General features: G+C 40.3%; 3 protein-coding genes across 12 annotated transcripts; 2 read left to right on the forward strand and 1 right to left on the reverse strand.

Annotated features, from left to right (window-relative positions):
* Positions 1-27,543: 27,543 nt before the first annotated feature.
* Positions 27,544-126,415, reverse strand: PIGN (phosphatidylinositol glycan anchor biosynthesis class N). 5 transcript variants are annotated; one of them, XM_084209531.1, is made up of 30 exons: positions 126,377-126,415; positions 112,968-113,228; positions 108,888-109,009; positions 107,676-107,774; positions 102,927-103,033; positions 97,882-97,968; positions 96,787-96,911; positions 95,453-95,583; positions 91,401-91,517; positions 87,301-87,341; positions 85,722-85,781; positions 84,564-84,656; positions 82,633-82,688; positions 68,150-68,228; positions 65,904-66,086; positions 62,566-62,702; positions 61,489-61,588; positions 61,284-61,376; positions 59,885-59,976; positions 58,110-58,221; positions 53,938-54,046; positions 50,321-50,423; positions 47,884-47,986; positions 45,684-45,770; positions 42,960-43,015; positions 42,388-42,463; positions 41,048-41,121; positions 38,208-38,250; positions 36,395-36,447; positions 27,544-28,168 (listed from the first exon to the last, which is right to left on the reverse strand). In XM_084209531.1, the coding sequence occupies exons 2-30, from the start codon at positions 113,192-113,194 to the stop codon at positions 28,045-28,047; spliced, it is 2,889 nt and encodes a 962-aa protein (XP_084065657.1). In that variant the 5' UTR covers positions 113,195-113,228; positions 126,377-126,415; the 3' UTR covers positions 27,544-28,044. The 5 variants fall into 5 exon arrangements, with proteins under 5 accessions (XP_084065657.1, XP_084065656.1, XP_084065658.1 ...); XM_084209530.1 differs by lacking the exon at positions 126,377-126,415 and adding an exon at positions 116,516-116,606; XM_084209532.1 differs by lacking the exons at positions 97,882-97,968; positions 126,377-126,415 and adding an exon at positions 116,516-116,606.
* Positions 126,416-126,698: 283 nt separating this feature from the next.
* RELCH (RAB11 binding and LisH domain, coiled-coil and HEAT repeat containing) lies at positions 126,699-202,702 on the forward strand. 4 transcript variants are annotated; one of them, XM_084214003.1, is made up of 29 exons: positions 126,699-127,381; positions 142,784-142,873; positions 150,844-150,915; positions 151,025-151,080; positions 151,192-151,305; positions 153,266-153,469; positions 153,558-153,649; positions 154,609-154,917; positions 159,271-159,346; positions 159,725-159,820; positions 168,453-168,565; positions 172,508-172,598; positions 176,338-176,409; positions 177,205-177,345; positions 177,850-178,014; positions 178,704-178,851; positions 180,730-180,886; positions 181,851-181,974; positions 182,678-182,726; positions 183,112-183,191; positions 183,969-184,075; positions 184,655-184,754; positions 188,693-188,775; positions 189,707-189,770; positions 191,305-191,443; positions 191,797-191,913; positions 192,911-192,999; positions 196,795-196,865; positions 200,950-202,702. In XM_084214003.1, the coding sequence occupies exons 1-29, from the start codon at positions 126,901-126,903 to the stop codon at positions 201,068-201,070; spliced, it is 3,621 nt and encodes a 1,206-aa protein (XP_084070129.1). In that variant the 5' UTR covers positions 126,699-126,900; the 3' UTR covers positions 201,071-202,702. The 4 variants fall into 4 exon arrangements, with proteins under 4 accessions (XP_084070129.1, XP_084070132.1, XP_084070130.1 ...); XM_084214006.1 differs by lacking the exon at positions 188,693-188,775 and adding an exon at positions 189,433-189,515; XM_084214004.1 differs by lacking the exons at positions 126,699-127,381; positions 142,784-142,873; positions 150,844-150,915; ... (3 more) ...; positions 153,558-153,649; positions 154,609-154,917 and adding an exon at positions 158,133-158,148.
* Positions 202,703-210,454: 7,752 nt separating this feature from the next.
* Positions 210,455-238,211, forward strand: TNFRSF11A (TNF receptor superfamily member 11a). Of its 3 annotated transcripts, none has more exons than XM_084202850.1 (10): positions 210,455-210,662; positions 222,944-223,025; positions 223,455-223,580; positions 224,132-224,275; positions 225,365-225,458; positions 225,805-225,899; positions 226,784-226,891; positions 228,692-228,744; positions 230,379-231,231; positions 235,113-238,211. In XM_084202850.1, exons 1-10 carry the CDS (start codon positions 210,576-210,578, stop codon positions 235,493-235,495), a joined length of 2,025 nt encoding a protein of 674 aa, XP_084058976.1. In that variant the 5' UTR covers positions 210,455-210,575; the 3' UTR covers positions 235,496-238,211. The 3 variants fall into 3 exon arrangements, with proteins under 3 accessions (XP_084058976.1, XP_084058977.1, XP_084058978.1); XM_084202851.1 differs by having other exon boundaries at positions 228,695-228,744; XM_084202852.1 differs by having other exon boundaries at positions 210,455-210,635.
* The last annotated feature ends 32,410 nt before the right edge of the window (positions 238,212-270,621 follow it).

Genomic DNA, 270,621 nt, shown 5'->3' on the forward strand with positions numbered 1-270,621 from the left:
CATGCAGAGATTTGAGAACAGCTGTAAATTCCATACCCTAAATAACTGAGGCATCCTGTCCACCCTGCAAAACATGACTTGGGCCCACTCTGAAGGCAAGTCCATGCTGCCAGCAAGGACAGCCTACATGGGCTATGGTGGAAGCTGCTTCTTCAATGTGCTCCCTTTTCAAAATGCTGCTTTGGTGCCAACCCAGAAATCCTCACTCTCACCTGCAGGGCTCACTAGGAACTACTATGAAATACAACTTTATCAGTTCTAGAAATATGGATGTCAAGTATGAGCATCTGGAACAAAGCAATTTGAGAGTAGATTCCTATGAACTGTACTGAGTTATAAATCTCTTTGATGGACAACCATTTTTGATAAGGGATTTCCTGAACAGGATGAGGAATTGTGGTTAAATTCCTAGAGACTAATGAGCAGTTCTGGGGAATGGGAAAGAAACATGCCAGGCCTGGGCAAGGAGGGCAGCACTGGTTTTTTCTCAACTTTTCTACAAACATTTCTGGGGATTAACAACATGATAGATATAACTGAAAACACTGGATGAGTAGATCAAACATATGGAAGAGCTACTTACATTAGGCTAATACAAGTTTATGTTTTCAATCTATATAACTTTTCTGTGGATTTAAATCTCAGCAAATGGGCCTCTTCTCCTAGACAGCTTCACAAAGTCATCTTATCCACCCTTCACTGCAGCATCTCTGTCTGTGAAAATGAGATTAATAATACTTGTAAAATATCCTGTGATCTCTAGATACAGGCTATCTCCACACCATAGAATTTCTGGCAAATAAACATGGCTTTTCTCTCCCACTCACTCAATGCCTTAGGTCTGGATATCAAGTTTGCATGTGCAATACAAAAGGTAGAAAAGTCAGGCATACCAAGCTCAGTCGCTTTTTCACCCTTCAGCCCAAGGAGCCACAGGATGTGAATGACCTGGGTTTTACAGCTCAGGAGGTCATGACTGGGAAGAAGAGTAGAGAGCCTGTTCTCATGCTACACTTAGGTCTGCTGGAAATCACCCCTGCCCAAACGAGGCACAGCTTTAGCCTCATCTGTGGCTCACATTGCCCTCCCCAGGAGCCACACGCTGAGATGTCCAGACAACTGCCAGGAGGAACAACCAGGGCTACAGTGCAGCAGCCTCTGCTGGGGCTCCTGTCATCCATCCTCAGCCAGGAAAACATGCAGGAGAAGCAAAGGAGAGGAGGCATGACATTCCACAACACCCTGCAGAGGCAACTGCAAACCAGCTCTTTGGAGAGCAACAGTTTTAGTCACCATGTGTAGAAGATGTGAGACAGGACTTCTACCTACTGCCACCGTAATGTAACTTCCAATAATGAGCAGTAAATGTAAACTGTGGAGTTTCCTACCACCTACAGGAAATTTCTAGTATTAGGGAAGTGTGTGTTTGTGTTTCCCTGTGACTTTGCACATACATTCAAGCTTATGTACTTTAATGATGTTGGTTATTCCTAGGAACATGGATGAGGACAGGCTCCATTTGTCCTCCAAGATTTATAACAAAGGAACAAATTAATCCCTACTTAGGCATCATGCAAGAGAATGGAACTGAGCAAAAAGGCAGCTCTGCCCAGGCAAACTTGTGAAACAAGTTCAGGAAACCCCAGCAAATCAAATCAGAATACGGAGATTCTTCCGAAAAGTCCGAGCTCACTGCCCGCAGTGCCAAGGTGCTTGTAGAGATGAGGTATTGCTTTCCACAGAGGAATTCTGCAGAACCCATTTCTTTATAACAAGTGACACCAGCAAAGCACAAAAGGAACAACACTTTTGCTAATTTGTTAGGATCTTTGGAGAAGTTTTTGTAAGAGCATGTGAATTGTCTCATATGAACACAGTTCCATCCAAGGAGACCATGAGATTCACAGCCTGCAGGTATGAGGATGAGGTCTAAATCTGACCTTGATGTTCATTAATTCATGTCACATTCCCACCAGTGGTGCTCACGTTGAAATCCACCTCTTCCAAGTTAGCACAACACTATTATGGTGTCATGTTTCTAAATATCTGCTAAGAAGCAGATGCAGTGAGGTCATGGTAAGCTTTGGTCATGTAGGAGCAAAGTAAATTCTCAGAGCCTTTAAAAGGCAAGAAGAGATAAAAGAGAAGCAAGACTTCCTTGAGGAAGGGATGATGTATGGATATTGCAGTGTCAGGCTATGTAAACACAGCTGCAAATCTCCACATAGAGTCAAGCTGCTTTATGGGGTGTTTATTACACATCTAGATGGATATCTCTTTATATACTTATAGAAAACAAATATCCACATAAAACACCCTTCTGCAAGCGCTACTCAGGCCTCTTCATTGCAAAGAAGTTGTTACAAGAGGGATAAGGGAATATTGTGAAGCATTCAGACCAGAGTAGTGACTACAGGTGAGCCATCCCAATGAGCTCTATGGCATTACAGTCCAGCACTCTGCAGTAGCAACATCAAAGTCCTGCAAGAACTGCCACCACTGGGTCTTTTAACAGCAGTTTGAGGCCGTCAATCAGCTGCCAATATGCCATCAATGCAGGGAAGGGTCACCAAAACAGGCTGTAGCACTGCAGTATCATTGGACATACAATAGAAATTGGCTCTAAAAGAAATGAAGACATAAAACTGAATAACATCAGTTGGCTTGGCAAGGGATCAGTCTGGTTTATCAAAACATTTATGGATGCAATATTGTAGCTTGCTTTCCTGAAGACAGTCACCAGGAAAAGAAATGTGGCTGGAAGAATACCTGACACCAGATTTTGCACCTTTATAGTAAGCTCTGCAGAGATTGTTCTCAACTTGCAACCAGCACTGTAGCAGTTTTCTGGTTCTCATATTTATTTTCAGCCAGATCAGCACCCTAATCTCCAGCTACATCATCTTTTGTGTCAAAGCAAAGAAGAGGGCAGGAACAAATAGCCAGTAAGAAAGGCAAATCTCCTTTACAGTGTTTCTTCACTGGCACAAGTTTTACAACCAAACTTCCTGTTAAATTTCCTCCATACCTTGCATCACACTTATGAATTCCAATACTACCTGTATGTACCTTATTTTCTCTCCAAATTCTTCCAGATTTCTTTCAGAGGGGCTATATACCAGTCAGCAAAGACTAAGCTAGAACAAGAAAAAAGAGCCACGTATGTGGACTAGCTTCAACTGAGAGAATGATGACAACTTCCAAAAGAACTTTACTCCAGGACTGACAGGTGCTGAGTAAAAGGGACGCTTTCAACAGCTCTCTTGCTACCCTTTGGCCCCATGGCACTGGAACAGAACATGGAGGACTGAAGACACAGTGGTGTCTCTCTTTCTGGTGGAAACCCTTGATGTGACTGGGCAAGTATTAATGCTACCCTAGCAAAACACAGATGCTACACTCCTGACCACCTTCTTACTGCATCACACACCAATCCATCAGAGTGTGTTTCTTCAGTACAGGCATAGCTGAAAAATTTGGAAAATAAAACACCAAAATAGAAAGCTGGGAAGAATATCTGTAACCATCTATTGGAGGAAACCTAAACATGAGTTTGCATAAGTCCATGGGACCTGGTGAGATTCCTCTGCAAGTCCTGAGGGACCTGAGAGATGAAGTTACTAAGCCACCACCTGTCATTTTTGAAAAATTGTGGCAGTCGAGTCCCTAATGACTGAAGAAAGGGAAATATAACCTCTATTCTTAAAAATGGGCAGGGCCAGCAGGTCAAAGGAGGTGATTCTCCCCCTCTACTCTGCTCAGACTCCACCTGGAGTGCTGCATCCAGCTCTGGGGTCCCCAGCATAAAAAGGACACATAACTGCTGGAGCAAGTCCAGAGAAGCAACACAAAGCTGATGAGAGGACTGGAGCACCTTCCCTCTAAAGACAGGCTGAGAAAGCTAGGGCTGTTCAACCTGGAGAAGTTTGCATGGAGACCTCACAGCAACTTTCAAGTACCTGAAGGGAGCCTACAGGGAAGCCAGACAGAGACTCTTCATCATGAACTGTAGTGATAAGACAAGGAGTAATGGGCACAAATTAAAGAAGGGGAAATTTAGGTTAAATATTAGGAAGAAATTCTTGGCTGTGAGGGTGGTGAGACACTGGACCAGGTTGCCTAGGGAGGCTATGGATACATCAGTGTTCAAAGCCAGGCTGGATAAGGCCTTGAGCAACCTGGTTTAGTGGGAGACATCCCTGCCTATGGCAGGGGGCTTGGGAATAGATGACCTTTAAGGTCCCTTCCAACCCCTTAATATTCTATAACTGAAGTATTTATGCAGCATCTATTGCATAACTATCAGATATTATGGCATCTGTGGGTAGCCTTTATTATTTCCAAATTTTCTTTCTGCATTAAAAAAAAACCAAAAAACAAACCAAATTTCCTAATCACACATCTTTTCCTCACCATTGACTTCTCACTGACTAATCAGATATACCAACCACTTCAACAGAGATTCTCTTAAACTGAAATTCACTTAACATTTTCAGCATAGTTGCAGCAAGAAGCTCCATTTTATGATTTAGAAACTGAAGGTTTTGGTTGCAATAACAATTTTGCAGTCATTATGTATTTTGTTAAGGGGATCCTTATGAACTGCCCCTGCATCAGGAGCGCTTTACCAGCAGAGAGCTTCTGGTCAAGATGCCTGGCTCTAATAAAAATATTCCACTCCTCCAAAGATTATCAGATTAGATGGGAGGCTTTTTCCTTATTTATTTTTCTTCTGGGCAGGCTTAGTACCCAACAAACCTTCAAGGACAATACAAGGCACTCTGAATCATGGATGTCTCAGACACTCTCATGCCTGCATCCCCTCCCACTGAGGGAAAAGTAGAGAAGGGCAACCAAATCCTCCCCCAGCAAAAATGAGTGGTGACAGGAGATGTAAGCTGCTTCCCCCTGCTTTTCTCTCCCTCCATGTCCTCCCTCTGTGTGTGGCTCTGAAGAGTGTGGTAAAAGGTGCAAGTTGCCGTGGGAGAAGGAGAAGCAGCATTTCTCACAGCTGAATTTTTGCCAGCATGAGCTGTGGTTCATGAACTCAGCCTCTGGCCCAAGGCTAAGTTCAATTGTGTCTGAAGTCTGATGAAATGCTTTGCATTGCTCTAATACAAATTTCTATTTCAGCTGAGGTTTTTTCCAAGGCAGGAGACAATTCCTCTGCCTGACTAAAAAACAGGCTTTGAGCGCTGTTTGTAATGTATTAAAAGGGATTTGCTTTGTTAATTTTCACAAATAACAAGTCCATTCTGCAGGCATATAAAATGTACAGTAAAAAAAACATGTGATTTATCTAAGGATCACAGAGGTTCTCATCTTCACATTATGTCCAGTGGAGATGATCAAGATCCTGAACTTAAGGATTTTGTAATTCACAGTAAAAACCTTGACTGTAAAAAGATATTTCTAATACTAAATGGCACTTTATGAGACAAAAATGGAACAAGATCTAATGGCTGGAAACTTGGCTAAGAAGATACAATTAATTTTAATAATCACTAACTATTGAGAGTAATTATCTGCTAGATCAAACTACTGAATAATAATAATTTTTTAAAATCTTAATTTCTGGCTTCATTTAATTGAAAGTACATGTTCCCTTATAAGGTGCACAGTAGCTCAAACAGAAGTTAGAGGGCTGAAGCAGAAATTACTCAGAAAAATGCTATGATCTGCATTAAACAGGTCAGGCTGGATGATCTAATAGTCCCTTCTGGCCCTAAATCCTATGAATTATGAATCTAGGGTGCTCTCCTTGGAGAGTTTGACAATGCTTTGCTGACACAAGGTTATAATCCACTGTCATACTGCAGGCCAACCATGGCATCACCTCAACGTCCAAAGTCTATGTTTTATGGCCGTCTCTAAAGGGATAAACTTTACTTATTAGGGTATTATATATTTCAGAGGAATAGCTAGCAGATCTGATATGTGGAAATATTCCCTTTTACAAAGGGAGAGCAGGACAGACATGCACTATGAGTGTCCCTATGCCAAGGGACAGTCTGCCCAGCAGACTTCTGCCCACCATCTACTTCTAGGCTGACGTCTTGATGTCACCCTAGCAGAGCCACAGAGACCTCAGCTAAGGATACAGGCTTTTCCTCACTGAAAGGACAAATAACCTGACCATCCATCTACCCCTCTCTGTATTATAGGCAAAATACAGGGATGAAGACTCTCCTACTTTAGGTACAGCTAAACAAGCAGTACAGCAAGGCAGTGCATGCTCATGTGGACACACTGACACCAATATTAAAACACAGGCATGTGGATGCCCTATCCCTGGAGGTGGTCAAGGCCAGGTTGGACAGGGCTTTGTCCCTGCCCATGGCAGGGCTTGGAAGTAGGTTATATTTTAAGGTCCCCTCCAACCCAAACCATTGTATCATTCTATGATAACAAAGAATACATTTTCAATAGACAACTTTAAGCTATACAAGGGTTGCTTATTTTAGTTGCAGACTAACAAGACTGCAGGCTGCAATTGCCTCTATGAACTCAGCTCAAACTTTGGGAGACTTCTCTGTTTCGACACAGTAACACAATAAAGACTGGTTCCAAAGCAGCTCAGCTCCAGGAGAAGATATCCCACTTTTGTGTAGCAGGGAGCCCAAACCAGCAGCAAACCTGGCAGACACAAATGAGTTCTTCCCTTGGCACCCTCCCACCAACAGCATAGCAAGGTCCCCCTGTACCCAGGCTCAGCCTATGCTCAGCAGCCTCATAGGTTTGGCTGGATCCAGACCATGCTCTCTGGTACAGCTGGTCTCTGGAAATTCAGCACAGGGTGCTGAGCCACAATCCAGAGCTTTCCTGGACTTCCTAGTGCTACTGAGGGAAAGGATTCTCTTCTGAGGATCAATAAAGTCTGGAAAGCCCAAAGATGTCCACTGAAATAGCATTAATATGCCTGAACCCAAATGCCTCCTCTTTACAGAGGCAAGAAGAGCTTCAGAGGCCTTTTCTGTGTGGCTTATAGAGAGGAGGGCGGACTGATCATGTAAAAACTTTAACAGTGAAACAAGTGTGTGAACATCAAGGCTTGGAACAATTGTGACCGTACAAACCTCTAAGGGTATCAAATCACTGTGGTATCAGAATTGCTGAAGCAATGTTTGAGAGCAAAGCAGGGAATGACCCCAGAGAGGATCACCCCAGGCTCCTGCTCAAACAGAGTGTGACCAGGCAGCTTCTCATGCCCATGTGACTTGTGTTAAGCCGCTTGAAGCATCCCTCCGTTGCAATGGTCCAACCACAGATCTCCTACACATAAAGCTGCTATAGAATGAGCCTGAATGCTTTTCATAAAAGCCTGATCCAAACCTGCTGAAGAAGACATTGCATTTAATTCTGCAATCAAACCTAACAGGTGTTTTTTAATATGCTACTGCATTGCTCAGTATGCCCTTTCTCTCCCTTCACAGTCACATGGCTTTCCTACTGAGTTTTATTTTGACCTAAGGTAGCATTTTCAGCAGGCACACATCATGTGAACAAAACAGAAAATTAACAGGCTGGTGATTTGCTGCTGCTCTTGTTAAGTCAAACAGAGAGAGCACCCTTGTCTTCATAAAGCTCCGCTACAAAAATCTCAGCCAGTGAGAAGTTAGGCAGTTGCTGCTCCAGTCAAATTACCCTGAGGTCTGTTTTTAACCATTCTGTAATCAAGAAAAAATGAGGGACCAATGGTTTTGCTTCCTAGCTGAGCCTTTTTATCTGCTTTGGGCAAGGACTCTCTGCTTCTGGAAAGCTTGGTCCCATTCCTTAGACTGTGCTAAGGCTTTTCTACAGGATATATGTGGGTATGAGGCAGGTGGGAGCTGTAAGCCGCAGAGCATTGACTGTCTCATCTGGGACAGGGCTTAATGGTTCTGAATCATTGTGCTGAGGATCTTCAAGACTTGGGAAAATAGATTAAACATCATAATAAAACATATACTGAAACAAACATCCTTCTTTAAATGAGGAATAACCCCACTCCGAGTTCAACAAATGCCTGTGCTTTGTCTTTGTTCCCTTTGTGTAGAGAGTGGGTTCACCAATATTAGTTCAGAGCAATGTGTTGAACTATGGATTGTGAAAGGAACATCTACCACAATAATGGAGCTCTATAAATAACCTAAACTAAAAACACTTGGACAGACACATGTAGCTAAAGGACTTCATACTTCAGTGGGCAAAACCACAAAATACCAAAATAATTAAATTTGTCCCTCAGAAGCCTTGAAAATAATTGGGTCAAGTTTCCCTATTTCATCCCCTCCTATTTTGTAAGATAATTATGAACAACTCAGTACACCCAGTTTCTGGAAGCAAAATTCTGCACATCCTTCTTTTTCCTTTCTGCTTCCAAAGAAGCAAACAAAAGAAAGAAAAACTGAGTCTGAGCACAGTTAGGTCTGCAATATGCCACTGGCTTTCCTCCACACAGCCTCCTTTAAGTCAAACCAGCTGATTAGCTCTGAGATGTCTGTCTGTGTAGAATCTCTCTTCCCAGAGCCAACAAGAAACGGAATTGTGGTTGCCTGAACCAGAACAGTGCTTCTGGGATTTTTTCATGCACTCTTCCTGTGCAGAAGAGTCAACATAATAGTGCAACATGACAAGATGTTGAGCCACAGTGCCAAGACAACTTGCACACTTTGCATTTTTCCTATTAGAGATGCATCAGTGGTTCTGGAAGGGAAAAGAGGGAGAGGAAAAGAGAGAAAATAGTGCAGAAGAGTCAATTCCAGCTCCAAAAGCCGTTGTGTTCTCATTTTTCTATCAAGATGAGGAGTACCTCATCATCACAAGACAGTGATGATTTGTAGACTTCAAATACTATAATAAATTTGCCCTTTTATTAAAACTTTTCCCAGGAAAAAAACAAAACAAACCAAAAAAAAAAAAAAACAACCAAAACACAAAACCCAAAACAACCAACCAAACACCAACAAAAAACAAAGACCAAAAGAAAAAAGGACCAGAACATTACAAACTACATAGTTTGCACTCAACTGCACACTTCATGCTAAGATGAGCAAACAGAGAAAAAACTGAAAACAAAACCTTCTTTCCAGTCCCTCCTCACAGTTTTTCTGGGAAATATTTCCCCAATCACACTACCAAAAAAACCTGTGAGTTCCATTTCTTTTCTTAATACCAGGAATGAAGAAATATGGGAAGTTTTGAATGCATTTTCCAATTTTCATTTTTATTCTGAAAGAGACCTGATTTTAGGCCAGTCTGTCTGGACATTTTTGATTTAAGGGAAAGAGGATTTGTACATTATCTCTGCACCCTTCCAAACCAGGGTTCTCAAGTGCCAATGCTGGGTGTGGCAGCAGGCAGAAGTTGGCCCTCTGCTGCAGTCCCCCCTGTCTCAGCATCCCTCCAGCTTGGTGCCCACTGGGATGTCCCTGGTCAGGACTCTCAGCCCATCTCTGGCTGCCCCTCTCCAGCCCAGGGTGCTGTGTAGCAGGGAGCCTTTCAGCCACCCCAAGCATCGAGGGTGCCTGATCTGGACCCCAGTGAGTGAGTAGCAAAACCTTGCTTGGGTTGTCACCCACCTGCCCAGGCTTAGTCCCCACAACAGAGCACCAGGGCCCCACCACTGCCCCTCGGGCCTATTTTTGCAGCCCATCCTACACTGTGACCTCATCTCACAAAGAGTCTGTGACTTCTCATAGCTCTTGAATCCTTTTAATTTGTAGTGACAGAGAAAGGGGCTGCCCATTGCTGATGAGCCTGTCTCTGTGCTGGAGGTATGCACATATCTGTTCAGTCGAAAGGAGACAGCAGTTCATTTTCAGCCTTTTTCACTGTAAATGCAGTGGTAGATTATGGGGCAGGAAGGTGGTATAATTTCTAATGGAAATTACCTTAATTATAAATTAGAAACATTAAGAGGATTACCTCACAAAGGAAAGTATTATCTCATAATTTTTATAAAAAACCTACTGCTCTGTTGTTTTAACACAGTCAGATTAAAACCTCAAGGCTGATAAAAGGGTTCACTCTCAGTGTTCTTTTTTTTCCAAGTAAGGAGAAGATATTTGGATTGACTTCCCTCCCCGCCCCACTTCTAAAGTGTCTCTAAATTGCACCATAGTGTTGCTGATCCATGAACTGTACTGTAGATGTTTGCTCTTAAAGGTCCACAAATCCCAATTCTTTGCTAGGTGACAACCTAAGCCTAGGGCCCTGGCAGAGATTATTAACTTTACCATTTAGTTGGCTTCCTGACAGAGATTTTTAATCCTGTGAATTACTTTTAGGAGGGCAACATCAAGAATTTCAGAGCTGCTTTATTATCTATGAATCAAGCCTTGGCTGCACATTCAGAACATCATCCCTACTTGAGAAGAGCAAACATATGTATGTATGGGGTTATAACAAATGAGTCTTTCAGAACCATCTTGACAATGGAGTTCATGAATTTACATCCATTCTAAAGATGCAGTAGAAAAAGGACAGAAGGTCACAAGTTTCTTTCCAATATAAAGTCTGATTTTAGCCCCAGCACAGCTTTGTTCTATGGAACCATGAGCCTGAAATTTGCCAGACACCCTCAAGTGACAGAGGGTATTTTTTCAGGAAAAAGAAAATTAATTGGAGATTTGTTTTTTCAAATATGGCTTAGCAAACAGTTACCTTCTGTTGAGACTCTGACTCCTGCACTGAACCAGTAACATTTCTGCACAGAAACTTTCCCACAAAAGTAGTTTTTGCTCTGATAAAAATTTACATATAGAAACAAGGCAAAGAAGAGTTACTTTTTTAGATAGAAATCACTATTCCAAAAAACATTTCCTCTTTGGCCTTGTCTTTCAGTTAAAAGTGCTTTACCAAGCTACCTTTTTAAAGATCATAGCATGAACTCTGAAAAGGCTGGCCTTATTGGGAAGGGCAAGGCTCTACATCAGATTTTCTTTATCCATCCATAGGGTCACATCCATAGGACTATTAGGCAAGTGCTGCAGACACCTTTGGGGGCGAGGAGGAGAGGGAGGAACATGCCAGATATGCATCCTCACACCCATCTGTGCATAAAGCTCTTGGAGAAATCGGCTTGGCAAGCACAGCAAGGTCTCGGAAGAGCCCATGCCCTCTCCTTGATGGTGGCAAAATGCCATTGTCTTGGTAGGGAAGCACTGAGCCCTGAGCACACCAGGGCTGCAGAAACCTCTCCTCAAGGCCACCCGCCAGGCACTGGAGGTCCCTCAATTCCTTGGGCTTACATCTGCCACAGACACTGATGTAGAAAAGGGCTGCAAAAGCAGCAACGTGCTGCCAAAAGGGGGAAAGCAACAGGTACGGGATTTCATGGACTATGGGAATGCCAGCATCTCTTCTGCAGCTCGTTGGGCTGGGAGTCCCAAAAACCTAATAAACTGGGAGCCAGGCATTCACCATGTTGGGAAGCACGTCCTCAGATCACCGTTTGGCCATGTTTATACATTTAGGCTGTATGCAAATCTTGTGGCGAGCTATCAATTATAAATCCTCAAAGGCTTTTGCACTGTTGTAAATGAAATAGCATGAGAAATGTTAGAGTCACGGCACAAGTGTTTTCCGAAGCAAAGGCATACAGCCCGGAGCCAGGAATGAGGTAATTACTTGTACAATAGAAATGTAAATTCAGTAACCTGAAGCGGGGGTGGGGGAACGCAGAAGCGATACAAGTCCTTACAGAGCCAGGTCCCAGGGGTAAGTCTCAGGCACCAAGAGGCAAGCAGACAGCAGGAAGAGAAAGTTTTTCTATGAAAGAATACTGCAACCAGAATGGTCACCTTTAAAATCAGAGGAAGAGGTAACAGAATATCCCAGCCCGAGTAGCAGCAGATAATGAACTACTCCAATAAGCTAGCTAGTTGAGGGAATAGCCAGAAAAAATAAATACTTAAAGCTAAGTAAAATATTAATAATTCTTTTATTTTATTAACTTTATTCTAGTATCATATACCCTCAGGCCTAAGTAAACACCCTTTATCGTTCAGTCTCATCTACTGAAAATGCTGACTGTCGAGAAACATAAAACACAGGGTTTCCAATCCTTCTGGGGTGGAATCAGAGGATTAGTATATTTTAACAACAAACAACAGCTGAGTTTAAGAAAAAAACATTCCCGGGATATCACAAACCTCCCCAGAGAGGAGGTAAGCTCCTTCAAGAGCAGCTGGGCATGGGAGCCCCTCTGATGTTCAGAAGGGGGTGGGAAGGACCCTGGGCACAAAGGGTGTGCAGCGCAGATCCATGAGCAACGCTGGAAGCCTCTCTGCCTCGAGATATAAAGCCACATACAAAACCCCCATACAGAAGGAACTCAGGACACCTACCTGAAGGAGCCTGAGGCAGGAGGAGAACCACTGGAACCATCAGGAAAACCCCAGCAATCTCACCTCTTGGGCTCAGCTCGAAAAACGCTTATTTCCTAGCGGCTTCCCATCATTGTCCAGCCCCTCTGTCTAAACAAGTCAGCTGAAACCCATAGCCCAGGGGCACGGCTGTTCAGATGGAGGGGGATAAACCAGCTGTGTTTTGGCCAGACCTGATTGAAAACCCCAGTCCTGCACTGGCAGTTAAAGCACATCAGCTGGTGAAAATCAGCTCCACATGCCCACAGTCGGTGCGACTGTAGGAATTTGCATCCTGCAAGGCTCTGTTGAATGCATCCTGGCTTCCTTTTCAATGTCAAAAATAAAGCTTGTTATTTGCTGAGGTTTGGGATAGGGGTGGGGACGTGACAGTAAGATCCTGAAATGTTTAAATAAATGGAGGCAGCAGTGTTTTGAAGTACTGCTTGTTCCTCTCGAGGCTTCGCCCCAAAAAAAAAAGAAAAAAAAGGATTAAAAAAAAAGAAAAAAAGGATTAAAAAAAAGTGTGGCCTTGTGACTTTTTTATAAAACCCTGCTGCATCAGAAAGTCTGAAATATAAACAGCTGCTTTTACTGACTACATCAGTGCAGCTGGGCTGCCTAATCCTTGGGTAGCAGTGCTTATAAATACTGCTCAGACAGGCAGGTTAGATCAGATTTTCCCATGAGCTCACCCAGGATGGTTGGCTTTCATGGACAGGCACGCTGTTATCTCTTTTAGCAGCCAGCGTTTTAACAGCCGGCTTTTGAAAGCCAGCCACCGTTTTCAAAGAGTCAGTCCTAGGGAGGAGGAGAAGGAGGTGGCAGAGGAGAATATCTTTCATCACAAACCTGACACGGGAGAAGCTGTGCCTGGATTGATGCCACCGGAGAATGCATCACTCACTGTCAGGCAGAGCCGGGCCATTTCCAACAGGCAGCGACCGGCAGCGACAGGGCTGCTGCAGAGCCCTGGGCTCTCCCCGGTGGGCACAGGCCTGTTGAGACCCAAGTGCCCCTGGAACACTGGAATCTGGTTTTGCCCGGGGGTGGGTAAAGTGTAGCAACAAAGGATGTGGTGCTAACCTCCTCCCTCTGCATCCCTGAGAGCATCCCAGCACCCCAGTACTCAAGGGATGGGGTCTTCCCACTGCAACCCCCCAGCCTAGAAACACCAGTGGGGAGGACAGAGAGATGGGATGTGGGTGTTTACATGAGGATTGTTCACCTTATCATACAAGCTGGGCTTTTTTAACATCAAAGGGCAGCAATGTTTCCAGCTGGACCTCCTGGCCCTCAGGGGTATTTATCCCAGTGACATGGTCACCTCCATGAAGGGCTACACGCCCTTAGCTAGAGGAAAGCATCTTGCAAAGAAAGGATTTACTGTAAAAACAATAAAATGAAGATGCATTATCAGTAGAGCTTAAATTGTAGGAGGATGACTAATCAGAGCCCAGCTCTGGATGGCCTGTGTGCCCTGTGCCCGGCAAGAAACCATTAACCCAAACCTCCTCAGCCAAGACACGCAGAAAATCACCTTCAGTTCCACTGCCTTCTTCGAGCTGATCACTACAGAGGTGCTTCAGAACAGCAAGTACAGGGCTGCAGCCTCGGGGAGAAAGAAACCCATGGGCAGTGAAAGGAGGAGGTCCCACAGAAGAGCAGGTTGAGGAGCGTTCTGAGGAGCGCAGGCCAGGCCTGCGATGCCGGAGCCGCCTCAGCGCTCGCCCCGCCAGGCCCCGGCCGGGCTCCGGCGCTGCACGGCCGCCGCAGCTGCGGGGCACCGGCCACCCTTCCTGTCAAAAGCCATTCCTGCAAATCTTGCTCTGGGCATTTGGCTGATGTGTCAGGAGAGCCCCGAGGAGACCATGGAGGTGACATTATTGCTGCCGCGGAAGAAAAGTGCAGAGAATGAAAACTGTGGCTTTCATTAGTGTCAACAGCACTGCTGAGGAAAGGCTTTTTCCTCTCTATGTTTCTGTTTCTTCAAATAGAGAAGCAAACCTCCAAGCGCTGGCAAAAGAAAAAGTGCTTTTCTGGGAGTCCACTGAAAAATGCAGCCAACATGAAGCCATTTGAGCTTGCTGGCTCCACTAGAGTTAAACCCAATGTATCCCTCAGTGAAGGATCCTGGGCAAAAGGGCCTTCACCCCCATTTCCTTGTCTGTCCTCATAGCGATCCCAGTGGTGCCATCCCAGATGGAAAAAAGATGTTGAAAAAAAGCCACTACATCTGCATGTACACTCAGGAGGGGCCAGTGCACAACAGCTCTCTGATGAGGGTCTGAGCTCCAGCCACAGACCCAGCCCAGCACAGGAGACTTGCACCCAGCAACCCCAAAGGGCACAGAAGCTGCCTTTCTTTCCTGAACACTGTCAAGACTGAGGAAAAAAAGCCAAAGCTCAGGTCTTCATAGCCCCCTTCCAAGTTCAAGGAAGTCAGTTGTGAACAGTGGGACAGGGTTGGTTTTGTCCCATTTGGATAACAAAGTGAAGAGGCAAAAACTTAATTTGCCAAAAAAAGGGTGATCCACCAAAATGATTTCTGCCAGATGGCACAAGCTGTCTTTAATTTCCAGTTGCCATGGGCTGCAATAAGGGAGGGGAGAGAAGGATGGTCATTAGAAGGCCGGAGTTATTAGCCTGTGTCCTCAGGAGAAAAGACTTCATCCCTCTCTGCTTCTCTCTCTCAGCCAATTTCAGCTGAATTCAAAGGAGTCTCAGAGGTATAAGTCTCAAAAACAACTGAACTTCCACATGACTGATGAGACATAGGAGTCTGGGAGAATAAGAGATCCCAGGGAAAAGCACATGATGGCCAGTGGGTCAGCAATGCCATTTGTCTGGATGGCCCCCACCTGGACACTTGAGGAACATGGCCAGGCAGCCAGGGGAAGGGAGCACAGGCACAGCCTTCCCAGGGTCCTACAGGTCTTCTGATCATGGGACATAACTTCAAACAATACAGGACATTGCTGGGGAGAGGAAACAATTTCAAAGTCATTTTCTGTGACTGCTTTCTTTGACAGGGCGTTTCCATGCTTTAGATAGAGACTCAGCATCAAATTCCTTGGCTGCAGTTTGAAGGAACATTATCCAGGTTGGAAACAACCTCGCTGTTTTCAGAGGTGATGGGGATTTGTCCTGTATGCTGCAAGAACACACCATTTCCAGCACAGGGTTGCACACCTTCCTGCAGCAAGATCCAGTCAGGGCTGTAGGCTTCATGCAGCAACATATGGCAGCTGATCACACTGATCCTTTGAGCCTTTAAATTAATTAATGAAAAACTGAGAGTAAGCTAATCACTTTCAGTTATAACGGTTTCATATGATATCAGAATGAATACCTATCATTTTGATAAGATTACAAGCAAAAAGTGGGGAAGAGATGAAAAATTCCTTCATTTCTGCTTGTGTATCACAAAGAAAAAAACAAACGAACAAAACAAACAGATGCAATCTCTTCTTTCACAGCCCATTATACAGGCTCCTGGAAAGAAAATATCCAGCCCTACAAGGATCTCCATTAAAAGACAGATTCAGTTCCTGTCACTTCTGACATAGAAGCGCATGCAGAAGTAATGAAGGTTTGCTTTGCTTACGGTTCTCTGTGCATAGCTGCTGGTAATTGTTCTTACTGAGCAGTGGGGCATTCTTCTTTATGGAAAAAATCAATAAATATTTAATTCATAAATGCAAGAGAGGTGATGAGCAAAATATACAACTAATAAAGATAAATGGCTTTTGTACTCATGAAGAAGTCTCATAAAGAGTCAGTGGAAAAAAGTGTCCCTGCTGAGCAAAGAGAACAAAATAAATGGGAGATTATATACTGCAAACATAGCATTGAATTAAAACAAAAAAAGAAAAAAACCAAAAAAATCCCCACCCCCCCCCCAAAAAAAACCCAGAATCAAACAAACAAAAAAAACCGCCACCAAAATCACAAGAGAAAACAACATTAATGCATCATTAATGCTGAGTGTTTAAATCTACAGAAACCAGCACAACATAAAGGAAGATTCCTGAGGCAACATTAATTGGGACTTATTGTGGGCTCTGTTATTGACAATTACATACATTCAACTGCATAAACAAATTGCCAAGGCTGTATGCAACTGGAATGCAAATAAGGGATGTGAAGTCATGTGGTTTCTCCTACACTGTGAGACCCAGTAGGCAACACGTGCAGCAGGAACAGCTTAAGGGTCACCTACATATGCACACACATGTATATATGTTCCATGGACCAGCAGAAGGCAAAAATTCCACCCACAGTACCTTCAACATAAGTTACTTGTGTTTGTTTATTTATTTGCAGGCAAGTTAAAGATGGGGCTAACAATGCATTCTTTTAGTGCTTGCATAATTTAATTTGTTTCATCTGTTGTATCTGAAAATGCTGAGACATGACAAGAATGTAACACTCCCTAAGTGGTAAAGTACTTCTATTTAGTCATTTCTATGGCCAAATGAAAACTTTGTGTTATTTCATGTCCCATACTGCCAGTATAACCACAGCTGAGCTAACATGCTCCAAACCCTATGCCTGTTTTCCAAAGCACAACATCCTGGGGACATATTCTCTAACTTCCTTGCAAAGGCTTTGGAACCACACAAATGCAGCCTAGAGAAAGAGCCTCATCCATCAGAAAGGCCAGGGTCTGTCTTGGCTCCAGCAATAACATTGTACCTTATCGGCACCAGGCAGTCACAACTTGGCAAATGGCACTCAAATTGATGCTGGAGGGGGTATTATTTGCATCACTGATATCCCCAGAAACCCCAACAGAGATCAGATTCCTGCTGCAAGTACAAAGCAGGTAGGCTATTAACCTTTCAGAGGAGGGGTTAAGTGTGAGTGGGTCACCCTTTCAAACAATTTCCATTACACAGGGGAAGAACTGACCCTTCTACTGAATGCTGTGGATTGAAGTGGGAATTTTGGTGTCCTGACAGTTTGCTAAAAATTAAATCAAGCTCAAAAAAGTGATCCCAGACACTTTATCAAGTTACCCAAAGTTGCATACTGTGACAGAACGCAGAGGTGCCACTCTTTTCCCCTGGCATTTCCCATGACTAGCCAGTCCCTCCCCACCTTTTATGCCTCCTCTTTAATCAGAAAAAAATAATGGAAGTGCTCATGCAGTGTTGCATCGTCTTTCTACTTTTGCTTTCAGGCTCCCCAGCATCCAAGCATGGGGTGAAACAGACAGGAGGGACATTCTGCTTAGATGATTTAACTAATCTCATGCAAATGTACTCAGCAGTCTTGGTACCCATTGTGTTTTCACCTACATAATGGCCAAGACAGCTGAATATAGCTTTTTGCTAGGATAATGGCATTTTTATGCATTATTCCTTAAAGCTTTTTGTGCTCACACACTGAAAAACAGCTCCAGCTGAGGAATAGCTGAAGTCAATATACTCAGTCTCTGTCCAGGTAATTATGCATCCTCCTCCCATGCTAGGTTAAGAAAATATGATAATGATAGGACATCATTAACATGTCTATTTCCCCTACCCCTTTTCTTACTTTCAGCATGTGCAACAGAAAACTGCAGTTAAACATTTATTATCACATATTTTCTGACATATATTGCCTACTTATCCCGCATTTGAGAAACAGGAAGGATTTTGGAGGCAAGGCAAAACACAAAAGAACTGGTTTAAACCAGAAAACAATACACTTACCTCTCCTGAATTTACGGGATTTACTGATTTCTTAATTGTCTGAGTCCAGAAGAAAAGGACCAAAAAATCCCCCCAAAAATACACATTTTATGTGTGTGTATATATATATATATACACACACACATACACACACACATATATATATGTATAAATGTGTGTGTATATATATATACACACACATATATACATATATATGTAGTTTCCTTTAGTAATAGAAGCAAAGCCCTCTAATGGTAATGAAGAGTTATCAGCTCCTCTTCCACATCCCTCACCAATTCTCAGGTTAATTTGCCAGTGATAAAATCCACCTCCATATAGCTTCTTCCCAAGGAACCAGGATTGGTTGTGAAAACCAATGTTAGTGGGTTTTCCCTCTTCGGTTCTGCTCCTGCCCACGCTCGTGGGTTGACCAAAGCACAAAGACTTTTGAGTAAAGATTGGGATTTCAAATCTGACACCAAGGGAGCTGGAGGACTTGCTGGAGGGAGTGGGGTGGGTTGCATATGAGAAGACAATCAGCTCGTGGCCACCTGAAGCATTACCTGGAAAAGCTGCAGCAATGCGGCACCTGCAATAACATTCTGGAAAGCCACAACTTCCATATAGGTCTAACACATTAAACTCAGCTGTAAAAAAGGAATGATAGCAGATTTACAAAAAATGTAAGCACTTGAATTTTGAAATAACCAGCCTTTAACTTATGCTCCTGAGAGAGCATTTTGACTGTTGATTTATCTACAACTGCCCTTTCAATCCATTGCCTTCCATGGGCTTAAGGAAATTGCTGTGGATTTTGACAGCTGTTGGCTTATATCCAAGGTCCATGCCTTAGAGAAGCATGAAACCCATTCTGATGCCTTAAACAGATAGGGAGAAAGCTCCAGCCCCCCCATCCTCTGATACAAAAATGTGACTGCTTTCATTGTAGGTGTGTCTCATGCTGTTTGACCATTGTTCAGCATCTTTCAAGTTAGCTCCATTAGGAGGAGAAATTGCTGAGGGATTCAGGTAATTTGATGCAAACCTGTTGATTTTGAAAAGAAAAAAGAAATACAAAAGCCTTGAAGGCAGTCTGAATCAAATCAGAGATAATTTATCATTTTCTAGTCTGCACTTGTATTTATGAGAATTTTCAGCCATTCTCTCCAAACTGTATTTCCAACTCTTTTTTTCTGTCTTCAGGACTTTCTAGATCCTATTTTTCCTGCTTATTTCCTGGCTATTCAGGCTGGCAACACACTCCAGTAACAGTATCTTATTGCTTAGATCTTAATTTGAGCCCTGGATAAATATTTTCATCTTTTTCTGCTTCTTGTTAACTATCCAGAACCTATGTTTTGGGCACTGAATCCATTCATATTTATTCCAAAAAAAAGGAGATTATGATCTTCCTTCTTGTTTCCTCAATGAAAGACACCATCACACTGACACACTTTAATTAAGTTTCACCCAACCACCAAGAACTTCAGACATGGTTTAAAAGAGATTATATCAGCAGAGATAAAATAAATTTTAAAAAAATTAATTATGGTGCCAAAAATCTTCCCAAAATGGAAAGAACATGCAACAGCAGCATGTATCACTTTGTGGTGACATAAAAGCTGACAAGGATTGAGTGAACGCCTGGTGAATGTACAGTAGCCACTGCTCCCAGGTATCTGCTGGAGGTGGGAGGGGTAACTCAAGGAGCAAGTCACTCTGACAGCAGATATAAAACCAAATATTTTCCTTTAGAAGAGATAAAAGGAGAAAGCAGTGGACTTCATCTGTAGCACTCTTTCAGTAAATCTCACCCAGGCGCATGGAAACATTCCTGAATTGTTACATGGAGACCAAAACCAGCTCCATCAGAATGACCCTCATCTGGGCCTTCTACTTTTGCTTAACACTTGCGCTTCAGAGCAGCTTCTTCAACCTCCAGCTACAGGAACTTCCAAATACACTAAGAAAATGGTTTGTGATGAAGCAAAGTTACTAACAGGATTCTTAGCGGGTGCAAAATTAATGCTGGAGAAGAGTTTCAAATTAATGGAAAATTAAAATACTGTTGGGAGGTTGGGGGTTTTGTTTTCTGGGAGTTTCTTGGGGGTTTTTTTTGGCCAAATCTCATTTTCAATTAAACCATTTAGTGAAAGCAACATTTGGCCAAAGCAGAGCGTGATTTTCACAGAAGAGCAATAAAATATTTAGCATGTTTATGTTCTCAAAAATTAAAAACAAACCAGAACAAAATGCACAAAAGAAAACATTGTGCTGAAATGGGCAGACTAGATTAGTCTTTTGCTGCAATACCTCTGGTTTTGCCCTTTGTCTGAGAAATGCTAGGCAACAGACAATTCCCACTTCATCAATAGGAGCTGGGGATGCTCCATCTGTGATGAGCTCTGATCTGTTTACAGACCTGCTTACAGCTGCCATCCCGATTTAAAAGCATTCTACGAGAAAGCTTTTCCTGTTTACAAGCTCGCTTAGCCAGACGCTGGTCCTCCTGGTCACTTAAGCACACATTTAACTAAAGTGCAGGAGCAGATTCCCGAACTTAAGAGAGGCCCTGACACTGCGAGCAGGGCCAGGTTGTTTGAAGTTAAGCACATGCTTAAGTGCTCTGCTGGATTTTTGCCCAAGCTGCCAATCTTTTATAGTTAATCATTTATCACCCCGCTTATGTTCTGGTAGTTATGCTTCAGTGTGCAAATATGTAAATTGCTTTCATAAAGCTCCACGCACTGAGCACAAATAATGCTTCCTCAGCCCTTTGCAGTTCTCCAGCCCTGTGACACCTCAGATAGATCAAGCGACACTTAGAACTGGCAAGAAAGTTACTTCTCCCTTAATTAAACAGAATCATTACCGTGTTCGTCTTCTTAATGGTAAGGCACATTCACAGACTTGCAAAGTAAGCAAATAAATAATGCCAGTTAGCTCTAACCTGACAAGTATCACACATTTTGCCTCTAGAAGCGTGTACACTGATCCATCTTCCTCCTCCACTCCCAGACTGAGAAAGGGATCAAGCCTTCAAACCCATCGTAAGCATATTTGCATAACTTTGGCAAAGATTAAGGTAAATCACTGCCTACAAGGGTATTTGCAATGCATCACAAGGTAATTCTCCCAAACACCAGTGACCATTTTAATTTTTCTTTCCCTCCTGTGGTTAATTGCTGTGAACTACAGGGGAATGTCACCTCCACTTACCTGTGCTCTGTTGCTTTGTATTCAGAAAGCTCACAGCTGCCGTGATTTTTCACAAAGAATTAAAATTGCCACAAGGAGAGAAAACATAGTTACTGCCATTCAGTTCCAATATATTTATTGGAATGATAGGCAGCAATGGTGCCTCACTGAAACAGAGCCTTAAAACACAATTAGTTGCAGTTCTATAAATTGCAGAGCCAGTTATTCTGCGCTCCTGCCCGTGGGCCTTCCATGCACCCACTAATGAAAAGGCTGCTTTTCCCCAGATGTCAGGTACTTTTGCAAGAAATGAGCAGCAGGAAGGAAAAATGACAGAGTCTGTTCCCTTGCTCTGTAGAGCAACTTCTTGTAAAAATTTATTCTCTGTCAAGCAAACTGCCTGGAAAAGAAAAAAAAAAACTCAGTCAGCTACATTTTCTAAGAGGAAGCTTGAACACTGCTCAGATTGAGTCATATTAAAACAAATTAATGCCGACAGCTGGTCTCACAATCATTACTTGAAAAAAATTAAACCTCAAGCTTTAAGCGTAAATTAACAAAAAAATCCAACTCCTGAACAAACAAACAAACAAACAAAGAAGCAGCAATCTAAGCAAATGGGCTCTCCTGTGATAGACCTACTGAACAGGACAAAACTCATTCCTTGAACTGTCCTGGGTTTGGGTCCTGCAAAATGCTCCTAAGATTTTCTTGCAGAGTTGGGCTGGCAGATCAGGTCCTGGACCACCCAGGACACAGACTGCTGGAGAAGCAAAGGCAGGAGGGACCCTCCAGGGAAACCCTCATGCTTGGGAAAAAGAAATCTCAGGCAGGGTTCACTGCATGGCTGTTTTGGGATTAGTGGGCAAGTAAAGCCCCAGGAAATGAGGAGCCTCAGTCAAATTTCAGAAGGCTTATGTTCAGTTCAGGTCGTGGATGGAGATTTGGCCATCATCCCAAATACTAGGAGGTTTTCCTGAACTATGTAATTCTTTAAAAATGACATGCATGTTAACTTCTTCTTTTGGTTGTAACCGCCAGTTAATTACCAAGTTACATTAAAGCAAGTAAGTTTGTAGCATTTTAAAGGAAATATAATGTTTTAAAGTAGGTTAGAAAAGACACAGAAAGATACCACTTATATGAAAAAAATGCATGGTGGTGAAACAGATATTTTCCTTTCACAGTAGGTCAGATATAACAAGCCCTTGATGGAAAATATCCACTCACTTCTGGGGATCTAGTGAGATGGAGGCACAAATATCTGAGCAGCTAAATATAGTTCTGGATAGCAGTGCTTTGTACAGTAAGTTCTAGTGTCTCTTAACTTAATATGGAAATTGATACAAAAATAAAATCACAGCATTTTCAGAGTCTCTCTCTGCTTGTGTGCTCACCGCAACTCACACCACCAAATTTCAGCCTCTGTTGAAATTACTCTGCAGTTTTTGTCTTGCACTGCCTCACAGGCCAAGACGGCAGAATAACGATGTCCATCACTAAAAGGCCACATCTATTGAGATATATAAAGGTTACTCCACAGAAAGTCAATATGAGAACTGCACTGAGAATGCCTTGTCCTTCAGCATTTCCACAAGAGCGATAAGCTAAGTTTAATTAGAGGAGTCTAGGTCTTGGTCAGAGGTTTCCCCAGCTCTAAATGCCAGCGGTTCAATTGTGCAATGTTTGTTAGTGGACATGCGCCCTTTGGATCAGCTTGTAGTTGCTGAAGCTTGGAGCCAGGCTTGGGCAGGTACTGCTGGAGCTGCAAACCCCTCCAGAAGGAAGAGGAGGCAGTGGGAACAGTGACGAGCCATGGTAGTGACACATGACTTTTCATATTTCTCCTACCTTCTCACTTTGAGGCAAAAACTTTGGATCCAGGTGTGATTGCTTTTGCAGTGATTTACACTTAAATTCCCCAGGCCTGACTGTACACTAACCTGTCCCTTGCTCAACCGCTGGCCTAGCACTGGGTGTGCAGGACTTGGCGGCTGTACACTGGGTCACAGGACGATTCAGGTCAGGAAGGGCCTCCTTGCAGCAGAGGTGATACCCTAAGAAGGAGGGTGCAGATGGCAGAAAATTCAGAGCAGAAGTGGGCTCCATCCCTGGCCGTGTACCATTGCAGTCACAGAGAGCTGGGGGAAACTTGGTGTGGTGCTTTTTCTCCCTCTTGCAGAGAAAGCACTGGATGATATCCAGTCATTATTAACAGGTTTGTCAGCAGTATTGACCTGAGCAAAAGGTAAACCTTTAAGTCAACTTCACCTTATATAACATTAGAGGCATTTGCTCTTACAAAATGCAAACAAAACAAGGTATGTTGTCATTGAAGGTGGATAATGTAAAGGCAAAGTTAGAAATTTATGCCAAGCATAAGTCAATAAATAAATAATGAAAATATCAACAAGCTTGATTTCAAAGGTCATGGGAAGAGGGAGACTGCCATGCTTTCAGCCTTCTTCTTCCTCTTTTCAGTCCTCAAATGCTAAAACACTGTGCCCTGCCCTGGGGTGAGGAGGGAGGAGCTCTTGCAGGAAGCAGCTGGATTCAGAGCTTGTATAAGCAGATGAACTGGATTCAACACTACACATCCCGATGAACTAGTCCAAGAGAGACCAGAGAGAACTGCAAACAATTTGGTGACTGCCAACTGCTCTGATGGTCAGTCCCAGCTCACCACAAGCCCTGTCTCATGGATGGATAACCAGAACTGACCCGGGGCTGTACCACACACCTGGCAGCTCTGAAACACAGGTTCCCAGACCTTCCCCAGCCACAGAAACTCACCAGCAGCTTTCCAAAGACAACACACAGGAGAAGACAGTTTTCCACCTGCAGGCTGGATAAGCCATGTGATGATGAAGAAGGGGGCATCTGGAGATGTCCCACCACTGTGACACACAGCATACCCCAGAGCAGGTGCAAGACAGTTCTTCCTTCCCTACTACAACTGCAGCTTCCAAAAATATTCTCTTCAGCTGGCTCCTGCTCACAGAGCCCATCTACCAGATGCAGAAGCATGGCACCCTCCACATTTTCATCCTTTTTGCCAAAGACATCTAGGTGAAGTACCCCCACCGCTCCAAAGCAACGGGAAAAGGGACTGCAGGGTTCGCACAAACAAGCTGGAGAAGTAACGAGCATCGCATCCTTACAAATTAGCTGGGGTGGTAAGAGCTAAAAAAACATTTGCATTGTGGCTTCTCCAAACTAGACACCGTAGTTTAAGGTTCAGTTGAGACCATGAATGTTCATTCATATCATTGTTCTCATTCAAAAATGTGACTGTATCAGACTTGCAACTATCAGGCACAGTATGCATTGAAATCACCAGAGCTTGTAAAATCTGATTTACTCTGTGAGGGAGAAGGGGAAGTTATTTAGTTTGAGTCATAAGAGGTCTTGATACAATCTAGGCTTCATCATTTCTGAAAAAACAGCTCACTCCCTGGGCAGATATCAAAAGGCTGCTGTGTACAGCTTTGATAACAAAAAAGCAGAGAACAATTCCTAGTACTGAAGATTACAAGACCTTGGTATCAGCTGCTCTTCAGTATGGTTTCTCTTGCATTACACCACCTGATGGGCACTCTAGGTTTATGGTTAGCTCTTCAGGGATCCATGGATCTCAAATCAGGAAGACAGAAGCTTTGCAGAGGTTTTTAGTTAAAAAAAAAAATTAGAGTTGTGCCACCCTTGGCATGAATAACAATGGCCATCTACTTGCCTTTTTCAGCCTGAGGCTCTCACCCTCTGGACCTCACCTGCTCCAGAGTCAGAGAGTGTATAGCTCTGCTGCAGGTGAAAGAAGGCAGGCAGAAGGGCTTGGGGTAAATTCTGCCTTCATGTCCTTCACTTGTGCTGGAAGCCTCTGCTGGCTCAGAACCCCAGTCTGTGGCCTGAATCCTGTCGGGACACTATGAAGAGGGATGATAATGCTTGAAGACTCACAAGTAGAACAAAAGAAAGCTTAAACCCACCCAAACACAGAATTTTACTCCCTACCTTAGCTGCTGAGGTTGGGGAGGATGTTTTATTGCCAATGCCATTTGTTTCTGGAGAACATGCATCTGTGGGAGGGAAGAGTCAACTTTCTCACACACCCCATGGGGCTGTGTAAAGTAGCTGAGTGGGAGAATTTTTGACACCTCTCCATGCTGGAGTCAACCCAGAAGTGTGGGCCAAGACTCCAGCAAGAGCCTTCCCTGGGGAAGACACAAGAATAGCAGAGCCAATCCTGCCTCTCCATGAGAGCTGCTCTCCAGCACTCCTGTGGCCTCCGATAGAAACTGAATTAAAAAACGGCACAGAGATGCAAGGAACCAGAGGGGGAAAGGGAAAGGGCAGCTGAGGTTGCTACCACCATGGTCCAACCAGAGCAAATGACAAAGAACAAACCCCTGCAGAGCAGCACTGGGGAAAAACAACACACAAATTGCAAATATCTCCCTGTGCTCATTGTCCCCTTTCTTCTCTTACAAGGAACGATGTAAGAAACAAAACTCACTTTGTAAAAAAAGGTGCAATGGAAACCATAAGCAGAAAGAGTAACTGATGCAGGTTGTTCTTTGCACGTTCATTTCCACTTACCTACATAGCAGAGTATATAGATTATTCCTACCACTACAGATGAGCAGCACCAGATGCAGTGGGCTGAGATGCCGTTTTATTACCAGCCCCCTGTGGTAAAAAAAGGAGTAAGGCTTGAGCTCCTCTGCATTCTCCCAGGGACCCTGCAGTGCCAGCAGCGTGTACCTCCCAATAGGTAGGACATCCATTTGGTCTTGTCATAAAAAACAAGCAGTTCTGATGAACTTGCAGAAGGTGTGACTTAAGGGTGGCAGCCGAGTGAATCCCACATTCTCAATTTTTCAGTCAATTTCTTCACATCACATCAACGCCAGCTGTTCAGCTGCTCCCATGAGTGAATTGTTCTACATACAGTAGTTCTGCAAAACAGTAACTCCAGCAATGGAGACTGAGATGGTCAGTGGCTTAGAATTTTGTGTACTGAAGGGAAGCACTATGGACAGAGGTCTCAAGACATCAGCTAGGGCACAGAAAGCTGAGGATGCAATGAGTACCCACAATGATACAGTATACTGTAGATATTTGTGGAGTGAGGCTGAGGTAAGGATAGCTCTCCACAGCAGACACTCACTGGATCCTGGAACAAGTGTGGCACATTCCCATGCCTATACACAGACTGTGCTGTAGTGGCAACTTTCTAGCTGCTCATGGCTGCTCCTTGCCTTGGCTGTAGGATACAACCACCAGCACCAGGCACAAGTCCACCTTTAGGTGTCCAGTCTGCAGGTAGAGCCTGTAACAAATGCAAAATATCTGCTGCAACTGAGGCCAGCTGTGAGGCAACATGCCCGATAAGACCAGTGGACCATCACCTAGTGGAAAAAATAACTCCCTTAACAGTACTCACATACTCTCACAAGGTACTCTGAGCTGCATCAATGACTGCAGGCCGTGATGCCGTTTTTTTCTAGTACCCAAGAAGCAGATGGAGGTTTGTAACTGGTTTTTCCCAGCCAAACTTCCTGCAGAGGGATGACTAGTTTTCAGAGTGTTTAAGAGACATGTGACCATGGCCAAATGCCAGATGGCTGGAAAGAGCATTGGAGAAGCCCCCACGATGCATGTCTAGCCTTGGCTGCCAGCATCATGCACCATATGTATCAGCTCCCGGATAGAAAGGCCTGGCTGCTACTTGGGGGTGTGACATAGGGAGACTACACAGCACAATTTTTAGTGATGCCATCATAGAATGGGCTGGAATGAACAACAGTTTTTCTTTTCCTTGCTTCTCACTTGCAATCAGTATACAAGGAATCTGCATTAGATTCATTGTGCAGCCATTACTGATGCTTACAGTAATGGAGCAGAACACAAGTGGAAAGAACAACAAAGAAACAGAAAAAAAAAGCCTCCACATAGCATCACTTTCTGAAAATCAGCAACTCCAGCTGCAGTTTCATGACCTCTTTATGCTGATCTAACTCTGGGCTGCTATGGAAACAATCAGCCCTAACCTTCCTGCCCACCCTATCATGAGCTGGCCCAGGGAATTTGCTATTTAACCGGGTTCCTTTTCATTTGGATCACCTACCTGAGTGTCATACTGCTCAGCCTGCCCAAGCTCAGGAGGCAGCAGGAGAGCACAGTCAGCAGCAGCAATTCACAGCAGGATGAGCTAAGAGATGTTGCCTTACAGCAACACCCTCACAGTACACCAGCCTTAACCTGCCTCAAGATATTCTCAGAGGCACGCTGACACAGCTGGCAAAAAGCACAGCCCGGTTCAGAGGTATTCCAACACGTGTGCCACATCAGGTAGACACAAACCAGCCATCTGCCCAGACTGATTCCATCCATGCCTTAGTCTGGGAGGTGCTTATGCAAGACATGAAACTAAGCTAGAACTTTGCAGACTCCTAATGAGAGTATGTGTAAACAAAAAGCTGGCAGCCAAGTTATGAAAACAAAAAAAACCCCAAAAAACAAAAAGCCACCTCCCCAAAAAACACAATGCAAAAAACAGCTGCCCATGTATTTTAAAAATAATTTTGTTGCTGTTTTCATGTTCAAGAAATGTGTACACTTGAAGAATAAACAGAGGCCTTTTTATTCCCATAGGTACCTAAATGGCAACCCTGAAATGCAAATTTCAGTCATGTGACAGCATTTAATTTGTATTAGCACAGCACTCGATTGCTGGATGGGATTTTGGCACTCTAGTCCATTAACCATTATTTACATTCCAGAGCTGGAGGTTGGTTCAGAGGAAGTCTGAGGATGTTTCATCACATGGAATGGTGCTTATTCCCTCTGGGAAGTCCAAGTCTCCGTGTAGTTAACAGCTGGGCCAGTCCATTCATCACCATCATAAATATGGTCAGTGACATCACCAGCACATAGTGGCTGATGCTGCAAGGAAGAAACAGATAAAAAAAGTGAGAGAAAAATACAAATTTTCAGAGTAAAGAAAAAAAAACCCCGACATAAACAACCCTCTGAATATTTCTTTTTTTTCCCATTTTAAATAGGCCTAATTATTCACCTAGGACGTAATTTTATATACACTGCTCTTAGAAGACAAGTATTATAGCAGTCCTGTCATGTAAAAACCCAAGTCTCTGGCAAAATAAAATGGTGGGGACAACAGAAAACACAACTGAGCATACAACAAGTGAGTAAGAGTACCAGGTGTACTTGTCATTCAAATGGATAATTCAGTATATGTGAGCAAAACAATTGCAAAACTTTCATTTGCTGTCAATTAGAATCTAGAGAGACCTTGCCATCAGGCAGACATTCCTTGGTAGTAAGATAACTCAGATATTTATGTCAGACGAAGTGCAATTTTCTAGAGAAAACACTATCCTAGTGACAAATAGTTTTAAAGAAAAACAAAACAAAACAAAAAAACCCCAAAAAACAAAAAAAAGCGCAAAACCCTACTACTTTTTCACTGAACATTGGTAAAATCTGTAGAATTCTGTGTTGTGGTAGCACATGCAAAGAGATTAAAGAGATGAGTTCAAGAGTGGCTAATAAACACAATATGAAAATGCAGCTTCTGGGTTAGGATGTCCTGAAGCCACTAATGATTAAAAGTCTAACAAGCAGCAAGCTTGCTCCTCACTTGCTCAAATTCTGTTACCTGAGGTTCACTGGTGTTACAGATGAGCTATTTAGGGTCAGAACAAGATTCAATCCAGGACATTTAGCATTCTGTGCTCAAGGGGTTCAAGGCCCATTTGGAATTAAATCTGGCTTAGGATACCAAGAAAAACAAGAAGGGCTTCTTCAAAGACATCAATAACACAAGGAAAACCGTGGCAAATGTAGATCTCCTACTGAATGGAGCAGGGACCTTTGCAACAGAGGCTGCAGAAAAGACTGAGATACTGAATGCATTCTTTGTTTCAGCCTTCACTACCATGGCTATCTCTCAAGAACCCCTGACCCAGGAGATCGGGGAGAAAGTCTGGAGGAAGGCAGACTTTCCCTTCATGTGGGAGAATTGGATTACAGACCATTCAGTCAAACCTGACTGTGCAGGTGCCTCCTCAGCAAGTTCACTGATGGCACAAAGCTGGGAGGAGTGGCCGAGACCCCAGAGGGCTGTGCAGCCCCTCAGAGGGACCCCAGCAGGTTGGAGAGATGGGCAGCAAAGAACTGCCTGAGATTCAACAAAGGCTGTCAACAGGCAACATTTGCTGTCAACTATAACACAGACTCTAGAGAGAACTTGCCATCAGGCAGACATTCCTCGGTAATAAGACAACTCAGGTATTTATGTCAGATGCATGCATGCAGGGTTCTGCATCTGGGGAAGAATAACCCCAAGAACTAAGACAGGCTGGGGACTGACCTGCTGGAAAGCAGCTCTGTGGAGAAGGACCTGGGGTTCCTGGTGGACAATGAGCTATCCATGAGTCAGCAGTGTGTCCTTGTGGCCAAGAAGGCCAAAAGTATCCTGGGGCACATTAGAAGAGCATTGTTGCCAGCAGGTGGAGGGAGGTGATCCAGCCCCTCTGCTCAGCCCTCATGAGGCACATCTGGAGAGCTGTGTCCAGTTCTGGGCTCCTCAGTACAAGAGACACAGGGAGCTCCTGGAGCAGGTCCAGTGGAGGGCTAAGAAGATGATCAAGGGACTAAAATACTGGAGCATCTCTTTTACAAGGAAAGGCTGAGAGAGCTGAGCCTGTTCAGTCTTGAGCAGAAACAAGCGAGAAGGGATCTCTTCAATGTCTGTAAGTATCTGAAGGGAGGGTGCCAGGAGGATGGATGCAGGCTCTTCTTGGTGGTGCCAAGGAACAGAACAAGAGGCAATGAGCACAAACTGGAATACAGGCAGTTCTACCTCAACATGAGGAAAAACTTCACTGAGCAGGTGACTGAGCACCAGAACAGGCTGCCCAGAGAGGCTGTGGAGTCTTCTTTCCTGGAGAACAGCCATCTGGGCACAATCCTGAATAATGTATTCTGGGGGACCCTGCTTGACCAGGGAGGTTGGACTAGGTGACCTCCAGTGGTCCCTTCCCACCTCAAGCATTGTGTGATTCTGTAAGATCTGAATCGGGTACTATTAATGTAAACCGCTAGTAATTCAGAAACCAGAAATCTTCCAAAACCAGTGACATTTCAGGTTAGAGCTGCAGATGAAACACTGCTACACCTATGTCCATTACACAGCCGGTGTGGCTTTGGTTTTTCTTGAGATTACTGAAGAAACAAGCACTCATCAGGAGGTACGGGTACATGAGAGGTACCCATACCTCCTGATGCACCCATACCTATTATTCCAAAGCAGAAGACTCTTTAGGACAAACAGAGTAACTTCAGGCTCGAAGGCTGAGTTTAGTCACAAAAAAGGATTGCAAGGAATGCTTGCTGGCTTAATGACCTGGAATTTCTGCCAGAGGACTCATTCAGTTTGAGAGTTTAGCCACAGAAGAGCAGTAAAGCTCATAATGCCGACACTATCAATCCTCACAACCCTGAGACTGTGACAATTCTGGCTCTAGTCTAGCACAATTTAGACCTGTGAAGTGGAGAGGCACCATCTCTCCACAAAGCTGGGCTGCTAACCAGTGTGAGAGAATAAAAGTAATCCAAAAAGTTCTTCCACAGCCAGGGTGCCAGCAACTAAAGGACCAAATATGGAGAACATGAAAACAGACTTGATGCATGCTGTAAGATTTTTCTGTTTCAGTCGAGTCTGACTAAAACACCTCACAAATGCCTTCCTCAAATGAATAGTTTTAAGAAATCAGTTAGAAAAATCCACCATCATAAAAGGGCTCAGACCTCAATGAGGATGAGTGGCAGAGCAGCACGTCTACAAGATCCAAGCTCCTGTCCTGTTTCTGTGGGGAAGGTGTAAGAAGGGACACAGGGGGAGCATGAAGTCAGGCACAAAGCCTCCTGTCACCTGGGCAGTGCACTTTGGACTTCATAGATCACAGCACATTTACAGCAACAAAGATAAACTCCCTCGAAAGCTGCCCTTGAAAGATCACCTGGGTGTGTTACAAGTTTGGTTTCAGTTCTCCACGGGAAAGGACACATTGACAGATGAAAACTCCAACTCTTGCTGCAGTTATCTTCATGGTGTAATGTGGCCTTGGGACTGTACATTCACCACAGGTAGATAAGGTTGGTGGCTCCTAAGGTAACAGCCACTCTGGTAAATAGCTGGACACTTAGTGTCTCCCGCCTTACTGGTAACACCTCAGCTTTGCTTCTCACCTGGCACCAGAATTCTAGTTTTTCATGTAAACAAGCAAACACCACTTTCCTTGTAACTTTCAAAGAAAGTGTGAATGAGAAATCTGAAAATCACAAGCCAAGTGAAGACCCTGCCTTTATTCCCATAGACAGCCCAAGACCATCACAAACAAAATATGGTCCTCTGACAGGCATCTGAGTTACTGTGAGCCCCCCAAAAGGAGCTCTTTCAGATGTGATCAGGATTTGGTGGGACACAGGGAGGGGCTTTCTCAAAGCAAAAAGGTCTCTTCAAACTCTCCTCAGCCACCTGTCATTTGAGGAACTGGATCCTCTGTACTTCTGTAAAAACGAGAGCGTTGCACACACTTCTCCCTTGCTATACTGCACAGGTCTGCATAGTTATGCTCCTTTAATAAAATATGAGACATTCAAATATACATATATAATGCCATAGAGCACAATAAAAACAACTTCAATCTGCTTGTCATGTAATTACAAACACCTAACATCTCTGGGGCTCTCAGAAACTGGTACTGCACTGCCTGCAGGCAGCTCTGCCAGGTAAATTACTTCTTAGGCTGGGGTAATGCTATATTTAAACAAAAAAAACCAGACTCTTACAGGCATATGCCACAACAGCAGTGTCAAATCTTGATCCCTATACAATTCAGAACCTGCACCTTTGACTGGACCTGTAGTTACAGTGAAGGAGGTAATTCTCAAAACAAGCTTTCTGCATCAGAAGTCAAACCTGAGATAATGAGGAGTGAGATTCTAGACTCCAGGCAAATTAGATCCATGTAGAGGAAGAAGAGCCATTAAACAGGTACAAGAGAAGAGCATAATGGGGCACAGTGGGGCAATGCTCATAAAGGATGAGATGGCAGAGGTAGCAGGTGTGGGGGATCATGGATGATCTATGCTAAGGCAGCACTGTTCAATGGAAAGGTGAGGGGCCATGTATGGATCAATGTCAACAGGCAAAGCTGGTGGTAGTAAAATTTTTTATCAGGGAGCAAGACACCTGTTTCAGTAGCAGGGAAGCACAAGGAGAACATATGAGGTACTACCACCTCCTGGCTTTGTGACAGTGTATATTGGTGAGAAAAAAAGAAGACAAGAATCTAAGATATTGAATAAGCAGTGGGAATCAATCTTGCTCCAAAACTTGGCTTTCTCCCAAGACAGGCTAATTCCTAAGATGACAGACCTGATTAGAAGCTGGAAAGACAAGAAGATGGAGTAAGTCACCATAGCAATTAAAACAACTAGGAACAAAATAAGTAAAACAAAAACAACTCGTGCAAAGACTTGGACGAGCACTCTCCAGAAGAGTCCAGAGACATTATTTCTTTGTGACATGCTCTTTGACCTGTTCCCAAGCACACACTGAGACCCCCAGATTTAGATTCTGAATTTTTATGTTTCCTGCTTTTCCAGCCAGGATGCCGCACCCTCTCTCCTCAGTTTCACCAAAAACAAAACACAAAACTTTTGTTTTAACAGTTCATCCAAGAAGCCCCAGCACCCCAACCCCAAAATTGACACCATTACTCCTAAACCTAAAAAACTCCAGTTTTGTGCTTTATTTATGTCCCCTGACCTTTGAAACTGCAGAAGAGCAGTTAAGATCATATCTTTATCTTCCAGCAGCTATAAAGAGAAGGAATAGTACAGTATGCGTCTGTATAAAGCTATATAATAGCCATATAAAGAATCTTTAAGGTTTATCTTTACTATCAGGTTATACAACTATTTACAAAGTGCATGTACTGTAAAGATATACTAGGCTTTAAAGGCTATTTCTCTCTCTTTCTGGAAATCTACAGACAGAGATAGATAAACACCTTTTAAGCTGCAGAGAAATTATTTTAGTGACAAAAGCTGAAAAGCTAGCTATTCCATTTGGCTCTTATTCAAAAATAAAAGGACCTGTCAGAACAAACCTCTCACGATCATGTACTACACACTAATACATCAAAAACACTAGGAAAACGACATTATTATATTTAGGAATTGAGGAAATTTAGTGGCGTATTCTTCTGGGGCATATGATGCAATTCAGGTTACCTCAAGGCAGTGGGCAAGGTTAAGCACACCTTAGAAGTTTGTGTAAGCAGCTGCTTTGAGTTCTGCATTCCCTGCAAGTCTATTATCTCATTATTATATCAAAACAATGAAAAGCACTTTCTGAAAGACAAGCTTACATTGATTTTGGCATCGCCATTAAGAAAAGGGGCTTTAAAACTTTCTAAGAAGCCATAAATATTTATGGTAATTGATAATTCACTGAGAGGAGGGAATCAGTGGTGCGTTGATAATTTGCTGAATGTGGTAATACAGGACTGTATGTTGGATCTGCTGTTGCTCAGCGTTTCATTAACAAACTGGAAGAATGGAAGACATAGAAATCTGCTTCCATTCAAAGACAACACCTATGTGACCTGGTGAATTCCACTGGGAGACTAAAGACATCATATTGTTAAGGCAAATGTGAGGCATGGTAAAATGTCATGTGATTAAGGCATAGCAGAATAGGATGCAAAAAGCCAGGAGTTGGGGTGAAATTTTTAAAAATAGAAAATGTCAGTTCAGTAAACAAACCTTACTTGCAAACAATATGATCCACTAGGAAAGAAAACATCAAGGTGAAAAAAAGCAGTGAAGGTCTTTTTATTGCAAGGGATTTAAAGCCAGCTCATCTACATGAAACTTGGCCGTTGGAAAAACCAAATATTGCCTAATGAGTCTCCTACTCAATTTGCATATTCTTAGTAAGAGAGAGAACATACTGAACTTTTGAACATGGTAGTTAGAAAATCCGTGGAAAGCCCATCACTACAAAACAGGATGAGTAAGGATCCACAAATCAAAGCTCTACAAATGTGGCACATACACCACTGAGCTCTGAGAGACTTTAGAGGAATGAATCTCCACCAGGCAATTAAGCTGCTGGTTTCCTACCTCTGATTTCACTGATGTGCTAACCAGTAACATAACACAAATCCAGATATTTTTGCTGACACACACATACACACTTCCTATCAGTGTGACAAGAAAAAAAGAAAAATATGAGAGCAGCTGTCCCTAAAGACTTCTCCTATTCTCAGGAAAGCTTTGGCAACATGGAAAATGTTGCCTGTCATAAGAAAGGATATTTTCAGACCTTGCTGTCAAAGCAGCAACAGACAACACTGCAATGAGAATGCCACAGTGCTGTCACTGCACTTGCAACAGGAGGACAGGAAAGAGCTATGTTAGTATCTCACTCCCACTGATTTTGGGAATTACCCAAAACCCCTTGAAGCTCATCTTCCCTTTCAGGAATAAACAAACAAAAAAAAAATCATCTGCTGTTGCCTGCTAATTTTGCCAAGCCTGAGGATCACACATTAGAAATCTGCTCAGAGGAGAAAGTTCTGGTGCCAAAATAATGCTCCTGCTAGATAAAGGAAGGACCACTTAGCTCCACACCTATGGCTTCACTTCCTTTCTTAAGCAACCTAGTTATTTTTCTTATGTGCATATACACACATACATATAAGACATATATAAAAAGACTACAATAAAATAACATAGGTGGTAGAGTCAAGCACTCAAAAGTGAAGTAATGGCAGAGGTTGCCTGAACATTATCAATTTCCATGTTAAAAATTAATCACAAAATACTCTTTCGAAAGGCCTTTTTCAGTGCTGTCTTCAGTGATCAAAACACACACATGGAGAGGCAGAATTAGTGGTGCATAATGAGCTCTCCTAAACTCTTCAGAATAAGGCAACCTTCCAGCTGAAACAGATCCAGCAATGCATTACTGTTGTAAAGCTCTAGCTATGAAGACCATGTATCAGAGAGGAAGCTTTTGGGTACTTGTAACAATTTATACTTTTGCTGGTAACTCCCAATTAAAAACGTCTTGCCCAACAGAACAGAAATTTTCTGAGGGCTTTAATATCCTTATTCCTGCAGAGGAATTCAAATCAAATGATGAAGGCCTCTGACTTGCCATAAACTGACCATAGCAAGGAAGTGGGATGCTAAAGTGACATTTTCACTGTATGATCTAGACGTACCTCTGCCCACTAGGAACCTTCAGAAGGTAAGGATGAGCAGGAACTGGGACCTCCAAAGAACACGTGTGCACACATATGTCCACACGCTGCTGCGAACAAAGGGGCTCACAAAAGCAAAGCACAGAGCACACGTAGACTAAACAGAACATTAACAATGGGTCACTATTCAGCTTCTGTTTAAATAACAGTGTCAAGTGACCAGATTGGCTGGATCAGAAACAAGGCATTCCCTACTAAGCTTACCACGGCATTTTATCTATTTTCACAACTCAGGGAACGTAAATCTGAAATGTGTATTCTTTGTATTTGAGGTTAATATGACTCCTAATGCAAAACAAATTCTCTCATTTTAGCTGTGATTGCTATGTTTAAAGGCTAAACTCTTCCCCAACTAGAGGGAGGGTAAGTGCATGGGCCTTGGTAGCCACCAACATATTTATACAAGGTTCACTAATTCACAGTGAGCTGTATATGGAGGGTAACTAGAAACAAGATAATTAACAGCTTCAACAAATTGTTATTTTAACAGTGATTACAACTAATTAAAATGCAAAACAATTAAAATAGTTTTTGTGTAATTACTCTTCAAAGCGATCCCACTAACTGCATTTCTTGCCATGCTGGATTTATTACTTATTCTGTGTTGCTCTAGCACAAGTTTTATCTTGGGATATGTATATGTATGTGTGCACATGTGTTTAAAGTATGTGGAATGTCCCCAAAGTATTTGATTAAGCAGAGTAACTGGAAAAAATGACAAGTTCATACTATCTATGAGTAGATAAACAATAGTATGAACCCATGAAGCTTTAAAAATGCAATGGAAGCAAAAAAGCTACTGTACCTTGTGCCAATATCCAGCCAGCTTCCATAATCTTTAACCAAAAAGAAAAAATGCTAGGAAATAAAACAATTCTGATTAGTACATCAACACTGCACAATGTGAAAGAAAATTCAACCCAAAGTTTTTCAGGCTGCTTACTCCAAATTTCTAATTCTTCACAAAGAATAAGTACGACACCTTTCCAGGAATGATCATTTGGACCACAGTAAAGAATAGTCTAGGAACCAGAAAGAGATTTAACATGAAATGAAACAAAAACATCAAGAGATGGACTAAGTTCTGTCCAGCTTGGCTTGCAAAAACCAGAGAAATACCAGAACTTTTTCAATAAGAAAAGCCAAGCCACCTTATGGTTTGAAATAACAACATGCCAAATAATGCATAGTGCCTGAAAGTTTTCATGGAATTTCAACAAATGTCTTTGGGCAACTCGGGCAGTTCTCCACCTGTAAAGAGGGAATAATGTTGGGAGAAGATAGTACTTCCCTATTAGTGAATTCCCCTAATTCTAGTTGGTGGTCCCATTGATTCAAGACTACAAACATGTTCTCTTTTTGGCCTGCTACTTTCTCATTTCTTAATTTAGTTCCTACTTTCTCTTTTCTTAACAGAGTTCCTACATATCTCCTACAAACCTCTTTGGTAATTTTGGGAGGTTTTTTTGTTTGGTTTTTTTTGGGTTTTTTGTTGTTGGTTTGTTTTTTTTTTTTTTTTACACCAAGCCCATTGTTTCAAAATACTTAAACCAAAACAGGAGAATACATGAGATATAAGACCTTGAAATACTAGGGCTTGCTACACACCAGCAAGTACCTGTAGTCTTCTTTTGGTTTAATTATACTGGTTTTATTAGTGAAATGCTATGAATGTGGTTTTATTGGTATACTATTGCTTTTCCTGTGGAAGTCACCCAAAAGCAGATTTGACACACAGACTTATTTAAATCTTGACACAGCCACACCTTCTCCTTTTCTCACTCTACAGACAAATTAGCAATTAGTTAGTTTTTACTTGCTGCTTTTCCTATCAGGTGATATTTACAGAGCACACTGTACTAAGAAATAAGATCAGGAATGCTCACGCCAAGGGATAAAACAAAACCAGCATGTATAAAGTGACAACACCAGCTCTACCTGCTGATTTGAAAAGGTTTCTATTTACCAGTGGCACTGCTTGCTGATTTGAAGACAGCTGGAGTGGGCAATGAAAACATACTTTTAATCTGCAAAAACTGTGTTGGGGGATTGCTCAGCTTTGGGTTGTTCTGGCTAGCTTGGTTTGTGAATGCAGGCTTTTTGAAGATAGCATTTCCTTACAGGTTATTACAATAGGCACAAAGAGTCTTGTTGGATGTTGCTGATCTCCTGGATTCTGACAAGTCTAATGGAGCTGGTAGGTAAAGTATTTCTCCTTTTCCTCTCTTTTTCAAGAGAAGCTGGGGTGGGTAAAAGGTTTGGAATTCTTGAGCAATTAATTAAAGCCTGCACACAGCTAAAACTGATATTCCTCTTTAATTTTTTCCAAGGAATTTGATCGTAAAGCACATGAGGAACTCCAAATGTTAGCTTATTATTTCATTTTGTCTCTCATTATTATGAGAACATTGCTTCTTCAGAAGCATTAATTACATGAAATTTGAAAAGCAGTGATTGGAAGAGTTTTATCTCTAAGTTATGCTAGGATTTCAATCCAATTCTCTGCCCTAGTTAGAAAAACTTTGAAGTCTGAAACAAATTCAGATCTCTCTTGATGGAATTAGGAGAACTCTCTGCTTCTTGATCTTATTTGAAGAGAATGTGCAACAACAACTTACCAAAGCCATAATGTCTGAAATCACAAGAACAATGAGGAAAAGGCTGCAAAGAAAAAAAACACAGCAAAGTCAGACCATCAACCTTTCTTTATGGACACAGCTATTAAAAGATTTTAGTAAAACCCACAGAAAGAAATGAAAGAAAGATATGATTTCTTGCATTTGCCTTTCAAACAATCAGGTACATTTCAATCTACTAGAAAACAATTAAAATACATGACTAGGACATCTGGCATTTATAATTTCACATTAATAGGGTTTCAATTTTGCAATGGAGAAGCTTAACATGAGTCATTTTTTGGAGAACAAAAGAATCTTACAAAAAGCATCTGGCCCATTCTTGATGCAAAGAGCTGTGTGCTGGTTGGACCAAAGAAAGCTGATTTAGGAGCTTCATGATGGACTCAAGAGTGAGCAAAGCTGCTTGGCAGGTACCTGAAGTGTTCAGTCCCACCCTGCTGACAACCACTCTGCTGGGTCAGAGGCTGCTAAAGGAGGTGCTTGCCCCCTTCCAAATCTCTGGATGCCCATAACCTGCTCTGGGAACACCCAGCATTTTGGTGGTCTGCTCCCAAACCATGGGCCTATTTACAGGTAGCAGTTAACTTCTGGAAGTTAGGCTTAGGCTAGTAAAAGGGAGGAGTCAGAGCTATTTTTTCCCCCCCATTAACCTAATCTTCTTTTCCTCAAACTATGTAAATCCTAAATTACATGAAAGCAATTGCTGTAACTGGTTAAAACTGGTTTCTATGTTAATGACACTGAAGTAATGTTGCAAACAGCTGACCCATTAACAAAAGTTTTTCACTAGAATACAGCTAATTTATCAGTACTACCATCATAAAACCAAATTTTTTTTGGAAAATGCCCTGCTGCAGGATTGCATGAGCAGGTGCTGGGGATATACCATACCGATGCCTCCAAATGAGGAACTTGCTGATATTGCCTACATCAGTTGTGCTTCATTAGTAAATCAGGATGCAGACACTGGGAAAGGCTTCTCTCTGCTAACCCATGGCTCAGATAGGCAGGATGTTGCAATAATAGTGCTTAGGAGGCACTCAGCTAGAGAGATATTTTTTTATAGGCAAGCTCCGAAAACATATTGGGATAGAATATTCCCCATTAAAAAAAAAAAAAAAAGGTCTTTAATCTGTAATCAGGGACTTTAGGAGCAATTTGTCCAAATCACAAAAACCTACTTTTTGCCCTTCTGAACTGCAGGAAGACTTTCTCAACAGAAAAAGACTAATTTTAGTGCATGTTTATACACTGCAAAGACAAGATTGTTCCCAGTGATGGTTTCATTTATCTAGCAGGGGCAGCAACAGCAGTAAAGAGTGCAGCACAGACTTCAGGATGTGCTGACAATCAGAGCACAACTTCTCCGGGGATCCCGGGTGCGCCTTGCGGTTTCTGCCTTGTTCCCAGGCGGATGCTGTGGCACTAGCACTGCATTTGTTACCTGAGCCCAGCTAAATGAAGCTGGCACAAACACCAGACAGAGTTACAGCCACAGCCTCATGAAGTGGCACAGAAATACTTGTGTACCCTGGTTTATGAGGGCAGTATCATTTCCCCTCTCACACACTCAGATGCACATTCCATAAAAGTTTGCAATATCACCAGTGCTGCCAAAGCAAGCATTCACAAATTGGGAAATGCTGACCTTTATGATGCTTGAGCCCTAGAAATGGAAACCACTAGCTGGTCATCTGAGCAACCCCAGGTCCTTAATGCAGCCCTGCCCTCATACAAGCCTCAGGGATGAGGACGAACACCCTTCCTTGGGGATCCAAGGATGACGCAGGCGCAGTGTGCACACAGCTAAGGCAGAGCAGGTGAAAGGGGTCGGGAGCATCGTGCTGCCACTCCAACAGGGAGTCAGACTTTGGGCTGCCCTACCTCTCTTTGGTAGTGGGTGGTGTTGTACAAGGAGACAACAGGCAGGGTCAGGCAGGATGAAAGCAAAGAGAAAAGCAGAGGGCATCACAACAAGTGAGGGCAGCTTCCTCATGCTCTGCTGAGTGATGCGCAGGAAAAAGTCCCTGATGTCCTCCTGCCACACACAAGCAGGACTTCTGGTCAACCCCACACAATATCCCACAGAGACAAAGTCACATGGCTGACAGGGACCTCCTCCACTGCACCATCCATAAAACCACACGATGACTGGAGGATTCAGTCATGTGCACTGGGTCTGCTGAATGGGGTAAGCAGGGCTGACAAAACAAAAGTCTTGAGAGAGGGAAAACGTGTTTCAAGTCAGGATAAAGCACTCCAGGAGGCTGGGCAGCCATACTCTGCAAAGTCCTTAGAGATAGGGAAAGGACTGGCAGCCATCTGCTGCTACTGCAAAAAATGTGTAATACTGAACACATCTGGGAAGCACTGAACTGCAATGCAAGGACATCCAGTGCCTTTTTTTTTTAATGCTATTTGTGGTGAGGTCAGTGCTACAAAGCTATAAATTGGTTACATCACAAATGGACTATTTAAAAATACTATGCCAGAGATGCAGTATAAAGTAAACATCAGGCTTTAGATTCTGATAATTTTTAACATTATGGAGGAAAAAGGGTCTGTGTATTGTCAAAGAATATTAAATACCTGATTGTTTCAGACAAGGCCAATGCTTCAATTTATACTCATTTATCACTAAGGAAAAAAACCCCTGAACTTGCAGAAATCACTGAACAAACCCCAAGCCCTAATAACAAATAAAAGCAACAATGAGATCTAATCGTTATTTTAAATTTACATTGAGATTTGAAAATTCTGAATTCCTCCAAAAGAGATTTGAAACCCTTACTAATGCAGAAATACAGCATGCAATGTACCTCTTAGAAGACAGCTGTGTTGTGACTTGAACAGCTTCGAAAGCACACGATACCAGAACAAACGGGATTGCAACCTGTTCAAAACACAAGCTACATTTTGGCTTATAGTCATATTTACAAAAAGAACCTGGGCAGGTTGTGAAAACATTTTCCTGTTTTTAAAATTATCACAGAATGAGTATGTTACAAAATAAAATATTGGCTAGACAGAGTAGAAAATAATTTTGCAGGAAACATTTTCAGTTAATTAATAAAATGCCCCTTCCACGGTCATAGCTGAACTGCAGTGAAATAAGCCATGAGGTAATATTGAAAACTATAACTAAAACATATCCTCACTTCCTTTATCCATTTAGCACTAGTGGTAAATACTTGAACAAGGCTAGAAGACAGAACTGTGCAGCCTGTCATGCGAGATGCTGGATCTGGAGAGTTTCAAGTGTAAAGGACAATCTAATCACAAAAAAAAGTCTGAATACAGAAGGCATTCAATAAGGCAAGGGTCACATTGCCCCTCCAGAGCCAAGTCAAGCAAATGTAAATGGTTCAGTAACTTAAGAACAAAAACTAGAAAACATGAATGTTGCCTTTTGCTCTTTCCAAAGTTGATTTGCAATCCTTTTGTTAGCAGAGTATAAAACCTGACTGCTGGCATCCAGAAGGTTTGCACTATGGATCTGTGTCCTGCGGGACAACATGCAGTGTACCTGTCACTTCAGTCTGCTTCCTCTAGGACAGAAGCAGCAGAAAAGGAGTGGTGGAAGACACTGCTTATTTTAGTAGTAACAAATAGATTTGTGTCTCACTTCACCCCCTCTGGCAGATCCTTTACTCAAATACTAGAAAAGAGCTACCACATCTTGCCTGCAAACCAGAAGTGCAATCCAATCTCTGACAGACTGTTAAAAATACAGAAAATAATGGCCATAGTAAAATGATAACCTAATCAGTAAAACATTCAATACCTCTATTTAATGCAATATAGACAGGGCTAATTATATCTATCCTCAACATTTCTGTTGATATTATACTACAGGAAAAGCTTATAACTTTAAAAATTATTTAAAGTACTTTCAACATTTGAAATTGCCCTCTTAATAAACTGACCTAATGCTGTTAAGTTACACTTCCCTGCACTTCACCTTCTCTTTTGGGAAACAAAATGATCTCTCTAGAAACACTACAAAGACTGAAAGCTTCACACACAGTTAAGAAGCCTAATGAAGCTCAAATATATATACATATGTTCTTTTGTGAATTGCAAAGTAACAACCATGTATGCGATACGTTATTTATTCCACAATTCTCTGAGAAAATCTCCCCAAGCTAAGATTACTGACCTTCAGTAAAAGCAAGCCTCCCATCATGAAGGGACTGAACACAGTCAAGAAACAATAGACAGAAGCAGGATCAAAACTAGAGAAACATGAAAAAGACATTACATATCTTTGAAATGGTGTTTTCCATTAAAAAAAAAAACCCAGCCTTTAATTACCTTGTAACACACTGGGTTGTATATACATTTTTAAACAAGGCTTCCAATTTTATCTTATCTTCTCTTGATGAAATATTAAATCAGCAGGGACTGCCAACCTCACCTGTATTTCTCTACAATTTTTCTCTGATTGTTTTTTTCAAGGTGCCATGGTGTTGGTGGGCAACCAAACCCTCTCTGCTCATCCTGATATCATCCTGATAACATCTAATGGAGTTGAGACAACCTCACAACCAACAAGCTCAGGCTCTTAGGGTAGATATTACAGAGAGCAGAAACAAAATAAATTGTTATCTCTCCACTGATTACTGCTTTGATTCTGCTGCCCTGATGTTGTTAACTAAATTTACATTTAGTACGTCAACTGCAGGAAGAATTTTTTGTACTCTGTGTCACAAATAAATGAATAAAATTTACCTGTTAATAGAAGCTATGTTTCCAGTGCCAAAAAAGGCTGTCACTATGAAGAAAACCTAGATGTATTTAAGGAAAATACACTAAATAAAAAAATAAAAACCACATTTCTCCTCCTTCATTCCCATTTACTTTCAAAAGCTATCATGAAACTACAAGAAGCTGATCCACTGCTACAGGTTTTACAGCACATTAAAAAATCCAAAGTATTTTCTAGCTCTACCCTAGATTTCACACACAACTATACCAATTTTAAAACACACATACTGCCTAGGTAAGGTTTTAGAGCCTGTCTTGAGGCCCTTGTAAGAAAGCTGCAGCTGGCTTTTTGGGTCTCTGCCTAGCAAGACAGGAACATCCCTGGACCACAAACCCAGCAATGCATTCAAACAAGTGCTTTTGCAGAAAGTAATGACACAGGCATGTGTTCTGCACACCAAAAGAGAAGGCTTTATTGAGGAACTAACCATGGCTCTTAAAAAAGTCTAGAGGTTCCTATACTAGCCTTACTACAGACTATGTTGAGTCTACCCATGGCAATATGGGACTTCCATTTTCTTCCTCACTTGAGGGAGAATAACTCCAGCAGTATCTGTACAGCTAGAAGCTTTTTGATAAACCCTACCTTTTTCATCTAGATACAACACTTGCTACTACATGAGTCCATGAAAGGTATTTTTCTTGCTCCTGAGCTCCTTGGAGCCCATAAAAGCTCACATGGCTTTAGCTGAAGAATGGTTTTTAACTTATTTTGCATGAGGCAGAGGGTCATAAGTCAGTGAAGATGGGCTGCCATTGCCAGAGCTCCCTCAGGTCCTTTTGCTCCTGTTGTAGCTCCTGTAATGGGTCATTTAAGTCTCTCCATAAACAATTTGTTACCAACTGTTCAGTAGAATAGTTGGGATTCTGCATGCAATAATTTGGAAGGATTAGGTCAGCATAACTGAAGAAATCAGGCTTCCCAAGAGTATCACATAATTTCAAGTTCTGTAACACGGCAGTCTAACAGCCTAGCACAGTTGGGCCAGTTGATATTTATAAGAGGAGCAGGGCTGCAATCAAACAAACAAGAAAACACCAGTAACACATCGGTCTAAGCAAAATGCTGAGCATGAGCAATCTGAATCTTTTCCTCAAAGACCAGACTCTGATTTCTCAGCATATGCCAGCTACTGGGCCCGATACAGGAGCCTTGGGACAACCTTAAGGCACACAGTTCACAGGGCCATTGCTGCAGTATGACTGTTCTAGCAGAAAAGGTTTCTCCTCTAACACCACTGTTTCTAAACATTAAACAACATCAAAATTCAAAAAAATACATAACATGTTTTGAGGAGACAAAGGAGATCTGCAAATTGGTTATTTTTTCAAGAGCTGAGCAAAACACATTTAAGTGTTTTAAAGTAGTGCTCACTTGTGGGGCAGTGTGAGGAGCAGAAAAGGCCTTGACTCTGTGCAAGCACTGAATTATCAACACTCCTGTCATCACAATTGCAAAACATAGCCTCACACTAGCTACCATGAAGAAAATTAACTCTAGCCAAAACCAGCATAGCTACATTCCAGTGTTAAAGAAGTACTAAGCTGAAGCTTTAAAAAATACAGTTGGATTAGTTGATTTATTTTTATAGTATTTAGCAACTCACAGCAGTAAGCTTTACTAAAGTTCACATATTTTTTGTTAAATGAAATTGATGCATTTATTGCAAGGTCTCAGCTCTTTTTAGGTATACTAAAGCAAAGACAAACATCAAACACCTGGCAAATAATTCTGCCTTCTTTCTTAGCTTTAATCTGCCTTCTTAAATTGGTATCTGTTATACTTTCTCTGCTGCAGGTTCCTGATGTCCAACAACACAGTTCCAAATTCCAAAAGTGTGGACTCTGTGACTGCAACCCACCTCTCAGATCTGGTTATCTGACAAACTATAAAGGCTGTTTTTGTAGGAACCAGTATTGAGACAACTTCCTCCCCAGATACAGTAACTCACCTGCACAAAACCCCCCTGTGTTCTGGACTAGCTCAATTTCTCTCCCATTTGCCCATCCATCTTCCTTGCTACCAAATAGCTCTCACTTAATTGCAATCCCACCATGAAAGAGAAAAATGACAATGTTATCAATGTACAGTATTAAAAAAAAAAAATCAGCTGCAGTATCAGTTACAGGAACACAAACTAACTGCTATGTTAGTGAACAAACAGCTCTTCCCTCCTAAGACCATATCATTTCTAACAGTAGAAATCACTTAAGATATAAATAATTCTAGGTCAGATTCTGGGAACATATTTCACTATGAGCCTGCAGGAACTTTCCTCCTTGCTTCATCTGCCTGCTACCTAACATCTGCTTCCTAACACACTGCCAGGTTCTAAAAATGAGAATAACTTTAATATCACCTATTTCAACTGATTTGTGAAGGTGAGCAAATTCCCTCCAGCCAAAATGAAGTCAAACAAAACCAAATTGAAAACAGAACTCCTCAGAAGAAAATTTACCTAAGCTGCAATGGCTATAAGTGGGCAAAGAGCCAGATTCTAAAACTGCATTTTTAACTACTTGATAAAATGCCTAATGTACAAGACCATCGCCATCTGAGCGATATTAGTCAAATCACCTTTACCGGCTGCTTAGTGAGATCAGGCTACAAATTTTGACTGCAGGTCCTTTTGTTTTTGAAACAAACCCTTTTTTTGTCCTGGGGTGCAGCAACCAACCAAAGGATACAAAGAAGAAGGACCTCCGGACATCATCCAGGTGGAGCTGTCGGAACTGAGTTATATCCATCGTACAGGTGAAGTTGAAAGCAGCAAGCTGGAAAGACAGCAGAAGGAATCAACACCAAATATGAATTAATGGACTTTGACAGAGCACTGTATTTTTACTGAAATGAATGAGAAAGAAACCTACTTCCCTATTGCCTGTTACTGGAGTATTATAGTAAGGACTGCAAACGTTTCTCATGTTTTCATTATACTTTAATGAATTAATGAATCTACCAGAAAGACTGTACAAGTGAGATGATCAAATGAACAGTGAAACTTCTGCTGTTATCTACACTAAAAATGAACTTCTATGCCTTAGACTTATAAGCATATTTTATCATCAGAAATATTCCTCCTACACACATACACTTCCACTGCTCACATGAGCATATGGATAAAGATCAGAAATAAAAGACTGCAATTATCCTTGACTTATTTTGTGAGTGAAAATAGTAAAATACTCTCTGTTTCCTTTACTCAGTCCTCAGCACAATATCACTTAACTTGAAGAGAAATTATCTTCATGGAATTTAAGAGGTCAGTGAACTCCTTTACATTGGGAAAAAAAAATCAAGTAATAGACATTCAAGACTGATAACATTTTAATTTAAAATAATCTCTCATCGCAGAATTGAGCTGCATTCTCTAATACAAGATTTACTTTGCAGCATATATTAACAAGCATTCTAGGGATGATATCTTATGGGGTAATCATTATTGTTCCTTTCACTTGAAACCATAAGGTTCAAGTAAATGTTGACAAACAGTGAGTGACAACTTAAAACATAATTACAGCCTACCTATGTTCTTTTCACTTACATTTGATTAGTAAAGTGTTCATCACTATTTAATACTACTTTAATAGAATTTTATTTTACAATGAAGAGAACACCAGACTAACAGCAGACAGGCAAGCATCATAGATGCCTTCTAACAAGGTACAAAAGAGAGTGGGTTCTATAGTGGAAGAAAAAATACATCCCACAGATGCTAAACACCTTCAGTCACTATTGTGGCATCACACTAATTGTAATTGCGATATTCAGATTCCATCCCGGTTGCTTAAGATGCTACAAAACACAATCACACAAATTATCATAACTAAAGGTTGCATAAATAGAAAACTATTCCTGGTTTTATTTTTGATTTTTAGCCTTGAATTGGTAAATCCTACTCTCTCAAATTTCAAAACTCTCTTCCTTGTAAGAGCACCACAAAACCACAGTATGTGTCAGGTTTGCTCTGGTGACTGTCTTGGCTCAGGTTTCAACCTCCAGGACTTTTTCCTAATTATTATGAGTTGCAAAAGGAAGGAAAGATGTGTACCAACACTTCTCTTCAAGTGACTCTGGCCCCTCCCATGCATGTGCAGCCAGGAGGGCTCATGTGGGAGAAGCCAGGGAGAGCTGTGGCGCACACCCACCCACCTGGCACCAAGGACCCAAACCACTGTAACTGGCACTTTGGATCTGACCAAAACAGCGGCACAGCTCCAGTTTGCTCAACCCCACACCTAACCTAAGAGCTAAGTTGCAGTGTGAGCAGCATGGCTCTTGCAAATTGTTGACAATATACTAAATTTTAAAATGGAAGAAATTGCATTGATTACAAAACTCCCTTTTCTCCTCCAGGCAAATCTGATAAAGTGTTAGTTCCAAGTTGGTCTCCAGTTACTTGTCAGTCTAAACAGAAATAAGTCTCCATTTTTGGACAAAGAGGACAAAGTGAAATTTAGATTTCTAATATTTCCTATGGTCTTTTCAGAAATCAAATAATTTCTTTTCAGCCTCTCACTCGAGAGCCTGCAATGAGACCAAAAAACGTACAGTGAGATTGTACTTACTCCGCAGAGTTACTGCACCTTATGCTACACTTGACAGAGACAGCTCTGTATCCTACAGACCACACCACTGTGTCTAAGCCAGCCTGTCTTCCTGCATTTCTGGAAACGGCTCTGATGTGCAGTATCTTCCATAAATGAACTACAAATCTTACTTACAAAGTCATATTCCTAGTTCACAATACAGCTAATACTGACTTCCCAAACTGAAAAGAAACACCAAGTGTTGCTCTCTGAAAACCACTCAGAATATTTATTACATCCTCAAAAAAAACCAGATAAAGCTTTTAATTACACTGATATATCTGTCAAGAGCTGTTACCTTTGGTTTGAGTGAAAGACCATAGTGCTGCAGTGCTTCTTGTTCCATATTTATCCACACAAACATCAAACCAAACAGTGCCAGTGGAAAGAGCGCCTCATATCTGAAAAATAATGCAATAATCATAATGAGTGCAGTTGCTGACAACTAATTAACATCAAATGTTAACACGTTTCTTTTCTTTTTTCTTCACACAAAGAATACACCAAGACTTAGTGGCATTCTCACGCTTCTTTTCCCATTTCTGAATACCCACAGCTGGTGGAATTTTTAAGCCATAAAGTAGTTAAATGGCAAAAGCAGGAGAAACAGAGTTTGCTTCAGCTTTGTCATGTTTTGCATTTTTTTGTTCAATGGCTGCCACAATGTTGGATGAATGCCTTTTTTAATTTCAACAAAACTGGAATAAAGATAAAAGACAGAGGAAAAAACCAAACCTATTTGACATTAATTTTCTGCAAAATGGAATATTTCTCAATGATAGCCACTTGGAACTGAAGGGTTGCAGTTCAACTTAAACAGCAGCTAGAGATTGTGTCTCTTTAGGACCTAATCACACAAACTCATTTTGGTGATCTCAGTTTTGTTCTAAGAAAAGACACATCTGTACAATAAAAGGAGCACAACATTTCACTTCAGTGAAATGCTCTTTTCTTCATTGTATTCCAATCCTTCACAATAGCAGCATCAAGTCACACTCCAACCATGGCCACTAAGCTGTTCTAGCTACACCCCCAATCTCTGAGTACTTCTGACTCCTACAGCACTCAAATTCCAAAGTGTGAGTGTATTTGTGAGAGAGATGACTACCCCCAGAAAACATAAGGGTGTAAACTGAAATTGGATAACATTTAGTTTCTCCAGTTGCACTTCACGGTATCTCCCAGGCTTTTTTCTTTCAGGATAAAATTATAATACCGATACTGACAAGACTGTAAATGTTTCCCTTTTTATTTTTCCTTCTTAGACAAATATCTGTCTGAAAAATAAGGAAATCACTGCAGTCACTGCAATCTTGGTATTGTTTCTGTTGGGCTACAAAGCAATTTCAAACTGGAACAAAAAATTTTGAATAGACATTTCCATTTTAATTATCAGAACCACAGGCAGCTAAACATGAAGATGAAACAGTTATGCTGTCAGTAATAGAAACACTACAGTCCTTATAATGGTCTACACTTGCCTTCAGATTAAATGCCTTCAACAGAGTTGGTGACAAGTGGTTGTATGCAACCATGCTCTTAGGCTGGCTCCAGTGTTTCCACTTAACCACCCCTAGAGAGGGGCTGCAATTACCCAGGCAATGTGCTGGGTTATCAGTACATGATAGAAGAGTGCACTGAGGAGAGAAACACTGGACACTTATGGCACCAGTGCCTTGGGTTTTGTTTTCTCTTTTAAGAATCACTCCAAAATTTTTTCATCTATTTGAACATTGCAGGAAGGCAGCAGAGAGCTGTCAGTGTTTACGCGGTCTGGTGCAGGGCCAAAATACAAAGAGGGAGATGGCCAGCCTCAGAGAGAGCAACATTCCTGCTTTATACAGTGGCCAGCACAGGCTAAGAAGGTTGAGTGTAAGAATATGTGTGCAGTCAGGAGTAACATTAGGATCAAAATCTTAATGGGGAAGTGGGAGGAAGGGGAGGCAAAAGACTGGGGAGAAAAAAAAAGGAGATGCTTCAACTAAAATGAGAGTATCCACAGGAGGCAGCTATTGCAAAATGTCTGCTGCAAGATGTTTTATTCCACTTAATTTTCCAGTGTAATTAAATCCAGAGGATAAGTGGGAGGGGAGGCGGAAAGAACAGTTCCTATACTCCCCATTAATTATGCTCTTAAGAGCTACCAAGTCTGAGAAAAAAGAAAGGGCTGGCTGACATAGTGTTTTCTTCATTTAAAACATCAGAGGAATTGACTTTTATCCAAAAAGAAGCAAGGTCTAGTCTTTATGGGGAAACAATATCCCTTTGAAAAAAAAATAATGACTTCCACAAAAATCTCTCAGAATGCAATTTTCCCTCATTTTAAGCCTACCTGTTTCCTGGCACACATCATTTAAGCCATAACTAGACACCAGTGCTGAGCAGCTGGGAGAGATGCTATTTCCTTTTGTTTGTGAGCAGAAAAACACATAGCAAAACAACAAAAGGCATAAACAAAACCAGACTTTCTTTTTTTTGGTGCAAGATTGTTTGAACACACACCCTTCCAGCCACTGCCTTGTCTAGTCAAAAGGAATGTCAACAAACTCTGTTTATAATACAAGGAAGAACATGAAAGTTCCCTTGAAATTTTATTTAGTAAACTAAACAAGGAAATAAATGCTGGAAGCACACGTTACACTTTTAACAGAAATGTGCATGAGATGAAGCAGTTTCACATATAGTCCTGGATCTTCATATGTAAAAACAACTCAAATAGAATGAGATTGAAGTACCCTGTGCTGAGGAGCAGGTAGGTGGACATCAGGGAGAGCAATATGCTGAAGAGTCTCTCAAAGAGAAACGTGGGGCTCAGTAGTAGCAACACTGGGGAAAAAACTGCAATAAGAAGAAGAGATACAGCAGTCACAACATGCAAAACATTCATCCTCAGCAACAAGATAACTTTCCTCAAATCTTGACATTTTATGGACAATTCAATACAGATCATATATGACCCTCTATTTTCAAAAGTTACTTTTGCTAAAGAAAATACAATCTTTGGAATGTATCACATTCATCAAAAGTAATTTCAGTTCTGTATCATTTTAATTCCCTGCCTTTCCACGTCACAGCCTTTATAATTTCTCATGAACTGATGCTAGTAAGATTTTAAGATGATGCAGAAGCACTACCCTCAAATCCAATCAAACTTGACTACTTAATACTACTCTGATAACCAATTACCAAGGCCCTGAGAACTCTGGCAGCTCAAAAACTGCAGTGACAAAGCCACTGCTCCACTGGATTAGAACCATAGGAAAGCTTGGATTGGAAGGGACCTTGAACCCAGTTCCAAACCCCCTGCCATGGGCAGGGACACCTTCCACTAGGACCAGGTTGCTCAGAGCCCCATCCAACCTGGCCTTCTATCTTTTGTATTTAGATTAGGAACTGGGCTACTGTAAAAGGAAAGATGTCCAGTGTTTGAAGAAGGGAAAGGAAGAAGGACACTGCTGTGACAATCTTTAAACCCATTTTTTTGAATACAAAACTGCACATTTATAGGAAGTATGCTGACAAATAACATTCATGTGATTCTTCATTGCAGTATAGGAACCTCACATTACTGAATCATCCAAAGGTTGCATCAAGAGTAAGTCAAAATTAATAATCACTTTAAGGAACACAAAACTATAAGATATGGAAAGTACTCCCTTGTGATTATCATCATTGTATCCATTAGTACTTATAGTGAATATATCAATGAAAGAGAGGTGAGGAGGTTTCTAAGTCCTCAGGGTCAGTATGTTTTCTGGCTTTCAGCCTTGGCCACTGCTACAACTACAGAATAAGTTACTTCAAGGGGCTCCAAGAAGGCCCAATGCAAGGAAGAACTCCAGGGACCTCATTGAAAGCCAAAACAGTTGGAAATACAATTCAGCATGGCAACTGGACTCTGTGAATGACACTGAACATCTCAGATGTGTATCACTCTGAGTACAATCATAGATGAGAACAGATAAGTGGCTAGTAGGTGATTATTGGTCTTTCTCTTCCATCTCTGATGCAATATATCAGATATCAATCATAAAAAGACCTGTAAGTTTCTGGCTGACCAACACAAACCTCTGTATACGACCCCTGCACACAGTCGTGACACCAAATTCCTCAAGATTTAGCAAGTTGCTATGCTAAATTCCCACAGATGAAAATTTTAAGACATAATATATATTCATTTAGAAATATCTGCTAATATCAAGAGGGTTCTGAAGAACATGAAAAGCACTTGAATTAATGCTACACCTCCTGGCTTTGCCTCTGTGGTTGCAGTTAAGTACACTGTATGAACCATACAGTGTTACAGCTAAAGCCACTTGGACACAGGCCGGCAGGAACCCAGCCATCACTAATTCATTTGCCTGGTTCCTCAAACACCAGTCTCTCTCTCAAAAAAAAAAAAAAAAAAATTAAAGAAGAAAGTAGGTCAAAGTTAAAATTTGAACAGTTAGGCTTCATATTAATCAGGATAAACAGCTGAGAAGGGTGGAAAAATTCCCTAGAAAACTTCTGAAGTGTTAATATTATCCTGACACAATAATAAAACAGTCTTATTATGAACAAATACTGTTAACTGTGTGTTTCTAGTTCTATAAATACACAGAGACGCAAAAAGAGAGTTCAGTAACAGTGCCATTCTTCCACAACTATGCAAAAAAAAAAAAAAAAAGAGGAGTTGGACTACCTGTAATCCCACCAACCTTGGAAAAGCTACAGTAGAGTTTGGTACTTGAATTTTTATGGTATCCCATTTGTGGTACACACTGGCAACAAGGCAGGTGCTAGTTGTGGTGATGGTAATGACAAGGCACTTCTCTCCAACAGGAGTATTGAGGACATGCTGGATGCCTTAGTGTTTTACCTGCTTATTTCTGTGCTTAATTATGGAAAGCAATTTCAGCAAGTACACAAAGCTCCTATCTTGTATATCATATTCACTTAGAATGATTACTTCCAGTCTGAAAGACTTAGCTAAAATATTCAATACTACTGTGGCAGCAAGTAGATATTTTGAGTACCTACAGTTTACTTCACTGTTAAGCTTTATTTTTATCATCACCCACAACAAAGAGAATTTCTAATATACTTTTTCCTCATAACTCTAAACCTCTTTGACTGCCTGAATCATCTCTTAGATGAAAAATGCTTCTCTTTCATCCTTACACAAGAGAGAAATATAACCTTTACACTCAACTCCTGCTCCAGTAAGCCAAGCAGGACTTCATCGATTTCATTGACTTTACAACTGCGAGAAATTCATCCACACAGAGATCCCCATTTAGCTTTAGCAGGCTACAAAGAGTTAGGGGAGCATGATGGAATGGAAAATGCTCCAAAGAAAAATGCATTACTAAGGAAGCATTGCTCACACACACTGATCACAATCACTGAACTTAATCTTGAATCCATTTGCTCAAACAGAAGCAGGATTGCTAAAACCGACAAGATCGGCTTAAGTTAAAACAATGCCACCAGTACAGGAATGTGCAAGACAACCAGCAAGTAGGTAGCATGGGCCACAGTTCTTTCATTGAGCCATGTTTAAATTCCTGATCTTGACTTGCAGCAAAAAGCTGCTATCAAACTTTATATGGGGTATGTTTAGCTCTAAAACAAATCCCACATTTCAGAATCACTCAGGTGTAAACAATGATTAACATTTTCTAATGGAGCTCTATAGAAATTATTTTATAACTGAATTATGAAAGGTATTGCTTCACTGTATTCCAGAAGTCCAGTTAACAATTCCACTTGCTCTGTTTAATCACACTAAGAATTTTGAGTGGTGAAAAGTTCATAGACTTACAAATTGCTTTTTTCTTTAATAATTAGATACTAACAGATATCAAACATACACTATCATCATTATTTCACAGGTATTTTGCACAGCAGCTCTCAAAATCACTTCCACAAGGGTCACTGCCATCTGCTGCAGCTCCCAGTTTACATTGAATTACAGCAACAACCTCTGGTCATTTCCCTACGTTCAACTGGATTGATGGCAGAACATCTCAGATCACCCATATCCAACTCCAAGTGAAACAAAAAGGGAATTTATGCCATTATAGCCCTAAAAGTGGTCTTCATAATATTCAGAAAGCTCAAAATAAAAGACAAAGCTATTTGTAAATCAAAGATATATGCATTTTATCACAAACTTACAAAGGATAATACTTTCGAAGACTAACACACATCTCAAAAAAACTCACTTAGGAAAGCAAATATCCAGAAGGACTATCAGCAGTCAGATAAAGGAAAAGGAGATGTTAGCAAAAAAGTGTCATCATCCCCCACCCTATCCCAGACTCCACAAACTGCCAGCATAGAAGTTTGAGAGGGAAGATTTTCTTACCTAGTGTCATCCAGCTAATAATTTGATTCATTACAGGTAATCCCTGTTTGATCTTAAGACTGTTATGGGTACTGCCCACAACATATGTCGAAAGTGCAACACTGAACATCTAGAAAGAAGAAATTGGGCAAAGAAACACAAAATTAATATATGGATCTCTGCCATTCCATCCTAAATATCTAGATATGCATAAACACCTCATCGAAATCACCGTAAGAACAGGAAGTCAAAGACAGTGTCAAAATTTATACCTTTTTATAACGTACAATTACTGGCTTTTTAAAACTTCCATCTAGATTACTTTTTATGAGCATTCTTGTAATTTATTTGTGCTGTTTTAGAATAGTATACATGAGTGACCTGGACCACTGATTTGACATGCTATGCTCTTAGTCAAGAGTAACTATTTAATCACTCCTGCAAACCCCAGAAAACACATGGCCCCAGTCCTTCAAGGGGCAGCCACAAGGAACAAGCAGAGCCTTTGGCTTTACTGCAGAATCAGGTACAGGGAGAAGGGAAAGGCTCCTGGAAGAAGGGAACAAGCAGCAGAACAAATTGGAAGTGGCTTTTAAGAGATGGAAAGAAGCTGCTGGGTTTTTGCCCCCCAGATGAATTGACTGAAGCACCTCAAGCAGAGCCCTCAGCCTTGCAGAAGCAGAAAAGTTGAAGAGGTTTTTTCTTTGACTAATTCAAGAGACACCATTCAGTCATCAAGTACGTGCAAAAAACCTTTTGAAAATTACCCCATGAGTCAGTTATTTTTGAAAGGTGACAATTATCCAAGAAAATGCTTGAGCCAAGTTTTCAATTACTGCTATTTATTCACAACTCTGCAGTTCCACTAAAAGGCAAATCAGGCATGCACAGTACTTTGCAAACATGTGCTTTAAAACTGCATTAGAGGATGTAATTGCAGCGGTGGCTTTTTAGTGCACGGCAACTACACCATTCACATCCATCACTTTGTACCATATGAATAGCTGCTATTTCCCTGCTAGACTGCAGTGATACCTACTGGGATCAGCCAAGACGATACATTTAGCACCAGCATTATTTTTTGACAAGTTTCACGGATGCTCAGTATCTGCTGCTTCTATTTCATTTCAAGCCACAAGAACATGTACCTTGTATTTCTCTGTGACATCAATAAACAATGTCAAAACAGTAGGCATCCAAAAGCTCAGGGAATTTTAGACCTCTGATGTTTATTTTGGACACTTTTGCTGTATTCAGGCCCTTTGATATATATTAGCAAGTTCTGTTTGGTGTCATGAGCTCTGGTAATTCCTCTGATATCCCCTAGACACTGTTGAAGTCACTTTGCACTGACTTTTTGTCACCCTCCATAATACATCCTGCGCCTTGGAAGACTTGTGATGGCCTGGGAACATTAGTAAGCACAAGGAACTGCTGCTAAATCTATGCCAGTGTCCAGGGAAGGGCTCAGCAGGTGCTTTCGAGAATCTGTGCTCGCATTTTAAGTAACATTCAAACTGGTCTTGGCTTTCACCAGCACGTCCAGGAATGCAGAACCGAGCAGAAGAAACTTGGAGAGGCAAACTGAGCTAAGCTAAGAATCTGTCTCCCTTCATCCTTCACAAACCTCTCAGATGTTCAGAGATAATTCTTGAATAACCTAAGAGCAGGTCTCACATACCCATACCTGTAGGTCATACAGCTACAAAGAAGAAACCAAGGGTGACCCCTGCAGTCCCAACATGCCAGCTGCTCTGGCTGGGAGCTCTCCTAAGCATCAAACATCATAAGGACCCATTGGGAGAATGGCAGGAGAACCAGCATCATCAGCTGGGCACAAGGCTGGTTGAGAACACCCTTCCTGGCCCCTGCTTCCATCAGAATGGTAGGGACTCCTACTGCTCACTTCTCCTATTTTAAACAAAATGTAGATGTTGCACTTAGGAACATGGTTTAGTGGTGATCTTGGCAGTGTTAGGTTAATGGCTGGACTTGACCTTAGAGGTCTTTTCCAACCAAAATTATTCTATAATTCTAATTGAGAGGAGGAAACTAAAACTGACCACCTTGGACACGCATGAAGTCCAAGCATCCTGGGAATAATAACTTGGTCCAACATTATCAGCCAATGAAAAGAGCAAGTTTACAGTAGTGTGGCAGAAACCGGACAACACCTATGAAATAGATGGCAGAGGAAAACTGATGCTCTGTCCAGCACAAATTAAATTACACAGTAAGCACTGCAGCAGTTTAGCTGATGGATTATGAATTACTCCTGTTTTCATCATTACTGAAGCCTTAATGACCTCTCAGAGATCACAGAAACAAAGAATTGTTTAGGTTGGCTTAGTGACTCCAAACATGAAGTAATAGCGTTATCAGAGGAAGGCATAACCTTGGATGGCTGCCTTCAAACATCACTTATGGGGGACCTGCAAAACCTACTTTTAAGAAATCCCTTGTCAGATGCAGAGCAGGAATCTGAGTGTGCTTATCTATTTGAATGCCAGTGACTCGATCACCATTTCTCACAGCAAAATATGTATTTTCTCCCGACTAGGGGATTCATATCACCTTTAAAACTGTCTGGGAGTTGTAACCAAAATTCAGGACCTCAAAATGAGCATTTTTGAAGATTACCCCTTCCTGTTCCCACTGAAAAGTCCAACTCAAAGGAAAATATAAAAGTGGAATTAGGCAATTTCATTGACTAGAAATACCAGTCTTCTGACAAGCACTTTCCTTTTGTATTCCTGTACATTTCAAAGCAACGAAATGTAACCTACCCACAAAACAAGATCTTTATTTAGAAACACATAGAATGCCTCTGTAATGTCCTTTTTTTCCCTCTACATCTGAATAATCTCACCTCCCAATCCTCTCCTTACCCAAAACGTGAATGGTGGATCCCATATTTTCCATTCCCAATTAAGGTACTGAAACAAAAGTCTAATAGAGACTAGTAATTAAATGTCACTATTGTTAAATATCTTCTGATTAAGAGGCCATTTGAGGAACTTTATGATCTTCTTAAAAGTTGGGAGGAAAATGAAGACATTACTTCTGGAATAAGGAGGCAGAACACTTTCCTCAAATTAAGTATCACTCTTCTGTGAGTGCATTTCCTGATTCTCTACGTTTGCTAAAGAATAGTCTGGCATTACTTTTTACTATAGACCAGTTTCTTCATAATCATGAGATGCTGCAGCAGTTGTGTGGTGAGTTGAGGTTGGCCAGCTGCCTACTGGGCTGCTCCCTCACTTCCCCACCCAATGTAAGCTTTTTTCAGGCATTCCAGCAAGGAATCCATTGCTGAGTATATACTGGAAATTTATCTTTTAAATGCTTAGGAAAGGAACTGACATCTCTTTTCCACATGTAGGCTGAAAAAATTAAGAGACATCACCACCATATCTGACATGCATTCATGCTCAGCTACTAAAGCCATTTTAAACATTCATTACTCTTTCCTTTTGTCCTTTCAACCAATTTGAGCTCCATACCTTAATCACTGATATAATGAGTGCATTGCTTTGCTCAGCAAGAAACTCCAGCACACACTAAATCATAAGAGATAAAGCTGGTCCTGAAATAAAACTATTAGCTTATAATAGGCTGAGGGGAAAAAAAAAAAAGAAAAAAGAGAGGACAGCAGACATGAGAGGTATTATTAGAATCTTAAAGCTCTCTAGAACTTAATTAGCTCTAAGCATGAAAAAAACCCTAACTATTTCACAAAGATATAATTCACCTGAAAGAAGACTTAACCAACAGAAAACCAGCTCAGTATCAGTCTCACATTGTTCTTCTGCAGCCAGAAACCAGAATTAGGTCAGCCCCCCAAACCAGCAAGCCCTAGTGTGCACATGCAACTACTGCAAAGGTCACTGGAAGCGAAAAACACAGACCAAAGGCAGGACAAACTCTCAAACTTTCCAAGCAGACCATCAAAATCTATATGCACATTGATATATCAAGCATATATATAATTATGCACAGGATGGGAACACAGCATGATGATGTTTAAATATGTGCACGTGGTCCTCTTGAAATAGCCAAGAAGAAAACTCTTAGGAACAATCTTTTTTTTCTTGAAAATTGTGGCCTTGGTAGAAATATGTTCTCATAAGGTAAGTTAAAATTTGCATATCAAAACCCTCTAATATTTAGAATTACTGAAAGTAACAACTGACCTGATAAAAATATACTTTCAGATCTTCATTATCTCTGTACTTATTTTCACTTTTACAAAGAGATGTCCATGAGAAGAAAGATATCAAGATGGTCAGCAAACCAGCTGCTATTCTGCAAAAACAAACAAAAGAACAATAAAATCTCAGAAAACATCATCAAAAATTTCTTTTGCACTGTCTTGTTGCACTTCACACCCCACACCAGATTCAACCCCAGGAGTGTTTTGGGTTTCCTAATCTATCTTGAATATTCAGTGTCTCCAGGTACCTCTTGGATTATCTAGCACTGCTTTCATCCCCATGTTTCCTTTTTAGGACTGAGCTGACTCAGGAGCTCCCTGCTCCTACCATTCAAGTTTCATTGATGTACTGAAAAGCCCTGACTTGACAGTACTACTGCCCAAGAACAGAAACACCTATTTCTCACTGGCTTTCTGATTTCTCCCTCTTGTATTTTCTCCCCCAGCATCAACTTATCTGCAACATCCTGAAGCGTCACGTGTATTTTTAATTGCTGCTTCAAACCTTTCCAGCTTCAAAACTCCCTTGAAAAGTTTCAGACAAATACAGTGTTTCAAAGGTAAAATGTTTCATCAGAAGAAAAACCAGAAAGATGTACAGCCTGGGCAAGGTGAATATAAAGAGGTGTCAGAGAGGAAGATCTGTAGGTAACTTAATTCCATTTTGATTTCTAAGCTGTGCACATGTGTTCTAAAGAACAGAAAAAGGTCAGTTTGGGCCACCAGAAATACATATATAATTATCTACAGCTGAGAGGCTATAACACAGTAAAGGGAAATCTGTGCTGAATATTTCTAATGTGCCCAAGGAATGAGACCAAGAAGGGTTTTCAAAGATAGATTTAAAATATTGAGGGAGAATGTCAATATTCTTGGAAATATCTGGGTTCACAATTCTACCTGCAATCACGTATTGCTGCTCAAATCCCACATTTCACTGAGGATCAGGCATCCTGGCTCAGCTGAGGCATGACATCTACCAGCCAGCAGGAACCATTGCACCCTAGGGTAAATTCACTCTTTCTGCAGTAGCTACAAAGAGACCACAAGCCTAACCCCTTCAGGCCAACCACCTGGATTGCATCCAGATATGACAGAATGCTCCTATGACCAAAGAGTGGCTCACAAGAGGAGAGGGACATATAAAGATGTACTAGAAAAACAATAAAAAACAACAACTGTAGAAAATCAGACAAGCAATACCAGAAAAGAAGACTCAGGATAGAGAAGAAGTGAAAAAGAAGAGACACAGGAAACAGAGGACAAGAGAGCTCTGCCTATCCTGTTTATTTCCCTGAATATCTCATTAGGTACAAAGTGCTATTCAAAGACAAGTTATTCAAAATTGGATGCACAAATTCTGAAAGATGCTATCAAAACTATATTGCTTTTGACTAAATTCTTATTCACATATGATAGTTCTGTTTTCACACCCCACTGAAGCTTCTCCTTTAATGATCCCCTTTCTTTTTCTGTAAAATGTGCAAATTTTTGTATTGTGAGAAATGTTTCCCTAGACAAGAAATTATAGAATAACACAAAGAGCAAATGGATGTGGCAAAATAATTAAAAGTCTATTCTCATCCTCATTAGTGAATAACTGAGGTCTCTATAATCATGTTATTTAAGCTCTGAATTTCAACTCCTGTCTCAGCCAGCTTTCAATAATGCAATTCCTCCCAAATACCAAAAGGCAGCCTAAATTTTGAATCAAAGAAGGAATAGAAAATTTAAAGAACAAGATAAGATTCTTACACCAGAGGAATGTTTGGTTCTCTTCCTACAACAGGCATTAATGGAAATATTGCCAGGAGCACACACAGGAGAGTCCAGATCAATGATTTTGTCTAGAAGAAGAAAGAGGTCATGTGGACAGACAATTGTCTGCTCATAAAGAAATACTTCAGTAAACTACTAACAGCTACTAGCATCTCCCCTAAGCAAAGACCCTGCATCACCAAGGAGTAAAATTAACTAAAAAGGTACTACAGAACTTCAATTTAATGCAGAAAAGAATTTCATTTCTATAGCTGTCAAAATCCCATCAAAGACAATGATAACAAAAGCCAAGTTTACACTTATAAACACTTTCTCAGTGTGACCTTCACACATCGCAGGCCCCAGAAATCTGACAATTGGCCTTCTAGAAGGATGGCATAAAATTAATATCCTCAGAAGGTTACAGCAGTTAATTAATCAACACTGAGAGGGAATACTCTGAGAACATGGTAACATTATCCAGTCTTTGCATCTATGTGCCATTTGATTTAGCCACTCTAATCATCTAAGTAGTTCCTGAAGCTCTTTGCTAGGATGAAAAAACCCAACCTATCCTAGGTGTTTTATTTAACTAAAAACATTAAGAGCTGTGTCCTTTTAATTTTTCAAGCTCAAGTCAAATTTATATTCCTGAAAGGAAATTTTATGCTACAAAACATGATCTGTGCATATCCACCTTTAAGACAAGTTACTTAATTACTCAACTAGAACAAAAAATTGTAAATTAAATACAAGCCTCCATCTTGGCAGTTCTTGGAGACCAAGACGTAGCAATTTGACTCCTTTTCTCTATCCCAGAACCCTAGGTTTTAGGCATCCCCTGAAATAAGAGATGTTGGAATCAATTAATGGAAGAAACATCTCTTAAACTTATTATCATGCCACTTGATGAAAGTGGAGTTTTTTCCTAGGAAAAACAATACAGAAAGCTGTCTCCGAGGAACAGTGTGTCCCAGCTAATTGCAGACAACAATAAGTTGACAATTGCCTTTTCATTATCTTCAATATTTTTTTTCTAAGAAATGATCATGTTAAAGGGTAACACTTTCACCAATCATACACATAAGCACCACAGTCACTGCAACAGTTTGATAAATGATGCGCATTTCATGTGATTGAGTCAAGCATTTTTTAGTCATCAACAACAGAAAACTGATAGCTAACCCACAGATACCTCAAAACTCTTAAGCAACTCTTATTACTTCTGCTGTATAACAGATCTATCCAGATCACATTAAATTCCCTTGCCTTGCTTCATGCAGCTTATGACAGAGATCAGAAAAAGAGAATAATGAATAAGCCTCCAAAGCAGCATTCCAAAGCACCCCCAATATCCCAAGATGCAATCCAGCTGTTCACCAAAGCAATACAATACCTTAGCTTGAATCCACAGCTGTGTCATCACTGGCCAGCCAGCAAAGACAAGAAGGCCAACTGTAAGTGCAGAGCGGTAGAAAAAGCTGAAGACCTAATTAAAAAAAAATCCAAAAGAGGACTGAAAATCAAACACATTAATTCCTCCAAGAGGTAGAATACAAGAAATGAGATACACTGTTGATACAGAAGGATAAAATACTTACTAGTATTTCAATTCCCAGTATACAAACCAAGAGGAATCCTGCAGATTGACCAATATGAAGCGACAAAACATTTGTGGCAAGGTCCTGAATGACAGGAATTCTGTTCAAAATGATAGAACAAGATAACATTCATTTAAAAAAGAACAGAAATAGCATAGCACCTTACCTTTTCAGGGCAAGGATGGGATCAGAGCACAAAAAACATCAGAAGTATTGCTGGCCCTGCCTAGACCCCATGGTTGATGGCCAGATGCTCCTTCTGCCCAGTTTTACTTGACAGAAAATCTACAATAAAATCCTCCAGCTTTTTTCCTCCCATATTTGGCACATCTTTGCCAGTGTTTGGACAAGCTTCAGATTATTCACTACCCAAATTGACTCTGAGTATATGAATATTTTTGGTTATGTTGTGCTTAATGTCTGTCATAACTGATGAAACATTCAGAAGCTTTAGAGAGAGAAAAACCTTCCTTGTTAGCTTTTCCTGTGCTTTATGAGACAGCTCATTATCTAACTGCAGTTGGTCTCATTTTCTCTGAATAATACTGAGTTGGTATCTACAAATTGCCAGTAGATCAAGAAAGTAAAAGGAATCTGAAGCTAACAAGCATTTTTGGGCCTCGAGTAAAAGGAGACCCAAACAAGACAAATATATTTCAATATGGGAGCACATTCCTCAACATGACTAGCGCATGCTAGTTCTCCAAAAGTGGTTGATGTTCCACTTGACACTTTGCAGGATCATTTTGCAAAATAAGTCAGCTGCTACAGGTATTTGCAAAGATTTTAGCACTCTTTTTTGCAACACTTGCAAGGGTACTAAAATTATGTTTTCATGGAAATAGCTTAATTTATTTTTTGCTAATAGATATCTTCTAGAATTGGCAACTGTGTCAGTCAGTTTGGACACTATTCATTATGTCAACTGAAATATAAACCAGAGTCCTTCGGAATGTCTCAGGAAACACGTAAGGACATTTTTCTCCCAAATTTATGGGAAAAATTTAATTCTCTACAAAAAGGAAGTCCAGACTTAGTCTTATAAAACAGTAGTAGTAAATTGCATTCTTTACTTACTCTTTCACAACTGCATACCATACTGGCACTGGCAAGAGACAGTATATATAATATGTCCAAGGACATGTTTGAATCAACAGGAAAAAAGTTATTATCATTCCAGCAGAGGCAAAACCATAGAAGAGAACAGTAGATTTCTGAAATACAAATGTTTGACAAACATTCTTTTAACAGGAATAAAACGTTTTGAACTACACTCTATTTTCCATTTGTTGGTTACACAGTAAAACAAATGCTATTTTAACAAGCCACACAAGCTGCCACGTGTCTCTGCACAACTCTAGACAAAGTTGTCAGCCAGATTAAAAAAAACAACTGTAGGATTTGAAGATCTAATTCTAAATGTGTCCCTTCATAAGGTCCTGCAGAAGAATCCGCATGGGAAACACATACTTGCGCAATCTGGAAGCCCGATACATGAAATGTCATTTTTGTTCAATAGGTACTTGGAATCCATGTGAAGCCAGAGATGCTAAGGGGTTCGGGAAAAAGTAATCTCAAATTTAGATTCTAGAAACAGACTTGGAATATAACCCATCAAATTCATAGCCTTACAGTCAAAGCATTTAATGAAAATTCTTTCAGTACATTTCCTCCTCCTGCTTGAGACATTGGTAAGAGAACTAATTAAATTAAAATATTAAGCATTGATTCCTACCAGAAAAAAAACACTACTATTCAGGATCTAGGAACAGCTACAAAAGGAGGCATGTGACCAACCTTCCACAGGATAAACTTCCTTCCTCAAAGAACCCTCAATTTCAAACTACAACAGAGGACTAGTGCTGCAAGGCCCTAAAAGGTAGCATAGCTACAACTCTTACGATATTTCATTGTAACCTACAGGTACTGCTTGGGGCTTTTCTTAGAAAAAAAATAGATATAAGATTGGAGCATTATGTACTCCAAGAAACACATTCTCAGACTGAGAACACTCTTAAGGAGAAACATCAAAGAGAGAAGAAACATTTTTAAATGGGTTATCTCAGATAGGCAGGTCAGTCCTTAATCATCAGCAGAAATCCCTTGTTTGTGCAAAGAGAAACATGAAACAGTCATTCTGCATCTGCCTTTTACCTGGTCATTGAGCTATTCTTCCTTATTCAGGAAGAATTACTGGTAAGGGAAGATTATGTACAAGTTTTAAATAAACAATTTTATTTGTATTACAACTGGACATAGCAAAGGCAGCTTTAGTGCAGGTAATGACAGACGCTGTTTTCTTATGCACAGATGCTATGTTTTTTGAAAGAGTTAGGTAGACAGATACAAAACTGTGTTAAATATTCTGAGAAGAGACAGTCAGCTCACAGTTCACCTAGATGGATTAACATCTTTTCTGGCTTCCCCTCCCTGTCACTGATGCACAACTGCCTTGATCTAAAATGACAGCAAATGCAAGTTCTAAATTATTTTTAAAAAAGAACTTTTGCTAAGATATACCATTAGCCTAAGAAAAGATATGTCATTTAGAAAGCTGACCTAGGGCAATTTTGCTTTAGTAGTTTTAAATTTTACATTTGCTGACATATAGGCAGAATGAATATGCATATATATGATATGCACACAGTATAATTTATCACTGAATGAGTAAACACACACAATCAACATTTTATTCCAGATAGTGACACAAATACTATAGAGTCCAATATAGTCAGTCATGCAGTGAAAGTGGAAATGAGATTTGCAATTCTGTGAATATTTAAAATAAAGGTTATGCTTCTTGCTAGGCAAAACAACATCCTACACCAAAAGAAAAAAAAAAGTTTTTTCATACACAGCATAAGAAGCCAAAAACTTTTAAAGATGATATATACAGGGTATGCAATTTCATTACTCAGAGGTTTCTTGATTTTATAAGGGTGTGCTTTGCAGGAAACTATTTGTCAATGGTAGATTAGTCTCTCAGCAAATTTCTTTAAGTTGCTTCAATATAAGCTATAAACCAAATAACTTCCCTATATGAAGCATTAGCCTCATATTGGGATTCTCTAAGTATTTAGGAACACTAAAAAAGGTTCCTACAGAAAAGGGCCTCTTATGAAAACTGAAGAAAAATAAATTCTGTAGACAAAGAACTAAGATATCTTTTTTTCTGCCAGAGTCACTAGCATAAAATTTGTCTTCAACAAGTAAAATCAATACACAAAATTAGAATCTATGTCAATTAAGAATGCAAATTTTTCCTTAATGTAGTTATTAATATGCCTGTTATTCAGCCTATTTATTGTAATTATTTTGCTTGTATCTAACATAACACGCATTCTGGATTATTTCCTCTCAGTTATTTGATGAGAGAACAACTAAATCATGCAGTACAGCACTTATGAATATTTTCCATTTTAATTTTGTTTGAGCATTTTCACTAAAAGGTCAAGACTATCTCATTTCAGCCAGTAGTAAAACCCTCAAGATAACATGACAGGAATTTTCTCAGAGTAATATATTGAAGACAGTAGTAAAGATGTTAAGTGAGTGCTCATTCTCACCAACATAAAATAAAACAACTCGCTTGATTCTGCAACAAATTCTTGAAGTTTGGGAGAATTTTCCCTCCCCACAAATGCTTTAACCCTTCTCTAGTGAAATGCTAGCTTTTTGCCTATTCACCTTTTTGAAGTCTTTTTTTCCCTGATGAATGACTGAAAATAAATTGTTACGATTTTATACTTTATGAAAAATCAAACCATAATAAGCTAGTAAAAAGAGTTTCCTTCATCTTGAATGTCTTCTGCATACTTGCAAATTACAAAGAGCAAGAGAGCACACTGTTCTGTGAAACCACAGCTCAACTTCTATCAAAACAGGCCATTTAAAAATGCCATGATTGGACTACACAATTTCTAAGAACAGATGTAAAATTACCAAAGAGGGCAGGAATAAAAGTATTTACATGCTGGGGCTTTTTTTGGCCTTACAGTGAAGAAACATCAATAAAACTGGAAGCCTGAAATCTGTATTTTTCCAAACAATTATTATTACAGAGTGCTGTCAATACTGAAATACTGGGAAAACTAAACCTGGTTAAATACAGACCCTTAAATAGTTTTAAATCACTACGCTTTCTCACACTTGCATTAGCATCTCAAATGGACAGGTGTAGGAAGAAAAACTGAAGAAGCACACTCAAACTTATACATCTGAGGAATACTGATCCTAATCAATGGATTTAATAGCAACACTACACAGGATTACTGCAGCTGGAAAACTCAACAGCTTGCCAGTTTACACACTAAGTAAAAAGAAGTATAAGGGTTCAATTTATCCTGCAGAGTCACTTAGCATACATGTAATACTGAAAACTGATAGAAAAAAATAATTGAATGCTTACAACCTACCTTTTTATTAGCTGGGACAGTCTTGGTCAAATTGGTATGGGCCTTGATAATGACCAAAATCACATAGGTTGTCCAGCCCACAAAACTCACTGCAATGCTTACACCCAGGAATAATCTATCATACGTGTGGTAGTAAGACAAGCCTTCCAAAGCAAGGTTAATCAAGGTTTTGCACAGGGATACCTGGAGGCAGACAAAACATTTAAGTAATGTATTAGAAGAGTGTGAGCTCCCCATTCCACTTATCAACCTAACTGACAGCACCTGGAGCTCTAGCAGCTCTACTGCTCCTGGCATATGTGTCCTCTCCATGCTCAGGTAGTGTTTTGGCCAGCACCAACTGCTGGAGTGCACACTGCCTTGGGACTCCTGCTGGATATCAAATCAACCATCACCTGGCACCTTCACCATCCTCCCTGGCCATGACAGTTAGAAGGTGAATGCCACACAGACAGCACACCTTGAACATCACCTGCTACCAAGCATGCCATTTGGTTTTCCCACAAGCATTTGACTGTACATATTCCAGTGTAAGTTACCCCCTTAAAAAAGTCATGCGCTCCTGAAGGCACATTTACACAGGGGGAGGATTATGGATACAGCTGAAACATGGTCACTCTCCATAGCCTCAAGTACTCCCTGCCTGGGTTTTGATGTCCTGCACTTAGTACCTGATACCACAAGCATCAGCAGTGAATTCAGAGACTAAACTGGAGTCCCAAATGCATTTACAGAGCAGCTGCAGGTAGCTCTCAGGACATAAATAATTTGGAAACAAGAAGGGTTGTACCCAGTCTAATCACGGTCCCCTCACTCAATACCTCAACTGGAGAGACACCATCATAAAGACCATGGGTTTTCCTACTGTGCCATTTGGGTGTGATTTACCCAAAGATGGGGAGCTCGTCTGTGTGACTTGGAAGAGTACAGTAACAAGGTGAACATACACAATGAAGCTTTTCTATATGTGCAGGTATCCAGCTGGGATTCAACAACAACAAACCCAGGAAAAGGTACAGCAACTACCAAAGAGATCACAAGTCTGCCAGTAGGCAAACTCACCCCAAAAGACATCTATTCTATACAATTCTGAGTGCATATTTGCAATGCAAAGAGTTGCAAGATTCAATCAAGGCAAACAATCATCCAAACCCCAGGTTCTGGGAATGGAAGAACCCTTCTGCATAGCAATACAGGATGCTGAGGATAACAAAGGCACAGGCACAAGTCTGATATGTGAGTGATAAAGAGTGAACTTGAACACCTGGAGCACTCGAACAAACAAGGAGTAAAATTTACATATAAGCAACAATATAAAATCACAAGTTCTACTCCTGAAATGCATAAAATGTCTCCTATCAGTAAATGTGACAGCCAAGTAGCAGTATTAGCAAACCAAAAAGAAAACCTTCTTCCACAGCAAAACAGATCCATTTATTTAAGCTGAACAGTTTCCAATTTACAAACAAGTAAAAAGGCATAAAATAGATTTAGCTGTCCTGTGCATAAAATAGTAATTTATTACCCTAAGAATCATATTAGGAAAAAAGAACTGAACCCTAACACATAATGGAAGTCTTCCTTGTGCCTGGCAGGTTAAATATAATTTAACCTTACATAATTAATATTTTCATACTTTGTAACATAGAAGTCAAAGACCAAACCACATCTGTTAAAATGAAAGACTTCTTAGTATCATTTAGCTCTACAAATTCTTTCTGTGGACATCAGAATACAAGCATTGGTGAAGTGCACCCATCAAGTACCCCACCACACAATGAGTGTTGGCAAAAGCTTAGGAAAGTAATACTGGAACTGAGAAGCAAAATTCCATGTATGGCTGCCAGCCTGACACACTGAAATGTGAAAGTAAAACCAAGCACAGCTGGTTCAGGTAAAAAAAAAAAGGCTATCAGGTAAAGCAGGATCTATGATAGAGCAAGATACCAGACTTTTTCTCATGAAACTAGCAGTCCAAACAATTTACCCTCTTCTAGTGTGGAAAATAAAAACACACACAGTGTCATTATACTATGAAATAGTAACAAACAGTTTAAGAAGTATGAGAAAAAATACAGCAAGTCAGTATTATTTATTAGAATTGGTATCAAATTGTAAAATTTTGAAAACTTACAGCGGGGTTTTGAGTTAATGAAATGTGTATCATAAGGATGAAAAAAGTTTTATTTCTCAGTTAATTTCAATTTAAAGAAAAAAATATTTACATATAGCAAAACCAGACTTACCGCTTCATCGTACTTCTGCTGCTCAATACATAGTCTTATTTTTTTTAAAAAGTTGTTCTGTTCAGAAGCAGAAAGTGGTCTGTACAACAAAATAAAGAGATATTAACATTTCTCCTTTTCACGAACAGAAAAAATTAACTTTGCAATTAAAATAATTATTCTGTAATGAAACCAATATATTCTGAACTTCATTAGAAGCAATTAGGTAATTGAGACTAATCTATTCCTCTGCATTCATCTTCACATGTGTCAACACAGCTGCTTTTTAACTTATCTCAAAATTACTGCATTAATAGACATTTCTTTTATGTAGCTGATCCCATCTAATACTGCTGAGAACTCTCTCTCTTGTGCATTATTATTGACCATTGCTGGACAGGAAGCATGGCACATAGAAAAATTAAGCAATTTAATTGATATGGGTGTAAGCAGTTGATAAGACAACACTGAGTGATTTGCTCACATTCCCCATTAACAGCAGATGATGCCTAACAAACTTCTCTTTGAAAAGTATGACCGTGTTGCCTGCTACTCAAGGAGATATTAGCTAAGTCCCCAGAGCAGGGGATAACACAGTTACCTGGCTACACTGAGGTCAGTGATAAAAATCTCTTTGATTTTAATGAATCTGATCATCAACCTAAACAACTGCTACCATTCTTCTCTCACAGAAACCAGCAACCAGGACAAACAAGCCAGTCGACCAAACTCCACCAAATGAAGGGAGCAGGAGCTGTTTCTCCTGTACCATTTTTTCCCACATTAAGGGACAGCAGCAGGCCTGCGAATCCCAGGCTTACCCCGGATCAGTTATAAGCCACAACACAGTCCCTGTCGCTCTTGGCACCACAGACAAACCACCACGGGCCACGGCTCTCTGACAGCCAGGGAATTCATACAGCAGGTTTCCTTCACATCACCCAGAACATGGCAGTGGCACAGCACCAGCTCTCAGCATCCATGGCACAAGGTGGCCCAGTTGCATGCATGCCTGCCTCCCTCCTGCTCCTTCCCATGCCTCACTCACAACCACCAATCTCATGTTTCAGGGAGCGACAAATCAGGTCACTCCCACCACTTAAACCATCAGCAGCTGCCCATGTGGTCACTCAGCTGAACCACGGGGGCAGGTCTTGATTTCATGCAGCTGCTGCGTGGAAATGCTCATTCCTGCAGCTCCCAAACAGCCATGAACCACTTTTGCCTACAACCCAGTCTATAGGCTAATAGATCACTTAATAGATACATGAGCAATACATACACAGCATCCTTTGAGCCATGAAATATATTGCAAGTATTCTGTGCCTGAACAACCTGAATTTTTATTAGTAGTAACATCCTGTTATCTTTTGATGCTATTTCATTAAGTTCAGAGCACAGCAGCATCATGCAGGAATCTTCCAAAACACTGAATAACTGGAACAGCAATTAATCTTACTTTTAAGAAGAGTATTACCTGTATTAAGAAAATGTTATCTCTTTTCAATCTAGAAAAGAACTGAAGGGTGGTATGTATAAACAAGTAGGAAGAAAGAGGTCCCATGGAAAGGAAAAAGGATAAAAAGATAATCACAAGGTCATGGTAACTTAACTTTGAGGGGAAAACGGAGGATTTTAAAAACCAGACTTCAAAAATAGCAAAGTGATTGTTGGTTGTTTCTGCACCTTCATGATATGTCTCTATGGAAGCCCACCTTAAACCTCCACAAGCTGAGGGCTACAATTAGAAACAATTCTTAAAGGAGGCAAAACCAGACCCCAAGCCCTGCCTCAAGGAAATCTGGGCTTTCAGATTTTGCTAAGTTGTTTGGTAGGGGAAAGGGAACAAAACATCCACTCAAGATGGGAGTTTCACCATGTGTAATAATAGGAGGAGGAAAAGTAGGAGAGGAAAATATAAAAGATATCTTAGCTTTTAAGTAAGAATTAAAAAAAAATCTGGAATAAATATTCAGAAACTTTATTTAGGACTTAAACACATTCAAGTTGCTCCTATGTTCCCTGGCTCGTTTTTATTGTTTTACACATACTGTTTTCCGCAAATTCTATCCTTGTCAAATTCAATGCAAATTTCTTCCAAGCCAAAATCATATTTTACTTCATATCTTTATTCATTTAGCTATAACCCACTTATTATCTTTTTATTCTCACTGAATCATTATATTATTAATGAACAATAGTCTTCACCTATTCCTTCTTAGAGGACAGCACCAAGGATCTTTGTACATGGACGGTGTAACAGAATAAATGGGGTTTTCAAACAGTAAAATTTTGACTAAGTCAAACACTGAAAGCAATTATTTTGTCAAATTGGGTTACCATTGGCAGGTGCATTGTTAATTTTCAATAGCTAACATCATAACACACATATTACCTTACTTCCATATATATAATTTTCAAGAGGTTGAATTTACAATTGTCTAACAATTGTTTTTGTAAAATTTATGAATTCACCAGAATCTAGGGACTATTCATATATTACTATGAAAATGAAAGGAAAGATCATTATCTTGAGCTATTTTTTATCTCTGTATTAAACAAAAAAGCAAAGAAGTGATTAAAGAATTTTTGTATTTTATACCAGTCTAAAAAGGTCACCAAATATGCTGAAAATACCTCAATTCAAGAATGGGCATAGTTCACCATAAGCAATTTATCATCCATTGAGGACACTGATTCACTTCCTGAAGCTGACAAAGTAGATGAGAGATTTAAAAGAAATCTAGATGTAGCAGAAAGCATAAAGAGACAAAGATGAGCCATGACCAAAAGTGGAAAGTTGCCTATGAAAAAAACCCATGGACTTTAGAAATGGTGGTTCTATAAAATCTACAAGACTTACCAAAAATCAAAACCACACAGAAAATTTAAATCTGAGAAGTTAAAGTTGAACCATTCATAGAACCACTTGATTTTAACTTAAACTATTTAAAGGTCTCCAGCAGAAGACAGTGTTAGGAAATAATCAACTGATCAGAGTTTTTCCCTGTGTTTTACTATACAGCATCCCAGAGGCACTAGCAAATGTCAATGTATTCTCAAGGTCACTTAATACACATATCCATGCAATTAATATTAATAGCAACGAAGTGAATTTACTGATCATGATTAGAAATATTCTCAACTCTAGAAGGAAAACTGGAGTGTATGTGAATATGCTCTTGCCAGCTCTCCACCATCAAAATCCAATTCTAACAAATTCAAGATGAAGAGTCTTGCCTAATAAAATCTGAGGTCTTTTTCCATAACACAAAAATACCTGTCCTATTAAGAGGCACACACAAAGAGAATTTGGTCAGTAGACTCAACTCTGTCCTCCTTTTCTTAAGAGTATTGCAAAACACATGCACTTGAAAGAAAAAACAAGAATTCCACGATCACATAGATTATAAACACACATTAATTCACAATACTATCAGGATTCTAAAGACTTGAGATTACATTCTTCACAGAAAATTATGGTGGTACTGGAAGAGTCATTTTATTTTTCATTATGGCTATCAGAGATTAACTTCCTGGTTCCAGAGAGAAATCACAGCTTCATCCATGAATAAACATAATTAATTATGAAACAAGATGATTGGGCTAATCATGCAAGTGCTTGTAAACTCTCCCTTCTGAGATGTTAGTTACCCTTGTCATAGGTATACCTGACAAAATTAATCTTTGCAGCACATCATTCATGCTTCACATAAGCTAAGCTATTTGACAGCAATTCACAACAAGACTGTGATGAAGTACATTCACCACAGCAATGTCAAAGGGATCTCTCTTTGGCCAATGAGTCTTGTTTATCATCACACTACAGAAATTACCATCCCCAACGGCATAGGTGGCATGTTGCAGACAAATCAGGAAATAAAAACTCACAACAGAAGGAGATGCCTTGCAAATACATCGGTATCCACCACTGCTAGTTTGTTAATTTTATTATGCTGGTAATTTGGGTAAAGATTTATGGTAATTTTATTGCACAGTACATTTTCCAGAATTCTGCTATAAAAAGTAACCCTTTCGTGTCTGTATTAGTTGAACACTTATAATGCTGCAGATTTAATAATAAAAGTCAAGAAAGCACCACAGGTCTGTAGATGAAATGTACAAGAGAAAGACTGAGATCTTTGCCTAGCTCATTGTCAGATGAAAACAAATTCATTTCAGCTGCTTACCTATACACACAAATCCCATGCACCTGTGTCAGCTCATGCACATCAACACCCTTCTATCACTGCCTTTTCACTCTCTCCATCAGAAAAAAAGAAAATGCTGTATATCCTACAACTCCTGGAGAGTGGCAAGATTTGCAAAAGACAGTGATCACATTTCTATGACCCTTATCCAGCAGCAAATCAGAAGTAGCTGTTCAGTAGCCTTCTATCTTTTTTGTACTGGCTGTTTGGGAGATGGGGAGGAAAGCACCTGCTCCTCCTGTTGATGCAAAACTAAAAAGCTAAAGAATATGGACACACATCTCTAGACCCCTGTGACAATCCCATGATGGAGCAAGGCCATTTGAATATAGCATGATATGATTTTGTATAGGTGACCTTTTCAACACCACATAAAGCAGAGCTTCTCACGTGCTTTGCTATGAAATTTCCAGCTCCAGAATTGTTAGCAGCAAAAGAGCCATCAGACTGACACTGTCCAAACAACTCCAGCAACTCTTCTGCCAAATGGCTGAGTAATTACAGGTTCTTGCCCTCTTCTCCAGAAAGAGGATCCCTGGTACCTGAGTAACTTGCAACCTGAAATGAATCAGCCAGGATAAAGTTGGGCACGCACCCTGCAGAGCATCTGAGGCCTCTGCCATCCACTATGGGGGGCAGGTGCCAGGGTGCCTCTCTGCTCTCTCCCCATGGGAGAAAACTGCCAGCAACACAATCAGTTGAATATGTTCAAACTCTGCTGCCACACACTCCTCTGTGAGAGCGCCACACTGCAGAGCAGAGATGGCTCCTACTCCAGCAGTCCTGCAAGCAGCTGAAATAGTACTTACAGAACCTGCTATTACAGCTTTGATCCACAAAGCCATCATTTGATCCACTGCTGGCAAAATGTCACCTTGAAAATGCAGCTGTAAGACTGGCCTGATGTTTTTGCAGGGCTGCTAGTCAAAAGCAACTGAGCCAGTGCAACAACAGGCTTCAAAAATGCAATCTCCCATGAGAGCTGCCTTCAAACGTTGCCAGTGCACAACAGGATGGTACCTGAGAAAGCATCAGGTGGGTAAAGGCAGAGTAGAGACACAGATCTGTCTGCATTCAGCACTATCAATGTGGCAGAAACATGACTGCACACATCAATTCACACATGATTATTTCTGTTCTACAACAAATTCACTCCACTTAGCAACCCATGAGTGCAGAGACTTAATAATGGTGGCAGTGCAATCTCAAACAAACCCAACTTGGTTATTCTCCTGTTTCTTGCTTCCTGTTTACTTTTCAAAGTACTGTGCACAGTCTTGTAGGAGCAGAATAAAGTGCATAAGAGAAAACTTCCCCACTTCATCAACAGCAGAGAACAATCACAAAGACAATGAATGGAAAATGATGGAAATACTTGAGTTCATTCAACAAAATGTGAAAAAAATTGACCAAATAAATATTTCAAAAATCACAGTCTGGAACCATGATATTTACTTTCTGTTGAACTTGCTGTGTTCAGAGTACATGATGTTACCTGGGGCAATGATCAGGAAAAAGAAAGCTATTACAATTCTATGGACCTCACCAAATTACCTATTTACATGAATTTTAATGGCCAGAAGCCAATTTTTTCCCATTTTCAAAATCCATTCAATTCCAGTTCTTTAGATGTGCCTTTTCAGAAAAAAAGAACTGTTTTATAGTATCTACCAAAGACAGACTGAAAGCACATAGTATGAGATAAAGAGACAATCCTTTGCATACATTTTAGTTCTGATCAAAGAGTGAAGCTTCAAAGATTAAACAATTTGATGAGTAAATCAGTGGTCGTTAATCAGTGGTTTAGATGACCTTAATTTTACTTGTTTACTAAAATATTTTCAGGTAAGCTGCTAAAAGAGGCAAGTCCTAAAAACCATCATTTTGATAATTAGAAGATGCATGTTGATTACAGATTTTAAAAATTACAGCCATAGTTTTAGTATACTAAAGTTATGCTTTTTAAAAGAAAATGTGCTCTACATCAACCTACACTAAAGGGTTTATTACAGCTTCATAAAGCCCAGAACCCACAATATTCCCTTTCCCAGTTTAATCTAATGCCTTTGCTCCTGCTGTTCCACCGCCAGGACTTTCAGTTTTGGAGGGTCTAAATTTCAAGTGGGTTTTTGTATTTCTGGATTTTCTGACTGCTCTGTTAAATTTTTAGTCAGGTAGTGTAGCTGTAGGGTTGTAGTAAGTTATTTTTGCGACTCAGTTATCCTTTTTCTTTTAAGAAGCATTAAAAAGCACTGCTGGCACTCCAAAAGAAAGAAAAGGCTCCAGTTATATTAAGTTAGAATAAGATGCTCCAGATTTTAGGTTCTGAGGTTTTTGTTCTTTAAAGCATAATGCAAATAAAAGAAGGGCACACACACTTCCACAGGCCAAAGGTAGCAAAAAGTATATTTACTGACACTCTGCAGAAGCCTATCAGTACACCTATACTTTTGTATTCATCAGATTCACAAACATGCAGAGGAGGACAGCAGGACATCAGTGGAGCTGCAGGAAATGGTCTGACTGCTAATGCTCTAACCCTGGACTGTCAAGTCTAAGGAATTAAAATAGCCTTTAATATTCACAAATCAGAATCCCTGATGTAGCATATTCAACAGCATAGTGCCTTAGGATATTTATGTAAATCCCTTAGATAACAAAGATGAGAGAAAAAGGAGCTGACAACTAAACTGCCAGCTGCCAATTCACTGAACAGAGAAGCAATTAAGGTAACTGGGCTGCACACAGCATATTTTGCATGTAAACTACTATGGCAAGAGCTTCAGAGAGGCAGAGGCCAGAAGGGAGGAGACTACACTCCGAAACTGTCCCTCTGGTCCCCTTAAAGCAGAACTGAGAAGCTGGATGCAGGGATCTTCCAGGGGCAGGGGGTTTGTCCAGAAAGCCATAGCAAGACATGATGCTGCAGCTTGGAAAGGGAAACTTCCACCTTTCAAGGAAGGTGGAAGGTCCTTGAAGGAAAAGAAAGGCACCATTTTTAAAGTCCCTTCTATTTTAGTACTACAGGGGAGGGATACATGCTGACTGTACATAACAACACCCTGTGCATGCTGCAAGGGAGTCCTCACCTCTGCAAGATACATGATGATTTATGTCAATGACTTATGCATGATTTATGACAATGAGCTGTGCAGTGTTGTGGCTACGTAGTGTTATACCACAGCTCCTCTTCTGCTCCACAATTCTACATGCCCATCCTAAACCCTAGTGACCATTGTTGAAGCAGCTGCATCCAGAGCAGGCAGCTTGTGCTGGGCTGGGCAAGTACCTACTAGCAGGGTCCCATGGCCACCAAAACATGTCTGGGAGACCACCCCTACTGATCCTAACCAGCAGACCAATGCACATCAAGGAGTCACTGACCCACACACCCTATGCAGGCCCAGGCCTGTGGCACCCAAATACCTTGGCCAAGGGACAGACCCAGGTACCTGGGAGGAACAGAGGAGCCAGCAGGCGATTCCCACTCCGTAACAGGGATTACACCGCCAGCCTGTCCTCACGTATGCAAGAGCTTCAAGAAGTTCTCACGTGAATCTCCTTTCTGTCTGACAGTAGAAATTATCACTAGGGTTGCTTTCTTGATTGAAAATCACCTAGCAGCTTGAATGAGCAAAACAAGGGAACGCCTCCACAGCCAGTATCCGCGTGGCCCCATCAGAAAACTGATCCCACGCTGCACAAACACAGGGTGCCCAGCATGCGACGGGATGTACAATTTACTTGCTATCTGTTTTCTTCCATTCATTTCCTATTATTAAAGCAGATACTTTATTAAGCTATTTGTTATTGGGCCTTTCTTACTGGGATCCAGAAAGAGCCCTGTACTCTGCCCCTTACCTCAGACCCCAGAGCAGAGCATTCTCTGTCCATCCCCTCCTACCACCTCCTGGAAACCCTCCCTCACACTCATTGCACTAAGCCTCAGAAGTTCCATGAAAAGGCCAAAAGGATTTATAATACAAGGAAATACAGAAATATACATTAATCTTCTGATATTTTATCTTATATACCAGCCTTTCAGCTCCTTCTTAAGACCTTACCTACTTCCTACTTGCTAGTAAATCCAATTACATCCAGTCCTCCTGCGCAGAAGCCGCTGCCAGTTAGCTTTTCAAGTACAAACTAAAAGCCCCCGAGTGCACTGCTGAAACTCAAGACCAGCAGGATGTCTGCCTTCTAAGAGGATTGCATCCTCCCTGAGCAGCAGTGTGCTTCAGACATGGCCCATTCAGTGACAGAGAAGCTGACATTTTTGCCAAAGAACAGGCATTGATTTCTCCCTGAAGAGACAATACCTTAACTATTTAAACAGGAGGGCTTTTCTTAAAAAAATAATACAAAGCCATTATTTCCATTTGAGCACTTTGTCTCTACAGCACTGCAGTTCTGTTTTTTGATGTATATACACATGTCCTTAAAGCCAAGGGTGGAGAGGAGAGGGCTGCCAGTCTGCCTCCTGACACCAGCAGGTTAAAGGTGCCCACACTGACCAGCTTGTACCAGCAGTGCCAGCAGCAGCCTTACGCCTAGACTCACACCTGATAACACAATGGGGACAAAGCGGAGACAGGAAAAGGCTGTCTGCCTTTCCTGGGTTCACTTGGAATGGATAGAAGCTGCTAGTCCTTCATTCTTGACCACAGGTCCTTCATTCTTTCACAGGCTGAAATCTCTGCAGATAAATCAGTGCTTCTGCTAAATAAAAGGTCCTCTGAAGACACAAAGCATTCCAACAAACATGCAGGGAGAATAATCACTATTAGACTATCCTTCCCTACTGCAATATTTTCACCCTTTCCTCTTGGCATTCAATGCTTAATGTTTGCTCTTGCAAGCATTATCACATGTCTCTCAAATACCTTACATATTACCAGTTATTTCAAGGAAAGTAATTTATTTAAACAAAACAAGAATAGTATGTGTCACAGGATGTACTGACATCTTAAGGCACCCTGCCTTACTCAATGGTGGAAAAGAAATCACTTGCTTCACTTTGATCCAAATGTCAATTTTGTGGGAATATCTATTATTTAAGTTTTGAAAGGCCATCATACAGAGGGAACAATGTAGTACTGTATCTCCAGTCATCAGAGAAAGGAATAAAAGAGAGGTATTTGTGCACATGGCAGTTTTTTGAAGTTTCTGTAATCTTCAAAGACACTCTACACTCTATTTTCTTTTCTATCACTGACAAAATACATAATGGGTAATTATGTGGAAAGGCTCAGCCTCTGCATGATTGATACTTCCTTGCACCAAGTCCATACAAATGTTTAAGGGAGTTATATCTCAGTACTAGAGGACAGAGCAAAGAAGAGTTATATTTTCATATGGTGAGAAGTACATTTTTATTTAATAAATATACACTGCACATTAAAAATGCAGTGACTGTCTACATAAATATGCAAGTTATAACTTGGTTATGCACACAAAAGTAATTATTTGGTATGATTAATATGTAGTATTCAGACAATTAGGTTACTTTAAAAATGCAGCATAAGGTGGTATGGGATTTTTCATATATGAGAGGATAGCTCAAGTATCTCATTTAAAGTCAAGTTTCTATTTCCTGCTAAAAAAAACCCCCACCATTATTGATAAAAACTTCGAGACATTCAATAAAAAAGCACAGCTAGTGGTAAGCAAGCACTGATTATACTTCAGCTGTTCATCCCTTGGATTTTTTTTCTGAAGATGGTTGGTTTTTAAACTACTGCTCCTACCATCTTACTGTTAGGCACCAGAACCTGAGCAGCTGGAAGCACAGCTATCCCTGAAAGCATTGCATACACCAGGACTATGCAAAAGGACTCCTGTGCTTTTGTGTAATTTATTACCTTAAATCTCTTGTACCTGTTGGGACAATAGAATTGCACTAATCGGTTACGCAGATTTTAGGGCAACACTGAGGCACCATTTACTCACCACACCACCCTGTCCTTCTGATACTTCTTGCAGGATTACTTCCACAGGCCAGAGATGCCAACTTTGGGAATGATTTTGCAACAGTAGCATCTGGCCCCTTGGCACACTGGTCTTTGAGCTGTGCCAGCTTGGCAGTTGCCCTAAGGTGCATCAAATGGTCAGAAAATTAAGATAGTTCACTATCCTGGACATCAGTTTTCCTCTGTCAGCAGTCTTGAGATTTGTCCTCTCACTTCCTTCAAAGCATCTGGTATCTTGGCACCTCCTTTTCTTACACATAAAGGTCAAAGCCTTGTACTTTTCTTCTCAGAATTCTGAGAAAAGCCTCTGATTTTGCTAAGCAAATGCTTTTTGAAAATATGTCTTTTGTAGTCAGGGAAAAAAGGTAGGGAGACAAAGGAAGCGGAAAGGAAACTAATTTCAGATAGTAACTTCTTTCATATATCCAACTAGAACTGCAGGTAAGTATTCAGTCTCAGCAAGGGATACTGCACCTCGCCTTGCAGAATCAAACGCTTGGAGTTGAGTTTCTGAAATGTATTCTCAACAGTTTCACAAGTAGCCTCAAGATACACCTTTACCCAGATTTGGTCCTTGATGAAGGCACTTTGATAAAGCAAAAATGGCATTACTGGCAGCCAGCCACATCCTTATTAATAGATAGAGCTATTCAAACTCTAACCCACCTCAAGTCTGGTCAAGTAGACGCTATTGAAGTTTCTATCACATAACACAATGATCAGCTCCATCCTCCTTCTCATCATTATACACCTGACAGATGGATTTCAGAGAGAGATGCAATTTAGATCCAAGTAGAAAAGGGCACATATCTACTGGCCTCCTTCATTTCCTGTCCACTGTGCCAGCCACACTTCTGCTAGGGATGAGATTCCCTGTGGAAATCAGAAGCTTTCTATCAATTCAATATTCTTCCTCTGTTGCCAACACTTTCAAAATAGGCTTATTTTATCTATAAATATATATGCACATACTAGCTTAATGCTTTTGGTGCAATATATCCAACATACAACTCAAACACTGGTTTTTGAGTCATTGCAGCTGAAGGTCATGAACAGTTTTCTACTCACTCAGTAATAAAACACCTGAAAATCAAACTAGAAAACAGGATTTTTCCCTCAGAATGTCAAAACAAACATTTTTATGCTATTTCTGACTGAAAAAATTACATCCAGGTTAAGTTTGTTAAGTTGCAATTTCTACAAAACACATTGTTTGTGAATATATCCTCCCCTCTCCCCTACTCTGAAAGCTACATATTAATTAGTAATTACACCTCTAAAACCAGAATGTCTCAATTTGAAATTCTAAACTCAGATTTCTTCTGGAGCTCATTTCTACATTTCTATTATACAGACTTTATTCAACTACATCTTTAAATAATTTAAGAAATTCCGTTCTTAGAGATATCTTTGTTCATTTTCAGGTCACCAAGTTGCTGAAATAACACAAAAACATAATATTCACAAACAAAATAGTTAGAATTTTCTATGTAACTTCGTGATTCCAAAGCACTTCAGACATGAATTACCCTTCACTAACCTCCAATAAACTATGAAGGAAAAAGAATTATATGTTGGAGCACACACTTTCTGAGCTTCAAGTTACATATTTCAGGCACTAGAAGGATTAAAAAAAAGCACAACTCCTTTGTACAACAACTGAAAATGAACAGAGGTGGAAGAAGTTATTTGTGTCTGAATGAAAGGACAGTAGAGCAGAAACATGGCACAGAACTGTGCTCAACTGCAGCAGCAGGTGAGGCCAACCATAGATCAGGGGTGAAACCTGATATTAAACCTGGGCTGACAACTCCCAATAGCATACAGCTCTGCAGAAACACAACCTCCACACAAATACCAATGACTCTGAAACACAGCACAGCACACCAGGACTTCCCTTGCTCTGGACAGGAGGTAGGTGTCCCCACCTTAGCACTTTTAACTTCTCCTGAAAAAGCAATCATACCCTTCGATGCTCTTCTACCTACCATCAAAAAAGTGTCTCAACAAAGACAGCAGAAGGGGATGCATGCCTTTCCCTCTCATTCGCATTCAAGCATAATTTGTGTGGAGAACAGACGTGGTTTTCCTTATACTAATGCATCAGATCATGCACCTGCAGCTGAAGTTCAGGCTTGTGTTCATTGCACACACATTCAGTCATCTGCATGTGAAAGAGGGGATGGATCTATCAACAGGTCATTCCTAAAAATACCTTCAGTCTTCCTTTGGTTCCTGCAAGCTGGAGCACTAGGAAGTTACTCATCTGTTTAAAAGTAAGTTTGTGTTCAACCGCTTGATCCCAACTATTAGTAAGAGGTTGGACAAGACCCCTTGGTAACTTCCCAGTCATGAGCCAAGTTTCAAAAGTCAAGGAGAGCTGTGAAGACTAATCAGAATGTGGCCAAACTACTCCCAGCACCCTGTGGGTGATTATTTACATCAGTGTGTGACCATCCACGGGGAGTCTTTTTCTGTTTTCCTAGCATGACTAAACAGCACCATCTTGAAACAACAAAGAAAGTCTTCACTCCCCACAACATTCCTGTAAGGCATTTCACTGTGGTAGTGGATCCCAACCTCCCCCAAAACCACCAACCAAGTCTGGAACTAATTCTGGACCCAGCTGCATCTAAACTCCCTCTGAGAAGGAGGTTAGAATCTAAGGGGGTCTTCTCTGAATCTCACAACTCAGCAGGAGGATCTCCATGACAGACCCATCCTCTATGCAGTAAATAATCAAGTGTACCTTGTCACTAAACTCTTGCTAACCGCTGTGGCATTTACCATCAAACATTGTGAAATAGCTATCATTTCTCTCTGATGAGTGAGGTGCATCACTCCATCCATGACATTCACACATCCAAGGAATTATTTTGGTCTCGAATGAAAATGTTTCCTGGAGCAACTATTAATCCAAATTTTGATTCAGAAAGAACTGTAGAGTATCTAAAGAAAATAAACTTATTTTTGCAGTAGACCATACCAAAGTAACAATATGTTTATACCAAGTATTAGTTGCATTTTCAAAGTGATAAATGCCTCTGACATTTCCACTTAAAACAATCCAACATATCATAAAAATGCAATCCATAAAGCAATTGGTAATACTTATATCCTCTAAAGATAAATATAGCATTAAGAAAAGCATATCCTATTGTATGGACTCAGTCTTATTTCTCAAGGAAGGGTAAAATTGAAAGAGCTGCAAAATCAAACTGATAGTCATTTATCAGAGAGAACTGTCCATCCTTTCCATATGGGCATTTTACTTCACACAGATCAGTAAATTCTTTGATAATGCAGCTGTCATTCTTATTCAGAATTTGTTCTAAAGGATTCATTATGTGCCCAAGATTAACTTGACTTTTGCCTCACAGACTGTCTTGAACCTTTCCCTTTGAAGGAGCTAGAGGTATAAAATAACACAGCAATTGTCTGTTCAGACAGACAGCAATCATCTTCAACAATAAACGTACTTCACAGGAAGCGACTCAAGTATGTTTTACTGCTGCTATGATTTAAAGATCTTAATTAACACTGCTCTATTTCCCAAAGGAAAACAGCTGCTCTTGGTGACAAAGCATTTTTGGAGCATTTCACAAACTGCGAGCAGAACTGAACACTATCACATGCACCCATGGCAAAGCTTTCAAAACCCTTACAGAAGAAAGGAAAAGAAAAAAGTTTTAATTAGATAAGACAGAAGGGTGAGGGGAGCAGTAACTGTTCCATACACTAGAGCAGAGTTCCCAGATACACAAATCACTATTAAGACTCCTTCAACAGCCCTGGAAACACCAAGACTAGGCAACACAAATGCTAAACATTGTAAGCTTCTTTTCTGGATGCAATGCATTTTATTTATTCTTCATTAACATTTAAACCACAGAAGAAACAATTCTTAGTTCAATTTATATATATATATATATATAAAAATTAAGAGATTGTAATTCCTGACCCTGTAGGGACTTGTATCTCCCCAAGTATGCTGAAAAAATGCCCGAAGCGTAGCAATGAAAAAAAAAAATCAGTGCAATCTATATAGCTATAGTGTCAAAAAAAAAAAAGCTTAGACAAATAACCCTTAATGGAAAATAAAATGTAAGGAATAGATTTTAAAAAATAAATTTATCTTAAAGTTCTGGTGAGAAGAAGCAGTTAATTGCATAGAGTTCTAGTGCAAAGTTTCATAGTCTGATAAACACTACCATCTAAAAAAGATTTAAGAGACTGAATGTGTTGTTGCAGCTCACTGAAATACCAAAGCAAGTGGTAAGACAAACAATCAGGTAAAATATACATAGTTTTTACAGACACTTACTTGAATGGTGTGAACAGAATTGACAATGTAGTTTCCTTTTTCTGACTCATCTTAACCTGCGTAAGAGAGCATTAAATCATTACATGCAAGTGGCAACAAGACTAAAAATTGTATCAGGAATTAAACTGCAAACGATCACAGAGGATGTCTCAGACTTGGAAAAGGAATGAAATCACACTGTCAATATGCTGTCCACGAAACCGCGTGTTATACTCCAGTATGCACAACTCCTCTGAGCTCCTGAAAACTCAGACCTGCCCTAAAGTAAATAAAGTAAACCATGCTCCAGCCAGTGCTTTTCTCAGAAGGCTTCCTACAGTTTGCAGGATAAAAGGAAGACATGGATAGAAGTGTTACCAGGCTTCAGTGACAACCACCCTCAATGAAACCAGCACCATTTATGCCAGACAGGCACCAGTACACTGCAGCAAACACCGCCAAAGTGATGCTGTAAATCAATGAACCTGCACATGGACAAAAATAGAAGGTTGTGATGCCATCAGAGTCACTTTGTCCAAGGTCCTCCAACACATCTTTAAAGCCTCCTGCAGCTGCCTGATTCAAGTCTGACTGTTAGCATAATGTGGAGTCAGGAACTTCCTAAGCACACTACTTGTAAAACCTGACAGCTGGAAGTAGGAACCCACACATTTCATCCTTCCCATCCAAGGCAACATCATCTTCAAGGAGCACAAATTGTGGTCAGATCAGCACATCACAGGAAAAGTAAAAATCCACTTGGCATGTCTAAGCCAGTCTACTTCTGCTTCAGGAGACAAAAAGGAAATTCAAAGGAAATGCAGACAGGATCATTCCAATACAATGCTAAAACAAAGCCAACAATAACAATAACCCAGCACTAAAGAACAACGGAACAAAAGTAAGCTCGAAGGAAAGGAGAAGCAGAACTACTTAGTTTTTAAAATAATCTCCAAGATGCCAATTTAACTGAAAAATACCTGAGTCATCCTTAATTCTTAAAGCAGAGGTCTTCCAACTGCAGAGGTGATATAAGTACGCTTCAAACTACACACCCAACCCCACCAGTTCCTTGCCCTGTTAACATGCCAGCTCTCCACCATATTTTTGAAAGTGATTCTGCTGCTGACACTGCCACTTCTGGTATCTACACCTTTGTGAAGCTAGCATTTACAAAGGGACAGAAGATGCTGAAGGTGCTAATCTCATGTAGGTCATCTCATGCTTGTTCATTGTTTCACTATCATGACAGGAATTTCCAGACAGGATAACAGCTCTTTGGTGTCTCGGCTTCTGTCTGGGGAGGATGGTTTTCCCTCAGAGTACCTCTATGCCTTGCCAAAACTGGGATTTTGGGCAGTTACTCACTCCACTGCTTAGTGAAACAGAACCTTTTTTATTTGGACCACTCACATGTTCTCATAATGTAATATCCAATATTAAATGAATCAAGACAGAGGAACCAGAGATGAACACTTGCGAAGCAAAACAACAGATATAACAGCATTAGCTAAAAGTTAATTAGGCCACTAATTTAATTTCTTTAATGCACAGGAGCCTTTTACCTTTCTGCTCTGTTTGTGCACTGACCCTGATTTAAGGCCTTGTCTCCCAGCCCCCATTACAAAGGCATTACTTCCCTTCTCTGGTATCAGCATTCCAACTACATACTGCAAGTAGGTTTACACTAACGCTAATAAACATCACCATTTTTGTTAAGAAGCAAGAAAAAAGTTACTTATTCTCCTTAGAAAAAACCAACCAAACTTCTTTATTAAAGTATTTCAAGCTTCTCCAGATAAGTCTCACAGCTATTTCATCAAATGAATGTGCATTCAATTTTAATCCTTTCAACTTGGCACACTGTGGATAGGGTAAGTCATACAATTATTTTACACATAGCAACAACTATTATTCAAATAAGTTGGGCTTTTTGACCATATGTTTAGTACCTTAAATTGCTCAAGGATCTGAACAGCATTGGTAAACATGCTCTCTGCTTTGAAAAGAGCACTAGTGTTCAGATACTCCAGAGGTAGAGTTCCCTGAGGAAGAAAAATACACATAATAAGTAAAAAAAATTAAATTAAATAACAGGAATTTCTCTTAAGTGAATTGCTGGCCAAATAAGCAGTAAGAACACTCCAAATTACTGCTGAAATAACTCATGTAACTCCTTTGAAAATACTAGTCTCACACAGATTTGCAACATCATAGGGATTATTTGTAATATCTCAGCTTCTACAGGAATGCAAAAAACATAAATAACAGAAGTTGTTACTAGACTATGCACTATAAAATAATATAAACTCAACTTCTAATCAGAAGCCATTTTTGATACCCCTAACAGTCTTCCACCCAAAGCCTCACCTGGGCCTGACTCAATCCAGTAACTGTGGGAGGAAAGGGAGCAGTTCCCATGCCACCTTGTGTTGGGCAGCTTTCCTCACAATGAGTGCAGGACAAGGGGACAATCCCTGAGACAGAGTCCCCAGAAGAAATATTCAAAAAAATATGCTGTAAAATAGGTGTTTTATATGTGAAACTAGTAGCATGACAGCACACTAATGAAATGCTAATTGTCAATTCAATATTTATGAGGCAACTTTTGGACTATGTAATAATACATGAGAGAAATTAAAAGAAAAAGCCGTCTCACTGTTCACTAAATTAGAGGCACAAGATAACATCTGAAGAAAGTACACTAGTTTAATCAGGAAATAATTGAACATTAAATTGCAGGAACTGGCTTGTTTACAGGCTTAGCTTTCATGATCAAAATCATGTGTTATTCAAACCATATTGCATTTTTACCATCCCTAAAAACAAAGCAACAAAAAACTTTTATATAGCTCAAGAGTATGAAGTTGTAGATTACAAAAGGACCAGATGCCTCTCCAATTAAAAGCCCTATACAATACATCAAAAAAATTTAAATTTGTACTCTAAAGATACACACATAAAATTAAAACTACAAGCAGTGTTCACACCCTATAGCACTTTAAGAAATCTGTAATCCTTCTCCTCACACACCTCAAATCTTGTCCCCAGCACCTTATCCTTTATGGTGAACAGATTTTATAACATAGAAAAACATTTGTACTTCTTACCACAGAGTTCAGGGGGAAAGGCACACCGATAAGGGAAGCCATCAGTGGTGCTATATCAGCCTGTGCAAACAGAAGCATTCCCATTTTAATATCATTTCAGCCTCTAGAGATAATAAATTCAGCTTAATTTTAACATATCTGCATATGCAAAAGATAATTATGTAATATTGCCAAATTATACATACAATTCTCCCTTACAGTTTTTTGGTTTTTTAGTTTCTAGTAGTCATGACATGATTAGATTCAAAATGTGAAGATCCACTGCTGAACAAGCTTGAAAAAACACATTTCATTTAAAAAGCAAATATAACCAGCCCAGTATTTATTTGCAGGAATTCAGCACCTCCTTTACTGCACTCAGAGAGGCATATCACCTTTTATGACTATTTATATGACCAAAAGAACTAATTCCATATTTACGGTTTTAAGCAGTATACTGGATATACTGCTTTTCACAACATTCTTTATCCCATGATTCCACAGCACAGATTGCTCACCTCTCCCCTGCAGAGGGAGTTTCTGCAGTTTTTTAATGTCCAGTCAGGCCTCAGAAAGGCCCTTCAATCTTCACCAAGGCATCTCATAAAATAAGTTACAATTTCCTTCTGTTTGTGATAATAAACACTGCCTCTTACTAGGTGCATATTTTCCTTTAATATAAAACTACACACCAAAATTCTTTGTTTCTCCAGCATAAATCTGAACAAACTACACCAAAACCACAGGCACTGCTCCAGCCTCAGATCTACTGGGCAGACTCCAAACCATTATTTGTGGAGGACAATACACTTGGAGTGTAATGGTAATTAGAAGTCTCATTTGCTATTTTTACCCCTAGTCCCATCCCACGGGTACTACAGAACAAAAGCTGTGTCTTTGGGAACTCCATTATCCAGGGCAAAGTAATACTCAAGACTCTTCTCTACAGTCTCAAAACAACATTGCCATAACTCCTACCAACCCTGAGAGGAAATGAATCTTTTTTTGTAGTTTTTCACTAAGGCTTTGCTGAAAGCAGTTGATCCAGAACATTCCCAATATGAACCTTTTAGCATGAGAATATTTCCCTTGTTTGAGTAGGTTTGCAGTCTGTTATTCATATATTGATTTTTGTAGGGTGATGAAGCACCACAGTTTAAAAACGCTTGACTGATTAAGGATCAATGGAAAAGTTCACATTCTTTTCTTCCTTGACTAATTGCCTGAATTGCAAAATATTTGGGCCACAATCACAGATGAAAAAAAACCTAGAGTTTACCACTATAGCAAGAAATTGGTTTGATTTTGTGACAGCAGCTTGGGTTACCTGGTATATTGTACTGCACTCTTCCTACAGCCGTATGGGAGCACTTAAATAAATGGTGCAATAATGCATCTTCAGGAAAAGTTGTGTGTGCAGCTGTCACATGCCAACAAGCAATTTAAACTTGTCCTCATTATGTTATTGTAGTTCCTGTTTCTAGGGAAATGGTACATTGGTGGGATCATTCACTCAAATTAAGTAAATTACTTTAAATCACACAAAACTCATAATTTATGGGGAAAACTTATGAACTATTAAATTAGATGTGTTTGATACCTGATTGACATCAAGCCTCTTCAAGTTCTCCAGTTTCCATTCTGCAAGAAATAACAGAGCACCTGAACAGCTGAGCTACACAGATTTGAAAGGACAGTTCAAGTTCAGTTGACATTTACTATCTTGTTGCCATTTTCTGTAAAGTGTTGGGACTAAAGAAAATTATAATTTTACATTAGGATGCTAGCTCAAGAAGGGTTACAGATGGAACGCAACAGGCAGAAACAACAAAATGCATTCATTTCAATTCACATTTTCTTTTATCCAGCAGGATAAATTGCTGCTGCAATTGTGACCTAGATCAGTAGAAGAAAGGCCAAGGCTTTTGTTTTTTTCCACACAGTGATCTATTATCTCCTGTGCCAACTAAAAAAATCAAATTCAGATTTAGGAGATTTATAGCATCTCTTCAATAGTTGGTAAAAAAGGCTAATCCAAGGTCCTAACTACACTGGTACAGAGTGGTACAAACATTAGATCCTAAAGCTTTGGCACATCATACAAAAACCTGGTTGAAAATTATATTTTCCTGCTCTACGCTGGCCTCTAAGGAAATAAAGAGAAAATTGCCAATTTTCTTTGGGGGTGGAGAGTTATTTAAAAACAGAGTTCAGCAAGGTTTGCTTTTGTTTTGTTTTTTTTTTTCTTTCATACATCTGCAATATTGCATACACCAAACTTATTTTCAGCAATTAGTTCATACCACTGCTACCTTGGGGGTCTGAGTACAGGTCCACTGCTATTTGGTCCCACAAGCACCCTGAAGAGCAGACTTGTACTTTAACAGTGGTGAGACAGCTACAGGGAGTTCCCATGGCAACACAGGGAAGTATTAGCAGCATTAATCAAAAATTCTGTTAAACTCCCACCAAAGGTACAAGTTTGCTTCCAAGAAAAGGAAATGGATTTATATATCTAGAAACAGAGTCTTACCCATATTTCTATTATATAAATGAATTGCCCATTTTCCCTTTAAATTCTGTTTTCCAAAGAAAAACATTGGGAAAATATCTATGCACACACAAAATGTGCCTAAGGTAGGAAGAAACTGTACCTCTGCTAGAGAAAAATATCTCTTTTTGTCAGAAGTTTTTCATCTCTGTGTGCCCTACTCAGATATTCCAAAACGCAGAAGTGAAGACATCTGCTGGGGACCAAGAGCCACGGGACATGGAGCCCAGGAGCTCCTAAGGACTGGGACACACCTAAGGACTGGGACACACCTAAGGACTGGGACACACCTAAGGACTGGGACACACCTAAGGACTGGGACACACCTAAGGACTGGGACACACCTAAGGACTGGGACACACCTAAGGACTGGGACACACCTAAGGACTGGGACACACCTAAGGACTGGCCAGTCCAGGCTGTACTCCCAGGAGCGAGGCATCTTGGCTGTGCATGCTGCCCACACTGGTTTATGATTCCAGCTCACTGTCTAGGTTTCCTGTACAATACTCAGCAGTTTTCCACCCACTTTTTGGAGGTTTTTTTTTTTTTGCCTTTATCCTGTCCTGCTTTTACTGCAGCCCGCTGGGCTGTCAGATGCAAACAGTCCAGGGAAACAGCAGGGAAGTGCCAGTTCAAAAAGAGGATGAGGGGACACAAAGAAAAGAAAATCTCACATAAAACCTCACAGTAGCCAAACTAGTGGAGGGTACACTGAGCTCCCTCAGCTGGGCCAAAGCAGGCTGAGCCCCCTATAAGCAGGCTTGTATCAAGCACCCCACATCCTGATGCTGCAGGAGGCTGTGCCTTCACTCACTGGCCTTGTGCCCCAGGGCCAGCCATCAGCCCCTGAGCAGCTGGAGAGCAGCTCTGTACTCTCTTTCCTTCTTCCTTCCCGAAGAAGGGTCAAACCAGTGGCCAAACGGGTAACGCCACATGTCGCCCACAGGATACAAGGCTGCCATAACAAATCTTTCCAAGAGGATTGCATGAGCAGGCCTGAGGGAAGGTAGAGCACAGGTGACAAAACTGATGAGGAGAAGGCTGCCAACCCAGAGCAGATTCTGTGCCCTTCTGGGCATCCAAGGAACACATTCATTTCTCTGCGACAAACTGGACAGGCTAAGTCCTGCCTGTTGGCACTGCCTTTGGGGGGTACGAACCCTCCATGGCAACAATGAGAAGAAGACAATTCACTGAGTTGCCTACAGCCTGCTTGCACTGAACAGACCATAAGAAGTTTGTCATCATTAGAAATGTTCTGTCAATATTTCTATAAACACTTGGAGAAATTAGAAAGGATTGTCAATAGATGGAAGAACTTGAACACTGCAGCACGCAACTAGAAATGTAAGCCTAACACCTGCATACATGAGTGACACAGCAGTCTTGAAAACACCCTCCTCCCCTGCACACAGTCACAGCTGCAGCTGTATGGAGCAGGAAAGACAGATTCAAAGAACATTTCAAGAGAACTCTTTTAAACAGCTTTTCTTGTGTATGTTACCTTTGTGAAAATATCTGGGATTGTAACAATGGAGTAGCTGAGCTGTATTGACCTGTGCAAGCACCAAGTTCCCTTTCAACAACATTCTCTTCACTTCTAAGCTATGTAACCTACTAGAAGCTCAACAGTCCCTTTTTAAGAAGGTACTTATTACTCAAATAGAAATTCAAACTCTCAAGATACTCAGTGTCCCAAATCTCCAATAGAGATCAGGCTTGGCCATTAAGAATCTGTAAAGTCTAAATAAAGCAACAACATGCTTGGCAGATGCAAAGCTAATCAAAAATGAACGGAGGAGTTTCTGATGCTTGCTTTGGTGTGCTTGGTTTTTTGTGTGGTCATTTGGTTTGCTAGCTTTTTTAACCATCAGAAGGAAAATATGAAGCAGGCACAGCAGGCTGCAGACAAATGTCATCCTCTAAGTAAATACACATTGCCTAGCAGATGAGGGCCATATAGCTTTCCCTACTGGGAACCTGGGAGTCAGCTCAGTGCTCATCTTTTTTGAAATCTCTCACATCATTTTCATCATGACTTGAAGTCAAATGCTGAGGTTTGCACTAAAGCTGCTGGGAATCAAGGAAACTGACAGATGTAAAATTCAGCTATTACAGATCAACCCAGATATCAAATGTCCTTAAAAGTCTAGCAGATCAGCCATCAGTGACACCAAAATCAGTTGTTTTATTCTGTTTCCTCTTTTTTTCCTACAACTCATTTTCAATTTTATCACAGATATCATTGTTTTAGAGCAGCAGTTAGGCACAAAGAGTGAAATGTTTGCACTATTTCTGAAATTACCTAAGCTGTCACCAAATACCTTCTCAAGAGCAGGGTGGAGTTAAAACCTTGGGGCTGAAGTAATTTTTGCCTGTTTTCTCTAATGTACCTTGACAAACAATCCAATGAAATTGGAAGTCATTACATCATTGATCATGAGCAACAACCCAAGACTGAAGGCATCTTAAGAAACAGAGCAGGCCACAAGAATGGGGCACATAAAAAAGGAACAGCTTCAAAAATTTAACCATGTGTTAAAGACTCTCTAACCCCACTGATATTTCAGTAAGACAGCATGTATTGTATTATGCATGTGAAATAATAAAAACTAATTTCTTTAAAAATGTTTACTCTTAAATAAATTAGAAAAGGGAAAAATAAGGGAAGGGAAGAATCACAGTTTTTCATTCAGAAAAGCTGTTTACATTTGCAGAACAGCTGCAAGGATGCAAATGAGACAAAACAGCCCCTAGAATGTCCACAGGGTTGTGCTGTGAAGTTAGAAAGGAGTCTTTGAACTTCTCAACTTATGTTTCTGTACTAATACATTCAACATCTGGGAGTTAAAAATTAATTCTCCTTCATTCTTTAAGGAATGAAGTTTTAGGAGCATGAATAGCCTCCTGTCAACAAAGAGAAAGTCTTCAATTTCATTATTAGAAAAGAAAACTGACTGATGTTATCTACCTAATTTTGCAGTAGCTTCCTTAGGCATACCCTGCCACCTTTTCCTTACACATCACGCAAAGCAAATCACACTTACTGAAATAGAACAGAAGTCAGCAAAGCTCAACAGGTGTAATGGTTAAAAACACCTCAGCTTCCACCAGAATCTTTCACTTAAGTCTTCTATTTTACCTACCTTTCAAAAAATTGTCTTCAAAGAACTGGGTTGTAACTTTCTGTGGATAATTTACCCCAGCACCCCAAACAATCAGTGGTGTTAAAGTTTCTGAGGGATGACCAGCTCCATGGGATCCTAAGATACATCAAACAAGAAAAATAGAAACTTTAAGACGTGCTGTAAAAACAAACAAAATCTACATGCAAAAAAAATCTGCACACATATACTAAGCTCTTGCTACAGACATACTAAAAGCCTGTAACAGACAACCTATTCCAGCTTCATAGCTTATTTTTATGTCACTAACAATAAGGGCTCAATTCAAGTTTCAAGCTGGGAAATCAGTATCAGTTAAGTCAAGACTAAATAGATAGAACTTTTCATATTTAACCCCCCAAAATTTTAACATACAGAAAATAAAGCCATAATATTTTTTAAACCTCAATATATGGAGGAGTTACCAGCTCAAAACACGTACATGTGCTTATCCTGAGCATCTCAGTGAAACCAAGAATGCCTGATTTTAGTAATATTAGGCACATGTGAAAAAAAATATATAGAACTGACCTCCGAATAAGAATGAGACTTCCACTTTAAAGCCAGGAAGCAATATGCATTGCAATTGTCATCCTTCCAACAGTGATAGGAGCTCATTTTTAAGGTTTTAAAGTCTAGTAGCACATTCCTTAAAAATTGATACAACATCACTTTCTTCCCTGGGGGAACAGATTCCCTCCAGCTTAACATATCAGCCACCAAAAGAGGAAGGCTGAAAACTATGACATCTCAGCAGAAGGTGTACTAAAGCAGGAGCCACATGAGCTTAAAAGAAATGCTGGTTATTGAACCCAGTGGGTGAGGTACCAGGGCAGTGAGATAACCCAGCCTCAAAGGGAAGGACTTGGTTATACAAACCCTATGTAGGTCTCTGCATGGTCTACAAGATTACACATTTTCCTTATTTTTGCACACACACATGCTCTTCTCTTCTTCTCTTCATGAGGTTGTATTTAATAAATACAACCTCAAAGCTATTCCCAACATCGTACCTAATTCTGTCCTTAAAACAATCACTGTGGCACAGCTGAACAGCCGACTTTACTTACTTTAAACAGCCCAAAGCTTAAGAACACACTGGTCTGGGAATTAGATTTCTGATGTTTCTTGGTGGGCACTCTCTGGGCTCAGAAAACAGCAACAACTGCTTTTCTTTGAAGAACTTGGGAAAAAGAGCTTATGGAAAGAGCACTTGCTGCATCTTCCACAGACCAGGGATTATTTCTTATATCAGTTATAGTCTTATTACTGCAGGAGGAGAATTTAGGCAAGCCACCAGCTCCATCAGCATTTCAGTGAGATTCAGCCTCTATGAATACTTTAAGACAGAGCTGAGAGAGGCAGCTGTACCCACTGCCTCCCTGTTATAAAGAACTGTTTCAGTTCTAGTCTGAATAACTAGAGGGGAAGAAAAATAATTCTTTTCAGCTAGGTCAGTTCCAGGTTCCACCTCCAGCACTCTCCAAATAGACCTTTTCAGGGAAAAGGGGGGATGTTGTCAACTTATTGCAGGGGTTCCATACTGCTGCCTCCTATCACAAAAGTTTCACACCTCCTTGGTGTTTCTTGTGGGCTGCTCCTCCGAGCACTGACTCTTTCTTCCTCGCAAAGGAGCCAACTGACTCCAGTTCCCTCTCAACCAGCCAGCCCACTCTTTTATAGCACTCTGCTTCTCATTGATTACAGCTGTGGCCTGTTAAAGTCAGGCCTGTTCTAATCTTTGATAATTGGCAAAGCTGGAACTACTTAGGGGTAAGATTACTTTCTATACTACCTTTATTTTTCTTATCTTCTATCCCCCTACAGGGGGAAAAGGGTGCTGTTGTTTAGTTGTCTGTTCCATAGACCAGCATACCACACAGGTACTTGTGCCAGGATGGTAGCAGGAACAAGAGGCCAAGGTGAGGGTGGGTATGGAATGCCCTGCGTTGGTGGTCAGCAGTTCCATCTGACATCAATTTAAAGCAAAATCATGGGGTCAGACTGAGAAAGCAAGTGACATCATTGGCTTTTGCCAGCAACCACAATGTCTTTGATCATGTCTAATTCAGTTCATATTCTTTTCCCTAATAGGCACCCCCATCCTTCCAATGTTTCATTTGTTTTAAAACTCCCATTCTGCACATCCCATTCTGCAAATAACCACTGAAAGGCTGCAGCAGGGCCTGATACTACCAACCAGCTCAAATTAAAACTCCTGAACTATCCTTCAGACAGCTCACAATGGGCCTGAGCAGAACCTCTGGAGTTGCTCTCGGAATCACTGAAGTCAACTTCAAAGTTATTAATACTTCTGGCACAAGATCAAGCTTTTCCTTCAAGACAGAAAGAGATGACAGAAAACTATGACAGACCAGTGGTTCTCAAAGCCTGAAGAAGTTACTCCTAACACCTTTTATTCCCCCTCCAAAGGATCCAGTGCATAATGAGAACACCCCTGCAGCTCAGTCTGGCAGCGAGGAAGGCCAACAGCACCGCAGGCAGTGTTAACAGGAGCATGGTACAGGGAAGGGATTGTTCTCCTCTATTCAGGACCTGTGAGACAACCCCTAGACACTGGATCCAGTTTTGGATCCAGGGGGCTTGAGAGAGGATGGAGCCGGAGCATCACTGTGCTGCACGGTGGGAGCACGACAGAACAGGCATCATTTGACACAAAGGAAGTTCGGATTGCAGATAAAGAAAACCTTTCCCCCTCCATGAGGGCAGGCAAGCAGCAGAGCAGGCTGCCCAAAAGAGTTGCATAGGCTCCATCCCTTTTTAAGGGCCCTGCTGAATAAAGCCCTAGCATCTGTGTCTGATTCAAAAGCTACGCCTGCCTTGGGCAGGTGGTTGGAACTCCTGAGATCCCCATGGTCCTATATCTAAATAAATAAATAAATAAATACATATACAATATATACATATATATACATACATACATATATATATATATATACACCCCTTCCCTATTAAAAAATAATTTCTTGAAACATACAAAAAAAATATAGCAGAATTAAAAATTTATTGCAAGTGGCAGTCAGCTCAACAGTAAATATAATTCAAAATGGTCTATTTTGGAAATGAACAGATGGTAATTAGGCTGATTGGATAAATACACAAATATTTTTGTTATCTCTGATGACAGAAAAAATCTGCATCCCTTCAACTGAAAAACTTTAGGATTTCACACCCAGAGTAACATGCTGACTGTTGTTTTGCCACCACCATGCCTGGAGCAGCCTTGGTTCAAACGTATCATAGTTAGTAGCTGCAAACACACAGCATTGGAAGAGAGACTTATCATTTTCACTGGCTGCACACAAGGACAGGAGTGTTCTTAAGATTCTTGAAAGAAGAAAGAATTAGGGAAAAATGTCTAAATAAGCTTAGCACTGGAAGATTTTCTCATCTGCCCTCAAAGTATTTGCCCACTGTGGCCATGCCCTTCACAAGTCTCCAATGTGGGTATCACACAGTTGGCCCCTGCCTCCTCCTCTCTGTACTCTCAGCTCCTTCACCTGTTTCCAGCACCAGCCTCCTCTACAAAGATCACACAGCAGTCCCCTCCTTTCTGCTGTGCTTAAAAGGCCAAAATAAGCAAAAATATTCTGCACCCCTCCCAAAAGCTCTCTCTGTAGTTTTTCCACCAGCTCTTGGACAGATTTCCCACCTTTTCCAGGTGCTTTAGAGCACCGAAGTGAGAACTGTTTCTACCAGAGGGGCTGGAACAAGACCAAATTTGCTGCTGGCAGCCACATAACACCATCTCCTCCTGCCTGAGGTAGTTTTCTGCAGCAATCTTTCTATCCCTGCTAGCAGTCACTGAGGAAATTAGGCTTTAACTTAGTGTCTTTTTTCTGTCCACACATGGAATGCAGCTGTCACAGCAATTTGCATGGATTTTCATACACAAGCAACATTTAGGATACCAAATCAAAGCAGGGGTTCCAAAGCTTCTCATGGGACAGAGCTCTCTAATCACATGCCAGATGCCCATAAACTCAACTGATTCAATATTTAAAAACACTCACCCCAATCTGTCATTCCATGGTCAGAAGTCAAAATGAATGCAGTCTTTCCATCATTTCCATAAAAATTGTCAATCAATGAAGCAATTTCTTTCACACCCTCATCAACTTGTTTAATATTCTCCTGGTATTCCCTTGAAAAATAGGAAAAAAATGTTACATTCCAGATGGCTCTCCCACTTTGTGTGAAGCAACTTATCCATGGCCATATAGCCCAGTCCTTTGAGTACAGACAGCTTTAATCTCAAATGAACATCAAGCTAACAAAAGGCTTCCTAGATGTAAAATCTCTCCTCCACTGAGTCTTACTGAGATATTAAATCGTTAGAGCACAGTTTGAAGATTACTGAAACCACAGTTTCAAATTGATTTATACTTCAAATCTGACCTGTCCTTGATATAAGACTATAATTTTACTACTCACAGCTGCCAGGCAAGTTAAGCAGAATGCCAAAACTAAGGAATTCCGGAAAACTCAAACACCTTAACTGTAAGTTGCAAAAATTACTTTAAACTGGTAACTAAATGGCCAAGAATGATCTCATCAGGCAGTCAGTTTTCTGGAATAGAAGATAAATAAAAAATTGTATATTTTTGGAAAAATTGATTGACCTTGATTAACTTTCAGACAACTAATTTCTTATCTGTTGCTAAAGACAGGTTTAAAACTCTGTCTTTAAAAAATCATAATAAATGAGCATTAAACACACAGCAAGTATGAACTTTATGATGATGCAGGAAATCAGAGAATTTTAAAAATATGCAAGTATCAAGAGAAAGACATAAAATCCTGCAAAGCAGGACGTGAAGAAATTAAAAGAAAGTTCACACAGAATAACACACTTCAAGATGAATTGGTGATGAGAACTGTTAACCTAAACTCTTCTCTTTTTTCAAGTGTAATAAAGAAAGGCAAAACATAATGCTGGAATTTGCAGCCATTATTGCCAAGCTTACTGTTATCTATAAACTCAATGATATCACTTCAGCAGTGGGGTATCTGAAAACTGTATCCATTTTATATTTAAAACTGCACTTCCTACCTATCCTCTAGTTTATGTGTTGGCTGCAACTAAGAAAATTGCTAAAAATCAGACTTGAATACAGGAATATAACCTGACATACTGTATGAAGCAAAAATCTGTCTTTTATGTCTGTCTTTAGATGGGACCTTAAAAAACAAAATAACCACAAACGTTCAGGATGTAAGCAATCATGGTAAATATATGACCCCAAATACTACAACTCTTGTTTCTGGCTTGATAAATTGCACTGTTAAAAAAATCACTATATGCATTTAAAACTAGTAAGAAAGATATCCTTAATATCTCAATTACCTTGAGTTTGGCCGATGAGCATGTCCATTGGTGTCTATGCCTAGCAAATGCAGGAACAGAACCACTTTCTCTTCATTCAGTGCAGAGAACAATGTTTGATTGCTTCTGGAAGAATTAAAGAAGCTCTGTATGGAATAAGCCATTAATATATTAATCTGAGCAAAATGGAAGAAGATAAGCATCTTACTAGAACTAAAACACTGCTGTTTCCATGTCAAAATACCAGTAGTTGTTAAAGTTTAAAAAAAGGAAAAATAATGACTTCCCAATTTACAGCTTGGAGGACAACTACTATCAGTAAGGTCAGTCCAAATTTTCAGCTTATCTAAGCCAACATAAACATTGAAGTGTTCTTTTGTTGTTTGGGGGGCTTTTTTGTTGGGTTTTTATTTGTTGGTTTGGTTTCGTACAGGGGTTTTTTTTTGAGTTGCACAGGCAAAAATACATCATCCCTTCTTTGCCTCCTGTATAAACAAATTGATGAACCACTCTTGAGTGCCACTTATGGCTTTACATTTCTATTGATTTACTGAATTTAAATTGGAAGCAAAGGTCTCAAATATTCTTGCTTTGGAAGCAGGTTCTGCAGGACTGAGATACCAAGCTACAATTTGTTTGCAGAAACAAAATAAAAACAGAACAAAATATGACATGCTTTGCAAATACATGAACTACAGAACATACATCTGCCTTGCACATGTCCTACTTAAGCATCCCTGAGGCAGATGCCAAGGGAGAATTTTCCCCTTGGACTGAATGAGTCTTGACAGGGCTATTCTATGTTAGACCAGCCATGCTGCAGCAATGCAAAATGTAGGCAGACAGCTATTCCAGCATCAGCTCCTTAGTAACAGCACTGCCCAAGGAAACAAAGTTGGGCAGGGTCTTAGTTTAAAAAAGCATCTAGAGAGCCTTTCAGTACACTAACATAAGTGAGAGTGTCTTTGAACTTCATGCAGGAGTCCAGGGAAAATGCTGGAAGAGGCAGGGAAGTATTTCTGCCACCGAAGACTGGCAATCCACCACACAGCTGTGACAGTGACGGAGCTCTTGAAATCTAAAGCTCATGCCTTGTATAAACAAAAGTCACTGTACCCAGAGGAAGACCAAAGTGGCAGCGAGGATATCACAGTGAGCTGTGCCAGGAAACCATCCAGTATGCAATTCCACTTTTCTAACTCCCTGAGTACACACAAGCCACATGGACTAATATTTGCATGCTCTCAGTTTCAGCTCTTGTCCAAACAAAATCATGACCAAAGTCCAGAGATATTTTAAATAAAGATACAAGAACAAAATCTGATTACATTAAATAGCAATAGAATTATTTTTAAGGAGATTTTCATTTCCCACAGAGATCCGTCCACCTGCACATATTTGACCACAAACTGAAGAAGCTTTCCAGAGCACACCAGTAATTTGCAGGATACAATAAAACTGTTTCCTTAATTTTAATTAAATAAAAGGAAATCAAAACAAAGCATATCAAAACAGACAAACAGGAAAACTCCCAAAATTAAATCTTAAAATGTAGATCAATATTAGAAGGCATATGCTTTTCTATCACAGAATGATTAAGCAAAATAAATCATTCAGAGGAAGGCAAGGCCTGAGCTTCTCCTCTCCCACCAGGCAAGTCCCCAGGATAAACCAAAAGCATCCCACTTTCACAGTCCCAGCCACCTCATAAGCCAGAGCAGCAGCAGCCAGAAAAGTCTGCCCAAATTCTGGCCAATTACAAACAAGAAGACAAAAGGAAGACGAATGCAACGTAAGATGTGATTCTTGTGATGAGCAAACAACAAACTTTATACCATGAAACTTGAGCAAAAATGGTTTACTGAAAAATATCGCAAAAAACAACAGGAAGCTCACCTGGATTGATGGCTGATAAAGGTGGTGAGTTGGCAAGCAGGTACCAAACACACCAAGGGCAAAAATCACTTCTCCTTGCTCTGGATGTTACTGAACTATTTGTTCAGAAGTATCCTTGTATCTCCTTATAGCCTGCAAAAGGCCTCTTCTTTTGGTACTCAGTGTTCACAAAACTTGAGTCCTACCTCTATTCAACACTAGTTTCCAACCCATCACTCTATTTTAACTGTCTTCCTGTCTTACTCTTTTTTGTACTTGCTTCCCTTTTATTTCCTCTATTCAGTAATATTGCCTCCACTGTATATGTAAGCTGAATCTCACCAAGAAGTTTCAGGGACAACAGTAATCAACTAAGAGGCTGAGAGCCCTCAGATTTTCCAGTCTCAAGAAAAAGCAGCTAAGGAGAGGTCCCATTCCTGCATACAACCATCTGCCCTGAGGGTGAAGGGAATCTCCATCCTCTGATTGAGCCAGACTGGTCAGAGGGTCTCAGAGATGACACAGGGAGACACTCACAATTTGGAATGTGAAAAATTGCAGTAAGACACAGAGACTTTTAAAAATTATTTGGTAAGCCATAACTATAGCCATACATTGGAACAGTGCTTAAAAGGCTGGCTTGCCTTTGGAGATGCTCAAAACTTGACTGGGCAAGGCCTGAGCACATTGCTCTAACTGAACCTCCTTCATTAAGAGATCTGGACTCAAGATAGCTACAGCTTCCTTTCAACCTCCTTTTTAAATTATTCTGGCACATTTTGTTTGATTTTCTGGCAGCTAGTAACAAAATAATGCACTGGTTACAACTGATGTGCAACTTAATAAGATGAGCACAAAGTTCCTCATTAAAACATTTACAGCAAGCTGTGAACTTAATTATAATGTCATACTAAGTAAACTACCACAACAGAATTTTACTTATACCTATGTGAAATCTTGATCTAATCATCTGCCTCCTCTGATGGGAGAAAGCAAAGAAGAAATAAAGACTACTTAGAAAGTCTAACAAATGATTCATAGATGTCTGAACAAAATATGAACTTTAAAATGTTAAATATCTAAGTAATTGGGGACTTTCTGTTCCCTCAAACAATATCTTCCATGGAATCATGATTCTTTAGTAGAGCAGAAAAACTGTTGCTGACAGCATGTACTAGAGAGACCAAACAAACTTTTCCCTTTCACAAAGCTCCTTAATCTAGGACAAGTTAATTTAATTGGCTGCTTAAAGCCATGCACACTGATTTGTGCTGCTGGGAGAGTTTAAATACTTCTGCCAGTTTTCAGATGTAAAACAAAAGTACAAAGGCAGGACAAACATATATGCCAGGTTGAGATCCCTTGAGCATGATCATACACAAGACTCTAACACATTTTAAATGAATAATAAAACCCCTGCACTGCTAATTGGAGCAGAGCTATCTGTATTGAAATTCACTGGCACAAATCAACATCCAGTCACAGCACTATCTGCAGAGCTTCAGAGTTTAATGTAATTCAGTTCTGGACTCCATCCACCACCCTGCACAGAAGGGACAGTCTGAGGGCTTGGGTGGCCTTTCTCCAGCAGAAAGCACACAAAGAAAGAATGGAATACTGTGTTCAAAATGAGAAAAGACTAAAGGAAAAAAAACCACAATTTTTTGCCATCTGTATCTACTCGTCCTTTTCAGTGAGAAGATATTAACTGAATATCCTACCCTTTGAACATAATAAATTGTGGTTAGGCTATTACTGGAATTTATCTCCAAGAGTTCCTGGAATTTTAAACTTTTTACCCTAAAAAAAAAAAAAAACCAAAAAAAAGAGTTGAATCTTCCTCAACTATTTTCCACTAAATATTTTCAAAAATCAGAAATGCATCAACAAGATCTTTTTTTCCCATTAGTTAATGTAGACTTTCAGTATTTTGCTCCTTAGTTGCTTAGCATAGACTCAAACTCTGATTTCAGTAGAAGTTATTTTACTGAGAATCATTGAGTCACATTACAGTGATTAAACTCCACTCCTTCATTATTTTGCCAGCTTCTTAAAAAAAAAAGCCACAAACACACCAAAAGAAGTCCCAAACAACCCAAAAACCGGAAAGAAACCACAGTCCATCAACCCCGTGCCCATCTGGAACTCCAAACCACTCCCAAGTTATTACTGTACTTTAATATTGCTGAATTTTCACACTGCTGTAGATAAAAATCCCAGAGAGTCTAGTCCATGGTGTATTTTCTGTCCCAAGAAAGGGTTATGATCACCTTGTATGGTGAGAAGAGGAGACAGAACAAGAACTATCGAGTGCCATACATTTTTCTTCTGCTCATGATTTAAGCACAGATACAAATAAAAAGTAGTTAGAGTTTACCATCTCCTGACAGTAAGTTACTGTTAGTTAGCATTTTGAAAGAGAACAAGCAATTTTAGAGTGCCAGCACTAGCAGCCCAAACATGAGCTAGCCATTCTTCCCATTTTATCCCCATCGTTTTTGGGGCAATGGAAGTGGCCCCAAACAAGTGGCCCTCACAATGCTGTGCACTGCAGAGTAAAGAGGAAGTATATTTGGTGTCTTTTTTCTCCTAAACAGGCAGAAACCAGAGACCACGTTAGCCAACATATGAGTTAAACAATATATTATTAAATTCTTGAGATAAAACACAAAAGAGGAAAAAAAAAGACTAGGCAAAGCAGAATTTAGATTCCAGCATAATGTCATTCCTACTTATATAGAATCTCACTAGCACAGCTGAAAGTTGTTTGAGCTGTAATAGCAGAGTGACCTTGGTTTCAGCAAGCCTCAAGTTTCACACTCCTGAAGCAATTGTTGATGTGTAGTTGAAGAGATGATTAATGGAATGTGTGGCTTATGCCAGTCAATCAAGTGCTATCCATCCACAGTAAGGAATTTAGACGGGCAAAATAAGCCTTAAAAATAATGGTGCTGGCTCCAAGGAAGAACTAATCAGTAATGACATATATTTTAAACATATCATTATAGCTTGAAAGCATAAACGCCATTAGGTGTTCTGAAGCAAAAGAAAGGTAGTACCAACCTCATATACTTGTGCAGTTCCAAATGACAGCAGGGTGCAACTTTATGACAACAGCTATTCAAGTGTAACTGACAGCCTAATTTGATTTGTATTATTCATATGCATTACAACACACAACATGGCACAAGTCCACATTCAGGGAAATGATGGCACTTATAAAAAACATCTTTTCACCTGCAAACTTAGAAAAATCACTTCCTTTGAAAAGTAGCAAACTATAATGAACTTTTCCACCCTATGTCACTGTTTAAAGCAGAACTACCTTTCACTTCCTAAATAGATGATGATTTGGTTCATTGATTTATTTTGGTTTTTGTTTGATTTGATTTATGCTGGTTAGCTATACTAATGAATACAGCCCAGAGATCTCGTGAAAAAAAGTTTTAAAGTCTGAAACTCCATTAACATCACTATAAGATCCAGAAAGTAACTCAATTACTTCACTGATACAGATATTTATATACCAATGCCCACTACCAGCATTTCTTAATCCAGAACAAGTGAGGCAGCATGGCATAACATAAATACAGGAATTAACAAATAATTGGAAATCATGTGCCTTGGAGTATTAACATGGTGAGAGTGTCACAGAAAACAGCAGTCATGAACCAGCACTGACCCAAGTCAGCTGAGCAGAGCACCACAGCAACAAATTCTACAGCTCTGGGTCCTGAGCTGCCTGTACCTCACACCCCATCTCCCAAAACAAACTGTGCCTGCTCTGGCAGCCACAGCATAGTGTGAGCCACAGCAGAAAATTAGAAGCCAGCTACATCTGTGAGGAAAAGCTACACAGCTTGACAAAAACTAAGTCCATAATATTGCTTATTTTGCTTTCGTAACAAAGACTTATAATTTCTATCATCCTGCAACAGCTGTTACAATATCCTTAACTAATTGCATTCAAGATCTTAAAGGGTCTATAGTACTCCAAGATGGGTTTCATATTATAGGCAAACAAAACAAAGCAAAAAAATGTTTTCATAGGATACTTTTATTGATGCTAATTTTTAAATTAGCATTGAATGACAAATACTTCCTTTAAGCATCTATTACACTTGTCATGAAAGTTGATTCAAGAAATTTTTACTTATGACCCCAAGTGATAGGTCTTTCAAAACTTTCCTTCTAGATCTATAACGAAGTGTTAACAGGTTCTGTGATAAAGTTAACATACAATTGTGCTTTTTATAAACAGATAGCATAAAAGAGTCTCTGCTTACCTTAACATGATCAAAAACCCATATGTCAAGCTTGGCTGCATCTTCTGCTCCAAAGTCTTCACTTTCTGCTGCATAACAAAATGTATAAACATGATCTCCAGTAGCACCTGCAAAAACAATATAGATGGCATACAAGATACAAGGTTTTTTGCCTTTCTCATAGTTAAAAATACTTTAATGTACAGGGGTAGAAACCTACCAAAAATGATGATCCTGAAAGAAGTCAAAGAAATTTTATCCTTATTTTAAACTTTCCCCTAATTAATCCTTTTTGGAAGCTGGGATAACATTTTACCTCATTAGCTTATCAGCACCTCAGAGGAATGAGGGACAATGTTATCCAGTATGCTCAGGCAAGGAAGTAAAATGTGGAAAAGCAGATAGAAGAAAATCAAATCCCAGTTTAAGCAAATCAAACAGAATTTGGTTTTGAAACAAAGGACTTCACGGAGAAACTTCTAACCAAGGAAGACACATATTCATAGTCTCATTTGAACACGTGTTTTGGAGGCAGGCTGTTTAAGAAAAACATGCTCAGCTTTTGGTACTTCAGCTGAATCATACAAGATAATGCCTTATCCATGAGGTGTCTCCCACAGAAAAACATATCACATTTAACAAAGGCATCAGGAGGGTTACTGTATTTCAATTCCAGCTACCAAAGGCCCAGTGGACAACTTCAAGGAGACAATATTCAAAGTCTGCATCCTTAAAAGAAGCATCCAAAACAGAAAAGGGAGAACTACTCGACTATGTTCAGTCACAAAGTGCAACACAAGGGCCACTGATGTGCAAACACAGCATCTGGACGAGGCAACTCCATTCTCTACTCACTGTCAAGGGAGCAAAGCAGAGAAGGGAGGGGGCAGGAGGAAGATAAAGACTAGCAAGAAATTAAACTTCAGAAGTCCTGAACAGATTTGAAGCTAGATGAAGCTTAATTAAACAATTCCATCAATGACAGAGCTGTTACGGCTCAGGGGTGCCATTCATACTATGACTATATAAACTCTCAGAGGGGAAAATGTTCTTCAATCAGTTGATGACCAGAGAGAATATATGCAATCTGCTGTATGGCACAATTCTCTCATGCAGTTGTGTAAGCTTCCAGGCTTGTGAATGAACTAGCATCCCAGGATAAGGCAGCTGCTTAACCAAGATTATGTGGAAACACGCACAAAGGGATGCAGGTATTTTAGGCTAGGAAGATGAAAGCTGGCACAGATTTTCTGATGCAGCTATCCCCTGTGCCTCTGGAGATGTTACTACTACTTATAACACAGAACATTCACTGCAGTTCTCAGCCTAAAAGAAAAGGAAGAAAATACTGCCAGGCATTAAAAGTGAATGCAAGAATTTCAATTGGTGGATAAATGAGTTTAAAAGAAGAAATAAGTCCTGTCCATCACTGCCAGGATGACTGACAGTCTAAGAGGATAGAATGCTGTAGTGTTTTTCCACAGCGTCACAGCAAACCCGAGAAGTCCTTCCTTGAGAAGTGCCACACCAAAGACAGCACAGAGTTTGCAGAAAAACAAAGGAACACATCTACACTTACCCACTTCTAGTTTCTACCAAAGCCAAACAAAACAATCCACCTAACCCTGCACTGCTATAAAGAGAAATGGTGGTAAAATGAAGTCATACCAGGAAAGTTTTGAAAGTGCCTGCATAACTTATAAAATAACTTTTTGTTGTTGTTTTGTTTTTTTTTTTTTTTTAGTAAGAACTTCTACTATGAAAAATGTTAGAAAATATTATTTTAGTTCTATTGTTTGAGGGGGCAGGCAACAGCATACCAACACTTTTTTGAAGTCTGGGAATGAGGAAGTAAAGATAGGATAGAGAAGTAGAAGAAAGTCAGGGATGAAAACATCTTTTAGAAGGACAGAGCTCTACTGGGTTTGATGATGCCACTATGGGAAATAACTGGAGGTGCCAGAAACTCCCAAACAAGGTATCACTTATTGCTTTTGCTCTCTTCTCTAGCACTACATCTCACACTTAGCACCCATATCCAAATATTAGGATCAGGGGTGAAGTTATCATACTCTTACAACCAGATTTAGGTCATGCAGAAAGTGAATGTCTCACTCAACTAGTGGGGCAGGTTGTGCCTCTGACAAGTCTGTCACGGGTCAGAGTCCAGACCAGCAGGAGAATTTGCCAGCAAATTTTGCAGGCACAAAAGAGGGCAAAAAAGAATGAATACACAAAGACAGTCAGACAGTGAGAGCAGTACAGTGTGGCAATCAGAGAGCTGTCATCAAATACAGCCATGTGAGGGATACGAGAAATACTGTACTGTTTAACAATAAGGAACTAAACCAGAAGATAGAGAGGTCTGTCTGTCCAGAATAATCCTGACAATGGTTTGTCCCAGCTGTTCCCATGATCCTGATGACACCTTTCTTTATACTCAAGTTAAAACAATGACCCTAGCCTTTCTGGAAGCTTTCAAAAAAGAGAAGGGGAACCCATGAAACAAAGAGCAATCTGGATGCAACAAACTAGTATCTACTTCCCCTTCGAGAAGCAACAGTCTCAGCTCTTTTTTCAGAATGACATTGTAATATACTCCAACCCAGACCACTGATGGAAGAGTACAGGGCTGGATTTTTCAGGTCAAATCTCAAATCCTGGCAGATCCTAGAAGAGAAACTCAAAGTTTTAAGGAAACAAAATAGGCATTTTCAAGCCCTGTTATTTTTAGATAATTTCAAGGTTATAATCTAAAAACATCACAGAAAATAAGGTTAAAATTAGCACCATGAATTTGTGTATCTTAAGTGAGTTTAACTATTAGAAACAAACACCTTTTGTTTCTAATAGTTAATAAACTATTAATAGTCAAAAAACCCCTTTTAATCCTGCTCAAGATACAGAGGTACTCCAGACATTTTCTCAGACTGAAATATTAATCACTTTGCCAAATTTAGATTTCATTTGAATCTATTTTGTTATTTTAAAAAAATATGTGAGCATTTTTTTTGCCTCCTTATAGAATTCTCGACCATTTTCTTGAAATATATATTTGATTACAAGAAACATACCTAGAGAAAATAGACAATGACAGGAAACAAAGGATTTTTCTATCCTTCCCAAAAGGCAGCCGGTGTCATACAGTCTTTATGCATAATCCAATGCAAGTGGTGAAACAGTAAAATTTGGAACATATGGGCATGATAAAATATACACAAGAAGAGTCCTGCGGCCTCACTAATTTGCAACATGAAAAGAAAGGGGCACATAGCTCAATTTCTCTCTATCTCCTTCTTGGCTTTTTTGTAAAAGTAAAAATAAAGAACAAACACTTGATTCCTTTGCCTTCCATACTATAAAACTTGGCCTCGTTGAAAGAAAGGGAACTATCTTTTTCTAAAGGAAATTAATCTATCCTTCTATCATTAGAAATCATGATTCATGTTCTGACACAGCGTCTACTTCTCAGATACATTCAACTTTGCCAAATTTGGGGAATTTTCTTCCCCCCTGCAAAAGGAAGCTGCATGGTTGATACCACTCAGAACAAGCCATATAGAGAGCATTACCCTTGCACATCTCTTTAGATAACATCAAAGCTGCTCACAAGTACTCTGCTTATCATCTTACTCAAACAAAACCAGTAGAAAGACAGGGCCCTGGGAAATTCTTGAATTCCCCAAATATTTTCCCAAGAACATATCCCTTAAAACACAAATAATCTGTGCAAGGGCAACTACCTTTCCCCTCTGCCCACAACCATCACACTAATTCCAAATACAAGCTGTAATCTGAGGTCATGGGAAATTATCAGGAGATATTTTTACAGCTCATCAAAAATTTATGAGGCTTAAGCAAAGAGCAGAAAAGAGTGGCATGTGGGGGGAATGTCAGGATGTGAGGGGGAAGAGACATGAGTTCAGAAAAAGTTCAAGAATCATCATGAGAAATATGATGTATATTTTCTCTAAACCAATATTACATTTCACTCCTGCCTATCCCATTTTTCTTATTATTTGTCAATACCAATGCCAGAACAGAACAGCAGCACATGCCCTTAGCTTGTCCCCTTTTCACTTGAGTCTGTTTATTCTGAGATTATGTGAAAGGGTGTATATGTACTCATTCTTCCAAGAAAACAACAATATTAAACTTGGAGAACCTTTAAACATTTGAAGCGTTGCTCAGCAATCTCTGCATGCTCAAACACCAACTGCACTGGCCTGACAAGACTTTAACACACTGCACACCACAGGCAAAAGACCTCAGCTTCAGGAATAGTACCAGGAAGTTCTTGCTTGCACACAGTTCTTCCCTTTACATATTAATGTTGTGAGTAGAAGCAGAATAACCCACAATAAGCAACTTCTTCAGCTCCAACATTGAAAAAGCATGGCTGCAGTTCTATCTCCCTGCTCACTGGAAGCTGCAGGCTTGAAGAAAAATCTCAGCTGCAGGCTTGCAAAACAAGAATTTTAACCTCACCAAAGCAAAAAATACTATGTCCTTATAACTAAAGGCATGTTCTTTCAGTATACTGACAGATTTAGCTAAGGCCTATTTAAATTAATGAGAAATAAATAGTGATATCCTCATCAAAAGCTTGCTTCTTTTCCTCTGCCCCATCTTCATGTCACAAACCAGAAATCGAGTATGCAGAAATACACAAACTGAAAATACTTTTTTCACCTTCTGCTCTAACTCAAAAATGCCTATATTTTACTGCCTGATAACTACGTGTTAAAGATTCATAAAATTAAGTCTTACCTTTTGCAAACATTGGCAAAATATCTGGGCTTCCCCAGCTCCAGGTATATTTACTTTCATTGAAAACTGAGTCAAATTCCACTGGATTCTCCTTCCATCCTGTTAAACAAACACACCTGCATTTAAATGGCTTTACCAGAAGATCTCATTGACTGCTAAAATTGATAGTCCATGCAAAATGTTGTGGTTTTTTTTTTTTCCTAAGTTTCCCCTAAATTATTTCACAATGAACTCCAATTTGTGCATCTTAATTCCATTTAAACATCTATTATAATTACTCCCCCATTCATTATTAAGTGAGCTGAAAACCAGACCAGTCTCATTATGCAGGGTTTCAAACAGACAAAGCACACAGCTGGTTTACCTTCTAAACAGCTAACAACTCCCTCAATTCTGCATCTCCTATTGCCTGAACTCAGTTTTTGGTATTTCAGGCAATAAAAAAACCACTTATATTTCCAGAAGTTATGTTGTACTTCCTTACAACAAAACCTTCAAGATTTTCTGTTTCCACAAAAAGGCACTTGACAGAAATACGGAGTTGCTCTTGACTAAGTATCCTTGCCAATTCTGCATTTGTAGTGATTGTCAGAAGGAAGAACCTTTTCATGAGGAACACAGACAAGACCAAGTAATTCCTCTCACCTCCCCCACCCAAAAACCAGCACACATGATTACTGCTCAGGCCTGAAAGCCTGGGGGAAGGCAGAGGAGCACACAAAAGACCAAGTCAGTAATGCAAAGGGTTGTTCTGCATAAATAAGCCCCAAACGCTCAGTAAAAGCTCTAGACAAAACATGGGCTTGGAGCTTTTAGTTTATTTTTGCTCCTGATTCTCCAATTCAAGCTTGCAATGGTTCAGCTGAGACACTGCAGTTCATTTCTTGGTTGCAACATCCACTTAGCCATATCCTAGTGCATCCCAAATGATAATTGAAAACTCTGTCACATGAGCAGATGAGGCCCTAAGATACTTCTGCTTTTAGATTCAGGCTGATAAATTCAACCATATTAAAAATATTAATTTAGGGAAGCTATTTTCCTAGCTATCAGTATTAGGATTTGAAAATCCATCCAAAATTACTGTTTTCCATATCATCTTGGCATATGAACTACAACACAGGTATTTATCAATAGTCATCCAGAAACCCAGCACATCACTGAAACGCTGTACCTTGGAGGACAACATTCAAAGCTTTAGGACCAGCTTACCTTTAGCAACTGCACTGACATCTTCATAAAATCCAGCAATAAGTGCAACATGCCCCGGCCTGGATTCTGTTGGGACCCGGGTGTGAGAGATTCCCCAGCTGCCATTATTCTCTAGAATACTCCTGAAAAAAGGATTCAAGGCAGTTAATGTTCATGACTTGTCAAAGTACAACAAATTCCAGATAACAAGAGTGACAGGTAGATGTGAGGCAGGAAATGCAAAAAAAGGTTCTCACTACCTCCTGCTGTGCACTAAAACAAGCAGAACATTAACCTGCAAGTAGCTCTATATTGCAACACTGCAGAGAACATCACTATTGTGGCCCATCAACACTGCAAACAGATGAGTTCAGCTGCTGTTCTAATACACCTAAAATTAACATACTATTTTTTTTCTGCTGCTTTCCTCTTCAGCTTTTTTTCCCCCAACAGATTGTTTCTGCCTGGTGTTACTCTTCTTTGTTCTTTCCATTTAGCCTGAAAGTGTCTAGTTCAATCTTATCTTACTCTTTAAATACACTCAATTATAATTAGCTCTTATGACCATATCTGCCTTTATCTGTGCTGAATCCTGGAAGCAACATTAAGAGAATTTGAACTCCACATAAATCTAAGGTGCAAATAATCTTGGCAGCAAGAAGAAAATTGAGTAAACCTTGCATCTTTTGCAATTACACTTCAGTGAAGGAGAATGCATTCTCACCACATGCACAGAAACACATCAAGTGTCTAGGGTTTATGTACATACAGTAAATAGTTACAACAGATAAAAAGCAAAGAAAAGAGAGGACAATGCCCAAGCATAAGAAACAGCCTCATAAACTATTCTCATCTACTGAAGGTCTGAACAGCTGGAGCCTGTCAGGAAGCAAGAGGTGAGTGTTACCATATGCTGTTTTCTTGTCTCCATCTTCTGGAAGAACAGAAAGATTCACTGCTCACTGTCAGAGCATAGGAAAAAAGAAAACATAACACAACGGGACATATCTTTTACTGATTTTTAGGAAAAACCAGCAGAATCTTCTCAAAAACTTCTAAGTAGTTTTTAACAGTCAAGTTACCAGGAAATTAAAATTTTGTTGCTCATGATATAAACTACCAAATTTGCTATGTTTATGTGTTTTAGTCCAAGTAAATTCTAAGTTTGTGCCTTTAAGCACCCTAAAATTTCAGGCTCCACTTTGAGCTTGCAGCATTCACCACTTATTTGTTGGGGTTTTTTAAAACTCACCTTAGACCTCACATCCTCAGAATTACTTGAAAGCTCACAGAACTACTTGGAATAGCCCAAATACTACAGTCAGGAATATAAAGGTATACAGAGACACAGCACTCCAATATGTTATTCCTACTCTCATCTTAGCCGGGAGACAATGCAAGTTGGACTGAAAAAAGTAATTAGAAAAAAGGATTTATGTATTAGTCAAAGTGGTTTCTTATTTTTCGCACTACAGACTGATCAGGATGTATTGCACTAACATTCATGAAAGATTTAAAACAAAAAGAAAACACTTGCAGCTCTCTTTAGACTTACATTGTAACAACAGGTAGAAAATTGATTTAATTAGAAATTTATTTCTATTGAATTGGAAAGTAATTCTTTACCTTTGCTTGTCAAAAACAGGATGACTTCAGGATCGGAAGTCAACAATACCAGGCAGAAAAAATCACATATAAATTTGTCATTTACCTACTCAAAATTCATTCAGATACTTTGAATGACTTCAATGCCTCTTACTCAGAAGAACCACTGAAAAAAAATTAGTTTCCAAGACAGCATAAACATTAGCTACCCATAATAATAATGGTAAGTATTAATATGATATAGTAATATGGCTGAAACATGACAGGCAAGGAAGAAAACATCTTCCCTGAAATCACCATTGCAGCAATTCAGATCACTTACTGGCCCTCACAGCTATGACAGCACTGCTGAAAACCACATTTTTTATGAATAGTGTGGAAGATTAGGTACTTGGCATACATGTATTATCCAACAATCTGCTTCAAGCCTAATGGATATTTATTTTTAATTCCATGTACCTACTAAAACGTTGCTTCTTTTAATAGCACACTGCTACAAGAATGGCTCTTGCTCATTTAAAGACAATCTTTCCTCATTAACAATGCAGTAGTTCCCAAGGTATTCCACTTGGATAAGACTAATCACCTGGCTGTTATGTTGCCCACTACTATAAAGTGGGTAAGGGACTGAACACTTGGAACTTAAGAATGAACATGCAAAAAAGTAAAATTTATATTAAATTGCATATACCTTGAGTTAGTATGACTGAAAAAGGAATGTTCACACAGCAACAACTTGGCAGAATGAAAAAGGAAACATTTCCAGAAACTAACACATGATCTTGTCAGCCTGTTTACAAAGTTAACTTACGGAAGTTGTGCAGCTCAAAGGTTTAGGGACAAAACACTGAACCTGTTGCTTCAAAATTGTAGCAGCTTGTGTAATAGATGTGAAGATATACTCTGGGCTACCTGATTCTCCACATTTCAAAAGGCACAGCATGCTGCATGTTTTTTTCTTTTCATCATCTCTCACATATACACGCTCACACACATATGTACTTCTATGCAGAATGAGAGATGAGAGAAATACAGATGGCACTTCACACCTCTACTGGCATTTTCTTCCACTCAGCAACCTACCAGAATCTTTGCTTGTTACAAGGCAGTTCTTCCCCTCCACTCACACATGTACTTTCAGCACCAGGGACAATGCTTTACTTCTAAAGATTCTGAAATAGAAAGTCCCTAACTCCACAAACATGGTCAAGCAGAGAAAGCAAAAGCGACAGCTTTCCAGCAGTAGACAAGCTAGTACACAGTTTAACTTTGTTCTATGTAAGCATGATAATGCTGAGTGGATAAAACTTAAAACCTCAAATCACTTAGTAAAAGAAAATAGTGACCATAACCTTGTCCTGGCCACTACTCACCCCTGCTCCAAATGATGGGGCCATTACAGCATTCACACCTCAATGGTGTTGGCTGGTGGTCCAAAAGACCAACAGTTTTACTGCTAAGGAAAGAAAGAAACTGCTCTGGGGTAAGTGTGAAGTCCACTGCTAGAAGACAACATGGTAAACTCACACTGATGTGGCAGACACTTGCCAGTGGCAGACAGCCCCCTATAAAAACAGTAACAGCAGCAGAAGTAGGTACAAGTAAGCACATATGGGCTGGCAAGCCATGTAGCAAGAACTCCTCACATTTCTGTACTACTTTTGCAGCAGTGGACTGCAAAAGCCCTAAGAGCTTCAGATGACTGATTATTTGGGTTTGCTCTGATATTCAAGCCCAATCAATTACTATGATCACACAAAAGTAGTCTTATTTAATACTGCCTTTTTTTTCAGTCTAGGAAATTAATTGTCTTATGCTCAAATAATTACCTTGACATAAGAAGACAGGGAAAGTTAACAAAAATTAGTTATAAGCACACAAGGATATGACTTTAAACACTTTTTAAGCAGGATTACTTTTTCACAGCCTTAAACTAAATCATTCCTTTAAGCAATTAGACACACACTGTAGAGAGTACAAGAGAGGCAGCAGGGTCATGCACACAGGAAGGGTGGAATGAAGAGGAAGTGGCAGCCTGCTGTTAGATCTATTCAGGACATCTCTTTTAATTGCTCCTTAAAAAGTTTTGTCAGTAGCTTAGAATTAGAAGACAAGCACATTAATGTACTACTACTCTTAAACTGAGCATCCAGGAAGCAGTTTAAATTAGTGACTACCAGGCTTCAGAATTGATACCATGCTGATGTGAATGGAGAAAGTTCACTCCCCTCTAAGTTACTGGTTGTCTGTAGAGTTCAGGGGACAATAGGGACTCAATTTATACTGTCCTGGTTTAGGTAGCTTTCCTGACAAGGGACACCAACCCAAGCTCACGCATTTCTGCACAGTGTAACTCTGCAAAGTTACTTAGAGGGCAGAAGGAAGGCACTACTCAAGCCACCAGAACTGTTGTTGTTCATCTCGTTCTCTTCTCAGCATTGCCTAGAGCTGCATGCAGAAGCAAAGCCCTGCAGGTCAGTGTAGTTTTGGGCTTACCGCAGGTAAGGTGCCCGGGCTGTGCCATTGCTGTCCAATTCATACAGGGAATCTGCTCGCAGACCATCAGCAACAAAAAGCACAAGACGCTTTGCGGGAGGTGGCAGCGGAGTCTGCTGAGGAGTCATTCCATGGACGAGGGGAGAGCTGAAGTAGATGTCAAAAATGGACACCAAGAACACACAATGCACAAGGAGCCCCGCAAGAATGAAGACTGGTATATCCATGGCAGCAGCCGGCTGGCAAAGGCAAAGTCCAACACTAAGAGAGAGAGAGAAAAATGAAGTTAGGCAGACAAGACTTTATCAGAATCAATATTTATTCCATTTGTTAGGGAATGGGAGCAACAACCACAGACATCCCCAAAATCCATAATCAATTCCTGCTTCCAACAAGCTTTATTCCCCAGAAGTCCTGGTCAGAGTCACTGCATGACTCTAAGTCTAATTCAGACTTTCGACAACCATTATGTCTCAGCAACTCATCTCTGGTGTTCAGGGGTTTGTTGGCTTCAAAAGACCACTGAAACAAGCCAGTTTGCTTTGTGAGCTACATCTGTGACAGAAAACTCAGACAATGCAATGTCTCCATGAACATACTACCCTCTACTGGCTGGTTGCACAACAGAGTTGAAGTTTGTTCAGGCGAATACAAGCCAGACAGCTAAGAGAAAGCCATCCTATAATAAATATCCATCCAACACTGCTTTTTTTTCTCCAAGTTTGCCATCAAATCTGGGCTCATTATATTCTGCCTAGAAACTGAAACCTTATTTTAAAAGAATAAAGATCCTGTGCTGAGCACAGAATGCTATTCCTCTTCTTAAACAAGTGGCAAAACCACAATAGCTGAAGAATTATGTTTCAGGAATTATTATATTCCCTTTTTGAGTGTTTTTTTCCCTCCCTGTCATCCTCTGATGTCATATTAGAGATACAAATATGCTTAATAACAGGTACACTGGAAAATGTCCATGTTACCAAGCATGCTGTGGGGTTCTGCAATGACTCCTAAGTAAATATGTAATTATTTAAACAAAGTAGGAAGTAAATATGAATATTGGCTGAGGTAAGTGTGGGACCTGTGCCCGAATGAGGCTCAGTTCTGACAAAGGACTATTAGTGCTGTTCAAGCTGCTTAGTTATTTAAATATTAGCTAATTATCCACCTTAGCTAAACATCCATTCACCAATTAAGAAACAGATGCTCTTAACAGCCTGGAAGGTTCAGACTACCTATGTAAATACACACCTCTCTCTAAAAGAAACAGTTTAAGAATCTAGTTAGAGCTTCCCAACAACAATATATTTATTAAGTTTATCTTGTTACTTTCAGAATTCCAGTAGCTGAACAGACACATACAGCATCATATGGTAAATCTACCACTCTTACCAAATAAGGATAAAAGGCTTCACTACATGTAACCTTAACTCTAACCAGAACTCTGAAACGTGTTTTTTAAAACAAAAACTTAAAAGGCCAGGGAAACCAGAGGAAAAAAAGAAACATACTTTAAAAAAAATTTGAAAGATAATAAACAATATTACTTACTAACCCAAAGAAAATTCAGATCTGAATGTAACAAACATAACTTCCAATTCCACCCATTTTCCTTACTGAAACACAGATGCAACAACTCCAACTCTAATCTGAAACATTACTATAGCAATTTCTCATTTGAGATATTTGAAGGGAAAACTAAAAAAAAAATTGAGATAACAAAATATTCCAACACTTCAAAGAAACATGTAGTAGTCACATTTAAATAAACAAAAACTTTTTGTTAATCAGGAACTTACAAGCTTTTATATCTACAAAGTGAAAGTCCAAGAGATTTGTAATATCTGTAAATATCAGTTTGTTTCTTTTTTATTTTTAACTATTCAGAGTTCCTGCATCAATTTAAATAAATGAAATCACAATCACAGAAATACCACTAAGTTCAGTGCCAGAGCTCATTTTATTCAATCAATTTTATTTTCCACAGGGTTTTTACTTTTGAAGCAGTTGTGCTTGATAAGAGAATATGAACTACTCATGGCTTAAACTGATGAGACTAAACACCCTACTAAAGAAAGCTGTTATTCCACTTGTTGCATGCTCCCAGTGCTACAATTCTATAGCTTAACATATTCTATGTTCTTCTAATTAAAGTATTAGTAACCTAATCTGTTTTCTGCACTAGCTAATTCTCTTTGCTTTAAACTCTCCCTAGGCCTCAATCTTTGCAAACAGAAAAGTTCAATCAACACAATTCAAATGTAATGCTTAGACTATAGTATCTATAGAATTAGTGAGAAAAGAAAAAAAAGAAAAGGATATTTCTTTGGCAACCACAGTTTGATTACATGACACCAAGCCATTTATCTGGGCCCAGCATATCCTACTGCTCAACACCATCACATGGGTTCCAGACAGGCAGCTCCCAAAGCACCTGCTCCTGCCACGTCCCTCCCTTCTGCCCCTGCTCCTTGCATGCAGGACTTTGTGTGTCATCACTGTGACACAACATTGTGAAACAAATTCTGTCCTCAAGCTTAAAAAAGTTTCCCACAGGTACAGAGGCTTTAGAAAGCTCCTAATTGTACTCAGCTGAATGCAAATTTCTCTACAGAGCCTGGTGCTCAACTGTTCAAGACAGCTCGAAAGGCATGGAAACAATAAGGATAACAATTTCAATAACAATTTCTTCCTCACAAGGAAAAATAACCAGGATTAAAGGAAAAACTGGATTAAGCACTAGCTTATAAGAAAAAGCAAAAGCCACAGCCTGCTGAGAGAAGAAAAGCAAAAATGTTTAAGCATACACACTTTTGAGGATGAGGAGCCATATCTAAGTATTTATGACTAGTGCCAAAACATCTCTGCCCCCAGGTGCTGGCCATCCAAAATGTGTGAGATAAACAAACCGTCACTTGGAAATACATCTTATATCTTTCTGTCAAAAAAACTTGAGCCAAAGATATCTCAATATTTTTGTGTCTTGTGATATTTTCTCAGGCAAACCCTTAGTGCAGTGCCTTCCACAGTCCTTATTTTCACAGGGCAAAACACAAGCTTTGCTCAAATTCTGACTGCATTACTCTACTTTCTTCTCTTAAGTCATTGCCTGTCGCACCAAGAGGAAAGAGACCCTGAGTCCTGTAGGTAAGAGAAACATGGTGCAACCTATTTGCCAGGTGTCATTTCTTACTGCCCACCCAAACATATCACTTGCTACAACAGAATCCTGGAATCCTAATAGAGTTCAGACAGCCAAATCACCTCCTCTATAGACTCAGCCCAACTAGTAAGCTATATATCAGACTCTAATTTATATTCCTTTCTTTCTACATTTTCCCCCTTCTGTCACCATCTCCTAAACTATACAGAGCCAATAATGATACTCTCCGACCCCCACCTAGTATGCCAGACCTTAAAGTATTCCAACAAAATATTTTTGTTCAAACAATTTGGAGTCAAAATCACAAAGCTGGTGTGGATTCTTAAACAAAGATCCTTTTCAGATCATTAACAGGAAAGTACTAAAGATCCACTAGGCTACTCACTGCCTGTTAAATGAAAGTTGTTCACATGGAGGAAGTAGAAAATGAGCAGTGCCAAGGTGATGCAGGGGGCTCCAGCAGACCTCAGAGCTTCTCACTTCTTTGGATGTTGCACAGGAGCAGAGAAGAGAGTGAGAAGATGCACAGGTGAGATCGACCTGAGAGACAGCAAGGCAGAACCAGCAGACACCTTCCCTAAAGTTTAGGAGATTAAAGAAAGCAAAGCAGCAAGGACCTTCTGATTGCAATTAATTACTTTTCCAGAATAAAGTGATACACGCAGATTTAGAGAAGGGTTTTTTGGTGGTTCTCTCCCCTCACTCTGAATTCTCAGGGAGAAAGTTAAGCTCCCAGCTGGTGGCAAACGGGATGAAGAGACCCTTTCTTTCTTTGTATTCACACCTATTCAAAACAATACCAAAAAATCCTGCTATTAGCCACAAGTTCCTCTCCACGTCAGTGGAGCCCCCAGTCAGCAGCCACTGCAAAGACTAAAACACCCTGATGGTGATGGTGGCAGGGGAGCAAGACAGTTGCAATGAGCCACCCAAGACCAACTCTTCTTCACACAAGCTTTTCCCTCTTTTCAAGTTCATCTGTAATTTGTTGACAAGAATGGTTTTTTCCAAACCTTCTTTTTGATGCCATAGAATCTATATCCACAGCACCAGACTGGATCAGGTGCCTCAACAATTAACAGGAAGGCTGGCATAATTAAATGAAGCACCCCAAGTAACCTACCTCTAAGTTGCATTGCCTCTGAAGTTATAATCTCTCAGCATTATTTATAAAGCAAAGGAAACCATTCTTGTACTGCAACACAATATAGTTCTTCATACGAAATGGAACAATTCCTGTTTATATTTTTCTTTCTCTGAATATGCAATGAAACACATACAAAATACTGCATGGAATATGCCCCATTGGCAGGAATATTTTCTTAAGGACAATGAAGTGTCAAAACAAGGAGCTCAAGGTACATTAGTCATTTCTTTTAGAGGGGCCATGCTTCACTAATACCATCAAGTCCGTTGATTAAAATGAAGAAAATACATTGCAAATGCATTTTCAATAAGCATCAATGGCCTTATTTTTTACAGAAAAAAGAAATAGACAAGAATGCTGTGCTTCTGGCTAATATTTTTCAATTAAACAGTGTTGTGTATTTTGTAATTTAACTGTCAAAGTTGTGACTGTACAATTTGTCTACACATTAAAAAATGATCCTTTTCTTAGGGCAGAGGAGCAAATGGAACTTGGGTGGTCTGACAGTACTTTGCATGATATGACAGCTCTAAAGGTGGTGTTAGCAGTCCCAACCCTATTCTTTCACTAATTTAGATTTTTAAAGAGCTACACTGGTCAGGAAACGCACTCAAGTCAATCCTGCTGTCACAGCCCACACCTATTGACTGCACAAAGCTGTAATTTATACAAGAGATGTACCAGCCAATTCTGAGTAACACTCATATCTTCACCCACTACTTAAATATAGGAAACCTCAAATCCTCATCTTGACTTCATCATGTATGAAGTGGGAAAATGGTTAATTCCCTTTCCCTCTTCCCCAAATTTTCATTTTCTTTCTCTATTAAAGTATAACATACTCTGCCAGACAATGAAACTACAACTACAGTACTTCCACTTGCTCTGGCACTGAAGTGGCTTTTGTGATTCAAACCATCTGCTTAAAATTATTTTATGTTCAACATCTTCACTGAGCATTTTAGGGATTATAATAACAAATGACAACTGTTTTAAATTTTAAATGTGGTTCAGTAAAGCACATCCAAACTTGAGGCGAAGAGCTCAAAGAATACTTAATTTTCTTTTTAACATCACTTGATAATCAAAATTACTCTGCCTGCCTAGAAAAGTCTCTTTTGCCAGAATTTTTCAGGGAGAAATTTGACTATGGGCTGCAAAGCATCAATGAAACATCAAGAGTTGCAATTCTTGAGAACACTGCAAAGCAGTCACCGCAGTGTCAGCCAATGCAATTTTCTCTGAATTATCCTTAAACATGGGAAATTGTATCCACAAGTTTCCCAGGAAAAAAGCCCATACCTGAGAACAACACTGACAATGGGACAGCAGTGAACAAGAGCACATCATTAAGAAACAACTAGTTTTTTGAGTCATGAAATAGAAAACAGGAGTACCACCCTTTTGTACCATTTGTTAGCCAAGTGCAGGCAAAGCATGGAGTAGAAATTTAGCATTACATTCACTCAGGATGCATGCAGCTAAAAATTCAGAACTCACAAAAAACAAAACCCAACAACAAGAAACCCTGAATGATCTTGTTGTGAATTATTTCACTGGGTAACAGCATTTGGAGGACCTATGCCTGGTCTCAGGAGGTATCTGCAAATGCTCTTGCATCTTTCTTGATTTCTAAGTCATTCAGCAGTACTCTTCCAGCAAGTCTTCTTCAAACATTGCTGTGATACTGTATATTTTTTTTTCATCTCAATATGGACTGTTTAATTCTTTTTTGTACCACCAAAAGTAGAACATTCCCTCAGATTTCTGCATTCTTGAATAAAAGAAGAATGTTTTCCTGTCACTGTTTTTTTCTTAACCTGCTTGGAGATTTTGTAGACAGATTCTTCATATTAAAAGTTTTATGGGACACTCTGGGGGAAAGAACATCAGCCTGATAGTGTCTAATAAAACACATCCTACCAGTTTTCACAGGTCAGGGTCAAGGGACAAGTGGCACTTAAGAGAAGACAAGCACATGGAAGGCAGCTTGCCACAGCAGTCTTCTTTCTTACTGGAGCCCTCCCCCACAAACCAAGGCTGAAGGCCCCCTGGGGTATTTTAAAAGCCATTTGCAATAAAAATAGACAATAAAGCAGAAGTACCAATAGAAGCATGACAGTTCTGCCCTTTAACAAATAAGGGGCAAGGATCATACTTTAAAGTCATACAACAAATATTAATGTAGAACACACAGCGATGAGGATGAAAAACAACTTTCAGCTACAGTCTTGCAAAACTCGTTTGTAAATGTATTATATATACACACAGAGGAAAAAAATACCCTTTAACAAAAAAAAACCCCAAACAAACAGTGCTTTATCTATGTTCTAGAGAAGCTAGTATGAATAATGAAGGTTTAAAAAAGTTGGCAGAAGTTGTTTTGCTTCTACTAAGTCACATTTGCTTACTGAGAGCAACCATTACAAATAAACAAGAATTATGTCACATAGCAACAAGCACATCTGTTGGATCTTATTCATCAGCCTCTGAATGCAAATTTACCAAAAGCTTCAGTTTGAAGGAAAAAAAAGACCAAAGTCTTCCAAGCATAGAGTAATACTTCCATAAAAGATAGTCAAATAATCTATTTGTAGTTCCTCACCTTTTCAAAAGTTGGTGGGGTTTTTTTTCTTTCTTTTTTTTTTTTTTTTTTTGTAAAAGACTTCAGAACTTTTTGGGTTCAAAAGTACTACTTGGTTATGCTAGCAAGTTGACTATAAAGTGTAGCTGAACACTATTCAACCGGCTAGCATAATCTACATTTTCTATACCTTTACCTGCCGAACTTACATTCCAAACAAGGCTGACACGGACAGGGGCAGGTTAAGCGGGGCACGGAGAACAAAAACTCCTTTGCGGCCGGAGGAGAGGCCGGGGCAGGAGGGCGAGCCCAGCTCGGAGCCGGGACGGGCCGGGGCCGGGGCCCTCGCAGCGCCCGGCGCTCTCCAGGGTCCTGCACCGCGCCCGCCGCCACCGCGCACCCAGAAACACGGCTAATCCCACCCCTCCAGTTTTAAAAGAATTGCAACAGTCAAGTGGTAAAGCGTAGAAAAATGATAAAAAGGATGGATTATGCCTCCTTTAAAAGAGCATCAAGTCATAGTATAAGCATGCACAGTATTTGTGCAAGGATACTTTGAGATCCAGTAAGAAATCTCTATGCAAAGGAATCACCTTCTCTTTAACTCTTCCACCAGCAGCCAAACTTGCAAACTGCTCACAAAGGAAGCATTTCCCTAAACTCCCAGAGGACTCAAAAAGTCACTGAACTTACCAATCACTGCAGCCTGAAATATTGGCCTTTACTTTAGTATAAAGTTCTCTGTGCTCCTACATTGGCCTCCACTAACCAAGTAGTTAGCATTCATTAGCATTTATGATATATCAACTTGCAAACGCCCTCTGCTGAAGGCCTGTGAGCTTGTATTTGTTTTTATGACAAAGCCAAGCCACTTTTCATTTGTATAAGACACCTTTATTTTTCAGCTGCTGACTCAGTCTAATAATGAATGGAGACAGAAAATTATTCCTGAAAACAATCAGTGTTCTGCTTCTCTGCAATACGGGGAACTGCTGAAAAATGAAAACTCCCTGGCACTCCAACTCTTTCGGCAAATGAACAGCAATAGACCCACTGTAGAGAAAAAAAGAGCTCAGAAGGCAGATCAAAAACTGCTAGGGAGAAACCCACAAACCTGGAGAATAAAGATGGGCAACAACTCCCCAGTTCTCATATTTGAGGTGATCTGTGTATCAGTTATTCACCTGTACCCTGCCACCTATCAAAACTTGCTTGTAACTAAAAGCATATTTTCCAAAATACATGGGACCAGTAAGGAAAATATATTTTATCAGGTCTTTTATGTAAAAACAGCTGTCATGGGGGTAGCAGTTAGCAGAATACAATGTTTCACAGTTATTTCACAGTTATATAAATATTCCAAGAAAAACCATGCCAGTACAGCTGCAGAGAGCTGTCCTGTCCTCCTCTGCTCCTGCCCACTTATTCCCAAGCCAAATCTCTTCCTTGGACTGGCAGCCAGGTGTACAACTGGATGGTTAAGCATTCTAGAGAATGAATTGAATTGAAAAATAACCTCAAGGAAAAAAAAAAAAGGCACCAGAAAGAATAAAGATTACTTTGCTGTAGTTTAGTTCCCCAAATTCCCAACACAAACCTCTGTGTTGGCAGCAGGACAGGAAGCCATCTCCTCCTAACAAAAGGCCTAACTCAGCATGCTCAAAGCATGTCCTCAGACTACTTTGTTCCTTGAAGCCTGCATCCCACATTAGCTGTAGTCAGCAGGCCTTATAAGGAAAAAAATAATGCTGATTTTTTTGTTCAAAACTCTGCAAATACTAAATTGAAGAGGAATAACATGAAGCAGACAGCAAAAGCAGAGAGCACCTTCCCTTCCCCACCTCCCCTGTCCTTCACCATGGTGAGGCAGGGTCAGGCACCCATCTCAGAGCCTCTGCAACACCTTTCTGGGCAGCCTACAGTCCAGACAATGTGCTCCCTCTAACAGGCTACAGTGAACAAGGCCCAAGTAATTCAATACTCAAGGGTTTGCAGTGTCATAAAAGGTCACGTCTTTGATTCACAGTTTATATATCCTCACTCAACTATAACAGCAATTTTTCCTTACATATTTATTCTCATAAAGCCATAAATAAACACATAATAAAGCCTGAACAAGTTTTCTAAAATACTCCCTAGGCTCTTAGTGTGTTTGATGTCTTTTCCTGATGGTAGGTTTCCAAATACCCACTGTTTACAGCAATACTTCAAAACAGCAGTTTTGGAGGCAGAAACAGAGAGCCAAATTTGAATTCAAAGGGATTTTGGGGGGTTGTTTTGTTTAATTCAGGTCTTCACCTGATTTCATATGTCATTATCATATTTTTGGTGACACTGAAAATATCTCCAAGCGCCCCTTCACGCTGCTGTACTGCCTTTACTTACAATCCCAATTTTAAAAAACCCTTGTAAGTAGGGCTCTCTGAGTAAAGCTACATCTGAATGTAACACACAAGTAGCCATTAACTACTGATAGTTACAGGCTGTTCTCATTAAAAAACATTCCTTTGAAACTGGAATGGACAGATACAATTTCAGAGATGTGGCAGAGGTCTTTAAGCACAAGCTACCAACATTATGCATCTCAACATCTGCATTATTTGTCTCCCACAAAATATAAAAATATTTTGGAGGTTAGAGTTAACAAAGCACTGATATTCATTTTTAAGGTCTAAAAGCAAACATAAAAATCACAATTGCCTTCAAGTTTCTTTTGAAAGGAGGCAAAAGTCAGCCTTCAATAAACATATAGACAATTACTCTTTCAGGCAGCTCACTTTTAGAAGAAAACTTAAGCAAAAGTTGGTAGAACTCACAGATCAGCATTATTTTAAAGTAGAAATCAGATTTGCTTCAGCTAGTTCTCCATTATTTTGTTCCCTGTGCCCTAACTGGGATCCCAATCAGATCAAAAAAAAGCCACCCTATTTCCTTATAGGACCCACTAGAACATTCATATACTTCAACTATTCAGCACAGAAAAAAGCCCCGGTATGTACCTAATAGAATTAACTTCTTTGAATAAAATTAACTTTGTGTGGGGGAGCTGAAACAGAAACTCCTTTAAAGCTTGACTTAAACTGTGTGTTCACTGGCTGTGAGAATGGCTGATGCTGCACTGGAGTAGTGCAGAAACAAAGAACACTTTACACATTCATGACCCCACCAAACAACAGAGGGAACCTGAAACTGGTCATATGTTTCAGTTCATTAAACTCTCAGGCATGAGCTCAAGATTTGACACTCCTACCAAAATCAACACGGTAAAAGCAAAGGTTTTTTCCTACTCATTTTTCATCTCAAGGACCGTAAATTTAAAAGTTCATAAAACAAAACATGCATAGGCTGAAAAAAAAATATGTTTACACCACCTCCTCCAAAAAAAGACTCTTCAGATTTTTTTTTTGCACAAGCCCATGTATTTTGGACTCTTAGCTTTCCGAGATGTATTTAGATATGTTGTTCTTCATAGAACTCAAATCCTTTAAAAGTTAGAAGGAGACAGCAACTCCAGTAAGAGACAAAGCAGCTTGATGAACAATCTGCCTCTCTCAGAATGACTACTGAATAATTAACTTGCAGCTGTCTGCCTCGAGTAGACCTATATAATGCTCCATTTCCAGAACTCATGCAGCTTTTTCTGCCTCACATATCCTCAGAGGCACTACACTAGTTTTTCTTCTCTGGTTTCTCAGAACAATCCCCTTTGGCACATAAACTCTTTTAAGCATATTGTTACAAGCACATTTTTCTACCTACGCTCATTATTCCTGGAATACACGTTTCAGCAAAGACAGCTTTTTCCCAGCCATCCAGAAATTATTTTGGACCAATCGAGTGACATCTGTAAATATTTAATTTAGTTTCACAAACCCAAACGAACCTCTTCCAAAGCACTGCAACAGTGGGACGCTTTTACATTGATTTGCGGCGTGGAAGAGTGAAAAAAGTTAGTCCTTACTGGCACGGCACAGAGGAGTGGGCAGGAATGAGTTGGCGAAGAAAAGGCAGAGGCGAGCGCTGCAGAGCCCGCGCATCGCCGCCAGAGGCCGCTGCAGGACCCCGGCAGGGCTCGCCCTCCTTCCCCAAGGAGGCGAAGCACCAGAGCCAGCTTCCAACCGACTCACTCTGAACGCGCTCTGACTCCCCGGAAAGGAATGGAAATAGCAAAAGGTTTCTTTAAAGGTTCTCAATTCCACCGGAGAGGCTTTTGTCCCCATTTGTGTTGTGGTCCCACTGAAATTTTTAAGCATTTTCAACACACTGCTATTTTACGTTATGCTACGACCAGTTCATGCTCTGCCGCTTAGGCTCTTTTCAGTGGATCAACAACATAAAACAATACAGCAGTAATAAAAGCCAAAGTTTATTATAGGACAGAAAGCTAAATTGAGGATAAAATTCACAGAAAAGTTATGCAAATCCAAAACTGAAAGCACAGTCTTTTACGGCATACCACCACGTGAATGGAAGAGTTTGGAGTGAGTTCTCCAGAGTGCTTTTAGATCTCCACGTCACTGCCAAACATTCACATTATTCTATTACCAAGAGTTCAGCCCCAATATGCAGGTCCTAGTGGATCAGCTTTACACAGAGCTTCCATTGGTGGGAATGGAACAACATGTCCAAAGAAACCAAACAGAAACCAAAGCTGGCCCTGTTTTGCATAGTTTCCAGTAAGCTGAACTTCCTTCTGTAGCACACATTTCCTGCTGCTACATTCCGGCTTCAAGTGTTTTGCCAGGTAACACACAAAGTAACCACTTTGCATCATCTTTTTTAAAGTGATAACTTCACAACTTCAGATGCACAACTTCATGGATTCATAGAATCATTAAGGTTGGAAAGACCTTGAAGGTCATTGACTCCAGCTGTTAACCCAGCACTGCCAAGTCCACTGCTAAAATACATTCCCAAGTGCCACCTTCACATGTCTTTTGAATATTTCTAGGGAAGGTGATCCCACCACTTCCCTGGGCAGCCGTTCCAATGCCTGACTACCCTTTCAGTGAATAAAGTTTTACTAATATTCGATCTTAAGCATATTAGGAAAAAATTCAGTGGCACAACTCGAAGTGATTTCTTTTCCTCCTATCACTTGTTACCTGGGAAAGGAGGCCAACCTTCACCTTGCTACAGCCTCCTTCCCAGTGGTTGTAGAAAACAGGAAGGTGCCCCCTAAACTTCCTTTTCTCCAGGCTAAATGACCCAGCTCCCACAGTCATTCTTCAAAAAACTTGTGCTCTAGACCCTGGACCAGCTCTATTGCCCTTCTCTGGACATGTTCCAGCCCCTCAATGACCTTTTTGTAGTGAGGAGCCCAAAACTGGACACAGGATTCAAGGTGCAGCCTCACCGGTGCCGAGTACAGAAGGGACAATCCCTTCCCTGGTCCTGCTGGCCGCATTATTGCTGATCCAGGCCAGGATGCCCTTGGCCTTCTTGGCCACCTGAGCACTTTGCTGGCTCATCTTTAGGCAACTGTCAACCAGCACACCCAGGTCCTTTTCTGCTGGGCCAGCTTCCAGACACTTTTCCCGCATCCTGTAGCACTGCCGGACACAACTTGTCCAGATCCCTCGGCAGAGCCTTGTCACCCTCCGACCCAGCAGGAGCATCATTCCACTCCTGTTCCCTTCATCTGGCTCAGGGGCTGTACATCACAAGGGTAACTGGCTTTGTCATTAAAGAGCGAGGAAAAGAAGATGTTTTGTACCACAGCCTTTTCCTCATCCTTTACCAGTGCTTCTCCTTACATCCACAAAAGGATAAACATTCTCCTTAGCTCTTCTTTTGCTGCTGATGTATCTGCAAATACATTTTGTGGTCTTTTACAGCAGTCGTCAGATTGAGTACTAGATGGGTTTCAGCCCTTCTGATTTTCTCTCAGCATAACGTTACAACATGCCTGTAGTTCCCCTGAGTTGCCTGACCCTTCTTCCAGAGGCCATCAAGTTACCATCCACCTTTGCTTGTGCCCTCCCCAATGGCAGCGACACCTGATGCTGGGACATGGCTCACACGCCCAGCAGGAACGTGGAGTTACAGAACCACCTTGGTTGGAAAAGGCCTCTGAGATGATGACATCGAGTCCAACCCATGACCGAACCCATGTCACTCAGACCATGGCACCGAGTGCTGCGTCCAGTCTTTCCTCAAACACCTCCAGGAACAGTAACTCCACCACCTCCTTTGGCAGTCCAAGGTCCATCTGCCCCGGGGCGCTCGCAGGGCGCTGCTTTCCCCGGAAAACCCTACCCCGACCCAGTCACCACTACCCGGCGAGAGTCCGAGCTCCCAGCCGGGCTCGGAGGCCAAGCCGAGTCGCGCATCCCTCCCGTCCCAGCAGCGCCGTGAGCCCATACGGGCTGGGCGGCCGTCGTGGAGGCTGCGGAGCGAACCAAGCTTTGCGGAAGCGGGGAGGCGCAGCCCGTGCCCACCCCCTTCCCCGGGGCCCCGGGATCGGCCGCCCCCTCCCCGCGGGAAGCGTTCGGCGCCCACACGCCAGGACTCACTCCTCCTCCCGCGCTGCGATCCACGGCCGCTTCCGCTTCCGCCCTTTGCCGCTCTCGGCCCCGCCCCATCCCGGTGCGTCACGAAGCCGCGCCCCGGACCGCGCCCCGCCGCGGGCGTGCCCCAAAGCCCCGCCCCCGTTCGGCCACGCCCCTGAGCATCGCTCCCTCCCCTCGGGCCCCGCCCGGCGCGGAGGGGGCGGGCGCGAGGCCCGGAGGGGGCGGGGTCGCGTGCCGGGGCGCCGCTCGCGGTTGGCCGCGGGAACTCTCGCGAGAGCAGGGATCCGGAAGCGGCAGCAGGGCGGGTGGGAGGCCGCCGAGGAGGCGGCGGCGGGGAGTCGCTGTGGCCGCAGGTGGCGGCAGCGCCCGCGGTAACAGCAGCATCGTCAACATCATCAGCACCATCGCAGGGGCCTGGCAGCGGCTCGGGCCCCGGCCCTGCCAGGACCGGTGTCTGCGGCGGCGTCTCCGCTCAGGCTTTGCCGCGGTAGCGCCCCGGCAGCGGTCGCGCCGCGCCGGGCTGTAAGATGGCGGCGGCGACGGCCGGCGGGGGCGGCAGTGTGAACCCCTTCCTCAGCGACTCGGAGGAGGACGAGCCCGAGGAGCCCCGGCCCGGCGGCGGCAGCAGCAGCAGCACCGAGCCGGGCGGGCCGGCGTACCCGCAGCAGCAGCCGGAGCCGGCGGCGGGGAGCCCCGAGGAGCTGCCGGGTCTGCGAGCGGCGGCGCCGGGCGATGCTGCCGCGGGGGCAGGGGAGCTGCCGCGGGTGCCGATGGACGCGATAGCGGCGCAGCTGCTGCGGGACCAGTTCCTGCTGACGGCGCTGGAGCTGCACACGGAGCTGCTGGAGAGCGGCCGGGAGCTCCCCCGGCTCCGCGATTTCTTCTCCAACCCGGGCAACTTCGAGCGGCAGAGCGGCACGCCGCCCGCCGGCGGGGCCCTGGGCAGCCTGGGCGGCAGCAGCGGGCTCGGGGGAGCCGGCGGCAGGGAGCCCGGGGCCGGGCAGCTCAGTAAGTGACCCTGGCTCGGGGCCCGGGGGGCTCCGAGAGGCGGGGACAGCCACCGGTGGGAGCGCGGGGCTGGGCGGGGATGGCTCTCGGTGTCGCCGGGCGGCCGGGAAAGGCGCTTGGCATCGCTCCTTGTTGCAGTCATTCCTTGCTCTCTAACCTGTGCGGGAGAGGCGGGGGCTGTAGGAGCGAGGCAGAGGGGGCTGAGGAGGTGCGCTGCCAGATCCGGTGTCACCCTGGTCCCACAGGCGTAGTTTCATCGAGCTTCGGTATCCCTGTGTACGTCGCGGGTGTTTGCCAAATGTAGGAGAAATTATTTCCAGCAGCGTCTTTAGTGCTCACTGCCAAGAGATGTCATACGGTGCTAGGAGAAAGAATGGGATGTTAAAAGCCGTGAGTGCCCCGTGTAAAGTCTAAAAACTGTCAGAAAGGGGATATAAGGAGCCAGGGTGTTATTTCTGCTGGTGCACCTAAAGATGGGTCTGAGTTTCACAGGTCTTGCACAACTAATACAATGCTTCCTATAATTAACACTACCATGTTTACCAAGTGTCTGTAGTCTTTGGCTAGCCAAGGAGATGGGGAACAGTAAATATACTGAGTTGGTAAAAGTTTAGGGAAGAAGAGGAGTGCAGATGTTCGGACAGTTGTCATGCAGCTAGTCTTAACAGCTTTTGTGTTTTAAAAGTAGCACACTTGGCTTGGAATAAAATCACTTCTGTGTCTTGTTAGTGTTGTTGTCAAGACACATAGGGCTCTACAAAGGAGGTAGCCTGTGGAAGTGGCTTTGGGAAAGAGAAGCTCATCAGCCACCCGACTTTTGAGGACTTCATGTACTCGGGAAGGTATTGAAAGGAATTGTGGGTAGCAGACAGGTGAAAGACATAATTATGTGTTTACCAAGATACCTAAAGGCCTTTTGTGAATTGTCCTGTATTTTCGTTTATTTTAAGAGTTTCTGATATCACAAAGACATGAGGTTACACATTAAATTGGAAATAACTAGTAGCAGCTGGATGGCTGGGATAATAGACATCTAAACTTCAACTTGTTAGTGCATTTGAAGGTCTTTTAAAAAATGTATGGCTTCTTTTAAAATTCCTGTTGTGTTGTTTATGTTCTGCTTGTCTTTTTTGTGAATAATTAGAATTTCATATTTCTCTTTGTCCAATTGAGAGCTTCAATCTGGTCTTCTTCATGATATGACTAGTGAATGTTGGAAAAACTTGTGCTTCAGGCCTTTGAACTGATAAAAATTTCTGTTTCATCCCCACGCTGCTTCCTTGGGGATTCCAGTCAATTAATCTGATTAAATATTCTCTTTTCTTTGTTAACATAGTATGTTGTTTCCAGTTATTGACACTGTACATACTTCAGAATTAGAAAAACAGCAGCCTGTGTAGCTGTGTTGTTATGCACGGGGAAAAAAAGACCTCTTGCAGTCTTAGAGCAACGTGCACTTATGTAAGAAAATCTTAATTATTATTTTGCTGACTGGCTAATTGATAGATGCCTGTGGGATGTCCCTATTAAAAAAGGAGGGAGGAGGCCACAGCAGTGGGGAGAGAGAGAAGGGGGGACTAACACTTAATTTGGACAAGTTCAATAATACTGAAGTGCTGAAATTAAGTATCATGCTAGACCTTATGCTAAAGGTGTGTCTTGAAATCTGATATCTACAATAGATTAGAAAGTGCATTTCAAAGGATTTTTTTTTGTCTCAACTGTGATTCCAAAGGCACTCCACATTAAGTGACATTGAAAGGTGACAGATGCAGAACAATGAAAAAAATATTTTTATATAGCTCAAGTAGCTTTTTTAACTTAGTGCCATCAGACTTCTTTCCTTGCAGTCTGGAGTCTAGCATTGAGCTAGGAATTGTGACAGCACTGTTCAGACTGATTCTGATTGAACAAGAGCTAGTAGTCTCATGCCTCTGTAGTTATGTCATTTTCCAAATACTAAAATGTAGATTGCAGAAGACTCTGATGGGCTGAAAATCATGGTCTTTGGAAGAGTTCCCTCACTTTTTTCCTAAGCATCTGGTATTACTTCATTTAGGTAGATGGCTGAGCTATTGCTTAGATCCAAGAATAAGTCTGAACAGTTTCCTAAGTTAGTCAAAATGTCCAGTTTTGTTGAGAGATCCAGTCTGTTGTACCTGCCTTTATAATAGAGTTGTGCATGTACCTTCTCTTGCTTTAACATGTCTAAAGGTATTTGAGAATAAACTACTAGTTTTCTTAATAGAAGCTATGGAGGTAGAAAGTAGTGCAGGTTGGCATGATTGCCATTTCAAGGTCATGTGGATTTTACGCGTCAGTGAAAAAAATTCATAACATCATTAAAAAAATAATTTCTATTGATTTCTGAAGTCAGAATTTGTTCTCAGTCCTTTGTACCTGCTCCTCCCAGCCCCCAGGTTAGATTAATTTCTCTGGCTTTATTCTGAGATTTTTCATAATTGGAGTGGATGCAGAAAAAGTATGACTGGCAATTCTTATTGAATGTGAAGTATGTTTGGAATGCTGCCTGAGGATTTCCACTGAGCAATAGAAAGCTTTCGTACTTTACTTGCTGTACAGAATGGGAGAATTTCAGTACAAGTGTTCATTGCCTTAAAGGACTCTGAGAAGTGCCAGTCTAAACTCTGAGTGTGTGCTGGAATTTATTTTGGTGTGGTTTTATTTCTTCTCTTCGTCTTCAAAGTCCGTTGCAAAAAGATTTTGCTGAAATGTCATTGGATTTAAACAACCAGCATCATGTGGTCAGCGAGTGACTTAGAAGCTGTTTTGTCTTTGAACCATGCTTCAGAGCTGTTGGTTGCAACAGCAAATGACAGTCAGATGACTGGGATTTCTTAGTTCTTTGCAAAAACACCCTTCCTTTTTCCAGCAGCAGCCGCAGCAACATCGCATCTACAAACTGAGATTAAGATAAATTGTAATGAAAAATGTGGAAATGTTTCTTGTGTCTAGCAATTTTGCTTTTCTAGTTTGAAGCATGTGAAGGAGCTAACACTATTCCTTTAGGTGCCCAGCACTGTGTAGTCATCCTTCATGTCCTGTATCTCAGCCAGATGTTCTCAAACTTCTGAGAGCTTCTTCCATTGGTTTCAATAGCAGTAATTTCATATCTGCTAGAGCATTGGATACCACTTTTCTAATGCTATTCATGTGAGCAGTATGGTTTGGAAGTCCCTTCTTCTTACTTTTTACAAGGCTTTAGTCAGCACCTACATGTTAAATATAAATTTTTATCCCTATATTTTTGCCTAAGACGGTATAGTACCAGTTGAGACACTCAAAATTTAGAAATAAAACTGTGGCTCAAATGCCTCGTCTGTGTTCCTGGACCACAAATGTGTTTATTATACGCGTGACCGTAATTCAAGCTTGTGCATAGTGGGTGAAGAAAACTTCTTTTTAATGTGATTGATATGATGACCTTTGGTTGCCATGTTTGATTAATGCCCTTTCCTGAAGGAAATGCAGTTTATACTGGTAGGACTAGTGTTAATTTGCCATTTATTTTTTTCTTTATTGCTACAAAAGTGCAATATTCCCAAAATTTGAAATACGTTTAATGAAAATCATCAGGGATTTGAGCACTTATGTTACATTTGTGGTTTTCAGGAGATAATTTTTTTCTAGTTACAGCCATAATAAAATTGTTTATAGCTTTCTGGAGATTTGATTCCAGTTATATTAAACTAATCCACGAGCACGAAGATATAAAGTATTGCTGCTTCTTCATAGTAAGCTTCAGGCTTTGTTTATGATGTGGGGTGTTTGATTTTCCTTTGGGTTTTTTTTTTTGTGAGTGGTGTGGAATATTGTAATGCATCACTCCTTTTGTAGCCTTTGAAATTCAGGTGCATCCTACTGGAAAAAGCAAAGTGGGAAGAGTATACAGATTCTACCTTTATGAGAGGGGGATATCTTGGTAACAGCTTTTCTCAATCCTGAATCACAAACATTGTAATTTTGTGTGGAGCTTTGCCATGACCGGTGTTTCAACTGATTTTTGTTCTGAGTGAAAATATAGCAGAACAGGGCTACTTCCAAACAGTTCATAACACCTCAGTTTAAATAGCAGTCTAAATAAAACAGGAAATTGAGAAGATGGTAAATAATTTTTGTTCTAATGACTATTTCTTAGGTGTTTTGGTGTTGTCAGCTCAAGTCTTTGGCTTGTTACTATATGAAAGCAGGCAAAACAGTTTAGTCCTGTTGGCTGTATCTGCAGATAATGGGAGGTAGACTGGCAGCTTGTGATTAAGAGTGGTTTTACTGCCTGATTTGGAATACATGCTCCCCTGAGAAAGGATGGAATGGAAAGGTGCAGATAAATAGGTAATCAAAGCTGCTGGTAATCAACAGATGTGAAAGGCTGATTGTTGTCCGTTTTAATGAAGTACAGAAAACATTTGAAAGAGTTGAGGTTTGTATGTAATGCTGAAAGAAAAGGAAGCAGAGTTCTCTTCAAACCTGGCAGAAAAGAGCAATGCCTGAAGGAAATCTGAGAGGTTTCATAGTGCTCTGATGTTGGCTTTACTGATAGAGAAGCCAGGTGAACTTTTCCTGTTGTTACTTTAAACCCACTCCATTTTGCTGACACTGGTGTTTCTGACAGGTTTTCAGTAACATGCACTTCATAGCTTACAAATTTCTTATGTTAAGGCTTTTGCAACTGTTGGAATTGTCAAATGACTAAAACTGGGTGTGCTGGAAGCTGTCCTTGATGGATGAGTCTAAGCTTTGACTGATGTCTGTGCTGGGCTGATTTGGGATGTAATGGTAGATTGTTCAGAAGGCAGGTTAGTCCCCGTAAGTATGTAACTACACAAAGAAGTAACAAGATAAGGTAGCCTGATAAGCATGATAACTATGGACAAAGGAGGACAGAAGCCTCTATTATTAGGCAGGTAGATATCAAGTTATCCACTGAGTAGCGAGTGACTGTGATGACTACGTTCTAACTTAGTGCATGTTGTCGTTCTTTTAGGATCTTCAGAGCTGAGATGGGGAATTTAATTGCTTTTGTCCTGGCTTCTGTTCTGTTCCTGTGCCCCTGTTATTTTTCGATGTTGGGGAAAGCAGAAGTGAACCTCTCTATATATGCACTGTAGCTAGTTCAGTTATGTGTGTGTTTAACCATCCTGTGGCTGAAAGCTTCAGCAAAACAAGCTGGATTTGTGCTGAAGCAGCACACCATCCTTCTGATGGTTTTGCTGTTAGGGAAAGAAGAGATTGGGTTTTGCTAGGTGGAAAGAAGGAAATTAGAATGTTGAGCTAAAGCTTTGCATTTCAGAACCAACCATTGGCAACTTTTCTAAGTTCTCCCATATGTAATTCCAATTCTGTTTAAGTTATATCACATTTCCTGTAGCTTTTTTTCCCTCTGAGAATTGCCTTTTTCTAAATTGAAGATGTGACTCATAAACTCTGTCCAGCTGAGAGAATGCTTGCTGAAAATTTTACACAAGTTCATTTCTGATGAAAAAAGTTTGTCTAGTATTTGAAAGCAAGTTATTATCAAGTAGATATTGATATCGTCTATTTTGGAAGCTGATCTGTGTGCAGTCTGTCTCTGTGAATTTAAAATTTATAAACACCGGACTTCTGTGTTCTATAAACACAGAATTAATCAAAATATGGGAAAAAGTCTTTTTCAGGATGTTCTTGCACTTCCCAAATAAATTAAGATTTTTTACAAAATCTGAGTTAGCTAATTTATATCCATGGAGCTCTCTAAAATATAGTATGAGGAGTCTTTTTCTTTTAAATGAGTAGATAAGTTCTGAAACCTTATACTACTGAGTTCAAACTGACAACTCCGTATCTTCAAGATGTTACTTGTATTTGGATTTCTAGTGTATTGTAAAGTTGTAGTTTTGAGCAACTGAGTTGAAATCTCCTCTAGCACAGGCTAAAACATTGAGTAATTCAGTCAAGTTTGTAGGCTTTGTATATTTCTTTCCGATGTGAATGCCTGAGACACGCCACTAAGTATAATGAGTGTGTTGGACAAATAGTTAAAAAAACTGTAAGGTTTTTTTTTTTTTTAAGACAGACCAAGTTGAAAAAGCTTTTGAGAAATAGTGAGTTCCTTCTTCCAGTGCACTGTAGGGTAGAGGCAATTTTCTTCCTCCCTTCCTGCAATATAACTCTGCATGATAGTGATGCAGCTGATTACTTTGTTGTTGAATTGAAGGAAATACTGTTACGTAAAAAGTCACAGAACAAGAATTTTGTATTTATATAACAAGTACTTTTTCATCTTGTTTGATATTAGAGGAGAAAAATAGCTATGAGCTATTTTGTCATTTGAAAAAAAACTTTTGGAGTAAGAGAAACCATGGCAAGAATAATCTCAGAATCACAGCATGGCTGAGGTGGGAAGGGACCTCTGGTGATAATCTGGTCCAACCTCTCGCTCAAGCAGAACTACTGTGGCCTACAGCTGGTTTCCCAGGATCAGGACCAGATGGCCTTTTAAGTATCTCTGGGGACAGACACTCCCTCATCCCTCTGGGTAATCTGTGCCAGTGCTCAGTCATCCTTACAGTAGACGTGTTTCCTGATGTTCCAAAGGAACCTCCTGAGTTTCAGTTTGTGCCCACTGTCTGTGGTCTGTCACTGGTCACCACTGAGAAGAGCCTGGCTCTGTTCTCTTTGTGCCCTGCCTTCAATTATTTATGCACATCATGAGACTCCTCCTGAGCCTTCTCTCCACACTGAACAGCTTCCTCTCTCTCTCAGCCTTTTCTTATAGAAGAAATGCTTTGGTCTCCAGTTGCTAGTTTGTTTTTTTTTTTTAATTCTCTAGAAACCACATGGACACAAGTTTTAACTGGAAAATTTACTACTGTCCTAAGATAAATGTAGAAAGTGGGCAAATGAGAACTTACTGAAATTTAAGTATGAAAAAAACTGAGGCAATACAGTGCTTGAGAATAAAGATAAATATTATCCATAGACTTTAAGTAGTCATTCAGCAAGGGCAACCATTTAAGGACTAAATTGAGACAATTTTGCTTGATGTTAATCTTTAACAGAAAGCTTTGAGACAATTTTGCTTGATGTTAGCCTTTAACAGAAAGCTGGGTTACTGCGACAAATGGAAAACTCCTTGTGGTGCAAGTTAATGGATGCAATTTTAACAGTGCAGTCCTGCAGCATCAAGCATATGGAGTTAATTTGATGTTGGTGAAGCTTTCTGATTTCTGCCAAAGCCAGCTGGGGTCATGAGCTGGAAGGAGTACCTCCATGCTATGCTTGGCCCTTGGCTGTTCTGTTTTGGGAAGGTCTGCTTGCTCAAGAGCGCTGCAGCTTGAGTGACTCCTTGCACGTGTGTAGGGGGTCAGGCTGGGTTTGATGCTTTTCCTAAGGGCACACCCCTCTCGACCTCAGTGTTCACTGCAGCAACCAAATGTTTTGTGCAAGGCTGGCTTAATTCTTTCAGACTCAACTGATTTGGATGCTGCCTGAGAGTGTCTATGCAATAAGCCTCTCTCCAAAAGCAGCCTGGTTTTGGTATGGCTTTCCAGGAGATCAGCCCAGGTGCATCTCAATCATAACCCAGTTCTGTGAGCATGGTATTTCTGTACTAGTCTGCACAATCTTACCTATTTTCTACTTGTAATTTCATCTTTCTGATGAGCTTCTGCAGTGTGCCTGTCATGGGAATGAGAGTGATACTTTTTTATTGTAATGTGTCTGCAAAATGTTTTGTTTTACATATCTGGTGGTTGGTTTTTTTTTTTTTTGTTTTGTTTTGTTTTTTTTTTTTTGTTTTTGTTTTTTTTGGGTTTTTTTTGGGTTTTTTTTTGTGGTTGGTTGGTGAGATTTTGTTGGTTTGTTTGGGGTTTTTTCTTTTCTTGGCCAGCAAGCATAGGTTAGTTTTCTCTAACCAGCTTTAGGGAGGGGTTTACCCTCATGTGCTTCCTGTGAATTTTTATAACATACCATAAATATGAAGTAGGAAAGTATATTAATCATCTGTTTTCAATCCGATTTGGATTACCCATCATGGACTAGTATTGAATGTTCTTGATAATTGGTAAGTAGATTGTTCTGACAACTTGGAAGTTAATTTTATTCTGGTAGCTTTAATTAGCTAAGTTTTCATTTGATGAGGGTCTGAAGTCTTCAGAACATACAAATTTGGAAAATTCTGCAGGTCTCATTGATTAAGAACATCTGGGAGAGGGAAAGAGGCACTTGAGTTGCAAAGCAAGGTGGGTAGGTCAGGTGCTTACAGTTTAGTGCCTGATGCAATGAATTAATTTAAGGCTTTTTGTTCCATCCCCAAGTTACCATAGTAATGTGGAATGTGTTGAGCTGGTAAAATTTACTCTACAAGTTCAAGTTGGTTTAAAAAATTGTTGTGTAAGTCTGTTTCTACTGTAAAGGTTGTATGCTAGATCACATGTCTGCTGCAGTGGGTCAGGTTTGCTTTGCTGAAAGATCCAGCATCAGTAAGCTTGGAACAAGTTGAAACATAACAGAAATTTTAAATGCAGCAGACTTTTAAAACTCTTCAAAGTAATATTGGTCCAGAGATGTCTTATGAAATGTGGTATGGTTAAAATAAATTTGCGGTACTAATATGGGGCTTAAGCATGTACAAAGAAGTACAAGAGGAAATTTGTTTTTCCCTATTAACCTCCATTCCCTGTTTCCTTGGCTTCTGCTATTTTGGGCATGTGATATTGTGCAGGGTAGCTGAAAATACAAGTTATTCAAGGACATACTTTTTCAGGCCAGTAGCTCTAGAAAAGAGCAGCCATCTGCTGCGTGACCCTACTGGCTAGTTTACTCTAGGTCTGGAATGTTTAAGGTAAGTAAAATACCTCACCTGCGGATTTCTTTACTGCCAGCAGAAATAGATCTAAAATGTATATTTATACATCTGCATTCCCTTAGGTCTGAATTTCAATAGTTCTTTTATTATATCTGTAGCACAGAAGAAAGGGGAAAAGCGTCAGACCTGAGTAATTTTCATAAAAGCTTCTCATTTGGAATCTGTTATCAGAATACTTGCTAGTTTGCTTGTAGCTTTGCATTAAAAATTAGGTTGGGTGCCCTAAAAGTAAAGGTAAGCTATGTCTCTAAAATATGAGTACTGTTGTCCTTCGCCAATGTCTATGAAATTTTTTTCTGACCTTTGATTTGCAGGCGCCTTTAAGTTTTGGCTTTGATCTCTTCATGGCATAATTTGCTTTTAGATGGAGAGGTTCCTCCATGCAAGAAGGGGCTTATGTGTATATTGGAAGGACAGACGGTTTAACTCATAGGAATAGCACAGCTCATCAGGGAAATCTTGTTTGTTTTCTGAAGTTACATGGAACTATATGGTTATTTCAAAGCTTGTCTTAGTAACAATCCATGTCTTGTTGGTTGAAAAACATTGCAGTAGGGGCTTTTATAGCTTCTCACTTTTCAGAGATCTGAAAGAGTATCTCAGAGTAACTTGGGTTTTTTCCCGCATGCAGCTGTAATTGCCTGCTTTTCTGACATCTATAATCCCCAACAACTTTCTTTGTATGATAGTTCATAATATTTGGAGTCTAATTTTCTGCTGTGTGTTAAGTGTAGCATATTTGTTGGTTGAATTATCCTGTTTTGTTTTGGGTTTTAATTCATAATAAAACCAAACCTTAGCACTTCCCTATTTTAATAATTTTGTTCTGCAAAACAGATTTTCAGTGCCCAGTTAAAGAATTAAGTGCAAGTTATTTCTACTGATGCAGAGAGTTGTAGTCTGGAGTCATATTGGGTTTTTTCTTGCCTAGAAGTAGCTATCAGGATGATGATGCTAAAGAAGAATTTTTGATAGCCTCAGTCATTCACTTATGTAACTTTCAACGTCTGGTTTTATTCAGGATAAGCTAGAAGGCATTAACCTGAGATGGCTTCTAAGTAGGGTTGTACCTGACACTGAACTGGCAGGCCTTGTTTAATGTTTGTCCCTAGTGAAATCCAATGTAGTGAAAATTTAATTTAGTGAAGAGAGTGTATTATTATCAAATAAAATTACTACTGGTGGATTAAGTTGCTTGTAAGATAATTCAAACACTAATGTTAAAACACTTTATATAAAGTAAAATAAAAAAAGAAGACTATATGAAATAAAAATTCTGTGCTTCTGGAAGCAGAGCTGTGCTTGGATGAATATTCAGAGTTCTTGATATAAATCTTCATAGTATCCAATAGCATGAACAATGTTCTTAACAGTTTTTTTGATGCCTTTGGTATGTTATATATTCCTGTTTGATAATGCTACAGTAAATGACAAATACAATTGTATTAACCAATTGGATAGAATGTATTCAGAGTGTTCTTTTGCTTGGTTTGGGGGTTTTTAACAATGCAAAGTCATGTTTGGTTTTGCTTCTCCAAATAGTGATGTGTGAGGGTGGAGGTTGGAGTCCACCTGATGGCCCTGATAGCATTATAGGTATAAGTTATTATCCAGACCTTTACTATCTCAAAAAAGCTCAAAAAGGTTGTATCTCTTTGTGATATGTGTGAGCTATCTGCCTACAGCTGTTTCATCCTCCATAGACCCCTATAATTCATATAAAGCCTGACTTAAACTGGGAAATGTGTTGTCCTAGTGTGTGCAATATCCAGTGGGAAGCTGCTCTGATCCTGCATGGGAAATATTCACTTCTAGTTCCATTTGTATGCTTACCAAAACCCTACTTCCAGTAGCCAGTTATGCATCTAATCACTGTAAAATGTGGCTAGCCAGCTATTTCACTCAGCAGTTTAAAATATGGCAATAGTCTGGTTTCAGGATTACAGATATTTTTCAGTACAAGTGAACATTTAGTTAGCTAAGTGAATCTGTCGTGTACAAGCAGAGTATCATTTCCTTTCTTTGAATTTCAAGGACAAATTGTGGCTTTCTGGGTCTTCATGTGTTCCGATTGATTAACTGTTAGTACATGATGATATTTCTTGTGATCTTAGAGGAAATGTGACAACTGGGCTGCTTTATCAACTAGTAATTTTTAAAATCAAATTGATGTTTGCAAATTAAATTCAAATAGCTTCTGAAACATTAATTTTTAAATTTTTTTTTCTTGTGTCTTCTATCAATAAGTAATGCCACTTAGTTTGTCTGTGCTTTTAGCTGATTTACGGTGTCATGAACATGTAAAGATTATTTAATGAGGTTTTGTAGAAGACTGCAACTTATTTTTACTTAATGCACGTACTGTGGCAATATGGCTAATGTGAAAATATGGCATATATGATCATTCTTGGTGTCCTTTAGGTAAAGTGGTAGAAATAATCTCTTTTTATCATCAGAGTGAATGAAACATAACCTGCTTCATATTATGTATGTCAGTGGAGGGGGATGTATCACTTTGAGATTCCCTTACATTTTCCTACTTTGGTAGTTATGCTCAACTTTCAGGGAGAGCTGAATATATGCCATGGGAACAGAAGCTGTCAGCAGAAATCTGCATGTCATTTGGTGCCAGTTCTGGGAATAAGAAAAGAATTAAAATTCCTTTCCTCTGGAATGAAGTAATATTTTTAAAGACTGTATAAGTTAATAAGCAGAATGTGATATTGAACCCAATTTTTCACTTCACAAATGAAAATGAATGCATTGCATCTTTTAAGGGATTAAAAATCTTCTTATCTTTGAGTGTATGAATGTTGGCATTCTGATTTTCTCATCCTTTTCCAGTGGTAAAGGTAAGAGACTAGAATGTGCACAGGCTCTCCTTTATTATCCTGATATGTCTCCTGGCATTTCTCTGGTATGAATTATGAAAACCCTAAGCCTATTTCACTGCTGCTCTATGCACTTTCTTGTTCCATATTGAGGGGATCTGTGTTCTGCAGTTGTTTATACCTGCTTGTCAAAATTGTTCTTGTTACTTTGCTTTTACCATTTCTGAAACATGAAGCTGACAGCAATTATTTTGCCAGTATTCAGTAGGAAAGCTTTTACACATACCAAGACAACAAAATGGGTTCCCGCTGCTGTGGCAGATTGGGTTTCTTTCTGGGAAAGAAGCAGATTTCAACCAAAGTGTACTTTTCCTTTTCAGTGGTTTCTCCACAAGAAGTTGCTTTGATATTCTTTGCCAAATCACTTGAGACTCAAATTTTCTTTTTATTTTAAAAACTGAGTATATGTTTTCTTCAAAAAAACTGTGTTTTTTTTTCTTTTTCGCTTTCAGTTCAGAAAATAGTTCTGTTTTCTGAATGCTGTAGTTGAAATGCTTCCACCCAGTGTCCTGGAGTACAGCTGTTTGTACTTCAGACAGCTGCTATTTCACATTCCTCAGGTGAGCTGTGCCACTGAGCACAGCCCTTCCCTTTGATTCCTTTCCTTCTAACAGCCCTCCCCATTTTCCTACCAAATGAGGCTGTTGTGCTGCCAGCAGGGAGGTGCCTTTTACACCCTCTTGATCCTTCGCAGAGCAGCTACATCCTTTATGGAAGTGTAAAATACAAGGTTATAAGATGGTTTTCAGTTATTTTCTAGACAATGGCATTAGTTTTAGGAGTTAAACCTCTGCTGATGCCTGCCTACAGACAGTGGTAAGTAGCGAGGCCACATGCAGTTTCCCCATGGTGACATTTGAGGCAGGTGAGGCAATGGCACAGGTGTGTTGCTCATCACTGTGGGTGCTGTTCAGCAGTGCTCTGCCCTGACAGTGCACTGATAATGGCACCTCTTGGGTTAGGGGTGTGCTAATGGGTGTGGACTTCTGTAATGGAAGAAGGATCAGCACTACTGGCAGAGTGAAAGAGTGGTATCAGGAAACCGTGAGGGCTGGGGTTCCTTAGCAGATCTTCCTTGGTTTCATCACTCTGAATCTAGCTGTTTGTGCATCTTCCCAGTGTCAGCCTCTATGAAAAGGAAGTCCAATGTTTGCTTTTATTATGAACACGGTAATGATAAAGCAAAGTCAAAATAGTGAATGTACAAGTTTCAACCCTGTAAATTGCTGCTGTGCATGCAGGGGTGGCGCTTAAGGCGGTTTCGGGGTGTTGAACTCCTAAACCCCCTTGGTGTTGCTTGTTCCTGTAGGACCATTAAGGTTGTAGAACTGATTGATATTGTGAGTTGTTGGATTCACAGCTGCTGGTGTGATCTTCAACAGCTTCTGTTGTCTGAATCCTGACAAAGATTGTGATTACCCTCTGCTTTTTTTATAGGCATCTGCGTTTTGGTGGTTTGTTTTTTTTCCAAGAAGTTTTTGGCTTTGGCAAATAAGTTTGTGTTTTATGCTTGGGTTTATCAGTTCTCAGGGGAGAACCTTGGCATCTGAAGTGCACCACTAATCATATAAAGAAAAAGTTGCATTGCTTATGGCTTTAGATGCTTCAGTAATTGTGATGTGGTCGACTTAAGTTGAAATTTGAGCATTGTTTCTCTGATGTTACTTTGCTTCTGTTCACGGATCAATTAGAAAATTGATCTGTGAATGTGGCAAGACTGCAGGGGGAGACAGTTTTATTTCTGCATTTGACATAGCAATGCTGTATGTGAGACTTGGTTACTTCTTTTCAACATCAGCTTTTCATTGAGATCACCATTTAAATGTTGTCTTGAATTTGATTTCAAAAAATTATCTTGTAGCTCCCAGTGAAATAAGTTGGAGCAATATCTACTCATCAAGGTGTTGGGTGTTTTGAAAAGTCATTTCTAAAAACTCTCATACTGCATGAATTCATGTTTATTTTTGAATTCATGTTTACTTTTGAACTTAATCTCTTCAAATGTGATTCCCACTGGTTTAGTTTCACAGCAGTCCATTTTTCAATGATGCTGTAAAAAGAAGAGTTTGTACTGTGTTGCTAAGCTATATAGAACAGCCTACAGAGAATTACTAAATCAGACTAATGTATGAGAAAATGACTGGGAGCTGCATATGAGCAATAAGGTTTAAAACCAGTGACTGAGTAGAGACTCACTGGAGGAGCAACAGCTTGTTTCATTGTTTGGATAAGAAAGCATCGTAACAGGAAAAACCCCTTTGGTACATATAAACTGTACGCCCATGGAAAAGACAGGTTAATGTTTTCAGGCAAGTCTTGATGTTGTGGAACTCAGCCAAAGTTGGTAGCTTTAGTACTTCTGTATCTTTTAATTATTCAGTCTTAATTCGGGTGTTCTTATTTGAGTGTGATGCTGATCTATATGTAGAGAGGATGTCAGAAGACCTTACAGTAAAATTAAGCACAAATATACAAAGAAAGTCATTAATAGATTTTTGTTTTGTTTAGGTTTTTCTTTTTTTACATAATGCAGAATGGGAGGAGAGGTTGAATACTTAATGATGTTAGTCATGACAGAGTTTGACTGACAAGTGATGAAATTGCTTCTATTTCCACTGACAGATAAGAGGTTTTTTGACAGCTCTGTGGAGTTTGTTCTTTGTTAATGTGACAACAGTTCTAATGTAATTAAAATTATTTTTGAAGTGCTACATAGAAATTAATTTCAAAAGGAGAGGAAAGATACTAAGGTACTTAATATAATTTCTGCATGTTCAATTGTGCTAAGAACCTGTTCAATTTATTTTAAGTTCTGTTGCCAAGTAATCTCTGCTTTTTTATAATAAAAAGGTGAATATGTGCTTCAACAGACGTATCAAAATTGCCTTTTTGTTGATGGTTTTTTCTTTGCCATTCCCGTGAAATGAAAATTGTCAAGATCAGATCCAAACCTTATGCTGGTTACTGAATTTAATTTTTTTTTCTTTTTTAAATTCAGAATTTAATTATAGATTGCAAATATTTCACCTGCAGTAGCGTGAACTGTGCTTCCTTTGTTTTCATTAGATACTGCGTTCCTTAAAAAATGTTAATTTAAGTGGGTATGTACTGAAGTTAAAAGCTAGATCAGGAGATATGTAAAAAATTATTTGGTCACAGTGACAGCCTTAAAATACTAAACATGGGAAAAGGAAACAGAGCGAGGCAGTCACAGGTTTCTGTTAAAAGGGAACTGCTTGAAACTTGTCACACAACAGTTTGGTTTCTTTGACATTCTCACCTGGGTGTCCAAGCCAAAGTCCTTGGCCCTTGTGGAGAAGGGGAAGGGCTACAATGCACTGCTTCTCCTCTCTGTGAACAGGCTAGAAATGCCATCTTTTAGGGAGAGCAAAAATATCTTACAGTCTGTTCAGTGAACTTGCTGTAGTGCTGCATTTTTGGTTCAAGTTTACTGATGTACTCTGTACTTACAGACCTTCAGAAAATGCAATACAACTTGAGTTTTGCAGAACACATAGCTTCCAATTTATAGTTTCTGAAATGAGATGCTGTTTTGACTTTCTCTGTGACTTTCTCTATAAAAGACAGGCAGCTCTTCAGAATTCCTTCTGATATCTTTTTTTTTTTTTTCTCCTACCCCTTAAGATCGTGCTGGAAGCATCAGTACTCTTGATTCTTTAGATTTTGCAAGATACTCTGATGATGGCAATAGAGAAACTGATGAAAGAGTAGCAGGTAAGTGTTCTATATGTTTTAGGAATTATAGAATGTTAGTTTTACTCTTTAACTTGTTGTTTCTAGCATAAGTATATTAAAATTAACATTTCTGGAGATTACAAGATTTTGCTGAGGTGCTTTAACTAGTTGCTTGATGTTGGACACTTCTGCTGTAATTTCTCTAAATATTCAGGCAGGTGTACTTGTGTATGATTCCAGATATCACCAGTGCAGAAAACATGAAGTATACTTGAAAATTGTGCCCAGCTTTTGGCAATAGAACTGTATCCTGGTATTGCTGACTGAGTACTACTGTTAAGCTGAAACATTTGCTAAATTACTCTACATAGTGGTCTGTTCCTGCTATGTGGGTTAGAGCTTTCTGACATAAAGGTCTGTTGCAAGTCATCTCTTAAATATAGCTTTCATCAAGATCAAATAAGCACTTCCAAACCCAGAGCAAATTTAGGATTTCCTCAGTTCCATAAATCTTCTTTGCTACAAATCTTAAATGTAGTGCTTTTCTCTCCTATTTGATTCTTTGTATAAGACTGGGGTTTTTGCCTTTTGGTCTGAGCCTTTGGCACTTTTAATTTCAATATCTATTACATCACCAAGGGCAGGACCTTCTCTTACGTTAGAAATTATTTTACTAACCACTTTTGCATGTGAGCCATGTTTCTCTGTCCAGGTTTTTTTCCAAGTCCTTATATTTATTCACAGCTTCCACAGAGAAACCCATAAAAGCTCTCCAGAAGTGGCTACAGAGCTCTGTTTACTTCTTATCAGTTAGTAGTGTTCAATGTCCTGAGCTCATGGAAGTTGTCCATGCTGTGACTTCTGCTCACGTGGTTAAGTTTTATGAAACCTGAGGTGAAGCAAGCTGCCACGTCTCTCTTCCATCCTATTGTCTCTACTCTGAACCACCAAGCAACGAAAACGCTGACAAAACATAGTTCTGTAAAGGATCTTCATTCTGAAATTTCATCTCTAGGTCAGACTGAAATGGTGGGAAAATCTCATTTTTCTTACCTGCCAGTGTTGCTGAGTTAAAGGACTGGATTAAATTCACAAACACAAAGCAAATCCAGGTATTTTGGTGTTCTGGTCTAGTACTATAGGAACTTAGTGTTCTTCAATTTGTATGGAAACTTCTGGATTCTTATTACAATTTAGCTACTCTCTTTTTCAATATACACAGTTCTTTTTAAGGAGGCAATAGTTCTAAATAGAAAACTAATCTTCTAAAAAAATTGTGTTTAAGGAGCCCAAACCTTTGTGAACTGTGTCCTGGAATGCAAGGAAGAAACATGCAAAATCCCAATATTTTATTCATTTTCATTATCGTAGTAGATTTTTGCTGATTCTAGCTAGTATTTCTTGGCAATAGTGTTACTGAGAGAGCTGGTTTGATTCTTGCTTGGAGCTGTCCTTAGAATTGGATTAGAGATGCTTATAGAAAATACAGACCAGTCAGAATTGACATCCAGTAAAACCAGTAATCTTCTGACAAAACGTTAGTGACAAAATACTGGTTACTTCCAGTATTAAATTAATATAGCCTAAAATTAAGTGTTAAGTTTAAGTAAATAGTAAAATGGATTAATATTTTTGATAATTGCTACATAGTGATTGACTGCTGTCATATGTAATTGATGAGGAAATTGAATGTCAGGATATTTAGAGTTCTGTGTTCCTTTAGAGATGTTTTTCAAAGAATTCTTAAAAAGTAACATAAGAATTTGAAGTAAGATTGAATATTATTTCTGGATGTTTTTAAAGACTGGAAGTTTTCAAAAATATTTTGTTTGTACTTAAAATTATGGTTCAGTCTTAATTGCTTAAAATATTTTGCCTCAGTCATGTTTTAAGCTATCTTCCCGAGCAATTTCAAAAACTGATAAGTATTTATTTTGCACATTAAAAAATTATGTCAACAGAGGTTTCAAAAATTTTGCAAATCCAGTTCCTTCTTTAAACAAACTCTGGCTTATAACTTCTGCTTTTGAAGTTGTTCTTAGCTGCAAATGCACTTTGAAACCTAACTGGAAGTCCATCTCACTTATTTCTTCTAAAATTCTTTCTTTTCTGTTAAGAGCTTTGATGCGTAGGAGCTTAAAATTGTAATCTGTTGTGAAAGCTTGGGGCCATGATCTAATAGTCATATTTTTCTTCTGATAGTTCTGAATGTGAGGTTTGAATTGTTTCTCTTCGCAAATGCCTTTCTCATGCTCCTTTGTTTTTTACGGTTTGGACAGAACACATGATTGCCGTATCAGTTCCCTATCATATCAAATGAAAGATAGGACATAAATGCATATCAGTCACTAAATGAGACTGCTAAACTGATTCCAAGTCAGAAGGACTTTAAAACTGAGGTTATAACATACCCACTTTACAAATACTTTTGTATCTTGGCTATATTATAAAACCCCAAATCAAAAAACGTATGCATATATCATCATCTACAGCCTCCATGTTCCAATTGCCCATTATGAGTAGTGGTAGACTTAGCTGCCATTTTTTTTTTGGTTTGTTTTAACAGCCCAAAAATTCCTGGAAATAACTGTATCAGCTCTTGTTTGAAATTGATTTCAGTACTTAAAAGCTATTATCCCACTCCATTCCATCTGGAATTAGAATCAAAATTTGGCCTAGAAGCAAAGATGTTTTGAAGAGTTGCTGAAAAGAGCTTTTCACTTGGGAAATCTGCTGGAAGGAATCTAAGTGAGTCCCTTCTATAATATTATCACCTGTTTGACTGAAATGCAAGTCCTAGAAGCCAGTCAGGATGTGGCTAAGTATGACAAAACTAACTGCAATTTAGAAAACATAAATTTTCTTCTTTATCTACATGATCTTAATGAAAATGAGAGTTATGTAACAATTTGGATAATACATTTGAAATCCACTAAGAGATGAAACAAACCAAAATGCATCCCTACAGCTTGAAATTTACTAAATGGAAACAATTTGTTCCCTAAGACTAGTAACTTTTGAATACAAAGTCATGTATTAAGTGCTTGAAATAATTGCTCCTAGGATAGACTGAGTACTGAAGGATTTGTTAGGGGTCGTATACCTCCTCCAAATACTCATAACTTCCAGAAAGCAGCTAGAGAATGGAAAAACTGCTCCCTTCCTGTATAGTAAGGGTACATCTAACTTGAATACCCACAAGATTTGTTTAAAATAGGTTGCCTGACATTCAGTCTAAGGAACTGAATCTTCTGCCGTATCTTAAATTTGCCGTGGTCTAAACCCCTTACTTTGCATAATTCAAAATGTTTATTATGTCTAACCCACCTTTGACATCAACTCAAAAGATGAGAATCTAATAATTTTTGAGAATCTAATAATTTTAAAAACGCAAGCTGTGTTTGCAAAGATTATAAAGGTAATTTTTATAATCAAACTCCATTTCAATCATATGTATTCTCAGATTTCCCTGTATTTGCATTGATTTCTAGGTAGTCTGTGTGTCTCTGATTAGAAGAATAAGACTTAAAAAGGAAGGGACTAGTTCAAAAAACATTTATTTTTGAGAATTTAATTTATCTAAACTCAGGTTCTGCTTTTTACAGAGCCCTTTTTTGTGGTTTTTTTAGTAGGCACTATTAAGTTGTACACACCAAGATCAGAAGAAAATCTTTTAAACAATCAAACAAAATTTAAAAACAGCACAAAAGGCATCTGTAGTACAACAATCACTTGCTAACATTGTGTGTGTACTTTGTTCATCCTGAAAGCAGATCTGGTTTTGTCTTCCCATTGCCTGTCTTAAGTGTGTGAAGGAGTTGAAAGCCTCTTAAATTTCCTTCCAGGTTGTAGGTGTCCAGGGGTTGAAGCTGAAGACAAGTCTGCTGTAGTTCAGGTCTTCTCTCTAGGTGGTCCTGTCTCATTAACTTCCAAGCATTAATGAGGCTACTGAGTCAAGTGTTGGCCTCCCAGTTTTAGAGTGACAAGTTCTCTGTTACTTGCTCATGAACCCTCCTGCTGGTCTTTATTTTTGTACTGTGGTGGTCATATCTTGTGCTGAAGTACAGCTTTCTGATTTGGGGCTATTTGTTGTATGCTGAAGTGTTTCACATTTCAAGGCTGCCTTTTTTCTTAGTACTTCCATCAGGAAAGGGAGAGTTGGGAAACCTCAGGTCCTGAAGTATGATTGGGACAGTGTCTTCATTGCCAGATGTTGTCAGAAAATTTAAATTTCTTCTGATTGATTCAAAATATATGTACAGATTCATCAAATTTAATAGGATGTCATACATGATTTAGGACATCTGGAGCTCTGCATTTACTTGGCAAGGAGAAAGGACTCCAAATGGCAGTCAAGGAGCAACAGAGCTTGTAACAGTATGAAAGTGAGGAAAGCTGGGTAAGCACAGGGGCCCTTGATACTTCAGAGGAAAACTCTGTTTAAAAGAAAACGTCCAAATGCCATATAGTGGCTTCACAGCACAGAACTACCCTTCTACCTTTATCTGAAGTACTGGGTACTTCATAGTGAAGTATGCAAAAATCTGACAAGGTATTCTAAATGTAGATTATAAAATTGTAATATAATTGGAAATAGTACTGCTTACACAGCACAAGTGCTGGATAATTTTAGAAGTACTGTTTATTTCCTCAACTTTTTTGCCTTGGCTCAACAAGACTGCTGTTCATGTAGATCTCAACTAGATCAATCCCAATTGCAGGTGGCTCTTTGTAGGTTCTTTGTAGGTATCTACAATCCAATAACTTATGAAGTCATTAACAAATGTGAGTCAATAGAATAAGACCTTTGAGAAAGCTTAATTTTGAAATTTCAAAGCTCATCAGACAAGCTACTCATTTCTGATATGCACTTCTCCTTTAATGTGTATTAGATTAGCTGCATGAAAACTGAAACATTTAAAAATTGCTGATCTGAAAACCTTGGTCTAATGCATCATTGCTTGCTTGAAAAATTCACCCATTTTAAGTTAGGCTTTGTAATTATTTCAGGGTAGTAGCTGTACTGATTAGAAACTTTTAATAACAAAAAAGCCATTTAAAAGCCATCACTAAATAAAAAGAGCCATTGAAATTTGGATAGTTTTCTCCCCTAAGGCAAGCTAAATTGTTCAGAAATGCCCTTTCCTTGTAGGAAGATTACCCAACCTCAAGGATCTATATTTCTATTCTTTGCTTTCCTGGTGCTGAGGAATATCTGAGTCTCCTTTCTTAGGCTGTCTGCAGCAAAACTTTTGTGCATTATTCTTAAGGAGTGTCAGCTCCTTCACCAGTTGCTGGGAGTTGTATGTGTTATCAGCCTAGTCAAGCATGAAGCTAAATTTTGGTTTGGCTTTGTCAGTGCTTCTGAAGGGGTAGCTTCAGCTTTGTAACAGGAGAGGGGGAGAGCCATCAGGTCGTTTATATTAAAAGTCAGTAGTTCATAATGGTTACAAATGAAGGGGTTAAAAGGTTGCCTTTTTATTTAAGAGAATGCTATAGAATCAACAAGTGGGGATTACTAATGTTGATTTCATTGGTAGATATGTTGAATTAAAAATCATTACATATTTTGGCAGAAGATCACATTTCAGTATAAAGAGCTTTTAATCACAGTTTAATATTTGACTGAAGTTAATGTTATAGCTATTACATGTATAGTTGCATAAACACCTATAAACTTCTTCAAATAAAAGCTACATTTGTGAGTGACTTGAAAGCATCAAGGTTTGTATGATGGCAATTATCATGTTGCTGTTAGTAAGATCAGATGAGATACAGCTGTAACAATGCTGTGTTATGGTGGGATTATGTGGCTGTTTTGACATGCTACCAAGTGACAACTTCTCAAATACGCTATGTCTAGAATCTTCTACTATGTAACAGAAACATGCAGCAGAGTAATCTACTTTTAAGGTTGAATGGGTAAAGTCCTAATGACTTGAAAGAATTGTCAGCATCGTCACAGTTCACTAAAAATCAATTCTTGCCGTCTGACATGGGTTTCTCTGACATGAGTTTTTTGGCTTTCTATGCCTTCAGACATGTCTTATTCCTATTTTCCTTAATTGGATTCCTGAGTTTTTATAGTTTGCATTGTTTTTCTAACTTTTTTTATTATTTATATCATTCTAGTTCAGGGCACTCCTGATCTGCAACTGTTCTGGTCTTTGAAAATATTTTACAAGAGTAAAATGTTAACACGTAGTTATTTCCATAAGAAAAATTACTTAATTTGACTTCTTTAAAATTTTCAAAAAGTAACAAATTAGTATCTTACAACTGTGAATAAGTAACTCAAATGCAAGGAAGTGCTTAAATTAGGTACTTACTTTATAATGAGAGCGTTTTCTAACTTTGTTGCACAGAAGTATTTGCAGATCAGCATTGCTGAATACTAGAGAAATTTTACATATTTTATTCATTGTATCCTCAGTTGCGCTTTTGTATTGCTGCAGTAAAATTCTGTGCATCAAACAAGTTACCTTCATGTAGCAAATGTGGTGTACTGTAGTAACTCCTTCAGTTTTTATGCAGAATTGCAAACTGAGTGAATCTTTTTTCCATGAGTGCTAATTAGCACAAGTCTTAGTTACAGATGCTCAGAAGAGGGACTGGTTTTATTTGCAGCCTTCAGTGACATTTTTTTACCAGCAAGGGCCAATGCAGTGTTTCTGCTGTGCATTATGTTCTGTGTAAATATTTCAAAATGCCATGGTGAATTATTTCTAGGGAATGATTAAAAATCTCATTGAAACTTCCTTGTTAAAAGTCACTACAACATTTTTCCTTTTGTTTGGGAATAAAGTAGATATTAAACTATTCTAAATAGGTCATCTAACACTTCAGTGTGGTGGATGTTCTGTGCTCATCTCTCCTAGTTAAGACTCCTTCCTTCTGGTAACTGTATATTTCAGTGTGATTAGATTAATCTCAGAATTAGTGAAATGCATGTATTTATCTGGTCATCTTCTAAATAGGTTTCCTTAGATGTTCCACATGTAAATGACTTTTAAAAGGACATTTGCTATATCTTTTGCAAAGGTCCAGGGAGTTAAAATTTGAGGCCACCACATACATATGACCTCAGCATCAAAACACATGAAATCCCAGTACACACAAATCACCACTGGCCCTTTTTGGAGGAAACACTGTAACATGAGAAACAAATAAGAGTGACTAGGAAAGTGGAAAGATGAATTAAGAGAGAGTGGAGAACTAGAATTGAGTATTTTTGAATTTAAAGCTGACTCTAGGTCTTTGAAAAATCAATGTAAATTTTCAAGAATAATGGTGCAAAGACTTTTTTCCTTTCAAGGTCTTTATTAGTACGCAGCAGAGCTGCATTTTTGGGGTATTTTTGGTCTTGTACATCTCTCTTCATTTGAATTCAGTGACTTGAATTCAAAATCCTAATCAAGTGTAGGACATTCCTTAAACTCCACTATTTTTAAGTAGAATATAAAATTGCTCTTTTTTTTTTTTTTTAGCAAGATAAAGTATATTTCAAGATCTCCAATTTAAACTGCTAAAATTTTGGCATATGATTTTATTTTCCAAAAGAAGTCTGTGGTGTCAATGGGACTATACATTCATTTCATAGTTTAAACTTTCCTATGTGGAGACAGCTTCCTCTGCTGCCACAACATACTTGTTTCATTTAGATCTGTGTTCTTATTGCCCACATACTCCTCTTGCTCCCAAAAAACCAAACCATTCGACAGCATCAGTTCCCAAATATTTTCCCAAAACCTTACAGCGAGTCCTTGTCAGACAGCTTGAAATTTTGACTTAGCTGAGCTAAGGCCAGTGAAACTATGGAAAATGTTCACCAGTTTGCTTTCAGACCGACTCTGCTGCATGTGTTCATAAGTTCCATAAAGATTGCATGCTTTACGTTTAATACAAACGGTATCTTTTTTTTCACACCCATCCTTGCTTTTTATATTTTATTTTTGTTTCCCTTGCCTTGGTTGGATGCCTGTGTGTGTTTAATCCAAATCCCTGTCCAGTCCTGGAGTTTGAACTACGGAAAGCCAAGGAGACCATACAGGCCCTTCGAGCCAACCTGACTCAGGCTGCAGGTGGTGTACATAAACCTTTTCTTAAGTCTTTACTTTAAACAATGTAGAAGTAGCTGAGCTTATCCTCTGTGAGAGAGTAAAATTTAGTTACTTCTTTTTTCCTCCCCAGAAAATGAAGTTCCTTTGCAGGAACGAAAAAATTATAAATCAAGTCCTGAAATTCAGGTAGGTGGCTGGTGATAAATGAACTTTGCATGGATTTTAGTATGAATATGCTTCGATTGTTGGAAGGAAGATAAACCAAAGATCTAGTGTGTTTTCTTTTTTTTTTTACAGGAGCCAATCAGACCTCTTGAGAAAAGAGCTCTAAACTTCCTAGTTAATGAATTTTTATTGAAGAATAGTTACAAGCTTACATCAATAACATTTTCAGATGAAAATCATGATCAGGTAAAGTTTCCTTGTGGGTTTGAGGTTTTTTGCACGCCTGCTTTCCATATTCCGATCTTGTCATAAACTCAAGTGAACTTAAGTGATTTTTCCTGTGCATGCAGTTTACTTCATATACATGAGTACTCTAAAAGTTAAATATATTAGTTAGCATTTTCATATATAAACCATGGTTTGAAAACACAGCAGTTTGAGCAGTAGTTTCCCAAAATTTGTAGGAAGGAGACAGAGTGCTTGCATTCTTTAAAGGAAGCAAAAGAAGAAGTGAAATACTGTGAGTTCGATATTTCCTTGTATTCTGGTGTGACACATATTCAGTTGAACTCAAGGATGTGGATCTCAAGCATAATCTTTTCCTTAGATCCTACTCAGTTGACTTGTGCAGAATATAAAATTTTCTCATTGGTTGTCTTCTAGGGATGTGTATGTGTGTGTGTGAGAGTCCTTGTGGCACTGAGTACAGTATTGAATAAGCTCTTGGTAATAAGGTGTTATCCTGGCTCTTTCCCAACATAGCTATGCTTTGATGGATTTTTGTTAAGATGATCAGTTTTATATCTCTGTTGGCTTACATTTGATAGGAAGAATATTTTGGGGAGAATGTTTGGAAGGTTCTAATTACATTCTGTTTCTGGGTAGACAAAACTTCCAGTAATATCAATGGGTGTATGTATTCATCACAAAATTGGAATATTACCAGAAGAATTACAGAATTTCTTCCAGTTTTATCTGAAACTGGTGCTCCTATACTTTTCCTACATTTCATATCCTAATCTGTCAAGCACATATGTTCTTAAATAGAATTTCTGAATCTTCCACCTCCACTGAATATTTGCACTTAACATCCAAATACTTGTGAGAATACAGTCGCCCCAAAAGAAAATATGAACAGTTTATCCTATTTGTGCTCTCAGCTGAGAATATTTTGTGTTGTGAGACAATTAGCAAAAAAGAGCAAAATTCTTAATTCTGAAAGGTAAATATAAGCATACTGCAATTAATGTATAGTAGGCACATTTTTTTCTACATTATTCACATAATTCTTTGAGAAAATAATCTTTCTTCAAAGAAACTTACGTGACCAGACTATGGAAAAAATACAGTGAAGACTGGGAACAATAGGAAAAAAGTTTAAACCATTACTTAAATTTATTGTCATTAAAGAGAACATCACAACTCCTGTGTAACAGTGCACAAACTTACTTGTGTATACAGACATGGAGTATTCTTGTATTAATAGGATGATAAGATGTAAATGAGAAAAGGAAGAACCTATTTGAGACAGGAGGCCCTTGTGTTGTTTGCACCTCACTATCAGTCTTCTACAGAGCTGTTTAAGCTACATTAGACATCTGGAGGGAATTCTTCACGGAGATGTTAAACATTGGAACAGACTGCCCAGAGAGGTGGTGGAGTTACTGTCCCTGGAGGTGTTCAAGAAATGACTGGATGTGGCACTTAGTGCTCTGGTCTTGTTTACATGGTGATGATCAGTCAAAGGTTGAACTTGATCTCAGAGGTCTTGTCCAGCCTAAATGATTCTATGATACTATGCCTGTCTTCCCTAGGGAAATTGCACCTGCACTTGTGAGTGAAATGTGAACAAAACCAATATTTCTGCCTTGTATCAACTGCATTGGCTTCTGCTAAAATTTGAGCAATACTATTTCTGATTCAAAAAAGTGTTTGTCTTAGCAAAAAAAGAAGTGACCTATGTGGTTGGAAAGGTACTCTCTCTAGTATGATACCTAGAGCTGCCTTTATGGTCAAACTGTTTTGGTTCACAAAGTGGATCCTTCATCTACTATTGTTTCTTGCTGAGTTAAGTTTCTATCTGATTTACTACAATGCAATCTTGATGTGATTATTTTGCTATTTCATCACCTGTGGTCAAAGAGGAAGAGAAAAGAAAAGAAAAGGCAGTATATTGTATGCTTTAGTTTCTTTTATTCTTTTGAAGGATTTTGAACTTTGGGATGATGTAGGATTGAATATTCCAAAACCTCCTGACCTGTTACAACTCTACCGTGACTTTGGAAACCATCATGTTGCTGCAAGAGATGTGGTGGATGCATCAGTTGGTGTAGAAGACGATGAGTTAGAGGCTGACACTCCTATACTTGGGACCGTCCCTGTGTTTGAAACAGCACCACAGTCAATAGAAGTAAGATGGTACAGAAGAAATGTTACAAGTGTTTGATGTACTGCTTAACTTATTGTACTAAACTCTTCTGTTTCTATCTTGTGTTTAGCAATGTTTAATAGTGCAAAAACTAGAAGATCAAATTAGTGTGTTAAACAATGAGAAATGGTCTTTGATGGAACAAATCCAAAGACTTCAAAGGTATGTTCTTATCAACCTACTTGACTCTTGATAAATGTTGGATAACTTTTTCTAACACATATATGGAACCATAACTTAGATATAGGAAATCACTGGGAATTCTTCAGGGCAGGGCAGTCTTTTCTTTTCAGTACATAGTATTTGATTTAGAAAAAGGAAGAGACTTCAAACTATTTCCCTGTATTATCTATACAATTTAATTTTGTAACCAGTTTTGTTCTTTCACTGTAACTTCTTTATTTCTTTGAAAACAATCGCTTCTGATCTGTTTTACATAGGTTTTTTTTCAATTAGCTGTATGTCACTCCTTAGTGTGTACAGCTTGCAAACGCTGTCAGAAAGATGCTTGTTTTAGCATCTGATGTCCACACAGGTTTTCTTTCTGAAGAGCAAGACTATAGGCATGACGGTTTCTTTAATAACAGCAAAAAAAAAAATAATTTAAAAGTTTTGACCAAACATATCATTCTGTAAGCCATATCATTCCTCTTAAGAGGTGTACTAATGCAGTGGGTGGAAAAGCGCATAAACTTTAAGTAGCTTTATTGACTTGCATAGTTACCATTTCAAAGCCAGATAGGATAGTATATATTGATTCACCACTCTAGTATTTTATGTTGCATTCTAGATTATCTTCTGTTTAATGACGATTTGTGTCTCAGTGCTCAGATTTCAGCCAGAAGATAAAGCTGTTGTTACTCACTTGTTTCATTGATTCACTCACTCAGAGTGCAACATTTTTCCTGCTACTAATTATTTACTAAAATGCTCAATGAAACTAGTGTTTATTTGAGGAGTTTGTGTGATGAAAGATATTTATATTAGAGGAATTCTTAAACATTAATTTAAGAGTATGTTGAGCTCTTCAGTATGTTGTCTTTATTTCTGTGCTGCAGTGGTGTGATTTGAATAGTATTTGCATGAAAGCTACAAAAATATTTCATATTTTGCTTTTTCAGTGAAATAGATCTTCTCAAGAATGAAAACTTTTCTGTGTCAACTGTTTATGGTGTAGCTCCCCATCCTTCTTTAAAACAAGTGCCTCTCACAGTCTCAGAGGACAATGGACGGTACTTGGATATCAAGAGTTCTGAGAATGACAGTAAACATGGAAACATTGAGGAAACAAGCCTTGCTTTATCAGCTGAAGTGGATTCAAGGACTTCTAAAGATGATATGCTAAATTCTGTGCCCTCTAAAGAGACAGAGAAACTGTCCTCATGTCCTCCATCATCTAAAGCTGCAGTCCACTTTGATAAACCTAATAGGTTAGTGATAAGTTACAAACTGCATGGTATTATTAAAAATTCTTGTAAAGCGAGTAGATAATTTTCTAGCAGTGAACTTCTGCCAAATGAATAGATTGATTGTGTTTTGAAGGCAAATAAAAGGCTTAACATACCTCTAGGGTACAGTGCTGATATTTTTATATTGCTCCTAATCTCCGTAGGAAGGAGTACATATGACAAACTTACAGTTTTAGTATTAAATTTCAGAAATTCTTTTCACTTTCTACTTGTTTCTAAACCCAGCCCTGTTTGTTGCAACAAAAAAATAGGTGAAATCAGAATAGTGAATGGGAAGATAAGAGAGTTCTGTTCTAAGTTTTTATTGAATAATTCTCTTCTACTTGAAGAGTTGTTGGGAAAATAATTTTTGCTTTTTCTTTTTTTTTTTGCATAGATGTGTATAACTGTCTTACCGAGTAGTACTATTTTTCATTTACTTATTTTGTAGTTATCAGAAAGGTATCTAATGGCATACTGCTTTTTTGAGTTTTGATTTTGGGGCAAGCCTTCACTGGGTAGCTATGATTCTTTAAACTAAATTAGGGTGTTCGTGTTGTGTTATTACTTGGAGACTGACTTTGTGCTTTTAAGTGTTCTTGAGAAAGCCCTTTCAATCTGTACAAGTGTTTCTGTAGTGAAAAAGAGAAGTGATTTGTTCATTAAGTGATAGATAAACCACTGTAGTTAGCAAGAGTAACACGGACTACAAACATAATGAGGGTATGTACAACTTGTAATTGTTACCACTGCGGACAAAGATATGCAAGTAGCTCACCTTATGATCTTACTCTTGCTGTTTGTAGGGAAGCAGTAAGAGTAAGTTTGTCCCTTAGTGATATTTTGCTGGTTTTGATACTGTAATTTGCTTCTAGAATTATCTTTCCATCTGAAAATACCAAGTAGAAATCTGTGTGACGTTCTGTGCGGATAGAAAAATAAATGCAAGCTTGTAGTGGGCTGGAGAAAAGGAACACCTGAAAAAAAGGAGTTGCTAACCCTGCTAGTAATTACCTTTTCTTACAAACCCTAAGAATCCTGCTTTTTCCGGATTTTCTCTACTTCTTGTGCTAACTGCTATTGTCAGGGCTACTTTTTCAGTGGTATCTTAATTTTTAGAATTGGACAAGAGGAAAGATTTCTGTTTTCTGAATATAATACTTTGGAGTCTCATAACAAATTTCTTCCCTCTTAGTTGACTGTACTACTAGTGCTTAACAGGAAAGTAGAACAGCTTAGATTTTTCTGGAAAGTGGTCAGTGGTTCGGTTTAAGCTTCCCAGATTTTTTTCTTTTTAAGTTTCTTTCATATCCTAGCTAAAAATCCAAACTATGTAGTAATCAAAACTTCAAGCTGTTGCTATATACTTGTCTACCTACTTTCATTTGGCTCGTTGCAAGTTTCTTCTTGCTCATATTAATGGTGAATGCTGGGTGGCATTAAGTACATGAATATTTCATTGATGGTTTGGGGATAGTGAGGGTGTATATCAAAATAGGATTAAATCACTGAGTAAGGAATGAACTGTGTATTTCCAGTGGAATTTATGATGGCAGAAACTAGAAGAACAGCATTTCCGTTCTGCTGCTCACGGATGTTTTAACTATAACTGCACATGGATTTATTTGAAAAGTAGTTCAATGAAGCTATGAATCCCCATGGAGTTAAATTCACAAGTCTCCTCAAATGCAGTTTACTGCAGAAATAAATAATGCATGTGTAATATGTAGCTATTTTTGTGCTCTGCTTTGGGCTTAATATGTCAGCAAAGGGTCAAAGGAAAGCATATTTGATGCAGTGTTTTATAGACCAGTATCTAGTACTAAATTTTCTTCCTGGATTATGCTCTAGGTTTGTAATAATGCAGTAATTTTTCTCACTGAATAAATAGATTATTTGTTAAATGTTTTGAGATCTGTGGGAGAAGCAGCACAATGGACATGCTGGATATTTATTGATTTCAATCCACGTTTATTTATAGAAGACAATTGCTATCATTTACTCAGAATGTACCAAGAAGGGTTAACAACTAAGACTCTATCCTAAAAGGCAAGATCATTACTACTATATCTATAGAGTGTTTTCTTGGCATAAATCTTGCCCAGATGGGAAGAGAGAAGGGGAAGTGAGCCTGCCTTGTGTGACTGCACTCAGAGCAGCTGTGCATGCATGCTGGCAAATGAGGACATGACCATCATTGGAAAAATGCCTCAGTTAACAGATGGTAGTGCAAAGCACTAGCAGTGGTTTAAATAGACTGCACCACATGTGTTTATTCAACTAATTCAAGGTGTCTGGTAATTTGCACCAAATACAAGGTGTTTTCTGTACACAGCAGTCCTGGCTTTTTGAATGAATTGACTCTTTTGTCCCAGAGTAGGATAGGATAGCATAGAATAGAAGTGCCTGGGCTTTTTCTTCATTGTACTTTCTTGTATTTGGACATCTTCACTGCTGGCATCTGTTGGCCCTTGAAGAGACTTGCCACTGAAGTGTGTGCAAGAGGCCTTGGTCTTTTATTCTTTTTGTCCAGCATAGCCATCAAGGATTTTGTGAGACTTCATTAAGGAGAAGCTTTCTGGACTCCAAGTATAGCCAGCAATTGTAAGAGGATCCACACTGCCCAGAGCTTGTTGTTACTTAACCCACAGGGAAATTCAGTGACATATTGTCATACTTACTTTTCATTCTCTGCAAAGTGGGAATGGAACTTTGCCCTTATAGGATTTTAATTAGGATTCCAAGTGGGAAAGGGTCTGATTTTTCTGTAGAATGAATGCCAAGTTGAAGGACAGACTGGGCAAAGGGCTTGCCAAGGTCTTGCCTCTGTGTTAACGTTAAGCTGCTGCTTTGCAATGCTTGCTAATGCTCTCCCAGTGTAAAAAAACTCTACAGTCTTGAGTAGAGTCTGTAAATCTGTCACTCAAGAATATTTTGCAACATAAGGACTAACATATTGTGAAAGAGGTCTTTTACAACTTGCTACCTTTAAGTAGTTGAGTAGCTTTTTTAAAGTGAACCTTGCACAAAACCAAACTGAATAGAATTAAAACAAGCTTCCTTCATTAAAATTTAAAATGTACTTTAAAAATCCATACTGTTAAAACAAATACTTTAAGCAATATATTAAAATTCTTATTTATCATAATTTTCTAAATAGTGAGAAGAGGAAAACTGGTATATATATTGATGTCCTCTTGAATTAGTTTAATTGTAAGTAAGAGCTTTGATTCTTAATGGGCTTTTTCAGTTAGAAAAGGGTGAATGATGATGTATTTACTGTAAGAAGTATTATATTTCAATCTATTAGATAAAATGTATATCCATGCACGTAATCATTTGTGTGTCGGATTTTGTGCACTCGTGTGTATTTTCGAGGGTTCAAAGGTGTTACCAATTTCCACATAAAAAATAGGAGTTGCCTCCTCTCAATGTCATTAGAGGACTCAAACAGCAGATGATGGAAATGGGTGAGATGCTTTCCGTGCATATTTTGGAAGACAAATGTTGTCTTTGTTCTTTAAACATAGTGGATGAAGCAGTGTTAGATTAGCATCTAAGTACAAGGCCTCTGTAAAGTAGAGGAAGTTGTCATTACTGGAAATAATAGGGTGCTGCTGCTTGCCTGTTTGATGTAGTGGTCAGTAATTGCTTTCTGAGAACATTTCTGCCAAATTACCTTCTTCAGACACGGCTGTTTTGAAGCTTTTATCAGGGCTAATATGGATGCTTAAGGCTTTGAGTAGCTCGGCTGCATTGGCTGGTGCTGGATGTGGCCATGAGGCAGTACCTGTGCAGATGGCTTAGATGCCAATTTAAGATTGATTTTGAGGTTCTGGCAGCATTTGAACCCAGAGTTAGATCCTAAAGTGGAAGTTGAGCAAACTCTGTTTAACCCTGAAGCTCATAACTTGACTGACTACTTAAAAGCTTTTGTGCAATTTGCAGAATCAGAGCATTAAGCAAAAATATTGCTTCGTGTGATTTCTGCGCCCGCCCCACCCCGTTTGCATAATTGTATGCTTCCTCTTGTATTGCCTAAGCTTCCTTTTCTTCATGCTTTAGTCCTATTTTTGTCTGTGCAGCAGTTTGAAAGATGGGGTTTTTTTGGAACTAAAACTAACTTCTGGATTAGGACACTCAGGCTTTTTTCATGCTACAAACTAAACACCCTAAAAGTCAAAGATAATTTTAAAATTTTTGTAGTATGAGTCATTTAAACATGCTTTTTGGGTGTCATTTTACCTAGCTGATTAAACCAGAGTGAAAGGACTCGCTTTATCACCTTTCTGATTTATGCTTTCTTCTCCCTCTCCCTTTTTGGTGATATTTCAGGAAATTGTCACCAGCTTTCCATCAAGCACTACTGTCTTTTTGTCGGATGTCAGCAGACAGCCGTTTGGGATCAGAGGTATATTTCCAGTTGACGTAAACTAAAAGATCCTTCATTTTGCATGGCAGCCACAGTTAAACAAGTAATAATTGATTTGAAAAAAGACGTGGGAAGATGAATTTATGTGCATGAAAGTTAAGAAATAAAGATATGTTCTCAGATTTTATGCTAAATATGAAAACGAGCAATAGAGGTGTAATTACTGTGAACTTTCAGTCTCTACTCATGCTTTTGAAATTACTGACATATGAAAAACTTACAACTTAACGTATAGGAATAAATGAAATACTTTTCTGCTAAGTGATCAGCTTGCTGCAATTTTTATTATTCCTTTCAAATGGTATTTTTCTGTTCCCATGCTTCTAAAAAAAGCAAACAAGCAACTTGGTTTTCTAGGTATCTCGGATTGCAGACAGTGAGAAAAGTGTCATGTTAATGCTGGGACGCTGCCTGCCTCATATTGTTCCTAATGTGCTGCTTGCAAAACGAGAGGTGAGGAACCCTGAAATTTTACATTTTATTTTCATCACGCTATTTTGTTGTTAATTTTGAAGATGTTGTGTCTGGTTTCATGAAAGTCTATTACTTGCAATCATGTTCTTACTTTTGTGCATGCATCTCTGCTCCTAGAAAATGGTTTTACACCTCTGCCAGGTGAGTTCAGTAAACCTGCATGGTATCCTAATATTCCTTCCTCTGCTTAAGGCACCCATTAGCATTCAGCAAGACTGTTACTGTAGGTCCATCTGTTTGTGGTAGCACAAATGTTTCTGTTAGGGAAGGCCATATCAATGTGCATAGTAAAAACAAGGTCTATAAGTTCAAACATGGTTTCATTTATTTTGTCTATCAGTTTAAATAAGCAATAATGTTCAGGTTCTTTTGCAGCACTGTGTACTTCAACAAAAATAATTTTCAACAAACAAATTATTTTAATGTCTTTTCTTGGAAGCTCCATGTGTCAGCCAAGTAAAGGTTCATCAAAAATACCCCTTCATAAGGAAATGAGCAATCTTGCTTATATGTTTTCCTTAACTTTAAAATGAGAATGAATAAAAATTATGACTGTGTAATGTGTATTTTGAATGTAACTGAAGGTGATGGTTTGCATAATCATTCATACTATATAGCATACAAAAGGAAGGAGAAAAATTGACTGGTTTTGTTTTGCTTTGTGTAAATATTGCACATTACCAAATATGTAAAAAAAAACCCAAAAGCTGAAGAGATATCAAACAGAAATTCAGTGTCTTTGTAGTTGACACTGAAATAAAGGGTTTGAAATAACATTTCTCTTTGAGCAAGTTTTAGTCCTTGTTGACAGGACCTACAGTATGGTAGACTTAGTTGTGTGTTTTGCATAAATTCATTTTAAGGCTTTGAAAATTCCTCAAGAAATTTGTACTGATCCTGTAATCTAAAATTTTTACACCATACAAGTAATTATCAGCAGCTGACATGATGAACTTGAGATATGTGCAATGGTTTGAAAATTCATAAAAGGCTTTATTTTTAAGGGGGTGGGGGTGTTAACTGGGTGCTCTGGAAATGCTTGTCTTTCACAATAATTCTGTGAATGTTCTTGGATCAGTGCTTAATTTCTGATTTCTTATTTATTCCTTTCCTTCCTTCTGCTTGGCAGGATGTGGTATTTTGGCTCCTTTCACAGCTTTTAGCATAATCTGTGTAATGTATTGAATATTTTTGTGACCTTTTAGTCTGTTTCCTACTGGTTCTTTCCTAGGTTGTTTTACAATGGAAATTACATTTCATTATATGTATTTTTGCCTTAAATTTTCTGCTTCAATTTAATTGAAGAAGCCGCAAATCACAATTGAGTAATTGTATTACATGGGATGCTTAATGTTTCAGTAATTGAAATTTGTTTTAAAAATATCTTCTTTTAGTTCCCTGCCACCTTTTGCTATAACCATTTTAATGTTCTTTCTGATGTAGTCATGGAACTTGAAGGAAAGGTTGGGTAGTCTATCTGTCAGTATTTATCCTAATCGAATTATGGAAAGCTAACCTAAGAACTAAGCTGTCTTCAATGAGGTATAACTTGGAGTCTTGTCCATAAACAACCTTATAATGAGACTTTTGCACAGAGAAGTGACTTAAAAATATACCTAAAGATCACTAATTTGAGAAAGACGTAACAGGTTCAGATCGCAATGCAAAGTTCGTGGCAGTCTGTTCTGAAACAAGAAAAATGGTGGTATTTAAGATCTTACACTATCAATATATGAGGATGAGAGTTAAACATAATTTTTTGATGACTCCCTGAAATGTCTTTGTTCTTTAAGCATCCGTCATGGTGAAATTGCTTGCAAAATCTTAAGCTGAAAATTACATGCTGTGCATCTTCATTTTGGAGAAACTGAGTTTGCGGAGGCTGACAGTCTCTGTGGCTGTTGTCCTTTAGCAGAGATTCAGAAGCCATTTTTCCTATGCTTTTAAGCATCTTAAGGTCAGTAGCAGCCTGCCTGATCCAGTAGTAAGTGTTCTGGCAAATATTATAGTTGACATTTCTGAAATTATTTATTTTTGTGTATTGGTGCAGCTTTAATTGTTCTTCAGTGTGTGTAGTTTAGGTTCCAGTGGAAGGTCACAAAGAAAGAAAGACACAGTATTGACTAGGGTGGCTGAGGGAATAATTTTAATTGTTTCTGAAAAAACCAGTTCAACTGTGTAAAATCAATAATGCATCATACAGAAAAATTGCCTCAAAGCAATTCATAGTCATCAAAATTCATGTAACAACAAGTAAATTTAATTTTGTTTTCATCTCTAACATCTAGGTTATCTTAGCTCCCTGAAAACATGTATGTCAATATTTAGATTTGTGTATGAAAGCAGTCACGAATAAAGGTGGTGTTGCAATCCAAGTAACACTTAAGTGCAATGACCAGTAACAAAATGCTAAAGGCCAATACTTTAAAAAAAAAAAAAGCCCATTGTTTGGGGTCCAGTCTGTGATAATACTTGTTAAAGATGAGCACCTTGTGTTGCAATCTGCTTTCTCAATTGTCAATTTACCATTTAAAATACATTAACAACTAAAAAATTGCAAAAGTAAAATCAGACACCTTCTATTTGTTCACAGATATACCACAGAAAAATTCCTTTGGTAAAATGTAATTAGAGAGAAGCAGTCTTTTAAAATTTTTGTAATAATTAATACTCATTTGCACACTTTCTAAGATGGGAAAGTCAATGTTTTTTTGCCAGGAAACAAGAGTAACCTTGTTTGTACGTACAGCTTCCAAACTCTGCAGTATATAATCCTTTAATGGAGTTTGGCCCAGAGTAAACTTTTTGCTTAAGATCTTATTGCTCTTGTTCTTAATCAGCACTTTTATTTCATTATTTACATCTTTCATCTCGCCCATTATTCCAGTGTTAGTCTTTAACTTCTTTTGTGTTATGCAAACTTAGCACAATCATGATAGTGGTCTACTAAATATGCACCACTGAATAGTTATACTGAGAAACTGTTATTTATAGAGAGTTCAACATGTCAAAAATAGCATTTTGCTTTTATTTGTTTGTGAAGTTGAAGCAAAGATAATGTGTAATCTTCAGGTTCTGAATTGATGCTATTCTCAACTGCACTAGATTTCCGCTGTAGATTGAAAGTAATCACATTAATGTGCAGTAACTGCACATAAATATCACCAAGGCACTTTAATTCTCTGGCATGTCTCTTAAAGCACAGTAGAGTTGAGTATCTTACTATAAATTTTCATCTCAGTCTTATGCTTTAAAAGCCATAAAATAACTGGCTTTGCTAAAGAAATGCAAAAAAAGACTGTGTCAGATCTTGGCAGTATACTTAATTGTTTGCTTCCAGGGGTTGTGTCTAGCAGATTTCATATGATTGGATATGGACAAAGGTACATAAACCTGAGTTGCTGGGCATGAAAATTGTCAGTTGTCGATATCTTCTAGATGACCACTTTAATTTCCCATTATAGGGGAGAATAGAGAAACCTAAATGAACAATTAGAGTACTTTTGTTACTCTGTGAAACTTTTAATTGCAGTAGACTTCTAAAGATTATGTTTCTGAAAAACAGGGATGGTATTGACCACAGCCTGTTTGCTGGTCCTTTTCTGGTATACATGCAGTGCTGGTTTTGGCTTGCCGGGCTGTTTTGTTCGGGGGTGAGGATGCACATGGGACATAACCATTTTTTAAGTCCTTTAGTTCCCTTCCCCTCAATATTGAGGGCCTAGTGCAGTTTCCTTAGAGTAAAATACTCAGTCTCATAGAATATCCTTTTCATCTCTAGTCTGAAAGCCAATGTCTTTCAACACTCTGTCTGTAAAGCTTAGATAGTTCATGAGTGCGAGGAGTTGAATTTGATGTTTATTAATTAAATTGCCAGCTTTTGTTGTATCACAAACTTTTGTATGTGTGTTTTCAAGTAAACAGTAGATACAGACGAAGAAGTAGAAAGTTTTTTCACACCCACACCCTACCATTGATTCTTATGTAAAAGCATCCCTTTGAAATCTCTGAGAGGCTTACTTTGGATCCTGGAATAATAGTCTCACCCTGTGAGAGGTAATTAGAGCTGTGACTTTAATATTGGTAAGATTAGTAGCACAAAGTTTTGAGTCATGCGGTAATCCTATTTTTTTTTTTCATTTTAAAACTAAAATAATTAATTTGGAACTTTAATATATTCTTGCCCAAGACAGTTCCTATCAGTATTTTGTTGGTACCTGCAACTATTTCAGTTGCAGACAATAAGATTATTTCATTTTATTTACTTGTTGTCATTGGCTATGTTACAGAATAATTTTAACACAGTATTGGTTCACAATATAAGCATTAACTGTTAAAAAAGATTAAAAGGCACACATTAACAGAATTAATCATGTCATCCTGGTTTATGTATTGTTGCCTGCAATATTAATACATTAATATTTGGATTAATAAAAATATTATTATCTGAACCTACTGAAATAACCAGTCTTGACACTTAACACTAAATTTATTCTTTGAGGTCATTATTTTGCTTATACAAATCCAGCAAGAACACAGTAATTAGTGAGAGCAATAAGATGTAGAAGACTTGTTGGAATATTTAGCAAAACATTATTATAATGATGGAAACAACACTGACAGAAAAGTCCTTGCTACCTTCTGAGATGATGCACTTTTAAAAAACCCAAAGTTTAATATTTTGTTGTAATACTTTTAATGTGTAGGAGGAACTGTAGGCATATAGTTTAGATGATATTAATTACTATTAAAAAGCCAAGTTCTTTTGTCCATATTAAAGAGAGAGCTACTCCATATGTCCATGTAAACGTTACCTTTATTGATAACTCAAATAGTGAATCCCTTTCAAAGGTAATGGAACAAGTTGTTGTTGTAAGTTAGGAAGAAGTTGTCCAGAGATACTATGGTGAGAAAAAGGTGAGTTTTTCTTTGGAGAAACCTACATGGAGAGTTATGGAGAAGTAGAGCAGAGGGAAGATGGACTGTTTCATTTCTCCTTACCACTGTGTTAGGTCAGCCTCAGAGCATTGTCTGTCAGTCACCTGCATGTAGCTTCTCTCTCAGTAAAGCAAAATATCTTCTTTTTCTCCATTCTGCATCTGGGTACCTCACTGGTATAAACTGCCTCAGATTGGAATTTGGCTTTTCAATAGTAGAGGTGGGACCTATGACACATAATGTTATATTGCATCAAGCTGCAAGTGCTGACAATGTTGTGATGTTGGTCTGCTTGGAATCTAATGGGGAAACAGTATCAAAGCTCTGGAAGTCACTCTTCTTGCTATGGTCATGAGTCGCTAGTCACTCCTGTCGACTAACACTGACATGAACTATCAAAACTCATGTTCTGAACTCAAAGGCAAAAGAGAAAAGAAGGACTTTGGGGATGAACAGGATGTTTAGGAAAGTTCCCAAATTAAATAAAGGGAGAGTTCTTGTGTTTTTTTGAAACTTAAGTTCTTCTTTTATGACTGTCAGCGCAAGTGGTATTCCTTCCCAAGGAATGCAGTGTTTCAAATAGCACTGGAAGTCCACTCCTTGATGATTAATAATTATATAGAGTCTCCAATACCATATTGTGAACTCTTCTCTTTAATCTAAACAGCCAAATACTAATCTTACTGTGTTTTATTGGAAAATTGCTGCTTGTTATGGCTTCTCTGCTGGTTTCAAGAATGAAAAATCTGAGATTTGTAAAACAAATCTACATCAAAGGCATGACCCTTAGCACCAGGAAGAAATGATCTCAAACCTCCAGTAGGTTGGTTTTTTTTCTTAATGCTCTGGAATGTCCTGAGGAGAATCCACCCCTTATAAGTCTTTGGGAGACTTCACTTGACCTGTTTGGTCCCTCTGTAGAGCAGTTTTGTTCTTCTGGTGCCACAGTCCCCTTTGCCAGTTTTACCTTCCTGTCCTTGAGGGCTTTAGGGAGCACAGAAAACACTGTTTGAGACTTCTCACTGTTTCTCCACTCCCGTTAATAGAAGGAGCTGTAGAAGCCCTGATGCAGCGATGCAGAGAACACTCTCTTCTCCCATAGTATGCATGAGAGAATGTGACCAATGGACGAGAAAACACAGCTAATTCCGTCAGCTATAATAACCAGCTTGCTGCAAGGTAAAGAACCAGCCTTGGATCTGCCCATGTCAATGCTGTTAGGTTACTCATTAGCCTTTCAGACACAAGGCAGTGGTTTCTAGGTGAATATTCTCAGGTGTTTCCCTTTCACACAGACTCAGCTGAAAAAAGACAACGTTAACTTCCTTAAATTCCATAAGAAGCTTAAAAAGCCCCCATGGTCGTGCTTTAAAATTTAGCAGTAGTTCTGAGTAAGCAGTTGAGGTTTTGGAGTAGGTACTCAAACATACTAAGGAACTGAAATCAGTCTGTTAGTTTCAGCAGATGAAACAAAAATCCCATAAATGTCCCATTTCATGGAGTATATTCTTTGTAAAGTTTTCCATAGGAGTATTTAAGAATACATGCAAGAGCAGTTGAATAATGAGAATTTAGAGTAGATTTCAGAAAGTTAGATTTCACTAAAGTAATAGATGTATATTTAGCTTTAAGTTTTTAAGTGAGCTTTATTCTTTATAGTAGTAATTTTGTTCTGTATCAACAAATTGCAATTAGATTTCCTATTTTAAAGATTCTAGTGTAATGTGTAAGTCGTGGTATTTAGAGTGGTGTTGAGGAAGGTATTATTTTAGTAATATTCTTTCAAGTCTTTTTGAATTAAAGCAGCATTTGCAGGAGAGAAAATTCTATGCAGTCCAAAAAAATAAGTTAAATAAGTTAATCCTCTGATTTCTCATAACTTTAAATGGGCAAAAATCTTAAGTAACCAAAAATAATGAGATCTAACATGCAGATTCTAGAGGGAAAGAAGCTCAGCTGATGAAAGTTATTTAGTTCTTCATGCAATTTAATTTGTAAGGCTCCTTTAATGCAGGTCTTCAGTTCATGTTATTTGTGTTGTGCTACACTTATTTAAAAACAACCCCAGTTACTCTTAAAAGTATTTAAGAAATGGAAATGTTCAAAGTATGCAAATTTATTTTTCATTTCTCCTTCTTGCCTTTTAGATTTTTTTAAGTGATAGGTAGGATATTTCCATGTTGTCTCTTCTGTCATAAATTCTCTAATCTGTATCATAACTGAGTTGAATATTACAAATATATCTTCCAGAATCATAGAATGTTAAAATACAGTTTAGGTTGTGTCTCAGTCATCTTTGGAGATGGAAAATAGCAGATCGAGTAGAATTCTTGTAAAATGAAAAAAAAAACCCAAAAAAAAGCTTGTCAGGAGTTGGCTAGCTTAGGCACTGCTCTAAAAGGGAGTCTTGTTCTATGTTTAATGCAAACAGAGCTCCTGCTGTTGAGGGAAATACAGGTCGAGCAGTGAGGATATTGTCAGTGGTGTTTCCACAGGTCCACAAGAACATCATGATTAGGTCTCTTTGAATATCTGCAAGAAGAAATTTGCACCTCCCTGCACAGTCATTCTAAACAACCATAGGTTTTTCCTGGTTTTGTATAATTTCTCCTACTAATGTTAGATGTATTCCCCACTGTCACCTGCTTATTTGTCACAGCTTAATAATTCACAAAAAGTTTTTCTCCTGAAAATGACTCCGAAGTACACAGCAGGTGTGCAAGGTTATCTCCAGATTACTTGCCCATGTTTTTTTTCCAGACACTGTGGTTTTTCTTGTTCTTTTTTCCTGACCTCCCAGTGTGATGTTTCTCTAAGATATTAAATAACTTAAAAACTGTCTGGTTTCCAAATCACTTAAAAACTGTCTGGTTTCCAAATTCACTTGGAGTAAAAGCACACATCAACAAGGTCAAGGGAAGGGACTTCCAAACAATGTTTTAGAAACATTTGTTTCTTCTGGGAATGAATACCATGAGCTTTGTAGGCATATTTAGAAAGGAGGAGGCCTTCACTATGAAGATCCTTATATTTTCTCTCCATGTTTTACACAGTATTTTCTTTGTAATTTGTTCCTTTAATTGCTCCAAAAAGAAAATTCAGCTTCAGAGATCGCTTTTGTATGGAAAAAAAAAAATCACAGAACCTTTACAAAAAATCAGATAATTGTCAGGCAACACAAAATCTGTCTGCAGTCACCTTTACCAATGTATGTTTCTCAATGTTTATTTTTTCAAACTTGTGCACAAAGCTGTATGGATGTTTAATTGGAAAGTTTCATCTTTAACTCTGTGGCATTTTTTCATAGGAGCCTTATTCCATAGTTGTCTGTGGAGCTTCAGTTCAGTAGGTAGTGAAAACAGTTGAAACCATGATTGTCCTCTAATTCTGGTTACAGGTGACCTGCATATGTTAATTGTAATCTTTGCACAGCTTTTTATTTCATGTGCTGATTATCCCCTGATTTTTCCTAGCAGGAAAATAATTCTAACTTTTGTAGACCTTCACTTTCCTCAAGTCACTTTATAAGACATCACAACTCCAAAGTATCTTTTCTAACTGTTTTGCTGTTATGTGGTTTTAGAATTATCTTCTTAGTTTCTTTTGCAGTAAATGAATGTATGCCCAAAGCAATTTTACTTTGTTTGGTTTTCCCCTACCCACAACCTTTTAGGAATTGATCCCACTCATACTGTGTACAGCCTGCCTCCATCCTGAGCCCAAAGAGAGAGATCAGCTTCTGCACATACTGTTCAATTTGATCAAACGACCAGACGATGAGCAAAGGTGTGTTTGCGCTTGTGTGATGTGGGACAAGCAGGAACTTTTTTCTCTGTGCAAGCAGCAGAACTAGTAAAAATTGGATATTATTGGGTGGTATTGAACGAGTTTGTTTAAGTTTTGCTTGTATAGTGTTGACAAATTTATGCCAAGTTCAGGACTTTCCATTTCCATCACCTGTACTTCCTAGTAACTGAAATGTGAGAATGTGCTTGTAAGCTACAGTGTCATTTCAGTTACTTTTTCTGTTTAAAGATTATTTTAAACTGTTTTGCTAAAATGATCTATAACATCATAATTCTTAGCACTGGTTGATGTAGAAATCAAAACAGCTTTTTTTTTTTTAAATCTGTGTTAGTGATCTACATGTTTCTTCAGATGATCACCACATTTCTTTAGGGAAAACTGCTCTTTCTACGTATGGCTCATTAATATGGTAGCAATAAAAATCGGAATAATGTAGCAGTGATCTAGGTCTGACAAGTGTTAAGGACTTTGTTTCATTTTGGTTAACCTTCTGAAACAAATTACACCTTTTGTTCTATGAATTTAATTCTTCCCTAGTGCTCAGGAAATCTGACTTTGTACTGATCTTGATGAGAATATCCTTAAGGTTGAAAGACAGTGGCCAAGCTGGTATGTTTCCTTCTCTTAACTGTGGAACAACTTTTCATGTTTGATCTGTAGCTCTTCCGTTATTTTCATTAGAGATGTTTTGGAAAGCATCTGTATCTATTGTTGCACTAGGCTGTCTTCAGACGAAATAGGCTTTATCAAATAGGTGGAAAGCATTTCTTTTAGAGACTCTCCAAAACTGAAGTGTTCAGGCATCTGTTTAAACTGTTCCCATGGTAAAATTTAGAGAGTAGGTATAATTGAAAGAGAAAAAAAAAGGCTTCAATAAACAAAAGCAACTTGTAGCATAGTGGCACCATGTAGATTGAAATTACAAAAAGATACAGTCTTGGTTCTACTTCAGAGTCATTAGAAATCTGCTTCTGAAGTGCTTTAAATGTCCCAGTGGATTGAGAAGCTAAAATCATTTGTGGTTGAAGGGGAAGGAAATTGCATGTCACTTGGAGTTTCTTGTGATTAATTTGTTACAGGATTGGTGGCCTATCAAGTAGACTTTTCATATCCCCCTATAGGTGCATTAGGCGTGTCTTTTCCAGCAGTTAAGAAAGAAGAAAAAGCAGGAAAAGCTATTTTTCCTTTATTTTTTCCCAAATTTTTGTTGCAAATTAGAGATTTATATATAAAAATAACTTGTTTCCATGAAAAATCTGGGAAAAATAGGTTACCCTAAACTCTAGGACCAAGCATGCATATACATAATATACATTTTCACACATAGAAATAACAATTTCTTTTGAAGGTGCCATAATCTGATGGAAAACCAGATAAGATAGATAAGATTCCGTGAAATAAAAGAGATTCTGAATAGTAATTAAAAGGAGGTTATATTTATAGATTTGTATGGAAGTGTATTATGCATGCTTTGTTTTTATCTAAATACTTTTAGATAATATTTTAGAAGTCTTATGCAATATGAAGTGAGCAAAGACATTCAGGTTTAGTCACCAGAATGATGATGTTAATTATCTCCTGTTACTTGTTTACCTTCTGCTGTACTGTACAGGCCTACTATATTGTATCTTGATGTAGCAGCTGATTAGTTGACATTTTTAATTTCCTAAATGTGAGAGACTGAAATGTGACATTGCATTTCTAAGAATTAACCCATTAAAATAAGTATTTTGTTTTACAATGTCAAATATCTGAAGTATGTCAATAATTATGCAGAAAGCCTGGATTATACCTCTTGCCCATGGGAGATGCTTTTTGGTGCTTGGCATATTTCTGTAGTCTTGTACACTAACACTGTATTTGACAAGGCCACTTGTATCCTCAAGGCTTTGCTCATTAATGTTCCATTCAACTTTTAAAAATGCCTATCAAATTCTGTTCTGCAGAGGAACAAAAATGTGTTCACATAACCTCCTTTTTCTACAATTATGTTGGTTTTGGAGGCTAGGAGTCATGAAGAAATGAGATTAATGTTTGACTCTAATAGGACAAGATTAAAACGTTACTTCAATCACCTCTTATTCAGATCCTTACAACTTTCCCTGAAATGCTGACTGTTACCATGTGCTTTTAAAATGGTTGCAGTAAAGTATTTAAAACCTTATTTTAAAATATTTTTGAAATATCTTTGAATTCTCATCTTAGTAGGCAGGGCAAAAAGAAATCTGACTTAATTTTGAGATTTTATGGAATGTTTTAAAAAAGATTTGATTTAAGAAAAAATATTTTGTTTTATCCCATTTATAAAATAGAAAACTTCAAGTGATTACTGTGTTCTGCTATCTTCTGCTATTTTAATCTTAAAAATATATATTTTCTTGCCCAGTTCTGTGATTAGGTGCAGTGTATAGAACAACAGTCAGTAATTCAAATGCCTATTTTGTTTGCAGTAGAACTGAGAATTATCGCAGGCTTTTGTCTCCATATTGCTATCAGCAGCTGATTTCTTGAGTCTTATCTAATAATTTTTGTTTTCTCCTTACTTTTTACCTTTATCTAAGGCCTAGTTCTGTGAATGTGGCAGAGAGGTAAAAAACCCAAACACACACAACACAGAAGAGCTTGCTCTGATTGTTGGCATAAAGAATGCTGGGATTAAAAAAACCCAACTTTTTGATAGGATCTTTCTCCTAACAAATTCTTAAAGTGAATGAGTTTTTTTGATGGAATATGTTCTCTAAGGAGTTAGAAGATAACCAGTAGAATCTCTGCCTTTCAACCTTAAGGGGATGCTTTTGGTACAGAAAATATTTAGGAGTCTAGGCCTGACGCTAAAATGGTAACAAATTAATTCCGACTTACATTTCACAGAGTAGTAATAATAAACTCTGAGTGGTGTCCTAATCTTACTGAGGAAGTGATAAAATTGAGTCTCATGTCCACACATTCTCATTTGAAACTGGGTATTTAATAATTCATGTAGGCTCCAAAGGTAAATAGAATTGGTGAATTGCATTCAAAGTTGGTACTATTCCAATCCTATCAACAGGAAAAATAGAAGTAAAAACATCTTAGCAAGATAGACAGTCATTAAATAAAATACCACAAATGACAATTTAGTACAGTCTTACCGAAATTTTATATATGCCTCTATGCCTATAAAATTGATGGAACAATGGCAATTTCTTGCAAACTTCAATAAAAGGTAAAGTATAAGAATATGAATACAAATAACAGGCAATCATAGATCCTGCTGGTTGATTACTTGCTTTCAATTTTTAGTGGGCTTTAAAAGATTTCTCACAAGAGTGAAGGTCAGGATTTTATGAGAGATGAACAATAACTTGCATGTAAGAAGGTTGCAAAACTATGTCGTAAAAGAAATAAGCTGCTTGCTCTGAAGAAAGTTCATTAAATCTCACAAATGCTTCTAAATAAAATCAATTTACTTCAGTGAAATACTGATAGTATGATAGTATTAGGTAATTTAGATCCTTTTACTGCATGATAGTATTCAGTACTAAGAATTAAATGAGAAATTTAGTCAGAGACTCCCAATCTCAGACTTTAGAAAATCTGAAATACCCAAATCAGAGATTCTGAGACTGGTTTGTGGAGTTGAGGATCTGCAAGATTTTGGAAAAGGAATTCTGAATATAAAAAAAGGTAAAATCATAGAATAGGTTGGGTTGGAAGGGATGTTTGAAGGTCATGTAAGCAAATCCCCACCCTGCAATGAGCAGGGATATTAGTGGCTTTCAATTTAATATTTAGTCTTTAAGTCAGTATGGATGGTGTGAAATCTTGACTGCAGAAAGCTATTTATTGTCTGTGAGCATGCGCTTTTCCTGACTTAAGGAATATATGTTATATATTATAAAACTTTATAAACAGGTTAAAGCTTTAAATTTATCTTTTCAGACAGATGATACTGACTGGGTGTGTGGCATTTGCCCGACACGTTGGACCAACACGTGTAGAAGCTGAACTTTTACCCCAGTGTTGGGAGCAGGTAACTGATTAGTGTTTGCTTTATGCTCCAAAATCAGTTAAAAGTTCATAAATTTGAGTTTTACTTGTTCAAGGGGAGGTTTTGGGTTTGGCTTTCAGAAAGATATTTGGATGTTCTTTGTTCTCATCATCTATATTTTTATCTAATATTAAAAACACCTCAGAAGCAGAAAGCTTATTAAAGGCTGTCTGGAGAGATTTTAGTTACCTGCTTGTACCTGAATACGTTTGTTATATTGAAGTGTAGATAAGCACGTGTTCATCATCAGTGTTGTGTAACATAAAGGTAGGTACCTTTATAATTTTTACTCTGCCTTTGAGCCTGTTGGAAATCCATTTTCATTCAAAGATTTTATTTGCTGATTTTTTTTAATGTTGTATTAAGTCCCTGGAGCAGTGTCCACACCAGCTAGTTTAAATTCTTAAACAGAAAATCAAAGACCAAAGTACTCATAAGCAAATCTCTCATAGAAAGGCACCTGTGAGATGAACCTGAAGTTTACATATCACTTGTAGAATCACAGTGATCTTTTTTACAGATATTCCAAATTAACAGAAATAACTGAACAACCAAACCAAAATGTTTTTACTGTTTCATCTGAGGCATGGAAGCAGAACATCATGAGTTCAGGTGAAAATTCAGTTGTATTTTCCTACCAAGGAAGGTAGGGAGTTCAAGGAGAGGGAGTTCATCATTGCCTCTCCCAAGGAGAGGGAGTTCATCATTGTCTGAAAAGACAATGAATAACTAAGCCATGACGGAGTGGGAATGCCTGCTTTGATGGCAGAGTCTTTCTGCTCTGGTAGTTTGCTACTGTTCCTTGCATAACACAGCAATCTGTGTTTCCCAGTAAAGTCTAAGCTTTAATAGCCTTAATGCTTTCTGACAGTAGAAGTACGAACTATATGCAGCGTTTGTGCTTGTTGTGAATGACTGATGTATCTGTTGATTAAGGGAAGGTCTCATGACAGTAGTAGTTTTAAAGGAGCCATACAAAGAATTCTGGATTTTTGCCTAATTTTGTAAGCAATACTTTGTTTTCTTAGCCCTCATGAAATTTAAACTGTGCTTGAAAAAAACTATCTCACCTCAGGAAGAGCACATTTTTCTCATCCACTTCTTGCTAATTGCTGGTGCAGAAGAGTCCAACTGTACAAGTACAGCATCTCAGACTGCCAAGTCATATGGCATAATGCACTTACTTAATGCAGTTTGCCAGACTTTGTTTGGCAGTACTGGAACCAGGTCATTATCTTCTCCAGCGAAATACCAGCTGAATCTCACTGTCACAAGTCTTGAGTTTGTAGAAGGAACTCTAGTATGGACATCATTTTCTACTTTTTGCAGTAAATGTGTAAATCATTAAAAGAATTCATGCTCTTGGTCTCCAACCAAAATCTGTTTACAGATGCAAAGGACTGGGCCCTCAGGAAATTCATCCTTTTCATTGATACATTGTGGAGCTCAGTTATCAGGCTAGTCTTTTTAAATTCTCTACCTGCTCTTTTGCAGGTAAAATTTGGTAACTGACTCAGTATAGTTGAAGGCTCTGTGAATGCTAAAAGGGTCACTCAAAACTAGTGAGCAATTATTGGCTTCCAAAATTGGAATGCTGCTTACTAAAGACAAAAGGAAAACAAATCATAATAAACATTTTAATTACATTTAGTTTCCTAGGGCTACTCATGTTCTCTGAACACAAACCTGACAGAAATTTGAGTCTTTTTTCCTCCATTATGTCTTTACACTATCAGGGGGTGATATTTGTATTGCCATGCCAGACCACCTAAAACCAGCTGAAACTAGTCATTGCTGTTTCCCTCAGGTAGGCAGAGCTCCAGAAGATGATGTGTGTCTCTGCTGCCAGTGGGGAATTTGCATTGGAAAAGATGACACATAAGTGAAAGATTTTACAGAATAATAAAGAAGTTAGGATTGGAAGGGACCTTAAAGACCATTAGCTCCAAGCCCCATCCAACCTGACCTTGAACACTTCCTGGGATGGGGCATCCACAACTTCTCTGGGCAACTTGTTCCAGTGCCTCACCACCTTCACAGCCCTAGTAGGTTTTAAAGCAGCCTCTTACTTGTCCATAATATTTTTCATCTGTGAAATCTACATACTTCCAAAAATTATTGCAGGTGCTCTACTGATGAAAGAATGCAAAATAATGATAGACACACTCAAAGAACATTCTCATGCTTGAGACTTCAATTTAGTCCTGAAGCTTATGATTTGTTAATTTAAGTCTCTTTGAAATCATCTTTTCCACACTTGATTCTTGAGAGAGTTCTCAGTAATTTCATACCAGAGCAGTCAGAGTCAGGCATCATTGTTGAGTGTGCTGAGCCAGTCATCTCAGAAAGTTGTCAGGTTGGTTGTTATGTTTTTTCTATGTAAATACACCGTGGCTATTTCCAGCCACCTTCTTGTCCTTCGGATGTTTGGAAATGCTTTGTAAGGCCGATTGCTCCGACAGCTTCCCGGGAGCTGGTGTGAGACAGACTGGCCTGTGTTTGACTGGGTTCTCTGTCTTGCCCTTCCTGAGGGTAGCAGTGACGTTTACTTTCTTCCAGTCCTCAGGAGCTTGCCCCATTGCCACATTTTGTTAATTGTCAAGAGTGTTCTTTGAATGACATCAGCCAGATCCCTGAGCACTCGTGTGTACATCCCCATCAGGGCCCACAGACTAGTGTATGTCCAATTTCTTCAAATATTTCCTGTCCTGCTAGTTTCTGCCCAAGGTCCTCCGGGTGCCAGAATTTGGCACGGATTTTAGGGACTTCAGACTACTGAAGGCAAGTCTTTCAAGATAGAGACAAAGAAGGCAGTGAATACTTTGGTCTTTTTTCATGGTGAGACGGCTGCCTCACCAAGGCTATACACCGCATAGCAAGAAAGAAACAATTGCACCAAATGCTGCATATGCTATTTTATCTGATAGCATCAAAAAATTCACATTTTACTCTCACCATGGTACCATAGACTTTTTTTATTCATCGAGTATTGAAACACTTCATTGTTTCATTGTACAACCATTACACTGGCTCCACCAGAATGCACACTTGATTGCAAAGTGTCAATAATACTAAATTTTGACAGCAGAATTTTCAAGCAGCTTTTGAGTAGAAAGAGGAAATATCACAGGATCAAGAGGTTCTTGGTAATATGAATTGTTTTTAGAGGTGTGACATATTTATGCTGGACTTCAGAGCAGAATTTTAATAGAATGTAAATGCATTTAGGCTTCTACAGGTGTCTTCTTCTGACTGATTGCTCAGCAAGACCTGGGCAGCTCTGCTACACTGCTTGGCTCAGAGCACTAGAGGGCACTTGTGCAGCTCTTGGAGGAACAGTGCTCCTGAAAGTCTTCATAAGAAAATATTTCATGTCATGCTAGTTCAGGAGTTTTGCAGATTCTTCAGAGTACAGCAGCCCATACGCTGCTTTCCTTTTTATTGCTTATATGTACAAGCTTCTCACATACATATGTGCTTGTCTGACTTTCCCTACTATAAGCTATGTCTTATAGGACAACTGCCTCACATTTATGCCTCAGTGCAAGAATTTGAGGCTGCTTAGTACCCAGGTGCAACTTCTGTGAGCTCAATCAATGTTTATTGAAAAGGTGCAGACACACTCCTCTAACAGGCTGTGGACCCCTTTGCAGTTCATTCTAACCACATTTTGAATGCTGGTTACTGCAAAGCAAATAGTCCATCTGTTTCTCTTTACCAGATCAACCACAAATACCCAGAGAGACGGCTACTGGTAGCAGAATCCTGTGGAGCTCTAGCACCATACCTTCCAGTAAGTATTAATAGACTCCAAATACCTGCTAGGGAAAGCAGGGTAAAAATCTGATGCAGAATGTAAGCATCCTTTATAATTTTAAATATCACCAAGTGTGTATGTTATGCATAGACAGTCACATTTTCTTCTACTTTATACACACATGAGATCCATTAAGTCACTTTAAGGAGGAGATAGTTTGTTATGAAGAAATACAGGTTAATCTAGGTATAAAGTGTTTCTAAAAACAATATGAATATTTATTTCAGTAAAAATGAGGTAAAGAAAAGATTGTTTCCTTAATTGGTCCTAACTATCTATGAAAAAGGAATTGGCACCCAGCTGTAGCATTCTTCAGACACTGTGGAATGTTACATCAAGAGTGCTGCCAGTTAGAAGAAGCAGTGAAATTATGTCAGTGGTAAACTAGAATTTGAAGCTTCAGAGAAAAGTTGGAGGAAGGGAACTTAAATTAAAACAATTTTCTTCAATTTAGCAATGCAGTGATTATTTAAAGTCTAGGCCTATAGTAGTTTTACTGCTGTTATTTATTTTTGTTCCATGCGAATGAAAGGACCTTAGTTCTGTGCTTAGTAGGACAAAAGTCTGTGTAATGAAGCTACTGACATTTTATATTCATTCATCTTCTGTTGTGAAAGCTGAACATGTAATATTCATAAAGGATTTTATGGTTGGAGGAAGGGATTTTGTTTGTGAGCACTAATAAAAGTGAGTACTTTTTATTATAATTGATACAAATCCACATTTCTTGTTTCCTTGGCTTTAACAAATGTGTTTCTCATTTACAAACAGAAAGAAATTCGTAGTTCCTTAGTGCTTTCCATGCTGCAACAAATGCTAACGGAAGATAAGGCAGATCTGGTACGAGAAGCTGTGATCAAAAGCCTTGGCATCATTATGGGCTATATTGATGATCCAGATAAATATCAACAGGTATCATTTGGTTTGGGTTCTGTATGTGGAAAATGCTTCCTATAGATATTTCATAAATAATGAAGGGGGCTGTATAATAATAGACGACTGTTTAAATTCCTGCATTTTTATTAATTCTTTCAAGATACTTTTAAAAATTAATTATTTATATGAATGTTGATTTTACTATATCACCAAGACAAAACAAAAAAAACTACAAATAGCCTTAGAATTTCAGGTGTAAGCCTTATACAGAAGCTGGTCTAATAATTCATAATTTTCCTTTAAGAACATAACACTTCACTGCCATCTGATATTATTAGCCAGTTTGGCATCATCACTTACTAACACAGATGCATTTGCTACAACAAAGCCTACTGGTAGTTCACCTTAATGCTGCCCAATAATGTTTCACAAAAATTTTTGTGTTTGAGTTTTTGAAGGCAGAGTGGTAAAAAAGGCGTATATCAGCTTTTGGGAACTGTCTTTTTTACTGTCTTTTTATTCTTTACTGTCTTTTACCAGGGTTTTGAACTGCTGCTTTCAGCTTTAGGAGACCCTTCAGAACGTGTGGTTAGTGCAACACATCAGGTATTTTTACCTGCTTATGCTGCCTGGACAACAGAACTGGGGAATTTACAGTTTCATCTTATACCTACACTGCTTAACAAAATTGAAAAATTGCTCAGGGTATGTACTTAGCTGTTTCTGTATTGGAGATTTTTCTTTGTATTATTCACTTGTACTTTGGAAGAAGGAAAAAAAAAACTAGAAAAAACACCAAACCTCCCCCAAACTAAACATACTCTTCTTTCATACTGTTCTGTTTTATATCCTAATAGCATTGCCCCATGTCTAAATTGTGTAGATTTTGGTAAACAGTTTTTATTACATAAGCATGAAAAGGAGATTTGAATGGTTAAGTTAGGTCATTTCCAGTTAGGATCCAGTTTGCACATTTCATTTCATAGATATCTGAGAAGTTCTGGAAAAACTGTGTGCCTCATAACTATCTAACACAATGAAAGAAGATGTTTACATTCAAGAGTACAGTTGACTTGTTGATTCAGTTTAGATGCCTTGGTGTCTGAGGCAGAGGATCCACATTTCCAAAATGTGCTGAAAAATGTTCTTTCAAAATATCAGTCTGTTCACCAGCATGGTCTGCTAAAGGCCAAAGGTTCTATTGCCTGAATCTGTTCAGTAGAGGTGACTTAAGAGTGGCAAAATATGCTTATGATTAGGCTAAATTGCTTTATAATTAGTGTGTCTGGGTAGAAGCTCATCACAGATGTGTTGATGCCTTGCCAGGGAATACATGCCTAAGGAACAGATCTTCTAAACTGAAAACTTCCAAATCAATGTCCTGTTTTTTTCAGGAAGGAGAACATGGCTTGGATGAACATAAGCTCCACATGTATCTGTCCGCCCTGCAGTCTTTAATTCCTTCGCTGTTTGCACTGGTGCTACAGAATGCACCTTTTACCAACAAGGCTAAACTTCAGGGAGAAGTACCACAAATAGAAGGTAAATTATTAATTTCTGGTTTTTTATGTTGGTCTGCCTTAGTAAATTCTTAAATAATGCTTCCTTTTTTCACCCCTTGCTATGCTTGAGATATCTGATTATCACAAAAAAAAAACTTCCATCTATTTTTCTCTACTTCTTATAAGAAGCTTTTAGAAAGCAAAGCAATTTTTAATTGTACTTCCTAAAGGTTTCTAAAGAACCTGATTTCCATTAATAGCCAATAATAGCTCAGGGAGGCTGGCCTCAGATTCAGTTAGCTCTTACAAATTTATGGAGTGGGAAAAACACAGCATAATGCAGCAGCATCACCATCTGTTATCTATCTGTGTAATATCCAAGAAGACCATCCCATCCCTGAAAGTGTTCCAGGCCGTGTGGGGTGGAGCTTTGAGCAACCTGGTCTAGTGGAAGGTGTCCCTGCCCATGGTAGTAGGGTTGGAGCTAAGTGATCTTTAAAGTGCCTTCCAACCCAAACCATTCCATGACTGAATAGCCTCATGGTGAAGTTTTCCTTAGATTAGCAAACCTAGCCTGTGGAGTGTTTTCTCCTGTTGCAAATACTTTAAAGATATTATTGGTGACACCTGCCACATGCTGATAATAGTGCTGTGTGTGAAGATGCAATAAGAAAGGGTTACAAAAGAGAATTTGAAAAGTAGCTAGTGGTACATTATTGTCTGATACTGCTTTGAAAATGGATGCTATAGTAAGGCGCATCTGTCTGACTTGAGAAATTTGAAGATGAGCACTTTTTCACTGAGTGGTTACTACTTGAATAACAAATTCAAAAGTTTCAGGTTTCCGCCTAGTCTTCTCCAGGCTGAACAAGCACAGCTCTTTCAGCCTTTCTGCATAGGAAAGGTGCTCTATCTTTGTTCACAGTTTCGTAGCCATCCTTGCGACTTGCTCCAGTAGGTCCATATCTTTCCTGTACTGGGGACCCCAGAGCTGGATGCAGCACTCCAAGTGGAGTCTCATGAGAGAGAAGCAGAAGGTTAGAATCACCTTCCTCATCCTGCTGGCCATGCTGTTTTGGACACAGCCCAGGATACTGTTGGCTTTCTGGTCTGCGAGCAAATATTGTTGGGTCGTGTCCAGATTTAGCATTCACCAGCAGCCCAAGTCTGCTCTCAATCCCTTCATATCCCCCAGCCTGCATTGCCCTGACCCAGGTGCAGCACCTTGTACTTGGCCTTGTTGAGCTTCATGAGATTGCCATGAGCCCATTTCTCAAGCTTGTCCAGGTCCCTCTGGATGGCATTCTGTCCCTTAGGTGTGTCACTGCACCACTTGCTTGGTGTCATCTGCTAACTTGCCAAAGGTGCACTCGATCCCTTTGTGTTGTTGGTGAAGAGAGTGAACATTACTGCTCCCTGAGAGGCGCAAATGATGTCCATCTGGACATTAAGGCATTGACCACTATCCTCAAGATGTGAGCATCCAGTCAATTCCTCATTCACTGAAAAGCTGATCCATCAAATTCATATTTCTCCAGTTTAGAGAGAATGTTTTGGGAGACTGTCAGAGGCCTTACAGCAGTCCAGATAGGTGACATCTGTGGCTCTTCCCTGTTCACAGATGTTGTGACTCCATCATTAAGGGGCACCAGGTTGGTCAGGCAGGGTTTGACCTTGGTCAGTCTTGTTGCTGGCAGTAATAATAACAACATAATCCCCCTGTATTTTCTGTTTTTAACTGAGGGTTTCATAATCTCTTCAAAGATCATTTTAACTCACTGATTTTTAAAAAGCAAACTGATACCCTTATAGAGAAGGCACTTAATGAGTTTGAGTTTCTTAGCTGTTGTTTCTGACATCACCTGTGTGGTATTTTCATCTTCTTTGGCTCATGGTTGCTTGTTCTCTACTGTTGCAGTCACTAGGTTTCCCCGACCTGTGTCGCCCCTTCAGGACGTCGCTGTCATCATTGGAAGCCGCGAACAATTGGCGGTGCTGTTGCAGCTGTACGATCATCAGCTGGAACATGAGGGCACCACAGGCTGGGAGACTCTGCTATGGGTAGTCAATCAGCTGTGAGTTAATTTGTGTCTTAGGATACCTATTTTTAAAATGTGTCAAAACTAATAGTTCTTAAGCATGGTCTGTGGCGTTCACATTCTCTGATAAAATTCCTTCGCCCAGGATTTTTCTCCTGGGGACCTGAGAAGCCTCAGAGGGAAGGAAAACAATTCTTACCTCATTTGCTTCTCCTGTGTTGTGCTCATGTGTGGAATGTGTCTGGAGATTGCTTGCACACAGGTGATTGTTTCATTGGTCTCCGCTGTGAGTTGTTTTGATGCATTGGCCAATTGGTGCCAAGCTGTGTCGAGACTCGGAAAGAGTCATGAGTTTTCATTATAAACTTTTTAGCATTTAGTAAGTATCCTTTCTGTATTCTTTAGTATAGTATATATTCTTTCATATAATATAGGATTATAAAGTAATAAATTAGCCTTTTGAGAATGTGGAGTCAGATTGGTCATTCCTGCCTTCGTCAGGGCGTTTCCCTGCAAATACCATACACAGTTGTGTTTAACAATTACTGAATTTAATAATGCTAAGAATGATTGCATTTGAGAATTACAGAAGAGGAAAACTTTAGTTTTAGGCATTTTAATTTTCATGCTGAATTGCCTTTGATTTCATTCAGAAAATATCAAGTCTAGCAGAACAAGTAGGTAACTATTTGCTCTGAAAACTTGTTTCTTTTGTTATTGCATCAGTATAGTTAATTCTCTTGTGAAGTAAAGATTGTTGTATTCCATTTCGTAATAGCAACAGATGTTTAAAAATATGGGTCAGACTCTTCTGGCACTTAAACCCTTGCTTTCTTCACAGGTCAGGAATTGTACAGAACATGTAGCTAACTATTAGAACCAGTAGTGCTCTGTGTGTGCGTGTATTTATTAATATAAGCAACAAATCTATACAAATGTAAATGGACAAAAGCAAAAAGCCAGAGCAGTGTTTAATATCCTTTTGTTTCCTGATTTTTAGGCTACCACAGCTTATAGAAATAGTTGGCAAGATCAATGTAGCATCAACTGCCTGTGTTCATGAATTCTCTAGATTTTTCTGGAGACTTTGTAGGACATTTGGGAAAATTTTTACAAACACTAAGGTAAGATATTACTTTAAATATTCTACATACTTGGTAACTTACATTCTATATATTTACAGTATGTTGGAATACCCACAGTTTTTGACCATTTATATTTTCATGTCACATTGATGTTTTTCCATAAGTACATTTAAACCTGCTATTTTTAGAGCTCTTTGTGTCCTTTTCTGATTTTGGCAATTTTGGAATTGTCTTCTCATCTTACCCAACCAGGGACACAATATTCTTCATATTTCCTTTGTGAATGACAGAGAGAGTAGGAGAGATTGTCATAATTCTGGTTATTGAACAACTTTCTTTCTTCAGAGCAGCCTACTGTTCCCTCTTTGCACTGTACATAAGTACTTCAGCTTTACTTGATTAAAAATTTGAAGCTGATGCCTTCCCACCTGAAATATTTTCTGTTGGTGGTATCTAAACATTTTTATCAAGGAATTATATAACTTTTCTCAATAAAATAACTTTTGAATAAAATTTTAAAATACCTCAAGGAAAATTGTCACACATGAGAGGATTACCTAAATATAAAACTCTCTTAGCAGTACGTGCTACTTCCAGAGAGGGGATTGCTGTTGTTTGGTTTTGGGGGATTTTTTTTTTTCTTTGTTTTGCAATTCTTTTATTTTTCTAAGTTAATTGACACTGGTAACAGGTCAATTACCATTGACCAATTCTTACATGGGATTCATCATCCTTTGCATAGGTAAAACCACAGTTCCAGGAAATCTTAAGACTGTCTGAGGAAAACATAGGTAAGTAGCTTTTTACTGAAATAAATCCATCTTAACTGCAACAGAAAAAAACTTTCATTCTCTTGTTCAAGTAACATTGTCAGGCTGCAGTTCTCAAATTTCTTATCTTTGTGAAATGTTGAAAAATCTAGTCTTAATCTGAATGGAACACTCTGAAATTATAGACCATGTGACAGGTAAAAAAACCAGTCTCAAATCCAAATACCTCTTGAGTATTATTTAAGCCTGTTTCTGTATATATGCATATAAATTCTTAGTGTATATATCAAAAGGTGATTGAATCCATAATACTTAAATACACACATGTAAGTCTACTATAGATAATATATATGTTCTATACTCATATGTATGTATAAAACCTCAATTCTTCACTGTGTTTCATTAGATTCTACAGCAGGAAATGGGGTGCTAACAAAAGCCACAGTTCCCATCTATGCAACAGGGGTCCTTACATGTTATATTCAGGTAGGTTTGGGTTTCTGTTTCTTTGTTGTGTAATAATGTGTGAAACTTATTTTAAAAAACACCTAAACATTACTGTGTTCATTGAAAACTTACTGTTCTTGTGTGTTGAAGATAGGTAGATGAATGGGCAGCTGTAAATACATTTACAAGCAAAGTTTTCTAGTGATGGTGATGCACATTTAGATCATGTGTTACCATGTCCCTCTGTCATAACTCTATTAATGTTATTCCTGAAACGGGTTCTCAGCCATTTAACTGTGAACTTGGCAAACATCATGGTGCAAAACAGGTACTGAAACAGGTAAATTCCATTTGAAGCCTAGCTGGAGTCTTAAAATTTTCATGTTACCTAGTACTAAAACAAGCACACTATAAATCTTACCTAATCTTCCAGCAACGAGCAGTCAAGTTCTAGTACACACATATCTTACAGGAAAAAAAAGAAATTCTTGATAATCTTACAGATTTTTAGTGGATTATGATTTGTAAACTTTCAGGAATCATAAATGTGCTTAAGTACTGTTCTTAGAAGTTTCTTTAAGAAAATAATTTATGCCTGAGTATGTGCTTAGTAGATGAAATACAATCTCGTGTGTTTGCTTTGAAAGGCTCTTGTTCTTTAAACACATTTTTGAAGTTCCTAAGAAAATTGTTAAATGCTTAGTCTCATTTGTTCTTTTTCATAGTTTGTGTCCTCTGCAGCTGTAGGTTGCCATCATAACCTCAGCAATCCTTCCAGTACATTCATCACTGTACTCCCTTCTTCCCTTCTTTCAGGAAGAAGACCGCAAGCTGTTAGTTGGATTCCTAGAAGATGTAATGACCATGCTTTCATTGTCCCATGCTCCTCTTGATAGCCTGAAAGCTTCCTTTGTGGAACTAGGGTAAAGAATATACCTTGGGGTTACCTACATCTAAATACATTAGAAGCTTTTATTAAAAGCTGCTAATCTATTTGTCCTTTTTAATTACTGTGGTGCTTTGGGTGAATAAAGGGTATACCGGCTTTTTTTCCCCTGGTGTAAATGTAATTTCTAGGTTAATAATGTAGCAGTTAAAAAAAAAAATGAAGTGTAGAACAGGAACGCTGAAATCCAAACAAAAGATTTCCAGAAAAATAACTCATTCATAATACAATGGAAATTAATTTTGTATTTACCATACTATTGTCATTTGTTCTAGATATGCATTTGCATTCAATATAATTCATTGAAAATTATGTTCTTAAAGTTGAGCTTGGGTTCTTTTAATTAACTGTAAAAAGGAACATATTTTCTAGACTGCAACATGTTGCAAGTCTTTTAGAATGAGATAAGTATTTTGTATCCTTCAGAAAGGATAAATGTTGGAGTTTTAGATTTGTTGAACAAGGAATTCTTAAGACTGCATTCTTTTAGGTAAAGAACACATCCAGGGCTTGGGAGTATTTTTGTTTGATCAATTGCCCAACTGTTTTCTTCTAGTGCAAACCCAGCTTATCATGAGCTACTGTTAACTGTTTTGTGGTATGGAGTTGTCCATACTTCTGCTCTTGTTCGGTGTACAGCTGCTAGAATGTTTGAGGTAAGTGTTATCCAAACTGTTTTTCATTTTTATAAAAACTAGTGTTTATTTTTTAAAACAGGGATCATTCAGACTATGTTTCTACATTCTTAATAATTGCGAATAAATAAGCTGTGTACTGTGTGATGGAGCAGGAGGTCGTTGTTCAGCTGTTTCTGTATCTGTTCTCTGTTCAGCAGCACACCTTTCTGTAGGTCTGTAGTTAAATATAATCATCTCTGAGTTTTAACTTCTGCTTTTGCTATTCAACACATCCATCTTCAGTAGTCTAATATACAACTTAACATTTTCGGTAGGTCTTGTGTATGCTAATGCAATGCACTTGCATTGTAATTCAAACTAGTTTTCTTTGCACCAGATATAGCGGTGAAGACGCAATATAATTCTGTATTTTTTGCAGAAATAAAAAGAATTTTAAAAGAATTTACAGTTACTTTACTTTCCTCATAATGACAACTTCATTTTTCCCTTAATATCTACAAATTTTGGTCAGAATAAAGACTGAAATATATACCTAGTCAGTTTGCTTTTATTTTCACATCATGCCTTTGTTTCAACAACTGTTCATTTTAAAAGGCATATGCAAAAACTCTAAGACATACTCCATTGGCTGAACAAAGAGAGAACTTTCTGTCCTTTGCGTGTTAGAAACACATATTTCTAATCACCATTACTTTTTCCTTCTCTTTTTTTTGGGCATTTTTCCATTTGTCTCATTTGGATAGCTTTGGAGGGAACCTCTAGCTGAACCAGACATCTTGTATCCATTTGCAAAACCAGATCTGAAGTCTCCCTCTGAAAAAAGGAGCACTTAACGTATCCATCAGCTTTCTTTAGTGACACTCTGCAAGTCAGGGCAGAAAGAGCAGTAAACAACCACAACAAGCTCCATCCTGAGACTTCAATTAAAAACATCCAACGATGTCCTTTTTTGCTGGGTTTTTTTGTTTGGTTTTTTTTTTGCCCCTCCTTTTAAAAAGGAAGTGGCAATTTTTGGATGCTGTTACGATCTATTTGCATATTTTCCCTCTCACAAAGGCGTTTTTTATATCCTATTTGTAATAATAAGCTCTTTTTTCCTAATAAATATTAGCCAAACATATGAAACACCTCAGTTACAACAGGCTGTTGTCTTGGTTGCAGCTTCTTTTCAAATTCAGCTGCATGTTGATTATTTTTAGACAGTCTATGCATGCTGTTTCATATCTTGTTTCTTAGCATATTTCAATTTTTATCAAAGCCCCATCAGCTTTCTTTTAAATGCCTTTCTTACTTGAAAAGAGTAACATATTGCTATTTCCTGGATAGCCATGGCATACATATTTATACATGGTATTATGTAAATTTGGGAAGTCACCTGTGCAAAGAGGTAGTAATAGTTGGTTTCACTGCTGGAAGATTCCATCACTTGAGGAATTTCTGTAACCTCAGAGGCTGCTGACTGGCACAGCCCAGTATTTAGATAATAGGATGAAGAGAATGTGATCTGCAGGACAGCTGTATGAGAACAGTGAAAATTCTGAGCAGCACAGAGACTGCAGGCCTGACTGCTTTACCAAATCTTTACAGTCTATTAAGGGTTGGAAGGACACAGAAAAGATGTGGGGCCTTTCCACTCCCTTGCTCCTTTGGGGCTGGAAGCTTTGTGCTACCATTTTTAATCTGTAGTATGTGTGAGTAATTATCTAGAGGAATCAAAAAAAATAACAATTTACATTGTCTGTCTCACTCTAACCTTACATGCTGCTACATGGCTTTGCCCACCAGCTGTTCCTGTTGCTTCTGTATTAATGTTTGTATTCAGCAGCTTCCCATTTGAATGCTGATGGAAACAGATTTGATTGCTCTGATTTAAACGTGAATAAGTCTAAGTTGACTTATGCATCAGCTTTCTTTGCTGGTCTGTTTGGGTTCAGGGCTGGGAACACATCTTCAGAATGACACTTGTGTTATAAAGCATATTTTATTTTCTGTATGATGAAATGCATCTGTTCACCATGCTTTACAATACTTAAAAATGTGGCAGATCAGACAGGAATGAAACTGAGATCATTCTAAATTATTTGCTAATTATACAAATCCCAAGATTTTGGCTTTTTTTTTTTTTAAAGCAGTGTATTAAAATCTAGGCTTTTCTCTAAATGAAGGTTCATAAAGAAAACTCAAGTCTCTGTTTGTCTAAGATTGAAAATCATAAGCATTCTCTATTTTAATAAATGTGAAAATTAGTAAAGCTACATATGATAGTTAAACCATCCTAAGCAAACAGTGAGCTGTGTCCTTAACAGCTGTTTGAAGAGTACCCCATGAACTCAACAGATTGGCACTTGGAGTTGTTGCCAATGTAAATAATTGTGAAATGTATTAATGTTAAAATGTTGTAGTTGAACTGACATCCTAATACTTTCTGAATAACAAGTATAGGATGTTGCAACTTCGCCACTCCAGGTGCTTTGCAGCGATACTGTCTTATGTTCTTAGACAGCTTCTCCTTCTTCTTCCTTCTCCAGTAAAATTGTCTGTGAGGCCACACTCTCTTCCATGTATGTGTGTGCACTCATGCATGCACACACATACATGCAGACATAAATGATGCTTAATAGAGCGAGTCCTTTATATAGAAACTTCTGAAAACTCAGGTTCCTTCCAGTATTTTACAGCTTACTCTGGTTTAAATTCAGAGTTGGTAAAGCAGCGATGCTCTAACAAATAGCAGAATGTAAAATCTTCTCTAGTTAGAGGATGTAAATACTGTCTGCTTTTGGTACTCATATACTGACAGCTACTGCATTTCCCAGGGGAATAGCTTAGAATTTAATTTGTGATCATTATGCAGTATGAGTAATCAGAATATAGCTAAATATTAAAAAGACATTTCATATTTTTCATAAACCTACTGATAAGATTTTTATATTCCTCTTCCTAAAACCATCAAATACATGCAGACTTCCTTACATGAGACACAAAATGGAAATATCTAATCTTTCCTCTTTTTATTAATTAAGACAAACCCCACCATTTTGTTGAATATGAAAAAGTTTGCAACTTGGTTTGCAAATTAGTAGGTTTTCATATGAAGAAAGCATGTAAAGGGCATTTGCAATGTATGCAGCAAATGCTTGTGTATAACTACATAGGTAATGTAAAAAGATCACCTGGGAACATCTGGATTTAAACAACTTTGTTGTGTTCATGGATAATGGGTTTTACTGTGATTTCAAGCTTTTAGTGTTTGGGATGCACTGCAATAAATACATCTCTTCCTTAGTTTGCAAAAAGACTTGAGGAAATACATGTCGTGTATAGTTCAAGGACTCTCCATCAGACCAGCATTCATACTGTTTGGATGGTTGTTAAATATCAAGGAGCCCTGAATTATTTCCAGGAAAACATTTTGGCATCTGGGAAGGTGCTATTTGTCTCATTGTAAAAGGTGTGAGAGGTATCACTCAGTGTGGGGAAATCTACACACATTTGGCCTAGTCAAGACTTCTGTGTTGCATGTGACAGCCACCTACTATGATAAATAGTGTTGTGTTGAGTTAGGAACAGCATTTACATGAAATCATCAAATTCAAATTGATATCCCTGTAGTACTTAATTATACATAACTTTATTAATAGTTATAATCATATCTGAAATAAAACATGCAAGTACTTGCTAAAGGTTTGAGTTCAAGTTTTAAAATATCTGAAAATAAAGAAAACATTTTATTGTTGAATATGTCATGTTTGTGCTAATTGCCAGACCACTTTAGCTTTCTTCATGCCTTTGCATTTATGAAGCTCTAGTGTAGCAGTATTTGCTTAGCTTCTAATTTTGGTTTGCTTTTTGTGTTTTTTCTTTCTCTCTCTTGGTTTTGCCGTTCTTCTTCCCATGATACTGTGCTCGCTCTTTCCGTGCATCACCTGTGATACCCCCCTGCTCCGACCATTCAGCTGTTGGTGAAGGGGGTACATGAAACTCTGGTAGCTCAGAGAGTTGTTCCTGCTCTCATTACTCTCTCCAGTGACCCTGAAATGTAAGTTCCCTGACTGTCTTATATACCTAGCATCCCTCTTAATACTTGGAAAGAAATAACCATCACTTATGTCTCTTAATCTAGCTGAACAAAAATGGAATTCCTTTTAAAGGAAAGCAGCCTTTAAATCATTTATTTCTAAATAACAAGGTTTACTGCAACACTTGGAATTAAACTGTATAAAAATGCTGAATAAACTTTAAATAGAAAACTTAAATCCATGTAATTGAATTTTTGTTTATATTTAATAATGTTCTCAGTTTTCAAATTTGCTTACATCATTTCTGGCAGAAAGCTGAATACTACTATTCTGTAATGCTATCAGCTTTGCTAGTGCAAAATTATCACCTGCATTAATGAAATGCAAAGTGGTTTTGGCTGCATCTCATTTCTGATAGGCAACCGTGGCACTTCATTTGGTGGACGTTCTGATGTGGTATTTCTTTCAAGCTAAGGAGGGATGCTTTGCTAATCTCACTAACAACTTGTTACTAACAGAGGCTCCAGCATGAATAGAGTCTTAGTGGCTTTAATGTCTTGTGTGGGTGACTAAAGCAAGAACAACCCCAAGAGTCTGCCTGCCCATCCTCAGTCACAGCTAACCCAGTTGTTCACGTTTACCAAAGCGTTTTTTATTGCATGTTGACTGGTTTACAGCTGGCTCTTCGAGGCATGAGTGAAGCGTTAGTTGACAAGCGGGTTGCTCCGGCCCTTGTTACCTTGTCCAGTGATCCTGAATTGTGAGTTTCAGACTGAGACCTTGAGTTCTTGAGTTAATCCTCTCTTTTTCCTGGTCTGCTTTTTTTTTTTTTTTTCCTTTTGTCATTGCTAGAAACTAATGTAACTTAAAAGTACTAATTTTTAAATTTTTATTTAAGTAATTTTGTTCTTGTGTTGATTACATCTTAAAGACCCTCTTCTTCCATTGTAGTTCAGTAAGGATTGCTACTATCCCTGCTTTTGGGACCATCATGGAAACTGTTACTCAGAGAGAGGTAAGACACCTGTTGTCACCTGTGTTTTTGTAGCATAAGAAGAGGGTGATTTTTTTAATAAATCCAGAATAAAAGAAAGGGCAAGTAAAAAAATCTTTCTTTCTTTCTTTCTTTGTATTATTCTCTTCCAAAGTGCTTTCAGGTTTTGCAATGGCCTTTTTTTTTCCTCTCTAAACAAACCAACCCTTGTAGCTAATAAAAACATTTCCTTCTAAATTGCAACCAAACATAAACAGAGACAGATAAGTAGAGGGGAGGCCTGTGCTAGATGATGGGAAATCCCATGCTCAAAATGTTTTTTTTAAAACCTTCTTCAGTACAGTTGTGAAATCTAACTCCATTATTTCCAAATGAAATAGTTCTAATTTAAAATAGTGACTAAAAACATCCACATATTGTACTATTGTTTATTGTACTTTTTTAGGTGCTTTAGGGTATCCTGCTTGGCTCCCAAATACTTGAGAAGAGCACAAGACTCTTGTTGTTCCAGTCATGTCTGCTGGTTTAGCCCTTAGTTTAGTCCAAGATGGCACTGAAAGACATAATGACATTAGCAAAGTATTCCTGGAAGATAATGCAGAGATGCAATTCCTCCTCATTTTTTCAATGATGGTACTATGGTAATAGATAAGAATTCTGAAGACAGGATTCTGCTGTAAACAGTAGAAAACTGGATTTTGTTTCATGTAACAGCTGTGCAAATTTCCTCTGTAAGTCCTTGCAGCTTTTTGCAGAGCTTGCATTCTTCCCGTAATTTCAACATATTCTAAAAGAATGTGTTTGAGGAAATGTGAGTAATGTGAGTCAAGTCAGTGATGACTCACACAAATTTGGACGATGGAAAAGTTAGAGTTTTGCAGCTTGGAATGCATGCCTATAATCAGTTGGGAAGAATATTGTTTTGTTACCACACAGAAATTATTGTATCCATTGCTCTAATTATGATAAGCCTTAGAGTACAGAGGTGATAGCACCTTCCAAAATGTGTCATAAAATGTTACTTTTTTCAAGTTTGAATCCAAATTAAATACCTGTCTCATTTTTGGTTTTCTAGCCTTTAGTTGAAGGAATCTTTTTAATTCCATTGATTTTATGATAGTTACTTTTGCATCTCAGTCCTATGCAAAAAAATTTCAACCTACTAATTGAGATACATTAAAAAATGCTATTAATTAGTTTCTAATTAAACGGGAAAACTCTGTCATTACTAGTTATAAGTAAGAGGGAAACTGTGATAGGTTAAAAAAAGGGAGTATCAGACTCAAGGAAATCTCAGGAGGAAAAATCAACTATATGGGAGCACCTGTCTATTGTTAAAAAACAGATCAGATTAAAACCCTGGTAACAGTCCTTAAAACATAGAGGTGCATTGAAGAGTTTGAAACATCCTCCTAGAACAAATCTGTAAATTAGAAGAAAGTCCAAGATCTGTCATCTGAAATACAGAAAATTGTAAACATACTCTGAACTGATCATAACAATTTCTAGTATCTTGATTCTTTTGTGTTTTTCTGTTTCTCTGGGAATATTTAAGCTTCTGGAGAGAGTAAAAATGCAGCTGGCATCTTTCCTGGAGGACCCTCAGTATCAAGACCAACATTCTTTACATACAGAAATCATAAAAACGTTTGGAAGAGTTGGACCTAACGCTGAGCCCAGATTTAGAGACGAATGTAAGTTGCATCCATGGGAAGATGCAGTCTTCTTCTCTCTGTTCAAAAGCTAATAGGTATGCTGGTTACATTGATGGGGTTTTTCTTTCTTTTCTGTAAACTGTTATTATTTCAAAGGTACTCCAAGGTACTTTTGTATTTTAGGTTGTGCTACCACAAATTTTTATTTCAAGTTTAAGTCAATCCATTAAATGTGCAATGGCAATCCCATCAAAAGCAATTGTTTGCAGCTCTTATTCCTTGCTGATGTGTGAAGTTTCAAATGCCTGCAGTTGCCACATAGCACCTGTTTAATGCTAAACAAGTCTGTGGAAAGCAGTTTCAAATACTTATTCCTGTATTTACTTTTCCAGTTGTTATTCCACACTTGCACAAGTTAGCCTTGGTCAACAACCAGCAGTCTGTTGATTCGAAGAGATTGGATATCGCTACGCACCTGTTTGAGTCCTACAGTGCTCTTTCCTGTTGCTGTATCCTTTTTTCAGGGGAAGTTTAGCTGTTAGTTCTCTGGTGGTGAGAGAAGTTTAATATTTGTCTTTGAGTCTGTGATATAAAACATGATCTATTCAGCATAAGGGGGGGGGGGCGGTTTCTGAGATGGTGAGTATCACGGATTAGCTGGACACTAGGTGCCCCCCAAGCCATTCTCCTTCCCTTCCTCAGCAGGATGGGTGAGGGTGGGGGAGAAAATCAGATGGAGGAAAAACTTCTGTCAAAATAAAGACAGTTTAATAAAGCATAAGCTATGTATGAAAGCAAAGCAAAACAGAAGATTTATTCTCTACTTTCCATTAGCAAGCAATATCCAGTTATTTTCCAGGAAGCAGGGCTTCAGCACATGTAGCAGTCGCTCCAGAACACAAACATCATAATAACAAATCGTCTCCTGCCCTGCCACCACCACCTTCTCTTAGTTTTTATATCTGAATAGGCATCATATGGTGTGAAACATCCCTCTGGTCAGTTTGGGTCACTTGTCCTGGCTGTGTGCCCTCCCCCAGCCTACTGATGGGGGGAATGTTTATAGAGAGCACCGATGCTGTGCCAGCACTGCTCAGCAGTAGCCTAAGCACTGGTGTGTTACCAACACTGGAATTTCTACGTACCAGTGCAAAGCACAGCACTAAGGGTTGCTGTGCAGAAAATGAACTCCAGCTCAACCAGACCCCATACAGTGGAACTGATAGATACTTCAAAAAACAAAGCTACAAAAACAAAACCCTTGATCTTATCCAATAAATCAAGAAAAAAATCTTAAAAGGATTATATGGATGTATGAAGTACATTATGTTAAATATGTGTAAGATCTTTTTTCCTTTTTATTAGCCATGAAGTGTCAAGTGCTGTTCCATTTTCTTAGTTTTGCTGCTGCCCTTGTGTTCCATAAAGCAGCATTATCAGAAGACAGAAAAAAAAGTATAATTTCAATAGGCAATCCTTATAATACCTTAACAACCTGGGGTTTAGTTATTTCAGAGGATTTAATGGTCAATCACTTTTTACCAGGACTGAAGTGTTTACGAACCGACATGGAACATCTCTCTCCAGAGCATGAGGTGAGCAGTAAACTATGTTTACTGAGTATGAGATGTAGGTGGCAGAAGTTGAAATGTGATGGCATTTAAAACCAGAAGTTAAGGAGAGCTGCTCATAAGTGGTTTCAAAACATGACATTGAGGAGGTTTTTTGATAAAGAATAGGTCATGTGATTTCAAAGCCAGTAAACTCTTGTAAAATCTATTTCTGAGCTGAGAATCTCTGCAGACAAATACTCAACCATCAGAAATGCATGTAGAAACATAGATCTTCCTAGACTGAAGAAAAACAAAATGTTTTTACCATCTTTATGTTAATCAAACCAAGGATGCATTAAAATCAATGGCTACAATATATGCAATTAGGCAAAAGTTTCATTTTCTTTCACCAATGGGATAACTGATCGAATGCTGCTACTTCATTTTTGTTGTTGACTTCTAAGGTTTAAAGACATAGTCAGTTCAAAAGATACCCTGAATTAGAACAAGGGGTTTGATTGAGTTTGAATTTTGTAGTCAGAGAAGGAACTGAAGACTGGGATAGGATTTAAAATAAATCAGTAGGTAAAGACAGCTCTCAACTCTCCATTACCACATTCTGCATTACTGTGCTTAATTGACTTCAGTCATAATGCCAAGTGCTTTGGCTTTTTAGCCAGAGAGCAATATAAAATTAAAAATATTTACTCCTGCTCCAGTGGATTAGAAAACTCACTACAGGCTTTAGAGTTTTTATCCCTTTTTTTGTAGAAATTGATATCTAGGGCTTGATCAGCTTCCAACTTCAATAGGATGTTTGTAGGCATCATGATAGAGGCTTCTGAGACCCAGTGAGTTCTAGTGTCAGAACTGTCTTGGAAGCCTTCTATCTGAAAATCATGTTTTCTGAAATGAATGTCATTTACTGTCTGAAATAATTAGATATTTCCATAAACAGAATTATGCCTTTTTTCACTATTTTGGCCTCTGTGGTGTTATTCATTATTCAAACGGCATATCGCGTGACAAACAGACATTCTCTAAATCACAGAGCCTTAGCTCTAAATGGCTTTAACGTCAGTACAGAGTTTATGCTCATCTTGGAAGGGTAACATTGTAGAATTGGCTTGTGTGGTCCTGTCTGGCAGCATTTACTACTCATACCTCATACTTGTTTTCCTTTCTTTCATATAAATAAAAGTGTAAGTTGGGCATTTAGGTCAGACCTTCTCATCTTTAAAAGAAACATTTCACCTTGTGCAGACATTCAGATACTTTACCAGCATCTCTAGTTCAATGTTAAGTCCCTTCTTCCTCATTTTCCACTTACCTTCTATGGGTTTTCAAAGTAAGTGGATTTGAGTTGCATGATAGTGAGTCAGTACTTGGTAAAAATATTTAGTCCATATACTGCAGCACTGTTTATAAGTCTTCAGCATGGTAAGTCTCTTAAGTGTCTCTAAATATAGAGTTAGTACTCTAAAATATTTCTCTTTAAGGAGATGTGATTTCATAATCAGTCCTATTACCAAACAAGGAGAGCCCAAGGGAGTAGGTCTGAGCAGTATATGCAAAGCCATAATGTAGAAATTTAGAAATTAATCTGCAGAAGAGGCAAGAATGGCTCCACTTCATCCAAGAATTACATAGCCTTCCCAGAAGGAGCTGTGCAATGGATGGGAAAGCCATCCTGCTATTGAAATGATCCTGGGTCCTTGATGAATTATTCTCCTCTTTGATCAAGGCTTCATATTGTTGATATTTGGAACATCTGGATTCAGATGTACAAAAATGTAGGAAAGTGCCAATGCACAGTTGGAAATGATAAGTAACAAAAATTATGGTGGCTGTGCTTGAAAATTTCAGGGCTTTTTTTCATACAGAACAAAAATTCTGAATGTATTTCTCTTCACCTCTGTACTCTTGAGCATTAAGTATTTGTGTAACATTTTATGCAAATGGAGGCCAGCAAATATAGTAGGAAGAGTTGTAGTCCTGTTTGAATGCCGCTCTCTGAAACACTCAAGGGTGTGTAACACCTGCTACCTAAAATGTTTCAAATGCTGAAGTAATACTAGTGGATAAATAGAGTGAGCAGTGGCACAGGTCTGCAGACCAGGCCACATCTTATCAGTGTAATTAATGGTTGTGCTGCAGACTTGACAGAAACCAGCATTTTAATTTATGCAAAAACATTTTAAAATAGTTATCAGTTGGTAGTAACCATTAGTGACTTATCTGTATTTTAGAGATTGAAAATAGTATTTTTCCTTTGTTGTATATATTCAGGTTTGGTGAGGCAATACTAATTTTAATTGCTTGTAGCTTTGAGATTTTAAGTTTAGTGCTTCAAAAAAGTATTTTGCTTTCTTCTGAGCTGTGGCAGAGGAACTTTCCATTTATGCAGTGCGTATATAAGCGTGTATATGTACATATTTATAGTTCCATACTTTGCATTCTAACTTTTTTGCCTAAGTGTTTCCAAACATGTCTTGGTTTGAAAAGACAGGTGTCTGTTAAGGAAGGCAGGAGCCTCTCTTGAAATGGAAAATGTAAACCCCCTCCCTCCGAATTGTTATAATTTTGAAATTAAGGGGCTCAGGCAAAGATATGGGAGTAGAAATAGCCGTTCTTTATTAGGAAAAGTAAAAATAAAAATTCAGTAATACAAAACAATGCTGACAGAGACAGAATACCACCTCATACCCTGTTTGTCAGGGTGTTGGTAGCAGTCCCATTAAATGGTGGCTGCAGTCCTCCTGGAGTGGCAGATGTGGTTCTGTTGAAGCAGTGATCCTGTAGAAGGGTGTAGTCTTCCTCTGGAGGTCCAGTGGTGGTGTAGATGGCCCTGGTCTTCCTCTGGGAATCCAGTGGGAAAAGGCTGCCTGTGGCATTCCAAATCTCAGATTATATCCAGGAAGGAATACTTGGCTCCTCCCCTTGGGCAGAGCATCTCACACTGGGATTATGTAATTTTATCAGTCATGCAGTGAGATTCAGTGGCCCAACAACAGAAGGTATGTCCTGGAGGGAAGATGGGTTGTGGAAGAGATAAAGAAAAATTGCCCAATTAACAGAAGAGAACTGCCCCACCTCTAACAGATGACAATAGAATACACACCCCCAGACACATCTTGCAACCTAAGAGAAAAAACTTTTGTCTTAATGTGTTAAAACAGTACTGTTGTGAAACATCGCAGGGAGTCATTTATCTGTCCCTTGAATTAACTGTATTATTGTGTTTTAAAGCCTGCTATTGGGAATCATTTCCTTATTTTTAGATAAATCTAAAAATGTCAGTGTGGAGGTGTCTTCAGTCTTAAATACTCTGCAGAAACCTTTTGAGCACTGTACTTGCTTAAATAAAAGGAAAAAGCCATGAGTCATAGGAACTCTGGAAGACACCAGTGGAATGGTATCTAGTTGATTTTAGCACTTCCTTCCATTAAGATACTGTCCTAGGATACCATCACACTTTTTTCTTTCCTTGCTTTTTCTTTCTGCATAATGTTCATGAAGATAGAGCATGTCACAGATGTGGGTTTGTTTTAGTGCTGTTTTTAAAAGCCTGGGGCAAAAGGACGAAGTGCTGAACTTCTGTAACTATTTGGAAAACATTTTCTTCCTTAAGTTATTTTGAATGTTTTTGTTGTTTCTAACCACAAAGCATTATCAGATAACTGGAACTCAAAGGCACTTGGAAAAAAAAAAAACAGGGAAATGTTTTAAACAGTTCTGCTAATGTCAGAATTATTTGAAGAGTAGATTTCATAAGAAGTGTTAATGTGAAAGGAAAAATGTCAAATGTCATGTATCTCTCTTCCTTATGTCTCTAAGGTTATTTTGAGCTCCATGATTAAAGAATGTGAACAGAAAGTGGAAAACAAGACCGTCCAAGAACCGCAAGGGTAAGACTTCCACTTCCCTTTTTCTGTGTGCCTCCAGAGCAGTGTTCTGCAGAGTGTATTCCATAATGGTGTCCAAGGTTTGTGACCTGAAATCCTGCACTGACATATGCTGTATTTGAAAACAGGTTTTGGAAACTTTAATACAGTGGTTGTTTCTGTCTCCAGTGTAAAACATGAGACACCAATTATTTTTATAGGAATGATGTTCTTAGTTCTTAATTTTTTGTCCCTTTTAATTTCTGTCCTGAATCTGAGAAGTCAGGGAGTGCCTGGCCTAAGTGCTTAGAGCAATGTTTGTAGCGGACACTTTGCCACCCATGGGCATGGCAACCTGCAGGCTGAGGGAATTGTTCTGATTCTGGGAAGGACTTGCTTCAGGCTGCTGTCCTGGTTTGCACAGGACTGGTGCACACAAGAACAGTTTTCTCCAGTGTATAAACTGACCCCTGTGTAAGTGTACTGGTTAGGCAGTAAGCTGACTTTGGGAAGAGCCACCTGTGTTGCACTTTGGTAAAGCACCCTTTACACAAGCACAGAGTAAACCCAGCTCTCCAGGGAGGCAACAGACACACAGCGCTCATGCATCCATTTGCTTAATATGTAGAGATGGTATCATTTGTGTGCACTTCTTGATAACAAAAGTAGCCAACAGACCCACCTTGGATGTGGAAATTTGGAATGCTCAGTGTCATTATGATGAGTTGTATGTGCTCTTTTGCCTGCTTATTGCCTGGAATGGCATGCCAGCAGGTAAATTCTTGTGGATTATTATATAACTTTACAAATCCTTAGCAGTGTTGCGAAGGAAGGGTGTGAGAAGGTATCTGAAAAAGAGACTCTGTTCTGAATCCCAATGCCTTGTCATGAGCATTGAGACAATTACTGAAGCTTGTTCGTGTCATGTTTCCTTATCTGTAAAAAACTGATAGAATTTACTTCTTGAAAAAGTTCACCCATAGTCCTGGAAGCAACTGGTGGTCTGAGAATGATTAAAATAAGAAAGGTGTATAACAACTCAACAGAAGAAATGTAAAGTAGAAAAAGGGTCAGTCTCTCAGGCACCAAGTAAAATACTTCAGGCTAGTAGTAAATACTTTGAAATGACAGTTAGTCCTGTTAAGCCATTGCAGAAACAGATAAATGCAAACCTCATACAACATCTAATGTATTTTCTTTATGAACGCAACTGCTGAAAACTAAGATATGAAAAGGATAAGTCTTTGCAATCTGTTCCTTTGTTCTTTAATTAGCCTTCCCCTTTCTTATTCAACGTCAGACTATGGTTGTAGTCTTGTACTGTACAAAATTAACAAGAAATATTTTACCACTGAAGAAATGACCTTTTCATATACGTAAATATCTGTGTTTTCTTGTTAAGTGCTTGCTAATTTCAGTTCCTAATTTCAATGACAAATACATATTTGACAAAGGATTTAAATACAGCTGGGATTTAAATTACTGGAGTTTGTTAACAGCACGGCAGTGCAGGCACAGAAGTCAAAATGGGTGCAAAAGCAATCTTCTGATGTTCTTATCTTGTCTTTTCCCCTTGCTGTTAGAAAAACTTGGTCAAATATTACAGGATCAAAGAAATAGTTTTTTCAGAAGATTAAACTCTGCATTTTTAAATATTGGATAGCCACTTTTGTTAAACATTTTGTTTAGCAATTAACAAGGTATTTTAATTGTGGGTAACAACTTATATTGCAAACTGATTGCTATAAAATGCCCATTAGGAATGTTTGTTTTGGCCTAGAGCTTCCCCATAAAACAGGCAGAATTCTGTGTCGCATTTGATTCATCTGGACACCAGGAAAAATTTGATGTTTACACATTATTTGTGGGTTGGGTTTTGTTTTGCTTTTTAAATAATGGATTGCTTTAAACAAGATATACTATTGCTTTGTTGGGTTCTTTGATTACTTTTTAAATATGTGAGATTCAAATTATTTCATATTAATTTTTGCTATATTTAAATATTCACTTTGCATAGTAATGGAAGTACTTTGGAGGCAATTTATTTTGAATATTTAAACTTTTAAGTATGCAGGATGGTGTGGATTATGTTTCTATTTATAGTAACAGTATTAGAAAACAGTAGTTGTTACTGTTTAATTTTTGACATCAGATGGCTGATATCCCCCAAACTGTTTCAAGAACCGATGGAACACGTCCTTGTTTTCCTCAGTCTTATTCAGGATCATGAGACTAATGAAAGCACAATTTGTTTAGAAGTAGGGGTTTGTCACCAGTTGCTAGGCTTTCTTTTCTGAAGTGAGCACTTTTATTTTCTTAATGCTGCTAATGCTTGGAATGTACAGTATTTCCCAAATAAGCTTTTGTAGCTACACACAACTCTAGGATACCTCATAGTCTGAGATAGCTTCTTGTCCTTAACTAGCTGATATTGAGTGTTTAGTGTAAGTAACTAAACTGTTACTTACATAATTTATATGCCCTTGCTTTATCATTAAGTCAAAGGAAATTGCAAGAGGCATCCATCTTACTGTAGCAGTAATTTCCCAACTGAGTTTTATCAGCTGGAAATATGTGATTCATTAGTTGACTGGAGATGTTTAATCAAGCCAAAGATGTCTGGCTATGTGATTGTGCCTGAAATAAATATTTTACTTTAAAAGTTTATAATTAAACTATTTGCAAATTCACAATACAACTTTAGTGAGAAGCTTCCCTTTTATTTTTAAGGTACTTTAAAAAAAAACAGAAATCATTATTACTTTTTTCTGTGGTGTGAAATGGGAGAAAGTACTGGGTGTATCCCTTCTACCTTTGAAGAAATCATTCAAGTTCTCTTGAAACAATTCAGAGTTATCTTCAGTTTTATATCCTTGATGCAAGTGTGGCTAACAGAACTGTTTATAACTTTTCAGACTGAAAATTCAGTTCCTGGAATCTGGCCTTTGCCAGTAAGACAGATTTTGTGGTCTTAGCTATAAGTTTGAAATGCAGAGTCCACACTGAGTTCACAAGGGAGAATTTATTTGGTAAGGTTTTCTAAAATTGTCCTTGTCCAATGTTGATAAACACTTACCTTTTTGACTACAAATATGGGAAGTATGGAATATTTGTTAATATTCCTGCTACATACATTTGCTGTCTTGAGACACAAGTCCTACTGTGCTAAATGGTTTATATATATCTGAAATTGAGCTCACTGTTATGTTGTTAATTTAAAAAAAAAAAAATCTGTTAATTTCACATAATAGGGATAATTTCTTAACATTATTCAAAGCTTAGCATCCTGTAGCTTCAGCATTGATTGGATTGCTCCTTCCAGTCCAGTTAGTGGGAAACCGATGAACTCTCCATTGTCCTATGTAGTATGTCTCAATTAGGAACATCCAAGCACAGGTAACAGGAGCCACTTTCACAACAACCAGAAGTTCCTTACCCAGCAAGGGGCTGACCCAGTCGGGCTCAGGGTGGGGTTTGCAAGAAATTTATAAGGAGATCAAAGGAAAGTTGATCAAGTAATATAAAATAAAGACTTATTGAGAAGTTACTAGGTTGACAATCCTCACCAGTTTTTAACTCTGCTCAGGTGGAAGTAGTTGGAAAATAAATTGTTGAAAATTAAGGAGAGAGGTCACTGTTTTGTACTTACCTTGCTTTTGCTCATCTTTACATGTCTGCTAATGTCACTGTTGGAGGCAGGTTTCTTGCATTAGAAAGGTCTGTGTCTGAGCTGATACTGGTGAACTTACTCTAAATAAACACAAGAATTGACATTTCTGGTGAGAAGGCAAAGGCAGTCTTTCACAGAGGTATTTGTCACTACAGCAATTCCCCAGTAGGTAGCAAATGCTAATGTGGTGACATTCAAATGTACTAAAAATTAGTGCACAGAAATATTTTACCATTTTCACAGACACTGTGAACACTTTAATAAGTTTAACTGTGTATATATTGACTAAGTAGTGATGGGTTTTCAATTTTTCTTCACAGACTGGTGTTTTTTGTTGAAACCTATGAAACACAAAGACAATTTAGTTGCTTAATAAATAACAACATAATGTTCTTTTTAATTTGTAGTCTCATGCCACTAAATGTTTTTCTTTCCTAGCTCAATGTCAATTGCAGCAAGCCTGGTAAGTGAAGATACAAAGACCAAGTTTTTGAACAAAATGGGCCAGCTGACTACATCAGGTGCAATGTTGGCTAATGTGTTCCAGAGGAAGAAGTAAGATGGGAAAAGGAACTCCCAGCTAACAACACTAAGGTGGACCTCACAGAGACTGGTTCCTGTACTTGAAGTACTTGCCTTTTAATTTCTTCTGTCTTATGTTCTTGTAGTATAATTTTATTCTAACCTCCAAAGATATTTGCACTGCTTTTGAATATCGCTGTGTATCTGTTAATTTTGGGTTAACTGTGGTTGATATAAAACTGAAATCATAGTCTGTACCAAGTCCCTGTTCTGTGTTCTTGTCTTTCCAGCATATTTTTTTTATATAGTGGAAGGTTTTGGGTTTTTTTTATTTTCTGACAGGATATCAGCAAATATCTGTATTATACATGGAGCTATTCTGACGGTACTTAAAATAATGTAAATTTGAAGTCATTGTCATGAAGTAATAAAAGTGGAGATTACTTATGTATTTAAATTATGAGAGAGTAATGCAGATTTTTTAATAATGTTTCTAAAAAGAAGAGGAAGAGCCACCAGCATTTGTCTGTGCTTCTAGGGTTGTTTTTGTAAGTATTGTGCATCTTGAATCCAGAGGAATTGCAGTATCTAATGTGTGAGACTGCTTGCACTGCATCAGTCTGCAGGGAACGCTCATGTTTCACATGCTTTATGCCGACATTGTAAATGCTGTACAAAGTCCTTCAGATAAAATTCTCACATCTATGTGGTTTTTTTGAGGGGTTTTTTCTTTTGTAGGGTTTTTGTTTTATTTTAAAGCACTTTACAAGTCTACACATCCACAGGCACATCCATTAAGTAAAGGAAAAACATGATAAATGAATAAATGTTTATAAATATGTAAGCTATTACACAGGGTCCCCAGTACAGTTCTGCAGGCAGAGGAAACCTTACGCAGGAGAGAGACAGCTTTCATCCTGCACTCAGTGCGCAGTTCTGTGGACTGTGAAAACTAAAGATATTTTGTTGTTTAGATTGAATTTCAGTTCAAATTTAATTTTGGAGTGTTTGAAGTTATGCTGAGTTTGATGTGCAGTTTCTTTAAAATGCTAAGTAGACTGCCTACATACTTTTTGAAAATGACATTACAGGGAGTATATTCAACAACCAAATATTTTTGTTAGCAAGGAAGCATTAACAACTAAATCCTTTTCTTCTTATACAGCACTTTTTTCCCCCCTCTTTATGTTAATGTAATCTTCTGAAAGTAAACTCAAGTGCATGCATGAACTGGTATGAGGTAGCAAAATATAAAAGCTTGGGCATTCTCTGACACGGTACCATTCAGCTGGAAGTATGGACGTCTTTGAGAACAGGGAAAGCAAAAAAGAGGAAGGGAATAAAGTATTCCCCCCTGAAACAGAATTTGGATGGAATAACAGGTTGGGTATCACCCTTAGATGGAGATAATGGAAATAACTTGAGGCTTCTGCCTGCTTTCATGTCTGTGCCTGTTGGCTCTGCATACGCTGTTCCTGCCACGGCTGTGTTGTGACAGGGCTTGCTGCTCACGTGCGCGCCGTCAGTCCCCTTGCACTGCACTGATGGAACATTTCTCTGGAGGTTACAGACAGCTCCATGCCTTCGTGTTGCTTGTTACCATGAAAGTACACTTTTAGCAGACTGTCTGTGAAATTGAGACATTCCTGAGGAATGGGAAGTGGTGACGTTCCTCTCTATTGTTCTGTTGTCAATAAAAAGTTTTGTATACCTGCCTTGTCTGGTTACTTCTGCTCTTCTCTGAAAAAGATAATCACATCAACAGAGTGTTACAGGAGAGACGTTTAACGCACAGAAATTGTTTAGCCTTAACTCTTTTTACATAGAAAGTGGTAGACTGAACTTGCTCAATTTCCTTGGCTCCTAGATGTGGCCTTACTGCCATTTTCAGTCAGGGTCTCCTCCTGTGTCTCCTGTGCCACAGTTGTGTTTTGGATTTTTCTTCTCCTTCTCTTTTCTGACTTCTCAAGCAGTTGCAGTGCCAGAGACAACTTTGTAGTCATGAGAGTGAAATAACGGCCATGGTTAAGCTGCCACTCTAAAGCAGGGCAGCTGCCTGTGAGAGTAGCTGCTCACATCCATTGTTTGGAAAACTTGCAAATTCACACAAGCCAAAAAACTGTGACAGCAATTTAACTTTGGAGAAAGTGGGATGAGACTCTTTAGTTTGTTAGTTTAAAGGTAGCATCTTTATCCCTGTAGGGTAATAGGTCTACTCTCTCCAGCCCCTTGAAAAGTGTAGCTTTTGCTACTCATGGTTCTACTTCCCACCAGTTGTAGGAATTTGAGCGAGGATCGCAGGAAGACCAGCACGGTACCTACTGAGGTGAGAGAATTGCTGTGTAGGCAGCAAACTTCCAATGCAGGTTGTCTTCAGGAGTTTTTCCTCCTAAATTTCAGGTCTCTGTTAGTATATGTTGGTTGCAGGAGTTTTTCAGTGGATATTAGTTTTCAAATATGAACAGATTTTCAAGATTGCAAGAAGCTGTTCTCTGTGGGGGGCTTGGTGATATTTTGAATTTTTCTGATTATTCCTAACTGTCACTAGCATTCAGGACTGGAAAATAAGAGACCCATTTAATGAGAAGAATTATCAGAATATTTTAAATTAATCTTCCCCTGCCTTTCCTGTTATTATTCAAAATAAGTGAACCTTTTGGGAGAAAATCTTCTGTTAAAAGAAAGCAGTTCATCCCGTAAGGTTTGTCTTTAATTGCTTATGGCTCTGCCTGAGTAAAGATTCCGTAGAAAATCTAAATGTTTGCTTTATTGGCATCACCTGAAATTCTTCAGCTTGTTAGCTTTAAATGTCAAAGGTCTCATGCTGCCCCTAGTGAAGTTTCAGAAAAAATCTTAGTATCTTTTAAAATATTGACTCTTGTGTTCTTAAACAAAAGTGATCAGTGGGCTGAAGGTACCTGGCTGCCTCAATATATTTTCTCTGTAGATTAAGTATAAAGCTAATTGGTATTATGCCTATATTTGGTTCTGAAAGATTATTTTCTAGAACTTTAAATTAGGCAAATTGTTCTTTTTGCATCTTCTAAGCAAGGTGAATAAAGGGAGCTCCATAAGAAAAGCTGCTCAGTCTTCTGTTAGTCTCCTCCTCCCCTACTGCACCAAGAAGAAAAACAATCCTGCTCTTACTGTACATGAAAGTATATTCTGGTTAGGAGAACTAAAAGCGTTTGAATGGATTTGGGGCTAGAAAAGGTAAGGAAGCTGATGGATTTAAAGATTAAAAATTATCCATTAAAAGCATCTGTTGTGAAGACGAGGAATTTTTGTAATATATTGTGGGAATTCATTTCTACATAGGGACAATAAGATGATTCGAAAAGATTCTGCAGAAAAGTAGCTTTGTGGAATATTTCTATTCTCTCTGTTGTGACACTGTTAATGGCATTTCTATGTTCCAGGAGTCAGTGGTTATATTTTAGTGAATTTATGAGTGTGAGTATAATGCATTGGAACTTACTGATGATGGTATTTAAGTAAACTCATTAAGTCTCAGCTCAGGTTCATGGAGCAGACAGTCACTGACGTGTTGATACGGCAAACTGATTGGCATAGCACTAATCTGAGGTGGAATCACAGAAGCTCCTGCATCAAATGTAAGTGCTGATGAATGAAGGCAAAAAGATTTCAAGGAAATTGGTTCACTGCTTTTCTGAGTGCATTTGGCTAATGTTTCTAGTAAATACATTCAGATCCATAGCTAATTTGGTTTAGACTATCAAATTGGTCAACAAAGGCCCAGAGGAGCGTGGTTGTTGAATAAAGCTATTCAGGTCCTGGATGTCAGCAGTGTACACTGATATATCATGTGTTAACTATTCAAATGAGTGACCATGAATGACTAATCATTTTTCCAGAGAAGCTGTTTCTAAGATTTAGCTTAAAAGCTATTTTAAAGTTTCTTTAGGTTTAATGCTGTCCAGTTTTCATCCATACAGGTAAGCTGTAGAAAAAGATGATTCTGCTTACAGAGTTAGTAACAAGCAAGTCAGTGGCACACAGTCTCTGTCTTTGGAGGCATCTGCACTATGTGCTGACCTTGAATGTCCATCACACTTCCAGTCTGGTGAAAGACTTCCTTAGGCTGAAGATTTCCATTTCCTAGAAACTTCTGAGCATGAGCAGTTCTACTGCAGAAGTGAGTGACTTGAAACAGTGACTTACCACGGTGTCAAGGGCCAACACCATGGCAGTGGTCAGTCTGGTTCCTTTCCCAGCACTGGGATTGCATGTGCTCACCACTGCCTCCCTCAGTCACCCCATGTCAGGCTGGTCTGCACCTTCTTGACTTCACCATCCCACAGAGCAGAGGCTGTTTTTTCTACCATTTAAATACTGTTTGCAAATAGGGCAGTTTGCTGTGTATTTGAATATTTCCATTCCCAAAACTGTTGTGACTGTGGCCTTGTGCTGCTGCTCCATGCCCTGCACTTTTACTGAGTTTTTTCCCCATTTCCCCACCTGAGAGGTCTCTTCAGGAGATGGAGGCAGTACAGTGGAGTCCTGCTGAAGTGACAGCAGCTGTAGCAGAGCGTGTGCCTTGTAGGATCATGTGGGTTGTTCTGAAAGGCATTTGCACCTTCCCTTTAACTATACTGCAAGGCAAGGGGAAGTGGTGATGGGGAAGAAGCAGCTGCAATGTTTAACAGGCAATAAGGGCTCATGTAGGTTTGATCCCTTGCTGACAGATGAATGTACTCTGTTGATCTAAGTATGAGTTATCTCAATCAGGTGAGTTTTCAAAGGAGTTTGGGATCATTAAGTGTGCTGTTAGATAAAATGGCAGGGTCCCTCTGGGCAGCTGATAATGGGGTGTTGCCAAGAGGTTAGGGTCTCAGTCCCCCTGCTGGTAGGTGTTTGCCAGCCTTAAAGACTCATCTCCAGGGCTTAAGGAATATCCTGGGCAGAGCAAGCTCCCAAGGCCATGCTGGTATTGCTCTTGTCCCAAGGATGAATATATGACTCAAGTCTTAGAGGTCAACAGGTATCTTATAAACATCAAACATCAAAGTTAAAAATTCTCCATGACTTTGTGACTTTGTATTTCCTCCCTGGAGTATGCAGACATAGCTGTTGCCACAGTGGCTGGTGATAACCTATCAGCTCAGTGTCTGCTTGCACGTACTTCAAATATCTGACGTACTAGCGGTGGGTGGTTGGGAGCATTTTTCTTTTGAATGCTGTGGACTTGAGGTTTTCAGGCAGGCATTTAGCAGTGGTACATTTTTGTGGGATTGTAAAAGGTGTGTTGTGTAAACCACACCACTGTGACTAAGGAGCTTTATTATAGTTGCTCTGTCATGGGAAATATTTGTGTGTTTGAAAATTTCAAGGAGACTGAGCAAAAGAATGCTATGGAAACTTGCCTGTCACAGGAAGAAGAGTTTCAAGCTGACAACATGATTTTGTGTATGGGTTGGAGTTTTTTTTAAAGAATAGATTTTATTTTTTAAATTTATTTATTTTAATAGCTAGAGTTCTCAAATAAAACTAGAGCCTCCTGTGCTAAAATGTGCAGATATTTTTCTACCTTTTTTTCTCCAAGTGTAGAAAGCTCCATACGCTGGGTCATACAGTAGGGCTCCCTCCCTGCACTGAGTGATAAAGCAGCTGAAATCAGCCTTTCTTCCTGGTCCCACGGCAGACTCTCTGCATGGATTGCTGGTACTCCAGAAGCTGCACTGTGACCCATCTGCCCCACAGGGCATCCCCCTGATTTAGAGGGATCTTTCCTAGACCTCTGACTTTGCACTGCACTGCCTTTCTTGCTCACCTGCTGAGAGGCAGGTGCTCATATTTACATAACCTGTGTTTAGCCCACAGACTGAAATCTCAGATAACCTTGTGACACATACTGAAAGAAAACCATTGATTGTGATCGATCAAAACCCTTAATCTCATCCTCTATTCCTCGGCAGAAGGTGAGAAGCACGGGAATGCCTTCACAGCCTTCCTGCACATGAGAAAAGGTTTCCCAAGGTACAACCATCTGCCTTTCAGTGTTGCTTCTCTACCCAAGTTTCCATCACGTCACTTTGAAGATTTAACACAGAGCGTCCTGGTTCTCCCTCCTGGTGAAAGGGGGCATCACAAGGTGTTGGTGTCCATGTGCAGGTAAGGGGAGTTCAGTGGCATGGATAAAGTGAAGGAACAGCTGGGGATTTAAACATGAGTGTACAGGTGCTGTTCAGATGCCCTGGTGCATCCACCAAACCATTCCTGGCCTTTGCTTTTTTGGGTTGAAAGTTTTGGGAAGATGGGAGACAAATTCAGACATTGACTGGGACTGAGCTGCCATTTATCCAAGCTCATGTAAAAGAGGAGTTTTTACACTGATGCTGAAGGGGTTCAATTTTCCCACAGCTACAAAACTTGCAGTTTTGATGTAGATAGCAACTTTTAGAATAGCATTTAGCAGGTAATACCCACTTTTCTCTCTCTAGGAAGGAAGTAAGAAGAGATCCATATTGACCGCAGCCCTGCTAAGTGGTCAGCCGGGCTCACGGCTTGTTTTCCACGGCAGGCATCACCAAAGAAGGGATCCTGGAATTATCCAAGGTATTATTTTCATTCTGTCACACGACTAAAACTGCACAGTGTTTTCCATCTCTCCTCTTTCATAAGAGTTTCCCAAAGGCTAGTCCAGTTTATGCTTGTGTGCCACAGCGGTGAACAGAAACAAGAGGAACCTGAATGTCACCATTAAGTTTGTAACTTTAATATTTCAAACATTTTGGTTTTATTCAAAACAGGTGCTTTGCAAAGGTAGCTGACAAAATAATGTTCTGTAAGAGAAAAAAAATTTCTAGAACAGGCAGACAAACCAGTTTTGGTATAAATGTTTAGGTTTTATCTGTGCTACATGGAATGATATATAAGTGTGAGAGAATTGACAGTGCTACATATTCACCGGTTCATATTTTATAGCATTCACATTTTAGTTTCTAACAATCTTCTGCAATCCATAATTAAGACTGTAAAGCACCCAGTAGTGGCTTCTGTGGATTTGGCTCAGAAACATAAAATTAAACTCAGAGGAAAATGTCTCAGCTTTCAAAAAGAGGCTGTTTTCACATAGTGGTAGAAAAAGAGAGAAATTTCAGCCCAAACATGAAATATTTCAGGCAGGATCAGGGGTGAGAATGCAAAAGTAATTGAGCTGATGTGCAATACCGACTGCTCTGGAGCTCCTCCGAGCTGCACAGGGCTTGCCTTTACTCGATGCCTTCAAAGCCTTCACTTGACACCTTCAGAGCAAGCTGATAACACATCTAACTGCTAGTGAGAGTGTGAGTTTGCTCTTGTAAATCTCTGGTTAGAACAAGCAGCTGGTAAATAAACACAGCCTATAGCCATGGTGTTGTGCTAAATGTGAAAAGGGGAAGAGACTTAACAGACTGTTCTGTTTAAAAGGAAACATTTCCTTGTACCATAAACACAAACATTTTAAAACATCCCGGCTGGCACAGAACTGCATGTTTTCAGCAATGGGTGGATGAGGCTCCAGCAGAAGGATCTCACCCCGGTGCTGTCCCTCCCTCTCAGTGGGCTCCCTCCAGGACCAGCCAGGACTAGCACCGCTGCCAGGAGCCGGGCACACACCTTTGCACAAGTCACACCTTAACTTGCAAAGCCCCAGTGAAGTCTGCTTTGCATTTGTTGTCTACCAGGCCAGCTGGCTGCTGTGGCTATCCCTCCTACTCCTCACTCCCCAGTCAGTTCTGTTCTGGCCTGTCCAGTCCAAGTGTGAGACCCTGACTCCTCAAGCAGGGTGACAGGGCTCTGACACTGCACTTGCAAGCGCGAAGGCTTGCTGAAACTCATCAGCATGATCCTTGCCCAGTCACCTCCAGAAGAGTGAGGGCATCAGGAGCAGCAGCTGGCCCTAAGCCAGGCACATCATGCAGTGTTGCTTTGAGCCACAGCCCACTGTGGGGCATCAAACTCACCTAGGGGCCACCAGTGCCCAAACAGCCACGCGGTGTCAGAGAACGAGGCCAGGACCTGCAGGAGCACAAGGACCTCAAGCAGGACCTGCTTAAGCAAAGATCAGGCAGGGCCCAATGCTTGCTGAGAACATTGAGGGGGTCAAGCAACTCTAGGGAGATTAAAAAGGCTTTATGGCCCCTGGGAACTATCTAGGGGTGAAGGTCACAGCTTGCTGTGGAGGCAGGCCCTCCACTAGCTACAGGGAAAAAGCTCAATAGCTCTTCCTGTCCTGAGTGCAATCATTCCTCTGAGCAGAAATCAAACAGCACCACCGAGGAAGGATCAGTTTTTAATATTCTCTTCATATTTTGTGTTTGAATTAATTTATTTATTTGAAAACATAGAGAAACTCTAGGTTTTTTTCCTGGTCAAGGGTTAAATCTAAATACATAAGTGAAAGAACAACTTCCTTCTTTGCCCAAGTCAGAAACATGCTGCCAAGCTCATTTCTCAGCATGTGAGCACAGGGCAGGTTTTGTGTCCCCAGGGTCAGCTCCCCTGGATCCTCAGCCTGTGTAAACAGCCGGCCCTGTCCTGCGACACCACAGAGGACTCCTGACCCTCTCTGAGGGCAGGGACACGGCGGCCGTGCGGGCATGCCAGCAGCTGCAGCCCCTGGCCCCCAGGCAGGGCGGCTGCCGCAGTGCTGGCGGTGCAGGCTCTTTCGGGGGTCAGGAGGCCACCGTGCAGCGTTCCGAGTCAGGTCGCAGGGACTGGCCCCGTGCACGGCCTGCAGTGGTTTGGGAGAGCTCCCAAAGTACATCTTCCGCTTTTCTTCCCCTCCTGGCAGCAATCCCGTCCGCCAGCTCCCGACATCAGCTAAAGTTCGTGGAGGGGGAAGGGAGGGGGACCTCGAGCTCTGCCAGGACGCCGAGGCGGGCACCCACATGTTGCACGGGCACCGAGAGGGGAGAGGGCACGGGAAGGCATGGGACAGGAGCTCTCCTCAGGGCTGGGGGCAGACCCAGGGCGCGTGGGGGGCGAGCCGAGAGGCAGGCTGAGGCCCACCGTCTTCTGACAGTGACAGGCGATACCTGCGGGCGTGAGGAGAAGACAGCAATTCCAGGGGAGATGACAGCAAAGAAAGGGGCTGGGGGCTGGAACGGGAGGGCGCAGAGGCGGGGGCAGGTGGACGTATGGCCCTGCCGAGTAGGACTGACCGGGAATGCAATCCCCACCGGCCGGAGGAGGGACGTGGGCATGGTGACTAAACTTCTTGTAAAAAGGGGTGGAGAAAGGAAAGGGAGGGACGAGAAGAGAGGGAAAAAAAAAAAAAAAAAAAAAAAAAAGCCCTACATGTCAAGGCTGAGGAAATGCTGTGGGAACTACAGCCAGGCGCTTTTTTTTTTTTTTTTCTTCTTCTTCTCTCTTCTCCCCTCGTGTAGCTGAGAGGAAGGAAAGGAAGAAAGAGAAGTACTCCGCTCAAATGCGCCTCGCTGCGCTGCCGGAGCGCGGGGGCTTGGCTGGAAGGATCTAGTTTCCCTTCGGTGGCAGGAAAAGGAGCCACGGGAGGAGGCAGAGACGCACACCCAGACATGCCCGTCCCGTCAGGCTGCTGGCTCCTTCTCCTGTGCCTCGCTGCCGCTGGCAAACAGGTAAGGCTGGGAGCCGGCGGAGGGGAGGTGGGTGTCGCGTCCCGCCCGCTGGGTTGGTTTGCTCGTCCCGCTGCTCGGGGCCATCGGCGAGGTGGGAGCCCGCGACGTCCCGCGGGGCTGGCAGAACAGCTTCGCCTGCCTTGTCCCCGCTCTGCTGGTTTGGGTTTTGGTTTTGTTTTTATCCCAGGAACTCAAAAGCTTCTCTCGCTTCTGTAAAATCAAAGTAGTCCAAACCCAAAGTTGCAAAGGAAGCCAGGGGTTCTGAGGGAAAGCAGCCTGCTTCTGCCCAGGGCAGGGTGTGAGAAACCAGAAAATATTTGCAGTGAGGTTGTTGAGGGATATAATTTGCATGTAGAGTAAAAATTAGGCAGACTCCACCCGACTGAACTGATTTATTCGAGAGAGCGTGGGCACACTTGTCCCTCAGGCATGGGTCGCGGGCTTTTCGCAGCCCGGGTTCAGCTTTCCAGCTTCCCCGGCGGGATGAGTCCCCTCACGCTCTGGCCATCCCGCCATCCCAAATGCTGGCAGCCCCCGCGCGGCTCCGGGACTTGGACGGCCTTGTGACCCCCGGTCCGCGAGTGGGCGGCCGCGAAACTCGCCCGGAGGTTGATGTGCTGCTTATGGCAGAGCCAGGAACCCAAGCCCGGAGCCCGGTCAGCCGCCCCGAAGGGCAGCCCTTTCCTCCGACGGGGGAAGATCTGAGCGAGGTTTTGCTCTGCTGTTGTTTGCAAACACAGCGTGCTCTGGTCGCAGCTCTGTGCGATGCCGGGTGGCTGCTGGTCAGCGTGGTACACTTGGGATCGCGGCTGGTCTTCCCCTGCTGTCGGAAAGACCATTTTCTACAGCCAGCTCTTGCTCAGCCTTGTCAATGGCGTACATCGCGTTTCCTCCAGCAGTTTACATCGGCAGAAGCTTGCTTTGCTCTTTCTAATTATACAGCTTAAAAATTATCCTTCTCCCTTGTGGTTGTTTAGACCCTTCTAGACTGGCAAGATTTACAAAAACCATGCTACCCTTTATTTACACTTTATTTCCTCCATTAATCGATGTTTGGCAGCCTCGCTATCGTTTGTATTTATGTCATCTGAACTTCTGGTATTTTTCTGTGTGTCATTATTCTTGATAAGTTATGTAACTTAAAGTGCTTCCCTCAACATGGGGATGTAACCAGGCCATGGCTGGGTTCCCTGAAAGCAAGGTGCAGCTTCAAGAAAAAAAGAGATAAAAACCCAAACCAAAACAGAAAACCCTCTGCTGTCTACAGCTTACAATTTCATGTCTGACCGCACAGTCCTGAGAGCCTTTCCTTTGGATTCCTGGTCCTAAATATGTTGCCTAAAACCACACAGGCCTTTTTTCCCCTCTAAAACATACATTTCATTCTGTCCACCCTCACTCTCAGGCTTCTCTCAAATCGCTGCTTTCCAGGTGTCCTCCATATGTATGTGTATGAGCCTGCAAATTTCAAAAGTGACTTTTACATTACAGCTTTCAGAGGGTTTTCCCTCTCCCTCAGTATCCTCTGGGACTCTCTTTTTTCCTGCCCTGGCGCTCAGGACTGATCAGTGCAGCAGGAAGAGCAGACCACAATGCTCTTCGCATCTTTACTTCAGGTCACTAACCATCACATGCGTGCTTCTGGAGCCATTTGGGTTTAGTGCAATTTTTCCTTTTGGAATATCCTCATTGCCTGGAACTGGCTCAGCGTTTGACCAAATCCTGGAAATTCATATTTCCATGGTATAGCTCCTGGCCTGTTTCAGGTACCGTGATGTAGGAGCCAGAGGTCCTCATCATTTCTCACCTCTTGATTCATAGCCTTTCACAGGACACAGAACAAGGAACTTGTATTTATTTTGGGCTGATGTGTAAAGTCTTTCCACTGCCTCCAACACGTGCTCAGTTCTGAGTCTGTGATTGTACAGGGTGCAACTTTGCATCGCTGTTGCTTTGGACAAGTAGCAGCACAAAACTGTAGGAAGCTCCAGGAAAGCTGCAGCGTAAAGATAAGGATAAAACATAATTTGTCAAAGAGCCCATTCATTTAATATTCTGCCTTCAAGAGTGAGCAGAACCTACAAGAATCTGAAAGGCAAGCTTAGAGAGGTGCTGCCCTGGAACAGCCTTTCAGTTTCTCCTTTGTCTGACTGATTTGAGCAGTGGTTTCTTAGAAGAGAGTTGCTTTCTGATGGAACAAATGTGAGAATACCTGTGGGAGGGTTGAGGTTTTTCTGATGCATTTGTGTTAGTTCAGACTGGTGAAAAGGGTGGTATAGTGCTTGAATGGTGATATTTGCAATGTATTTCCTGCAAAGAATGAGAAGCATTTAGAACTATAAGTTATTGCATACTCACTCATAATTCTGCTGAGAATAGACATGATCATTGTCATCATTTTCACCAAAGAGGAAATGGGAACAGAGAATTCGTGACTTGCTCTAGGTCACACACCAAGCATGGAGCAGAACTTCTGGGAACAGTGCTCAGCCCTACTTATCTTGTGCTTCAGCCACAAGATGATCTTTCCAAGTGATTTGTTTTGGGCACCTGTCAGAGGTATTTTGCTCTCTGGAGCATGATCTGCTCAGCTTCTTTGCACGGAATAGTCACATCCCTTTCCTTGCTTAACACCAGTAAAGAGTATCAGTGCTACTATCAGATGGGACTCAGTCTCTGAGAATGTGCATTTGCAAATGTGCAATAAATCAGTTGCACCACAGATTCGTCTCCCCTTGTGTAGCATGGAATGGGTCCTTTCACTACTCTGTAACATCTACTTCATAGATTATGTTTGCTCATTGCAAGCATTTGGAATTCTTTGCAATGTAAAAAAGGTTTGGCCAAAATATAGATTTTTCTCTAACTTCCTAAAATGCACAGTTTGTACTACGAGAGAGGGGAAAAAAGAGCCTAACAGTGACTATGCTGTGTTACACCATGGGCTCTTCTGGTCCATTATTCCTGCTCTGATCAGGGCCAGAGGAATCATTCAGTAGAGCAAAGCTTCTACAATATCTAATCTGAACTCCTGGATAGATTCTACCATTAACAGCATGGGCTTCAAAGCTACTGTAATTCAATTAGTTCATTTGTCAAAATTCCTTTGCAGCAATGGTTCCCATGAGGAACACTGGCAAGCATTCTATTGTTTTGCCATTTCCCCCAGAACATGTGAAAAATGTTACAGCACCTCATATCAACAGAATATAATGTATGTAAAACTACATCAAACCACAGTTAAAGAGATCTGTCCCACTTCTCTTTTCATGTTAAGCATCATCTGCCTGATGTAATTTCTTCTTTCCCACCAACAGGACCAAAACAAACCTTTGCCACATTTCACAAATTGGTAGAATTCAAAGCTTATCAGACATCTCAAGAGTACTGACCAATGTCATCTAGGTCACAGGGCTTTCTTCATACTGTGCCAGAAGGAAAAAAAAAACCAAAGCAAACAGGTCAAGCAGAGAGATTAACTGCATCCCTAAGGATCTTTTTTTGTTTCTACTGCCCATTACTGTCTATAACCCTCAAGCTCAGAAAAGCAGGATGTAACTTGAGAGCTGAGCAAGAACCAGTACAGATGGTAAAAGGGATGCATGTGTAACTACGACATAGAAAATCATGGAAACCTCAAAGTGATGCCCTCCAGCATCAGTTAAGACTATTTAACACATCCTTGATGCCACTTAGAAGAATCATACTTGAGTCACTTTGCTGTGCTTATCCATCTGTCCCTAGGAGTTCAAGTGGTGAAAGGTATGCGCGCAGATGCAAGGAAAAGGCAATGCTTGCTGCAAGGCTGTCCTCCTGCTTCTCCCTGCCCACTTCCTCTCTGTATGACCAGGTCTCCAGGAAATCTTTGTGGTGACCAGAGCCAGGAGGGTTCCTGCCACCACATGCCGTTACCACAGAATTCAGATCTCCCTCCATCCTGTGCCCCGTGCTGCAAGGGGCTGCTCTGCAGCAAAGGCTGCAGCACACTTGGAGGAGATGGTTGCTTCGGGAGCTGGTTGAGCTTACAGAGGAGGGAAGAGGGAAACAGAGATACTGTTCATTGTGTTGTGAGCTGCAGCTCTGCTCCTGGCATAGACTGTCCCCTTCCTTTCCATAGGAAACTGGAAACTCAGCTTGCAAGGCAGCACTGGCTTCTGCTGCAGTCACACACCCCTGTTTTTAAGGATGCCTTGGTTGGCGTTGCTTGCATAGAGAAGCAGCTGCTCTGAGAATGGCTCGTTATTGCCGATGGAGAACGCAAAGGCAAATATTTGTGTGTTATAAATGCAAGATAAAAATTAAGTGATGTTTAACCAGGTTGCACTCTGGACTTGAGTAGGCCTTGGTCTGTGCGACACAATAGCCTGCCTGCAAGAACTTGCCCCTTTTTATAACTTACTCTTCTTTGAAAATGGTCCAAAGTTCATGTAGTAGAAGAAAAACTCCACAGGCAGCAATGGCTGGAAGTCACAAGGTGGGCTGCAGGTAGGAATCCAGCTGTGCTGGCACTCAGGGCAGCCTGCTGTTGTGTCTGCCCTGTGGGAGCAGGACTTGTGTGATGCTTTGGCGGTCGGGAAAGCAGGTTTCCTGATTTGTCCCCATCTGTGTGTCACTGCCGTGTGCTATCATATTTGTGATGGGGTGGCTTCTGGAGGGCTCAGCACTGCACAGCAGGAGCAATGCTGACATCACCCTGGCACTCCAGGACATCCTGGTTTGTGTCTCATACTTGTGCAGCCGCCTCAGCTGCTTTGTGCAGGGCTTCTGATGGTTACCTCTTTTGTTTGCCTTCTCAGGGTGTGAGCTCTCTGGGCATGGCTTTCTTTGGTGTTTGTGCAGTGCCCAGGATGTCATGGCTGCAAATGAAGCCAAGGAATCATTAATCACCTTGGGATAGCGCCCCATGTGTTTCTCACCAAAGTCACAGGGAGGTCTGCCCACGCAGGCCCAGGATGGGAGTGGATATGTTGCCCTGGCTGGATGCCATGGTGTAGGCTGCAGCATCCAACCCTGGCCCTTGTTCTCTGGTTCTTCTGCCCAGGACCCCAGCAGCATCCCCATGGCAGAGGCACATTCCTCACACCATTTGGCCAGATGTGTTTGTGCTGCCTCCCTGCAGCATTCCCAAAAGAGTGGCTGGAGGAGGGGCTCTGGCAGGGAATGGCAGCATAGTGGGCAGGCAGAGAGAGCTGAGACACAGGGTTCTCAGCCTCTGCAGAACCCTCTGGCTGCCTCCCTTCTTAAAATCTAGATAAAAGAGACCAGAAGAGGCTGTGTTTTGGTAAAAGAGCCAAGCTGGCCGGTTTAATCCACCCTGCAAGAGCCAATTAGCCAAGGAGGGGGAGAAAAAAATGAGGTCATTCACCCTCACCACTTTGTGGCTACTCCAAAAGAAAAAAAAGTATATAGGGTCTGTTCAAGAATGGCAAAGAACAACATTTGTGACTGCAGATGGATGCAGAATATATTTAGTCAGTGGTCAAAGGGGAGGGAAAAGAAAAGAATCTTGTATGGAAATAAAAATACTGTGAAGTTTTGTTAGGCAACCCATTAATCTGGAATGCAGAAATACAGATAGGGAAAAATGTGCAACTAGCTTCATATGAAGTCCTAAAATTGCTTATGTAGCACACAAGAAAATCTATTTCGAGTGGATTATTTTGCCACAGCGAAGAGTTTTGCCTTAGGAGCAACATATGCTCCAGTAACTTTGCATTGTTTGGTAGCAAGGATGAGATGGTTCCTTGAATGTGATCTCACAGGAAGAAAAGCTCTCCCCTGCAATACCACATGCTGTAAAACAGCCTGCTTATGGAAAGCAGCCAAGGCCTCTTCCAATCAGGGAAGAATATTTCCGTAGACATTACTGGCCGCAGCCACCGGCAGAGCTGGTTCCTCATGATTGACACCTAAGAGTGAATTAATCAATTCTCAGCCCAGTCCTGAGCTCTTTTAATAAAGGCAGCAATTCCTTCACTACAGAGAAGGTGCAGATACAGTTATGCAGTCCTCCCTCTATCTCACACCGAAGCAGAATGGTCTGTGGGTGTTACATGCATCCCCCAGACAGCCATCATCCCCAGCAAGGGCTGCAGCCCCACCTCTGCCCTTCATGTTTCTACCTGCAGAGTATTCAACAGTTGTTCCATGGACAGTGCTAAAATCCAGGATAAGGAAACCAGAGCAGAGCATCATGTGGTGAAAGGAAGCTCTCTTTTACAAGCTTTCTCATTCTGCCCAGCAGCTCAGCTAGGATTGTGGGATCTCGCCTCACATCATAAGAGATTAACATGTTAGGTTCCACTCTGAGGGTGTGCTGGAAGGAAAGGGTACATTAATATACAGATTTTTAAGCTTAGAAAGTCCACATTGGACTCCTAATCTGGCATCCAGCCCAAGAAATCTGTCATGGTCATTTCTTCAGTAAGACTCAGCTTTAGCTGATGAAGCACCGAAAAATTATCTCCTGAACTAAAATGCAAGAGGAGCATGCTCCCCCTAAATCATTGTACCTTTACTGGGTTTTTTTATTATTTTTTTAAGCATGAATGGGTGTAGAGTTACTCATGATGAGTCATTGAGACAGTACCTGGAGTGGTAAGGCTACTAAACTTTCCTTTGGAGCGCTGCTCTTGCACCTCTTCAATCTAGAAGAGATTTGCCTCTGCAGGCCTTACCACAAGCACACCTAGGTATTAGCTTTGATAATGTCATTATTCTGCAGCCTTTATTTCTGCTTGTTATGGACTGTTGGTCTTGCTGTCAAGCCTTTTTGTTAAATATTTTGGTTTGGTTAGCTTTGGGTTCTCAGTCTCTGATTCACCTTCAGAGTATTCTACCTAGTAGCTGTTAGTCTTTGAATTGCTGCAGCTGTGGGTGCACATTGATTAAAGCATGAGGTTTTGCAGCAAAGTGCAGGCAATGTGCAGGCACTGCTGACTGCCCAGGCAGTGAAAATGTTAAGTGTGCCCCTCTGGCTGCAGTGTGGAGATGAGTTTGTCTCTGAATGACAAATGTTGTGCACGTGATGGCAAGTCTTCGGGCAGTGGAAGCAGGCTGGCTGATTCACAGCTTCAGTCAGTCCCTGTTTCGGCCCTGCCGTCTCTCACCCCCATTGTCTCCCATCTGATCTATCTGATATACCTGAGGTTCCTGTCTGCCTGCCCCCAACCCACCGTGAGAGCCGTCAGTGTGGCACTTCTCCTTTGCGTAGCTGCTGGCCAGAAATAGCTTTTGGTGGGTTTGAGATTGAGGAATGCTCCTTCCCTCCGGTGGAGCAGCACCAGTTGCTCAGGTGTTTGCTTTTGGCTGCACACTGGAACAGAGGGACAACGGGAATGGGCAGGACAGAACTTCTGCCACCATTTGCCCAAGTCCTGGCTGCACGTTACAGTTTTCTCTTCACCTCTTCATTATTGATTTTATCCCTTATGCTCTTTCTGGCCTCTTCAGGCATTCAGGCTCTAGCAGGGTTTTAAGGACCTATTTTTAAAAGTGAAATAATATTTAGTTTAAGCTGTTGCCATTTCCCGGCTCTATTTTACCACGTGGTGGTAGTTCTGTGATGTGGTTTACTGGTCACTGGAAAGTTGACATCACCAAAAGCATTTCATTCACAATCTAAGATTTTTGTGATGAATTACAGGCCTGCAAGCAAATATTGCAAAGCTGTGACTGGGGTGCTGCTTTGATTTAATTTTTATCAACAGTGAAGACTATCCATGAAGGAACTGTTGCATGCAACGTGATTATGATTAAGTCTTTCACGCAGGACTCCTCTTTCCCCTTGTACACCCACAACTGTAAAATTTTCCAGAGTTGTTACTATTATGTGCCTCAACAGAGTGCCGGGGAGCGCCAGCCAAAGCAGCACCCATCGAGAACCAGATTCTGTTTTTACTCTTAAATAATTTTTTAGGCAAGCCTCTGGAACTGGCAGTGGGCTGAAGAAATCTGGGGTCTGGTTAGCTGTACTGCTGACCCAAAACAGGTAGGAGGCTGGAAGGCTGTGGGCTCCGTTGGTACCTGTGAGGGGAGAGGCAGTGGCTCATATTTGAAGAAGCAGCAGTAGATGACTGCAGAGGCCCTCTTAACTGTGCTTGCAGGGACTACTTCAGTTCAGGAAACATTGCTCAAAGCTCACTCCTGTTTACAAAGGCTAATAAAGCCCCAAATCCACAGATTTTTTTTCAGTTTTGTAGCAGGCAAGTCCAAGGACCTCAAAAGTAAGTGGCGTGAATAACCCTGGGCTCCAAAGTATAAAGAAGAAGTGGTGTGTGCAAGGCAGGACAGACCAAAGTTGTCTTTCCCATAGGTACTTTGATGCTATAATAATAAATGGAGAAAAAATGTGCTTTGCTCAGTGAAATGATGACAGATGACTTGAATACTCTCCAGAAACAACTACACTGGTCAAGAAGGTGTCATCTTAAAAGACAGTTATCCCTTGACGTGTCTCTTTACGTCTCAATTTCTGCAAAACTGAGATTATTGCTAATGAGCAATCCTCATTGAGGCCTCAGGTTCTTGTACAAAAGTGTCACGGGAAAAAGATTGTGGAAACCCCCAACCTTGTTCTTCCAGATTTTTTTCTTTTAAAGGAAAGAGGCCCATGCAACTCTATCTTTTCTGAAATGTGAAGAGTGAGAAGAGTAATTTTAGCATCCATGACACACAGCTTCTGCTGCCCTCTGATTGCTCAAGGGCACAAAGAATAAATATTTCCTTAAGCCTGAGGACAGGAGTCTGAATGCTTCTGGTTCTCCCCTTCAGAAGCACCTGTGTGTGTGTGTTTTTAAGGTGTGAGTAACACCTTAAAAACACAGTGTTGCTTTGTAATGCTGTCGTCGATGTTCTCTAACCCTAAAAGCACAAGCACACTCTTTCTTAAAAGTGTCCTTTTCAACAAATAAGCAAGAAAAAAATCCAAACCTGAAAAGTCTGCCTGCAGCTCAACATCAAAACACAATCTTTTTGCAAATCTTGATGTAAGCATGCCTGTTTTTCCAAAGAAGTCCGTTGTGGTAATTATGTGCTTAAAGGTAAGCAGGTGTTAGTGTGCTTTACCAAACTGGATCTACTAAGCCTGGAGGAGGTTTGTGTTTTTCCCCCTGGCTTCTTCCCCAGTCAGATATACTTGTTCTGAAGTAATACTGATCAAATGGGAAAGCTGCCTGGATTTTTAGGAACTGGTGCAATCTGGGTGCTTTGCACACTTTTGAAATGACAAATTAAACTTACACAGGATACCTAGAGCTCTCTGAAGCACTTATTTACACATGGTGGTGGGATTTAATGAGCAGCTTTGTCAATAGCAAGACCATTAAAGGAATGAGCAGGCTGGATGTAATCTCATTTAAGCACGTCAGAGGAAGGTGGCACTTTCTCTCTCTAGATAAGAGCTTGGTGGTGTCCAAATCACTCTGACCCACAGGCTAGCATCCGAGGAGAGGAAGGATGTTCCAGGGGTTACGGAGCAGACTTGGGCCTTGGGAGACTTGGTTTGGTTTCCTGTCACCTCTGTAAAGCCAGATGGCCTCCTGGTACAAGTTCCTCATCTGCAAATGAATTGCACTTCCCTGTCTCAGAAGGACACACTGGCAGGAATGTGCTGGTGATGGTGAAGCATCAGGTCATCGTGCTCTCAGCAGCACAAGTACTTCTCATCCTCCAAAGGAAGTTAATGTACAGTTTGAGACAGACACATCTGCCTGGCAGTGGGATCAACATGGGATAGCCTGACATCAACAGAGCTGTGTTAGCAAAAAGTCTTGAGTTTGGCTCCCACCATAAGAAAATTCCAGGTTGTTTTGGTTTCCCTTCCTGTCCACTCTTGCCCCAGCTTTCATGCTCAGCAGGTCCAACCAGTCCACAGCAGGCTAGAAACCCTCACCTTCACCTGGGGGTTAGCCCCATGAGAGCCTTGTCTTTGCACCATTGGACATAAATCAAAAGAGGGAGTATTGCATTTATGAATGCCTTGGCTTGTGTGAAAAGGGGAAGGACACAGACACAGACATAGACACAGACACAGAAGAGGCTGCTTATTGACACAGAGCACAGGTTAATGCGGCTGTGACCTATTCCATAACAATAGCCCTCACTGTGGTATAAAATATGTCCAACAGGTGGCTGAGCAATTAGCCTGCTCCCTTCACCTTGGTTCCAGGGCCCTGCTGCTTCTCCTCAGGCTGAGTTGTGATTCTCAGAAATTACTCCAGACCCTTTAGCTGAATGCTCCTTAGCAGATTTGCATATCCTTCCGCAAAAAGGATGACTTTGCCCTTGTTTGACACTTCAGTAATTTTTTTAGTCTTTTTGTCTAAAGAGGAACTATTAAACTGGGGCAAACAAGGAAGAGGAGGATATTCTGTAACAAAAAGCAAGTGGCTGAGACTGCTTTTGGTCTCACCAGGATTGTTACCTTTGTGGATGGCTGGGTAGAGAATCAATTGCTCAAGACACTCTTTGTGCTTGGTTCCACATCATCACCTCAGCCCTTTGCTGGCCATCTCAGTGTTTTAGCCTGAAGTGCGTTACAGAAAACAAGCTCTTTCAGGTATAGGGGTCACTGAGCTGTGTCGCTGTTCAGCTGTCAGGCTGGCCCAACTTTCCTTTCCTTAGATTGCCTCTTCCCTCACCAGTGCTGCCTGTTATCCTGTGCCCCTCCTTGGAGGTGCCATGTAAACGGGGAATGCAGTGTTTGTTCCAAAAAGGCATTATCTAATCACAGGAAAGGTGCTGCTAATGAATGCAAAGAAAGAGACAAGGAAACAGTGAGACAACAGAAGACTAGACTCTTAATTTGTCCCGGTTGTGATGATAAACAAAAAAGGCTGTAAGTTGTTTATACCCTGCAGAAATACAAGAACTCAAGACCTCTGGCTTGTGCTACTTTTCCTGTTCCAGACACAGCTAGCGCAGTTTTGATAAACCCAAGTCATGCACCAATGCATGGCTCAAACTCCAAGCCAGAAGGTGGTGTTTTAAAAAAATATTCAATTTTTTTGGTCATCTTAAATATACAAGACCTTTCCCATCATTAGAAGAGGGCAAAGTGCTTAGGGAAAAGTAATTTTTTTAAGGGGTTGCTATTGCTTAAACGAGAAAAGGAGAGAGGAGAAGATGTAAAGACTTGGTGAAAACAAGGGGAGAATGCTAAGTAGAGGAATGGAACCAGCACCAGCAGGCATAGGGTTGTCATGTGCTATTAGATGGCAAAAGCTCCCTTTAACCAGCAGAAGGAGCTTTATTGCAGCTTTGTCCAAGTTAATGCAGTTTTCAGGGCTGTATCTGGGAGTGAAGAATTCCTTGCTATGGGCTTGATTTTGAATCACCTAATCTAATTTCAAGATCAACAACTGTGAGGTGTTGAGTTTGCCTTGAGGACTCTGAGCTGCCAAAGCGGGGTCAGTGAAGGGCTGGGCACAATGCTCAGCTGGCAAGGATCCCCAGCACAAGCCATGCCCTCAAGCCTGGGCTCTGGTTGGGACCACTGTGTGCCCAGCCAGCTGAGAGTTGAGAGGGAATGCAAAGGCCCATGAGGGCCCATGTCTGCTGCCCACTTTGCAGATGCCCTGTCATGTACCCAGTTCACGTGGGTGGGGGGAGAAACTTTGTGTAGATTTGTGTTGGTTTTGGTTTGGTTTTTTGAGACACAAAAAGCTGTTGGATAATTGCTTCACCTTTCTGGGTGGCTGCCTCAGTTCCATGAGACCACCTCTGCAGGACACAATGAGAGCCATAAAAAGCTGCAACATTCAAGCCCAGTATTTTATGGGACTAGCCAAGAGCATTTTGTATCCCAGCGGAAAGCTGGGAACTTCTTCTGTTTCAGGAATATAAATCATTCACTTTGCTTGTTTGCTTAATGTTCTGCGTTAAAACTGGCAGTTTCCCAGGTCTTGATCTGAGGTAATTTCTGTGGAAGAGACTACAGAGGTATCTCTATGTCTTCTTTTGCCTTTACAACTGTTTTAAAGTTGTAGATTTTAAATAAAAGAGTACTGTAAGAAAAGGTTATGTAGCAGGCCAAAAGTTCATAACAAATTGCAAGATGGGTTATTTATTTGTCACCTGGCTCTATTAAAAGTCCCTATGTGTACATCATCAAGTACATACTCTTAGCATGTCTACAAAGCACCTTTGAAATCACAGGTGTTGGGTAAGTTTTATTGCTTGGCTGTCCACAAAAGATAGAGATAGAAAGAACATCTTCCTTCTCTCTGCCAGTGCTGGGACTGGGTAGGTCTGGAGCTCCCCAAGTGTACTGGTTCTCATCATGTCCTCTCTTTCCTTCCCTGCTCCAGCTGTCACTACAAATCACTCCACCGTGTGAGAGCGAGCAACACTATGAGTACTTGGGACGGTGCTGCAGGAAGTGTGAGCCAGGTATGTGAGCGCTGCCTGGGCTGTGAGGCTGAGAGGCTCCTTAGCAGCTGCTCTGTGGGTGAGGCAGCCAGCTCTCCTGACTGCTGGTGGATTGGCACGTGCCCTGCAGGTGCCTGGTCTCAAGTGCCTTCCTAGGGCAGGAGTGGTCCTGCTGGCCTCAGCAAAGGCCACAGCAGCTGTTTTATTGGGATAGCACTTAACCACTGCGGGAGACAGACAGGAGCTCGATTCTTGTGCTCCTAGGCTGTCCACTTCGCAGATGTTTCGGTGCCACACTGAATGGGGACCAGAATGACAAACTAAAAAGGTGCAGGAAAAAATGATTGTCCACAGCAGTGTTAGCACCCAGTCTCTTATTTTTCTCTAACCTCCTTAGACAGCTGCTCTACAGCTTCCAGATGACCTACTTGTCCCTTTTCTCAATCACAGGGAAGTATTTATCTGCTAGATGCACTGCTACTTCTGATAGCGTGTGCCAGCCGTGTGGCCCGAACGAGTATATGGATGTCTGGAATGAAGAAGATAAATGCTTACTACATAAAATATGTGACCAAGGTGAGCTGTTCATACTGCAGAACCTTTTAATCCAAATTAGTGAAGCATGAAGATTGGAAAGGGGATCTAGGGAAGTTGCTGTGTTCAGGTGCCCAACATTGAAGGCTGAGCTTGCAGAAGAGCCTGGCAGAGAGCGAGGTTCCCAGACAGGAGAGATCCTTTGCTGTGCAGAGCACCATGACTGCAGTCTCAGTGCTGCTGATAGTGATTATCTTCACTGGGGCCATTCACCCCTGTGAGCTGATTTTAGAAGTTGTCCTTTTGCCCAGCACACTCTGCATTCACTTCCCCTAATGTGTTTGTCTCACCCTTGCAAATGCTGTGTTTATTTTCTACAAAAGCCACAAGGAAATGTATTGTTTAGAAGTGCAGTGGGTGAGGAGCTCCGTGCCGATCAAGGGTCTCCCGTGCTTCCGGAAAGACACCATTTCCTCTAACATGAATGGTTTTGCATCTGCCATTCAAGCAAAGCATGTAGGTAGAACAGGAGGTTCAGAAACTTGAGGCTTGTTATCAGAGAGATTTTTACTCTCATCTGCTTTCTCTTTTAGGGAAGGCCTTGAGAGAAGTGAACCCAGGGAACAGCACGTTCCAGCGGCAGTGTGCTTGTACAATGGGCTACCACTGGAACGAGGACTGCGACTGCTGCCAGCGAAATACCATGTGTGCTCCCGGACTCGGAGTCAAGCCTCCTGGTAAGATACAGAAAGGGCATGTTCAAAGTTAAATGTCCAGCTCAGGCCTACTGGATGAGGCCAGCATCGTGTGGGTTGTGACATTAGAGAGGGTTCTTTAGACTCTCAGATGACAACAGAAGATGCATGTCTTGTCATTACTACTGCATGTAATCCTCCTGGACTATTCACATTTTGAAGGCTCCTGCCTCTGTAGTTTAAATGATATCTTGGATCAAGTGACTTCTGCAAGATATCACATGGACGTGGCAGTAGTTGCAAGGTGTCCAGTACATTTCTAATGTTTGCTGAGGTGTCTGACTGTGAGTCACTAGGTCATGCATTGCTCCTGTATTCAGAGAAGCACTCTTTTTGGGGGTTGTTACTGAGGTCAGATTTGCAGTCTGGTTTTGTGCAACGACTTTGCTTTGCCACTTTTTAATGTTAAAAACAAGTTAAAACTGATTAGCACTTTTCAAGTAGCTCATGTATTCTGTTTTGGATGGCTAGTAGTACAAAGGTTTATTACGGACATTTAATTTAATTAAAACCAGATGTAGGCATTTTGTGGGTGGAAAACAGAGAGTTAAGTTCACAGTGAACACTGGGAACAGCTGCACCAGCCATAAGGAACCCCAAAAAAACAGCAAATAATAGAGAAATGGAGGAAGAAATGCTTCATGTGTCTGGAGGACAGTTGCTGTTTTTTCTCCAGCCTAACAAATCCTGATGCAGCATTTTGTTTATTGTGGCTTCATAGAAGTGACAATACCAGTCAGCATCATTGTCTGTGGCACGGCATCATCATGACGGAATAAATAGAAGGGGAAGGATGTAACATCTGTGTGTTATTTTTCAATAAATAACTCAAATGGCTCCTGGTCATTTCTCATTTTGATCATGTAGAGAAGTGCTCAGGTGAGACTTTCCAGGGCTTACATGGGACTTGTTACTGCCCTAATATAACCCAAGACCCCACTCTTTATGAAAGCTTTTAGTGGGATTGCGGGAGGAGGGTGGAGAGGGAGAATGGGGTGCATAGTCACCTTCCTCTCACTTGGAAGGAGCCCACAGAAACTCATCTATGACATTTTTCCTTCCTACACACAGTGCAACAAGACAGGGACACAATGTGCATACCGTGTCCCAGAGGCTACTTCTCGAAGGTCTCTTCATCCACTGATGAGTGTAAATCCTGGACCAAGTAAGTCCTTGGGTGTTGTAAATGGACCACACCAGTCAGAAGGCAGGGAGAAGCTTGGGCAAAAGCATTTCTCAGTGGGGTGTTCCAGACTGCCTGTAGAGCAGTCAGAGCATCAGCACTGGCTGTGCAGTGATGAAGGCATTGTCAGGCTGAAGCTTGAATTCTCCTTAGAGGAGAACAAGAGAGAGCAGTAACAACAGAACTGCTGAGACAAAAATAAAGTATCTGAGGTTCTTAGGGGTGGAGAAATGTCGTATTTTACAACAGAAAATACTGCTCTGCATAAGTGTAGGAGGCACGAAAAGTTTCCTTGAGGGAACCTATCCTCTTTGTCTTTCTTTTTTAGCTGTACAGCTTTAGGAATGGAAGAAATTGTGCCTGGGACTGACAAGTCTGATGCAGTTTGTAAAGAACAGAAGATGCCTGAGACATCAGAAGATGGTTTGTGTCCTTATCAGGGTTGTTGATTGGAAAGTAGCAGGGAGGAGGAGGGATGTGATTATTAGAGGTTTGAGCTGACTTAAATCCATTCTCATTGTGGGTGACTCTGGGGAAAGCAGCTGTAGACCAAGACAGTGCTCTTGGATGGAAAATCCCATCTTTAAAAATTGTTTCAGGCTTGGTGACTCTGCGGCCCATGTCCACTATTAAGCTGAGTTTGACATCTCCCACTAAAGCTGCATGGCAACATTGCTGTTATAGCCATGTTATAACCATGACTCCCTCTCATTTACAGCTTGTTCATTTTTGTGTGCTTTCTACACACACATTACATGTATAAAGACTAGCAGCTCCTCTCCTTGCTTATTTTATAGCAATGGATACAGTCTCAGCCTGATTCCTCTCAGGTATCCCTTCTTGCCCATCGTCCATTTCCTTCTTCAGTGTGGATATGGTACCGAGGAGATTGCTTTCCTGACATGCAGTGATCCATCATAACCTGAGATAAAGGACAAATTTCTCCACGTGTATCTCCATGAAATGTGTGTCCTCTGTCCCCTGAGTGAGATAAAGCTCATCCCAGTGGCCTTCTGGCAGCTTGCAAGGGAACATTGAGAGAAGCCTGGCCAGACAACATTGCTCTGTAACACCAAGAATCTGGTTTTTATGGGAATGTCTTGGTACCAGGTACCATCATTGTGGCTGCTTGTCACAGAACTGCATGAGTGCTAGAGTTACTGTTCTTATTATAGAAACTTATTATAGAAAGATCAAATAGGAAGGAAAAACAACCCTCTCCTGCACAAAAGCAGGTAAAATGAGCAAGTTGTCTTTCTGCTGAGCGCAGGCTGTGTTGATGGCACTATCCCTTTTACACCCTGCAGGAACAAACAGGATCTTGTACGTGTTGATTGTCATCTTGTTTTTCGTGACACTAATTGGCATTGTCGTCTTCATCGTATACTACAAGAAGAAGGGGAAAAAGCTGACAGGTACATCATAGCTAATGGTATTCGTGGGTGTGACAGCTGTGGCTCTGTGCACTCTGATTTCATGGGTAACCAGCAGATTAAGAAGCTCAGGAATTACACTGGAAGTTCTATGCCATCCCTGTGTCTGTCCATATGCATATGCTTTATCTAGCGCAAAGCCAGGCCAAAACTTCCTTTCCTCTAGGCAGGCAGTAATTTACAGTGTATTACACTTGACCCACGGAGTGACCATCCTCAGGGCAGACATGAGTGTGGTTAGAAGGAGAAGGGTTGGTTCTGGGGGCTTTCATAGCAGCACCTGGCACAGCTGACCCCTTGGCTCAAGGGAAGCAGGGACAGACAGAAGTCCTGTCTTCTTCACCTTAGTTTCCCTCCCACCCAAAAACCTGCATCTGGACAGGTTAAAATATGGATTTCAAGACTGATGTGTATTTTTAGCTGAAGACTGAAGTTCTGGTAAGGTATTGAAGAAATACTAGAAGGCAATAGTATGAATAGTTAAAGTAGAAAAATAGAAAAATTGTAGCCACAGGCATACTGGATAACAGTGAGATACTGAGTTTATTATCAATAGAATAGAAACGCCTTCATATACCTCTACTCTATGTTAAGTCCTGGGTCTCTTTAGTGAAGGACTTATAGAGGTATTGTTCTCTTGGTTCTTAATATTTTTCCCCTAAACATGGAAAGCATTTTCCATCAATTCCTTTTCCAAGTGCTAGCAATTTATGAAAAGTTTTGGTAGCAGTGGAAAGGAAGACAGCACTCACTTCTTGTAAAGTATATTTCAGCCCATGTTTTAGAAATAGGCTGCCTCTGCCACACTAAACATGGGTTGTGCTAAATCTGGAATTTCTGGGATGGGCTGAAGGAAATGGTGACTCTCTTGCAAACCAAATACTTGCAATGCAGAGCAGGTTGGGGGGGGGGAATGCAATTTCTTTGGCTTTTTTATTGCCCTGCTGCTTTGCAGTGACAGAGCAGCATTTGCTCCTCATTGCCTTTGCATGGGGAATCCTTCACACCCGGCCTGGGAGAATTGCAGGCTCAGGAAGAAGCCCTTCCTGCTTGTTGTGGGTACTGATGGTAAATCAAAATCAGAGCAACAGAGTCATTGCTGGGAACTGGCAGTGACTGCACAGCTCATCTATCTTCAGCCATGCAAAACCATCGTAAACGTCAAATGTACATGGGACTTCAAAATCTCCTGTATTTATAAGCAGAAACCAAGAATGCTCATTGCTTCAGTTGTTGCCCTAAAGCATGTTGGACTTAAAGCTTTTCTTTGGGAGATACTCCAGAGAAATTTGAATGAATTTCCCCATTAAGCATACCCTGATTAAGTAGAGTATGCTATATTTGAGGCTGCCATCCTGTGGTTTCAGTGGTTTACCCTCTTCTCTCCAGGCTTCTCACTCCTGTCTGGGAAGGGCCTTTGGGCCATCCATGTGACTTCTCTTGAAATAGAGCATTTCTGCTGTGAGCAGGTCGTTGTTGGGCCAGTCATAGCTTGGTGTGACATATGACCAGCAAAGAAACCCCATTTGATGTGGAACACAATTTAACCATGGTCTATTTTAGGAGTTTGGAAACATTTGTTCCACAGAAATATATCCCTGTTCCAGTTACAATGAATCCTTAGCTAGACCAATACTGGGACACTTGAGCAGGCAGTAAAAACAGTCTTGCTGGTTTTATTTAATATGATATTGCGGGTTGTGAATGACTGTGGGTGTTTAGGTCTGTGGTTAACTTAAGTGCCTGCTATATGTTACAGCTACTCTTTTGTTTTCCCTACAGCAGATCTACAGAACTGGGCTAATGAAGTGTGCAGCCAAATAAAAGGAACAAAGGTAAAGTCAAGGATGGTAGCATTTTCTTTGTGTTTTGTGTTTTCCTCATGGCATTCCTGATACCCCTTCTGAAGCAGACTCCATGGTAATCTTTGGCTAGAAAACAAATTTTGAGTTCCTCAAAAATTGCTCATAACTTTGGCTTTTTCAGTCTGGTTTTCTGTAAATGTGAGGCATGTGAAATCACCATTCACAAATAGCTTCTGAACCTGCTCTCTGGTTTTAGCCAGTTTAAACAGAGATAAAGGTCTCGTGATTATTTAATATTTATGGTGAGAAAGTTAATCATGAACCCACTGGTCACTGAACACCTGAGACTGCCTAGGAGAGAGCCTTTCTAAATCCTAAGTGCAGGAAAAACTTCAGCTGAGTTTGCCCCTTGTTACATACCAGAGTACTCACAGGGAAGAAACTTGGATTTGGGTCATGCCAAAAATGCCAGGCATGCAAGGGATTAAACACAGAGCCATCAGCTAAAGAAACTGTTTGACTCCTTAATTCTAGGGAGGAAGAAATCCTACTTGTGCATTCCAATATGAAATAAATAAGAGCTTTTTCTCTGGAAGGACACCAGCTCCATGCTTGAAACAGATGGTAACACTGCTTCAAGTTCATGTGCACAGCCTGCTTAACACCATGGATGTGGACTGAGGTGTCTCAGATGTCCCTCCACCCCTTCTAGGAGCTGTGATGAGCTTAGCTGTTGAAAGACTCCAATCTCATTGCTTAAAAGAAAAACCAAACATACCAAAAAAACCCACCTTTCTGAGCAGGCAGTTCCTCTTTTGTCTCATAAGTCTTCATGCAACCTCCTGTCTTGGCAGCTGCTCAGGTCCTCTGGGACAGAGGAGTGAATCAACAGCAATTAGTGGCTGGCAGCACTTACACTCTCTTTTCTATCCTGGAAGATCTGAACAGATGCTAGAAATTAAGGGTATCAGTTCCCAAACACCCATCTTTAAAGCACAACTTGTACAAACTGAAGAAAACCCCTGAAGTATTTACCAACCCTTTTTTTGGAGCTGCTACCAAAAATGTAGCTTTACTTTGTCAGTTAATGTGACAACAGGATGTCATGAGCCTTTGCATTTTTTTGTCCTAACCTTTCAGGTTAATACAACCTTGCTTGTGTTTTCTTCTAGCTTGACTCAGAACTTCTGAATCAACCCAGGTTCTTTCTTCAGTCATTGCTGATATTAAAAATTCAGCCCCCAGTAAGGCCTTCACGGATCAATAGCCCTTCAGACACATGGAAGTGTTTCCAAAACCTAATAAGCAGTGGGTCTTACTAATGGTCCATAAGGAACAGCAGAATCCAGCAACTCTTCTAGGTTTATTAACTCTTCTTGAGTGGCCTTGAAGAAAACGCTAGCAATAGTTGTCTCACAAGATTGAATGTTATTGCTCCCCAGGCCGCCAGATTCCATTCTCAGCACCTGCTGAGCCCAGCGTCGCCAGTCACAGTTTCACAGCAAAGTAGAATTGCATATCAAGACTCAAATATAGCAGCACTGCTCAATCTCAGCAGCTCCACACAGAGGAAGGACCATGATCTGCCTTTTCCTTCTTTGTCTAAAAAATAACTCCATGTTGATCTATTTGTTAAAGATGTTTTTACTTTTCATTTCTTTCAGGAACTCCCCAGAGATGCACTCGTTACTGTGAACATCACAAATGCTCCTGTCCCCCAGACTGCTGAAGGCACATGTCTCTTGGTCCCCTCAGGCTCTCCTGTCCCTGGAAAATCAAGCTGCACATCTGGTCACACTCCTTGCAGGAATGAGAGCCCCAGCACAGAGCCTTGTGAGACAGGAGAGTTTTCTGTAGTAACCGAGACTGATGATTACCAATTCCCACCAGTTCCCACGGAAGACGAGTACATGGATAAGGATCTCAATAACACTGATTATTTATCTTTACTAAGTCAGACTGCCAGTAAAACTGTGTCATCATTTTCAGAACCAATGGAGGCAGGGGAGAATGACAGCTTGAACCAGTACTTCTCAGGTATTGGCAGCACAGAGGATGTATCAGTCTCTCCAGGCTTTCACCCTCCCTCCAGCACAGATGGGGCACACATTGCCACGGACCAGCTTCTACAGAAATCTTGCCAACATGCCCACAGTTGCCCGAAGGAAACAGGCAACAAAGACACGGATCATTTTGCAACAAACTGTGACTCAGAGAAGATCTGTGTGAGGTGTGGCGTTTTGTACAGAGAATCTCCCCAAAAGTGTTACAAACCCTGTTGTGCTGCAGCTGACAGCAGCTTCACCTCCCCAGAAACTGGTTCCTGTGCCCAGTGCACCTGTGGTTTGAATTCTCTCTCTGCCGGTCAGAGCACTCTAGCAAACAATCTTGGTATGGAAGATGCACCTTCAGATAGTACCAACGTGAAGTACCAAAACACAAACAGAAACACTTCAGGGACTCAGAGCAGCACTTCAGGGACGAACAGCAGCACTTCAGACCTCCCTCCAGCATCTGGTAAGCCCATTAGGCTTCACCCATACACAGTTGTCCTCTTTGCTAGCTCAGTAGCATTCAGAGGATCTGATTTAGGAGAAGAAAATTTTGCTTTTTCACTTAATTGCCCTGAAGATAGTATGAAAAAAAATCTGAAACTGTAAAGCCGTTTGGTTTGTATTGAATTCTGCAAGAAGAATGAGCCCAGCAGGGGACCATTGTCCCACCCTGATCTAACCAGCAATGCAGAACCCACCTTCTGGCTGTCACTGCAGAGGCCAGGCAGTTCTATTAGCAGAACACAATGTTGGGACCTAGAGGCTGAGCTAAGGAAGGATGCATAGTGCTCAGGCAGATACTTTTCATTCACCAGTGCGCACACATATTTTTGCCATTAGATTTAAGTCCAGTTACTTTTATACATTGGTCAATGAAACTCCAGCTGGAGCTGTAAGATGGTGGCTGTGACTGGGTCTAAGAGATTATCTACAATTTTCTGCTTGTGACTCTTTCTCTTTGTTTTTATTTGCTGGGATATATTGTTCACATAAAATGGTTTTATACAGACACTGTTTCTCCATACACATATGCTTTCTTCCCTAAACAACTCAGAAACACTGATTACTTTACTAATTGTCTACCAATTTATTAATTGAGTAAATATAGCAAAATTGTCAAATGAAAGGGAAGAGAAGCACTGAAGCAAAACCAGCAGAAGGGAAGTTACGCTCCTTCTCTGGATGAAACCTTCCTTCCCCAGACTTTTTTTCAGAACAAAAGTCTGCAATCTGCCTGTCATATGTTATTAGTCATTTTAGATTATAATCTCATCAAGTTGGATGGTCTATTTTTATTTATATCAGTGCACTGCCAAGCATAATGAGACCTTAGTGTTGAGTGGGACATCCAAGCTTTACTGTAATACCCACAGCAGTTGTAAGCTGTTGCCCTTCTTTAAAACCATGTCGTGCCTTAAAATTTCTTACGGAGACATTCTTGTCAGTCTGCCAAAGCCCTAAAACAACACACTTGAAGGCCCTTCCTCTCTCAACATGCATTCCATATGGGAATCTGAAAGTGTGTAGCATTCATCTTCTGAAGAGCAGAAACTTTCTGCTGCTTCAGTTTCCTGCAGTCTTGACGCAGTTTCACTGTTTGGTCTATACAAAATGCAGCAGGAGTACAGAGAACACAGATTATCTTTTTTGTTGTTGTTGGACTCTTGAGGTACAACTGAAAGCCAAGTTATATTTGGTACTGCTTTTCTTTTTAAATATGACACAAAGAGAAAGAGAAAATATTAAGGAGCAATAGAGCAAATGGGAGAGCTTGGATATAAGTGCTGTGCTAGCAAGTGCCATCTTAGATCTGCAGCACAATCCTTTATGTGGGATTTTAATTGTGTCTGTGCCTTTGGATATGTACATGCTCTAGTGCCATCTGGTGAAACCTGAGCACAGATACCATGTTCCTAATTTGCCAGTTTTTATGCATGACTACAGGAAGATACCGACAGAGCTGTGGGCAGTATCAGAGCGTGGGTTAGTTGATCTGTGGGTAACCTGTCTTGTTGGCAGAGTAATTTTTCTGCCCACAGAATGGCCATGCTCCCCTGGCAGTGCCTGGTTGCATGAGGACCGGGACAAGGCTTAGCCACAGGCTCCTCACTGAAACAGCCCAGGCACACCAGGGCTGCCTGTGTGGGTGATCAGCATCTGTCATTTTGCTAGGCCTTGTGAAATGCCCCTTCCAGGGCTTACCACTGGAGATGGAGGTAAGCCTTCAAGCAGTTCTTCAAAGCTGCTCACAAGTTCTTCTCACAAGCCTGGAGGCAGTCAGAACATCAGAAGGATCAGTTCAGGCCCACCTCAAATCCTGTGCAGGGCTACAGCGTAATAACACGAGTGCAGGAAAACTTAGCTGACTCATAATTGGGACTGGTTTTGCAAAGCCTTTCACTTCCAGATCCCAAACCAGCCTGGTTTGGCAGTGACAAACAATTCTCACCACCTAGAGGCCATTAAATGTCTCAGAGAAAATTATTTGCCTGCCTTGTTCCAGTTCTTAGTGGACAATTACTACAAAAATTAATCTGTCTTTGTTACTAATATCAGATAGCCTGAAGAGATCAAAAGGCTGAAACACTGCAGAGAGCGATGCCTTCATTCTGAATGTGTCCCTTATAATTTTCAGGTTGGAAGCACTTTTCTTGCACAGTGTAGGAAGCTCTTGCATCCATTTTCTGTGCTTTCAGGCCCAAAATATCCTTTTGTTTCAGCATGGTGTCTTCAGAAAGCACAGAAGGTTTGCCAGCCACATTCAGCTAAACATTAAAAATGTGTTAATCTGCCTTTTTTTTCCCCTTCCCACTGTCACATATATTTCTAAATGTTTAATCTCGTGCTGAGCACTGGTAACTTTATGCACAGCACCTTTTGCAAGTGATGGGCAATCTGTTTAAAGACAAACAGTTATTTTTGTACTGCCATTATGCCCAAGACTTTTATTCATGGCAAACAGTCACACTGAATCAAACACAGGGAGAAGAACCAGCAGGGAAAAACTCCCGCAGAGAAAACCCTTATGGACATCTCATGTTAATCAACAGCACGTGGGAAGAAATCAAAGAGCTAGCAATGCAGTGGTTTAGGTGAAATAAATAAGATTGCTTAGGGGAATTTATTAGAGAGACACTTCAATGCTGCCCAGACTCAGCTCTGAGCAGGCACAGATTCTGACTCTACACAGCTGGAGACCAGGGCCCAGTGCTGGTGTGCAAACAGCACCTGTGGCCACTGGAAAAACAGCATTTCTCTGGGCTGGGCTGTGTTTATCTGCAAGAAAAATAGGAATGTCTCGGGTGTTGAGGAATGTAATGAAGAAAACACAAAATATCTAAAAGGAGTTGGATCAGTCTGCAAGTAATGATGAAATGAAGGACAGCAGGAAAAACATTTCTTAGAAAGGGTGTTGACAGGCTAGGAAAATTTTGTTGGTTTCTTCAGTTTGTTTCATTTTCAAACTTTAGCAAGCTTGTTAGTTTGATGTTGGAAGTTTGTTCTCAGTTATTTTCTTTCTGCTCTGAGGAAAGTTTATTAATTCCCAGAGCCTGGTCCTGCTGTCACTTAGGTCAGCAGCCCAGTCCTTGAATAGCAGAAAGATTGCATTTGTACTGAAAAATCTCTAACCTCAGGCAGACTGACTGAAGCCATAACTCTGTTAACTTGCTATAATATAGACTCTGTCTCTTCAATGGCATCAGTCTGTATCCAGCTAAATCTGTGCAGAGGCTAGATGAGTGCCAGAGTGTAGCTTCATGGAGGATGTGGACTATATAACATAACTGTATAAGCTCTGTGGTTTTTGGACACTGCGTGTCTGTGTGATCTGCTGTTCAGTCTTTCAGTATTTATTCAGTAAGTCTGCTACCTAACCCAAATGGTAGGATTGATTGGGGGTTTATTGTCTCTTTGGTTACCAGTGTTATTTCTAGGACTCTAGGAAAAAATAAATCTCATAATCAGAAATAATTAGCATTTCCTCACAAACTGCAAGCAGAGGCAGATTGGACACAGCTTTGTGCACCAGGCAGCATAGGGAACACGAGATCGTCACCTTCTCTCTGGCTTCCCAGATCACAGCTCAGAGGGAAAATGTTTCCAGCCCTTCCAGACAGGCTCCTTGCATATGACAGACTTTGTCCTGAGGAGATGAAAATGGAAATAATGAAAAGGTCCAGTAGAAGGCATTGATTATAAGAGCATCCTCATGTCATGGGGGGAAAAATAATGGAACAAGAACAAAGCCACCACAGCAGATAAAGTTCACTGCACTAAGTGTCCACCTTGTGAGGGGAAAATATTAATCATGTATGTCTTCTTTTCTCCCCCGTCCTTCCTTAGGAAATGTGACTGGAAACAGTAACTCCACCTTTATTTCCAGTGGACAAGTAATGAATTTCAAGGGCGACATCATTGTTGTCTACCTTAGCCAAAACTCTCAGGAGGGGACAGCGGCCTCCTCGGGGCTGAGCGAGGAGAACGTGGGCAGCCCCGTGCAGGAGGAGAACCTCAGCCGCTGCGAGACTTTCGCCGGCAATGCCCAGCACTACAAGGAGAAGTGTGCGGAGCTGCAGGGCGCCCGCCCGGCCCCGGGGAGCGGGGGGCCGCGGTGGCCTGGTGGAGCCCTGGCCCAGGAGTGGGGCCCGTCCTGCCGTGGACAAGCCTCCCAGCCCGTGCAGGAGGAAGGGAAGCTGGGACACTTCTCGGAGAAGGTGTTGAACTGAGGGGACACGGTGTCCTTGCTGCGGGCCAGGGCACTGGCACACAGCCCCTGACAGGGTGTGGGGTTGCTGCCGTGCTGCCAGAATCCTGGGTGTCACGACAGACTGGGAGACTGTTGCTGCCCCTGGTGTCTCCTGGGAAATTTTACAGCTGGAAGGACCCTCATGGCGCACATGTCGGTGGTGGTGGTGGTGCTCTGGATGGAGGCCAATGAGGACGGGCACACGTGTGAAGCCGGGCACGCTGCCTCTGTTGCAGAAGCAGCAGCAGGGCTTTCTCCTCTCCCCTACAGGGAGATGGGCTCCCTGCCTGCCCCCCATTCCCTGCTGCCTCTCCCTGGCAAGTGGCAGAAAGGAGCTGAGATCCATCGACCTGGGGACTCTGTGAGGAGGAGAGCGCTGCCGGCCAGGTGGGCAGGATCCTCCTGGAGAGGGGACGGTGTGGCCGAGGGCTGGACTCCTGGGTGTCCCTGAGCTGTGCCTCAGGGTTTCTTTTTTGCAACTAAGCTGCACCCATTTTGCTGGGTCTTGGAGGTGGAAGGAAGCCATGGTGCTGCTGCAGCCTTTGCCTCCCTGTGGTGATGTGGCAGGTGGCATCATCCCTTTCCATCTTTCCCCAAGGAAGCAGACACTGCAGTCCCAAATCAGCACCAGAGCCAAGGTTTTGGGCTGCCCTTTATTGATTTGTGGGTATAAATAGGTGTGTGTAATGTTGCCACAAGAAGATGATAACATGCAAAATACAGCTGATATGCCTTAAAAGCATATCAGATTAATCTCGACCCTGATTCACCTTTGCCTTATTGCACCTTTCCAGAGGAGTTCAAACCTCTGGAGATGAGAGTGATGTGTGCCTGGTACACTGCTGCAAGAATAACATCACTATAGTTTAAGACAAAGAGCTGCTAGCAGAAAGAGAGAAAGGAAAAAGGGTCTGTGACAACCAGCTGTGGATATTTCCAGGACTTACAGGAGAGGGAGGGATTACCCAAAGATGGAGAATTCGGTCAGGGTCAAACACTCATTCTTTTATCTGCCCAAACAATTTTGTCATTCTCTTTGCTATTTTCATTAATAGGCAAAGATTTACTTAGGTAGCATGAAGCTATTTCTAGAACTTGGCCTGTGTGAGCTGAAGTCAGAGTGTAGCCTCTGTTGAACTGACAGCTGATGAGCAATGGGACCAAAGGTTAGGCATTAAAAAATAATAGTAGTTGTATTTAGAAGGGAATCTTGGCTACTCATCTGGCTTTGTTTCATGTCCAATATCCTGCAGCCTTCTCCAGCAGCCACTGTGGAGAGAAAGATGAAGGGAGCAGAATGTCAAGGAACTCCCAAAAGAACAAGATAATATTTTTAATGACTTCCTGACAAGGGATAATTTTCTGACATTCTTCTGCAGGTGTAAGTGCTGCAGGCATCTACTTGCAGCTGGAGCCTTCAGGAGGGCAAATGCTCTGTTCCCTGCCAGACAGCAAAGGGATATCTTACCTAGTGTAGCTTTGGCTTCCCTGTTGGAAAAGGTCTCTGGCTGGGAGGGCTCCTTCCCAGGAAGGTTTTAAAGTTGAGGGGTTCAGTGCATAGCTGCTGTTTGCAGTAGTACTGCTCTGTGAGGGAAGAGTACGTATAAAGCTGACAAGGTGATCACTGTGTCACAAAGAGCTTCTCATGCATAAAACAATAGGATGGACTTAGCCACCTTCACCTCTCAAGAGAATAATTCTGCATTGTTTATATATCTGGGATGTAAAGTTCAGTACAAATGTGGAAGACTCTCTCTTGGGTGACTGGCAAAAAGGGCAAATGAACAGCCAGTCTCACTTCCACCTCTATGTGGCCTTCAAAAAACAAGATCACCCTAGCCTAGACTCAGACGGGCAGGTAGAGTGTCCCATTCAGTGATGGCCCAAGTTACCTCTGCCTCTCTGAAGGTGTGGAACTGAGGCTCTCTTGTCTGTGGGATTCTTTTGTCTTTCGTGCTGGATCTTTTACAACCTCTTTCTAGTCTCTTCTGGAGTAGTTCTGTATCCCCTTGGCACTGGTACAATAGGGACAAGGAAGCAGAACTACCATCACCTTCAGGAAAGGTGGTATAAATATTTTCCCACTTCATCTTAATTTTTTCAGTTGCTTTTTTCTGGAAGGCATTCTGCAAGACATCAGTCCTGCTGGAAAACATCCAGCCAGCCCCATTTACAGGGCAGGACTGAATTCTTGCCCTCATCTCTGGGTAAATTACCCAGGTCTGTCTCTTTCTCCTTCTGCAGCTTATTTCTTTTCTTGGTTTGTAAATGCCACCATAGAGCAGGCTCAAAATCATGGTTTGAAAGGAGGTAATGGGAATTTATTGTGTGTCCTCAATGAGGACACATTTTTCACTTGTTGAATTTCAGGTTCCTACTGAGCAAGGATTGAAACTAGGATCATCAGCAAGCATGAAGAAATTAGTCCCATATGGGAAACATGAGGCACCAACAGACCCAGTTCTTTTTCTTCCTCCAGAGTCTATTGCAAAGTGAAAAAACAGTATCACAGCCATTAGCATGCTGCATGTTCCCTGGGTCTCTGTGTGACTCCTTAGACAAGGATCCCAAAGGGACTTCTTTATCCTCATGATTTCATTTGTCATCAGCTTGGAGCTGGGAATGGTTTTTAGCATCTGTTTGTACAACAGGGACCTGTGCATTGGGCACTAATTTGGAGGCTTCTGGCTGCTATTGTAATACACATAATTAATGATAATAAAAATCTGAAATATCTATTTGAGAAAAGGTGAAGGTTTTATTTGAATAAAGAGGGAAGATGAAATACATTATTATATGCCTCTGCCTGTTCAAAGAAAAAGAAGAAAGAGCGAAATGTGAGCATAATCACATTCCTAGTTAGGCTTTTTGTGACATTTTCTGTATGTTGAATTGTTTTAACAAGAAGTGCTTACCTTCCACAGTGCATTCTGCAATGCATATTCTGCACGTGCACTGAGCCTGATAGGAGCTTTCATAGACCTGGTGTGGTAATGCTTTACTGCTGAGAACTAGGCACTCATTCCTGAAGTTTCCTCCTGCTCAGCATGCATTTTTACAAGTCTTTTAGTTTGAGGAGTCGCATGAATTATCCTTGGGGAATATACTAGGTGTTCTAGAAAGTCAGCCACTTTCAGACCTAGCAGGACAGGAGCAGTTCTCCACATATTAATGGGAAAACAAGGACACTGGAGCAGCCCTTCTTATTCCCACGGAACACAACATGGCATTGAAGATCAGTGTAGACAGTAATGGCTGTTAACCTGTGTACTTTGCTACATGTTCACACAGAGACTGGAAGTTACTCTGCAAGGCTTACAGCATTCCTGGGAGTAGCACCACTAAAATGCCATTTCTACTTGTCCATTTGGGTTTCCTCCTTTTTATCATGTTGATGGCATCTGAGCAATTACACCCCTGTGTCTATCATAAAACAGAACCCTGCTGAAAGGTGTCTTTGTGCTTATCAAGTATTTAATAGCGCTCTCATTTTATCAGACACCTACATGCACCTTAGGCAGCAGTGCCCCTGTAAAAATAATCTACTATGACTGAAGAATTCACTTCTGCAACACCTGGGCAGACCCCAACCTATACCCCTGTTTCCCATTGTTTTCTCTTTTCTCTATTGCAGTTACTTGGATTTTCCTTCTGCCAGGCATCCAAGTTGGTTGTGGCCTCCAAGGTGATTGTGTTGTCTCTGCAGCAAGTGTTGCTCCAGTCTTGCCTTCAGGCCCTCCAGCTGACTTGTCACATCTGTTGTGTTGTAAAATGTGAGCATTTGTAAGCATAAACTTTGTGAAAGAATGCTTTATTACAATACTCTCTGGCTTTTGAACAAGGCAATGACTGCATAACTTTAAGGAACCCTGCTGCGGTAGGTGAGGGTGCCAGAGTGTCCAGTCAGGTGTGTTTTAACACTTTTTTTTTATTTCTTCTTCTTCTTCTTCTGGCTAGTTGGTTTATGGTTTCTTTGTTTTAGCTGAGGATTACCACAGCTCTTCTGGTTCGTTTCTTGGCCTGCCTCACCACTTGGTCGATCCCTGGGCATTTTTACTTGCATCAAAGTTTTTACTTGCATCAAAGCTGACAGGTCTGTTCCATCATGTTTCTATTGGTGGTCTCACATTTCTGTACAATATATGTAGATGGCCATACAGGAAATTGCTCCTATTTCAGCTTCACAGGAAACTGTTGGAAAGGTTTCCATCGAGAGCAAAGGAGCTCAGCAGCGTTTGAGACCACCTGTACAAGTGGGACATACACAAGTCAATGGGACTTGGCAGAATGCGTCCAAAGCTGCTGGGAGGGCTTGCCAGCATCACTGCAGAGGCACACTGCGACATCCTTGACAGGTCGTGGAGTTTGGGGGAAGTCCCAGCTGACTGGAAAAGGGCAAATATTACACCCATCTACAAAAACAGGAAAAAAAAGAGATTTGGGAAATTACAGATGAGTCAACCTCACTTGAGTACCTTGAAAAATTATGGAGTAGACTCTCCTAGAAGCTATTTCTGGGCATGAAGAAGAAGAAGGCAACTGGAAGAAGCCCACACATACCTTAGCTAACTCAGCCTTTTCCCACTGTCAGCAGTTTGTTATTTGCTTCCTCATTGATTCCATAGAGACTTGGAAGCATGACCTTCCTCATGAAGATCTAGGCAAAGAGGGCATAAAGAAAATCTTCAGTTCTCCCTCTGTCATTGGTAGTTAACTGGCCAACCCCACTCAACAGTGGACCTACCTTTTCCTTGTCCTGCTTGCTAACACACAATACAGGAATGTTAGTATTTTCTTGCTATTCTTGACATCTTTTGCCAGCTCAGGCTAGGGCTGGACTTTAACCTTTCCCTCTGCATCTCTGCGTGCCTGAGTGATATTTCTATATTCTGCTTTGGAAGCCTGTTCCTTTTTCCATCACTTTCATGTTCCTTTTTTTTTTGCATCTGAGCTCTTTCAGTATCTCACTGTTGAACCAGGCTGGTTTCTTCCTGTGCCTGCTTAGGTGGATGGACTGCTCTTGTGCATGGAGAATGCTGTCTGAAAGCAGCCAGATGCTCCTGAACGCCTTTGGCTTTCAAGGCAGACTTCAGGGATAGCTCCTGACAGCTCCCTGAGCAAGATGAACTCTGCTCTTATGAAGGTCTGGGGCTTTACTCTGCTGTTCACCTTCTTCACATTCCTTAGGATAATCTTACCAGTGCAGCCAAGGCTGCCACTGCCAGTCTTCAATTGTTTGAAGATTTTATCTGTTTCCACATCAGGTCTTCCATAGCAAACACCTACCACAAGCACTTGATGGTGACTCCTCTGATTTTGACCCAAAGACACCCAGCTGATCTGTCCTCTCGTCCACGTCCTCAATCACTCTTTTATGTAGAGTATAATCCCTCCTCCTCTTCCACATTTTCCCTCAAAAGCTTGGAAGCTGTTGCCTTTTTCTTTTTCCTAATAGAGCTGTTTCCTTAGCTGGTTTCTAAAATGATAGAAAAACCCCTCACCAAGTTGCCCACTGTTGTGCCTTTGTCTGGTTATAGGTCAATAAATTTTATCTCATGCCTGGGAATGGGCCTTCAAATTTCCCACCTGTAAGACAGGGAGCATAAGAGACAAGAGCTGGAGCTGGTGTGAGGAGCAGAGACTGAAAGATGTGCTCCCTCTTCCCATTGCCCTGTAGAGATGTGGGGAGAAGAACTTAATGCTGCTGGAAATGGCAGCATGGCCACCAGCATCCTGGAGGCTTTGTCATTCCTGGTGTCCAGTACCAGATCTTATCCCATGAGACCTCAGTCTCCTCTGTCCTGCAGGGAAGAAGCAGCTGGCAACTCATCCAGTGTTTCCATCAGATGAAGTCAGGCCTATGTGTGTGTCTCTCTCAAAATCAGTGAATACAAAATGAACTGAAATTTGACATAAACAGCACATGAGGACAAACCATTTCAAATGCAGAAAACTGCATCAATAGGCTGTTCCTATTGATCATCAATGGATTATAAGGGAAAGCTGTTTATACACAGTCTCAATTATTTTAAGCACTTCAAATGAGTATTTGGAAGGTGTTTTTTAGCATGCAGGCCTGCCATTGCTGTTCTCAGTTACATTTCCTTAGGAAGCAGCTTGCTTTCTTTATTCTCTCTGGTTTTCTTCAGCTCAAACATTCATTTATCTCCCTTTTAGTGTTGTAGGCACCACTCAAGCACAAAAGTTCTTGCTCCCTGTGGGAAATACAAAACAGTTTCCCCAAGGGACGTTTTCCTTTTGCATCATTTCAGTTCCTTGTTGGGTTTTTTGCAAGCTTAGCTGGTCATAAATGAACTAGACAACAGATGGTAGAGCTCATGCTATAACACAGAAAATTTTAATTTAACAGAGGTTTCTACTTAAAAATGCAGCTGCGCACTGGTGTACGGCCAAATTTTCTTCTGAGAACACACTTTGAATGTATTGGAGAATGAGATGGAATGCAAGTAGCTCTAATGATTGTCTCAGCAGGCTGCTCATAAATGTTTTCTGCAACCCCTGTTCTTTTCATCCACACCCCATAGATCCAACCTGTCTGCTGGATGAGCCACACTTCAGGGATACATTAGAAACCTGTCCAGTTCATTGTCTTACACTTACACAAAACAATCCTTGCCAGGATTTTGTCCCCTTTGTCTGAAGGGATGCTCCAAGTATGACAGAGGCATAAATAATAAATCCACTTAAATGCTTGGGTTTTCTCAGTCAGGCTGGCCTACTGTATTTAAATATTGATACCCTTTGGGTCTGTTCTCTTCAAAGTCATGTTCTTTGACAGGTCCCATTCGGGTCCACCGCACTACACTTCTATCTGCTCTGTAGGAAATGCTACAGCTGGTGGTTTATTGATGAAAAATTATAGAAATCAGTTTAGTATTTTTTTGTTCTTAGTTGTGGGGAAAAATACATTCAAGAATTCTGTCCCATCAGTAATTTTTAAAAGTCTTATAGGACTTGTTTCCTTTTGGATTTTCATGTTTTGGTTACTTTGAGAGTAACAACTCTTCCCTGCCACCATTTTTTCCCTTGCAGGATAACTTTGTGTTGCTGAGGATGGCTGAGGGGCGTGATTGCTCTAAATTAAAGATGGACTCTATTTCTAAGTGAAATATCTCATATGGTTCCTTTACTGGATGAATGGACACAAAAAGCTTTGCTCTGCTTTACTGTGACCAGAATATGCCTGCTGCAGGGATTGCAGAGCTGTTGACATGATTCCCTTGGAGTTCATGCAGATACACTAAACAAACCCAATCACAGCCACAACTTCTTTAGCTTGCATGTGAATAACATCAGCTGACTGTGTTTCAAAGAGCAAAGATATGCCTGGGTTTGGGTGTTTTACCGTTCCCCCCTCCCCCCACTCTAGTTTTCTTTCCCTGTCCTAAGCTTATCATTCCTTTTTCGGTGTAAATACAAAGGTCATGGTTTCAGTACGGTAGGTGACTCATTCTCATGTTTGAGCAATGTGATCAAAATGGAAACTTAGAATTCCCGGTGTGGTGTGTGTCCCGTGCCGCCAGCCTGCACGAAGAGTGCCTTTGTGCATGCTGGCTCTCCTGAAGGGAGCCGGTGTCATGTGTGCGATAACTTGAGTGCGAGATCGGAGCAAACGCTTTTAACCTGATAGCGCTGCATATGGAAAAATAGGGCAGATCGCTTTTTGCTGTGGGGTAGGCGCATGTGACACCTTTAGCAGCCGTGGGCGTGTGTGTGTGTGAGTGTTTTTATGTATATCTGTGTCTGTGTGTGTGTGTGTGTGTCTGTGCGTTTGTATGTGCGCGTCTGTGTGCGTATCAGTGCGTGTCTGTGTGTGTGTGTGTCTGTGCGTTTGTATGTGCGCGTCTGTGTGTGTATCAGTGCGTGTCTGTGTGTGTTCTGCGTGTGTGTCTGTCTGTGTGCCAGCCCGTGCCAGCGCTGTGTGCCGGGCCGGGCCGGGCTCAGGCGGGCGGTCCCTCGGGAGCCGTGCCTGCCCCGTCCCGCCGTGTCCCGCGGGGCCGCGCGGTGGCGCCGCAGGGCAGCCGTGCCCTCGGGAGGCGGCGGCCGGAGCGGGACCTCTCTCCCAGAGGCTGCTGTTTCCCCCGAGCATGGCTTCTCGCAGCAGCCAGGAAGGAGAGCTTGCTTGCTGTCCGGCCAGCGAAGCGAGGCGCAGCCAGCGGAGCCCGGCCGACAGCCCTGAGCTCCTGGCAGGCCATCCCTGCGCTCGGTGCCCTCAGCAGCCCTCGCCTGGCCTGGCCTCATCCCCGGGCAGCGCTTTGCCTGCGGGCTGTGTGAAACTGCAGAGCCGCAGAGCCAGAGGGGTCCTGAAGAGCCAGCCTGAAAGGAGGCACGGCTGTACATAAAATACCGTATAACCTACCCTTAAAGTCATAGACCCAGAGAACAGCCTGGGTTGGAAGGGGCCTTAGAGGTCATTTAGTTTCAGCCCCCCCTGCCATGGACAGGAACACCTTCCACTGGACCAGGGTGCTCAGAGGCTCGTCCAGTCTGGCCTGGGATACTTCAGAGACGTGGCATCTGCAATTTATCTAAGACCTGTTCCAGTGTCTCACCACCGTCACAGTGAAGAATTCTTTCCTAATTCTACGCTCTGTTTAAATCCGTTCTCCCTTGTTCTGGCACTACGTGCTCTTGTAAAAGTCGGTCTCCATCTTTCTTGTAAGCTCCCTTAGATACTGGAAGACCACAACCCCGAAGCCTTCTCTTCTCCAGGCCAAATAACCCAAATGCTCTCAGCTTTTCCTCATAGGAAAGGTACTCCAGCCCTCTGATCATCTTGGTGGCCTCCTCTGGACCCACTCCAACAGGTCAATGTCCTTCCCTCCTGTTGAGGACCTGAGATGGATGCCCCACTCCAGGAGGGGTGTCACCAGGATGGAGTAGAGGGACAGAATCACCTCCCTTGACCTACTCACCAGACTGCTTTTGAAGATGGAAACACTGCAGCATCCTGTGGCAACATAGTCCTATGTGTCACTTCCTCTATAGCTAAATAATTCTTCCTGCTGTCTAAATTAGATCACTAATTTAGATCTAAATTAGATCACAGACAATGGTTCAAGTCTGTATTCTCATTTTCAGGCCATTATATAGAAAGAGAATATACTATTCCTGTGCTTTTCAAATACATATTTTAGCCTGTGTCACCCGTTGACCAATCCTTAAGTGAAATGCATAAATGTTGTGCCCAAAGCCCATGGGATTGCGGTCACAGAGCTTAACAAAGGTCTAAAAATAGGGTGACCAGGGTTCTTCAAGGAAATGTAAATATGGACTCAAAATGGAAAATGTATCTAAATCCCTGAAGCTGCTTTGAAATCCTTAGCCAACGAGGATAAACAGCCACAACAAATAATATAGCTGAAATCTGTATGGGAGGAATAATAACTTATGAACAGATGCTGATGGTCTTAAAATGAGATCTTATCAGCTGACAAAGTCAGTGGGACCTTGGGCTCCCTGCACACAATGCACATAATTCTGTATTTTACCAAATGCATAAACTCAGGAGCTCAGTGAGCTGGGCTGCAGCCAGCACTGTGTGCCACTCACTAACATGCTTTACAAGAACAGACATTTAATTAGTAGAAAACATAATCTAAAGAGGAAATTATTGGTTTTACTGGTCCTGTGCCAGCTAGAAATTAAGCCTTTGAAGTCAAAGACTGTTTTGTACTAGAATTAAAGCTTTCTTATCTGACTCTTGTTGTATTGGGACAAGAGTTGCCTCCATTTGAAATAATTTCCTAGAAGTCTTCTAATTTCTGAGCTGCCTTTGAGAGTAGAAATTCTGAAAGAAAAAACAATTCCTTTCTTAATAGAGAAAAAGATCTCTTAAAATTTACTCTATTGAAAACTACTATATGGTAGTATTTTTTTTCCTGATGTGTCCAACCCAGGCCTACTTTCCTGAAATAAGAACTGCATTCTCCTTAATAAACTCAGCACAAAGAAAATTATTCCTTTTGTAACGACTATAACCTCTGCACTTTTGAGTCTGAATGATGACACTTTGGGTTTTAAAGATGAAATATGTCTGTGTGGTTTTCATTCCATTGCCATTTCTGTAAAACATGATGTATGGCTAAAATCTGGCTTACATGTGAAGAACATATATATATATCAGAAAGGAAAACATTAATATAAGACTGTAAATTTATGAACAAGGACTACATATTGCAGCCAAAAAAAAAAAGAAAATTAAAAAAAGCATGGAAATGTAACCTGGCTACTACAAAAAGTTACGTTTTTAAAGCAAATATTGGTAGCCTAGTAATAGCCTCATAATCTTTCATTGTATTAACAGCAATCACACACTGTTAAAAAATAATAGAATATTTGTGAACAGATTCAGACTTTATCAAAAACAACACTAAGATATTTGGGTTTGCTTTTAACAAAGCAGAGGCATTGCATGATTGGTGAAAGAGTGAATGTTGTATTGCAATGCTGATAAGTAAAATTAATAATATATAGGAAATACATGTTATTTCATAATGGTTATATACATAATACAACTCTACAGAAAAAGCATTAGTTCTGAAAGAACTTTTTTCTGTGTTTTCCCCAAAGTTACATGCATACAGATTTAAAGACAAAAGTGCCAGAAATATTTTCTGGCTGAACATCTTTTCCCACTACCTGACTCACCTGAGATGAAGCACTTGGTGTCTCACAGGAGGCTGGTGAGCGTCAGAATCTTAGTGGCCATAGAGGGGTCTGCTTGGTTTGTTTGTGTTCAAACCAGTCTCAGTAATGCAGTCCTATAAAATGCAGGTCCCATCACACAAAATCCAGGCTGCTCTTCTACCTGGGTAGACTAAAGCAGGGCTTAATGTTTGGAATATCAAGGGATGACCAAAGGTGGGTAGAGTTCAAACCACTCTGTATGGCACTATAAAGAAGAGCCTAATCTTGGAGTTATAGCCTTGCTTCACCCTGCTCCTTGAGAGAGCTGAAACCCTCATCCCATTAGGATGGACCTTGTTCACTCCATTTTGAGTAGACTTAGGTCTTCTTCTGCCTGTCCTCATTCTAGCTTTCAAGTCAGCTGTGAAAATCTTTGCTTCTTTTCTCAAAAGTTTTTGCCTATTTTTTCTCAAAAATAGGCCCCAGTGGCTACAAATTAAGTAATCGTGGTTCTGCTACAGAGAAAAGAATCAATGTCACTTTTCAGACTGACGGTGAGCAAGACACGAGTCTGCAAAGACTTGAAGGGTCTCTTTTCCCTTCTGAAAGGGATGTATGTCTCATTAGAGCAGCTTATATCCTTTAAGGCTGTCACAGTAAGATGTTATGTGCAACATAGGATTCCTGGATTCTGCAAGCAGCCCAAATATGACTTTCCCATTGGAATTATTAGGGGTCCTGCACCTAGAAGCACTGCTTGTGTAACTGGCCCACACATAAATAATGGCACATGTGGAGAGAAATGCTCTTGAAAGGCCTCACAAAATTGAAGCCTGTATTTTACTTTCTGAGTAGAAGTCAGAAAGTTTCCTCACCTGCCATTTTTGCTCCTCCCCCAAGCACCTGCTTTGCTAGTAGCCCTTCTACCCCTCCTGCCCACAGCAGAAAACCTGCCCTTGCCAGTCCTCTGCAGCTGCCTCAGTGGCTGCAACATTAGCAGGCAGTCTGGTGACAGTGAGGCAATAGCCTCCAACAGTTTCACAGGGAGTAAAGCCCTAAAGATGAGTTTGACTTACTCAAAAGGGAACTTCTCCACAGGTAAAAAGCTATTTGACTTCTGAGTAATTTCTGTCTGACATTGGATTGCTTCTCTGTTTTCTATTTAACACACATTGATGTTCACTGTTTAACATACACACTCCCCTGTGTAGCACACAGTGATGCACCGTTATTCTGGTGGATCATGTCCCCCAGAACAATGACCTGCTCCTCTATGCCGTGCTGTGGTCTTGTGACCCCATTCCTCTACTCCCATTTCAGCCCCCCCCAGCTAACAGTGTCTGAACAGCAGACTGCCGAGGTGAGCTTGCAACACTGCTGTTGAAAGGTCCTAGAACTATGTTGCCTGGTGGGTGGAAAAAGTTTGCAATTTTTCTAAAGTTTCAGAAAAGGTCACTGTGTTTTCAGAAGGTCTTGCTGCTTAGCCCATTTGCATCTACACAGAAAGAGATAAATTCTCTATCAGTTAATTTGGGTGAACTGCTAGGGCTCTGGTTACCCACACAACTTGTAATCCTGCTTGAATCTGATTATATTTTTGACATTCACGCTTCCTCCGTAGATTAAGGTTTTGTAGCTCTGACATATATTTGCTGAGCCAGCAGCTGCAGCTCTGTTTCATCACATACTTGTTACTGCCTCTGTGTTGCTGGCTTTCAGTTGCATAATGAAGTGGAGTGGAGCGTGTGCCCCAGCTCCCAGCTGCCAGACCTCATACATCTTGCTACGTGGCCACTTTCATTCAGGTTTCTTTCAGGCTAAGGTTTCTGCCAGTGATGGGGGGGGGGGGGGGGGGGTGACAAGAGTGCCAGCACATGGTTCTTCTAGTGTCTGCACTGCAGGTACAAAATAGCAAAGAGTATCCAGGCAGTAACCTCCTAGACTGCTTTCACAGCATTTTCCACAGCATTTTAAAACGTATGGACTGTGTAAATGTATTTCCTTCTTGATATTGTGAACTTTCCATCTTCTGAATAACCCCTCTTTTTATTACAGAGAAGGGAAAGGAGAGGCTCTTGATGTCTCCAGATAATTTCTCTTTCCCCATGCTTGCTCTCAGGCCCCCTCCTAGTTTTCTGCATCCTAGAGGATACAATCTCACTCCTTCAGATGCTCTTTAATGGGAAATGGGGAAGGGTTTCTTACTTCCTATTCTTTATGAATGCTTGTGATACTTTTTATGAAATATTTTAATCAGTAAATGCACAATGTTATACCACAGTCTGCCCAGTGCTCAGTCATTTGAGATGGTCTTAAAACATTTTCTTTTTTTTTTCTTTTTTTTTTTCTTTTTTTTTTCTTTTTTTTACTTGCTGCCCATTCTTTAAGCCTTCTCATATACTGTCAACAATTTTGATTGCATGGTAAGTAATGACTTTCACTGAGCTGTGCATTGCCACCTGGGTCACTTTATGAAATTGAGGTAGTTAGTTTAGAGCCCTTACGGTGCTTGAAAATGCTCTCGCTACTCCTCCAGCGTGTATTACTTTACTGAGACTGAATCTCATTTCTGTTCATCTAACCAGTTCTCATCTCTGAAGATAGATAGCAAAGAATTCAAGAGGGCAATCTGCTGGGAAAAATACAAACTTATGTTAGTTACCAACTAGCCTGTTTAATGAGGAAAACATCCCAAGGGAAGCAAAACTCTGTGCAGACTTCCCTCCAGCAGCCTGCTGAGGTGAAAAGGTGGAGACTTTCTGGTTTAGACACTCAGATTTCATATGTAAACAATATTATAAGGCAGCGCCCTTTGTGGTCTGGAATATAGTGTTGCCAGGATTAGTGAATGATGCTTTTCATTTGCAGAACTGGGGCTGGTTGGCTATTGTAACACCCTGATCTTAGGCATATTTTAAATGAAATGCATCAGATGAAACAGTGGAGCTTGCTTCTTTCTGTAAATGTCTGTAGTTTTGAGACAAATATGAAATGAAGGTTTTGTCCTAGGTATGTAGGGTAAATTTCTGTGCATGAATAATCCTGGTGAGGGATATTCAGACAGCACATGGATCCAGCTTTTCAGGGAATCGTTTATTCAGGATTTATTAACACAGCTTTTCCTGCTAGCCAAGAGAAAAAAAAAAAAAAAAAGTCAGACATTTCAGGCACAAACATGTCTTTCTGGCAGTCTTGGATGGTTCACTTTCAAATCTGGGAACACCCACTCCTCCCTACTGTCTGGAGCAAGGAGGTCACTGGAGTGTTTCAGTGCACTTTAATGACTTTCTGCAAGGAAGACAACCCAGCCTGAAAGCTGCTCACCTTCCAGCAGATTAACTAATTATTCTGAAAAGGACTAAAATGACCAGATAATGAGAACTGTACATCACTTTATGATCTGTTTTGTGCACTACAGTACATTACATCACCCAGGCATGGTGTGCCATTAAAGTGTTGATATTAGGATGTGTGTTCAGGCTCACAGGGATTCTGGTCACTACAGCTTTTCACCTCATATATTCCCCCCTTTAGTTAGAAATCCTTGGAGGACAACTAGTACTTCCCAACACCTTCCTTGTTTTTGAGGGGGAGAGTTTTGGGGAGGGGAGGGGAGGGTAGGGTGGTGGGGATGGGATGACTTAGGGTGAAGATAGCTCCAATACAAATACTGGGCAATCCCTTTGGGCATCCCAAGTATTTTGGTACTCTGGCCAGTAATCCTGCTGCAAGGAGATCTAAAGAGGTAGTGCATCCAGATGCTTAAGCAGCCTAATGCCAGGGTGTTGTCCTGCTGTGGCCACCTTTGCCTTTCGTTGCCCCATGGTGCTGTTGTACCCTCTGCACCTGCCTCTGTCTTACAGAAAAGCTATTTTAGAGCCTGCCAAATTCAGTAATGTTGATCTATTTCTTATTCCTCTCCCTGTAATAACTAGTTGCCGTAGTTACCTCATGTATCTAAGGCAACCAGATGTTACAAACGGAGGCACTGAAATAGCATCAACAAGTACAAAAATTAAATGGTTCAACTATTTTGCCTGAGTTAAGCCACTCAGGGCTCTTTCCTCCTTGGCTCTGGAATTTGCCACTTCCTCTGATCAAACCTGCTGGCCTGTTCCCACCTTTGTACTGCAGCTGTTTGGAGCTGTAGACATCCCAGTGTCTGGGACAAAAGGGAGTGATTACGTACTCCCCTTCCCCCAGAACTGATAGTAATTGGTCTGCTTGACTTTTCTATCAAGGACATATTTCTGGGCTCACAACAAATTGAAAATGTGGCAGTGGGGGAGCAAGGGGTGTTTACAGTTAGTGCAGACCTGGAAGCAATGACCTGATTTTATTCAGTTTGGAAAAAATCTACTCACAGAATGAGGAGGATTTATCTCATTATTGGTTGGGAGTTTTTAAATAAGAATTTGCAAGACTGTCAAGTGGTTTCTAATTTCTAAGTACTGACCCATGGAGAACCAGTAGCTTCTAAGACATCAACAGTGGTGCTATTTTCACGCCAAGTTGGTCAAACTCAAAATACTGTCTGATCCCTATTCCCACCTTACTAAGAAGCTCGCTGAGCTAGCAAAGAGAAAAGTAAATTGTTTCTTACATATAATCATTTTCCTTAAGTTGCAGCTGCTCCAAGTTGCCCAAAGAGCTGGATGTCTGGAATGAGTCTTCCTTCAGGTGCAGTACAGCACACGGGGAATTGGAAATGCAGCATTGAAAATGCAGGAAGCACAAGAAATAAGAACAGCAGTGCATGCACATGTTGAAAATCCCTGTTCAAGGATAACTGCTCTGTGTCAGTAATATTTACAAGCTGTGAGCCAGTCCCAACGGGAGTTGATTTCCCTATGGCTGTGCACAAGTTACAGAACTTTTAAAGATTTGTGAGCAGGAACGGTTATGTCTCCCCTCCATGCCCTTCCAAAAAGGCCATGAGATAGATGGAGAGGGACCTGCATGCCAGGCCAGGTAGGAGAGGAAGGAACATGCACTTTGCCGCATGATGCAAGCAAAGGAAGTGTATCACTATGCTGCAGTCGAAGGTAAGGTGTTCCCAGAAACACTTTTGGAGCATGTGGTCGCCTAAAGAGTTTTTTGCCAGGTGCAATGCTGTATGGATGGGTTTGCTTGTGTTCCCAAGCTGCATGCACAGGCAGGGCTGCTGCTTAGCTGGTGACAGCCATGCTTGGAGGAGGAGGATGGCTCTGTGCCACACAGGTACCCCAGAAAAGAGAGAGACAGACTCCCTTGGAGGGTGCGAGATGGGGGTAGGCTGGATGAGGTTCGTCAGTCCTGAGCTTGTACAGGTTTTTGTGTATCTTAACTAGTTTTGCTTAAACATGAAAAAAAAATCCAGACTGGAAAAGTCTTGAGGTTTTTGAAAAATAAATTGCAATGGAAGAGGAAGGGTTAAGCATGGATGCCAACCAAGGATGTATTACAGGGAAGTGAAATTAATTCAGTAAGGTGCTGCCTTTATTCTATCATGGGTTTCATCTTACAGCTGTTGTCTTTTCACTCCCTCATTTTTTCAAAAGCTCAGATTTCCATGTGAGAGCCCAGGGAAGGCACCTAAGCAATTAATTTCACATGGTTAAAGCATCTTCTTCTCAAGGTTGTAAAAGCAGAAATTAGACATAACACCCTTCTAAGGCATCTTTCTCAGGCTGGAAGGAAGCAGGTGTTTAGTGTTACATTAATTTTAAACCCATAATTAGTGTAACTTGAGTCCTGGACCTCATCCAGTTTAATTCATTGTATTCCTGCAAACGAGACTCCCCTGCTGATTTTATGTGAATGCAGCAGGCCAGGTCTTCAGCTACCAAAGCCTTTCCTTAGGATGTTTGGGGTGGAGGAAATGAGGTGTCAGGGAGGTGCCATATGGGTTTCTATATGGCCTCTGTAACGGAGGTGTGGATGACACAGGCTGTGCTCCACGTGCTCACTGGCCATGAAAAGGATGTTGGTGGCCCAGAGGTGATGGTATAAGAGAGCTGCCTTTGCCTCCTCTCGCTGCTTAATGCCCTCCAAAATATAAGATCATCAGAAGCTGTTTACTGAGGTTTTTGCTGCATGCCTTCTTTGTTCTCAATCCAGTGGATCCCCTTTGGAGTGCTTATGTTTGATGGAGAATTTTTCATTTCCCACTCTATCTTGTGCAGCTGTGCTGGTGGGGTTGCTCCTGCTGGAATGGGAGCTATAGCTGTTGGCAGGGAGGAGATATTGCAAGCATCTTTTATTTTATCTAGTTTGGAGAAATAAAACACCAGGATGAGCACTGAATAAAGCAAGTGGGACTGCTGTAACAAATGGCATACAGGATTGCTTTTGTTTGTCCTCTTGGAAGCTAATTGATATCACTGGGAAGTACTTCATGTTGGAAGATACAAAGCACACTGGCTCAGCCTGGAGCGAGGCGGGGAAGAGGATGCATACCTCGACTAGCTAACCACAGAGCTTTTGAAGTAACTGTTATTACTTATGTGTGTGTTTCCTCTATGGAAAGCTGGAATTACTGGGGGTACTCTGGAGGAGTGGTACCCGCCCAGGCACTGGCTGTGGCATTGTGGCTCTGGCACTGTGGTACAAGACCACAAGGTACAAGCCCAGTTGTGAAGCTAGTCAGTGTGAGTCAAACCTGCCTCTGGCTTTGCTAAGCTAAATATGAGCTACCTGATTTAACTCTTGCTTTGTACAGCTGCTGCTTGGCAGCTGTACAAAAATATCTGGGAAAATATCTGGGACAGGAGCAGAACTAGGGGAGAATGAGAGGACATGTGAGGGGGAAAGAATTCATCTGTTTCAGGCAGGATTTTAATTTATCTGAGCACTCAATTGACCAGAAAGAGACAGAAATGCCATTGTGCCAAAACCACTTGGGAGCTCACCTTCCCACCCGGAGAAAGCCGTAAAGTCAAAGTGAGGGGAAATGGAGGTCTGGAGGAGAGCTTCGGAGGGAGCCTGAGGTGCTGGAATCTGCCGGGTCATCTGCAGTCAGAGCATAGAAAGTGTGAAGTGCCATGACTTCCTGGGGTTTTACTGAGCTTGGTAGGATGTCTGTTAGCCCTGTGTGAGCAATTAGTGCTGATTAGCAGTTCCCTCTGCTGGCTGAGCTAACGAAGTTATCCCTTCGGCTCTGCAGGAGTGCTTCTGCTGCTGCAAGGGCGCGTTAGGTTGAGCTGCGTGGTATCTCCACTCGTGAATTAACGAGACAGGACTACTGGGCAACTATGCAACAAATAAAATCGTGGTTCACTCTACTGCCACCGAAGTCTTCTCTGGGAATAAAAAGAACAGAGCAGCCACAGACTCTTTAGTAGGAGTGATTTTGACAATTATTTCCCTCAGAGCCATTGTTGATGTTACTTTGCGTTCCTTTAGCCACTCCATTATTTTGTGGAGTTTTTTGCTCTGTGTGAGTGATATATGCTGTGTGTTACGGAGCTTTGAGCAAGGACATAAGTCTACTCATTATTTTTTACAAAAATAGTGGTTTTGATATTCTATTTTTGAAACAGAACAAAATATTCTTGTTTTTCTTCAAGGAACAATAAAGCAGAGCACTAATTTGACTTCTACATCTCTTAAACAAAATGGAGATGTGGTGGCTTACCACATCATTAACAAGTTGTGACCTAACTGATACAGACCTCTGAAGGTTTATGTCACCTGAAATAAGAAATGAAGTCAGGTTCTCAGCATCTAAGCCATCTTCCCTTCTGCCCAAATGAATCTTTATGATGTGGTTCCTCAGGGCAGGAGAGCTCATGGCAAAGCCAGTGTCTGCTCACAGACTTAAACAACATCAGCTGCAGTCACAGCTCAGTGATCCTATGAAAACAATGTTACAGACAGATGTGCTTTTGTTACCTGTCATGTATTTAATATCCTTTTTTCCTTTTTCTTCTCTTTTTTACCCAAACATGGCCTGTGAATGAGAGGCCTCTGCTTCTCTTTACATTTTTGTCATTAATTTGCCAGGTGCTTTTAGACACATCTGCCGCTTCTGGTCTCTGTGGAGGGGGCTTAATGTTAACTCACCTCTCGCAAAGTGCTTTACAAATGAACATAAAGAAGGCTATGAAACTGTTAAGTAGCTGTTTTCACTTCCAGGGTACCTGGCCCAAGCCCAGTGTCTTAGACAGCCAAAGGCTTTCCACGAGGAAATTCCTGTGGGTTTCTGTGAAGAACCCACCTCCCCTTGCCACCAGCCCCCACCATCCAGTCAGGAGACAGGCCCGAGGCAAAACCACTGCCTTGTTCTTCCTGCCAGAGAAATCCTGCTTCACTCCTGCCCCGGCTGAAAGCTGAAATATGTGCTTCCCGTGCCGGGGCTCGAGCTCCTCAGGAAAACTTCAGCTACATCCAAATTAATAACTGAAAGCAAGCATCCCAGCCTAAGACCAGGCTTACTGTGGGAACGGCTGGATGCTGGCAGCGAGACTGGCTGCCGCGGGAGGTGAGGACGGCCAAGCTAAACAACCGCCGTCTGGTCCCATGTCCTCCTCCTCCTTGTGAGCAGCAGCTCTTCCACTGCTCACCATGAGGCCAGGATTGGGGAATCCTGGTCATTGGCCCCACTAGCCAAGAGGTGAGGGAGCCCTTTCCACACCTGTCTGCGCCAGGACTTTGGATACTCAATGCACCTGGCTTCCTGTACTATAAACCACTTTCACCTTCTTACTCCAGCTGTGGGAATTTGCATACAAAAAGCCCCATTAGGCCCCATCGAAGGATATTTAGGTTGCTGGTGCTACATTACCAGAAGCAGGCAGTTTAGTTCTGAGTAGAAAAGTTTCCCACTTAAAAGTGAAACGGTGTCATAGGAAGGTTTCCCTCACCTGTAAATAACAGTTGTTCTGCTTTGCTTTCTGGGTCTTCACCACAGTGCTAAAATTGAATTTCTGTAATGACAGGAGATTGAGTTTCAGGAAAGGTAAAATTTCATGCATTTTTTTTTCATTGTTAAATATTTTTACATAAGGTGTTGAGCATTATTTATATATACATCGTTTCACCATTACCAAATGAAATAAATTTGATTTATGCTACAAATAGTATTAACAAACCAGACAATAATGGCAACAAACCTTCAAACAGAGTCACTTCTCTACAAGTCCTTATCCCCTTTCTGGTTCAAGATACTGGCTCCAATGAGGTAAAGACTAGGTCACAGTAAATTATTTTCAACTAACTCCTGATTTGCCATAGCTCAATTGAGGTTCAAGTCACCCCTTGTTTTGTATGCTGGGCTGTCTGAACCACAAATGTGTAACCCTCCTGGTTTAAATGGGCTAGGAGGCTTCATTGCAGGTGAGAAAAGTGCCCAGATGGAATGGGCACAGGTACAAATATGTTCTGGACATGCATTTCCTCTGGTGTGTACCTGTGCTTTTTGTGCCTCAGTCACAGGGGAAATTCAGAAGTCCTTGTGTGTAAACTCAGAAGTACTGGTATGCAAATAGAGGAGTGTGACTAAGTAGTCTCACTGCTCCCACTATTTCACATGAGAAGTGCAGTATTGACAATGCAAATGTGGCATGCTCTGTATGCTCTATCAAAGCATTTCAACCCCTGATTGTGTGTTTGGAGTATATGGATGCATCAAATCTAAGGTAAGAGAAGCACTTTTCCTTAATTAGACAATGTTTAAATTGGTTGCTCCGTGGGATTTCCTACTGAATTAATTCTTATGCTGTAAAAGGGATTTTTCAGCTCCTCAGGTTGAATGAGAGCTGCCTCTGAGATGCTTTCTGTCAGAAAAAAATACCCAAATGTACACAGGGAGGCTCAAGAGGAAATAGGCTGGGAAAAGCATTCTAGGAAATGAGAGTCAGCAGCAGCAAACCAGAGGTGGCCTAGGAGCCCACAAAGTCCAGCTGAAAACCACGGTGGGGTTTCTAGGACACTGGTAAGGGCCTCACAGGTGTGTTCAGTGTGGTTCTGTCCCATGCTGGCGACATGTAAATCTGAGCACATGAAGATGACCGTGCCAACAGGTTGATGGAGGAAGGTTTTGGTCTGGAAGCAGGAGACAAAGGACACAGCAGGCAGGTGGGGAGATGCTCGGCCAAGACAGATGAGAAAAGGGATTCATAGTAAGGTGCAGTAAGAAGCGTGTTGGATTTCAGACAATGACACATGCTGTCAATAAACCTGTGTGTTTTAGAGTGAAAAGGAATGAAAAGTCGTTTTGAAGACCCTAAAAAAGAATAAATCTTTTGTAGCAAAGCTGTATTTAATTTGGTTATAATCCACTGAATTGAGATATATTTCAACTTGACTGAAGACTCCCAAGCACGGCTCATAGGAAACCAGATCACTTCTGGCAGAGGGAAGAAAAACTGTCTGTTAGAACTAAGTTCTCTCAGCTGGCATATTTATAGCCAGAGATCAATGAAAACCAGAGCATAAATAAAAGCAGATTTTGAAAATGAACCGATAGACATTCAGGCACCAAAAAGCATTTCTTTTCTGTGTGTCTTATTTTTCTTCACTGGAGAAAATCAGCTGGAAACATGTTTTATTGACAAGCATGTATCTTATTTGCACATTTGCAAGACCAATAAACAAGTGGCCCAGTGTCATGGAGGTTTCAGATTTGCTGCCCTTTCAGACCTATTAGTTTGTGGAGACTTGGATGTGGTGAGTCTTTCAAGGTGGGACACAGTGTTCTGCTTTAACAGGAAGCACGTGGCCCAGCTTTAACCACAAAGCAGGACTTAGATGGGAATAAAATTACCCAGCAGCATGCTGATGATTTTATAAAAGCTTAACTGTATTTCCCCAGGGTGCCTTGGTATTTCTAAGGGAAAGAGAGAGTAAACAGTATGTTTGTATTTAATAACAGATACAGGGGTGAGAGCATCCCACATAGGCATAGCTATATTGCTCCCAGGATCTTATGCAATGTAGAAGCATCTGTGATTAGTGTCCTTGCACACATCTTCTTGTGTGCCTTTCTTTGCTTTCGATTCAAATGTAGTGGAAGAGCTGAGCTTCTATTCAGTGTCTGCCCCACCTGACCTCTCTCCTCTGTGCTCTTTGCCCTCTATTAAACAACACAGCATTTTGTTTCCATCCCCTGCAATATTATTGCCATATGTTGTCTGTCTTCCATGTCTCCAACTGCTCCCACTTGGCCTTCCTCCCTGAATTTGATTCTGGGCTCCTTTATCCCTTCTTTCTGCCTTTTACTGTGCCCATGCTCAGAGGAACACCATCCCTGTCCCCGCCAAAATAGACAGCCCCTTGAAGTGATCTTCCTATGACCCTGTACTGTCTCCACTTTCTGAACAGCTAAGGAAATTAACAACACCAGGTTTTCTCTGACACCACTTTTTCTGCTTTAAGGGAGTTTACTGAAGGTGTGCACAAGGCTGTTATTAACTGAATTCACTAGCTACCTTAAAGAACTCTGCTTTTTTATGGTGCTGATAAAAGAAAAGAAAAGGACTAAGCCACTAGGGTGCTGTGACCAGGACATTGTACACAGATCAGTATGATTTCATTGGTTCCACATATTTGCCCATTTATTGTCCCCTCCATCCAGCCCTATATCTGTGCTGTGAACTCTCCATCCTTTTGTTCTGGATTTGTGCTGAGTACAACGAGATCCACACCCAGATCCCAAAGTCTTTCTATAACAAAATATTTAAGAAGAGGAAGAGTATTTATCTGTTACCAACAATTGTTATGGCTGGAGTAAGACTTCAATATAGAATTCAAACAGGGAAGTATTTTATTTACATACTATTCCTGTGCTTTTTGCATATAAGCATGCTTTACAGTGAATTGTTTATAATCTAAGTAGCTTTGGATCCGTATTTCCTTTAGAGAAACAATAAATCAAGAAAAAATATGACCAATATGGAAAGGTGGAAAGGTGTTTTTGTCATACACTGTATTTGAACTAAAGCCTGTATGACAGCTGCTATGCAGTACTCAAACATTCTGGTTGCAAGATAGAGAGGTCAGCATGCCTGTCCTCTATTGATCTTACTTTATTTTTTTCTTTCTTTCCTGAGAACAGCACCACTAAAGTCCTTAGATATTAGTAGAAAGGTGTAATGCAGGGGAAAAATGAGGTTGGATGAAACAAAGGCTTGATTCAGTGAAGTGTCATGATGGAAGAGAAGTAATATTTTTTCTGGTTAAAAGAAAGACTCTTATCAAGACTGTCTCTTTGATTTGCCCATACTATTTGAAGCAGATTCCTGGCATTTAATGAGCTGCAAACACAATGACAGCTATAATTTGGCTAATTGAAAGCGACAGGCAAGGATTCTTCCTCAAAGGCAGGAAAAACCCTACTCATTTCTCTTAATAGTTGCTTGGCCAGTCTAGATCTTCTCATCAGCACAATCTGGTGAAGTACTTCTCCAGCCAGGTCAGTGCCTGGGCCTTTTGCTGAGAGCATGTCCTGGCCATGTGACAAATTGTCGTGCAGAGACCTGCAAGGCAGCGATGCCCTCACTGGCACTGCAACCCAGAGCTGTCTGGTGGAATTCCCTAAGGAGCAAGTGGTGTTAGATGCCTTGGGAGGTAATGAGTCCCCACCAGCTTGTCAATTCTGTACATCTGCACTGCTGAGTTTTTGCTACTCTCATTACTTAGGGCAGCAGGATTAGAAATGGCCCACATGTGTATCTATTCCAGTCATACCATTATGTGCTTCCCTTATGCTTTTTTGGGGCAGTTTATTGTCACAGCTAGTAGAAAATGATCTCATCAGTTTAATCCCACCACTTCTTCCTAGCCTACCTTGTTTCACTGCTTCCCCTCCATACACACGTTCATTAATAATTTCTTTATATTCCCATTATCTACTCACTCTAATTTAAAACTAGATGGTCAAAGCAGCTTTCTTTTCTTCCTTCTTCTTTCAAGCCATTATGTGAATGAGGGAGGGTTCTCATTTTGCTGAGCTAAGTCAGAGTTGGAAGTTACTGGTCTGAGTTCTGCTCAAGCCTCTGCAGTTTAAACCAGCTTCTTTACATGTCTCAGCACCTCAACCTGCAATGTGAAATGGCAAAAAAGCCCACCTGTTCTGAGCTTTACCATATTGCTCTTGGGAACTTGCTGTAAGATCTTATGATGAAAAGTTTGCAGGGACATGAAATGCTTTTTTTTTTCTGGGTGCTGCTAATGGATTAGCACTGCATTGTTCGTAACCACTTATGTTTATACCAGTCAGTAAACAGTGTAACAAACAGCAAAGGGGAGTGGTGGGAGCCATTTTGTGTTCACACTGCACGTTTGAAATGTGAGTGAAAACTAGTGATGGGGACCAAGCCACCTTGTGATAGCATCCCACCCCTCAGTCCTGTGTAATTTTTCACTTTTCATCTCTGTGGGATATATCCATTACTTCTACCCAATTGTTCAGTTAATTTATGCTTTATTCTGATGCATATCCATGTCACTTTGTCCTGACCACTTCTCCTATGAGCCCCACCCCATAGATGAGCTTTCCTCTCAGTCCCACTGCAGCACTACTGTGTCAAAGCAGTCCCTTCCCTGTCTGCTGGCAGATGCAAATGGTCAGTCAGACAACATGTAATAAGTTGAACTGTGCTAGTCCAAAGGAAATGGATGCCCCTAGGAGCTCATAAGCATTCATAACTTATTTAATTCAAGTAAATCTGTGTCTTACAACTCTCACAGAGCAGGATAACTTGCCTGTACATCAGCACATCCATTCTTATGTGAATGTCTCCAAAAGGGAGCCCAAATAAAATGCACTCTGTGTGTAACCTGGCTGCCATCAATCAAGTATTGATTTTCAAGAAAACCCACACCTACACACGGTGCTATTATAAAGCTGTGTAGTTACAAATTCAGGAGGTCGTCCCACAGTGTCAGTGAGACCTTACCAAGTTTGTGGTTTGATACCAATCAAATTATCTTCAAAGACTTAGCATAGGAAGAAGTTCTCCCCTCTCACCAACAAAAGTGAGGAATAAATAAGCTTCCCCCTTCTTTTACTTGAGACTGGGAAGATAAGCTTATTTCCTCTCTCTCAATAGCTTTAGAGACTAAAGAACCTCATCAAGTTAAACAAAAAGGAGAGCAGCAGAAAGCACCACTACAGAGAATAACTCAGGGATTTCTTATATTACTCCACCCAGCACAAAGAAAAACTTCCTGAAATAGTAGAAATCACCTAACCAAAAAAGAGTGTCAATTGCCTTTCCTTCAGCCTTCAGATAATATTTAACATGCCAACACACACACCCTGCCTTCCACCATCTTCTGCTTCCTGGAATAAGAAGCCATGCCAGGTCCCTTCATTCTCCCCAAACTCCATGAAGAATGGCCATGAACTGTCGTGCTGAGCAGTCGCACTCCTCCCAGATCTGTGCATGCACCACATCAAAGATCTGTCAGTGCTGTGCCCCATCAGACAGGAATGATACAGTGTCATATGATGCCACCACCGGCATCTTTTCCTGCTCCAGCTCCTCCCAGCGCTCCGTGGAGAGCCCCTGATAGGGGAAAAATCAAAGTGCCTTGGGCTCAGCTCCTGAGGCCACTGCTCATCTCTTCTGCTGCAATCCTGGATTGGCACCAGGGCCATACACTTCAGCTCAGCATCACCACCAGACGTGGCCAGGTGCCCAAAATGCTGACCAAAACTAGACATGCAAATTATTAAACCCACCACTGCTGCCACCAGAGCGCTGTACAAAAATTCTTGTTTTCAGTATGACAAGTGACTGAAGTACCACCTCCCTTCAAAATAAAAAGGATATTGAAAACAGAGATTGAATAGTTCAAAGCATGTGTAATAGGGGATGAGGCCTCTGCCAAATCAATTGCGAGTTTAAGTAAGCTCAGACTTGATAGCTAATTACTATTATGTCTGGGATGTCTGTTTCGTGGTCTCTGCCAAATATCAAGTTTTGTCCTTGAAAAGACTCTAGTGTAGAGCTAGCAATAGCTCTAAAGCAACTACCACTGAAACAAGCCAGCAGATTTCACTCTAGGCTTAGGAAACATCTTAGGTGTATTTTCATGACAGCTTAAGCTGATCTAACTCAGAGCTGGAACAAGTACAGGTCCAGCCAGGCACTTGCTTTGCCCTGACACAATGTTTGTCTCATGATGAGAACAATTGAAAAAGCAAAGCAGAAAATCAACAGACACAAAAATGAAATTACCAAGTTGGGAAAAAAAAAAATCCTGTAACTTTTTCCTCACTCAACTGCCTGAACTAATTTGCAGTAGAGAGAGAAAAATGCCAGCAGCAGACACTTTTGTCCAGCAGCCTTACACAGCTGAGGTACGTGAACAGGTCAGACACAGGAGCAGACCTCAGGCTTCTCTCCTGAGCACTGGAAATCACTGGCACCTTTTTTTGTCCTATGCTTTCTTCTTGACCTTCCTTTCCTTCACAGCCTTTCCATTTTGTCTCCCTGAGCGTGGCTAACACCTGGCTGTTTTGCATTTTTCTTTTTCCAGCTGTTCTCTGTAATTGCCTCCTGTAAGTGATGCGACCTGCTTTCCTGTCAGCTACTTTTCCCTTTGGTGAGCTCTGGAATTTGGAAGTTTGAAAGACTTTTCTGTATGCTAAAGACAGCATGAGCCTAAAAGGCAGCATTTCCCACCAAAAATATACATGTCCATTATACCTATACAATAAACTGGAATTGGCTGGTTTCATGATCTTTGCAGGTGGACAGGGGTTCTGACACACAGAATGATGATACAAAGATTGGTGGAGGATCTATTTATTTCAACTGTTCTTATTTTATTAGCTATTCCTTGATGACACCTATGCTGGTCATCTTTGTAGGATTCTTGGCACAGAAAGCTACATCTATAAAAGCAAACAGTGCCCAATACTTATTCTGTGGGTGTTTATGCAAGCTCTGCTTGAGATTATATTCCCCGTGTTCCAACAGCAATTCTGCACCCTTATAGACACGTAATGGGCTCTTAAGAAGACACAAGTATCATTTGTAGCCAACCTCAAGACATGAATTCCCTCCCACCATTTGGAAATGTGCTATCAAGCTTCATTAGGTTTCAAAACGATTTTTATGCAGCAGAACAAAATTGTGTTGAGGCATCAATTGCAAGATAAAAAAAAATTCCAATGTTTGTTTCTGTTTGTGCCCTGGTCAGCAGTAAGAAGGTAATGCTGTAGTTTTCAGAAACCATCAAGAATTTCATTACAACCAATGCATCCCTACAAATCATTTCAGCTTTGACAAGACAACATTTTTCAATGCAAATTCATTTTGTTGGATGTTCTTGTTGGTTCCAATCATCTCACTTCCACTTTACCATCCTTTTAAAATGGCTACAGTGCAGTAAAATGGATCTTCATGTTGAGTGTCAACAGGGTTGGGCAATAGGTGTTAGGAATAATTCCTAACAAATTGTCCTGCTTCTGCTGTGTCCCTAATGAGACAGTTCGAAAGGGAATTTATTGCAAATAATATAGTTTATTAAAAACAATTCTTTTCAAGTCTGACACCATTCACTCATTCACGCTGAATGAAATGCAGGATAATTTTCAAAAGCTTTGCCTTTTTTCTTAATTTCTTCCTTTCTTCCTTTTTTTTGGTTTGTTTTTGTTTTGGATTTTTTGTTTGTTTGTTTTGATTCGGTGGTGGTTTTTTGTTGTTTGGTTTGTTTGGTTGGTTGTTTTTTTTTTTGTTAAAGTCAAAGGTTCTGACTGTTCTGATGGTATTTAAAAGGGCAGATACTGCTTAGGGATAAATCAGTCTACTTGGGTGCCTAAATTCGTTGTATGACATTATCTCATTGGCAAAGTTCCTGATCTGCAGGAGTTTTAATCTGCAACTAACTGCACACTGTGGACTAATTCCGCCAACCTTCTCAGGCTAAAGCTTTGAGGTGGCCACAGGAGAGACAAGGCCGTGGGAAGCAAGCTATTAGATGTGGCCTTCTGGGTCTTACAGCCAACAAGTTAACCACTGCTATTCTGATGATGTTGCATGGTAGGGTAAGCATGTGTCCTGTTCCTCAGATATGCTATCAAGGTTTTTCAACCTGCAGGTCTTTTTATTGCAAGGCAATGTGTTTGGCCAGGAGAAAAGAAGAGAACTGACAGTGCTAAAACGTGTACCGGGTATACCCACCCTGGCAGAGGCAATGGTGCGTGGTGGTGGGTCAGTGTTTGGCTAACCAGAGGCAATGAGGTGGAGATTCATTTCTCACTTCTGTCATAATGCCCTCCTGCTTTCCTGCCTGAGGAGATCTACCCAACCATTAGGTCTATTTTGCAGACAGGAGACAGAAAGACAAGAGACAAAGGAGGGCTGGTGCCACAGCCTGAGGCAGGCTGTGCAACTCATTCTTTGCTTCCTTGAGAGCACACAGGCTCCCCTCAGGCTTCATGTCCTACTGCCTCACCAGGCCTTTGCATTTTAGTTTAACTCTCAAACATTTTACAGGACTTCCAAGTAACCATTCCTACTCCTCAGCACAATTCCAGTTCACATACTCTTCTTTAATCTGTTCATCATTAAAGATGCCTTCCTCTAGAAACTTCCTAATTTCCCCATTCTTGTCCTCTCCAATTGCTCCCTCCAGCCATCAGTTCTGAAGACAGAATTGCTGAAGAGATTGCATCCTCTGGGACTGAATTCCTAAATGATGAGGCTTAACCATGTTTGTTTCAATTTCTATACCTTGAAAAAGAACGCACTAATTTCCCACTGGTCTCCCAGGAGAAGGTTAAGATCAAGTAAACAATGGTTGAAAAGCTTTTTGCAGATGGCAAAAGGAGTCCAAGCATTTCCAGAGATCTAGTGAGAGGAAACATCTTGTTAAGCTGCATGTCTCAAATCTCAAATAACATTTTTTTTTTCTCTTATGGTTACAAGCGTATTTAAAGGCAAAAGTAATGTTCAGGTTTTTTGGCATTTGCTGTTTGAAATTCATGTCTCTGTCATATTTTTTCAGCTTTTCTCTTGTGCTCGTTACTATGCTCTCTAAGTGCTTAAAAAACATGAGCTCCTAGGACAGTAGAATTTTTAAATTACTCAGAATGTGATGTTCAGAGGAATTGAGGGATCTGGGAACTCCTTGGAATTCATTAGATGCCAGATTTAAACTACACATCCAAGCTAGATTTTCACATTTCAAAGATTATTTTTTAACATATTTAAACAGAGCACTCAGGACTGAGGAAGGGCAATCCCCAGAGACTCTTTAAAACAGGAAATGTAGAAAAAGAAAGAATTGGGCAGAATTATGTTGCAACTGGCTTCTGACACTGATTAGTAATTAAACTGGTAGAAATTAAACTCTTGAAATTATTTAAAATGCATGCACAGAGCATTCTTTCCCAAAGAGCTGGAGTGCCTTTTTAAGGATCCTGCAAAAGGCTGCAATGGTAATTCATTTGATTTAACTGATTTTGCCACTTTTCTCTGGGAGGTGATAAAGCAGGTTTGTCAAGACAGATAAGAGTGCTGTATTGTGGACTGTGGGCTCACAACGTTTTCCAATTTGAGCTTTCTATCATCAGGGCTTTCTCATCTTCAGGCAAACTCAAAGCATTACAGATTGCAATTCTTTCAGTGTCTCAAAGTGCACCAGGCATATTAAAGATAGAGAAAGCAACGTGTCCCAAAGAGAGGATTTCTTAAGTACTATTTATTATGTACCTTACTATTTTCTAGAGGCTTTGATCAATGCTTTGGCCACTGCACAAACACAGAGGAAGTCTCTGTCATGGCCAGGTGAGTTTATCCTCAAAACTGAATGCAGAAGTACAGCACAGAAGAAAAGGAAATTCTTGAATGGGGACTGGAGGCAAACACAGTAGTCCACATTGTCCTGGAGGCAGTCTGAATTCTACATGTGATATTTTCCCTTGCATTGGGCAATATCGGGACCTCTGCAGGAAAGACACTGAGCAACCTCATTTGGTCAGTGTTGCAAGAGCAGAAGGGATGGCTGGAACAGGAGGCTCCAAGAGATTTGGCACAAGTCACAGCAAGAAAGCATCATTTGGGCCAAGAACAGATTTATTAAGGGAACAGATTTCAAAGCCCATCAAAAGACTTTTGAAGCTCATTGATATCCAGTGGCAAGTATTTAAGAAAGAAGAGCAGTTCTGTAAAAAATGGCCCAGAGAGAAGAAAACACGGGATAAATGCAGAAAAATCTTGAAATTCCTCAGTTGAGAGGAAGATGCTAAGAAGTTTTTAGACTGAAAAGTTTTTAAATTTAATAGTTAAAAAGCAGCCTATTGCCAATGATTCCTCAAGCAGGCTTTTTGTTCTTCAGAGCCTGTAATCCTTCGATTGCTCTTTCAATACATGCTAGAGAAAGCTAAGGCATGACTAAACTATTATTTGAAGAGTTCGTAGATGATTGTGGGTCATAATTATATCCTGTTTAAAACATCCCTTGAGGTAGGGATGGAATAGGGTAATTTGTGACCCTTCCCTTGTCTTCAATTACTAATAACAGCCTGAACTGATGAACAAAAAAAAAAAAAAAGAGTAAGGCCTTGGGTTTCAGCTTCATGAAACACCTCTCTTTGTTAAACAAATCACAAGCATCACTGCTTTTACATTCAAGTTCAAGATAAGCATGTGCTGGAGTGCCCTTGCTGAACCAGAGTGGGAATGAGGTGAGCACCCACTCACTTCATGAGTACGGAAGATACCCTGTATTCTCCACTTAGAAATCGCTCTTCTTCCTTATGGAAAAGAAACACAGCTGCTCCTGAGCCTGGGCACCACTGCCAAAACAGGCAAACCACCCAGCCAGGGGAGGGCCTAGTGGTGGGAGTCTGTAACGCCCCAGGGGGTGAGGCTGAAGGCTGGCTGAGCTGAGGGCACTGCACTGGTAACTGCTCCCAAGCTGCTCTTCAGTGCTCGGACATGCTTTAGATATTTTCTGTACTGCAGTCCCCTACTTCAGCTTTACTTGGGATTTGAGATGTTGACACTAAATAGCAAACCTGATGCCTTGGACAATTAAAAACCACCAAAGTGGGGCTATTAATTTTAGTAGGAACCAGAGCTTATGTAGGCTCTTTTTTTTCTTCTGTAGGAGGTATCCACCCAGTTATTCATTGAATTATTTATTTTTCCCACAGTAAATTTTATGATTTTTTTTTCAGATTGTAAGACATCCTGCTTATATGCTATAGTCCTAATAAATACAGATCAGACTTAAAGAGCTTCCATAAATGTCATTATTTTGAGGCAACCTACTCATTCTTCAGAAGTGGAAAGCTAGAAACACCTCCAGAATGAAACACCCACACATGGAGAGATTTCCAATTCCTTCTTTTATTCCCAAGATGTTGCCAAATGGAGAACTCCTGCTTTACAAGCAGGGATTCGCAACCAAACTGATTACTGGACATCCCCAAAGATCAAACAGGAAAACTCTCAAGGACAATTGAACTCTGGGCACCTCAAAATAAATACATGTATTGTGGGAGAGAGCATGCGGAAAGTGAAGGTTGCTTCTTTGGTTTTTCTTATTTTCACAACTTACTTTATCATAACTGAATGCCAGTGTGTAACACCTCCTCTGGTGAGCACTCCTGCACTGTGTTCAGGTTAATGCATGCAGTGGGTACAAACAAACAGCATACCGAGGTGTGCTGAGGCTTGAAGATTTTTTTAACAGTGATGATGTGTGCCCTGACGAAAAAAAAGTGGTGTGGAGCTGAAGACAAACAAGAAGCAGCAGACAACCACCTCACACCTCCAGTAGCACTGGGCTGTGCAGCTGGGGTGGTCATTTTTCCACCAGACCCAGTCTCATCCATAGGCTCATGACAGGAACTCCCACCCCAGAGGAAGATCTCTCCTTTTGCCCTTCAGCTGGGCTTCCTGGCAAAGACTTACAGGATCCCAGCTTTGTCCATTTGTCTCTGGCAGTTGCAGCCACAATTCCTCTTCTGAGGGCTTCAGTGGGGCATAAGCCATTCTTGGCACGAGGGGGTTCCCTGTCTGCAGGTGAGATGCTAAGCAAGGTTTGAGCTACGTAGAACACCACGCTCTGAGCACTGTCGGCAATGGCTTTGCGCAGTGACGGCGAGAGCTGTGTGTCTAATTTGGGCAGCAGCAGATGGATCATTTAAGACAGAAAGAGACTGGCACTACCAGCAGAGCAAAGGGATAACGTGTTCCTTCTGCAGCACAAATCTCACAAGTGACTCATGGCTCTTCTGCAGCTCACGCTGGCATCCTTTGGTCTTTGTGACTGTAACTGCACATTTTAAAGGTCAGGACATAGTGCTTTCTCCCCGGTACCTTGGAATCCATACAGGTGAGGGTTTTGCTCTGAAGAACCTCCAGTGCACATGGTGGTTTCCATATGGTTTGATCAGCAGGTTGCTCTTCTCCTCCTTCAGGCCCAAGCGTAGATATTATGAAATAATCTAGCCAATAAGCCTCTCAGTTTGATTCCCGGGTGCTCGCTGCATACATAATTATCATGTACATGACTAATATCAGGCAGGCCTGGTGCCTGAGCCACACCCACATTCCTTCTGCCAGCCCTCATTTCAGAACAGATTTCAATTAACTTTCATCAGATGTTTAAGGTGGCCTAAGTCTTTTCTTCTTTGTGTAGGTGTTTATATTTCAGTGCTTTATATTTAAGGATGTACCTCACTGCTAACTGGAACAAAGACTGGTTTGGGAGTGCGCTTAAATGGTATTTGGACTACTGGTCTTATTTAGGTGGTGTTTCCTCTGACAGCAAAGCCCTGGCATTAACTGAGCTGTGTGTGCAGGCTGCTCATGTTCATGAGTTAGTGTGCTATAGCTTGTGAAAGCACACACTGATGGTTCACCTGTTACAACCTGGAATCACAGGCATTTCACCACTGTCCTTGCTGAAACATTAGAAAGCCTGAAGCTGAATGGTGTTGAAAAGCCCATTGCTTTCTTGCCTGAAATGCAATTGTCATCTAGATTAGGTAGTAGCTTTCTGTGCAAATTTCAGTTCTGGGTACAAGGTATCCTGGTACTGCACAATTTATACCAGCCTTAACTCAAGGGGACTCAAATCAGTGCAGGCTGTGCTCAGTGATGGTAAAATCTCACAGAGAATTACAGTCAGTGCAAGGAAACCACTGGCCAGAAAGAACACCCAAAAAATATTAATATACCAGTGCTTCTGCACATTTAACTTTCCTCAAATTCTCTTGATAACTTTACAAGGAAAAAACAAACCAATACAGATGGCCATGTGTTTCACAGGCTGGAACGTTGCACTGAAGTTGAAATAGGCCCCCCCTATTTTAGCAGCTTGGTAATGTTTCTATCTTTCACAGGTTTCTGAGCTGGATCCAGCTGAAAATAGTAATAACTCACCTTTGACAGTTATGTAAAAGATAGACTGTGGCCTCAGTTCAGCTTCCCTTGAACGGGGAGCTGAAGCTTGCAACCATGTTTCATAACAGTACCTTTACTGCCAAGCTTGCCAAACAGGCCTGGGATAGGTGACCTTTGCAAATGAATAACCAACAACTTTGACTTTAGAAATAGTCTTTCATAATGAAGCTGATCCTGGGAAAACACCCTCTGCCTACACTGAACTTTTTTTCAGTAACTTTAAATCCAAAATTATGTTTAAATAATTTAAAATGTGCTTAAATTGTATGTTTATTCCTACACTGAATGCTAACATAATTAGGACTATGGGTCATCTTCTGCATTTAACTACTCATATTGAATATAAAGTACTAAATGTCTTTAATATGCATGTCTTCACTGCAGACATGCATATTTTAAAAAGCGCTTTTTTAAAAGTATCTTCAGTTTTCAAACAAAAGCTTTCTCAACTCCTGCTGAAAAAGTTTGAAAGAATAAATCAGTTTGAATATTCAAAATACACCACAGCAATAAGAATTAAAAATCAAGTAATAACAATCTATCAATTTGACAGGCTTTATTCTTAGTGAATTCTGAGTCGTCACATTCTCAGGGCTTTTTCTTCCAGATCCCAGGGCTAAAAAGTAGCTACCTCCTATTTAACGAAAGGCAAGTTACACAAAAAATTCCACCTGTTATGAGATAAAGAACAAATCATGAGTCAGCAAAATCATTCCAGAGCTTTATCAAGGAACTTAGGCTTTTGTTCCAGGTTGTTTTCTTTTACGTGACATTTGTCTGACATTGCCTGAAATGATTTCCTTACACCTTGGGAGTTTGGCTGGGAGACCTGACAATATTACTGACCATGGATTAAACACATCTGCAAACTTTGTATAAAGAAGCAACTGATCATCCTGCAGTCTGGAAAAGGAGAAGAAAGGGAATAAATGTGGGGAAGGGAAGAAAGGAAATAAAGGAGGAAAGGAGGATAGGAAGATTTGTTTCCTTATTTATGTATCTTCTACCCCATAGTATGGGCATCCGTGCAAAGATCCTTACTGAGGATTTGTTACAGCCTTTCTTAAAAGTGAAAATACTTAGTAGCAGAGACAGTACCTGGGGAACAGTATCAACATGAAAAAAATATCCTGATATATATGAAATATATATACACTACTCAACATGAAATATATATCTACATATCCTACAATGTCCCTCTCTGATTTTTAAATGGGCCACGGATCTGCTTCATTCCTGTTCTTACAAAATTTTTAGCAAATCCTTAGTAGCAGTAAATGAACAAACAAACAGAGACTGTGAAACTGATTTTATATGTTGCTGAAAGAGAAGTCAATATTTTTTTAAAAGGATTAAAAAACAAAAACCCAAAAAGAAATGTATGTTGATAGAGCAGAAGGTTGCTTTGTTGGTTCTTCCCTTGGCTTCAGCACTCAGTCCAGTGTCCCAGTGTTTTAGTTTTAATTTTTCTTAATGGTTTTTCTCACATCTAAAAGCATTGCTGGGGAAGTTTTAGGCCTCCTCAACAAAAACCTGCAACGTCAATGACCTCTTTGGAAGAATTCAGTGAGGAAGGAGGTGTCACTCAAAAGATACATTGTGGCTGCCTCTACTCGGTTTGGTGGCACGCAAAGTGTGCCTCGCCAGGGCTTCTGTGTCTCCTGGTGCTCTGCACAGCTCTTGCATCCCAGCAGCAGTGGTCACAGCCAGGTGGAAGAGCTGATCCAGAAGGCTCACAGAAGGACCTGTCTGTAAGGACATTTCTAGACTGGCAATGAGGCCTCTGTGCACTCAGGAAGCTCCGAGACTTTGGTAAACAGCAGTTATGACGTGCAGAAGGAAAGACAGCAGGCGGGGAATATTCAGAAAAGACACTGTTCCTTTTGCTGCAAATCCCGTGGTGGCAACCACGGCTCACTTGGACCTGGGGGGTCAGTTTAGAGCCTTGCTGTACTCTGAAGAAAGCCATTTCCCAGAGAAGTGGCAGTTCCTGAACCAGCAGCAGTGTCCTGCTGTTCCTCTGCCTGCTCTGTGTTGCATCAGAGTTCATCTGGCTTCCAGCTCTGACAGATTACACACATATTTTTCCCTCTAAGGCTCTGCA

Source organism: Fringilla coelebs (genome assembly GCF_963513975.1).
Source record: "Fringilla coelebs genome assembly, chromosome: 1".
Taxonomy (NCBI): Eukaryota; Metazoa; Chordata; class Aves; order Passeriformes; family Fringillidae; genus Fringilla; species Fringilla coelebs.

Coding starts and splice junctions, on each gene's coding strand:
- PIGN (XM_084209531.1), bottom strand. CDS start 113,194: ATGGATATACCAGTCTTCATTCTTGCGGGGCTCCTTGTGCATTGTGTG. Junction 50,424..53,937: donor TATTAGCTGGATGACACTAG/GTAAGAAAATCT, acceptor TTCTTATTGCAG/TTTTTTCCCCAGTGTTGCTA. Junction 45,771..47,883: donor GTCTTTCACTCAAACCAAAG/GTAACAGCTCTT, acceptor CTGTCTTTCCAG/CTTGCTGCTTTCAACTTCAC.
- TNFRSF11A (XM_084202850.1), top strand. CDS start 210,576: ATGCCCGTCCCGTCAGGCTGCTGGCTCCTTCTCCTGTGCCTCGCTGCC. Junction 223,026..223,454: donor CTGCAGGAAGTGTGAGCCAG/GTATGTGAGCGC, acceptor TCTCAATCACAG/GGAAGTATTTATCTGCTAGA. Junction 231,232..235,112: donor AGACCTCCCTCCAGCATCTG/GTAAGCCCATTA, acceptor GTCCTTCCTTAG/GAAATGTGACTGGAAACAGT.
- RELCH (XM_084214003.1), top strand. CDS start 126,901: ATGGCGGCGGCGACGGCCGGCGGGGGCGGCAGTGTGAACCCCTTCCTC. Junction 159,821..168,452: donor TGCTGCTTGCAAAACGAGAG/GTGAGGAACCCT, acceptor ACAACCTTTTAG/GAATTGATCCCACTCATACT. Junction 191,914..192,910: donor CAGTGCTCTTTCCTGTTGCT/GTATCCTTTTTT, acceptor CCTGGGGTTTAG/TTATTTCAGAGGATTTAATG.